The sequence below is a fragment of the Balaenoptera acutorostrata genome, chromosome 5, assembly GCF_949987535.1.
Source record: "Balaenoptera acutorostrata chromosome 5, mBalAcu1.1, whole genome shotgun sequence".
In the NCBI taxonomy this organism is placed as follows: Eukaryota; Metazoa; Chordata; class Mammalia; order Artiodactyla; family Balaenopteridae; genus Balaenoptera; species Balaenoptera acutorostrata.
The window spans coordinates 28052047-28340404 of record NC_080068.1 but is presented as its reverse complement, the minus strand read 5'-3'; the positions used below and the strand labels follow the sequence as shown (position 1 = coordinate 28340404).

Genomic DNA, 288358 nt, shown 5'->3' with positions numbered 1-288358 from the left:
CCAAATGGATGTAGATTTCCCCGTTGCTTCACTGGCCAGGACTGAGTACATGGTCAACCATGGCAACCAAGGAGGCTGTGGAAGAGACCATCTCTCTCCTTTAGAAGGGAAATGAACAAGGAAGGAGGACCTGGGAACGTGGTTGGGTCCATTCCAAGCAACTGCCATAAGCTGGATCCTAGTGAATGTAAGAAACTGCAAAATGGACAAGGAAGGGTATTCAATCTAAAGAAATGACAGGTGAGAAGTCATAGAGTTGGGGGAAAAAAGCAACGTATTCTAACTACTTACACAAGTTCATGCGACTGCAGCCCGGATGTGAACAGGGGAATGGAGAACAGTGGGAGAAGGCAGGGCTGAAGCATGATGACTTCTGTGGGCCTTGCCAGTGAGCTTGGATTCTACATCTTTTTGTATCCCTAGCATCTAAGAGTGCCTTGATAAAAGCAGATGCCCAATACGTGTTAATGGTTCATGAGACCAAAACAGAAGACAAACAAACCTCGATGGCTGAGGAAATCCTAACTAATTAAAAAGTAAAGATTGAGTCAAGTTTATTGTTTTTGTGGCTCATGTTGTCCCCTTGGCATCAATTTTGTTTTTATGATTAACCCCTAAACTGTACCAAGATAAAAGGGAACCAGCTATACCCGACGATTGCCCATGCTCCAAAATCTCAGCCCCAGACTAGCATCAAGCCCAGTGCAGCCCTGGGCACTGCCCAGACCCTCTCAGTCCCCTTCTTACCATGTTTGTACACCCTTCTTGTCTTTGATGTGCTGTCACGTTCAACAGCCAGCACCAGTGGTTTTTCTTTGGAGGATTAGCATTGCTACTGGAACCACATTGCCCACAAGTAGAGAGAACTGGAAATGCCTGAAAACTCCCAACCCCTGGGGCAGCTCTTAACCAATGACTGACAGTGGTGGGAATAAGAGACCCATCTCCCTTACTCAGGGGCAAGACAACTCTGAGGTATCACTTACCCTACACTCAGCATAACTTCCCCAGTGGGATTGGGTGGAAACCACCCTCTGCCAGTCTTTACTGAGATCCCATGCTTGCTTGGCATCTTTCCCTCCCCTGTCTGCTTCTCCCATACCTTTACTAGTCTTTCCTGGAAGAACTTCCTTAGTAAATCACTTGCTCATGAATCCTTATCTCACTAAATAATTGTTCCTGGGGACCTGGAACCAGACACCCTATCTTGTATTACCAGGTAATACTTTATAGGTTTTGGAATTAGTAGGATCCGTTGCTAGAAACAGAAACTACCCAGATGTGCTAAACAGAAGGAATTTAAAATGGGAATTAGGCCCTTACAAATCACTGAAGCAATAATGACTGAGAATTTTCTCCAAATTAATGTCAGACCCCAAACCATGATCCAAGATGCTTACAGAACACCAAGAAGAATATATGGCAAACAGAAAACAAAACCAAAATAAACAAAAAAGAAACACACCTAGGCATATCATATTCCAACTGCAGAAAATCAAAGATAAAGAAAAAAACCTCGAAAGAGGCCAGAGAGGGGGAAAAGGACCTTACCTATAGAGAAGCAAAGATAAAAATTACATCCAACTTCTGTTCAAAAGACATGCAAACAAAAAAGGAGGTGAGGAAAATAAAGTGTTGAGAGAAAAAATCCACCAACCTAGAATTCTATACCTTGTAAAATTATCCTTGAAAAGTGAGGGAGGAAGAAAGACTTTCTCAGACAAACAGAAATTGAGAGATCTTGTCGCAAGTAGACCTGCCTTGCAATAAATGTTAAAAGTTCTTCAGACAGAAGGAAAATGACATAGGTCAGAAACTTGGGTCTAAATAAGGAAAAGAAGAGCATCAGAGAATAAATAAGTGAAGGTAAAATAAAACTTTTGTTTTTCTTAATTTTAATTGATCTAACACAACGGTCCCCAACCTTTTGGCACTAGGGACCGGTTTCACGTGGGATGCGGGGGTGGGGTGGGGACACGGTTCAGGCAGTAATGCGAGTGATTGGGAGCGATGGGGAGCGGCAGATGAAGCTTCGCTCGCTCACCCGCTGCTCACCTCCTGCTGTGCGGCCCGGTTCCTAACAGGCCACGGACAGGTAGCGGTCCACGGCCCAGGGGTTGGGGACCCCTGATTTAGCAGATAAGAGTTTGTTCAAAATAATAATAGCAACTATATATTTGATTATGTATGTTTATGTATATGTCTTACATATATATGTGCTTATGTATGCTTATATAGAAGTGAATGAATGACAGAAATGATACAAGGGACAAGAGGGAGGAATCAGGATTATTTTGTTACTATAAGGTACTTACATGACTCATGAAGTGGTATAATGTTATTTGAAAGTGGATTTGAATGAGTTATTAATGTGCATTGCAAACTCTAAGGCAACCACTAAAAAAGTTTCTTAAAAAGGGAGTACAATTAATATGCTAAGAAATGAAAGAAACAGAATCATATAAAATGCTCAATTAAAACCACAAAAGGCAGGGACTTCCCTGGTGGTCCAGTGGGTAAGACTCCAAGCTCCCAATGCAGGGGGCCTGGGTTGAATCCCTGGTCGGTCTGGTTGGGGAACTAGATCCGGCAAGCATGCTGCAACTAAGAGTTCACATGCTGCAGCTAAAGATCCCGAGTGCCACAACTAAGGCCCGGCACAGCCAAATAAATAAATAAATAAATAAATATTAAAAAGTTAAAAAAAAAAAAAACTACGAAAGGCAGAAAAAGTATGGAAAACAAAAATAGAACAAAGAACAAGTGTAATAAACAGAAAACAGTAACAATATGATAGCTATTAATCCAACTTTATAAATAATCACTTTGAATGTCAGTAGTCTAAATGCACCAATTGAAAGACAGAAACTATCAGAGCAGATCAGAAAGCGAGACCCAACTCTATGTGGTCTACAAGAAACCCACGTGAAATATAAAGGTACATATAGAAGCATTCCATAGTCCTTTGATTAGATTTTAGTCTTTTAGTGAGCCTGTGCCTCTGGACTGTGCACTTCACAAGTATGTCTCAGTTTTTTCTCCCCCCTTAGGTGTGTCAGGATGGCTAGAGTGGGTTTGACTGGGGTATGTCCCTTCCTCAGGTCAGTTCCGCTTTGATGATACCCCAGGCGATTAGGCTCTGGTTAACCAGATTCTCCCGAGGGCAGGTCTTGTTAAGAAGAACAGAGCTCTCTGGCATTATTTCAACATGGTTCCTTTCCCCCCTCCCTTTGCAAGAAGCATGAGGAGATTTTTCTCTGATATTTATTGTGGAAATCTGGTCAAGTTCCTGGAGATATAACTCAGCATATTGTGGGAGCCTCCTCATGAAAGGGTGCCCCCGGAGTTTTTAACTTCTGAACTTCCAACTGTTTGTCAGTTACAATTCAGGTTTTCCGACCCATGGCGCATAGTTCATTGGGAGTCTCTGCTCCAGTACGTTACGACTTCCTGTATTAGCCTGACTCTCCAATCTTGCGGGCAGCAGTTTGCTCTGCGCCCTCCCCTCTCTAGCGGATCCAAGAAGAATTGCTGATTTTGTACTCTGTTCAGCTTTTTACTTGTTGTTGGCTTGGAGTGGCAACTTCCAAGCTTCTTACAGGTGGAACCGGAAACCGGAAGTCTCCACGGCTTTATTCCCAATTGCCAAAACGTGGAAGCAACCAAGAGGCCCTGGAGTAGATGAATGGATAAATAAACTGTGGTACCTCCGGACAGTGGAATATTATTCAATGCTAAAAAGAAATGAGCTATCAGGCCATGAAAAGACATAGAGGAACCCTAAATGTATATTACTAAATGAAAGAAGCCAATCTGAAAAGGCTGTACAGGTCTCCTTCATTTTTGAAAGTTGCCTGTATGATACTTCATTTTTATGAAAGACCTGCATTAGTACCTGTTTTCACTAACAGAAAGAAATCCGAAGAGGATTTTCACTTTTATGAAGAAAGGTGAAAAGCGAAAATAGCGTTCTGCGTTTGTTTTGTAGCAAACAAGTTCCTTCCCAGGAACCACACTCAGCAACTCAGTAACAAGCCGCCATTGCTTTGAACTGTGTCTGTGGGCATCTGTGCTTCATCTCAATTTATTTCGTGCATCCATTAGCAAGATGTGTCCTAAAGGTAAATGCTTTTTCGCTTTACACAATTTCAGCTTACCAAAGGCTTCGTAGGAACTACTTTCGGATACAAGGGAAACCTGTAACCTGTGTGATTCCAGCTACATGACATTCTGGAAAAGATAAATCTATGGAGACAGCAAAAAGATCAGAGGTTGCCAACGGCTGGGGGAAGGGAGTGATGAATAGGCAGAGTACAGAGAAGTTTTAGAGCAGTGAATCTATTCTGTATAACATATAATGGTGGATACATGTCATTATGCATTTGTCCAAACTCACAGAAGGTACAATACTAAGAGTGAACCTTAATATATACTGTGGACTTTAGGTGATAATGATATGTCAGTGTAGGTTCATGGATTGTAACACGTGGACCACTGTGCTTCAGGATGTGGATAGTCAAGGAAGTTGTACATGTGTGGGGCTGGGGGCAATATGGGAACTAGCTGTACTTTCTGCTCAATTCTGCTGTGACCCAAAAACTCGTCTGAAAGATAAAGTTTATTAATTTAAAAAAAAAAAGGGTAAGGTGGTTCATATCTCAGTATACACAGCTTATGATTAGATGGGTGGGGGGAGCAGGTTTCAGACAGTTGGTATAGAACGATCCTTTTCCATGTGTAAAAATGTCTAGAAGGTCATAACTCAACCATTAATAGCAGTTCTCTCTAAGGAGCAGAATTGAATTGTGGGAGGCGAGGAAGTTGTTGGATGGTGGACTTCCACTTTTTATTTTAAATACTTCCTCAATATTTAAACTTTTTTAAAGCATCCGTTACTTTTATAATCAAAATTTTCATTTTAGAGCATTCAAAAGAATGAAAAGAGGGAATTTCCTGGCGGTCCAGTGGTTAGGACTCCACACTCTCACTGCCGAGGGCCCAGGTTCCATATCCCTGTTCAGGGAACTAAGATCCCACAAGCTGTGAGGTAAGAACAACAATGACAATAATAGAATTAAAGAATGAAAAAGAAATTGATGAATAAATAAAGGAGTCTTTCCATGCAAGCCTCTTTGGGGTCTCCATTTGTTTTTCTCTCTTGTCAAGAAGAAATAACATCTCATGGTTGTGAAAGTTAAGCCACGTGATGCATGTAAATCGATTCCTCCAGTGCCTTGTTTGAGTCACTTTTCATTCCTTCTTGCCCCTTCCCAGTTGTCTCCCAGTCCCCATCTTCTCTTCCCTCCAATTCCCCCTCTGAGCTTCTAAATCCCTATACTCCTGTCACCCTCTTTTCAGCATCCCCTCTGCCTTCCGTTCTGCCGCCACCACCCTCAACCTACCCCATCCCCACTGTGCAAGATGGTTACATTTTATGCAAAGAATGTATTCCTGGAGACCTCATATAATTCAAAACTTACATAATTCAAGCCTGCTTTTCCCACAGGACTGAATATAAAGTGCATGCAGGAGGGGGATGAATCTTGAAGTGCATAAATCTGCAAACGTGGTAATGTATATTTGCTTTAAGACTGCTTTTTATTTTCCCTATATTTTCTCTAATATTTTGAAGTGCTCTCTCTTAAATTAACAGCACAGAGCATCATGAGAGTTGTCTGGCCTTCTCAATGGAGATTTAGCACATTCAAGTTCTGTACCAAAGTCCCCGACTCTCCTGAGTGTTTTACAGCTCTACCACTTAATGAACTCTTGGGTGACCTTGTTACAGGATTATAGGTTGGATATAAAGAAAATTTTAAATTATAATGGCAGTAAATGTTAAAATAACAGAGGAGAAGCCATCAGGTCTCTCACAGACTTTGGCATGCAGGTAAAGGCTGTGGTTCAGCGGGCGCTTACAAAGGATGACGGTTAAGGTGCTGCTGCCCCATGACCACAGAGCGAACACAGCTTCCCGACTGCTCAGCCCGCCAGCACTGATAGTGTGTAATTCTTTTTTGTTTTTGTTTTTTTTTTAAAGAGGAAAATAAATAATATTTTCATTTATTGAGATACTTTTTCAACTACCTGATTATCTCATGAAACTCTCAAGACTTTATTATCCACATTTTACAGGTGAGAAAAAAATTTTTTTTATTTTTATTGGAGTATAGTTGATTTACAATGTTGTGTTAGTTTCAGGTGTACAGCAAAGTGAATCAGGTATATATATATATATATATATATATATATCCACTCTTCTTTTTTTTTTATATTCTTCTCCCACATAGGCCATTACAGAGTATTGAGTAGAGTTCCCTGTGCTGATAGTGTGTGATTCTTGATGAAGGTTTTTAATGGGGGGAGAGGGAGATTCCAATTATCTTCAGTTTTGAACATAAAGTGAGACTGCCAGCGTTTTACATAGCACTTGTTCAATTTTACGTAACTTCAATAAAATGCCCTGTATATGGAGAAAATGTCTTGCTTCTTAGCTTAGCCTTCAAGGCTCTTCTAGCTTCTATCTCCATCTCCAACTTTTTCTCCTTGGCACTCCCCTCCCCAGCCATACTGACACTTGTTTTCACCTACCTTAGTACATTTTTATTAGTTTTAAATAGTTCAATTTAGAAATGAAGATAATACAAGAAGTAGGCAAAAATAAAATGAAATTCATCAACAATTTCACCACACAGAGATAGTCATTATTAATATTTGGTTGTGTTTCCTTGCAGTCTTGTGCTGTCTACATGAACACAGAAGTCAGAGTATGTATGTAAATTTTTATGTGTAATTTTTTTAACCACAAAGTGATGATTCAGTAATATTGTTCTGCAACATACTTTTTTCATCTTATAATGTCATTAAACGTTCTTCATTATTTTGTTAGGAACTTGATAGGCTTTGACTATATGAGTATCCCATAATAGATTGAAAGAATCCTATATTTTTGAACATTTAGACTGTTCACAAATGGGGGCTGTTGTGAACAATGCTGAAATGAATATTCTTGTTGCTAACTCTTTACAAACTCCATGATTATTTCTTTAAAATAAATTACTGCAAGTAGGATTTCTGGGCCAATGAGAATGAAAAATTTCAAGGCTTTAAATATGCATTGCCAAATTGCCCTAGAAGTTGGAAACAATTTGCATTCCCCTTAGAAATATCTATGAGTCACTGCATACTCATTTGATGTGAGCCTTCTAATTCATCTATCTTCTCATTCATCTATCTTCCAAATTCAGATTATGATGTAAGAAAACCCCCAAAGGCAACCATATTAATTTGTTATATTTTAAAATAACTTCCTATTAGTAGAGGATGCCACGGAGCCCTCAGTGGACTCTGCTCGGTTATTTCTTAGACTATAAGTTCTGAGAATGTACACAGTATGTATGTGTAAATCTCTCTTGGTACAGGAACACATAGAAGCAGGCTCTTAAATGTCAAAAAGCATTTATTAAGTGGGCTGATAAATGTATTTCACTTGCAGGCCTGATGTAAGTTATTTGTCTTTCCTTGGTCTCCTGTTGATGGCTTATTCATAGTAATGGATGGCATGGTTGAGTTCGTATGTGTATGTGTATCGTTTTGCCTTGATTGTTTAATTTTTAATTGATGGGTATATGCTTCTAGCCTTTTGATGGGTACATTTTGTAAAATATTTAAAATCAATGAATTAGTCTATGGTGCCTCAGAGACTGGATGTATCAGTCCCCTTGTGGGGACTGAGTCTATTCTGTTGAAATGTAAAAAATGGAACTCAGTTATTTCTCATATCATCCAGTACTAAGTGACAGTGGCAAGGTCGCTGCAAATACACACACAATGGAACCCAAGTTCATGTGGGAGATAATTGTCTCTTCTCACAAGCCTGTTTCTGTGTCTTCTATTTAAGGTTGGCATTTTGCAATGAATCCTACTCAAAGTTCTTTCTCTTTCAAGCATGTAACTCATGTGTATTTTGCTCTGTAACTTCCAGGCAAGGAACTAGAATTAGTAAAACAATAGCTCTCTCCCTCTACTCCTCTCTCCTGGGAAGTCTGGTAATCTATCAAGAGACAGTCAAGCCATTAAGGGATTGATCCATCTGTTCATCTAAGTCATCCATTCAGAAAATGCCCAGTTAACAAACATCTCACACCAAGGGGCTAAAAAAGTCATGTGACAAAGAGGCACAACAATTACCATAAAATCACATTAGCAAGTACATATATTCCCACTTTGGACACTCCCAAATCCTTCCTTCAAGTGCCAAAGTAAACCCCTTATGAGATGCCATTCTCTAAATTGCGGCTGTTTTCTCAAGGTGTTGACTGCTGCCGCAGGCTCTTAGTAGGAGGTGATTACTGCTTTCTCCTGGAATGGTGGGGGGGAGTGAGGGGATGGAGAATCTCACAGCCTTGAGAGGATTCTGAAAGGGAAAGAATTTAAATGAATAACCCTTTCTCTCAGGCTCACTCAGGTGGAAGAAGTCAGTACCTAGAGAGTATTACCCCCCCCCATCACCCACACCCTGAATAATGGAAATCTTCCCATCAGTTGCAGCTTCTAGCCAGTATGCCTCTGAGGTATTATACATATTCTGTTCCTTTCCTTGAACTTTTTTCAAGTCAAGCCTAGTAGCTGCAAAGGGTAACAGCAAACAAAAAAATCTGATTTCTGCACCATGACAGCAATAATGCAAGTGGGGTTTTGCCATAAAAATCCCAGCACTGATGGTGGCACCAGCCATGGCCCTATCTGCCTGTAAACATGTCAACATACCAAATGTGATTGGAATGCCTTTCTGGTCCAACCCGCCCCATATCCTGAGTTCCTAAACCAATTATTGAGAGAATGAAGATGATGAAAGACAAACTATTAAAGAAAAATCCATCTTTATCTAAAAGCGCACTAAGCAAGTATTGAAGTTCTCCATATTTGCTCCCATGTGGGTACCATTTCTCTGGTCAGTTGTGGCAGAATTCACATATGCCCATCTTAGATGAAGTGTATTGGTTTTCTCTCTTTACCTTTTTTTTTTTCTATTTTAGTTTTTCTGGAGATATTGAGCATCTTGTAAACTTGTTCTCTTTACTTGTAGACCAAATGTTTGATTTTGAAAGCACCTGTCCTGGTTAAAGGACTTGATACAGTGTTGAAGGAAAATGATGCTTATCGTGAGGTGGCAGGGAAAGCAAATACAGCTGCCATTCTGTGTAGACAATCCATTGCCTACAAACAATCCGCTCTCACAGAAGATTTTCACTCCACTCTGTTTTTCAGAAACGAGACTCACCATACCCAAGGATTTTGATGAAGAGTCAATGGGCCAACAGAAATAAGAATGAGCATTATACTCGGGTCACAACATACAACTGGAGCTGAGTGTTAGGTGCCAACGAACATGTGCCATGGACTCATCTCTGTCTTGTTGAACCGACTCTGCTTCCGGACCTGTTCTGCCCAAGATGGAGCCATCTTTTGTGAAATACATCACCACCAGAGTGCTTTGTTCTGATAATGTATTACTCTACTACATCTGTTGCTTTAATGATATAGTGATGTAACACATTATCAGAGCAAGGACAACTGATGATATATGATGGGAAGAATGGTGCCATTCAGAAAATGAAGGATTCAAGAAAAGATTCATTAGAATTACAGGATAATAGCTAACACATGCGGACTCTGGAAACTGTAATCTTGGTCTGTTTCCTACAGTTAGATAAACACCTCCCTAGCTCTGCACCCCATCAGGCACCAAATTCCATAAAATATTGGTTGCTACATATTTTATAAACTCTTTATACATACTAACAATATCTCCCATGAACCTTGGGTCACTGCAGGCTCATTGTATCCAGTTACATTGTTTTTACTAGAAAGTCCTCCTTATTTACCCCTAACCATAAGAAATCAAGTAACATTGACCTCTGGACCGTCAGAACAGCATATCATCTCTCATTACAATAATCTGAACTCCAATCATTGTTCAACATTAATTATTGCCAAGGCTATAGAGTTTTTTTGGTACTTGACAGTTGATCTTCATCCTATCATTAACCTGAGGTCAATTTAATCCCAACCTCCATTTTCAGCACCATACAAACAATTTATTTTTGCATTTTTTCAAACACACAAAGACAAACAATGTCAGACTGCTCCACATTGTTCTACGCATGACGAAGATTAAACATTTTTAAAGACATTCATACATCAGAGTTTGGAAAGCACCAGTCGATGGGAGCTCTGGAAATGAGATGTCGTGGTGATAGGTTTTCCTGTAGGAGAATTACATAAGAAAGGATTCAGAGAGAGTATGAGTTGAGGACTTAAAATACATTTTATTTTCGAATTTTTATTTGGCTCTGTATAAGCCAAGAAGAATTATAGTTAGCCTCTACTATACAAAACTATCCGCTATGGCATAGAATACCATACATTTAGTGTTTCTTTTTTGTTTTTGTTTTTAAACTTTGGGTTTATTTATTTATTTGTTTATTTATTTATTTATTTATGACTGTGTTGGGTCTTCGTTTCTGTGCGAGGGCTTTCTCTAGCGGCAAGTGGGGGCCACTCTTCATCGCGGTGCGCGGGCCTCTCACTATCGCGGCCTCTCTTGTTGCGGAGCACAGGCTCCAGACGCGCAGGCTCAGTAATTGTGACTCACGGGCCTAGTTGCTCCGCGGCATGTGGGATCTTCCCAGACCAGGGCTCGAACCCATGTCCCCTGAATTGGCAGGCAGATTCTCAACCACTGCGCCACCAGGGAAACCCGCATTTAGTGTTCTTAAAGCCATGAGCAGAAATGATAGAAGAATTCAGAAATTTTATCTGCCTATAAGATTTCCTTTTTTCCTCCTGGAAATCAGAAGTCTGAACATATAGGAGAAAGGAAGCTGGAATTCCTGCTGAGACATTTATTTGGTGTTCTCTATTCTTCCTGACCTCACGCTTATATTGAAATGCCAGAAATAACAGTTTGACACAGCAAGGGCCATTGAAACAATAGTATTTAATGCATTTAACTGAAGAGAAAGTAAGCATTGTAAATGTAATCACAGCCAATTGCAAGTTAAACAATGCTTTGCAGAACTTTGTTGAATTCTCCTCTGCTGAATAAAATAGAAAACTTAAAAAGAAAAACTGCTAAAAAACATAAAACTCAGGAAAGCATCCATTTAAAATTTTCCAGAGAATAAACACTTTCACATACAAAAATAGGTGGCTTTATATCCACGTATAAAATGTTATATATGAAAAATGGTTGAAGTCAAAGAAGTAAACAAAATCAACATAAACCCAAATCCCCCCTCTTTAGCTGTATACATTAATATATCTTTATTTGGATTATAAGTATTTATGTAGCTTACCAAGCAGTTAAGATAAAAATCCAATGTTCTCTGTTACGACTTTGCCTGGTGACAGAGTAATGACATTAAGTGTAGATGTTTAACAACAGTCCAGGCTGAATACCGGCACTTCCTTTGTCTCTTGCTGTATCCACCAGAAAGGAGAAACTGAAATGCCTTACCCTTGGCAGGAAGAGTGAAATGTTTACCTTCTCCAAAACTATTTACTTGAGCAGGATTGAAAAATATGGCATACCAAATTTGAGATTCTGACTTGTTTCTATATGACTATTAATGCAGAATGTGGGGTTGAGGGTACTTCACACGTGCAGCTGGCATTGATGTCAGCTATTGCTATTCTCCTGACCTTGAACAGTAAGGGACTAGTTTCAAATCTGCCTCAGTGCCTCAGAGTGATTCCCAGGGAAAGCTCTCTGGTCACCGGCTATACCTTTAGTGATCACGAGACACAAGGGAAGCCGGGCTCCTCTTGTCCTAATGCCAACGGCTTTCTCACTTCCAGGAAGGAATGCGGTGCAGGGACGGAGTGAAAGTTCCCCTTTGTTGCTGAACTTAGGAGTTGACAACAAAAACAGGTGGGTGATAGAAATCTTAATAGAAGTCTCCCTGCCTTTCTGGCAGGCTAACATTCTGCATCGTGACCCAGTAGGCAGATCTGCCTGCCGTTCTGTGGGAACTCAAGGACAAAGGGACACAAGGCCAAGGCTTCCTGGAGCCCTAAAGTGTCTGGAATGGGGAGTTAAACTTGAAATTACCCCTTGGCCTTGGGAGAAAAGGGCTCTGTACACTAAGGCCTAGAACTAACTGGAGACCAGAAGGGTCATCTTGTCACTCTATCATCAATTCTTAGAAAATACAAATTTTAGCAGGAAAGGGGTTAGAATTACACTTTAAACACTGAGTATAAATTGAACTACACCAACTCACCTTTATGCTGATGTTTGGCAGGGGTCTTCTTGGAACTTTTATTTCAAAACCATTGTAGATAAAATCATTGTCTTCTTTTCCTTACTCCTCTTCACAAATTCTCCTCAGTCCCCCAATCTAACTGGCTTTTTTTGTAACATAAAGACATGGGAATCTTGATGAGAAAAGAAGTACATGTATGGGATCTCTAGTGGCCTTTAGCAAAGTATTATTTAGTATAGATCATGCAAACCTGCCAAAGGCAGCTGGCATTTCTCATGACAGATCTTGTTAAAGATTTCTTTGGAATCTCAGAAACCTAATCAAAAATCTGAGTCAGTTAATACTGAATTTTTAAGTTACTTTAAGTAATTTCACGGTCACATACTGAGTTCTTCTACTCAGTGATGACTTTCCACATTATTTTAAAAACATCTAAATTTAATATGTCAAACAGAAAATGTTATTATCATGCATTTGTATGTCTGCATACCCAGAAGGATGGGGATTTCAGGTTAGATTTGTCTCACTTCTGGCAAACCACATGTAAAGATGGCATCTGGCCGAACTTGTCTGTAATGAGGAAGCAGAATCTTGGCATTCACCAATCTCCACTGCTGCCTTGGGAACAACAGTCCTAAAGTAAACAAGGAATGATCTACACCTTGCTGGGTGCCCAGGAATGCATGATGACAAATCCTCTCCAAAATCAGGGACCACCTTTGTGCAATTCTGTAAATGGATGCCGAGAATCAGGTCATAAGACCTGATCTAGTTACAAGATAACTAGCTCTGTCTTCTATAAGATCTATAAGATCTATCTTCTAGTGATAAGATAAATAAGTTCTTGGGATATAATGCACATCATGGTGACTATAGTTTACAATACTGTATTGTACATTTGAAAGTTGCTGAGAGTACATGTCAAAAGTTCTTATCATGAGAAAAAAAAATTGTAACTATGTATGGTGATGGATGGTAACTAAACTTACTGTGATGATCATTTTGCAATATATGCATATATCAAATCATCACGTCATACACCTAAAAGGAATCAATGTTACATGTCAATTTTATCTCAGTAAAACTGGAAGAAAAAAAAAAGATCTACCATATTAACCCGGAAGGACAAACACATGATCTCATTCTTGGAAGACTTTGTAAGTGAAAATCCCACAGAAACAAGTTGGTGTAGGTGGAATACCATAAAATATGTAGGAGCAAGAGTAGAACAGGAGAGGAGTGCTTAAGCCTATAGCGTTGAAGAAATAGTCTACTCCACAGCCTTCTCTCCAACTGCTGACAAAGAGCCAGTGTCGAAGGAAAGACACAGGCCTTTTGCACGGTGGGTAAGGTGCTGAGTTCTGGCTGCCCGTGAAAGCGAGTTGAGCCAGACCAAGAAAACTCTGGGATGATGAAATTTCACTCAAGAGTGGACATAATAAAATCTCAACCTCTCATCAATGCCCTTTCCCCAAGTTTGCCTTCAATCATCACATCCTAAACCTCACATTGGACACCTGTATTCACAGGCCAACTTGAGCACAGAGCTCCATTTTCATGCAATCTAGATTCAATTGCTCAAACTGCATGCACACATTTATCCTGCTCTCGCAAATGTTGTTTTATTCATTAAAACGTAAGCTCAATATGCCTTACACAGTAAGGCCAGTTAAACAGAAAAGCGTGAAAGGATACGATGTATAAAATGTAAACAACAGTCGTCCCTCAGTATCTGAGGGGGATTGGTTCCAGGAACCCCTCGGATACCAAAACCCACAGACACTCATTTCTTTTATATAAAATGAGATAGTATTTGCACATAACCTATACACATCCTCCTGTATACTTTAAATCATCTCTAGGTTACTTATAATACCCAATACAATGTAAATAGTGTCCACACAGCAAATTCAAGTTTTGCTTTTTGGAACATTCCAGAATTTTTTTCAAATATTTTTAATCCCTGGTTGGTTGAATCCGTGGATACAGAGGGCCAAGTGTAATTTCTCAACAAGCTTTCATTGAGTACCAACTGTGTAACCAGCTCAAAGAAGACTCAAATTAAATTCAAAATGAAGTTATGGACCATTAAAGTTCTTGATACATACACATTTCCAAATTGCTTTCTAAAAGGATTCAAACAATTGGCACTCCCACAAGCACTGGAAGAAAATTCCTGTTTCACTTTATGTCTTGCATTAAAATTAAAAACTTAAGTAAAGAGAGTGTGTCACACAAATTGTATATTATATAAACCCAGTGTCCTGTAGCTTTAAATATCTGACATCTTAGATATCAGAGGATCTAGCTTATAGCCTAGAGGATGGAGCTTCACATTTTAAAACAATAGGCACTAGTTAGGTGAGCAGTAAACAGATCTGTTTTGGTTATTTTTACATAGAAGCCAAGGTGCTTATGACCGCTTTTCATTTAACTCCAAAATCTATGGATTTGAAAATTTCCCTACACATCCATGATTTTCATGCAATGATAATCATTATCTCCCCTCCCATATTTAGAGATCCTAGATCCACCCATACCTTGATGAAGTGAGTCTATGTGCTCCTGTTATTATTAGGTGACCCCAACTCCATGGCCAAACCTGATTGGACAAAGAGAGAATACCTAACCCAAGCTGAGCCAATCTGATTCCTCCTATTAAATATTGAAACACTTTAAGAATAAGTCTCTGAGCAGCAGGAATCAGTCAGATGGAGTCCAAATTTGGCACCATGAAAAGTCAAAGCTGAAATGATGGGCGGGCCAAAATTCGGAGTGGTGAATGGGAAGGTCGGCAGAAAGATGAACTAGAGAGACATGCAGAGAGAAGACCTCACCAGCACTTGAGTCTTACTGCCTAGTGACTGCCTCGTTCTTATGAAGTCTTCCTGTACTTCCTGCCACCGGGTTCTAGGAGATCTTTCCATGTCCTTAAAATTTATGCTATTTTGTAGTTGAACCAATTTGGTAAGAACAAACTCTCTCTGAGTATTGATTTTTCTACCCCCATTTTAAGACGCATTTCTCCTTCCTTCTCCCTGCCACTTAACAAAATTTCTAAAACAAGGATTTATCATAAAATCCAATGCATATTAAATGTAATGGGGGTGTTTCCTCTTGAAAAGTTACTAGATTGATGGTACATCTTGCATGTGATGACATCTCAGAACTGGAGGCTATAGAACATGGATGAAGGCAACCAGATAGGTTGGCCAGAGGCATGCTATTTACCCCCATGTTCACAGGTTAAAAGGGTCCTAATATATGGGTCTAGGCAGAGACATCTAGACATCTAGACATGTAGACTGTGTGTATATATATCACAAATTCAAAGTGTTGGGTAATTTTAAAAAAACAAATTAGGAGACAAAGCTTATTATATGTTTCTGAGTTCAACATTTTTAAACCAGTAAGCCCACTCATCACCAAAAAGTCTATATACAGATTGTCCCATCTGAAACATAGTTAGGGATTAACACCACCATCCCTAATTACATAATGAATTTTTTTAAACCCTGTTTCTAGATTTCGAGAAATTGAAAATTTCTACCAACTCTATCCAATAGAAAACAATAAAATGAAGAAACAGAGTTTGCTAACTTTGACCATCCCCAGAATCTGACTTAGCAACTTATGGCTTTCTCCATAGATGGACAAGGGATCTGATTTAGGAATTGAGTGTCACTCCCCGATGACTACAAAAGCCGCAGCCTCTCATGCCCCCTCCCTCTTTTCAGCCCATCTCCCTCTTGCCCACTGCAGGAAGGAAAAGAGCCTGCTTTCGTCTAAGGAATCTGAGAATTGGACACACAGAGAGGACTGTCAGAAGCACGGAGAACACCCCACAGAAGACGGTTCTTAAAAGGAACCACGTGTGTCTGGCATCTGTTTGCCATCCCTGTGCTGTTGGCGGGCTTTTATGAGTTCTAATTTCTGATGGGAGTAAACAGAACTATGAATGCATCCAGGGAATACACCTGGTGGGTACTTTCGTCGTTTCTGCATTTCTATCTGTCTGCTTGTTGTACTTCTTAATTTCTCAAACCCTCTAAAAATGTGTTGTGAGAGAACATAATTCAAATCCAAAAAAATTAGTAAAAAAAAATAAACATTCACATAGGATTGGTGGAATCATGCAAATCCTTTTGCTCATTTCTATGGGAGCCAAAGTTTGATATTGACTCAGATAACCAAAAGGCTTTTTAATTATTGTAACAGAAATATGTTTGCTGCCCCGCCGGATGGGGATAATCATATACAGAGATAATGCTTCTTCATCTGCTTTCTCTCTGTCCAAAGGCCGGCAGACCTGAAACGGAAATGGAATCAGCCAACACCAAAATTAAGAAAAAGCTCACATTCTGCTTCACAACTCACCAAAAGGCATAATTAGACAAAATCTGCCATCCAGGCCAAATGTTTAGGATCACCACTTTCCCAAAGAAGATGAAAGAAATTTTCAAAAAGTAGTCTTCCCTCTGGAAGTTTCCTCTAAAAGATGTATGATCTGGGATCCTATGAAAATGAGTGCTCCATATTATACCTTTGGAGTTCAGCAATGTTCCACGTAAGGAGCAAATCACTTCTGAATCCCTATCTAGGGTTTCCCAATATCTGTCTAGACGTCCCTCCGTAGAAGTTAGGTTGGTGCCACAGTTCTTGCTGAGATGCCCGCAGAAACCTCAGGATGACGTGATTCGTGCTATTTTCAGGTGATGAACAGAGGCCTGAAGGGGGAGAAGGCAGGAAGGGCTTCAAAAGAGATGAGCGTTGACAGATCCAACTCAGATGAAGGTGTGAAGTCCACGTGGATGGCTTCGTGATGAGCTGCAGACGAAGTTCCCCATCTAATGGATGCACGTTCCCCCTTTTAGCGGGGAGACAGACAAAATATTCTGGGGGCCAGATTCAGTGTGTGGGCCTTCCAATTTATGTCCCCTACTTTAAAGGTGGCACAGGAAGCATTTTAGGGAGTGGGACAACATCCATAAAAACACAAAGTCAAGGAAGGGAAGGTATGTCTGGGGAAGGTACAGAAGTATGGGTAGCTGGCGGCAGTGTTTCAGGAGGGACGGGAGGGAAGATGGCTGTGGTTGGCTGGGATTGACAAAGGCTTGGAAAACTACTCTACTAATGTTAGGTTTTATCCTGAAAGCCCTTGCCAGCCAGATTATGTCTCTAAGCAGTGGGATGACATGAAAAGATTCCCTTTTAGTAAGATAATTGCCAGCAGGGCTGTGGAAGAGAGAGGCTGGAAGCAGGAAGAATGGTGGGTGATGTCAGGGACACGTGAAAGAGGTCAAGGCAGCGGCGATGGGGGTGGAAAAGATCAGTTCAAATTGAAGGATATTTCCGAGGCAGAAGAGATAAAGCTTGGATGTGGGAGTGAGAGAGAAGGAGACATTAGGAATGATTCCAAGGTTTCCAGCTTTAGTAAATGCTTAGGTAAAAATACCCATAACCAAAATTGAGAATTGAGGAGAGGAACAAACTGGAAGAGTGGTCATTTCTATTTGAGATAAACGCAATTTTAAATAACTGGGGTTGAAGCAGGTGGCAATATTTTTCTTTCTCTCTCTTTATTGTTTTAATTTTGAAACATCCCAAACATACAGAAAAGCTGTAATTACAGTACAAATGAAAAAAAAAACCTTTTACCGCTTTAACCCTACTAATTATGTCTAAGTTGCTGATCTGATGCCCCATCACCTTATGTAAAGAATACATAATTCTTTAGTATGTATTGCCTACAAACAGGAACATTCTCCCACATAAGCAGAGGATCACCACAAAATTAGGAAATTAACTTGCGACACTACTACCATCTAATCCTCCACTCTCAGTCAAGTTTTGCCAAATGTCCCATCAATCGTTTTTAGCAAAAGAATCCTGTCCAGAATCCTGGGCTACATTTAGTTGTCAGGCATCCTTCAGCCTGGAACCTTGCCTCCTTCTTTCCTGGCCTTCTTGTCCTTGACTCTTTTGAAGATTCCAGGTTAGTTATTCTGTTGTATGTCCCACAATTTGGGTTTGTCTGTTATTCCCTCGTGATTAGATTCAGGTTATGTGTCTTTGGCAGGAAAATCACTGTGATGTTACGTTCTTCTTATTGCATCTTATCAGGTGGTACATGATTTCAGTTTATCCCATTACTGGTGATGTTTGTTTTGATTGCTTGATTAAGGTGGCATCTGCCAGTTTTCTTCACTTTACAGTTACTCTTTTCCCCTATGTAATGAATAAGTACATTTGCTATTTCTCATCAAACTTTCAATTTCTTCATTCATTAGTTTATATCAGAATGGATTCATGATTTCTTTACTCAGTTGGTTATAATACATTACTGTTATTATTTATGGATACGCTTAAACCATCCCAGATTTGGCCAGCGGCAGCCCCTTCAGGCTAATTTCTGTGTCTTTTGGACAAGGATGTGTCATTCTTGAAACACTTCCTTGCTTTCTGGCATAAATTAAGATATCCCAGGCTCATCTTGTATTCCCTACCAGCCCTGAAATCAATCATTTCTCTAAGGATCCTTGGTCCCTTTCTGTGGAGAATAATATTTAGAAGCTACATCCTGGGAGCTAGATGTGCTCATGTTGTTGGCGTGTTCTAGGACCTCTCAGTGTACAGAACTAGGGAATATATTTGTGCATTGTGCATATCCATCTACACACACACACACAAACATATATAGGTTCTCACACACATTTGTATCTCTACTTTTCATTTTTTATTTTATTTTATTTTATTCATTTTTGGCCTCACCGCGTGACTTGTGGGATCTTAGTTCCCCGACCAGGGATTGAACCCACGCCACGGCAGTGAAAGTTCCGAGTCCTAACCACTGGACCACCAGGGAATTCCTTGTATCTCACTTTGTTAATCTATTCACATTTTCTGACACATACTGATACTGCTGATTCCAGTGTAATGGCACCGGGTTCCTTCTAATTTTCTCCTTTTCCACATCTGTAAGTCCATTATCCCATAGTAGAAAACCTGGCTCTCTGGTTACCTTTGGTCAGTCTACCATGTGTAACCCAAACCCCAGCTCTCCTGTTGTCCCCTCCCCTGCACGGGTGTCCTCCTCACCTCGCTCAGCCTATGACACTGGCTGCAGGCTGCCCCCATGAGAACCCTGCTCAGGCTCTTGTAGCCCATTCTGGGGCACACTCCACCCTCCCCGACCGCTACCTTAGGTTCAGACACCTACCTTGTTCTGCCCCACCTAACAGCTTTAGGACCAAATTGTTCAGGAAAACAAAGGAAGAGAAAAGAAGAGCATAGAAAAGAAAGGAACAGAGGGGAAGGGAAGAGAAAGAAAAAGAGGAATGTAAAATACAGCCTTAGCTTAAAGGGGAAAGGAATTCACAGACAGAAGAGGCCCTCTCAAAGTTAAGGGAAGGGGATTTCCCTGGGCCAAAAGAGATTCCCCCCAGAGCACAGGGAAAGAAAGAAGTAGAAATCACTAAATGTCATCTAGAATAGCCCTCCATGAACCTCACATAACCCACCCAATAATTAGGTTTTGATGCTTTCATGGACTTGTATATTAACAGTTAAAGAGAAGCTTACTACAAAGTGTAGTGATATGATTGTTATTTCTGGTATCATGACTGGACATGGCATCCCCTTGACATTTCAGTCAACAAATCATTTGAAGACCATTTGAGGAAGAAATACAAGCCCTTAGAGTTGTCAAAAAACCTTCCATTGATACTTTCTGGTAAGATCAATAATATGTCAGCATCAAAACTTGCAGAGTGGCTGTCATTGTCTTGGAAAAAAAATACAGAGACAATAGTGGCACTCTCTCTCTCTTAAAAATTGCTACATCACCAATGCTGGGGATAACACAGAGGAAGATTTTGTGTGACAAACCATAAGTATCAATGACTCTGCTTTGAAAAGTGATTCAGAAAATTCAGACACTATTGTAGTCAAGTTCCCTTACTAATACATGCACGAGAGTGATACATAATAAAAACTATGCCTAAGTCTAGAAAAGCTCTTTCAACAAATATTAAAAAATGTTTTAAGCCATAAGAAATCACTGTGCTGTTGTTTAATTGGCATCGTTATTTCCCCTAGTGGTTGTAAAATGATGATGTATTTTACAATCAATATCCTCTTTTTTCAGTAGCATGGTAAGAAACAGAGAAAGTGGCATTAGTGAGTTAGACTGAGAAAAGAGCCTTGCAAGGTATAGAATGAGAACTAGAGCTGAAAGAATAGGAGATTGTAGTCTAGAAAGAGAACAGTGGCGTTTCAGAGGTGGGGTGATTCTTGACGCTAACGAAGTCCAGAGGATGGTCTTGGTAAAGATTTGGGGAGAGAGAGACCAAGGTCACTGGCCTACAAGAGATTAAGGAGCTGTGAGGTAAGGTGTTTAATGGATCCTCTCCGGGACAATGACGTACCCCAGGCTGATGGCAGGAATTGGGATGGAGAGCAAAACAGCAAATAGGACTTCCAATTGCTCCACAAAAGCAGGAGGCTCATTTGGACATTGGAAGATTGCACCGAATAATGATGGGAAGAGGAGGCAAAGTTGTTACAAATTTTTTTATGAATCTTCAAATTCTTAGGAGAAAGTTTTAAAGCTGTCTGTATTATGGTAGACTAAATGCACTGCCATGAGAAAAGTCTAGTCTAACTTTCTGACAGTCATTCATTTTGATACCAAATGAGATTCCTATGGAATATGATCTTGATAGAGAATCATGGATTAAACTGAATAGACTTATGCAAATATCTGAGTTTGGGTATTTTGAAACTCCATACAATTAATGTCTTGAACTGACTTCCTGTGTAAATGTGGAATTCAACAAATAACCCAGTAGCTCGATGTAATCTACGGCCATCAGAAATGCCCATTTGGTTGAAGACACATTTGCATATTGAATAATAATGCCAAATAGTGGCTTATTGACTTGATGGTTGATATTTAAAGCCATAGGAAGAAAGATAAATATAGCACTTGAAAACGTAAGACCATTCTATACTTACATACTATTCCCTTGCCACTTTGCAAAATTAAACCACTGTGGGCTGGTAAGGAGATAAGTTAGTTGGGCCATGTCATAAATTAACTTCAAACATCAAAGCCAAATAAGTAAACTCAACTTCAGAAATGATCTCTTGGCTCAGACTTCAATAAACAGAGAGACGGCAGAGGGTTAATCCTTTGCTTGTTGGAGGCCAAAGATAGCGATGTGGTCCTGATTGTTCCAGAAATCGTACGAGAAAGTGTGCTTGTTTGAAGGTATTCGTAATAAATAAATGGTGCAGTCATGGTCATGAGAATAGGGACAAATGAAATTACAGCATGAGGACCAAAGCAATTGTTTTAGGAAATCTATTATTTATGAGAATCGCACAACCACTCAAAGCGTACTCAGAGTTGGGACAGTGGCGCTTCACAGCTGTTGAACCTAAACCCTCCTCCTCCTAGGACAGCACCGGCTACAGGACAGACTACAAGACAGATGACCTTTGGGAGGATCTAACTAACCATTGTGTGTCCTTAGCATCAAGGGAAAGATGGTCAAAAGAGAGATTTTTGCCTCTCCAGAAAGAATGCTGCACAGGAAATAAAAGTTGAAAATGGCACTCCATGTGGTAAATGAATATTAAAGAAGAGCCATTAATGCCACATATTTTAACCATTATAGGAATAGTCTTAGGGTGGGGAGATTTTTTTTTCCCTACAAGAGTAATAAAGGATCCACTAAAAAAATCATTACTGGCTGCATGGAAATGAAAACACTACCACTATTCATTTCTTCTTCTGAGAGAGAGGAAGACAAAGCATTCAACTTCCAAGCTTTTAAAGTAATAGTGAGTTTAACAAATACAAGTCATAAGACTAATGTCTTTAAAACTGGCTCTGTTATGGTCAGTGGAGGGAAAAAGAAGGGACATGAGAAAGTTGAGGAAATGAAAGAAAGTAGAGAAAATAAGATGATTATATTCAGTCAATGGCTTTTCTTCCCAGACTCTGCTCCCTGCTCCGCCCACATGTGAAGGCCTGCAGGGGTCTCCCTTTTCTACCTACCCCACAAACAGCCCCAGTTTCCTCCTCTGCCACCCACCATCACACGTGGGTTAATAAAATGAAGTCATTCCAGGGGACTTCCCTGGTGGTCCAGTGGTTAAGACTCTCTGCTTCCATTACCGGGGACACGGGTTCGATCCCTGGTTGGTGAACTAGGATCCAACATGCCTCGCGTTGGAAAAAAAAAAAAGAAGTCCTTGCAAACCCTCTTCAGGGGCCTTCAGTTCCCAGTGTCACCTAAGTTTGAACAAACAACATTTTTTTTAACTTTCCTGAGAAGTTCAAAGTGGTTAGATTTAAACGGCCCCCCATTAACATGCCCCAACTCAGTATGTTTTCATCTCTTCTTTTTTCCCCCTATCTCAGGAAAGATGGTGCCCTTTCCTGTGTTCCAGCCTCACCCGTCCCCCTTGATCCTGAAGACTTCCTCTGTGGCTCTGTCCTTTCCACTAGCTCCTTTCCCTCTAGAAATTCATATTCTGTAATAGAAGCAACAATAAGAAATAACATCGGTATGGAATTTTTAGTATACAAAATGCTCTTGTGTACATAATTTCCTTTGAATCCTCACAACCTAAAAAAATAGATATTATTGTTTTCCCACTTTTAAATCTCTGAGAGGTAAGGGGACTCGCCCACGCTCACAAGTGATGAGTGGTTCAGTAAGGACTCTAATGGAAACCTTCCAATTTCAGCCCCATCCTGCCAGCCGGCCGCCTCCTCCTTGGAATTGCTATTAGCAGGGCTATCCGCCTGTTGAGGGCACACACGCTTTCCTTGCTCAGCTGGTAAATCCCTGTGACCCTCCCAGGGGCCCTGCAGGACTGAGAAGCTGAGAGCTCCCAGGCCATCTCCTGCCAAGGCTGGTCTCACCCATCAACTCCAGGATGCTTTAAAAAGACAACCATTTTCCACGTGCCATGACTTGACAAGGTTGGGAAGTCCTAGGATGACCCATCACCCTGGTTTACCCAGACCTCTCCCAGTTTTAGCACTGAGAGTTTGACACTTGGGCCTACAGGGAAGGTTAGTCTCTCTGAGAAAGCTCTAACCACCTCTGTGCCCCTCATACTGACGGTGTTTCTTATACACTGTCTTTTATGACTATGTTTCAGATTCACTCAATAAACATTCCTTGAGAGCCCTGCTGGAGTCAACAGCACTACCCTAGCCCTGGTACACAAGAATGAAAATTCCATGTCTCTGCTGCAAGGGGCTTGCAGTCAAGGGGGGAAGTTGGTATGTAGTCAAATGAGTACGTGACATGGAGTGTGACTGTAAAAACAAAAGCCAAAACAAAAATAACTCTGAGCATTACAACAGCCACAGGAAAAGAGGATTTCAGGAAGGGAGGGTGACCAGTAGAATCAAACGCTAATGAAAGGATGAGGCCTAAGAGGAGCCCACTGGATTTGGTGGCTAGAGCTGACGAGAAAGTAATTCAACTAGCACAGCCAGGGCAGAAGATAGCAGGTAGTGAGGACAACAGCCAGAGCCATCCTCTAAAAATTAAGCCAGAAGACTTCCACTTTTGATCATGAAGGGGTAACTGGTCACCAGACTAGCCCTCCCACCATAAACGACTAGAAAACTGGATGAAACATATGAATCAACATCAGCTGGACACTGGGCAACTGTCATCCCTAGGAGGAGTAAGCCCAATGGAGGCCGAGCTTTCTGCCTGGAGACATTTACTGGACCCTGGTTCTGGCGGGAAACCCAAGCAAAACACTGAGCTGAGACAGACTCAGGGCTCACAGAGGCAAACTCCTGACCTCTCTACCTTAACTCTGCTGTTTTTTCCAAAGCGCAAGTCACCACCTGTCATTATAAGTTTTATTTTTTTCATTGCTGTTATTTTCTGTCTCCTTGTGACTCCCTCTTCAGGAATGTAATCTTCATAAGGGCTGCACAGAGATACTATCTATTTTATTCTCTGTTATATCCCTAAAAGAGTGTGTGTAGTAGGTGCTTAGTAAGTATTTTTGAAAGATTGAAACAAAAAGGGAGTAGGTAATGAGGAAATAATGTCAGGAAACAGACAACTCTTTCAAGAAATGTGTACATGAGGGAAAAGGAGAGATAAGTTGGAACCACAACAGTGTCATAGAGTTTCAGGAAGGGTATTTTGTAGAGAAAAGGGCTCTAAAACATGACCATATCTGAGGGATCCTGGTTGCATATGGTAGCAGGCTGATGGGCTGTAACCTCTGAAGACCCCTCTAAGGACTGGCAGTTGAGATGTTCAGTAGGGATGAAACTGAGGGAGAGTTGGGGGGTTAGAATATGACTAGAGAGAAATTTCACAACTCAAGATGGTGTGGGTGATCTATTGCTACATAATAAATCTCTCCTTAAAAAGAAAACCAAAGGCCCAAAATGGAGTCAGTTATGCTCGGCCATGCCACCAAACTGGGGCTTCATACCTAACCTAACTGAAACTTCAACCTCCCCCCAGAAATGCAGTCTTACTGCTCAGTCAGGAATTTTCTGGTCAGCACCAATGAAGTAATCTGTCACATGGGCATTCTCCAGCCCCCAAAGGAGGATGAGGTCATCTGCCACGTAGGCCCCTTCTGTTCCCTGTAGGTAAGTTACCTAAGCCTGAAATTATCTTTTTTGTTTAGGACTTCTTTGTGTTGCCTTTAAAAACCTCTCCTTTTCTATAACCCTTTGGAGCTCCTCTCTACTTGCTAGATGGGATGCTGCCCAAGTCATGAATTGTGCAAAAAAAACCAATTCAATCCTTAAAATTTACTCCATTGAATTTTGTTTTTTTAGCACATCCCCCACTTTAGTGGCATTAAACCATAACAATATATCATTTCTCACGCTTCCGCAATTTGGGTTGGGAAAGTGTCCGTGGTAGTTTCTTCACCGACATGTCTGGAGCCTCAGCTGGGATACCTGGAACAGCTGGGGACTGGCCCAGCCTCTCTCTCTCCACCTGGGCTCTCACATAGCTAGCTTGAGCTCCCCCACAACATGGTTGTCTCAGAGTAATCAGACTTCTTGCTGATTCCTTGAAGGGAGGAAGTAGTAGCTGCCAGTTGTCTTAAGGCCTGGGTTTAGAAGATTCCAATGTCTCCTCTGCCACACTCTATTTACCAAAATAAGTTTCAATGCCACCTCAGATTCCAGGGAAGGAGAAATAAATTATACTTCTTGATGTGTAAGGCAGCCTGAACCTACGGGGAAGAGAAACTTATTGGGAGCCATTTTTGGAGGCTAGCTATCCTGAAGGCTTAGAAAGGAACATCCTGCATGACAATGAAGTCCAAGGTTAAGGTGAGGCCACATCAGTGGCTGAGTGGAGATTATCATCCCCAGAGCCTAAGAGGTCAAGAGCCTGAAGGGTTTTGTCTTCATTAACGGGAATACCAGAATACCAGTGGATGTTGGCATTCCATGGAACACAGATCTGAAGTCACTGGGGAAGAAGGAAGCTTTCTCTAGATGAGACATGATGGTGGAAAGGATGGAGAGAGTCTGGCATAAGTGAATGGTAGACTTCAGAAGAGAAAGCAGTGGAACTGAGTGCAATTAGCAGAGTTCAGGGAGGAGATCCCCTCTTCTCAGCCCATGAGCAAGAAGAGTGGCTTCAGCTGGAGAAATTTAGTAAGAGAATTGCATCACGACAGAAATCCAGGTTTCGGTTGCATTGATGAATAAGGGACCAAATTAAAAATGTAAACAAAATAGAGGGATTCCCCATGGCAAAAGACAGATGGCAGAAAGATGCCATTGGGTAAACAGTAGTACTGAAATCCTGCTAATGGAGGTGGGAATAGAGATTTGCTGGGAGAGTATTGTCTAGGGCGGTGTAAGAGGGATACCAGGAGGGAAGAAGTTGAACACTAGCAAGTAAGATGGAACTATTGCTCTTGCTGGCATTCATCCACTCAAGGGGGGAGAGATGGTGAATGTTATCTGATCCAGATTGGTGTCAAGATTTTACATCCTGGGGGACTTCCCTGGTGGTCTAGTAGTTCGGACTCTCAGCTTCCACTGTATGGGGCACAGGTTCAATCCCTGGTTGGGGAACGAAGATCCTGCATGCCGCGTGGTGCAATCATGCTCGCTCGCTCTCCTCTTTTAAGTAAAGGAAGGAGGTATAAGAAGTAAGACATTCTGCAACATTTTTGTTGGCCAAAACAAAACAGAACTAACACAGTGTTATTTCAGAGGTTTACGGGTTCGTTTGTTTGTTTGTTTTGGTTACACACCTGAGCCCAAGGATTACCAAGTATTTTACACACACTCAGCTCTTTTACTCTATAGCATAGGTCAGCAGAAAGCACAGCTCCTAACCTGGCACCTCCCCCCCACCCCACTCTCTAAAAGGAACACACTTACTGATTTATAGTTTTTGCTGCTTTTACAATATTTTAACTTTGGAACAGAAAGTACACTTTTCTTTTTCATTAGGAAAAAAAGAGGACGGCAAGGAAATAGGGTGGTTGCAATCTGAATTGAATTAAATATTTTCTTTTTTATTTTGTTTTGTGTTTTTCTTTCTCCTCCTAAGAAGCAAAATACACCAATTATGGTTCAGTAGAACTTGTTACTCAGTGGGAACAACCATTCACAGGGTTGAAGAGAAGAACACGGGCACGTCTGTCTGCTCCATCTGGCCTTCTGCCTTGGAGCAGGCGGAGAGGTGAGTGGACCTCTCAATTCTGTGCAGCCTGTGATCCGATGTACTTCCCAGAAACATGAACATTCTTGCCCCTCTGGCTCCAACACCATAAAACTGGAAGAAAGCAGGTTTGCTCGTTTGAGTGGGCTGTGGCTACGAGGGGGCCTAGGTGAGCATCCATTTCCTCTATTTACTAAATAAGACGTAATAAAATAAGACGTCTGAATGGATAAGGAAGATGTGATACATATATACAATGGAATATTACTCAGCCATAAAAAGGAATGAAATATGCCATTTGCAGCAACACAGATGGATTTAGAAATTATCATACTAAGTGAAGTAAGTCAGACAGAGAAAGACAAATATCATATGCTATCACTTACATGTGGAATCTAAAAAAAAAAAATGATACAAATGACCTTATATATAAAACAGAAATAGACCCACAGACATAGAAAACAAACTTCTGGTTACCAAAGGGGAAAGGGAGGGAGGGATAAATTAGGAGTTTAGGATTAACATATACACACTACTATATATAAAATAAATAAACAATAAGGTCCTATGGTATAGCACAGGGAACTGTATTCAATATCTTATAATAACCTATAAAGGAAAAGAATCTGAAAAAAAGATATGTAGATAGATAGATAAAACTGAATCACTTTGCTGTACACCTGGAACAACTATATTTCAGTTTCAAAAAAATAAATAAAATAAAATGAAATAAGACATCTACCGAACTCTCTTGCCTAACACTTAAACCTAGGCAGAAAGTTATCTGGCATTGACCCAACTTCTCTGAGGCATGGAAATGACTTACTTAAGATAATCCAGTCAGAAGCAGCTGTAGAAAAACCACCTACTCCATCTATACAGCAGCTTTCCCCGGGGACAGATTCCTTCCCTTCCATGAAGAAAGGTAATTCACTCCCCATCCACACCCACACCCAAGTCTCAAGGTCGAAGCCAGGTTAAAACAAAATTAATGTCTTGTGTGTGCATGTGTGTGTGTGTGTGTGTGTGTCTGTGTGTGTGTGTGTGTTTTAAATGTTTTAGTAAAATGAACCTCTACCTCTTCACTCCTTAGATCATAGGAATTGCTTACATAACAGGGCACAGGAACTGTGAGGAAGGGAATCTACTTTTCCTCCATAATTGCTGATGATCTTTTCTCATTGTCCCTGGGGATTCCAGTACTTCGAATACTTCTCTGCAACTTCTTAGTTCAAGTCCTGACCTTTGATGCCAAACCAATCCATTACACTTTCTTTCTGGAGCCAAGAGTAATGGACATTTGTTTTCTGGCCACTCAGCGTCCATACACCCTACTTCCGGTAACTGTGGTTTGGGGAGCCCCAGTGCACTCGTCCCTGCTCCCTGGGGCTCCAGGGGCACGCCTACCACCCTCCCCCACATCACGGGTCACTCCACGAGGTGACCCAGGCCTACGAGCACCGGCACACTCCTCCAAGGCCAAAGGTAAGTAAATGGCCAAACCAAAGGCAATGAAATACAATGAGACCTCGGGGATAACTTCTGATAAAGAGCCCCTCTTACTTCCCATGCTGGATTTGAGAGGACAAAAAGGTTGGAGCAGTGCCTCCATTTTACTACAATCTGGAGGCTGCCATGAAACCACTCCAGTAGGAGGAGGGGCTGGGAAAAGACAGCAGCACAGCCCAGCGAGCTGGCAGAGCTCAGAATCCAGGAAGCCTGAAGTAAACTTATCCTCGGACTTTTCAAAGAACCACTAAATCTCCTTTTTCCTTAAGAGAGAATTTTGCAACCAAAAGAGTCATACCTGCTACTCTGAGCATCATTCCAGAGACCTGTTTCTAGATATCTGTGATATTTATAAGCTCGCTTTTTTTGCACACTAAATGGTTCTCGCATCCACCAACAAATGTCCCCATTTTGTTGAAGTCGTCTTCGTTAATTCTGTGCAATCTAATGTTACAGCATAAGCATAAGCATAAAGCATAAGCTCTTTACACTTTTACAGAATCTTCTGTAACTTTCTCTCCTTCGTGTTCATCCACTTTTAATTCAGCAACAATTTATTGAGTGCTCAGTACTTGTTCTTAGAAGTCATGAGGTGCACAGCAAAGGGAGCAAGCAACAAAGTGAAAAAGCAACTGACGGAATGGGAGAAAATATTTTCTAACTGTCCGAAAGGGATTAATGTCCAAAATATATAAAGAATTCCTACAACTCAGGAGCAAAAAAACCAATAGCCCAGATAAAAAGTAAACTAAATACTTAAATAGACACTTCACCAAAAAGACATAAAAATGGCCAACAGATACATGTAAGGACTCTCAATGTCACTAATTATCTGGGAAATGCAAATCCAAACCACCATGAGCTGTCATCGCACACCTTTCAGGATGGCTATTTTCAAAAAAAAGCAAAAGATGACAAGTGTTGGCAAGGATGTAGAGAAATTGGAACCCCTGAAAGCTGGTGGTGGGATTGCAAAATGGTGTTGCCAGAATGGCAAATAGTATGGCATTTCCTCACAAAATTAAAAATAGAACTACCATATGATCCAGCAACCCCACTTCGAGGTATATATCCAAAAGAATTGAAAATAATATCTCAGAGAAGTATTTGTACACACTCATGTTCATTGCAGCGTGATTCATAATAGCCAAGACATGGGAGCAAACTAAACGCCCATCAACAGATGAATGGAAAAAGCAAGTGTGTATACACATGCAATGGAATATTATTCAGTCTTAAAAAAAGAAAGAAATTCTGGGGAATTCCCTGGTGGTCCAGTGGTTAGGACTCTGCGCTTTCACTGCCGTGGCTGGGTTCAATCCCTGGTCGGGGAACTAAGATCCCACAAACCAAATGGTGTGGCCAAAAAAAAAAAAAAACAGAGAGAATGAAATTCTGCAATATGCAACAACACAGATGAACCTTGAGGTTATTATGCTGAGTGAAATAAGCCAGTCACAGAAGGACAAATATTGCATGATTCTACTTATATGAGGTATCTAAAATAGGCCAATGTATAGATGGTAGAATGGTGGTTGCTAGAATCTGGGAGTGGAGGAAGGACAGAAATGGGGAATGACTAACCCATGGGCATAAATTTTCAGTTAAGAAAGATGAGTAAGTTCTAGAAACCTGCTGTACAACATTGTACTTATAGTTAATAATACTGTATTAGACACTTAAAAATTCATTGAGGGTAGATATCATGTTAAGTATTTTTACCACAATAAAATGCAATTGAAGAAGGAGGAGGAGGAGGAGGAGAAGGGGAAGAGGAAGAGGAAGAAGAAAAGAAGAAGAAGAGGAAGAAGAAGAAGAAGAAGAGGAAGAAGAAAAAGAAGAAGAAGGAGGAGGAGGGGGAGAAGAAGGAGAAGAAGAAGAAGAAGAAGAAGAAGAAGAAGAAGAAGAAGAAGAAGAAGAAGGAGAAGGAGAAGGAGAAGGAGAAGGAGAAGGAGAAGGAGAAGGAGAAGGAGAAGGAGAAGGAGAAGGAGAAGGAGAAGGAAAAGGAGAAGGAGAGGGAGAAGAAGAGGAGGAGGAGGAGGAAGAGGAAGAAGAAGAGGAGGAAGAAGAAGAAGAGGAAGAATAAAAAGAAGAAGAAAAAGGAGAAGAAGAAGAAGGAGAAGGAGAAGAAGAGGAGGAGGAGGAGGAAGAGGAAGAAGAAGAAGAAGGGGAGGAGGGGGGAGGAGGAGGCGGCATGAGGGATGAAAACCTCAGCTTCAGCAACCATGCATAATTACAGAACAAGGTGGTGTGATCAGGAGAGGGAAATGTATAAGATGATGGAGAGCCCAGAGCAGAGGGCCTGGTTGGAAGAGCTGGGTGCTCCCAGCATGTGTCCAGCTTTTCTAAGATCTTCTGTAAGGTTGGATATTTGATCAAGAAAGCCTTTTCCTTCTTCTTTCATGCTCACTTTTAATTTTCTTTCTGTATTGGACGATGAAGTGTTTGGAATCAAGAAGGCACAGATTCATTCAACATGGACAAACATTTACGAGCATCGGTTGTGTGCCTGGCACGGTGCTGGGCCCTGGGAACAGAATACCTAGTGTCACACAACTTACATTCTAGTGGGAGATACAGACCACAAACAAGTAAAACATAAATAAATATCTAATATGATGTCAGCTGCTTATAAGAAAAGTAGAGCAGAGTTGAAGGATGGAGATGATGGGCAGGAGTTGAGGTGTGGGGTCTGTGTTAGATGAGGTGATGAGAGAAAGCCTCTCTGAAAAAATGTCATTTTTGCAGAAACATGAATGTAGTTGAGGTTATATGCTGTGTGATTATCCAGGAGAACAGCATTTCAATCAGAGGGAACAGCAAATGCAAAGACCTTGACAAGGATGACTTCTCCATCAGACCCAGTAGACACAGGGACACAATACTTTTAGGGGCCCGTGAAAACGTCTTAATTCCTTTTAAAATCAGAAGGAAAAAATAAACTTTCAGATCAAAGGAACTATTTTAATGTATAACATTATACATTCATCCTTCTGCCAACGCAGTCATAAAATATAATCTGAATGTTTTTTAATGGAAGAACGTGCCCACAAAAGTCATGATGCAACCTTGGGCCCTGAAGAAGGAAACAGCTGGGCTTGTTGGAAGAGAAGCAAGACTATGTGACTAGACATGTCTGAGCGGAGGGAGGGGAACCAGAAGTGAGTTCAGAGAGGTAGGTTAGGTCAATAGGCAGGGAGAGTTTCGAGTCCTGGCTTGAAGTTGGGAGTTGCAGAGTGAATGGCTAAAAGGGAAAGGAGAGGCAAAGCAAAAACTCCAGTGCTCAGAATTTTTGACACTTTGTTGAAGTCTGCAATTGCAACATTGAACATTTCTGGCCATTTCAAGCAAGCTGCTCCCATTGACTTTTTAACTTTTCACCAACGGCTTCTTATGGGCTACCAACTCCACCTGCATCTTGAGATCAGCCTCTGGTACGTCTAGGCTTGTTATTTTCCTTCTGCCCTTGTACCGGCTTCATTGTGGGGTAGAATAACTTAGAATGACGTTGAAGTACTTTGTGATATTCAAATGCCATAAAGACGTGTCTTGCTGTCATTATAGTGAATAATAAGAAGTAATAATGCCTCCACCCAGGGATGGACTTTGGCTGAGAGACAAATGACCTTTCCTGCTGGCTCGTCTGCCTTGTGTCCGTACCCAGCACATTCAGGAATCTCTCAGCCACAACCAATATTTCAAGAAGGATTTGTCACAGTGTGTTGTGAACCCATAAAGTTTATGACACTGCTTGTAGCTGCTCATTTACTAATACCAGTGATATTTAAAGCTCCTCATAGCGAAGGCCTGGGCCACTTGCTGCCTCGCCCCTGTGCTGTCCTACATCCTGTTGAGACAATTGAGGTCACCTCCCTTGTCTCGTGTGCACACTCACATTGAAAATGACCTAGTGGAACCGGAGCCTGAGCCTGGCCAGCTGGGAACTCCCAGCATCCCCCAGACCTTTCAAGGTCCTTTGCAAAGCAGGCTGTGTGAGCGAGGAAGCCTTTTTTCCGCCTTTCTTCTTAGAAGGAAATACATTGGGATGCCTTAAAGTCTGTGAGGTCAAAAGGGCTCACGGATTTTGTCAGAGCGTCTTTAGAAAGTCACTTTTTATTACATTCTCCTGGATGGGCAAATAGCAAATTAGAAATAATATTTTAAAAGTCGCTGTATTCTAGGATTAGGGAGGGTTTTACAGGAAGGATGACAATTGGTTTTATTGAGTCCGAAGGGGAGGAGGAGCCCTGTTGGAAATTTCAACTTTTAAACCTGCAAGACTGCCTTTATCTTTCAGTAGTGAATGTGCCAGGAAAGGGAATGGCAAGGTGTAAGGGAAAAAAAAAGTTTTGTTTTGGCATCTTTCAGTGTCTCTCCTCTTGGAGACTCATCTGGTTGCTGACGGACACAGCTTCTAGAAAGCAAAGTCCACGGATGACCCAGAAAGCCCCCTTGGGGGTCTTTTTCAACTGCAGGTTAATTTACAGTGGAAATGCAAATCCATCCAAGCTGCAGTTCCAGAATTCAGAAAGAAATTAAAGTATTGCTTATACACGGGCTTTGAAAATGTCTGATCAGGGAATAACAGTCCTGGATGTCTCCTTTTCTCTGCTTCTTCCCTTCGAGGTTAGCCAGCATTTGCAAATAAGTGAGCCAACTTCCGAGGCCCAAAAGAAAATGAAATAAAACCTAAAACACTTGAGTCATGTAATCAGAGGCAGCCTCCCAGAGACTGCAATAGATCAGGGGTGGTAATCTTCCTGCCCCCCCATCCCCTCCCCTCTCCACCTTTTACACACCCACTACGTTCTGGCCTGGGTGCAGGGCCCAGAGAGACTGGAAGGGCTCCAGGGGAAAGTAGCAAAGATGTAAAAAGGGAATCTGGGAAGTACCAGGGCAGCTGTCTGCCAATATTTGGAGAATAGTCATGTAAAAGGGCAGACCTGTGCAGTACGGCTTCAGAGGGCAGAAGAAAGAACAGAGAGTGGAAATGCTAGGTTTCTTTTCACATTTTTTACTGTAGTAGAATGTATACAACATAAAATTTACCATCTGAACCGATTTTAGGTGTACAGTTCAGTGGCATTAAGTACATTCACGTTGTTGTACATATTGTCCTTGATCCATCTCCAGAAATGTTTCATCCTCCCAAATTGAAAGGCTGTACCCACGAAACAATAACTCCCCGCTCTATCCTCCCCACAGTCCCTGGCATTCACTATTCTGTTTTCTGTATCTATGAATTTGATTACTCTAGGAATCCCATATGAGGAGAAGCATACGATATTTACTACCCCTTTGTGTCAGGCTTATTTCACTCAGCATCATGTCTTTAAGGTTCTTCCATGTTGTAGGATGTGTTAGAGTGTCCTTCCTTTCTAAGGCCGAGTAATATGCCATTTGTATGTATACACCGCCATTTAACCATCAGTGCAAATTTGGATTGTTTCCACTTTTTGGCCACTGTGAATAATGTTGCTATGAACCTGTGTGTACAAATATCTGAGTCTCTGCTTTCAGTTGTTCAGTGTATGTACCCAGGAGTGGGATTGCTGGATCAAATGCCAATTCTATATTTAATTATTTGAGGAACCGCCATATTGTTTTCCACAGTGGCTGCACGTTCACACCAGAGTTCCAATTTCTCCACTTCCTCACCATTACTTATTATTTTGTTTGTTTGATAATAACCATCCTAATGAGTGTGAGGGAAATGCTAGATTTTGACTGACTCTACAAAAGAACTATCTCACAGTAAGTTTTGTCCAGTTAGATAGAGTCTTCCTCATTATTTGGGATGATCAAATCAGAAGTTAGGCTAGGTAAGTGCTAACCCACTCCCCATGTGGAGAGTCTATAAATCTGTGATCCACCATGGTATTTGAGGGCCTTATTTATTTTTTGGTCTGATGTACATAAGATAAGAACAATGTATGACTTGCAATGATTTATTGTGGGTTATGTGTATATAAAGGGGAGATTGAATACTGGTGATTCACAGATTTGACCTACGATGTAATTTGTTTGGCATATATGTCCCACTGCTTAGAGATTTCACAACAAAATTTAGATTTCCTGCTTCTCTTAAAAGATGGGAAGACATGTGAGAAAGGGTCCACAGTCCCTGGAGTAGAGAAACAGGAGGTGGCCTCACTGCTCTGTTCAACTGTGTGCTACCCGCTCCCCACCCCCAGCCCCTGCTGTTCATTTAGACAACCTCTCAATTATAAATGAACTGTGAATTTAGGTGATTTATGTACTTAAAGAACTTTCAATAGGATACAAGCTCTTTGACCAAAGCATCTGGAATAAGAGATTTTATCACATTTATCATTTTTCCTGAGGTTCATACATTCAATTATTTTGTTTTGTTGATTTTTAAACAAAAGTAACTGGATTAAAACCTAAGGTGTTACCATTAGAGCCTTTTTACTAAAAGGACGGTAACTTGTCATTATATTTGTTTCATGACAGCAGGGACCACGGTTCCTTTATCACACTGTATACCCAAAGCATAGGTGGCCTAGGATGATATTAGCCATTACTCTGCATTCAATGTTATTATTATTAATTATTGCATATGTTTTGTGGCGAGTTGAATGCTTTGTCGAACAGAGTAACTAACAGAGTGACAGGTACTTGAAATAGTGTATAACTAAAAGCATTCATTCATTCAAAGCACATGGAGACTGGACTTGTCTTGTGACCTTAGTTCTTTCAAGAATAAGATTCCAACCTAAGACTTGGTTAAACATTATCAAACTTTGTATATGTAGGCTTTGTTTTGTTTGGGTTTGGGAAGGTTTTCTAGTATAACATTCCTTCTCTGAATTCAGAGAAAGTCCAGGTTTATAAAATAAATTTTATTTTTGATATTATATTTTTAGATTTTGTTTGCCTACCTGTTTTAGACAAAGAGAAGTGTTAAAAGGGAAAGGGTAGTCCTCATTCAGAACTATACTTTTTCCATAGGACTATAACATAGACTTGTAAGTAATCCAATGTGGGTTATGATTTATGTCAGATGAATGCCAAATAATACTGGGTCATTTATTTTGTTTCGGGCACAACGATGTGGGCGGAAGAGGGAGAATAGGTTGGTTTAAAACAAATCAAATCTTCTATTGAAAACCTCAATAAATGTTTTATAAGTGAAATTTATAACTGAATGAATGCCACAGTGCCTAAAATTCCTGCTATTAAAGTTGCTGCTCTGGGATAAAGCATGGGGAGTCTAGAAAGCAGAGGTAATATATTCAAACTTTTCCTCTAGTAGCCAAAGAAAACGAAAACTCATCCTCCGGGAATCTAGGGATAGAGCCTGAAGAGGTTTCCGGGAAAAATTTCTTTGAGACCTTGCATTTTCACTTAAAGTGCACTTAGAGTTTGGACCTCATAGCACAGTCTGTGCCATCAGGAACAGTTACTGTGCTTAGGGCTTCACACACTGGATTCATTTAAATCCCAAGCCAATGTCCTAGGGTAAGGACAATGCTGTCATTACCCCCACTTTCCAGGAGAAAAACCAAGGCACCTGGTATATCCAAATATATCTTAATAAAAGTATGTTTTAAATTATTTAAAAGTTAAATTACATAACTCTCTGCCAACAAATATTTGAGTGAAAGGAGCATTCCAGAAAGACAGACATGTTTATTCTGTGATATCTTGTACTTTCAGGCTACTTTATGCGTATCCCTATTGGAAAAAACACAAGTCAAAGCTATTTGTACTGCTGAAGACACTGGCATAGAGTGGCTAATATACTTAACTGTTCAAAATGTTTAAATTTTAAATTCAAAAGAATCTTTAATTATGACAATATATTTTAATAATGCAGACAGTAAAAAAGAAAAAAGTGAACAGCTCTCAGTATTCCATTGGCTATCATTTTGGGGGGAATAAAAACATGAAGACGCCTTGGGAGGTGGGGGAAAAAAGGAGCAGGTATATTTTGAATGAAGAAAGACTATGGGCTCCAACTGTCAGGAGAGGGTAGGTTTTGGGACTTCTCCGGTAGTCCAGTGGTTAGGACTCTGTGCTTCCACTGTAGGGGGCACGGGTTCAATCCCTGGTCAGGGAACTAAGATCCGGAATGCTCATTGGGTGGTCAAAAAAAAAAAAAGTAGAGGGTAGGTTTGGTGGGCAGTGCGATAGGTATTCCTGGGTGCTAAAGGGAGCAGCACTGCTGAGAGGGTAAACGGGCACCAAATATGTGGAAGTGGGGGTAGGAGAAAAGACAGAGGATGTAAGGAATGGGTCCTGGAGAAAAACATCACCCACTTGGCAGTTTTGTTTAGGTTACCCCAAATTTATTCAGAGTGGAACTGAGATGGTCCTAGATGGTGAGGGCCAAAGACTTTCCTTTGGGCAACTGATTCTGCTTGCTTTCTTTTTTTTTTTTTCCATCTACTATATTAGTCAGCTGAGGTGGCCATAAAAACATACCATACACCGAGTGGCTTCAACAACAATTCATTTTCTCACAGTTCTGGAGGCTGGGAATTCTGAGATGAGGATGCCAGCATGTTCAGGTTCTGGTGAGGACTCTCTTCCTGGCTTGCAGATGGCTGTCATCTTGCTGTGTCCTCACATGGCCTTTCCTGAGAAGGAGAGAGAGAGAGAGAGACAGAGAGACAGAGAGAGAAAATGAGAGCTTTTTGGTGTCTCTTCTTATAAGGGCACTAATCCCATCATGAGTACCCCACCCTCCTGAACTTACATAAATCTAATTACCTTCTAAAGGCACCATCTCCCAATATCATCACATTGGGGGTTAGGGCTTCAACATAGGAACTTCGGGCAGACAAAATTCAGTCCATAGCATTTACTAATTATGTGCCTAATATTGGGTCAAGGCTTATTATTACCTCTCACGTAGCTTCGTTCCCTGTTCTCAGAGTTCTTGGCTGGCCTGGAGAATTTCTATACTTTAAAGGAAAAAAAAAACTCCTCCTAGTTTCATGGGAAATAACAAAGAAGTGTTAACTAAAATAAGCCCTGGAGTTCTGCAAACTCTACACTGTCAAGGATAATATCTCTGTTTGCTCACTATGGCATTCCCAGTGGCTTGTGCAGTGTTTGGCACAGAGAAGCGCTCATTAAATATTTGGCAAATGAATGAAAGGAGCTTGGATCAGTCTATGTTCAGGCCGTGAACAAAATTCACCTCAGATGATTCAAATGAAGAGCCTTTAACCAAGGGACTACTTATTGGGGTGTGGGTGAGGTCATGGGAATAAATGAGGGCTGATGAGGCATCCGGAGACTGGCAATGATGGAAGGCCATTACCACGTCTAAGGCTGAAAAAACAAGGGGAGGAAATAGTGTATCCCAAGTCCGGTGATGTCTGAGCTGTGCTCAGAAGCTGTATTCATGGAGGGACAGCGTCACAGCCAGAGACAAGGCATCAAAGCAGGGAGGGGGAACGAAGAAATATCCCTACCCCTCTGCCCTCCTACTCTTTTCCCTCCCACAAGTACCTCCTGTTGGCTGGCCCAGCTGTACATCAAGCCAGCCAGAGAGCTTGGCTGATGCAGTCACTAGAGGTCAGTTCCTAAGGCTCAGAATAGGGCGGGGAGGGAGGAGAATGGAGGAGGCAAAGGTGGAAGAGCCAGAGCAATGTGACCTCAACAAGGCACAGTGAAGTCCACATCCATTTCTGCTTGTCTCCGTTCTGGTTACTTGCAGAGATGACTTTGCTCTCTTTAATAATGTAACAATGGATGTCTACGTGGGAGCTCATACTTGTCTGTCAGGAAACCGGAAGCAACATTTCCTGGAGAGACTACCAGGGCATCTGTTTTGCCCCTTCTCTCCTAGACAAAAAGTCAGAGTCTCTTACGTATAGAATGGATGGACAACAAGGTCCTCCTGTAGAGCACAGGGAACTATATTCAATATCCTAGGATAAACCATAATAGAAAAGAATATAAAAAAGAATGTATATATATGCATAACTGAGTCACTTTGCTGTACAGCAGAAATTAACACAACATCGTAAATCAATTATACTTCAATTAAAAAAAAAAAGCCAGAGTCTCTTGGCCTCTAGGGCATGAGGCCTGGCCCATCTGTTCCTCGGGTTTCTGCTGGATTGATGGAGGGAGATAACTGGGGCTGAAGGAGAACACTAGTCATCGAATTATAATGTCCATAGCCCCAGGTGAAAGGGGCCTTGAGCAGAGTCTTAACTGGGTGTGCCTCAGTTTCCCCAGCCATTAAGTGAAAAAAGAAGTGGGTCAAAGAGTTGATGTGAAGATGAATTACACAGCCCTTGATATAGTATATCCTTCTCCTCTCCGTATGTCACTGTGTTGATCTCAGACAGAAATACTGCTGGACAAAACATTTACATTATGGAAAAGGCACAACAAATCTTCTCATGGACACCCTACAAAAAAAAAAAAAAAAAAGGCCATCAACAACCTAACCTTTCTCTAAAACAACAAACAACCTGGCACAAACAGAGCTTGCACCTCCTGGGGTGCAAATTTCTAGATGCATGACCTTTGGAAATTCAGTAATTCCTGCGATGCCTGTAGTCTGTTTTTAAGGACATCTTTGCCAGGAGCTGTATGGCAGCCAGTTCCCTGAGTCCCTGGCTTTCCCACAATACAATGTCCCGGTGCAGCTCCTCCGTCAGAGTGTAACTCCACACGAACTTGTTAATCCATTCACCAGAGTCTGTTTACTGAGAGGACACTTGCTGAACCAGTTGGGCTTCAGATGCCAAGACAAGTGTGTGTATTGTGGTTTAGGCTTTCTGTTTCTTCCTGCTGTTTTGAGCAATTAGTAGGTATTTTTTTTGGTCCTGAAGTTCCACTTTCCCCATTGTTCTTGAATGCAACGTGGAGGGGGGATGAGGTTTCAGAAACTGCTGCTGTAAGAGAACCTGTTCTTCCAACGCGAAAGTGACCCTTTGACCTGCCGTTAGGGTGCTGGGTTGGTGACTCATGCTTTCTGCTTTTAGGGTAATAGATTTGTACCGGTACACTGACCTCCTTCCAAAATACCTATGACCCTCACTGAAAGACTTCTGTAAGACAATTAGCCAAGGCCAAGTGTACCACGGGCTAACATTGGAATGGGATCTGAAGTTGGGCTTCATAAGCACTCTTTTCATGAAGGTATAAACATTTGATTTTGAAATGTCTGTAATGTTTCTGCTTAGAAGTGTAATACTTCCTCTCCTGTGCTTTTATTTTGAAGATTTCCAATTTTTTTATCAACAGTATATTCTCAACGGAGTCTCTCTCTACGATTTGTGAATTTTTCTTTGTAATTTAAAAAAGTTTCTTGTAGACCCCATAACTACCCTTTATTCATATTTAAAAGAACCTTCCAGAAGCTAGTAAAATAATATCAAACCTATGCTGAGTTTTCCAGGTCCAATATTTAAAGGCAATCAGTTCTCTCATTTTGTATGTTACTAAATCAAACGCTTCTAAGTTCTGGTAGGTTTACTTAAATCCAATAGGATGAACAAATATGCCTTCACATTATCCTATGTTTGAGCTCTAATTTTCTGGAATAGCAGACAGTCACTAGTGAGACTCAGCTAGAAGAATCGCCCAACGTCTCAGTCCCTTTAGTTTTTCGTCTGTGAAATACAGGGCTAAACCAAGTGATCTGCAAGGTACCTCCTAGCCATAAAGTTCTGTGATTCTAATTTGAAGCTCTATTTTTCCCTCTGTATTAAAAATATTAAAGTACAAGATTAAGTGATGTAAGAGGGGGAGCATATAATAGCTAATTCCCATGGCATTATCATTTGCTGTTTTATATAAAAGGACTTGTAATCCAATGAAAAGGCATAGCCAACTGCTCAATAACCATGAAGACACAGTTGGAGCTCAGGGTAACTTGGTCTTTCCTCTAATGAGATACCTAACTACATAAAGTCTGGCAAAAAAAAAAAAGGATGGAGGCAGATCGGTGTGACTACAGACCACAGAGATAGGAATCATGGAGGAAAGAGTATAGGGAAATCCACAGAAAGCTTTTTGATTGGTTTCTGTTCCCATTTTATTTGCTGATCACCAGTAGTCATGAATTGGGCTGTGTTATCATTCTGTTTTTGGTTATTTTTACAGCCACACAACACTATAGTCTAAAGAGGGAGTTGCTTAACCTGTGAGGTGGATAAACAACCTTACCAGGATACCCCGGGTGGGTGTCCCATAGGGGGAGAAGAAGATGGGGAGTAGAATCAACAAAGGGAAAGACAGACATTGTAGAGACACTGAATCAGAGCCAGAGAGGGGCCGTGAGAGAAGCCACAAGGCATGAGGGGTCTTGCAAGAAGAGAGCAGTATGATTTGAGGCAGGTCAGAGGGTGACTGGGTCAGGCAGCAAAGAAGTACATTAAAACCAGACAAATCAGTTGGAAAAATGCATGAAAGTGGGAGCAGCTGCTTAGGGGAGTTTTTCATCCATGTAGATAAGAAAACAAGGCCCAGGGAAGCTACATTGATAGAGATGTTAAGAATCCCAGCAAATGAGTCTTGGGAGACAGGAGCTTAAGACTCAGTTGGGGTTCAAGTTTGGAATAAATAAGGAGGGACTGAGTGATCCAATCATTACAGCTGACAGGAAGGTAGGGAAACATAGATCATAGAGATTGGAGATCAGGAACTTACCAAATCTAAATACCACTTGTGCTCCGAGATGGTGTCGAGAGGAAGAACTATGGGGGAGAAATTTAAGGGAAAGATCCCAAGCACAAGAGTTTGGATGGAAGACCTCCAAAATGCCCAGAAACGTTACTTTTACCCGGTTCTCTGTCAGGTCACAAGGTTGTCCATCCACAACTTTTGAAAGCATGGTTAATCCAAGTTGTGGCAAAACTTGCTGATCCCAGCCAGGCCCTGGCCTCCTAAGAACACATGTACAGATGACAGCAAAAGCCTCCCCCCCTCCGTACATGATGGCTGGTCATCGTCACCAGATACTGATTTACAACACGTGAGGTCCAGGCCAGGAGAGATGCCAGACCCATATCCCTGCCTTGGGACAGGCACTCATTATTTAAAATGTCAGATGTGGAGGGCTTTGGGGGTTAAGAGCGTCCCTGTTTTAACTCTTGAGGCTAATAGCTCAGGCCCTGGGAAAGAGAGAGAGCTGGTCTTATTGTTCTAAGGGGTCTGAGGTCGGAAGAGGGTTGGGCCCTCTGTTCAGAGGAACTAGCCTCTCCACATGGCTGGACAGCCTGTACCAAAAGTACTTGGTGAATATACTACTTGCCCTCTGTGACAGCTCATTTTATGTGTCAGTATGACTGGGTTAAGGGATACCCAGATAGCTGGTATTATTTCTGGGTGTGTTTGTAAGGGTGTTTCCAGAAGAGATGAGCATCTGAATCCATAGGCTGAGTAGAGAAGACTGTTCTCACCAGTGAAGGTGGGCATTGTCCAATCCACAGAGGGCCCGAATAGAACAAAAAGGTGGAAGAAGGGCAAATTCACTGTCTCTCCTTGAACTCTCCTCTTCTCCTGACCTTGGACACTGGAGCTCCTGGTTCTCGGGCTTCTGGACTCAGACCAGGACTTACGCCACTGGCCCCCACCCCCCACCAATTCTCAGGCCTTTTGACTTGGACTGAACTACACTCTTGGTTTTCCTGGTTCTCTGTCTGACAGTTGACAGGTCATGGGACTTCTTGGCCTCCATACTCTCATGAGCCAATCCTTATAGTAAATAAGTAAATAAATGAATGAATGAATAATATTTATTTCTCTGAAGAACCCTGAGTAATACATCCTCTCTGCATCTCATAAGGAATCTCATCAAAGAAGCCAATCTTGGGACACACAAAACCAACTCTCAGTTCCTGGAGATAAGTGGGCTTCATTTTTTGAGAAGTGTACCAATATTTACAATTGGATTTCGAGACTAGTAAAACATCCACAGAAGTTCTTTTTTCTCTTTAATTGTATCGCAATTGATTTCTAGGGCAGTGGTTCTCAAGCTTTTTGGAATCAGGACTCCTTATACTCTTAAAATTATTGAGGTCCCCAAAGAACTTTTGTTTATGTGGGTTATGACTTGATATTTACTACATTACACATTACAACTGTGGAATTTCTAAAATATTTATTTATTAATTCCTATATAAATAACAATAATGAATACAAGTTAACACATTTTTATGAAAAATAATTATATTTTTCAAAACAAAAAATTTAGTGAAAAGAGTGGCATTGGGTTACATTTCTGCAAATCTCTACAATGCCTGGCTTACTAGAAGACAAGCTGGATTCTCATACCTGCTTCTGCTTTCAATCTGTTGTGATATGTTGGTTTGGTTAAAGACATACATAAAGAAAATCAAGCCTCACACAGATATGTAGCTGGAAGAAGGGAGGAACATTTTAGTAGCCTTTTCAGATAATTGTAGATATATTTCTTTGACATACCACCAAAACTTGGTAAGTGCTAATTTCTTAAAAGTTACTGACAGTGTGGAACTTGAGACCACGTCAATGACTTTTTACACTCTTACATTAAAATCCACTGGTTTATCTTGTACTTTAAGTAGATCTTTACTACAGCATGATCTTGTAACATCATGTATTGGTCATTTGGAAAATATTGAGCTCCACAGTTCTTCCAAAACGTTGGCACAATATCAAAAAGTCACATTCATTAATATCACTATGAATCTCATCAGAAACATATGTAAGTATCAGGAAGCTGTTAAAGTCACAGTGATGGATACAAGTTATCTAAAATTCTAATTTTCACTTCTAACTACAAATATTATCATTGCCAAAAAATACCACGAATTGTTTTCTTTGAAGTTACAGGCTCACTTCATTCATTTTTGGAGAAATACCCAAGTCTGAATAATCATAGTTTGCGTGTCAGTCTTTCTTTCAAGTAAAAATAATATTCCATGGAAAAAGCAGCTATATCAAACCATCTCACGAGCGATTTTCCTTGAGATAACAATGTACTTCAGTGTGCAGCAGAAGTACTTTCTATGCACCTAACATTTTGCCACAAAGAATATTTAAAAGTCTTGCACTCAAGGGTCGAGATTTAATAAAATTAATAATTTTTACTGCTCCATCAAGGACATCTTTAAATGAACCTTTCTTTGTTTCTTTAAGCGAAGATGAGAATGACTACTAATACTTTTTTGGTGCCATTGCCTTGATCTGAGCTGCTAAGGTGCCGCCATTTTATTCCCATTGCTTTTAATCATCAGTGCAGTGTCAACACAGATAAAAGAGCAAATAATATTTTGAAAAGAGTTTTGACCTCAAGGACCCCTCTAGAGCCCACACGATTCTGGGGGGGCGGCGGTGCTCCCCTACCACCCTTAGTAGTACTTGGGAAAGGATAGAATTACTCCTGTGAGAGTAAGGGTTTATGACACGTTGTCTTAGAATATATAATTTTAAGAAAATCTATCTTAATCTTACATTTGAGAGGTGACGGAGATGGAGGTGGAGAGAGTACTATAATTATTAAGATAAAATATGCTTTCAAAAGCTTGGGCCATGGGGGTGAATCAAATAGAATATTCCAAAATAATGACTACGGTCAACAGTAATCCAAGTTCATGGGTACGTGCATCCAAAAGGCACGCATTCCCCAAATCATTTATCCACTCGATTTTGAAATCCATTGTAGCAACCTCCAGCTATTTACCTTCCTAATATTTTAGGTTCGTCTAACATTAAAATTAGCTTGTGTTCCCTAAACATCTAGGCATTGAGGGTGAGATGCCAGTGCCCTTGAAGAGTGCTTTGTAGCAGAGAGAGATACTAAGCTGAGATTGAAACAGAAGTTGTTCTGTCCTTATTTCCATTTTCTATTGTTGTGTACTACCTCAAATAATTTTTGGAAAGAGGTAGAGGTATGAACAAATTCAATTAAAAATGCTTTTGGCTGTTGATAGAACACCTATATAATTAAACGTTGACAGCATTTGCCTGCGTGCCTTTAAAAGGTTGCAGGAAACGTACTCTACTTTGAAGAAAGGCTTAAAGTGTGTTTTCAATTATAGTGTACTAAGCACTGGAAAGAGTCAGCAATTCAGGAAAAGGTAGTGGTGTATCTGTGCAGAGTAATAGCCCCCCATATCCCAGCTAAAGGCTCTGAGGGAGCGATGGTGAAGTGTTGTGGCCGTTCTGTTGACCTTGTGTTAGGTTTAAAGATGCTACACACTCAGGGCAGTGACTCTGTTTAGAACGGTAGGCTCTGATTTATCCTTCATATACTAACTTCACGTCCAATGCTACTGACAGTAGTCGAAATCATGACACCAGTTGAGTTTGATCTGAGTTGGAAGATAGTTCTATTTCAAATTGGAACTCGGGGAAACTTAACTACCAGTTTACTTAAGCCAATATTCAAGGAAGAGTTGGTTTAAGCGTGATGCTCCATTTCAAACTTGACTGCTCTCTGTTTGGTTTTAGATTGAATCCAAGCAGGTGTTTCAAAACCTGCGTCAGATAGCATTACCTGTCACTGGGAAGCTAGATCTTTCGGGGGAGGTGGCAGAGAGGGTTTCATCCTGAGATTTCACTATCAATGAAAAACATCTTTTGGGAGATATAACACTCTTTAAGCTTCTCCAATGAAAGTGTGCAATGTGAAAGCTTACTGTTATTTTTGAAGGGGGTGTGTAGGGATTTAACTCCCATGACTGTCTTGAACACCACTCCAGTTGTGAGAATTCAGTCAGAACCTCAAAGAGGCATTAGCTACCCGCGTAAGCGTATGGAGTGTCATTTTAATGTTCTGTATCTTTGCCGTGCCTCCACCTTCTTTGATGAAAAAGTCTATTTTAAAATTTGTAAGAAAATATTTAACATAATAAGATGATGAGTCAGAGGTTTGAAAAAGCTAAAAAGGGAAGATGTAGTTAAATAATGCACCTTTTTTATTTTTTAGCTACATCTGACTCACGACATATAATGTATTCGGCTAAGTTCAAAGTTTTCTCTTACAAAGAGAGTTTTATAAAACAACTCTTCTTCAGACTGTTTTTTACTTCAATTATAGTAGCAGGTTTTGGAGTTTAAATCATTAACAACCTCTGAGTGAACTTTTATCCAAATGACTGCAAGTCGCAAAGAGAACAGTCCTCTTTCACCAAGTACCTTTTGTGCTGGAGTGAGACCCGTCCTTTTCTATTTTTCCCCTTTATGTCTCTCTTTGAAGAAAGATGTGTGATTTGTAAAGTAATGAAAGTATGTATCAGTTAATGAAAACTGCTATATTGAGCTCACAATGCAAACTGGAATTGCTTCAGGGTAAGCTTCACATACCTGCATTAAAGCAGGGAAAAAAGTAAATTTCAGAAGTCAAGATTGCTGTAGGAGTATCATGTAGCAGTTAAATCGACCATCAGGGGTGACCTAATCTTATTTTTCCTCCTTTGTCAAGGAGCTGTAATTTTCATTTAGGCAGCCTTTTCCAGTTTTAACTCCACTGGACACTCCAAAACGGGGCACTTATTCCATCAACCTAGTTATTGATTTCACCATATGTTATTTTATTTTATTTTTTGTTATTTTTATTGTAATGTTTTTGGAGAGTGCGTGGGAGACTGTCACCTCCACAGACTTAAGGTGAATGGGTGAGAGAGTAATTCTCTGAGTGCCAAAACCCTGAAGAATTTATGTAGTTTAATCAACAAAAGAAAGTTAAGAGAGAAACCTATTTTCTCTCGAAAAATCAGTAAGAATAATGAAATAATCGTTGTTTCAAGAGTGGGAAAAACTTTTTTTCCCCCTAGATCTGGCGAATAGCGGGATAAATTTGAAGAAGTCCATCCCACCCCCGCACGCGCGCCCCCCATTCTTTCCAGACAGAGCGGTTGCAAATCCCAGCCTGAGTCCGCCCTGGGAGCCTTAGGGCACCTTCCTCTTTGCTCTGTGTGTGTGTGTGTGTGTGTGTGTGTGTGTGAGAGAGTGTGTGTGTGTGTGTGTGTGTGTGTGTGTGTGTCTAGCTCTCGCTCTTTCCTTCAGTCTGTGCCTCTGTGTGTGTGTGACAGAGAGAGAGAGAGAGCGCGAGAGGAGAGAGAGAGCGAGAAAGAGAGCGAGAGAGAGAGAGAGCAAGAGAGCGAGCTGTGAGCTGTGCTGCCGCCGCCGCTGCCCTTTGATCCCGACATTAGTGTTAGGGGCTCGGAGACACAGAGCGCGGCCATAGACACCGACGCACCGGCACTCATTTATTTATACCTCCCATCACACACGCGAGCATAGGACACACACACACTCACACCTATTAGATCCGTTTCCATTGAAGAATATTACGCTCGGGGACAAGCCAGGTGCACGACCAAAAAATTAAAAAAAAAAAAAAAGGAAAAAAAAAAAAAAAAGAAAGGAAAGAAAAGAAGAAAACCCCTCTTCTGGCTCCAGGAAACAAGCTTCAACCCATTGCACACACCGGAGAGAAGGGGTTTCCCCCTGCCCGCCCGCGCGCCCCCCAACTACCTCCCCTCTCCTGCCAGTGTCTGCCTCTCTGCCCCCACGGGGGTTTATTTGATCTCACATTAACCAAGGAGGAGAATGTGAGAAAAGGGGGAAAATGCCCAGGAGGAAGCAGGAGCAGCCCAAGCGCCTTCCCTCACGTAAGTCATCCCTTCTCCACCTCCTCTCGTGCCATTTTCTCGCCCTCCCTCTCCTCTTTCCCCTCCGCAGCCTCCTCCGTTGTTTTCTGCATTAGTTTAGGGTTACAGAGGTGAAACTGACAAAGACACAGCCCGGGTTACTCCTCGTTTAGGTCTGTGCTGAGGCAGCCATGTTGGTGATGATCAGCCCCGTGCCCTTTCTATTCTCTCTCTCTTTTTCTTTCTTTCTCTCACACCCCCCCCCCTTTTTTTTCCTTGAGATCGGGCTTTTTTCCCTTTTCCCTCCCCCTCCCCCTCCTCACTCCGGGTTGCTGGGGGGAGGGGGCAAAAGAAGGGAGGAGGGGAGTAGTGTGGATGCCGGGGTTTTTTTAATCGGGGGTGGAGGGGAGGTGGGAGAGGTTGGAATCTTTTTAAACAAGAAATTCCTTGCGGATCCCGGTGCCTGAGGGTGCGGGGGTCGGGGCGCGCGGAGGGCTGGGGGCCGTGACATGGCGTTTGGGGGTGTCGGGGCGAGGGCGCGCGGCCGCCTGCCGAGTACGGGATCCAGGGAGAGGTCCGTCTCCGGCTAAAGGTTGCGCCGGGGCTGGTCGGGCCCGGAGCCGCCGGCGGCAGCGGCGGCGGCAGGAGCAGGAGGCGGAGGTGGAGGAGGCGGCGGCGGAGGAGGGGAGTCGGGGGCGGGCGAGGCGGGAGCGGCTGGGAGGGTGTGGGGGCACCGCACACAAACACACGGGTACACACGCGCCGCCGGGCGGCTGCTCCCGGGGCGCCGGGGCGAGGGGGCGCGCCGGGGCGCGGGGGGCGCGGGGCGGCCGGGCTGGGGGCGAGGCCCGGCAGCGGCGGGCGGATGTGGGGTGCGGGAGCTGCGCCGAGGCGGAGGCAGGAGGCAGGGCGGCTCGCGGCGCGCGAGGTCCCTGCAGAGCCGAGGGGAGGGAGGAGCAGGGCTCCTGGCCGCAATAAAATGCGGGGTCAGTCGGAGCAGACGGAGCCGGGCGAGACTCGGGCTCTCAGACCCCCCTCCCCGGCGAGCCTGAGCAGAGTCCAGGACTAAAGTGCATCACAGCCCTCCCCGGCTGCAGCCACACACCAACTGGAGACACACACCGCCGGCACGGCCCGGTCCCCTTCCCCTCCTCCACCCGCGACCCTGGTCCCTCTCCGCCCTCCCTCCGGCTTTTCTTTGCGAGACTCTTAACTTTTCCCCCACTCCCTCTCCAGCTCACACCCCCCACCCCACCCCAATCTTTCTCCGCTTTGAGTGTTCCGAGATGCTGCTAAAGCTAAAAGTGAAGGAGAAAGAAGCAACTAAAAATATCCCCCGGGGCCGCCCGGCTCCTTGAATGCGGGGAGGAGGGGGCAGGGGAGAAGGCGTGGGGCGGGGTGACGGGGAGGAGGGGACGCCGGAGGCGCCGGAGGGAGGGGTCGGGGGAGACGGAGGGTCAATTTCTCTTCTCTCCCCCCGCACTGCTCCTCTCTCCCGGCGGTTTGGCGCTGCTTGGAGCCCGATCCTGCAAAACCCGGGCTGGGGGCGGGAGCGGAGCCGGAGCGCCCGCCCGCCCGGGTGTCAGGCCGACGTGGTCGGTCACCTGAAGTTCACGGAGGGTGGGGGAAGGGTTAAGGTTATGGTGTCTCGGGCTGGGGTTGTGTGTGAGCGTGTGCGTTTCCGCTGCAGACAGGCAGCGCGATCGATCTCCCCCTCGCGAAATCTCCGCGGCGGTGCCTGCCCGGGGGACGGGCAGGGGGCGCGGGTAGCTCGGGCCGGGCGCCCCCGTGCCTCCGTGTCACCCGGGCCGCGGCCGAAGTGGCGAGCAAGGGCACTCGCAGGCAGCCCGCTCCGCAAACATTCCTCTTTCTTTCCCCTTCCCGGTACGCAGGAGTCGACGCACAGGGCTTGGGTTGTGCTTTTTTTCCCCTTCCTTTAAAAAAAAAAAAAAAATGCCCCTGTGCAGTCCTTTCTTCGCCTGCCCGCTAGAGGTTCTGAGGATAATATCACATATGTAATATATATGCACATAAAATCATTCGCAGGCGGCTGGGTGTGTAGGGAAATTTTGTGCGAGGAAGGAGAAGGCGGCGGAGTCGGGGAGGGCGAGTTGGGAGGCTCCGCGCTGCGATTCACAGAAAACTCGCAGCAGTTGGTGGAAGTGTGTGCGTGCACATGGCCGGCCGGCCGCAGTTCCCAGCTCTTTTCGGGGGCGTTTGGGGGCAGGGAGAGGAGGCAGGAATCCTGGGGGGGCGTCGGGGGAGGCTTGCCCTGCTCGGACAAAATGGGCTTCAGTGTTCTCTGCGAACTTGCCCTTAGATGGCAACTTTGGGCGCTGATGAGCTTGTGTGCGAAAACCAGGGCGGTGAGGTTATTTGGTCATTTTCCTTTCTTCTTAAAAAAAAAATCTTGGCGGGGTGAGAGGGAGGGTAGGAGGGGAGAAGGGATTTATCTGCTCGGTTGTGACGGAGATGGAACGCCTTCCCTCCCGTTGTGGGTAGTGCAGTCGGGCAGCTGCAGCCTGCCCTGCTGGTGACCTTGACCCTGACCTCGTGCGACTACCCTCTCCGTCTGAGAGGAAATTCAGGCTCCATTTTAGCTCGTGTGTTTTGGTGGGCCTCTCCAGTGCGCTGGGGCCTGGTGATTAAGTTGTATTTTGAGAGTGGGCTCTCCCACCCTGTTCTCTAATTGAATACTGTTATCCACTCAAGTTAAAAAAAAAAGAAAGAAAGAAAGAAAGAAAAAATCAACTCCTTCTCTCAGTCACATAAAGCCACTTTTACTGAAGTAAAAAGCAATTACCTTTTGGAAGCACCGTAAAAGTCCCTCCAGTTTTTAAAGAGAAGCCTAATTTGCGAAGCTTTCTCCACTTACCTTTGGTTTGAATGGACTTTTGTGGATGTGTGCTGCCTGTTTTAAGCATGGTTTACACATGTTTTGTGAGCAGTTTGCATTTGAGCTAAGAGCAATTTATGGGCAAATGGTGTATTTTGCAATTCAGACACAGAAACCCAAGGCTTGCTAAGTGCTGAGTGAGTCTTGAAAGAACTTGCAGTGGGGTGGACTTTGGTCAAATTAGTGTTAATTTGTATTTAATGTAGAATATAATTGTAGCCTTACATTCCAGTTTTAATGCTAAGTTCTTTGTTTATTTGTGTGTTTATTTGTGGGGGGGGGCAGCCGGATTTTTCTTTCCCTGGAGAACCGTTTTGTATCAAAGTTAAAATATAGAGAGTTGGGAGTTGATTGCTCTAATAGACTGTCATCCTGAGTTTTTAAGAAGTTATATAGGGGCTGACTTAACATTTCTCCATAAAAGAAAGGAGTGATATGAGTGGTTTTCAGGGTGGGAAAGGTCAGAGGGGGGATGAGATGGGGAGGATTGCTTTTGAAACCGAAAAGCCTTCTGAGTAAATACAAGTGCTTAAGAGCCACTATTGATGTAACGTTTTTAGAATTTAGAGAACCTGTAAACACATTTAAGAAGTTCAAATTAGAATACAAGAAAAGAAACTTGTGATAACTGCATCTCTAGAAAATTTAGGATGCTTTCCACTTCCTCTTAGGTCCCCCCCCCTTGCCTGTGTACCCTTCCCCCCATAAACCATTGCTACTAATAAACTCTTTCTATGTGTTATTAAATATGATACTAGCCAGCCACAGTGGGGAATCTCCAAAGCCCACAGTCCTCCCACCCTATAGCACAGACACCAGGGAACCTGGAAGTTCCACCCTCCAGTAGATTAGTCCTGGAAATCCAGACTAGCACTTGGTATTATCTGATACCAAGTCTGGGGTGAGCCTCAGCCCCTGGCACGGAGTCCCAGCAATTCCCCAGGCTGGGCTTCGTTCTGCTAAGGTTTCCTAGCTCCTTCTGTTCAACTAGACACCCATGGGACTGTTCAGTACCGAATTAGCTTTGGGGATGGGCGAGCCTTTAACCTGACACTACTAACCTAAGCGTTAGATTTCTGATTTAAAATTCTACACAGTCCTTTCCTCCTGGGCCTCTGAAGTAAGTGTGTGTGTGTGTGTGTGTGTGTGTGTGTGTGTGTGTGTGTTTGTTTTTGTTATGTGGGCCTCATACATATGCAGAAAAACAAATGGACTGTCCTATAGAATTGAATGGTGATCCTATTGGCTGCAAATCAAAAAGGCGAGCTGCACTAGCTTTCAGAGGTGACCCCCAACCAAGGGTGTTAAACCTAAACTATTTTTGAGAAGTGGATTTCAAAATTATTATTCAAAATAAAGCCTTTATTTCTTGGCCTAGAGCAGTAATTATCATTTTGGGATTTAAATACGACTCTGCTGCAGTTGATGGCTCTTTTACAAAAGTTCTTTCCATTAACAGGGTCCAATACCATGTTCCAAAAAAATGTCCTAGAGGTCCTTGGAGCTATACCATGTGCTTATCTTTAGCAGAATCCCGAACTGCAGAGTTTAAAACTGTTTGTCAGCCTGAGAAAGAGGAAGAGAGGGAAACTGATACCGTGACTGTTTGCCAGGCCTGGGGCTCAGCCCTTTGTGAACATCATTCCATTTGGGATCACAAACTGGAGAGGGAAAGGGATGTGTTTGTTGCATCTGTAAAACCTTTGACCATCGGTTCCATCAGCACTTTTAAGATTTCCTCATTAGCTTCAACTTACCCCTAAACGGGTATGAGTTTAGATTCTCTTCTGTTTATCATTGGAAAGCTGCCCGATGCCTATTCCCGAGGGGGACCACAAAGGAAAAGTTCATAAAACAGTTGTTTTGTTATTCCAGTATTTTCACTGTTTACTCAGTTGTGGGTCAAGACCAGAACAGGTTATTGTGTTCATCATGAACAAAACTTTAAAAATTCTTTCTTGCTTTCTAGTAAAATTGGGAAACAAAATGACTGAAACGCAACAGGATCCCTTATTTTTTATATTTTTACGGGTCTTTATATGTCTGTTGAAAGATAGAAGGTAGAAGATTGAACTCTTTCCCTTACTTATTCTTATTAAATTTTTTCAGTGAACAGACAGTACCTCCTGACTAGGACAGGGACCATGGGGAAATTTTTAAAATCTGAAATAGAAAACTATTTCACTTCGGATGATTCTGGGGTACCACAAAGCAGGCTTGCTTGATGCTGGGCGAAAATGCCTATCTGTTCTCCTTAAAGAAATCCATGTATTCCTAATACAGTAAGTAGGGTCCACTGAGCTTTACTGTTAAAATAAGGAAGATAGCTCAAAATTGCATTCCTTCTAATGCTGCAAAATAGTTTCTAATAAAAAAAAATTGATTTTTAATTTGTCTACGTGTTGCCATCTCGCTCGGGGGATGACACAGCTGGTGTGAATTGACAAGTCTCCTGCACCAAGTGTTAATAAATCACCTTGGGGAAGTATAAATTGGACAGCTTTTAGCCAGTGTTAGAGCTTGCTGTGCATTTGAGTTTTTAGAGTCTTTGAATGGCCTGTTAGGAGAGTTCCTAGGGAGGTGTGGAAAGTCTTGATCTCGCGAGGCTTATCAAATTAGATGGACAAAGGCTGTGGAAACAGCCAAGGGATCTTGTTGTACTGATGGAATAACCAGGCAGGCTTCTCCTGGGGTCACAAGTTGGTTTAAAATACAAGGATTAATTAATTAATGTCAAGATGTCCTTGTAGGAAAGACCAGATTCGAAATGTGTAGGTAAAGCAGTTTATTTAGTAATCTCAGGAGTTCAGATTGTGTCTGAATGATTTCGTTTCCCCAAAGAGAAAAACTCATCCGGTAGCACTAACCCTGGTCACTTCGTGCAAAGTGGTGTCTTTGGACTCAAAAGATGATAAGGTGCGAAGGAAATGATGGTGGAGCCCAGATTGTCAGAGTGGAAAAAGTTCTCTTGGTTTCCGTGACTGGTCAGTCATGCCCTCTGTGAAAGCTGAGGGCAGCTTAGTCCTGGGAGGAGGTTAATATATCCTTTCGCTTTCCTCGTTTGAAGTTGCCTTGTCTCTCCTCCACTCTTCCTTTTTAAATATCTGGTGGAGTATTAGGACAGGAGGACCGAAAAACAAACACAACAGGCTGGAGCTCATCTCTCTATCCTGAGTGATGTGTTAGTAATTTTCTATAATTTAATCAGACTGATCGCAGAACAAGATAATGAGAGTGTGACCTACAAAATAGGACTTTTGGGGGCGTGAAAGGCTTTCTAGCAGAAGGTTTTTACAGGACCACGAGCTTTGTGGTGATGGCGTAGATTTTGAGTTTCCTCTTATCCGAAAGAAATCCAGACCAGGCCTAGTGATGGTAAGACATGTGGGGTTTTTTTGTTTTTTGTTTTTTTTTTCCATCAGATTTCGTTACTGCTTTGGCCTCAGTAAAGGCACTCTAGAATCACATTTTAGAGATGCAGATTGTCAGTGAAGACGCTGTGTCCCGTTTCTTTTCTATTTCCTACTTTCTAGGTGTAGCTCAGTAACGCATACCATCTAGGGCCATGTGTACAAAATACTTTATGGTTTATGGTAGCTGAAATGTCTTTTGTCATATTTTATAAGAAACTAATGTGCAAAGCACAAACCTCAGAAATAGCTAAGAGATTTAGTGGGCTGAAGTTTCTAGCTGCTTTCCCCCTTCTGTTTAGGAGCAAGTTTTGTATTTCTATCCTCCGTCTGTACATTACATTTTTATGATATTAGAGAATAGTATATATGTCTAGATGCTGAAGCAGGGACCTCTCAGATGGCTTTATCATTCCCCAAGGACCCACCTTGGGATAGAATCACTGTAGTTACAAGGTAGTTTCATAAATTAAAATCAGACTTTGGCTTGATACTAATCTTTAGCTGCATGGGTGCATATTGCTGTTTATTTTATAAAAGTCAGCCTCACTGCCTGTGTACACACACACACACACACACACACACACACAGACACACACACACACATACACAGAAGCTGCACTGTAGCTAATTTTATAAAATGTACAGTGATACACGCCCACGGTCTGAAATCAGCATGAGGCCTTTAGCCACTCTGTTTTTCACAGACTGACCCAGAGTTATAGTAAATGCAGCAGATTCTGTGTGCCTAAAAAGGATATTGTTTCCAGCCTCCCATTCCCTTCTTGTTAAAAAACCTCTACCACTGAAGCTCTCTCGAGTTCTTAAATGACTAAGGCTTAGGTACTCTTGCTTCTGTTTTTAAGAAATTCCAAATTCAGCCAAATTCTGTCTCCCAGCAAGGAAGGAATGCGTGGACCTTCTCCGAGGCTTGGGCCTGAAAAAGCCAACCCCAAAATAATCCCTCTCTCTCTCTCTCTCCCTCTTTCCTGTAATTTCTCCATGGGTCAGAAAAGTGGTTAGAGCCCCATTAGAAGTGAGTTGTGAAGGGAAAAAGATGAGGGCTGAGAGAAATGTGCATCTCTGGATGAATTGTTTTGAGTGCTCTGAAGAGGTTGGCTTTCAAAGGGGAATGGAGAAGCCCAGGGAAGATGGTCTTTTCCATGATTGATCATCAGCAGCCTGCTTATCTGTGCTCTTGAAACAAGCTACTGTACTTGAGGAGGGTGATAGATTTTGCTAAAGTTACGTAGTGCCAGTGGCTTGGGTTGTCTGGTGGTATATTTTATTTATTTATTTACTTACTTATTTTTATTATTATCGGAGTATAATTGCTTTACAATTTTGTGTTAGTTTCTGCTGTACAGTAAAGTGAATCAGTTATATGTATACCTATATCCCCTCCCTTTTGGACCTCCCTCCTACCCACCCCCCATCCCATCCATCTAGGTTGTCACAGAACACTGGGCTGAGCTTCCTGTGCTTTATAGCATGTTCCAACTAGCTATCTATTTTACGCATGGTAGTGTATATATGTCATTCCTAATCTCCCAATTCGTCCCACCCTCCCCTTCCCCCCTCTGTGTCCACATGTCCGTTCTCTACGTCTGTGTCTCTGTTCCTGCCCTACAAATAGGTTCATCTGTACCATTTTTCTAGATTCCACATATATGCGTTAATATATGATATTTGTTTTTCTCTTTCTGCCTTACTTCACTCTGTATGACAGACTCTAGGTCCACCCACATCTGTACAAATGACCCAATTTCGTTCCTTTTTATGGCTGAGTAATATTCCATTGTATATATGTACCACATCTTCTTTATCCATTCATCTATCGTGGGACATTTAAGTTGTTTCCATGTCCTGGCTATTGTAAATAGTGCTGCAATGAACATTGGGGTACATGTATCTTTTTGAATTATGGTTTTCTCAGGGTATATGCCCAGTAGTGGGATTGCTGGGTTGTATGGTAGTTCTATTTTTAGTTTTTTAAGGAACCTCCATACTGTTCTCCATAGTGGCTGTATCAATTTACATTCCCACCAAGAGTGTATGAGGGTTCCCTTTTCTCCACACCCTCTCCAACATCTATCGTTTGTAGATTTTTGATGATGGCCATTCTGACTGGTGTGAGGTGATACCTCATTGTAGTTTTGATTTGCATTTCTCTAATGATTAGTGATGTTGAGCATTCTTTCATGTGTTTGTTGGCAATCTGTATATCTTCTTTGGAGAAATGTCTATTTAGATCTTCGGCCCATTTTTGGATTGGGTTGTTTGTTTTTTTGATATTGAGCTGCATGAGCTGCTTGTAAATTTTGGAGATTAATCCTTTGTCAGTTGCTTTATTTGCAAATATTTTCTCCCTTTCTGAGGGTCGTCTTTTTGTCTTGCTTATGGTTTCCTTTGGTGGTGTATTTTTAAAAGTTTTTGTTGTTGTTTTGTAACAAGAGAGAAAATATCATGTGATTTTTGCCCTCTTTTCACTATGTCTACTGTATACTGTACATCTTAAGTAAAAAATGGAGACCATACATGCTTTTTAAGGTCATAGAGTAGTGGTCCAGTGTACAGGCTCTGGTGCCAAGCTGTTTAGATCTGAGCTCTGACACTAACTAGCTGTGTGACCTTGGGCAAATTACTTAACTTCCCTGTTCTCTGGTTTCCTCATCTTTCAATAGTGATAACAGTCCCTATATCATAGGGATATTGTATGGATTAATTGAATACCTATATAAATGTCAATATTATGTACACACACAAAGCCATACCTAATTAGTGGCTGCTTTGTAGAAAGAGCTCAAGAAAGATTAGCTATTATGAAGTATATGAAATGTTTCCATTTGCTTAGTGTGTGATTACACTATAGGCATATCTGACTCAGAACTTTTTGGTGATGTCTGTGTTTATTATTAGTTTTAAAACTTTTCCATGTATCTCATAGAGTAAATAATAGGATATGGTAAAATTCTTTTATAAGGCTGTATAATAGGGCTTGACAAGTACTTGTTTCATAGGCCAACAATATTACTTTAGGCTTTTACTAGAGGAACAAGTTCCTCTGTGTGTATGATTTGACCTGAATTATATCTAAATTGTGTAATAATCATATGAATTTTGACTGGGTTTTACTGTAAAGTGATGATAGTAAATCCACAGTCCCAGACTTACACTGAGATTCAAATGAGAAAATAAGTGTTTAATAAAAGTTTATTTATTCATTAATTTACCAGTCAATCCACTGATTAAAATTACCCAGGGGAAATTTCTATTGGGTTTTCCATGTGTTACATAGGTAATAGTTCAAATTTTGTGCAGAAAGAAGGAAAGACAGGGTCTGCTGTTTCTAATTGCAGAGGACCAAACCAAGAGAACATTAGATGATTTAGGGTTTTTTTAAAATTTTAATTTTATATTGGAGCATAGTTGATTAACAATGTTGTGTTAGGTTCAGGTGTACAGCAAAGTGATTCCGTTATACATATACATGTATCTATTTTTCAAGAATTTTAAAAGAAGGATTGGGGTATGTGTGTGCTGTATGTGTGTGTTGTGTGTGTGTTATGGATGATATTAGAAGTCACAAGTTAGTGGCCTACTGATATGTTTTGCCCCATACAGTATGTTTAAAAACTCACGACAGCATTTGGAAATGGTTGGTTTCACATACAAATCCAGATTTCCAGCTTCTTCTGAAAACTTGGACGAGCAAGCAGCACCAGGCCACCTCCCCACATGGCAGCAATCTGCTGCAGTCGGTGGCGGCTGTCTCCCTTCCCTGGCATGTGCTCGCCAGTCTGCCACAGTTCCTGCCCCTGGGCTGCCGTGTCCCCGTCTGCACGTACATCTGCCCACCCCCCTGAAGTGTCTTATCTCCCGGCCCCCACAGGCCGGAGTTTGGATTAGGAACTGTTCTATATTCCCCGATATTCTGTAATCTTTTAATTCATCACTGAAGCTAGGGTATGATAAACCATATCCTATGGAAGTATCAGGAACCTGTCTAGGGTCGGGATTAAGATCCTTGTACTAGATGCGTGAGCTCCATCCTGGCTGTCCCACATTTTGGCTGTGACCTTGGCAAGTTTCTGCACTTTGCCTGTTTTCTCATCTGTAAACTGGGAAAACGTTGTAGGTCCTATGGGGACAAGTGAGCTCATCCATGTAGATATTTTGATTCGTGTCTGGCACATAGTATGTGCACAATAAATGCTGGCCACATTAAGACACTCGAGGTGTGAATTTCTTTCTTTTTTGTGTGTGTGAATTTCTTTCAACTAAGGATCTCAGTACGATTGCTTTAACTGTGCTGTGTAATCAGTCAATGACAACTGTTGTTGCCTATCAGTTTCAGATCATCATCAGCCAACCCAGTGGTTCTCTACCCTGGTAGCCCATTATAATCACCTGGGAGATTTTAAAAATGCAAACACCCCCCGAGATTTAAATTTAATTGGCCCAGAGTGGAGTCTGGGCATGGACATCCTTTAAAAGCTCCCCAGGTGATACAAATGGATAGCAAGAGTTGAGGACCCTTGAACTAACCAGAACTCCCACTCTGGGCTGATGCCATGTCAGCCAAAAATAAAGGCATGATTTTGAGTCTGGGCAGCTTATTGATGAGAATCTGTTAAACTCTTTTTTTTTTTTTTTTAAATAAATTTATTTATTTATTTATTTATTTTTGGCTGTGTTGGGTCTTCATTTCTGTGCGAGGGCTTTCTCCAGTTGCGGCGAGCGGGGGCCACTCTTCATCGCAGTGCGCAGGCCTCTCACTATCGCGGCCTCTCTTGTTGCGGAGCATAGGCTCCAGATGCGCAGGCTCAGTAGTTGTGGCTCACGGGCCCAGTTGCTCCGCGGCATGTGGGATCTTCCCAGAAGCAGGGCTCGAACCCGTGTCCGCCGCATTGGCAGGCAGATTCTAAACCACTGTGCCACCAGGGAAGCCCTGTTAAACTCTTAAAACCTTTAAAAATAGCTCATGGATCTGAGTAATTGACTCCAACTCCTCCAGATCAGAAACCAGAGGTTCAGGGAAGGACCTGTACTAAGCAGGAGACACAGATTCCAGTCTTCTCTGTCACCTTCTCCCACCACAAGCACCAGGGTTTCTCACTAGCGTTGTGACCTTGGGTGAGTCACTTGACCTCTCTGTACTTGCGGAGTGCCGTCTTGTAAAATGGATAACAGTACATTAACCACACCTTCTCTTTATAGAATGCTTACTGTCCACAAAACATTTTCGTTGATACCATCTGCCTGTGAGGCAGGCAGGGAAGAGCCCTTCCTCTTACCAATTGGACAGACATGGAAACTGGGCCACAGGGAGGAAGAAACTAGCTTGAGAGGTCACCGGAGCGAGTACTATAAAAGGCTGGAGCCCTGTGAAGGGCGGGTCTCTGGGCTCAGAGCTGCTCTGAGGTCTGTGAAACCTTCACGGGGTCTCAAGGTTGAAGGATATGCCTTCACCACCTGCACCTCCTCTCAGACCCTCCACTGCAGGAGGCCCCCTAGGTGCTGATGGAACACATACGTTGCCCTCTGATTCACAAAAACTTGTGCCACCAATTGTATTTCTTTCCTCAAAGATTTATTTTGACCTTAGACTAAGCAGAGGGTCATGCGTCATAGAATAGAGTCACGTGCAGTGATGTACTTTCTAGGGTCTGAATTATGTGCTCCATATGGAGAACACTGCCTTCATATAATGGCCTAGAATAGTGAGTTGTTTTCTATTCTGTGCTTGTTTGGCCCTACTTGTTAACCCAACAATCCTCTCTGGATCATGAAACACAGCTGTATTTGGAAGGAAACAAAGTGTGGGACACCCTATGCTTCAGGAAATATTCCGGAAATGTGCTATATGATTTCTCCCTTCTAGGGGAAAGCAAACCTCCAATAATAACTTACTGGGTTTTAATCTGACCTTAAGAAAGAGGGAAATCAAATTATAGTGAGCTGCTTTCTGACATTTATAGAAAGAGAGGAATTTCATAATCTAGAAGTAGGGTTTGGGTTGGCTGGATGACTAGATCACAGTTAGAAGTGCTGTGTACCAGTGGCTACTCAAATACATGTTGATAGATGAGAAATATATACAAAAGAGAAGAAAAGAATACATGTATTTTATTTTATTTTTTTTCCTTTCTTTTTTTATTAATTTTTATTGGAGTATAGTTGCTTTACAATGTTGTGTTAGTTTCTGCTGTACAGCAAAGTGCATCAGCTATATGTATACATATATCCCTTCTTTTATTGGGTTTCCTTCCCATTTAGGTCACCACAGAGCATTGAGTAGAGTTCCCTGTGCTATACAGTAGGTTCTTATTAGTCATCTATTTTATACATAGTAGAGAGCACACGTATTTTAAATATGATTTGTGTACTCCATGAGACTGGAACCATGGAAATCACAGATATTAACTGTTTATTAATTTATTCTTCAAAATCTATATTGGCTTTTAATGACAAAAGGAGTGCATGTTTAGTATAAATAATTAAAGCAATGTAGGAATATTTATAGTAAGATGTGAAAGTCTCATTTCCCAACTTACACCCCCAGAGATAACTGCTATTAATCAGCAAGCAATATTTAAAATTCAGCCATCATTTGAAAAATGGATGCATTTCAGCAGAGTTGGCTAAATTAATGTAAGTACTGAATTCAGGACAAGGGTGATAACATTGGCCTTGTGAACTGATTAGATCACATGCATAATAGTGAATTCCAGATTGAGCGCCCTGATTTAAAGGGGGACATTGATAAACTACTCACCAGAAGGGAGGCAACTAGAACGTTGTAGGCTCTTGAAATCATCATGTGAGGAATTAACTACTGAGGCAATTGGGAGTACTTAATTCGAAGAAAAATGTGAGGGTGGATAAAAATTGTGCATGGTAGCTACATTCAAATATATGAAGTTCTGTCAAGTGAAAAAGGGAGTAAACTTACTCTGAATTGTCATTCATCCTAAATTCTCACCTTGTGTCTGCTAACTGATACTTGACTCATCCATTCATTCATTCATTCATTCAGGCAGCAGTAACTGAGTGCTTCTGTGCCAGGGATTAAGGATCTGTGGAGCTGAATAGAACATGGTCCCGGCTCACAAGGATCTCAGAGCCAAGCAGGCAGAGAAGGAGATGGAAACAAATAACTAAAATTCAGCTTGAAAAGTATTTTCATAGATTTCTGAAATGCTGAGCAGAAAACAGACACTAGGACCCACAGGGTAAAAGTTATAGGGAAGATAACTTTGGTTTCTTAAGATAAGGGCCTGTTGAATAAATAAAACTGCCCCCAAATGAAACAGAAGATCTTGTGTTTACAAAGAAGCTGGTTCCACCACCTGTCAAGGGTGATTTTTTTAAGGACTTCAAGTAAAGAGGGGGTGAGATGGGGTGCAGAAATGTTGAGAATTCTATCGAGCAAATGCTTCTTTGCTTGGTTTCTCTTATAAAACAGGAAATCTGCTCCTACAGTGGGGAGAAAACATCTTTCAGTATAGTGAATTGAAAGGCTTTTGGGAATAAGGATACATGGATGTCAACACACATTAGAGCAGTGAGGATTTGATCAGCTGAGAGTTGGAGCCCCTGCTTGGTGCTCATTCATTAAGAAAAAGTTTTGAGCATTTACCTGGCTCATAAAAGTTGTATAGAACGCAGTCTGTGCTGACAGTTCTTTCAAATGTTGACACAAAACAATCACAGAGGATAAGTACAAATCAATATGCCGACAGCTGCAAGACAATAATGTATGAATTAGGTGTGTAAATGTTTGAGGAAACTCAGAGGGAGAGTGATGGATAGAAGATTCTTGGAGAGGATTGGTACCTAAAGCATCCTCAAGGATGTGATGGATTTAGATCTTGAGACGAGAGAAGAACGTTCCAAGCAGAAGAAATAGCATTATCCAAAAGAGGTTGAAATAAACCAAAAGTAGGCAGGAGACACTAAGGAACTTCGTTGAACCAGAGCAGGCATATTGGTGATGTAAGGATAGGAAGTAGGAAAAATGTAGTAGGAGCTGGCCCAGGTGATAAGAGATTATGCTGGTTAAGTTTAGTGTTTTGGATACAGCACAAAATCAACTGTGAAATTTGGTAGTTTTTTCATTGTGCTGTAGATGGAGTTGGCGGATGAGGGCCTGAAGGAAGAAATGGCCTTTTAAGTAGGGAGGGCTGTTGAAAAACTAAAGTAGATGGATGGCAGTGGCTGTGACCGCTGAAAGTGTCCGAGAAGAGACCTGCCCCAGTGATGGGTTTCTCTGGGGCCCGTGCTGCAGACCCTCAGCCAGGGCTTAGTCCCTGCCCCTCCTCCAACCACCCCTTCCATACCTCTTTGGTTTCCTTTGGCAAAGAAAGCTCTAGTGCAGTGTCTCCCTTTGGAGGTTGCAAAGTATGTGCCATTTACAAAAAAATAATATCTCTAACATTCATACATATATAATGAAGCATTATGGTTAAATGAACATTAATAAACCTACTGCCCAATCTAACAGATTTCAACGCTAGCAAATTTCTCCTATACTCTTCTCCTGCTACCTGTTCCCATTTTCCTAAATTTTCTGTTGATCATTCCCCTTGCTTTTTCTCTATAGCTTTACCATATTTAGTTTCACTTATCTTTGAAATTTATAAAAATGTAAAAGTATTTAAAAGGTGGCAAATAGCATGCATTCGGCACCTTGGATTTTCATCCAGCTGTTACCTTTGTGCGACGTATTCATGTTGATGCATTTAGCTGTGGTGCATTCATTTTCACTGCTTCCTAGTATTGTACTGTAGAAACATACCACAGCGTGTGTGGTTTGTTTCTACTTTTTGCTGTTAGAACAGTGCTGCTGTGAATGTGCAAGTACATATCTCTTTGGCCTGAGTGAAAATTTCTCTAAGAAGACACTGGTTCTCAAGTATTTGGGTCTTGGGGCCTCCCAAAAGTTATTGAGGACGTCGAAGAGCTTTTGTGTATATGCATTGTATCCATCTCTATATAGCCTAACAGAGATTAAAATTGAGCAATTAAATATTTTTATTGTTAAAAATAATGGTTATAACCCGTTATCTGTTCATTATAAATAGGATATTTTTATGAAAAATACCTTTTTCCAAAAATATTTAGTGAGAAGAGTGGTATTATTTCATAATTTTACAAATCTCTTTAATGTCTGACAATACAAGATTATCATATCTACTGCTGCATTCAGTCAATTGCAGCATGTTGTTTTGGATGGAATATATGAAGAAAATCTGACTTCACACAGATATGTAATAGCCTTTTCAGATAATTACGGCTATTCTTTGGTACTTTGCCAAGACTCAAAAAGAGGGAGCTTCTTAAAGCTATCCCTTAGTTTAGTTCATTGTAATGTGGAATCTGAAACCACTTCCATGAATTTTTTGTATTCAGTTTCATTAAAACCTACTGGTCTTTATTGCAGTTTGAATGGATCATCATGGATGTACCATCACACATGAGTTATTTGGAAAGTGTTGTTTCGCTAAGTTCTGTAGATATACCAAATGTTGAAACATTTCATTATACAGTATAAAAAATTTATTAATGTCAACACTGGTCTTATTTGAAAAGTCTGTATTGGAAAACTGTCAAGGTCACAGTGTAGGGTACGGGTTTTCCAAAATTTTAATTCTTGCTTGAAAGCTTGAATTTTATCATTGTCTACAAATGCTGTCAGCTTTTCCTTAAAGTATCAACCTTACTTCATTCATTTCCAAGAAATTGTCTGCCAAATACCCAAATTTGAATGACCAAAGTTTGTCAGTTATTCTTTCAAGTAAAAGTGATATTCCATTAAAAACGTTGCTGGTTCTGCTCCCAGCTCAATCACATACGTACTTTTCCTAGATACAGTCACTACATTTAATATTTTTAAGAAGTTTACTCAAGGGTCAATCTTTAATAAAATTAATAATTTCTACTGCTGCTTCATCAAAGATATTCTTTTTTTTATATATATATAACTTTTTTTCTTTTTGACCACGCTGCACGGCTTGTGAGATCCTAGTTCCCTGACCAGGGATCGAACCCACACCCCCTTCATTGGAAGCACAGAGTCTTAACCACTGGATCGCCAGGGAAGTCCCCCACCAAAGACATTCTTAAGTGAAACTGGCAGGGCTGTTTTGTTTTGTTTTGTGTGTGTGTGTGTGTGTGTGTGTGTGTGTGTGTGTGTTTACTGTGAGTGTGTGGTGGTGAAGAGTGCAGTGATTATTAGGATGCTTTGGTGCCACTGCCTCTATTCGAGCTAAGGTGCCAGCATTTTACCCACCATTGCTTTTGTGTCATCAGCGCAAATGTTAACAGAGTGAAAAGGGCAGATAATATCTTAGTATTGCTATGAAAACAGTTTTGTTCTTGAGGATCCCTGAAAGGGTCTCAGAGACCCCTGGGGGTCCACAGACCACACTTTGAGAACCACCTCTCTAAGGTGCCCGCAAGGGAACGGAAATGCCAAGTCTTGGTGTTTGTGCTTCCTCAGCTTTGCTTGATAATGTTACAATGCAGCACTTTGTGGCTATTTGCACTGAAGAACCCCAAAGGCAGGGGACCCTTCTCTCACAAGGGTTCTCAGCCTCTAGGAGGTTTCTTTGAAGTATCTTCGAAGTCTTTTGTTCCATCTGCAAATTTGGATGAAAACAGGCATTTTGCTCTATAACATATATTGTTTTAAAATAATGTTTTAAATAAACTTAGCAGTTAAATTACTTTTCTTCCCCACAAATACATATGTCAAAACGTTGATCTATGAAGATGCTCCATGTTCATCCTGTGACTTCCTGGTACCCCCTTAGAGAAGGAGAACTCCTGTGGATACCACGGGTTCAGCATGATTTATCATGGAGAGTGTATTGTTGCATACGGAGATGCCTGAGATTTTCAGGCCTGGGGAGCTGGAAGGATTTCTGGTCTTCTTGTGATCCCTTTCTGGGCTGCTGTCCCCACCATTCATGAACCCACCAACCCAAGACAGAAACCTGGGTGTAATCCTACATGTGACCCATTTCCTTTCCTCCCACATCAAATGGACCACCAAGTCTTTTGATTCTACTTCCAGAATATCTCTAGCATTCATCACGCACCCTCCCCACCACTGCTTTCATTTATGTTGTTATTTTCTCCCATAAGAATTAACATCTTTTTTTTTTGCCTCAGTCTCATCTCCTCTTCCCCCACCCCAGCCTCTGTATAATCCAGTCTTTACACTGTAGACTTTCTAAAAGACTCATGTAATCCAGATAATCCTTATTTAGGATCTTTCAGGCATTCCCTGAAAGGATAAAGTTTGCTATTCTTAGCAAAGTATAGAAGATGCTTCATCTTTTGAGCCCCCTTTCTTCTGCCCTCCTGTGTGTCCCTTATTTCAATCGTATCGAGTGATCTGTTTTGCAGACCGCCATGCTTATATCTCCTTACCTTGGCATATTCTTTTCCCTACTTCTGGGATGTCTTCAACCCATCTGATTGGCCTGATAACCTTCTTCTTATCCTTCAACACTCAGTCCTCTGAGAAACCTTCCCTGCCTCCCCTCCCCCCATCATTGTCCCACCTCCCGGCCAGAATTAGGCATATTAGGCATCCCCTCCCATGTTTCCCATGGATCTCTCATCATACCTCCCATGCTACATTATAATTGCTTATTCATCTATGTCCTTATTGACTGTAAGCTTGGGGCATGGATTATTTCTTACTCATTTTTGTACATTCTTGCACATAACAGTACTTGGTATATAGTAAGTGGTCAGTAAATATTGTTGAATAAGTGAATGAAAGGAGAGGTTAAGAACAGGTCACAGAATCAAAGATAGAAGGCGTTCTATATACATTATTGAATATATGAATGAGTGAATGAATGCATGAATGAATGAAAGAATGGGTCACAGAATCCAAGACATAAGAGGTGTTCCATCAACATTGTTGAATGAACGAATGGAGAAGTTAAGAATGGGTCACAGAATCAAAGGGTTATAGAGGTAGAAAGGACTTGGGGGACTATCTCCTGCTATCTTCCTCTCTCAGAAATGAGAAAACGATCTGCCCGAATTGTTTAACTGGGCTGGGTGGAGGTGATGAACAGTGCCACGAACCTTCCCATGGATGTGGCCTAGCAATGACTGGAGAAAGTCATGTGCTTCCGGAGGAGACTTGCCGACAAGAACAGGGGCCATGGCCTGCACCACAGGGGGATACCACAATCTGAGTGCCAGAGAGCACTTTTGTGGTTGGAAGTTTGTGGCATTCCAGACTGTAGAGTCTCCCCTCTGTTATTGGCTGCTGCTCTCCGTCTCTGTCCTCAAACTGTGCCAAGACTGTAAGATTTTCCTGATGACGGGGCATATTCTACATCTGGATTCCATGGTTATAACAACCAGAAGTTTCCTGCCCTTTTTGGTTGAGGTGATTATGATATAGAGCTGGGTAGCAATAGCAACAATTTTGAGGTAAGCTCTACTATTTAAAATACCCTGTTCTCTCATCTGAGATTTCTAGGTGCCTGGGAGGGAGGGAAAGGGAAAACTATATTCACTACTTGCTAACTCTATATGCCAAATACTTTACTTACATAATTCTGATTTACCTTGACAGTGACCCTATGAAATTGCAGGTATTAATATCCTGTTCTACACATGAGACAGTGAGCCTGTAGATGTTGGTAGGGTCTAGTAGGAGGCAGAGTGGGATTCGAGTGGCATTTTCTGGTGCCAAGGCTTGTGCCCTTTCTGTTTTGCCATGCTGCTTCATGTTCTAGAAATGTTGTGGTTTTTTGGTTAGGCAAAACCTATTGTCGCCTCATTTTATCAAATGGGTGAATTCTTGAAGTTGCATATATGTTATGTACTTAAAAGGAGGAGAATCTGTAGTTTTCTAGTTCAATGTTGTCTGTGCTTGGCAGTTTGCACAAGCCTTGCCATCTCTGCAGGACCATGGGGCCTGAGAGAGGGAGCAGGTGTTATTACTCTACTTTACACAGACAAGGGATCTGAGTAATGGGAGGGAGTGTCCCACAATTGTCTGGTTCATCTCTGTGGTCATAACATCCAGTCTATGGATTGGTATTTAGTAGGCTCTCCAGTTTTTGTTAAATAAACATCAGGAGTTATATACCTGGTAAGTTCCAAATTCAGGCTGGAACCCAGGTCTCCGGATCTGAGCTCAGTGCTCTGTCCACTGCTAAACCATCCTGCTTTTTCCCAGAGCCCTAAGCAGAGAGATGCAAGAGTGAACTCTCATTGGCCTGTGTGGGATTTGGGAACCCTCTGATATGGCTATCTGGTGGATTTCCACAAATCTAAATAAGCACATCTGGCCCCTTAGAATAAGATCTCTTTATTGTTTTTGTTGCTCTTCCTTTAAATACTTCAATATAGGATTTTAAATCATTTCCTATCATGAATTTGGTAAAGTAGCAGGATACAAAATTAATGCACAGAAATCTCTTGCATTCTTATACACTAATGATGAAATATCTGAAAGAGAAATTAAGGAAACACTCCCATTTACCACTGCAACAAAAAGAATAAAATACCTAGGAATAAACCTACCTAAGGAGACAAAAGACCTGTATGCAGAAAACTATAAGACACTGATGAAAAAAATTAAAGATGATACAAACAGATGGAGAGATATACCATGTTCTTGGATTGGAAGAATCAACATTGTGAAAATGACTATACTACCCAAAGCAATCTACAGATTCAATGCAATCCCTATCAAACTACCACTGGCATGTTTCACAGAACTAGAACAAAAAATTTCACAATTTCTATGGAAACACAAAAGATCCCGAATAGCCAAAGCATTCTTGAGAAAGAAAAACGGAGCTGGCAGAATCAGGTGCCTGGACTTCACACTAGACTACAAAGCTACAGTAATCAAGACAGTATGGTACTGGCACAAAAACAGAAATATAGATCAATGGAAAAGGATAGAAAGCCCAGAGGTAAACCCATGCACATATGGTCACCTTATTTTTGATAAAGGAGGCAAGAATATACAATGGAGAAAAGACAGCCTCTTCAATAAGTGGTGCTGGGAAAACTGGACAGCTACATGTAAAAGAATGAAATTAGAACACTCCCTATCACCATACACAAAAATAAACTCAAAATGGATTAAAGACCTAAATGTAAGGCTATAAAACTCTTAGAGGAAAACATAGGCAGAACACTCTATGACATAAATCACAGCAAGATCCTTTTTTGACCCACCTCCTAGAGAAATGGAAATAAAAACAAAAATAAACAAATGGGACCTAATGAAACTTAAAAGCTTTTGCACAGCAGAGGAAACCATAAGACGAAAAGACAACCTTCAGAATGGGAGAAAATATTTGCAAATGAAGCAACTGACAAAGGATTAATCTCCAAAATATACAAATAGCTCATGAAGCTCAATATCAAAAAAACAAACAACCCAATCCAAAATGGGCAGAAGACTTAAATAGACATTTCTCCAAAGAAGATATACAGATCGCCAACAAACACATGAAAGGATGCTCAACATCACTAATCATTAGAGAAATGCAAATCAAAGCCACAATGAGGTATCACCTCACACTGGTCAGAATGGCCATCATCAAAAAATCTACAAAGAGTAAATGCTGGAGAGGGTGTGGAGAAAAGGGAACCCTCTTGCACTGTTGGTGGGAATGTAAATTGATACAGCCACTATGAAGAACAGTATGGAGGATCCTTAAAAAACTAAAAATAGAACTACCATACGACCCAGCAATCCCACTACTGGGCATATACCCCGAGAAAACCATAATTCAAAAAGAGTCATGTACCGCAATGTTCATTGCAGCTCTATTTACAATAGCCAGGACATAGAAGCAACCTAAAGTGTCCATCGACAGATGAATGGATACAGAAGATGTGGCACATATATACAATGGAATATTACTCAGCCATAAAACGAAACGAAATTGAGTTATTTGTAGTGAGGTGTATAGACCTAGAGTCTGTCATACAGAGTGAAGTAAGTCAGAAAGAGAAAAACAAATACCGTGTGCTAACACATATATATGGAATCTAAAAAAACAAACAAACAAAAAAAACCCCATGGTTCTGAAGAACCTAGGGGCAGGACAGGAATAAAGATGCAGACATAGAGAATGGACTTGAGGACACGGGGAGGGTGAAGGGTAAGCTGGGACGAAGTGAGAGAGTGGCATGGACATATATATACTTCCAAATGTAAAATCGATAGCTAGTGGGAAGCAGCCGCATAGCACAGGGAGATCAGCTCGGTGCTTTGTGACCACCTAGAGGGGTGGGATAGGGAGGGTGGGAGGGAGACGCAAGAGGGAGGAGATATGGTGATATATGTATATGTATGGCTGATTCACTTTGTAATAAAGCAGAAACTAACACACCACTGTAGAGCAATTATACTCCAATAAAGATATTAAAAAAATAATCATTTCCTATCTACCTGCCACTTCTCAATACAATGATTGGAAAAGGATCGATTATCCAATTATCCAATCCTCGTGGAGGACGCACACCAGGAAGATCCCCGAGATCATCTAATGCAGCGTTTTTAAAACTAAAAAGAAAAAAAAAAATTAGTGAACCCTTGTCTTTAAGGAGAGCGCTCGTGTATAGATAAGATCAAAGTTGGGCTGCAGGTTAGCCGTATGCTGAGGTGCAAGGTAAATGGATCCACACAGCCAGGCCCTTCCCTGGAGTCCTAGGGTTTTTGAGGGTGTGGTTTATAAATCCCTGATCTATTCTAAACCCCCTTATAGATGAAGAAACCGAGGCACCAGGGTCCTTAGTGACGCACAGAAGTGGCTGGCTTAAGAAGATGGTGATGAAACTTGTTGCCATCTGTCTGAATTTCCAGTATTGTTTTAAGCACCATTCTGCTTTGATTATAAAGAAAAATTACCTACTTTTCTGCCTGTTTCTGTGCAGCCCCTTGAGCTAAGAATGGTTTTACATTTTAAAGCGTTGTTTAAAACAAATAAGCAATGGCAACAAAAACAAAAAGAATATGGGACAGAGACCGTATGTGCACCACAAAGCCTGAAATATTTACTGTCTGGCCTTTCACAGAAAAAGATTGCTGACCCTGCTTTACAGGATTCACTACTATTGACGTTAGTGTGGAAATACCAAAAGAATTTGGCTTTCTTCTAAGTAGCTTCAAACCATGTAGATTGAAAACAAAGCCTGAGTAGTTGAGAATATTTATATCAAAAAGCTTTTCAAATGAAAGCTTTAAATGGCCCTATAGCTTTTCATCCTCCTTTTCAAATACCAGTTATTGGTGGAGGATAAGCTAGGTAACTTAAGTTCTTATAACATGTGGGAGAATATTGCAGCCAGAGGGCTGCAGAGAGTTCTAAGTTCTATAAGATGAAAAAGAAGTGGTGTGGTTATTCAAACAGAGAATTGGGGCATTTTACAGACTCACAAAAGGTTAACAACGAGAGGAGCTGACATACGAATAATGTAAGAGGTCACTCCAGGGAAATGGCCAGGCTCACTTTGGGGCCATACATCTGTGCGTCAGAGGGATTTTTTGCTGTTGTTGAGCATTTACCTTGGGGTTGAACCTTCATCTGAAGCAACAGTAGACATATTCCCTGACCTCAGCCTTATCACTTGATGCATTTCCAGAAGGACTGAGCTTCATTGGGAAGTGGAATGAATGTTTTCTTCTCTGGAGCATTGCTCCTGGTGACACACAACTAGAAAACAGTGCCAGGTTTCTTTCAGGTGAAAGACTTAGCAAAGTTTTCTTAGTGAAACCCCAAGTGGGCATGCCTGAGGAAAGTCTGGGAAGAAAGGAAATCACCCCTGGAATTCTTCAAAGAGAATTAAGTGGACAAAACTGGTGGACTCCGAGTTGTTAAGGGACTGTTAATCCAGCTCCAGGGTATTCTGGCCCTTGGAATTGCCCTGGTTTGTTGGTTGCTCGTAGATTTTGTTGTATCCACTGTCTTTTGGCCTTCTATTGTTGACTTCGTATGTGTGTGTCAGAAGGTGAGCAGGGAAAAGAAAGGGAGAGAACAAATAAGAGAACATTTGACCACTAGATAGCAGCCCTGGCACAAAGCCTGGTTCCAGTAAAGGTTAAAATTGTTGGCCTAAATCAGTGTTTAAAGTTGACTTTGAGTTAGGGTTGTCCTTGTAAGTGGTGTTCTTTGGTGTCATGGATACTCATGCATAACCCAAAGAAACATTCTCACATAATTCCAGTGTACCATCTCCTTTTGTGAGTATGTGGGAGCTAGGAGCTGCTTCCTCTGTAGCTTTTGTTTTATGTGTATTTAATCACTAAATAAAAAGCAATTTCCTCTCCCTTGCTAAATTTCTTATCCCCTAAGGCTCTTTTCCTTCTGGATATACATATATTTTTAGTCAATAAAGGGCTTACTGTGTGAACTTTTCTGTTGGCCACCAGAACAATTGTGACTGTGATATGTTTCATTCCAAGGTGCCTGCTGTCAACACTTGGTAAATGTGCTCACAAAGAAATGTATCATTTTATGTATAAGCTGAGATTTTACTACGTAGCCATTTATCTCTCTATAGAGGGCTGTTCTTAGACTACAGAGTGCATTATTATGTTATTATGGCTTGTTGTTGTTGTTAAGTTCTTTTTTGATCTATTAAGAATTTCCTGGTGATTTCAGTAGTTTGGTAATTTATCGTTCATCTTAGAACAGGTATTGGTAATGTTGGGATGAAAACATTTACACAAGAGGAAATAAAAGTCAAGGAAGCAGATAATCTATTTATCAGCCTTAGCAGACAATTTTTCTGGTAACACCATGGTAGTCATGGTAAATTTACTTCTGGTTGCTTGAGGGGACAAATTCTATATGCTTTTTGTAATATGGAGGTGCCTGAAAGGGTTAAGCATCAAGGAATCAATCTGTGGACTAACCAATCCTGTTTTGGTCTCTCGATTGGCCTTCTGGCCAGTGGGTTCATACTATATTTTCAAGTATCCCCTCCTTTTTAATTTGCTACAACATATGTGGTGATGAGTCCATATATACACACATAGATAGATAGATAGATAGATAGATAGATAGATAGATAGATTGTTTGTTTGGAGATTTCTAAGTTGCTCTAATAATAAAAGACTTCTCTTGCTTAATGTCTTTTTCAAAATCTTACATTTGACAGAAATTTGGCTAAAGTTTAGAGAGAAGCAAAAATAACCTTTTAGTCTGTAATCTCTGCAGCTTCAGGTGACTTCACACTGAGTGGCAGGGTGGTCAGTTTTGTGCAATAAACCCAGCTTATACAAAAACTACAGTACCAGCTGAGGCTATGGTTTAGAATCCAGAGGTGAACAACCCCAGAAAAAAGTCTCAGGCCTTCATTCAACCTTAAGTGTATTTGTTTTCTAGAGCTGCCATTACAAAGTGCCACCAATTGGATGGCTTAAAGGACAGAAAAAAATTTCTTTTAATAATTATTCTTGGGCTTCCCTGGTGGCGCAGTAGTTGAGAATCTGCCTGCTAATGCAGGGGACACGGGTTCGAGCCCTGGTCTGGGAAGATCCCACATGCCGCAGAGCAGCTGGGCCCGTGAGCCACAATTACTGAGCCTGCGCGTCTGGAGCCTGTGCTTCGCAACAAGAGAGGCCGTGATAGTGAGAGGCCCGCGCACCACGATGAAGAGTGGCCCCTGCTTGCTGCAACTAGAGAAAGCCCTTGCACAGAAACGAAGACCCAACACAGCCAAAAATAAAAATATAAAAATAAATAAATAAATAAAAGCTTACTAAAAAAATAAATAAATAAAAATACTTTAAAAAAATTATTATTCTTAATCGATAAGATCCTATGACAATTATATGCAATAATTTAATACAAACAAAGCAAATAGATATTGTATTCCCATGATTCAAAAGAGGGTCAAACGAATGTAATGTATTGTCTCACTGTTCTGGAGGCCAAAAGTCCAAGATCAGGGTGTCAGTGGGGCCATGCTCCTTCTGAAGGTGCTAGGGAAGTATCTGTTGTGGGTCTCTCTCCCAGCTTCTGGTAGTTTCTCGACTTGTGGCAGCACAACTACAGTCTTCACATGGCTTGTCTGTCTCTGTGTGCAAATTTCCCCTTTTTATAAGGACACCAGTCATATAGGATTAGGGCCCACCCTAATGACCTCATCTCAACTTGATCGCCTACAAAGATCTGATTTCTAAAATCGATGACATTCACAGGTACTGGGGGTTGGACTTCAGCATCTTTTGAGGGGACACAATTCAACCTATGACACTTGGTTTTCATCTTTAGTTTGCACAGTTTTAATAAGCCTGCTGATTGTTTTTTCAGTTATGGCAGACAAAAAAGCTTCAAATTTAGAAGGAAGGGGCTCTGTGTAGGGCATAATAGAAAAAAAAAATGAAGAAGCCAAAAGACTATTAAAGTAGGAATAGTAACTTAAAATACCATTGCTTGGGGCTATTTAATATGGGGGCAAGCTGCTGAAAAGTCCCAGGAGTTTCTGAGACACATCTCAGAACATAATAATCATGTTACAAACATAGTAATTATGTTTCACACATCCTGTTTGAGTATGTATGCATTTTTAAATCCCATCAAAACAAAATAAAAATATGCTGACTACATCAAGGTACTTTGGTACTTTTTGATTACCTGAAATATTACTTTTTTGTCAAGTTACTCATATTCCGAAGGTATGAGTTTGAACCTCGCTTTGTCACTAAGTGTGTATATTAAGTAAGCCTTTTGGAAACTTGGTTTCCTGGTCTGTAAAGCGAAGAGAGTACAGTCTACCACGTAAAATTATTGTGAGGATCAAATTTGCTGGTGAATATTAAAACACCCAATATAGAACCAGGTACATTTCCAGTGCTTTATACATGATTGTTTACTCGTTCAACAAATGTTTATTGGGAACCTGCAGTGTTCCAGGCCTCATTCTAGGATTCATTCATTCACTCAGCGATGATCACTTAGTGATTTAGTAGTAGAAGCACTGACCTCTGCATTGGGACATCTGAGCTCAAGTCCCGTCTTTTTTGTGAATCAATATGGGACCTCGGGCAAATCACCAGCTCTCTCTAGGCCTCTGCCTAGAGGCTAGACCTATGAACTCATCTCCAAGGCTTTTCCATCTCTAAAATAATACCTATAACAAAATTCAGTTTCAACAAATAGAGTTGTAGTTCTTGATATCCTACGGATCCATTGTATCCGCCTGGGAAGTTACCTTCTGGGCTTCTGCTTTGCTCTCTGAAGTGGGGTGTACCAGGACGAGTGCTGTTTTGTGATAGTAATAATAGTAACACTGACAGCCGCCCCTTACTGAGCTCTTGACACTGTGCTACATACTTTTCATACATTCTTGCTTCTCCGAATAGGGTACATGTTTCTCCAAAGCAGGTGGGTATCCAGAGGGAAATGGTGCACTTTCCAGGAGAATAAATGTTTCTGGATGGTTTGTGAGAAATACCCCCATATTGTTAAGTAAGGACAAGCACAGCTATAGTATAGAGTGCAGAATTCACTTGAAATGTTAAGCTAAAACTCAAAGAAATGTGGGGCTTCCTGGAGGGGGCATCAGCTTCAGTCCCACGTTTCCCTAAGCTGCTGTTGTCTTTTCTTGGCCACCAGGAAGGCTCTGGTGGAAAAGTTTGCAAAACAGGCTCTTTTCCCTATTCTGTGTTTGACTCACATGAGAAAAATAGAATTGTCATTTGTAATTTGGAAAACAGTTCTCATTTCCAGTACAGACAAGGGCTACCTTTCTGATTGTTAAGCCCATTCTTCCTTCTTTTTAAAAATATTTATTTATTTATTTTTGGCTGTGTTGGGTCTTCGTTGCTGCGCACGGGCTTTCTCTAGTTGTGGCGAGCAGGGGCTACTCTTCGTTGTGGAGAGCGGGCTTCTCATTGCGGTGGCTTCTCTTGTTGTGGAGCACGGGCTCTAGGTGCGCAGGCTTCAGTAGTTGTGGCTCACGGGCTCTAGAGCACAGGCTCAGTAGTTGTGGCACACGGGCTTAGTTGCTCTGCGGCATGTGGGATCTTCCCAGACCAGGGTTCGAACCTGTGTGCCCTGCATTGGCAGGCAGATTCTTAACCACTGCACCACCAGGGAAGCCCCAAGCCCATTCTTCTTTCTCATTCATACATGTGGCAAATATTTGAGTGTGTGCTCCGGTGAGTACCATTCTAAGTGCTGAGGATACAGCAGCAAGCAAAACAAAGCTTTCTCTCTTATGGAGCTTCTATTCTAATAAACAGTTATGTTTGAGGGGAGACCTGAGGAAGTAAGGGAATCAGCCATGTGGCTCTTTTTGGGGGAAAAAGCTTTCAGGTAACAGGAATAGCAAGTGCAAAGGCCCTGAGGCAGGAGCCTACTTTATTAACAAGGCAGAGTGGTAGCAGATGAAGCCAGAGGGATACAGATTATGTAGGGCCTTGAGGTCAAGGTAAGGGTTTTGGATTTTATTCTGAGAAATGTGAGAGGCCATTGTGGAGGCTTTGTGGATGGAGTAGCAGAGTTGGAGATATTTTTAAAAGCTTACTCTGGCTGCTGGCTAAGAATAGTGGGGCAAGAATTGGAAGTAAGGCAACCAGTCAGAAGGCTACTGCCAATCTCCAAAATATACAAGCAGCTCATGCAGCTCAATATCAAAAAAACAAACAACCCAATCCAAAAATGGGAGGAAGACCTAAATAGACATTTCTCCAAAGAAGACATACGGATGGCCAACAAACATGTGAAAATATGCTCAAAATCACTAATCATTAGAGAAATGCAAATCAGAACCACAATGAGGTATCACCTCATACTGGTCAGAATGGCCATCATCAAAAAATCTAGAAACAATAAATACTGGAGAGGGTGTGGAGAAAAGGGAACCCTCCTGCACTGTTGGTGGGAGTGTAAGTTGATATAGCCACTATGGAGAACAGGGACAGTATGGAGGTTCCTTAAAAAACTAAAAGTAGAACTACCATACAACCCAGCAATCCCACTACTGGGCATATACCCTGAGAAAACCATAATCCAAAAAGACACATGTACCGCAATGTTCATTGCAGCACTATTTACAATAGCCAGGACATGGAAGCAACCTAAATGTCCATCGACAGATGAATGGATAAAGAAGATGTGGCACATATATACAATGGAAGATTACTCAGCCATAAAAAGAAACGAAACTGAGTTATTTGTAGTGAGGTAGATGGACCTAGAGTCTGTCATACAGAGTGAAGTAAGTCAGAAAGAGAAAAACAAATACTGAATGCTAAAGCATATACATGGAATCTAGAAAAATGGTACTGATGAACCTAGTGGTAGGGCAGGAATAAAGATGCAGACGTTGAGAATGGACTTGAGGACACGGGGGAAGGGTAAGCCGGGACGTAGTGAGAGAGTAGCACTGACATATATACACTACCAAATGTAAAATAGATAGCTAGTGGGAAGCAGCTGCATAGCACGGGGAGATCAGCTCGGTGCTTTGTGACCACCTTGAGGGGTGGGATAGGGAGGGTGGGAGGGAGACACAAGAGGGAGGGGATATGGGGATATATGGATACATATAGCTGACTCACTTTGTTGTACAGCAAAAACTAACACAACATTGTAAAGCAATTATACTCCAATAAAGACGTATAAAGGAAAAAAAAAAAAAAAAGGCTACTGCCATAGTCCAGGCAAAGGGTGCAGTGCTGTATACGAGGGTGGGAGTTATAGTAATGGTGAAAAGTGGCAAAATTTGGGATGTATGTTGAAAGTAGAACCAACAGAATCCACAAATGAATTAGATGTGTGGTGGTGGTGAGAGAAAGAGGATAGGGGAGACTGGCTGTGGACTTTTGGTCTAAGCAGTTGCGGGGATGGAGGAGTTGCCATTCACGTTGAGATGAGCCGTTTGACGGAGGAGCTTGGGTAGTTCCTCGGTCACTGGAAGATCTGGTAACTTTATATGAGAATATTGAAAGTGGCTTAGATACTGTTTGGAACTCACTCTGAAGATAAGGAGCGATGTGTTAATTTGTGATACCTTTGTTTTCCTCGTGGACACTTCCAACAAGAATTTGCAAACACTGCTGTGTGCAAAATGCTCATTTTGACCCAGGAGCCCGCCCTGCTATCTCAGTCTGCGGAGTCTTATCCTCTCCAGACTTCCTCTCATTTCCCCATGCCCTCAAGGCACCTTTTCCCCAGTTGGACTGGTGACAGGGATCTGGTTGTCTTCTCCACCCTGGCAGTTTAAAATAACTAGCAATTCTTACATTTTCTTCTTGGCCACGCTGACAGCGGATGGGTGCCACCGGGCATCGGTGTTCTGGAACTGCGGTCTCTGCGGCTTGGTCCTGCAGAGCCGATTACCTGCCCATGCCTGTCACTCGGACTGTGGACTTGGAGTCCCGAACCCCTGAAAGGTCTCTTCGTTGAGGGCAGAACCGGTGTGGGGGGATGTGCTGAGGCTTTCAGGCTACAAAGAGATAACTGAAAAATTGGCAAGTAAATCGGCCTAAACGAGGATATGTTTTACGCTCAGAATCACAAAATGGGTTCCGAACCGCCTGATGTGCAGCATACTAAACCTTTATGAAACATTAGAGAGGTCATTGCTTTTGTCCTCCTGGTGCCTCTTTCCTCTCCTTTCTTCTGTGACCCACACTGAGCCATGGTTAAGCCTGCCCTCTAGCTTCAGCGATAGGTCCAGGGAGTGGCACGTGACCTGCAGCAGTCAATCAGAGGAGGAAGGACCTTTCTCCCATGGTACGTCATTGAGAGTGAGAACCCAGAACCTGCGCGGCCAGGTTTTTAGCCTCCTGGGAAAGGTGGTCCGAGAGGAGATGTTAACCTCTGAGAAGAGACTAGAGGCAAATGAGAGGGAGCCCTATGGTGCTTTCCACACCCTCTCTGACGCTAGCAACAGTGTGTCCCTCTCAGTGATGTAGGGACCAAGAACATCACCTATGGCTTCCTGCAGTCCTGGTTGTCATTTACAACCACAGAAGCCCTACTACCTACCCCTACTATGGACAGGGCTTCGAGGGGAAATACAAAAGTGACTTGACTCACGGTCCTGCCCCAGGAATGTATAACCTAACGGTCTGATTTCAAAAGTAGTGGGGACTTCCCTGGTGGTGCAGTGGTTAAGAATCCGCCTGCCAATGCAGGGGACCCGGGTTCGATCCCCGGTCCGGGAAGATCCCACATGCCGCGGAGCAACTAAGCCTGTGCGCCACAGCTACTGAGCCTGTGCTCTAGAGCCCGTGAGCCACAACTACTGAGCCCGTGAGCCACAACTACTGAGCCCGCGTGCCACAACTACTGAGCCTGCGCTCTAGAGCCTGTGCTCTGCAATGAGAGAAGCCACCGCAATGAGAAGCCAGTGCACCGCAAAGAGTAGCCCCTGCTTGCCACAGCTAGAGAAAACCCACATCTGGCAATGAAGACCCAATACAGCCAAAAATAAATAAATTATAAGTAGGTAAGTAAATAAATAAATCAAAAAAACCCGCAAAGTAGTGAGTAGGGTAAGGTAGTTGGTCAAATCTGCCCTTAACAAATCAATAGACGGTGAGTTTTTAAAATGTGAAGAATCTGGAAACATTTTCCTTAGGTGAGTTTATCTGACATTGGTCACCAGAATATTAGCTTACTCCACAACTGGGCTGTTTCCTGTTTGATAGCTCACAGAGGAGCAAGCCCTCTTATGAGTGAATTTCCAGTGCCGTCTGTTGAAATCCTCTTCATCCTCCGAGGTCCATTTCCAAAGCCACCTGCGCAATTGGAATGATTTGCTCTCTTACGCACACACGACTCTTGCTTGATGGTACTAGTCATTGTGTTTCATAGGATTGCGCATTCCTGGCTTCCCTGTTGATTATAAACTGTTGGCCTAGAAATTGTTGCATCCCCGAGGCGCCCTGTTGCAGAGAACAGTTCCCCGAACATGGTAAATGCTCAGTAAATGTTGAATTAAACCAATTATCAGCATTGGTTTTACGAATAACTTTTGTACACGGCTCCATAAACTTTGCAAACTGCTTTTGTACACAGTTGCAAGGAAAAGTCTGTTGTATGAGTGAAGGTTTGCATTCCAGGTATAACTGATAATACTGATAGTGACGTGTGGCCTTTAGCTATGGATGTGTATTAGGTGGAAAGTGAAAACATGGAAGATTTGTAGATGAAAATGAGCCAGAAGGTTAGGGACCAGGTGAATACACCTGTGGTCACAAGAAGAGGGTGTTGGCTGCCAGAGGCCTGACCATGAGTCAGCTCCATCCAGGCGAGTCCTGAGAGCTTAATCCTGGTTCTCTTCAATACCTGCTGGTGAGATTCATGTGGCCCGACTGGTGGGAATGGTTTGTGGGTAGACTTAGAAGTGAGGCTTTTCGACTTCCATCCCCACTCGCTTTCACCTCAGCCGAAAGGCGTGAAAAGTAATAGGTGACTCCTTATACATTTTTTTCTCTCTCCTCCCGATCTTTCTGAACGAGGACCTTCTGAGTTGAATGTCAGTCCAATGAAATGCATCTGATTAAAACTGTCAAACTGACAGGGAAGTGAGTTGAAAAAAATGCAGCGAGAGTTGTGGCTCTCAAGTTACCCAGTTTCTCTGCTTGAGGACTGAATTGTAAATAAATGTGTTAGGTAGTGAAATTTGGTTTTGTTTTCCCCAAAGGAGAAGTCTTTGCCACATGGAAACAAAATGTATTCAGCATATTCTCATTCTGTAATTGCACCGTTTCTATTCTTAATTCTTCGAGTTTCTGATTTAAAGGGAAACACACCAAAACAGACTGTTGCGTAAAATTGACAGGAATGAGTGTGAACCTGGCTGTCAGAGACATAGGTTGTCGTAAAATTAGCAATGGAAATAGCTTCCTGTTCTGGAGGTTAAAAATAATGGATCTAGGAGGGAGTTATTTACACGGGCAGCTCGGAGGCTTCCCCAGGAGCCTGTCAGGAGAGCTGTGAGATCCACGGTGGAGGCTGGATGAGCGGGGCGCGTCTGCAGGACAGTGGCCTGTGCGCTGCCCTGTGATTACGTGCCACTGTCCCCGCCGGTGACAGACCAGGAAACAGAACAGCCTCGCAGCCCCGGGTGTGGCTGGGGGATGGGGTGTGTGCGTGGGGGGAGCCTCAGGTTGGGAAAGAGCGTCAAAAGTCAAGCCTCACTTGTTCTGAAGTTCGTGATGTCCGGCAGATTAATCCCCTAGATTGCAGGAATGCTATTCGAGCATCCCGGTGAGAGAACCTTTTCTCATCATGCGGTGTGAAAGGCGCGTGGGGCGGGGTGGGGGTGGGGGCTGGCGGGTGGCGCTGCAGACCCCGCTGAAGCGGAGCTCCCCGCAACTGGACCAGGAAGAATGAAACTGAATGTGAAAATAAAACAACAGCCCAGCAGAAGGGAAACAAAATTAATATTTGGGGGAGAAAATCCTTGTTGCCGCCGTTTTATGAACTGAAAGCCTATTTGTCGAAGCCTGTCGGGACTTTTCTCTAAACCTCTGCAGGTCCCAACTTCTCTTGCACTCATTTCTCTGCGTGCATCTCCCACCTTTTGCTTGACCTCAGGTGATGACAGAATAATTTCGGATATGTTTCTCCTCGGGTTTCTGGTCTGGCTCCTTCTAGGTCATGCCTTACAATTATTTGCTGGTTTATTACTTGAAAAACCTCGATTTCAGGAGCAGCATTTTTGGAAAAGTGATTAATAGAATATTACGAGTTTAAAAATATTCTTTAGGTAGCTGAGTTTCCTTGCACTGCACAAGAGAGTGTATGTATCTCAGTGAGCATGTCTGCAAAGCAGGGAGAAATGGATGGTTAAGAAATATCCCGGGGTTTTAAAGGACGTAAATTGGTCTGTTTAAGAAATGTTTTGTTTGATTGTTTGCTTGTTCTCGGCTGTGTTTTGGTGAGGTTGAGGAAGTTGCTTTAAAAGTGGATATCAACTGTTTGTATCACTCTCTTTTTTTTTTTAACTTTTTATTTTATGTTGGAGTAAAGCTGCTTAACAATGCTGTGATAGTTTCAGGCGCACAGCAAAGCGACTCAGCCGTACATATACATGTATCCATTCTCCCCCAAACTCCCCTCCCATCCAGGCTGCCACATAACATTGAGCAGAGTTCCCTGTGCTATACAGTAAGTCCTTGTTGTTGTTTTTTTAACACTCTTGAACGTTTGGATCTCCTTATCACTGCTTGATGGGATTAGAGCCTGAATTCTTCAGTTTTGGACCCACTCACCGGCTTCAGCACATTTGGAGGGGGAATATTCTTGCTCACTTAGGGTCTGGAGGGGGCAGGAAATTAAACTTTGCCTTTGGAGCTTTGCCAATAGATGTGTTGAATTCTTCAGGCGTTCGATATCAATTTTTGACCTCAGCAACAGAGAAGAGGCAGAGAGGGAATGGAGAGATCAGAGTATAGGAATAATGGATACTTATCTCTTAATGGTTTATCTTAAAATAAAGAGTGAATACTGTCCTTATGACTGAGAATTCTCTTGCTGATTTCTGTTTCCAGAGGGTGGAAGGATAGCTGGCTGGGGGTGAGAGGACAGCTGCTCAGAGCTTTCTAGAAGTTGCTATTCAGAGGGCATCTGGCAGGGGCTTTGAAAAGGAGCCTTAGGCCAGGAGTTGAGAGATTTGGGTTTTGGGTTCCAGTGTTAGCAGTAGGTTAGCTGTGTGCCTTTGATGCAATCAGGTAACCTTTACAGTATTTAATAGTCTCAGTAAAATGACAAGACTGGACACGTTTGTGGTTGTAATTCTTTGTGGTTCTCAAAGCCCTGATTTTATGTACCTTGTTAATTGCCTCATACTACAAGGTTCTAGACCAATCTTGACTATCTCCAGCTACTCTAGTTTGACAAAAACATAATCTACAAGTATTTCCTTTTGAAACATACATTTTCCTATGTTAGTTCATTTAGTGAGTGCTAATAAAGATCAAAGGAGAGATCCTTGAACAAGATCTTCAACTATTCTTACTGGAGTGATTTTTAAATCTTTTACTTCTCTTACTATTTATAAGATCATTCCCATGTGATTTTTCCGAAGGATGAGGTATTTAATCTGAAATCAAGACAGGGGCTTTGCCAAAGGAATGTAAAATTAGCCCTATCGTTGAAATGGATGTTGACTGCTTGGTGTTTGGTAAAAGCATCCCTACGAGAAGCCGCTGGGGAGTTGGGTAGTTCTGGGTTCCGCCGATTTCAGGAAAGATGAAAAATGTTGAAATCAAATGGGAAGAAGGAAATGTGGCAAATCACAAGGAGCCAGACTGTTCTTAACAGAGAAAACTCAATTCTGTCTGCTTTTTTCCAGCAAATTCCATTTGATATTTTATATTTTCTTGATAACTTAATAAGGAATCTCAGGAAGGAGTTGCAGAACTTTAAGTTAGTGAAAGAGAATTTGTCATTTGTGACATTTCTCCTCTAAAGAGCAGGGGAAGATCAGTGTATTAGCTTGTAGTTCGTGCATTACTACTTGCAGCTATTTCTATTGGGAAAGGAAACAGCATGTTATACAGCAAAACTTGGCACAGTGGGGGATTTTGGCTCAGTCCCTAAACCTTCACAGAACTCTGCTAGGGACCAGGCATTGTGCTAGGCATATGTGGGATCTGTACATAATAAGAAAATCCCTGCCTTCAAGGAACACCACCACTTAATTTTTTAGAAGTTAAGTCCGTAGCAGACAGTTCATTTAGAGTAATATAATACCAATATTTAAAAAATGGGAATGTTGGGTCTGCATTCCAAATACGCACAGAATCCGGCTACTTCTCCCCACCTGCAGTCACCTTGAGCTGGCCTCCCTGTTCCCACCTTGTACCTGCGTTCTCTTTTCCACACGCAGCCAGAACAAACCTTTGAAAACCTGAGTCACATCATGTCACTGCCTTGCCCCTCCCCCTCCAGTGGTTCCCAGTTGTACCAGATGCAAAAGACCTTTCAATAGTTTACAATGTCCTACTGATAGGCATGGCCTCCCTCCTTTATAACTTACACATTCTCCCTCTCTCTCTCGTTATTTCTCTTTCTCTCCTACTGCTCTGACACTCACTCACCCACTCCACTCTCCCCGCACTGGCTTCCTTGCTGGTCCATGCACATGCCAGGCAAGTTCCCACATCAGGGCATTGACAGTGACCCCCTCTGCTTGGGCCCCTCTCCCAGAGACGGCTGCCTGACCAGCTGCTGGCGTCTTTCAAGTCTTTGCTCAAATGTCACCACCTCAGTGAAGCCTCACCCAGCTACCTTATTTAACATGACAACTCACCTCCTACCCCTTACCTCCAATCCTCCTTTCCCTGCTCTGTATCTTTTCCCATAATACTTATCACCCTCTGGCTTACTGTAGGATTTACTCATTTATTCATTTTGTTTAACATCTGTCTTTCTCCACTGGAATGTAAGCTCCAAGAAGGCAGGATCTTTGTTTTGTTCAACGTTGTTCAGTCTAGAACAATCTAGAACGCCTGACATGCAGCAGGCACTTCCTCATTATTTGTTGAATGAGTGAGTGAATGAATGAGAAAGAGAGATTGATTCTGACTGAGAGTTCTAGGCAGAATCATGAGGCAGAATCCTTTGAGCTGGCTGTTGAAGGATGGGCAGAGTTGGACCGTCGGGTTTTCTAGGGAAAGACATTCCAGATCAAGGGAATATTTTGAGCAAAGGTAGAAAAGTGGCGGAGCCCACTTGTGCTCCTGGAACGGCAAAGAGTCCCAACTGACCCGTGCCGGGGGCCAGTGCGAGCAGTAAGGGTGGACAGATAAACTAATGGATAGAAAAATAACGAAAGGGGACTCTGGGTGGAGTGAGGGAACAAATTAGTAATCACTGCCCATGTTGAGAGGGCAGGCGAGTCGGGGGTTGGAATCTCAAACAAGCAGCATACGTTGTCCCTTTAAGAAATCAGGGAGAGATTGTCCCTTTAAGAAATCAGGAATGTGAATAGTGTTTGCTAATGAGATCTCATTTTTATATAGTACTTGACTGTTTTCAAAACATGGTCACATGTTTATTATGATGGAGGCTTCAGAGCAACTATGTGAAGTTGGTATAATAGCTAATAGGCAGGTTTTTATTTACATGATTTGATCAACTTAAAGTTAATTGCATTTTACTATATCAAGCCAGCTAAGTGACGCGTCTGAGGTTGTGGAGTTAGAAAGTGGAGAAGCGGCTTCCCACTGCCTTGGGTCTCATCACACTGTGTTTTCCCTTCTGCCAGTCTGCCTCTTTCATTCCCACACGATCCTAAAGATGTCATGCTGGGATTTTTCACCAGGGTACAAGCTTTCCCATTTCCCCCATCATTGAAAGTAGCTGTTTCTTCTTTACCAGATCCATTTTTCTCTTTCCTCCTTTTCCATTTCACTTTATCTGGAATAATTATGAGAAGGATGAACACGTGTAGAAGGTGGGTGTGTTTTTACCTTGGCCTGTTCGGCATCCTTTCAGGCTTAGGCTGAGACTGTCTGACCCAGCACCTGACGTGCTCTAAAGTTGTGTCTGTCTTTCGTGTAGTTCTTGGGTGGAAGGGCAGAGGAAGCATGTCCACGACTCCATTTGAGTGTCTTCAGGCTTGCTTGTTGCTCGCTTTGGGAGTAAACCTGATCTTCTTAATTCCCCCAGATATTAGTAGGCAGGACGAGGCGGAGGGAGAACTCAGTGAAGGAGAACACTGGTATGGGAACTCTTCAGAGACGCCGTCGGAAGCATCCTATGGAGAAGTCCAGGAGAACTATAAGCTGTCCCTGGAGGACCGGATCCAGGAGCAGTCCACTTCCCCCGACACCTCCTTGGGAAGCGGGACCCCCAGCAGTCACACGTTGGAGCTGGTGGCACTTGACGGTGAGGTCCTGCGAGACCCACTGCAGTGTCCAGATCACCTCTCCCCCGGTGTGTCTTCTTTGTGTGATGATGATCCCGCGGGCTCCACCAAGCCCTTGAGCAGCAACTTGAGGCGGCTGCTAGAGGCCGGGTCCCTCAAACTCGATGCCACGGCCACGGCCAATGGCAGGGTGGAGTCCCCAGTCAACGTCGGCTCGAATCTCTCCTTTTCCCCACCGTCCCACCATGCCCAGCAGCTCAGCGTGCTGGCCAGGAAGCTGGCTGAGAAGCAGGAACAGAATGACCAATACACTCCAAGTAACCGTTTCCTATGGAATCAAGGTAAGTGGTTGCCAAACTCAACCACCACCTGCGGCTTGTCCCCGGATTCAGCCATCCTCAAACTGAAAGCTGCAGCCAATGCTGTTCTGCAGGACAAATCGCTGACCAGGACGGAGGAGACCACGCGATTTGAGTCCTTTTCCTCCCCTTTCAGCTCCCAGTCTGCCAGCTCCACCTTGGCAGCTTTATCCAAGAAAGTCAGCGAGAGAAGCTTGACTCCTGGCCAGGAACACCCGCCCCCGGCCAGCTCTTTCCTTTCCCTGGCTTCCATGACCTCCTCGGCGGCCCTTCTGAAAGAGGTCGCAGCAAGGGCTGCCGGGACCCTTCTGGCTGAGAAATCATCACTGGTGCCTGAGGACCCTCTCCCGCCACCGCCTTCAGAGAAGAAGCAAGACAAAGTGACCCCACCGCCACCTCCGCCACCTCCGCCACCTCCGCCACAATCCTTGGAATTATTGTTACTCCCAGTTCCTAAGGGAAGAGTGTCTAAACCCTCCAACTCAGGTATGGATGCTTTCATTTCCATCATCTTGTAAGTCTTTTTTTTTTTTTTTAACCTGTCATTTGCAACGTCTAATTCATTGCCTTCTTCGCTTGGGTTCCCCATCTGATCTGAGGTAGGAATAAAAAAGCAGGAGCATGACAAAATACTTTAAGTAAGCAGCCTAGGGGGTTCTTTCATGTATGTGTGACACAAAAAACTTCACCAATAGCTTTCGTTTTGAAAGGTAATGAATACTCTTAGAGACATACAGTACTCCTCCATTGCATAGAAATGATTTTTTTTTTTTCTTAGCAAGTTCCGGCTAGGTCCACACAAGATATATTTAATACGGGAAGATCAAAGCACCTTTGTCATGGAGAGCATGGCATCACTGAACAGAGGGGAGAAGAAAAACTCACTGCTTTTGAAACAGTTGACAAGAGAGAGCTTACCGTCCTACTGCCTCCATGACAAATGGACTTTTGTATCAGCAGTAGCTATTCTGCCCTAATGTACCACACTGTATACTTTCCTGTTAGCATTTATATTAATTTTTGGTGGAACGTAAGCCTTGACTTATCTTGTTCTTCCATAATTTCTTGTCACACAAGAACTCTGAAGAGTATTGTCATTCAGATGTAATCAAAGCATTTCCTGCAAATGCTTTATTTTATTCCAGTCCGATCAGATTCTGAAGGAATGTGCATGTGGAAAATGTGAATCATGGGTTTTTCTTGTGGAGACGGTCTTTCCAAAGGAGAAGTGGCCGCTTTATAGAGCCTTGACATTCACAGTTATTCATCCGAGGGAGAAATTTAGTCACTTGAGTCCTCACAGTGGAAACATCATTTCTTGTACTGGTTTGTTGCTAAATTATGTCCATGGTAAATGCAGGGTCCCAGAGATGGATATATGGAGTTTCAGATGTCTCTTGAGGATATCCTGCCAGACTGGAACAGGAAGTGGGCCATGTGTGTCCTCATCAGTAGAAACGCTGCCATTGTGTGCGTCTAGCCAACTTTTGATTATTTGCAGCCATGTTGATGACAGGGGCTTAGAATGGCAAATAATTGACTGAACAATCACAGCTAACATCAGTTTGATGCATTTATGACAAATTTCCATTTAAATTGCTGAGTGAGCTATATGCACTCATTATAATTACTTGAAAACTTGTGTAAATAGCAGAACAGAACTAGGAAAATGGATATGTGGAACTTTTATGACTCTTTAAGTGATCCAAACTGCTCACTCCAGGGTTTCTGAAGTGTCAATAAAATCCTGGAATGTTGATCAATTCTGAGTTTCCCTACTCTTCACTTCTCACTCACCATCTGGGGAAATAAAGAGAGAAATGGCTAAAATTAGAAAACGGGAGACAAGCAGAGGGAGCGGGGTAATTTTGCAAGGGAATAAATCACTCCTGGTTTATAGAAATTTCATTTAGGGGTAGCAGCAGAAAGAGAGGTATGGTTATCTATGTAAAATGTCACTTTATAAGTATTCTCCATCTGGTTATTAAATAACTGTATTAATGATGTTTCTCCTGTAAATTCACCTGGACATTAGTTACTTGGAAAAGCTTACACAAAATTAGTAATAAACTTTAGATGGCTAAAGACTTGGAAAGAGGGAACTGATAAAACTGTCTCCTGACGGCAGACTCTAATGGCTTTGTCATTTTCAAGTGTCTTGGGTGTAACCAGCAATAGTTATGAAGTGTGATCTTTTCACTCAAGTGACTAGATGCACGTGAAGAGGAGAGAGAGGTCACGAGCTTCCAGGGTGGGCGATAGACTGTTTGTCTGTTTTGTTGCAGAATCTACACTCCAGGGATGAGATGTGCTCCCTTTTTGGTTTAAATGCACTTAATCCGTGCCCATACCTCCACAGGCTTCTCAGCAGAATTGAATATGGAGATCTATAAGAAATTGATTTTTTCTTTTTTCTTTACTGAATTCATTCTGTTGCTGAAACACTTGATATTTGAATCAATGAACATGTTCCAACTGAAAGAGGAGGGAAAAGACCTTCTCAGAATGGGGCTCTGCCACCCCTTTTGCTGATGGACAGGGACCTGTGCCCCCTGTCTTGCACATGCCTCTGTTCACAGTGCAAGACTTGGCAAAGCAGCTCCATTGACTGAGTGATTGTATTAAAAAAAAAAAAAAAAAAACAACATTCATTTTGTAAAACTCACGCAAGAGAAAAGATCGCGCTGCAAAGAGAAACACGAGGGCTCTTGAAATGATCCCCTGTGTGTCCATGTGGGCGCATCCTAAATTCAAGTTCTGTTTCTTTAGAACTCTTATTTATTAAACCATAGTTGATTTACAATATTGTGTTAGTTTCAGGTGTACAGCTTCAGACTCTTTTCCATTATAGGTTATTACAAGATGTTGAATATAGTTCCCTGTGCTATACAGTAAATCCTTGTTGTTTATCTATTTTATATATAGTGATGTGTATCTATAAATCCTTTACTCCTAATTAATCCCTCCCTTCCTTTCCCCTTTGGTAGCCATAAGTTTGTTTTCTATGTCTGTGAGTCTATTTGTTTTGTAAATAAGTTAGATTCCACATATAAGCGATATCATATGATATTTGTCTTTCTGTCTGACTTCCTTCACCTAGTATGATAATCTCTAGGTCCATCCATGGTGCTGCCAATGGCATTATTTCATTCTTTTTAATGGCTGAGTAATATTACATTGTGTGTGTGTATATGTATGTATGTGTGTGTGTGTGTGTATATATATATATATATATATATATATATATATACCACATCTTCGTTATCCATTCATCAGTTGATGGACATTTAGGTTGGTGGACAAGTTCTGTTCCTTATTGCATGGATTGGAAATACGAGAGGGGGTGCCTCTGTGCACTTTTCACTTAAAGTGAATGTCATTACTTCCCAGCATCCTAACTGGATTATGGGTTAAGAAGTTGATAGAATATCTGATTTTGTGATTTGCTTTGTACCATGGAGAGATAATTTGGCTGGTGGCACTTGAATCACTGGTTTTTGAATCTGAGGAGTGGAAGGGAAGGTGGGTCTTCTCTGTCTGCCCCCTCCTCTCCCTTTCTCCACACGGTACTGTTGGTTTCAGGGCCACCTGGGGGCTGGATTTGGATGTGACTTGACTTTACCTAAAAAGCATTATGGGAATGCAGTGAGAGCTGTCACCCACACTTCTAAACAGTTCTCGTGATTATTTTTTTCCTTTACTTTAGAAAGAAATCTTAGTTTAATTCAAAATAAGTAGGTGGAACGACTTCTCACAGCAGGGAAAGGGTTTCTGTTGCCTACTACTTAAATAAACAAATAATAACCAAAAAAAAAAAGAATCCACAGAAATAAGTTACACACCATTCCGATTTCAAGTGGGACTTTACATTGTAAAGCTGTTTCTCAAAATGTTGCAAAAAGGGCATATAAAGTTGATTCTGGAGTTACAAAGGGAGATGTGCTAGAAAAGCCAGTCCTGTCTTGAGTCATTTAGACACTAGCATTTCTTTGACCTTCTTTAGGTCACGGGAAGTCCAAACCATGGGAAAAAAAAGTGTCTTTTAGGTTTTCCCTTATTTGTCTTATTTGAACAGGATTCGGTTGTTGCCAGGTCATGGTGTATTTAATTCCTTAAAGAGTCCACCACTCGATAGCCGTTCCCCCTGCAAGGAGAGGTGACACTGGAGGAGGAGGTTTCTTTCATGTGACCCTGCGCCCCGGCACATGCGACACTGCTCCTCTGAAAGGGGACATGATAGAGAGAAGATCATGTCCATTTACTCTAAAGATAAATGTCACACATTGACTCAATTCTCTTTGAAGCTACTGTTCTGTTGCAGCTCAGAACAAAATAAATGTCTTTTATTTTAAAGACAAAGTTTCTTGTAGAAGGCCAACAAGATTCCCGGGATGCCAGGCTCCTGGTTAAAAGAAATCACTAGGCGAGTTTCCGAGAGAGTGTCTCCAAAGCATCTTATTTTCCTGAGTAAAATTTAAATATGCTTAGAAGCAAGCTGGTCTCATATAGCTGAGAACTAAGAATATTTCCTGGGTCAATAGATACAGTTTTCTGGCTGCTGTTTTTATTCCTGTTTATGAGATGTTATTAACATTATTGCAAAAGCAGAGAAAGTCCAGAAAGTCAGGTCACCTCTTCTGATACTCCCCTTAGGTCCATCGTTATTAGAGCCGTAATCTGGGGATGATCGCATAGAGGGACTTCCTTAGAAAATTCACTTTTTAATCAAGATTCAGAACTATCTGTCACCGATCTCAATTATATTTCCCCAGTGATTTAAACTTAGACTGCTTCTAGATATCAGACTTCTCTCTTAGTTTTACTGAATGCTTACCAGTTGTTAAAATATGCATCGATTATCTTGATGTCAGTAACAGCAGAAAGACCCTGTGACATCCATTGCCAACATAGGTTTTGTTTCCCTGAAATAGGAGTTGAGAGACATGCCCAAGAAATTCCATGGAAAGATGTTAAATCCATGTATATGGTTAGGAAGGTGGATGATGGCTTATCCTACAGAGATACGCACTAGTAGGTTAGTGGGCCTAGAGGGGGGACGGATGGTGCAGGGATTAAAGACATCCAAGGCCGCCTGGCGTCTTAAACTCCTTCGATGTGTATGGAAAGGTCTGTTTGCAGAAACGGCACACTTGCAAATTATCTTGCCGCTTAGGATATAACAAGGCAAAGTTTGATTTCAAAGCCTACAAAACAATTACATTTGTTGAAAAAATTACCTACCTTGAGTTATAGCGATTTAGTTAAAACCCTCCATGATTTTTTTTTTTTAACCCAATGAAGTTTTTATGTATAGACAATAGGGCAGAGCACCAACTGGACATGAAGAGATTGGCTGTCATCCCCACCCTTCCACTAACAAGCAGAAGGACCATAATAAGCATAAATCTCAGTTCAGTTTCCTCAACTGTACACTGAACTGGTCGGAATTTATCCTCCCAGATTGTTTCGCGCTTTAAAATTCCTTGTTTTTGCTTTCTTTATTTGTCTATCAACTCAAAATAAAACTTTTTCTGTTTTTGAATTAAATATGTTGCTTCTTAAAATTCCCTATCAAACCTTCTGCAAGATTGTCTCTCTGCCTTGGACAGATCCTGTCCATTGTAAATAGATGACATATATCATTGTACTTTATTAATGAGGTAGTCACACTGCATGCATTTTTAACACTAGTTGCTCCAAAATTCATTTTGAAAATAAGTGAGCTATGAGTATGTGAACATCTCTATAAGTATGTGATCATCATGGTTTATATACTCATTCTTTCAATATGTGTACTGGCATACTCTGTGAAAAGCATGTGCTCTTGGGTTAACATACTTCCGCTGGGACTTACTGGCAGCTTCCTGGGCCTTTTTCTTCCACTTCCAGCCCATGTTTCATTTTTTGATACTCTCTTGACCCAACCCTTTCCACTTAAGTTCATTATGGTCCAACACACAATGACTGAATTGTACTTGGTCCCCGGCGTTGTTTTCGATGCTAGAGACACTAGGTAAGGACTTCCAGCTCTGCCCTAGCCAGTTCCTGCCTCCACTCTTCTTCTTTTCTCCTTCCATCTTTTCCATCTTTCTGTTTCCCCTGTGAGCTGAATTTGGCCATCAGAGTTCTGCACGGGCTGAGCTGGACCTACCTGAACAGCACAGTGTATTGCTGCTGAATTTTATTTCCTCTTGGCTCCGGGAATAATCTGCCATGTTGGGCCAAGCCCTGAGCTACATATTTCTTATGTGATGTCAATTGTTTAAATTTACATCTGCTTGGGGGCTTCCCTGGTGGCGCAGTGGTTAAGAATCCGCCTGCCAATGCAGGGGACACGGGTTCGAGCCCTGGTCCGGGAAGATCCCACATGCCGCGGAGCAACTAAGCCCGTGTGCCACAACTACTGAGCCTGCGCTCTAGAGCCTGCGAGCCACAACTACTGAGCCCTTGCACCACAACTACTGAAGCCCGTGAGCCCTAGAGCCCATGCTCTGCAGCAAGAGAAGCCACCGCATTGAGAAGCCCGCTCACTGCAACAAAGAGTAGCCCCCGCTTGCCGCAACTAGAGAAAGCCCGCACACAGCAACAAAGACCCAGGGCAGCCAAAAATAAATAAATAAATTAATTAATTAAAAAAAATTTACATCTGCTCTGGTGGTAAGTGTTCTGCTTTGGAGGGAAGAGTTTATTGTCACTACTATTCTTACCATAGCTACTACAGATAGCCTCCATTTACTGCATGACAGGCCTTTTACACACATTTAGTATTGCTTTTTATTCCAATAATATTATTGCTTATAAAGAGAAAATGTTTTCTCCAAGGGAGCAAATTAGCAGCTATCCATCCCACCAGGTCTAGCAGCATTTGGTGGAATTTAGTTTTGTTTGCAGTGGTACTAACTAGTGGTGTATCTGGGGGAGGTTGTTCATCGGACAGTTGTAAACTAGGTAAAATTATGAACACTTCAATCCTGTTGCCTCGAGAATGTGTGGTTCATTCTGAGGAAGTGGTCGTATTTCCTTAGGCTCGAAATTTGAGTGAAATTTACAGCTGTCCGTTCCTTGAAAATATTTTGGCATACAAAATAGAGTCCATCCTTACTTCCTCCTTTCTCTAAAGTAGTTAACAACATCGTATACGTGTGGAGGGCATCCTACTAAAATATGAATTTTTTTAATAAATAAAAATGCAGATATTACCAGGGGAAATTACTGGCCAATTTTTAAACTCGATCTTTGTGTTCTGGTTACTTTTATCACTGGCTTCTGTCTTCCTTTCCTGCAGCGATCAGTTAAAAATGTCAAATAGATACAGGAGTGTAGCTATTTGACCACATATCTTGCTGTTAGTTTCTCTTCAGTATGAGTATTTGAATTCTTTTTTCCCGGTCAATCCAAGGACACCCTAATTTGTGCACCATGCATGTATATTTTGATATTAATTAAAGCTCAGGAAGCATAGCTCCCAAATAAGATACATTTATATGAAATATGAATATGCAGGGTTCAACGTATTGTAGTCTGTGATCCATTTGCCACATCGAATAGGTGATTAGGGTAGCGGCTGGGAGGGCGTCAGTGAAAAATAGGAAGCCTGTTGATCACATTAGGCAAAGCAGGTTCTCTGGGGGAAGCCAGCAGTGTTCCTCTTGTCAGTAAATGCCCTTCGATGGCCTTCCTATGATGTACCAGGAAATCTCAGGTCAGTGGAGGACATCTCAGTTTTTCTCTCCTCTCCCAGACAATCGTGTAAGATTAGGCCGTTTAGGGTTTAGACGGTAGGAAGTACTTCCTGAAGATGGGAATTAGTGGAAGCCTCTTTGTGTATCTCTTTCTTACTACTTTGATGTTCTTACAACCCCAAGTAAACATCATCATTTTCCCCCTCCTCTGGCTTATGACACTAATCTCACCTAGGGGCCTGATTCGGTCTTTTCTCTCAAATCTGTTGTTCAACTCGTCATCTTTGTGATCAGGATATCAGAGTGGAGGGAGTGACAAGGCAGGATTGAAAGTGAGAGGACGAATTAGGGATAGGTCAGGAGAGGTCAGCAGAGGCAATCAACAACGAGACGCAGCAGGAAAGCTCGCGTGGGTTTATAAAAAGCGTGTTTATAGGCCTCTGCGAAGTGTGCTTTTCCTAGAGTAAAAGGAAATCCTCAGTCCCCACCCCATCCCCCAATCAAAAAAAGGAAATACTTGTGATGTAACACATCACAAGGAGAATTTCCAGACTTGAAGGGTATATTTTCAGATAGAGGATTCTTTTTCCAGGTGCTTGGTTGAGCTAACCAATATTGCTTACACCTGTAAAAATGGCATCTTTGGCGTGCCCCGACTTTATTCCAGAACTCTTCTGATTCCATCCATTTTAAGTGGCTCTTTGCATGTGGAGATTCAGTTGACTCCATGAATACATAATATGATCATTTAAAAGTTTACCCTTGGGAATATTTCCTTTTAAAATTATGAAAGTAATGCATATATTAAAAAATTCCAATGGTACAGAGGAATATACAATGAAAACAAAAGTTTCCCGCCATGACCCCTTCCCTTTAATCCACAGTCCTTTAAAATGAACTGCTTAATGTTTTCCTGGGTACGGTTCTAGACAATTCTCATACAAATAAAATATTTTTTTAAAATAAGATATCATTTTTTTGTTTCATTTACTCATCCCATTCTTCCTATTCCCCTCTTGTTTTCTTCTTTTTTTGCTCAAGTATTTAAAAGCAAATCCCAGACCTCATATTCATTTGCTTGTAAATATTTACATATATATAAGGACTTTAAAAACAAATAGCCTCGATAACTATTACAACATTTAACAGGATCAACGATTGCTACATGGTATTATGGAACACCTAGGCTATAATCAGTATTTTCTTAATTATCTCAAAAGTGTCTTTTTATAATTGCTTTGTTCAAATCAGGAGCAAAATAAGCTTCACGCCTTGCATTTGCTTTATATGTCTCTTAAGTGTCTTTTCATCTATAACCTCTTCCCTTCTTAAAATGCCAGTTACTTGTTGAAGAAACTGGGTCATCTGTCCTACAGAATGTCCCACATTCTGAATTTGGCTGATTCCATCCCTCTTGGTGTGTTTAACATTTCTAAAAAACAACCTGTATTTCCAGTAAATTTACTAGTTATCTAGAAGCTTGATTAAATATTTTGTAAGAATATTTCATAGATGGATTATCAGAGGGCACACAATGCCTGTCCCATTTTTAGTGATGTTGAGATTAATGGTTTTAGGTGTTGTCAGCTTGATTCATCCTTTAGAAAGTCCCCTACCAACCTTTCACCTAATGGTCTGAGAAGCAATTGATTCCTATTTTTTAGAAAATAAAAATAGAATCTCCCTAGACACATAGTTTCAATTCTTGCTTTATCCACCAACTCTAATATCTTGGACATGTTTCTATATTAGCATCTATAGGTCTAGTTCATTTTAAAAAATGGTTTCTCATATTTTATTTCATGAGTGTATTACAACTTATTGAATCAGTTTGGAAATGTTCCTGATCCCTCATGATTAAGAACAGACAGTCTGAGTCCTTAACTCTACTCGTTTTTAGTTCCTCTATCCCTAAATCGCAGAGGCTAGTGTGGCCCTGAGCAGTATAAGTTGATAGACCAGATGTGTAGCAACACAGTGTCACAATAGACACCCTCCCCTTTGGGGCTGGTGGAGGAGAGAGTGATCTCAGCTTTCCTTGGAGGAAGTAGTTGGTTTGTTGGCTTTCCTGAAAAATGGAAGCATTTGCAGCTACCCGGCTGTAGCTCTTCCCAAAGTGAGTAGTGGGGCCCAGTCGCCGTGCAGAGGAGGGCAGTGCATCTCAGTGGCCACCAGAGGGACAGAAGCAAGAGTGTGGCAACCCCTGACCTTAAGACCCCCTGATGGCCAAACTGGCAGCAGCATCTGCTGAAGCCAAAACTGAACAAGTCAGCAGTAGGAGCCTGAAATTTGTCTCCACTGGAGTTGGGCTTGTGAGGTTTATGATGGCTGTTTGGTTTTCACTGTGGTGTTTTTCTCCGTCCCATTTGACTTGTCTTTATTTCTTACCCTTTTCCAAGTTCAGGAATTCAGATGTGAACTCGAGTCTGGCAGTTTCCTTCAGGAAACAAAGGCTCTGAAGTCAGGCTTCTCTGGGCTGAGCTGGGGACAGATGCCCTCCGAAGTGTGGGATGGCCTCTGGAAGCAGGGCTTTCCCAAGGCAGGATGATCAGATTCTGAAAAATGGAGCCCAGATGGAAGTAATGAGATGAACGTGGGTTTCTACCTGAAGAAAAGCAGTAATAAAGCTTCCTCATGGATATAAAGTCTTGGAATGGCAAAAAACAAAACAAAACGAAGCAAAAACAAACAAACAAAAAAAACCCCCCAAAACCCCAAAACCCAAAAAACCAAAACCAAAAAAACCCCAAAACCAAACAAAACACCCCCTGAAGCCCCCCAGTTCCTTGTTAGTGTTCTTTATAGAGCAATGCATGTGAATTAGCGCTGGACGCAATGTGCCTTTTTGTTTTCCTTAATTTTCCTGTCTTTCTCCTTCTTCCAAGCCTCAGAAGAGGAAAGTGGAAAGCCTTTCCAGTGCCCCATATGTGGTTTGGTTATAAAAAGGAAGAGTTACTGGAAGCGGCACATGGTGATTCACACAGGTTTAAAAAGTCATCAGTGTCCGCTCTGTCCATTCCGGTGTGCTCGCAAGGACAATCTCAAATCCCACATGAAGGTAAGCCACCTGCGGATGGGCCTCACACAGAGGCAGGCATAGCCAGGGCCCTTGCGCAGATCCATGCCCAGAGCTCAGTGCTGAAAGGTAGATTGCAATGCAAATGAAGCACATTGAAAAGGATCTTGTAAAGGATTTCATTATAAGCGTCTTCAAGTCCATTCGACAACCCAGAACTTAAAGCAGAGAGCTGCTTCAGTATGCAAATAATATACATAGTGTAGAACCATCCTTTCCTATCGGGAAGCAACAGCCTAACCTGGCCTTGCATGGTGATGCATTTTGGGGCACTAGGAGGAAAAGTTAGGGGAGAGCAAGAAGCAGGGAAAGACCGGTTCAGGAAGGACTGCTGGACCTGCCTCCCTTCCTGGAGGGAATGCCCTCTTCTGCTGTTGCTTTGCCGTCCAGCTTACACACCCAGAGGCACACCCAGAGACATCTTATAGGGAGCGTGAGGACATTGAAAGACACCTGGGCTTTAACTTTCACCCTGTGGGAGGCTTGGGGGCCACTCCTGACAAGACTGAGTCCCCTTGAGGCTGACAGTGTTTGAGCCGTCATAATTCCCGGGATCACACTTAGCAAACATCTAAAGACATTGTTTTCACTGTCCTATTAAGAGCGACTGGGGGGCTTGCGCCTGTAATGAGCATATAGGGAATTGACTAGACTATGTGTCACTCTTATGTGAGCTGGGGGGAAACTTTTTAGCAGACTCTATTAATGCTAAGGAATGCAAAGAGGAAACCCAAGAGATCAAAAAAGCATGGCTTCTGAATTTGACAGGTTTGCCTTTAAATCTTATTGTGTAACTTACTAGCTAAGTGGTGAGCAAATGAGTCTTTAGACTTAATTTCCTCATCTGTTAAATGGGAATGATTATGTTCATCTGGAAGGGATATCATTAATATTTAAGGAGGTATTAGCAAAGTATCTGACACAGAAATGTTCAATGGTAGTTATTTAATTTCAATAGCTATTGTTGAACACCTTAATAATAATAACCATCATTTTCACTGATGTTTGCAATATTGTCTCACTGTTGACATTATTTATAAAGTGTTTACTTTCCTGCCATAAGAAGTAGAGCATGTGTACATAATTTGCTTTTTTCAAAATATTGCAGTCTTATCCTTCTGAATAGATCAGTAATCACTGTTTAGAATTGTTGATCTAAAAAGGTATGATCAGACAGAACCTCTACTGACTTTAGGAAATTGCTTGGAAAATTTTAAAAAAAAATTAAAGCCATGATATAATTTGTTTTCTACCATTTGCCTTTGTCTCCAGGGAGTAGCAGGCCCTTCATTTTCAGAATCCATTTAACCAGGGGTTCTGGTTGGTTGAATTTTACTGAGCCGACTCAGTGTTTTACTTGCATCCTCCTCATCCTCTGTCAACTCTTTTCCCAGCGTAAAATCTTGTATTTTACACCTGCAAAGTGGATTTCATTAGCAGGATGAGCCTTCCAAAGAAATGCCTTTAAAACTAAAATCTGTTTTTGTTACCGTCTCCTACTCTGTGTTTAGAAATCAGGTCTGGCAAATTTAAAGCTTCAGTGAGCAGAAAACTTGCATCTGGCCTGACACCTTGTAAGCCTGTTTTCAGCTCAGGGTCACTTAAAACAACCTATTTATAAACCCATGGGGAAAAAAAAAAGCTGGGTTTTCAATAGCAGGAACTGCTGACCCTGAAACTACAGGGAGATGAGTTGGGTGCCTTGATGATAACAGACCGTGGGCCATGACAGCGTTGCAGATGAGAGCAGCCGGGGATCTGTGGGTCGTGGGGTCTTAGAATGCTTTCAGAACAAATCAATAACCAGTACAATAAAGCAGTGGTGTGAAATGACTACTTTATTCAAACTCATGGTGTCCCAACCTGTTGAGCTTTTGAGGAGGGGAGTGTGAGAGGGGCTTATGCAAGTTTGATTTCATCAGATGGTGTCCGCTTTCTTTTCTGTTCTCCACCTCACTTATGGGCCCGTGTTTTTTGCTTTGATCAAAGAATTCATGATTTAATTTTGATGAGGCATACTTTCATTTTGGTAGATTTTGAAAACATAGTCTACAGAGAAATGTAATGGCTGTGGCCTTAGGAATGAATATTCTTTGCTCTGTGCGCCAGAGGCTACAAGATGGATAGATTTTCTAAAACAAGCCCTACCTCAGAAGTAAGGGCAGTATAGCCTATAGATTAAGATCTCAAAGTGCGTGGTAAAAAAAAAAAAAAAAACACCTCAGTTAGAATCTCGATTCCGTGACTTTCAGTAGCTGTGGAGCTTTGGGTGAATCATTTAACCTCTCCAAGGCTCCGTTTCCGCTCGTGGAGATAATAATCATACGATCTATCTCACGGACTTGTTATAAGGGTTAAATGAGATAACAGATATAAAGCACTTAATATGATGCCCAGCATGGAGAAACACTCAATAAATGCAGCTACTGTAGTAATTATTATCCAAAAGCCATCTGAATATATATTTACATTTAGAAATAAATCGATGACATGGCATGAAAGAATTACTCTAAATTTTATTGCTTTTCTCTCTTCATGACATAGCTTTAGTGTTGAGAATTTAGAAAAACTGATAAAAAGAATCTGAAACTGGCCCTTAATCCCATCACGCAGAAATAACCATTATCATCCTAATCTGTATCCTTCTATATTGATTACATAAAGCTACTTAAGGAAAAATAGGATTCTACTTTATTTGTTCAATGACTACAGTACTTACTGGGTTCAGGCACTGTACAATTTTCTGAAAGCCTGCCTTTCCTCCTTCATATATCATGCAAATGTTTTTATGGCTTGCTGCGGAAGGAGCTTGTAAATGCCTCCAGCTTCCTCGGGGTTATCTTAGATTTCCATTAAGTCTTTTACAACTTTCCTGGATGAGCGAGCATACAGGAATTAAATGCGGAATTCATAAGCTAAAAATTGAACAGAGAAGGTGAGGAGGGCTGAGATCGGGAACGTGGGTGAAGAAACGGCAAGAAGTAGGCAACGGTCAGGGCGCCGACTTTCCCTAGTCTCAGGCCTGCCAGCTAAGGAGCTGACTCCTAGGTAAGCGCCCCCCCACCCCCGCGGCCTGCCTGGTCCCCTCAGTGAGGTGGAGGAGATGCTTCCCGAAGTGTCCTCGTGTTTGTCCAGCTGCTTCCAGGAGGTGGACCCAGTGATGCAACAGCCCTTATACTTCCCACCTCTTGGGGTGGTGACATGCTCTCTCTGTGAAGGATGACCAGCAGAAAGCAGGTGTCTATGTGACCTGGAAAGAATGACACGCTTTAGTCAAGTGTTTCTTGACGGTAGCCTACCAAGAAGGGTTTTTAAGCCGATGTCGGGCTAAAGAGAGTACAGATGATCCCGGAAAGAGCTTTTCTGTCGGGAGAGCAGGGGAGAGCCTTCCCTCCAAGGTCAAATGTGAGCTCTCGCCCCTCCGGGAAGGTCTAGCTCTAATAAAATTCTAAGTGTGACCGTCAACGCTTCATCCACTGTTTTTCTTTTCAACGGTCACTCATTTTTCTGCCACTAAATATAGCCAGGCCAGGATCGGGTGGAAGAGGAGAGCCGCATACAGGACTTGGGCACAGACGCTTTTGAATCCAGGGCTCCCTGTTTGATTTTAGAACCTGGGCTCTGTCCTTTTCCTTTTTCCAGAAGCTGCTTCCGGAGCTTCTGTTCTTGGATTAGCTCCTGTCCTCTCCCGGGGCAATAGATGTCAGGACACTCCTGAAATGGAATCTGCCCCACCGCACTGCTCCCAGGGACGACGGAAGCTTTCAGCCTCATGACCTTTGCCACCTGGTTCCGGGGCGAGCTGTGGCTGGCACCTGTCAGGGTCCCCTGGGGCTGTGACCTGAGGCCCCCAAGGTGCTTGCTCCTGTGTGTACTGGTTGGAGGAGAGGGTGGGGAATCTTCCCGATTCTGTGAGTGAGAAAGTAAATGAATCGCTCTGCTCCAGAGTGAGGTCCCTTTGTTGTGAAAGAACAGAGACAGTTAACAGCTGGTGACAAAGAGTGTGTGTCCCCCCCAATTCCAGCCCCTCCCGAGGTGGCAGAGGGGAAGCCTTTTAATGAGCAAGGCTTTGCTGTAACTGAATGTAAGTGTATACGGTTATTTCTGGGGAGAAATTCAGGCTTTGGGGGACCCAGAGTCTCTTCTGTTGTTTTTTTCAAAAAGCCACAGTGGGGTGCTGTAGCGACAGGATCTCACCATTAACTTTTAATTTCTTTGCTTTTGTTGGTCACTCCACATTATTTAAAAGTATGTTTTGGCTGGTGAATAATGCTTTTGGATTGCACTCAGAATGCATAAACGGCTGTAGTAAAACTTGCACTCTTGGAAAGGAAGCCCGCACAGAGGGGCCAGGTGGCCCAGTGGATTAAGGAATCTTTAACCTTTAACCTTCCTTAGACCTGGGTTCAAATCCTGCCTAGATCACCACTCAAAGATGAGAGGTCGGTTTGACTTGGGTTTTGAATTCCAATCACTCGTTTGTCCAAAATCACACAACTCCCCAAATCTTTTGGCCCAAATCTCCACCATTGGCAGTTTCTACTCAAGGGAGGGCCAGTCCTGAAATAGCAGGGTGGAGCAGGTCAGCACTGAAGTACATTGGCAGAGATGAATGGGGAAGTTACAAGCTTACGAGCACCTGCCAGCTCCAAGCCTGGCTCGGGCCAATGCAATGATTTCCTCACTTTTTCAAGCACTGAATTTGATTGTGACAGGAAGTAAAAAAAAGTTTCCAGCCATTTTTACAGGTACTGTGCAGGCAAGGCTGGAACTGTGTTTAAAAGTCTGCATTCTTTCACTGCAGACAGAACCACGTTTGCAAACACTGGTTTCATCTTGCTGAGACAGCTTGGTGGGCATCAGCCCCTGGTTTTTGTCCCCCTCTGCTTCCTTTATATGTCATGTTGCTCTAGCCACGTGCTTCAGGGTCTCAGTTTCTCTGTCTATGAATACCCTGGAGGCATTATTTGCCACATTCTTAATTACCTAGAGAAGCATTTTTGAAAATGGAAATTATGTTTGCAAAACATAACTAATTCTCTGGGTGGTAATAATTGGGTCCCTGCAGTGTATTTATATTACTTGACGGGTTACCTCTATTGACCCCCAACTAGTCATTATGTAAGTTCAAATTGTGCTGGGTTTATAATGTTTTCTCTGAAGACATCAACCGAGATGGGATGACTAGAACATTAGGAGGATTCTACCCCAGACGGCCTCCATTGGCAGACAGCATCCTCCGTTGTGAGTACGGCTTTACTAATGGATTCTTAACCTGCGTGGACCTGCTTTATGTTTAAGGATGGCCCTCACGACCTGAAGCACGTAATGAAGTGCTCCTCTAGTGCTGAGATTCCCCGGGCCAGCCCTCTGTACCATGAGGAAATTGTCGCTGAGTAGCGTGGATGTACAACAGGGCGTCTTCGTCAGCACACAGTGGCTAGCTCACTCTTCTTGCTTCTCCGCCAGGTTCATCAGCACCAGGACCGGGGAGAGACCTTTCAGTGCCAGCTCTGCCCTTTCACTTCCTCCCGTCACTTCAGCCTGAAACTCCACATGCGTTGCCATCAGCACTTCCTGAGGACAGAAGCCAAGGTGAAGGAGGAGATCCCAGACCCCGATGTCAAGGGATCTCCCCACCTCAGTGACAGTCCCTGCCTGGGGCAGCAAAGGGAAGGAGGAGGGACAGAGCTAGTGGGGACCATGATGAAGTCCAGCACTCCAGAGAGGACTAGCCAGGGTGGGGCTGGCGTCTCGCCCTTGCTGGTGAAGGAGGAGCCCAAGGAAGATAATGGCCTGCCAACCTCCTTTACTCTGAATGCTACCGACAGGCCGGCCAACCACACGAAGCTGAGAGAGCCCTCCGATTGTGCAGCCAACAGTGCGTCCGCATTGTTCAGCCAGGACATCTCTGTAAAGATGGCGTCTGATTTTCTCATGAAGCTGTCAGGTACTTGAAGAGGGTTGTCCTCTCTCTCTCTCTCTCTCTCTTTCTTCTCTATCTCTCTACCAGTGTTCTCATCTACAAAATGAGCTGGTAGGACTAAGTGATTTCAAGATCGCTTGAGATTCCAGTTGTCTGCACTCTCATACATTTTCTCCTTGAGACTTGTTTTTTGCAGTTCTTTGGAAGTAGGCGTGACTGTGGTTTGGGTCTAAACACAACAGGGGTTGTTGATTTCCTTCCGGTTTTCCCCCTTTATGAGTTCTTGCTGTGGGGGACAGGTCACAGCGTGAGCCAGGTTGGCGACAGTTCTTTGTGTGACCTTGAGCCCTATTTAACTTGTCTCTCCGTTGGGTTCTTTAAAGTGCTTGTATGGGTCATCTTGCTTTGTGTTATTCAAGTTCTTTATTGCCTTGGTTTAAAAGATGTTTAAAGGACATGTATACAGAGACTACTATTAGCAATTATAGAGTTTTCAAATTTGAGCAAATGATAAAATTATCTTTAAATTTTGTTTTTTCTAATGGAAAGTTTTTTTATTGTGGTAAAATATACCTAAACATGAAATTTACCATTTTAACCATTTTTAAGTATACAGTTCTTTGGCATTAAGTACATTCACATTGTTGTGTAATCATCACCACCATCCATCTCTGGAACTTTTTCATCCTCCCAAACTGAAACCTTGTACCCATTAACCAAGAATTCCCCATTCCACCCTCCCCTCTGCCCCTGGTAACCATTATTCTATTTTCTGTCTCTATGAACATAACTACTCCAGGTACCTCATGTAAAGTGTAATTAAAAAAAAGTTTTTTTTAAACATTCTTTTGCAACTGCCCCAGTGCCTTTTAGAAAAAAGACGGAGTAGGTTTTAAAAACTTATTACTAATTGATATCACTTTCACCATCAGATTATGCATGATGTTTCTTTTAGTTTTTTTCTTTTTTTTTTACCTCAATTTCTTTAAGTTGTGGAGTTGAATGGGGGGTGTAGAGATGCTGAGGGAGCGCTGTTTTTCCTGACGTTTTGGAATGAGAAAACATGTTGTGGGTCTGTGCTGCTACTCATTATATTTTTTAATGTCTGATTTTAAATTTTAAAAGAGATGTGGAGGGTGGGGAAAGGTCGGCTGAGAATTGGTTCTATCTTTCAGTGAAGATGGCAGTCCCCACGATGATTTCCAAATGCCATTTCAGCTCTTTGGAGATTGACAATACCCTTTTAAATGGAGAATAATTGGTCACCACCTTCCTTTAAATGGGCTGTGAGTCGCATTTCACTAAATGTCATCGCCAGGTGAATTAGAGGTTCTGCTTCACTCTGAAGTCCCTTTGCTCAGTGACACTTCAGTCAGGTCTTCTGGAATGTCCCCATCACCCCAGGTCTTTGCCCCTCAGGAGCGCATGACGCTGGTTGGAAGAAATGAGGAAAGGCAGGGGATGGAAATGAGGCATCGCAGAAAGAACTGGGATGGAAATGTTAAAGGGAGGCATCCCACCCTGCAAGATGAGTGAGCTCATCCTACACCGGAAATGATCGGGTGTCAGGAATTCAACCGTGGCAGTGAAGAACACTCTTCCCTTGTCTTCTCCTCTTCCATCCCAACCTAGGGGGATGTGTGCTCTTTGAGACTCTGCTTTTTGTATTTAAACATTTTTGAAAATGTGGGGGAAATTCAGGCTTCTGGTTTTCCTTTTGCCACTGATCCTTTAGTTTTCACTTCTCGGAGATCTCTGGTTCTTCTTTGATGGTCTCTCCCACCAATGTCATAGCAAAAGGGGCTCCTTTTCTGGGCTCTTCTAGCACTTTCCCAAGGAATGCAATGGCCTATTCACTTAGCATAGCTTAGAAACGGGGACATTTCCTTACTTAGCAGACAGGGGAAACTCAGTATGGGGTTAGTAACCCTTAGGAAGAGGGTACTCCCTTTACTCCAGGACTCTGGAAAGTTTTTAATCCTGAGGAAGGTGAGGGGGTTGGAGGAAGGTTTGATGGTACGCAATTCCTGCTGAGCTCAGCTGTGAGTGCCCAGCATCAGGCTGTAATTAGCCCCAGACCCAGTCTCAGGGAGCACAAGATAAGGCCTGTGGCTTCTGGGAGCCAGGCTTGCAAACAGGAAAAACACAAGAGGAGGAGCCAGTCGGTAGGTTGGGGTGAAAAACTGTGCACCCAGGCCTTATACTGTGATCTGTTTTCTCAGTTGGCTATTGATGGGGACTTGTTTACGGGTTTGGCAGTCGCAGTATTTACTGACTGATCAGTTGGCATAAGAAAACAGATAACAAATGCACGCTGTTTATGCAAAAGGCCCGTGCAGCTATTTTATGGTGGCTTACTAGAGGTCCTGAAACCTGACTTGTGTGCACTGTTACCTAGCAACCTGTTACAAAGTCACCGGGGAGTGAGATGCATTGGTAATTTTTTTGTGTGTGCGCATATTTGGATGTAAATGTAAACTTGGTGACACTGGCAACACAGCCCACGGGAAAAGGAAAGGAATACATTTTCCGGAGGTGGCGGGGGGCGGTGGGGGGTGATTATTTATTTATTTTTCTTCCACTCGCTCTCTGGTTGGTCAGGCTCTGGAATTGATAGCTCCCATTATTGTGGTGTTCTAACTGTCTGTGTCTGTGACTGTGATCCCGGGACCAAAAGGCCAGATCCCGGGGAGCTGTGCCTGAGTTTCTAGCTCTTTCCCTTATCAGATGTCGGGTTAGCATCAGGCCTTGTCCCTAGGCATCATAACGGCGCCATTGTTCTTGCCATGAATTTTTGAGCTGGGCTCTGTGTGTGCACCTGCTGGGACTCTAGGGTGCAGCTGTTTGTGGACACCGGGGCTGGGCGTCTCTGTGCCAGCCACATCACAGCCTGCAGAACCGGAGCACAGTGGCAAATTCAAGCGTGTCCGTACCTTCTTGTTTCCAAAAGAGAGATGGAACACACTTGATTCTTTCTTGCTTGGTGATTAAGGGGAGTCTTTCTTGCTCCCACTGGATTAAAAATCACTGGTGGAATCCTCTTTTTTTTTTTTTTTTAAACCTTATAAATGTGTAAAGCATGCTTACTTTTTTTTTTAATTTATTTTATTTATTTATGGCTGCGTTGGGTCTTCGTTGCTGTGCGCAGACTTTCTCTAGTTGCGGCGAGCGGGGGCTACTCTTCGTTGTGGTGCGCGGCCTTCTCATTCCGGTGGCTTCTCTTGCTGCGGAGCACGGGCTCTAGGCGTGCGGGCTTCAGGAGTTGTGGCTCACGGGCTTAGTTGCTCCACGGCATGTGGGATCTTCCCAGACCAGGGCTCGAACCCGTGTCCCTGCATTGGCAGGCGGATTCTTAACCACTGTGCCACCAGGGAAGCCCTGGAATCCTCTCTTAAAGGGACTCTAAATCCTTCCCTCCCTACCCCCGTTTTGAGGTTTCCTAGTGTCTGTGATTGTGAAATCAAACCCCTTCCCCGAACTGGCTACTCTTCTTCTGCCTGAGCCCACACTTAACATTCCTTCGTCCTTCAAGATTAACCTTGTCCCCTAGGACCAAGGCTTTCCAGGCTCAGCACCGTAATTGATTCAGGGAAGAGGATAGGACAGCCCCTGCTGCTGGCTTTCTAGGCTGATGGAAAAGAGAATTTTGCAAACTCTGCTCCAAGTTTCAGCCTAGGAGGCAGGCCTTTGAGGGCTGCAGCCCTGCATATTTACATAGATCTTTCTTGGGAGCCAAAAGGCAGATGCAGACTGTCGCACGTCAGGGCAAGGGATTCAGTAGCCGCATGACTGGGGCTGTGCAGGGGAGAGGAGATTAAATTCCTACTGTTTCTGTACCTTCTTTCCTTTATCCAGTAGCAGTTCTCACCTTGACTGACATTAGACTTACCTGGGGAGGTTTTTTTTTTTTTTTAAATGCCAGGGTCCAGCCCCACTGCCAGAAATTATGATTTAGTTGGTCTAGGATAGGACCTAGACCTAGACATTGGTGTTTTCTTTTTCTTTTTTTTTTTTTTTTTTGGCCACACTGCGTGGCATGCAGGATCTTAGTTCCCCAACCGGGGATTGAACCTGCGCCCCCTGCAGTGAAAGTCTTAACCACTGGACCACCAGGGAAGTCCCTAGACATTGGTGTTTTCTTTAAAATCCTCAAACGATTCTAAAATGCAGCCAGGACTAAGGACCACTGATGTGGAAGATAAACTTGGTACCTTTTTGTTTGTTTGTTTGTTTTTCAGTACACCTATGGTTTTTCAGTGCAGCTCTCTTCCCTCACTTTCTATCCAAGACCATGAAAAGGGCCTGGTGGTTTGGGATGGGTCTGAGGCATTCACTATAGGTCAAGGTTAACAGGAACTGGAGGCCTGGGTGAGTCATGGTCGTTGAGCCCCACGTTTTCCCTCGTGGAACCACATGACAGGAGAATTAAAAGAAGCATCTTGATGTTCTCCAGTTAGACTTAGAAAGTCTCGAGACTCATCTAGAACATCTAGGAACTGGGAATATCATCATTAGACGCCTGATTAAAAGTTGCCTGCTGTGGCCTTACATCATTTCTCTTTCTGAAAACTACACTTTTCAAGATATCACATTTAAATCTAACTCTCCAAATTAGAACCAAGCAGTTGACAGAAACTTGGCATCTCAGTTGTTGGCTGGGAATATCTTTTTATCTTTTTGTACTTGGTTTTTTGAAAATAAAAGATACAAGTCATTTCAACTATTTTTAGTTCGGAAACTGGCCAAAAAAAATGTATCCTGTCTCCCACATTCTATTAATTTCATAAAATTCGGGCCGAAACATCTTAACCATGAGAGGTGGACTTCGGAAAACAGTGACTTGCGAATGAGTCCACGCTGAACTGTTTCGAATGTGTTAGGAGCTCAGTGGTAAAATGGCAAAGGTTTTCTTGAATAAACGAAGGGCAGCTGGTGAACGTTTGTGTTGTATCTTGCGGTTTCCCATGGGCCTTTGTTCCGCCACCTCCATCTCTTTCCCATAATGTTATGCATCTGTAGTTACAATACGGTTTGTCTGTAAAGGGCAGCTCCTTATCCTGTGATACCTTTGTTTGTGCTGCTGAAGAAGGACGGGGCCGGGAGATGCCCGTTAACTAGGCATCCTTATTACCTGGTGGCTCTGATTGGCTTTCTGTCAAACATTTTAGCATCCTTCTACCAAGGAAGTACCAGCCTTCTGCCATTCACGCCCTCAGGCTTCAGTGCCATTAGCTGGGGCTCTCTCCAGGCCTAAGTGTGCCTTCCCCCGGTGGGTTTATTGTTGGCAGTCTTCCTTTGCATCTTCAGTTTGGCCCTTTTTTTTTAACCCTGCCTGGCTTTTCTCATGATGGGCACTCACTGATCACTTGACTAAAATTCCTGGTGTCAGAAGCCACATTGTGGGCCCTCATATGTGCAGGCGGCCCGAATGTCCTATTGAAATCCTGGATTTTACCGAACCTGGTGGGTGATTCACGTGAGAGGGAGAGTGTGACGCTTTCCTGTTTTTCAGTGACTTGCTGCTCCACGAGATGAGGGCTGATCTGAGTCACAGAAGGGAACAGGTGGCGTAACAAGAAAGTGGGACCTGGAGTTACACACGTGCTCAAGCCTCCAGGGATGGAGACTTTGTGACACTGACTCAATGTTTATGATTTTTCCTTAGCAATCACTTACATAGTGCCTGCTCCTTGCCGTTTAACCCGTTTGAACTTTATAACAACCCTAGAGGAAGATACTGTTGGTATTCCCATTGTACGGATGAAAACTGAGAAACAGAGAGGTTAAGAAACTTGCCCACGTTTACACAGCTAATAAGTGGTGGGACTGGGATTCTAATCCAGGCAGCCGGGTTCCAGCATCCCCTCCCCCAAATCACAAAGTAAGGAAGTGGTGAAACTGGAAGTTGGCTCTGTTCTCTGCCCTTGTCTTTGTAGAGTCAGAGTTCCCAACAAGGGAGGCATTCTCTGAATGTCGTATGTTCGATGCCACCGGAAGTTGAACTAATACTTTTAGGCTTTTCAGGCATTGTTTAGTGCAGATGGAGTAGTAACAGTAAAGCCAGTTACAGTGTGTCTTCAATGGCTCGTAACAAGCATGTAGTTGAGGAAACCAAGACCGGAAGTCAATAGTGTAGAAGGGTTGCCACTGGAATCCAGACGTTTCTTTCCTCACTGTGCTGGATAGAGTTCATCTCATTCCAGAACTGTCCGCAGAGTAGTTGTTTATCTTGATAGACTCTTGGGAAAATTGATCAAACTCTATGTTTCTGCAAAACTGAATCCAGGTCATTTTCTTCCTTGCCTCAGAAGTACATTTTCTTCCACTCACTACTGTTGTTACTATTGTTACAACTTCTACTATTGTTATCCTGAGGCTTATTACTAATCAGATGGGTTTCCAGTGAGCCAGGCGCGGTGCCAACAACTTGATGTAATTTCTCAGTTAACCTTCCCAACCGCCCTGTTAATGTTAAACCTATTTTATAGATGAGCAAGCTGAGGCTTAGTAGGTTTTGGCGACCGAGGGATAGAGCAGAGATTCAGCACTGCCTAACTGTGAAGCTTGGCTCCTGACCACTTAATGAGCTATTACCTAATTTTTTTTTTTTTTTTTCTCAATCGAGTGAACTGTCTTTTGACCTCAGTCTGCTTCACTGTTTATTTTCCTTGGCTTCAAACCATGACATCGTTTTTAATGCATGCTAATTCAGTCACTAATCTGGTTAAATTTTTTTGTGTCTTCAAAATACACCCACAATCCATCCCTCGAGGGCGGCCTTTCCTGGCCCACCAGCTCCCTCCCGGATGCTTCCTCCGCCCCAGGACCCTCCCTCCCCGCCGCCAGGCCTCCAAGGCGTTAATGGACTCTTCTGATACCTCTGGCGTCAGGTTGTGCCCCTGCCTGGCTTCTTTCTCCTGAATAATGGTATCCCTACTCCTCTCAAGAAAAATGCTGAGTCTTCACCAGCTGGTAGACACTCCCCCTGCCCCCCATTTCCATTTACCTGCCTTCCCTCATGTTCCAGGAGTCCGGTCATTGGAAACATGGAGTTCCATAAATCTTCCTCCTGTTAGGCAAAATGGGGGAGGGGGGTTCTAAAAAGAATTAATAATGTTACTGAAACCAAAATAACTAGGGACTTCCCTGGCGGTCCAGTGGTTAGGACCCTGCGCTTCCGCTGCAGAGGGCACAGGTTCGATCTCTGGTCGGGGGACTCAGATCCCTCATGCTGTGCGGTGTGGCCCAAAAAACCCCATAAAATAACTAGTTTAATGCACCTCTGACCCCCAGTGGTTCTGTATCTTTGTAGAGAATTTCTAGCAACATTGCGCTTTATTGCTGTGATATCCACCCCTACTCCCCGCTCCAGTGATACTTAGAATCTTAACATCCAAGTTGATACTTGTATTGCTGCTTGTGTCTTAGTCTTGCCTCTTCAACTATATTTCAGATTGCTAAGGGGTGGGGAGGGGCAGCGGCAGAGGATGATGTTTCCTTTATAATGTCTTTATCTTTGTATCATCCACAATGTATTCCGTGGTAGATGATAAGAAAGGTATTCCATTAGTCATATATATTCTGGGAGTCAGATTTTCAGAGGTTGTGGTATTGCTTCACTTAAAAAAGATTTACAAATTCACAAGCAGCTCCGTAGTGCCATAAAGAGTACGGAAGAAAGAGGTGGTCCATGGGAAGAAAGCAGGCTGTTCAAAGGGAGCCTTAAAGGGTGTGAGCACCTTGGTGTTGGCGGGGACCTCAGCTTCTGGGGCCAAATCTAGGAACCGGAGTCGGTCACACAGGGAGTTAAGTAACAAACTGGTCCACAGTTTAGCAGCTCAACACAATAGCCATTTACTTAGCTTACGAGTTTGGGGATTGGCAGTTGGGCATGGCTGACCGGTGTGCTTTTTCTGGTCTCGTCTGGGCTGACTCATCCATCTGCAGGACCTTGCCAGGTTGCCAGGGCATGGCTGGTCTAGGTGAGCCCCAGCTGGGAGGGCTTCTCTCTGTCCCCCAGGGTGTCCCATCCTTCAGTGTGTTAGCCTGGGCTCGCCCACATGGCAGCTGGGCTGGCTTCCAAAGGAGAGAGCAGAAGTGCTCCAGGTCTCTGGAGGCTGGGCTCAAAGCTGGCCCAGCGTCACTCCCACCACCTTCCAGTGACCGAAGCCAGCCGCTCCAACCCAGATTCAGAGGGCGGGATAATCTGCTCCACCTCCTGATGGGAAGATCTGCGGAGTCACATGGCAAAAGGGGTGGGTTTTCAGGCAGAAGGGATCCTGATGACCATTTTGCAGTCTCCCAAGGCCCAGAGTTCTTCAGACTCACTGGGTGTTCCACAAAGACTAAAAACCCTTAAAATACCAATGTATGAACCAGAATGTCAGTATAGTAATTTAAAATGACAAGTGTAACAATCAAGAGCAGATGTCATTTGGGGCAGATGGTCACCGACTTCCCTGAAGAGTGTTGGAAATATATGATCCAATCTTTAGGTTTTCTTTTTTTCCAGTCTCAAGTCACCTCAAGCTGTTCTTACATGCAAATCACTCCACGGCTGTTCCTACAGTTCATTCTTTGGATGTGTTAATAGCGTGAATTTAAAATGCGGTTTTCTCTCCCATCTACTCCCGGCTAGAGGCTTGATCGGTTTTCCAGGACTGGTCCTTCCTGCTTTTGACAAGGGAGATATCCTGTCTGTTAAGTGGATTCCTGCAGATAGCTGCTCTCGCTCATTATGTGTGGCTTGTAGTAGTTTCGTTCACGGAGAAAAGCCTTATTTATTTATTTTAAAGTTCTGTGACGCTGCCTATTGTTATTACCCTTGACCCTGCTCCAAAGGCTCTTTTGTTTTCCCTTTGTCGCTATGTCTATAATCTCAGTAGCTGTCACAGGGGACCTGCGCGGCCCTGGTCCGCAGACATAGACACTGAAGTGTGACCGAGGATTAGCTCAGGTGGGATGAAAGATATAATGAAATATAATGAGAAATATAAGATGGTTAAAACTCCGCTAAACACTAAGTATAAAATGACTTAAGGCCAATTAAGTAGTTTACCTTATGAGAGAGCAAGATTTGAAAATATTTAGCTAATGTTTTAAATAAACATTCTATTTGAATATAATATGCTTCACTGTTATTAATTATTATTTAATGAAATCTCGGCTTTCCTTATGATTTCCGAAGGCAATTTATTTTCTTCTCACCCAAAGTGTATCAAGTTGTCAAAAAATCCCAGGTGCCCAGACAGATCATACATCCTTACATACACTTACAAGGGAACTTGGGTAGTTATAACAGCCCTGATTTGTGATCTGGAGAGTTGAGCTCTGATTCTGATTCTTTCATGAATGAGCTGTGTGGTTTTAAAAAGGTCATATCATTCTCTGAGACTCTGTTTTCTTATTGTAAAGTAAGGGAGTGGAAAGCAGTAATGGTTTTCATTTTGTTTGTTTGTTTTTAAACATTAAACCCATTTTTTTCCAAACAAAATCTTAAGGGCAGACTCAATATATAAAACACAAAGAATATGTAGTTTAATGTATTTTTAAATTTAACATTTTTTAGGTTCTCATGTATTATATTTATTTATTTTAAAAGTCCAGCAATTCGAAAAAAGTTGCTAAGTGATAATCCCACACACGTGAAATTAGTGTTATGTTAAGATGAGGTCTTACAGCAGTATAAGCATCTAGTGTATTTCTAAATTTATTTTGCTGGTTGCAGCTTCAAGAAATACCATTTACACAGGGACATCGTGGCAAATGAGATAAGATTTTTAGCAATTCACCTTGTAATCTCAGGATCCCTTTAATTAAATGTATTCAGCTGCTTGAAAGAAGAGTACAATAATAAAAGTTTTTGCTTCAAAGCTGACAACATATAGCAGTTGCCCTTATTCCTTATCACGATAAAGGGCAGACAAGAAGCACCCCAAACTTTCAGCATGTACTAAAGCCATCGATAATTCTATTTTAGCTACTTGGTTATTACTCAGTTAACCGTTATTTGGAAGTTTATTTAATCTTGCTAGTCTCAGATTCTTCATCTACAAGATGGAGATAATGGTAGTAACTACTTCAGAGGGTCGTTGAGAGGATCAGATAAATTAATCCAAGGAAACAGCATACTCCCTGGCCCATATTAAGTGCTCTATAAATGACAGAACCAAATATGTGTATATCTACATATTTCTGTCTGGCTGTTAGCCATGATCAGAAGCTTCACCAAAGCAGATACACTTGAAACTACCCTGGCACCTAATTTAAGGCAGTGGTCCTCAACCAGGGGCATGCTCAGAGGAGACTAAGGCAATGTCTAGAGAAATTTTTGTTTTTACGACTGGGAAGTGCTATTGGCATCTAGTAGGTAGAGACCAGGGGTGCTGCTAAACATCCTACTGTTTGCAGGACTGTCACCCACAGCAAATTACCCAGCCCAGAATGTCAGTGGTGCTGAGGTTGAGAAAGCCTGATTTGAGGCATACCTAGAGACCCTAGTCGTACCATAATTGTACAGTTTTACATGCACAGGCCTGAATTTTTGGAAAGATTAGTGTATAGCCAAGCACTTCCTTATTAATGACATATTACTAGAACTCTGCCACTCCTAAGAGGCAGGGAGAACTGCATCACAAGTGATACACAAAACTGAATTAACTTGTTAACTCAAGTTAACCTATCAGTGGTCTCCAGTGAGTTGACATGTTATATATAACAGAGCTGAGGATCCACATTTTAAAATTTTAAATTAGTTTCAATAATCTTAAAAGCTTACATTGGAAACCGACATTTATTGGAACCCCAGAAGCTTATCCTAGGGTTGGTTCCTTGGGACACTGTTTGAAAACCACCAAATCTGCGGTCCCTTCCAGGTCCAAGGGTCTTTGGCTCTGCTTTAGGGGGAGCTAGTAAGTAAAATTCTCAGTGGCCTCGCTTTTTCATGTACCAGTTCAGCAGTCACAAAATTGCCAGACTCTGAACTGAAAGAGAGCTGGGTCTTATTAAACTCAAGGACAGTGTCGTTTTCCTTCACCAGAGGGAACAGACAAAACAGAGCAGTAACAGTCATGTTGCCGTCCCTTCTTCCTCTTCCACCCTCTTAGATCTTCATAAAATTCTTCCCCACCAGAAAACATACCTTTCCTTCAGGTTACACACCACCCTTCCTCATTTCTCGTTCACAATGCTTAGTTCACACCGTATCACTTCTGCCCAGAGCCCACAGTGCAACTGCTTGAGTTAGTTTCCTTCTTAAAGGCGCTTGGACTATCTTGGAGAGAAAGGAGAGCGCTTGGGTGCATTTTCAGCCAGAAGCCCTGAAGTCTAGTGTCTCTGATTTGGAGAAGTCAGTCTGTTAACCTCTTGGGAACTTAGTTCCTTCACCTGCAAGATGAAGGTAGTAACAATGCCTGTCTCTTGTGGTTGATGGAAGGATCAATTCCTGTATAACTATTCAAATGCTAGTTGTGTGCATTATTGAAACAAATAATGGTCTTTAAGGAAGTTATACAGCATTGTCCTGGGGGTGGGGATGAGAGGGGCTTAGACAGAATCTCGAAGTGTACTGAGGACACCTCGCCGGAAAGACGGGTTCCTTTTACAACTCATTAATGCTGGCCTATTAGAATTAGAAACTTGGAATCATTTTATCCCAGTGGCTTTCCCGTTCCTTTCCCATATTAGCCTTTGTCTTGAATCCTTTCTAAATCCTGATTTAGAAAAAGCTGATTTGTTTCCTTTCAATGGCAGCCCAACTCCATCGAGCACATGAACTTACAGATGTACATAATTTTTAATCATAATTTTCTCAGGTCACAAAGTGTTTGAACAGTGAGAGAAGGGACCTCTTGGTTAGTGGGGCTTCCTCACTGCGTTAAGTGGAGTGTCTGGAAGCTTGACGATACATAAACGGAAGTCAAGGTAGTTGCTGTGAAAGTCCTTTACAAATTGAGTTCCATATGTGCACAGATCTTCTTGTTAGTGGTAAGAATGAAGTAAAGACTAGGCAGTGAGTCTTAAATTACTGCTTTTCTCTTAGCAATTTCCCCAAAGAGAAAACATCTTTAGTTTCACCTTTCCCTGTAGAAAAAAAAAATTTTTAATTAAGATAATAAAAAAATGATGGCAATTATGCAGTCATATTAATTTTAAAATATAGGGCTTTATGCACTATTCTCAGTGTAAATATTTCTGGTAATTGAAAAAAAGCAGGGTAACCTTCATATTGCTATTTTTACATCATCTATTTAGATCCAAATGTTTGGGAAACTAAAATTTGGACAAATGAGTGTTTCCCACATATTTTTTGATATGTCATTAGCCATATTTACATTTCCCTAGCACATTACTAGTTTTATGCCATTCTTGACATTGTCAGAATGAAAACCAGGTATGAAGTACCTTGCAAGTTTATAAAACAGCAACATACAGCTTGCCTATTATTTTTTAAAGTGTCTTATTACAGTTCTGTTAAATCTGGGTTGTACTAATAATGCCAAATATCTTTTTTTTTTCTTAAGTCTTATGTAGCACATATTCTGACTAATGCTCCCAGAAGCTACTTATGTCTTCAGAGAGCATTGGCTTCGTGGTTGCCCTCTCCAGCAGTTGAGATTTGCTTCTAGGGCCTCAGTAGTTTCTTATCTCTTTCCTAGGCTCACTTAGAATTTTTTAAAGTTTCAAAAATAAAAGATGGAAGCCTGAAGCATTTTTAAAAATATATAACCATTCACTTTATATTGTTCCTACCCAAAGAATCAAAGTTACAGACTTAATAGACAGCACACCATTTATTTTTTATCATTATTATTTTTTAAAATTTTCTTTATTTTTTTGGCTGCGTCGGGTCTTAGTTGCAGCATGCAGGATCTTTCGTTGCGGCGCACAGCCTTCTCTCTAGTTGTGGTGTGCAGGTTTTCTCTCTCTAGTTATGGCGCACGGTTTCCAGAGAGCGTGGGCTCTGTAGTTTGTGGCATGCAGGCTCTCTAGTTGAGGCACACGAGCTCAGTAGTTGTGGTACACGAGCCTAGTTGCCCCGTGGCATGTGGAATCTTAGTTCCTCGACCAGGGATGGAACCTGTGTCCATGCATTGGAAGGCGGATTCTTTTTTTTAAACGATACAAATGAGCTTATTTATTTATTTATTTATTTATTTATTTATGGCTGTGTTGGGTCTTTGTTTCTGTGCGAGGGCTTTCTCTAGTTGCGGCGAGCGGGGGCCACTCTTCATCGTGGTGCGCGGGCCTCTCACTATCACGGCCTCTCTTGTTGCGGAGCACAGGCTCCAGATGCGCAGGCTCAGTAGTTGTGGCTCACGGGCCTAGTTGCTCTGTGGCATGTGGGATCTTCCCAGACCAGGGCTCGAACCCGTGTCTCCTGCATTGGCAGGCAGATTCTCAACCACTGCACCACCAGGGGAAACCTGGATGGCGGATTCTTTACCACTGGACCACCAGGGAAGTCCCCGACAGCACACGATTTAATTACTGTATCGTGACTAACTTAGGATTCTCTTGGAAAGGGTTTTATGAAGGATTCTGGAAGAAAGGCTTAGGGTGAGAGAAGCTTTAGGAGGTGGCCAGCAACCACGCCCTCCTGCTGGAAGTGGTTGAAAGGGGAGAAATGTGCTAGATAAACAGAATCCTCTTAGGAACTACCTTCTGTAGAGGTCCAAAATACATGCTTGAAGATTGCTCTAGAGACTGTCTTTGTTCCCTTGGGCTCAGATGCCAATGGCACTGTCCCCAGAGGGCTAGATTTTCAGCACTTTCCTTGAGATTTTTCTGGGTTCCTCCTTTAGTAATGCCAGAGTCCAAGTGATCATTCAGAGACACCTCAGTAAGAGCTGTGGGGTAGTAGCAGAGCTTTTAACTTTATCTGGAAGGTCTTATCCCCAGTCTCATGATCAGACTTGAGGAAAGCACTTCTGATTGCCTTTGGTGGAATATTTTGGGATTTGTAGCTTTTGTTTACCACAGGTAATAATGGAGTGCTAACAGATGTCACTGATTTGTGACCAACATATTATATTTATTCAACAAATATATGTTGAGCTCCTGCTGTGTGCCAGGCCCAGTTCTAGGCACTCGAGATACATCAGCGTTAAAACAAAGATTATTGCCTTCATGAAGCCTACCTTTGAGTTGAAGGAATAGACCATAAATTGTTAACATAATAAATAAGAAAATTATGTAGTATGGATTAGTCTTTAGGGCTGCCATAGCGAAATACCATAGACCGGGTGGCTTAAACAATAGAAATGTATTTCTCACCCTTCTGGAGGCTGGAGGTCCAAGATCAAGGTGCTGACAGGTTTGGTTTCTCCTGAGGCCTCTCCTTGGCTTGAAGATGGCTGCCTTCTTGCTCTGTACCCACATGGTCTTTCCTCTGTGTGTGCACATCCTCTGTGTCTCTCTTATTCTCAGGACACAAGTCATATTGGATTAGGGCCACACCCTGATGGCCTCGTTTAACCTAATTATCTCCGTATCTCCAAATACAGTCGCAGTGAGGGTTAGGGCTTCAACATTTGTATTTGGGGAGGTGGGGCATACACAATTCAATCCATAACAAGATGTTATCTGGTGATAAATATTTTGGATAAAAAGGAAAATTAAGGACTTCCCTGGCGGTCCAGTGGTTAAGACTTTGCCTTCCAATGCAGGGGGTGCAGGTTCAATCCCTGGTCGGGGAGCTAAGATCCCACATGCCTCGTGGCCAAAAAACCAAAACATCAAACAGAAGCAATATTGTAACGAATTCAATAAAGACTTTAAAAAAATTTATTGAAAAAAAAAAAGGTGGGGGACGACTTCCCTGGTGGTCCAGTGGTTAAGAATCCACCTTACAATGCAAGGGACATGGGTTCGATCCCTGGTCAGGGAACTGAGATCCTGCATGTCGTAGGGCAACTAAGACGCGCACCACAACTACTGAGCCCACGTGCTCCGGAGCCCACATGCTACATCTAGAGAGCCTACGCGTGGCAACGAAAGACCCCGCATGCCGCAACAAAGACCCGACGCAGCCAAATAAATAAATGAATAAATATTTTTTTTAAAAAAAGGAAAATAAGAGTAGGGTAAGAGAGTTTGGGGGACTGCAGGTACTGTGGGGTGGGCATCACAGTTTTGATCAGGGTGGTCGCGGTCTTCATTGAGAAGGTGGTATTTTAGCAAAGACTTGAAGGTCAAGTTACATTCAGGTGTTGTTATAACACAGGGACCAGAGATGGAGGAGTGGTGTAGTGGAGCTAGGCAGGGGACACAGGGTGGGCAGCCCGTGCACCTGGCTTCTTGTCTTAGCTCTTCATCTTTCTGGTAGTAAAACTTCCAAGTGTCACTTTAGCCCTCTGGGGACCAGTTCCCAAATATGCTGGTCTGTGTGAACTTGTGACTCCAGCAGGGATATTCTTGGAAGGGCATGAGGTATAAAGAAAGGACTTTGTGTCTGTGTATTGGCTGGAGGTAGATGGTGGGCAGGGGTGATAGGCGTGCCCTTTGGGTATTTATTTTCATCCTTTTTGTTGTTGTTGTTGTTAAGCAGGAGTGGGCTTAAGTCTCATTCTTTTTTTTTTTTATAAATTTATTTATTTATTTTTATTTGTTTATTTTTGGCTGCACTGGGTCTCTGTTGCTGCACGTGGGCTTTTCTCTAGTTGCGGCAAGCGGGGGCTACTCTTCATTGTGGTGCGCGGGCTTCTCATTGCGGTGGCTTCTCTTGTTGTGGAGCATGGGCTCTAGGCGTGCGGGCTTCAGTAGTTGCGGCATGAGGGCTCAGTAGTTGTGGCTTGCGGGCTCTAGGCACACGGCTTCAGTAGTTGTGGCATGCGGGCTCAGTAGTTGTGGCTCACGGGCTCTAGAGCACAGGCTCAGTAGTTGTGGTGCACGGGCTTAGTTGCTCCGTGGCATGTGGGATCTTCCTGGACCAGGGCTCAAACCCTTGTCCCCTACATTGGCAGGCGGATTCTTAACCACTGCACCACCAGAGAAGCCCAAGGCTCATTCTAAGAAGCATTTCTAAGAACTCTATATTAGGATGAGATCTTATTTCTTAAAATACCAGCACACCTAAATTAACCAACTTAAATGTCCTACTATGTGGCCCTTTAAAGGGGAGCAAGATGGCTGTGAAAGTGACAAGTGGTAAAAGAGGCTGCTAGTCTTCCTCCTTGGTTTTTCCCAAGAAAGACCAGGACGTAGTATGTAGCTCAGTGGGTGAAGGCCTGGTAAGGTGTAGCCAAGCCACAGAATCTATCCCATAATAGGCCAGTTAGCTCTGCCCTGACCACACACTCCACACCAGCCAACCATGCTAGAAATGGAAAAAGGACATTAGTGGAAAAACTGGTGAAATCTGAATAAAATCTGGATCTTAGATCATAGTAATGTGAATTTCTTCATTCTGACAAATGCTCCATGGTGTTACGTAAGATGTTAACTTTAGGGAACACTGAGTGAAGGATGTAGGGGAAGTCTTTGACCCCTCTTTGCAGCTTCTCTGCAAATCTAAAATTATTCCAAAATAAAATTTTTTTCTCTTAAAAATGCCCATTGTGGACTCGGAGATAAGTTGGGCTACAGATATTGACCAGAAAGACAATGCCAAGTGCATGCCCTACTGTTTGTGGGACAGTGGCATCAGCTTATAATAAGGCAAAAGTGTTATATCTCCATTCTGAGGTTTTCTCTTTGGCAAATTCTCCATCCTCACCTGACCACCGCATTCTAGGTTTTTGCTTTGGTTTTTGCCTCTGACTCATGTTTATATTCAATATTTTATGGCAGAATAACTGTCTGAAAGCATTATTCTATAATAGGATTAAGTAAGGAGAGTGCTAATAGGTCAGAGAGGCAGCAGCATATACAGGAAAGAAGACACTGGAAACCAAAGAGAAAATGCCCAAACACTTTGTAGAGGCAGCGCTTCCTAAAATACGATAGGTTCCAAAGATTCAGAAGCCCGCACTCTTCTGAAGCCCGCACTCTTCTAAGTCCTACGCTCATGGAGTGACTTGCATTTTTGTGCTCAGGGCTCAGCCTATTTTGATTGGGTTGTGGTCCCTCCTGTGTAGGCACGATGTGATCATGCACTGTATACTTCATTAAGTTGGGAACAGCTAAGAGTGGGACTGGCCTTTCATACATGTATATGTGTGTAATCCTTTTCTTCTTTTGACAGCTGCAAATCAGAAGGAGCCCATGAATCTTAATTTTAAAGTGAAAGAGGAACCTAAGGAAGAGGAGGCTCTAAGTGCCACGTTGCCTCGGTCCAACTATGTGTTCAGCCCCGAGTCTGAAGTGCCAGCCCCGAGCGTCTCTGAGGACACACTTAAGCCCCAGGAAGCAAAGGGCAACGTACTAAGGCGGGATATGTCAGTCAAAGCAGCATCTGAACTTCTCATGAAACTATCAGGTACTTGATTTCTTCTAAAATATTCACATTCTGATACCATCACTTGCAAGCCACCTGGGCTGCTTCTTGCATGGGTTATAATCAGCCTGATGGCAGCAATATCACATTATTGCGGTGAATTCAGGAATGATTGGATTACTTGGCTAAAATTCCTGTGTTGTGTGTGAGTCTGTTTGTGGATGTCAGCCGTGTACCTGTCTTATTAAATACACTCCCCCTTTCCTGATTATGCCTGCAAATTGTTGGAAAACAGTGCTGTTTTCTAAGATGCTGTAGGTCATAATTTTAAATGGGTTCTAATGACATTCAAAGCACTTCTGTTAATTGATCAAAATAGCTATTCTTTCCTAATAGAGGACCTTGCACTGTTTGGTGTTTTTGTACTATATTCTTTAAGAACCATTAAAAATATTTTTCTGAACTTAATAAACCATTAAGATGGCACTTGAAGTGATTACCAATAGAGTAGCAGTAAGATTTTATAAATAGAAAATCTCATAATGGAATGTTACAGTGATTAATCTAAGTTCTTAAGGCAAACAAATAATTTTTATTAGTATCTAAATGTCATTTCAGCCTATCAAATGTTGGCAAAATGGGTTATAATTTGAAATTCATGTATTTTGGATTTTTTCCCACCCAGTCTCCTATCTGCCCCATGCCCTTCAGAACAGATAGAAATTTAGTGTGTTTTAAAATTCAAAGGTATGACTTTAAGAACATGGAAAGAAAAGTTATGTAAATAATAGTACTTACCAAGTCATATCCCATCCTTAGTTCGCTGCTGCTTAAAAATAATTTTTAGAGACTCTACTCAAAATACTAATATGAATCAAACACTGTTTTCAGTTTTGTAACTTGGTGTGCTTGGAGGATGAAAGCAAGATATGTATTAGGGAGACCCCTTCCCAGTGTAATTTCACCAGCAATTCTGTGTTTCTGGTTGACCAGTAGGTTGGAAAGTAAGAAATTAATAATTATTTACTTAGGGTTGTTGTATTAGAACAGTTGAAATTCCTGTATTTGCCAGTTGGTAGGGTTAAGAATTCTTTCCTTTGATGTTAATTTAAAACACACTGGAACTTCCGGGGGACATGATTTGTTACAGATAAAGCATAATACAGTTATTACCTTGTCGCCCCATTTTTCTAAACTTTGCAGTGATAACACAGCTTCTCCTATGTAAATAGGAGTTCTAGCAAGATTGTGCTAATTGCTAAAAGCTGCAAGTTTAAAAAAATGATGTTCGAGCCCACATACTTTGAACCCTCCCTCCTGTGTCAAAAGGTCTTGGTGACATGCAGTAATCTGTCTGTTGGTTTTCCAGTCAATTCAGAGAGGTCACACAGCTCTCTAATGCTTCTCCCATAACATAGATTTTCACGCTCTTCCAACAGTGACTCCTATCCCCTCCTGGTGGTAAGATTCCAGTGTGCAATATTTCTATTTCAGAGTTTACTGTGCAGCCAGCACTGAGAGCAGAGGAAGCTAGGGTGGCACCAAAAGATAATATGCAATAATGAGATTTCAGGAAAGATGTTCTCTAAGGAAAACATTTTATCTTAGTCCTTTTGGATGATGCAGTTTGAGATAATGAAGTATGAAATCATTTCCTAGGTAATAAGAGATTCCCGAAATAGCATATAGCTAGGCAGCCATGCACATTTAATGATATTTGTGGTCAGCAATGGCTCTTCTAAATGTTTATGTGGGGTGTTAGTGAGTACACGTGCTGTGGGGTTCGACAGTAGTTGAATCTGGAATTCCCTGGTCGTCCGGTGGTTAGGACTCCACGCTTTCACTGCCGAGGGCACGGGTTCCATCCCTGGTCAGGGAACTAAGAACCTGCAAGGTGTGTGGCATGACCAAAAATTAAAAAAACAAAAAACAAAAACAAAACAAAAAAGATAACAGTTGAATGGATGACATGGTCGTGTTTCCACAGGTCATCTGCCCTGCTTCATGCTGTGGAAATGAAAACTTGTTTGAAGACTAAGATAATTATTGTTTTGCCCTGAAAAAATTTTCCAGTATTCTGTATGCTTTGACTTAGGTCAAAGAAATATGCTTCACAGTCTCTACCTTCTAGATGCTTGTGGTCTAGTCAGAAGTCATCCAGGGCAATGGAATTCATTCAATCAGTGCTTTGCACTTGGAACTTCATACTTCTACAGTCTAGCAGACTGTGGTCACTAAACTGCGAAGAAGTTTCCAAGTCAGCCCTAAAAATAGGAATGTGACTTAAAAAAAACACAAATGTCTTTTCATTCCGAAGCCGCAAGGTAAAGAGGACTCACCCTTTATTAGGTTTAAAGTGGATATTAGGGTTTCTAATCACGGATGGCTCGGTGCTCTTGGAAGAAGGAAGATGTTAGGAAAAGACCGCCTATGCTGTCTTTCCTCAAGTTATAATTTTAACAATTTCAATGTTTACGCCCTGAAAGCCATCTGAGGAAAGGACCTGTCAGTGTCTTCAGGCCCTCCTTTCCATGCTATTTCCTGGTATAGACAAGAGTAGTCATGCGTTTCTCAAAGCATCTGTGTAAGTAGTCAGGGCTGCTTCTCGTCCAATACCCCAAAGCCTTGATGCAGGTATTCGTGTGGGTGGGAGTCCCTGCCTTGCTAATTTTCATTTATGGTCTTCTGTCCCGCTGGGGAAAATCCATATGTTTAGGAAGAGTTAGGTGAGAAAAGTACGTCCCATGCATTATCATACATTTTTTTTCCTTCTTTCAGTTTTGACCCAAAGAATAGCTACCATGTGGAATCAGAGGATTTTTCATCTCTCTTACTTATTTCCTTGAGATTCAATGCTACGACCTGTCATAGTTTAGGCCCTTTCGGTCTTTTCCTCGAATTAGCAAGACGAAACTAGTCAACCATTTGGCTGCCTCATTTCCGGTTTTAAATTAATTTATGTTAACTCCTTCACGATGGATGTTGAGCACATGGCCAGGTCAAATATCATGTGAAACTTTCCTTGGTGGAGAAACCTCTGTAGGCATATTGTTTTCCAAATTAACATGTATGCTTTATGGGGAAAACACAGATGCGTTAACAACCAGGTGAAATTTTTCATTAACTGTGTGTTTAGGAAAATCTGAGTTTTCTTCCTTCCTATTTCCAGTTGTCAATTGGACAGTCAAGTGCCTGACAGCTGGGCCAAGTATATTGATTACCATAAAGATAGCAACCCGCTCTAAGGAAACCACTGGGTGTCTGGGACTACTTGTTGTTACGTGACATGAGAAAGCCGAGATAATCAGACTTTTCTGCTAAGTGTATATTTGCCAAAGATAATTCCCAGAAGTCTTGATTTAAGGAGGCCAAAATCCTGAAGTCCAATAGAGAGGCTAGGTTACATCAGACAGACTAAGAGAATCAAGTCAGTCTTAATCTCTGGTTTTGCAACGTCTAGTGACTCTGAAAACTTAGAGAACAGATGTGTTATCACAGATGTGACGTAATGCTCTAAGTGACCCAAAGTTTTATCTGCTCTGTCTCTGTTGTGCGTTAAGAGAAGTAGCTATATTGTAAATCAACTATACCTCAATAAAGAAAAAAAGAGAAGTAGCTACGCTCAAAGAAACAAAGAAATGCCCTCTTCTACCTTGGTCGTGCATATATAAAATGTACCACATGTATAATTGAACCAAGAAGTAGTAGATAAGAATGCCATTTAAAAATATGAATCCCACAAAAAAGAAGTAGCTGGAAAGCTGGAGCTATTCAGAAACATTAATGAAAAAGTAAACATTTAAATTGATCTAACATGGTAAATAAAACCTCACATTAGACCTTGATTCAAAACACGTCTGTTGGTTTTCCTTTTTCTGTGCTCAAAGAGGGAAACTGCATCGATTTATATTCATTTCTGATTTATATTCATTTATCCCCACCTAGTCTTGGAGAGAAATATAAACTATAATTGCCTCTTGTAGAGGAATCCAGGCAGGTCCTGGATTTGAAATACATAGTGATGTAGGGTTCAGGGAATCACCTACGTAAGAAAGGGCTTTAGTGCAGAGATATTTAGAAGCAGGTAACTTGGCTAGGATGAAGTTTTAAGGTGAATTCAATCTCCGAGGTGAACTGAAGCAGAGAGGAAAGGTACCCAGAGACTGGCTTTGTGAACAGTTTTAATTGGGGCCCTTTTGGTTGTAAGTAACAAATCCTCTTCAGCTAGTTTGGGCAGGAAAGAGGAATTTAATGGAAGGTGCAGGTTTGGGGTTGACTTCTGGAATGAACCCAAAGGTAGGGATGCAGTAGGGTGTCAGGCGTCCCCTGAAGCCAGAGACTGGAAGACCGTATGGAGTCCAGGAGGTCCCTGCCCATCCCTGCTTCTCTGCTCATACAGATGGACTTTTTCTGATATCCAGCCCACATGGTAGAACATGACAATTGCCATCACCTTCTGAGTATACCCCTTGTTCAAAAGAGCAGCTAAACAGAAATTTCTCTTTTTTTTTTTTTAAAGATTTTTTTGATGTGGACCATTTTTAAAGTCGTTATTGAATTTGTTACAATACTGCTTCTGTTTTATGTTTTGCTTTTTTTTTGGCCGTGAGGCATGTGGGATCTTAGCTCCCTGAACAGGGATCAGACCTGCACCCCCTGCATTGGAAGGCGAAATCTTAACCACTGGACCGCCAAGGAAGTCCCTAAACAGAAATGTCTTAATCCCAATCCCAAATTCCAGCTGATTGCCTCAGCTCCGATTGGGGCCCACCAGTGGAAACTTCTGCTGTATCTAGGAATAAGGGCATGTTGAGCAGACATGGCTGCTGTCATGTAGGATTGCTGGGAGGAGAAGAATCCCCAGAAACGCACCTTGGATGGGCAAGAGTGAGGGTAGTGGGAGACCAGGAACATAAGCAATATGTCTGAACCCCAAAAGTTCGAGGAGCAGATTATGGTCATTGCTGTTAATTAAATATTGAATGTAAATGTGTTTTGGCCTTTGGGTGATGCTTGCCTTTCCTTTCTGGTGGAGGAGACTGCCCAGCCAGGACTCAGCCTACCCAGCAGCAACTCTGTATGTGCCGAGGCCCTGCTTCTAAGTGTGGTCCCCAGACCAGCAGAATCAGCATGAGTTGGAGAAGATAGAGAAGTGATAGAAATGCAAATTCTTGAGCTCTACTGTGGACCCAGCTGAAACTCTCGAGTTCTTTATAAGCCCTACAAGTGATTCTGAAAGCTAAGTTTTGAGAAGCACTGTGCTGAGGAAATGGTTAATTAGAGAAAGAAGTTTGGTCCATCCAAAAAAGAGTGCCTTGGGTTGAAACTGGCAGAGAAGAAAGCTCTCTTAAATGCACATTTTGCCTTTTAAAAAGAATCATCTGTCTTCAGTGGAGATTCTTTTTCATTTATTAGGAAATAATGGTATCTGGGAACCTTTTTTAGAAGGGTACGTGTACCTAATAAATCAAGATAGCGTTGGTTGTTAGCCTCAGATAATGCTGCTTTTTTCCCATGTGCTTTGCTGTTAAATTTCAGGATTATTCCTGGGCAACGTGTGCATTCCTTTAGGAGGGAAAAGCTCCCCACCCTCAGCTCCAACAAATCCAAGGTCACGTCGGAGACTCTGCTGTTCTAAAGAATTCCTTGAGATAAAGTAGGGATTTTAGCTAAATAAGTTCCCAGGGCAAAAACTATTCACTGTTCTATTTGATATTTCTCCCTTGGAAAATCGTAGTCTATCAAACTTTTTTTTTAATTAATTAATTTATTTATTTATGGCTGTGTTGGGTCTTTGTTTCTGTGCGAGGGCTTTCTCTAGTTGCGGCGAGCGGGGGCCACTCTTCATCGCGGTGCGCGGGCCTCTCACTGTCGCGGCCTCTCTTGTTGCGGAGCACAGGCTCCAGACGTGCAGGCTCAGTAATTGCAGCTCACGGGCCCAGTTGCTCCGCGGCATGTGGGATCTTCCCAGACCAGGGCTCAAACCCGTGTCCCCTGCATTGGCAGGCAGATTCTCAACCACTGTGCCACCAGGGAAGCCCCTATCAAACTTTATAAGCTATGACTTCAGTAGTTATCTGCAAGGATGGAAAATAGGTGTCTTCAGTTTATATTAATATCATCTCTCGTTTCCCTCCTTCAAACTTACGGGTTATTTAATTGAATGGTGGAAAGAACCTGGGAGGCCTAGTTTTACCTAGTTCCTGTGATTCTCCTTGCTTACAGTGGAAAGTAGAACACACTCCTGAAGTGAACAGGTGGACATGTTAGCCAACTATTAAAGAGGTAAAGAGTAATTTAGAAGCATCAGTAAAAAAAAGTATTTTATTTATTTTATTAATGTTGTCTATTTATCCTGTTGTCAAATAGGTGGTGCTGAGGACGTTGAAAGCATGAAAATGTCAAAATGGCCTAGTCTAATCAGTCTGCAATTGAAAAATGCTTTTTTTCACTTCAGCTTTTCTTGAGCACCTAGAGAAACCTACTGAACCCAGTACTCTACCTTTCTAATGATATATATATATATATATTTTTTTTTTAGTTTGTTATGTCTCAGAGGTGACTTCTAGACTGCTTTTTTAAATACCATCCCACTTTCTCAACATCTTTATTGAGATATAATTCACATACCATAAAATTTACCTATTTAAAGTGTACAGTTCAATGGTTTTTAGTATATTGACAGAGTTGTGCAACCATCACCACGTCTAATTACAGAACATTTTCATCCCCCCCAAAAAGAAACTTTATACCCATTAGCACTCACTCTTTACCTCCCATCTCCACCAAATACTCTCCCAGCTCCTAATCTACTGCCTCTCAATAGATTTTCGTATTGTGGACATTCCACATGAATGTAATTACCCAAGAAGTGTCTTCTTCCACTTAGCGTAATGTTTTCAAAGCTCATCTATGTTGTAACATGCATCAGCACTTTATTCCTTTTTATGGCTGAATAATATTCCATCGGATATTATTGGAATGGATATACCAATAATGCAATACTAATTTTATACATGGTATAAAATGGATATACCACATTTTGTTTATCCATTCATCCATTGTTGAACATTCGGGTTGTTGCCCAACTTTTGCTGATAAGAACATGTGAAGTTTTTGTGTAGACATATGTTTTGTTTCTCTTGGGTATATACCTCAAAGTGGAATTCCTGGGTCAAATGGTAACTCTACGTTTAACATTTTGAGGAACTGCCAAGCTGTTTTGCAAAGCAGCTGCACCATTTTATATCCCCACAGCAATGGATGGGAGTTTGAATTCTTCCACATCCTTGCCAAAAGTTGTTATTGTCTGTCTTTTTTATTATAGCCATCATGCTGGGTGTGAGCTAGTATCTCATTGTGATTTTGATTTGCATTTCCCTGATGACTAATAATGGTGAGCATATTTTCATGTGCTTATTGGCCATTTGTATATCTTTCCTGGAGAGATGTTTACTCAAGTTCTTTTCCAACTTTTTAATTGAGTTATTTGTCTTTTTACTTTTGAGTTGTAAAAGTTCCTTATATATTCCGGATGTAAGTCTCTTATAGGATGTATGATTTGCAAATATTATACTTTCTCTCATTCTGCTGATTGTCTTTTCACTTTCTTGATGGTATTATTTGCAGTGCAAAAGGTTTTAATTATAATCCAATTTATCTCTCTTTTCTTTTGTTGCTTGTTGCTTGTGATAATTAGGGAATTATCACATTTCCATAATTCCAAAAATTGGGTAAAAAATGAAGACTTGTTTAATATTAACATGAAAGCCTGTCTTTATGTATATTAGCACCATATTTAGTTTTCAGCTATAAAGCCTATGAAACCTAACTTGACCTCCCTGATTTCTGTTTTTGCTATAGCATTATTCTGTACTTCAGCTGATGGCAAAGGATATTCATATGTCAACTTTTTAAATGACTTTTAATGAATATCACCAACAGTGGTCTTACAACTAATGAGGAGATCACTTTGTCATTGCCATATATATCCTAAGCTACTCTCAGGATATACGTGTGTGTGTGTATACACACACACACACACACATACACAGAAACCCATAACTGGGGGAGTTAAATCATAAATAAGCAATTAGACTCTTTTTTCAGCACTTGAAAACTCAGTGAGAATTGCAGATGTTTGGAGTGCAGAAACTCTTATATAAACAGAGAATAGATCACTTTAATAAGATAAAAATGTAACCTGTGTATATATCCAGAGAATTCCTTTCCTGAAGGTCTAGATTTGGTTAAGCTCAGAGGGCATACCTTGGTGTTATTTGTCTGGTTGTTTAGACAGGACAGAGTGGGAAATAGCTGTATGCAGCTCTGGAAGAGCCATTCTCTTCCCAGCAAGAAGAGGGGACTTGCTTCCAACAGAAGCTCCCACCATAATTGGTGTTACCTTCACCCTTTGACTAGTAAGCGCCCTTCTATTTATCTTGGGATTCCACACACAGCTTCCAAATCCCCGAGCCCGTATACCTGAGTGGTGGCTTCTGCTTCCCGCACCTCCCGGGGGAGGTCTCTGGGCTCACACCCAGCGTCTCTGTGCCTCCTTTTCCCCTTAGAGCCCTCACCCTTTGGCCACCCTTTTGCTTTCTTGACCCGGCTTCCTTCACCTCCCACACTGAGGCCTGGGCCTCAGAAAGGCCGGACTCAGAAGGGCTCTTGTTTTACTATCATCTCCCTGGTGCAGGGCACATATGTTAATATAGCTACAAAAATTTGTATTGGCCTGTGTTTCAGAAACCAGGCAAAAGCTCAGAAAGGAATTTCATAGGCTCCACCTTCATTACAGATGCCGTTTCTGTTTGGCTGGACCGGGGGATGGAAGGCTGTAAGGCAAGGGGTGCAAGCTGGGGTTGGGCGTGGTGAAGGGGTTCCAGATCCTTTACAATACTGAGCAAAATAACTGAGAATGACGCCTAGGAGATGTGATCGCAGTCGGCCTAGCGTGCCAGTCTCCTGTATTCCTGTGTCATTTTCTCTTTTCTGATAGAAATAAAAAAAACATTTCTACAGACATTACACATGACACAAACAGTAGCACAGAGAGGCCATTAGTAAGTACTATTTGATGGTAACAGCTCTTAACAAGAAGCTTTATTTTCTGAGGGAGCTGATGGCAGTGTGAATGCAAATATTTGTGTAACCAGTCAAACATTCTGTTCCATTTTTCTCTCAGAGGACCAATTTCCCTGCCAGGTAGAAGCTGTGCATCTTGTCACTGCATTACAATCTCTTACACCACTCTTCGCTTTTTATGGCTCCTCCCCTCAGACTCTTTGGCTGTATATTACCACAGTTACAGTCTTGTGAGGGAGAGCACGGTCATTATTTTCCTCAGGGAGAGATCTGAAACATTCTCATTCCACGATGGTTTTTCTTCTCATTGCCGTATTAACCCTTAACCTTTACCTTATCCATGTCAAAGAAGGGGAACATTTGCATGTATAATTAAACCCCATGGCTTCTGTGCCCATCTGGCTACAGGCTGGTATCACAGCCCTACCTCTGGAGAAGGGAATCCTGTGTGTGATGCTGAGTGGCCACATCCCACCGTCCCACTGAGCAGGGGCTCAACTGGGTGGTGGTACTCGGGCCCATCAGCCACATTGAGCACCGGAAGATACACACAGGGTGAGACTGATGGAGCCCATTTCCATTGGGCCGGGGAGTGTCTATATTAGCCCAAGAATGGAAAACTTTCCTGAAGAGAACTACTTCTCCCTTTTGGCTTCTGTTACTCTTATAGGAAGATGAAGGCTTGAAGAGTGGTATTTTCTCATTATCAAAGTGCGAGAACCTATGGCATTCTTGGTCTTCTTCCTAATAAGTCTTCTATTTACTCCACCCATGTATACATTTTCCCCATATTTAGGCCATCTTGAGTTCGTGCTCTGAGTTGATTTACTTCCTGTTTTCTAAATATGGGATAGCAGCTGGATTCGAGCACATTTCCTGGTTTCTCATGGCTTCCACATGCTTGTATCACTTATCTCCACAGCTGGAGAAGTGGGGGGCAATGTTAGAATATACATGTGACCCACCATCTCTTATCTTATGTCCAGAATCAAGTGGTGAGGATCACTGTTTAAAGAATACATCACGAACTTGTTTCCTTACTTCCTCTGACGGCCAACCTTAGCCCCGTAAACCCACCTAAACACACACACACACACACACACACGCATGCTTCTCTCCTGTCGCTACCAAAACTCTTCCTACTGTTTCGGAGTCGGAGCAATCAGGGGGACAGCCTTTCTGGAGGCTTCCTGTGGTCCACGTCCGTGTTGCCAAAGGTATATTTAATAGCCCTCTGGTCGAGAGGGAGAGAGACCCTTAGCAGAGCTGAAGGATTAATGGGACTAAAGGTGAAATGGCAGTGATTTGTGGGACTTACTTACCTTGGAAGCAGAATCATTGTGCCTCACTCCACCTTTAAATAGTGGCAGAAATCTTCACTTGGGATTCATCAGTGCTTACATAGCCAACCTATTGTGTGTTATGTAGATAATTTTTTTTCTGCACTTATTTTTTGAAAGCTGTAGAATAAAGAAGAAAACTGGGGACTCGGGATAATTTAATCGAGACAGATGGTTGTCTCCTTTCAATCACTTGTATTAAAACCTTTATTTTGGGGACTTTCCTGGTGGCACAGTGGTTAAGAATCTGCCTACCAATGCAGGGGACACGGGTTCTATCCCTGGTCCGGGAAGATCCCACATGCCATAGAGCAACTAAGCCCGTGTGCCACAGCTACTGAAGCCCGTGCACCTAGAGCCCGTGCTCTGCAGCAAGAGAAGCCCCCGCACACCGCAACGAAGAGTAGCCCCCGCTCGCCGCAACTACAGAAAGCCCGTGTGCAGCAACGAAGACCCAATGCAACCAAAACTAAATAAATAAATAAAATTGATTCTTAAAAAAAAAAAAGGGCTTCCCTGGTGGCGCAGCGGTTGAGAGTCTGCCTGCTAATGCAGGGGACACGGGTTCGAGCCCTGGTCTAGGAAGATCCCACATGCCGCGGAGCAACTGGGCCCGTGAGCCACAGCTGCTGAGCCTGCGCGTCTGGAGCCTGTGCCCCGCAACGGGAGGGGCCGCGATAGTGAGAGGTCCGCGCAGCGCGATGAAGAGCGGCCCCCGCACCGCGATGAGGAGTGGCCCCCACTTGCCGCAACTAGAGAAAGCCCTCACACGAAAACTAAGAGACCCAACACAGCCATAAATAAATAAATAAATAAATAAAGTATAAATTAAAAAAAAACTTTATTTTTTTATTTATCTTTATTTAAAAAATTTTTTTTCAAAACAAAACATTTTATTGAAGTATAGTTGATTTACAATGTTGTATTAGTTTCAGGTGTACAGCAAAGTGATTCAGTTATACATATATATATGTACATCTATTCTTTTTTAGATTCTTTTCCATTATAGATTATTGCAAGATATTGAGTAAAGTTCCCTGTGCTATACAGTAAGTCCTTGCTGGTTATCTATTTTATACATTGTACTGTGTATGTTTATTCCACCCTAATACTGTATAACATAGTTTCTCCTAAAAAACGTTGTTCATATTAGAAAGATTTTCCTATGTGACTCCTCAGCTTTCTTGGAGATGCCCAGGGCTGAAGTCCTCACCCCGTGTGTAACAGGGAGAGATCAAGCCTGAGGGCCTACTTCTCAGTTAGGGGTCCCGCCTCCTCGTCCCCCTCCTCCTGGTTGACTGTTCGTCACTCTTCACCACCTGCACTAGAGAGGACACAGGAACGGGGAGAGGAAGGGACATTAAGATGAGTCACTTACGTTACGTGCAAGTAGCTTTGATTTTTAAAACATTCGGAAAAGAAGGTTGAAACCCAGCTAAAATGCATTCGGAGACTATCTGTGCACTCCATGTCTCCAAGAAGTATGAGGAATTAGAGCCCAGAGGGAACGTTTCCCACCATCACATGGTCTGGTCCCCACTCCAAGGTTTCCCACAAGCATGGTACCAAGGATGTTGCCCCATCGTAAGCAGAGGCTCATGTATCATTGGCCATGAGGGCTTTGATTTTTGGCAAAAGTTTGTAAAGGGGGTTAAATGAACTCTGTACCTTAGCTCTTCTCTACTTCTCATCATAGCTTTCCTTTTCTTCTTTATGGTGTTTCTTTTTGTTGTTGTTGTTTTCGTTCATGTTTTCATTCATTCAGCACTATTTATTGAGCCCTACTATTTTCTAAGCCCCATTTTGGGCACTAGGGACACCAAGGTGAACAAGACAGTGTCCTCTCCTGCGTGAGCCTGCATTCTCTTCCCACCCCATCCACCGCCGCCCATGCTCACTCTGGGTCGTGCCTGTGTTCCACTCTCTGTTATTATGCAGTGTTCTGCTTTCTGCACCATCTTACCAGCCCTTCCCTGCCTGCTGGAAACATTGACCGATGGAAGAAAAGCAGTCAGGGCTTCTCAACAGAGATATCCTTGGGACACGATTCAGTAATATTTAGCACCACCTAAGAAAAGCATTTTAAACTTGTCTGCATATACTAAAGCCCTTTTACCATCTGTTAGTGGAAAATATTTAAAAGTTTGGTAAGACTCTCAGTTATTGAAATAAAACTCTTCATTTGCTCCTTCCTCTCCTTGGGCATTAAAGACTCCCTCTTCCTCCCTGAGCGTCAAGCAATGGCCAACCCATCACTGGACAGAGATGGATCTTGCTTTTTGGTCATTTTTTTATGTCAGCAGGAATTCTGCTGAATCTTTCAGGAGTTCTGTTCAAAATCTACATGCACACCCCCCCCCCACCACCCTTCCTGCATTCAGGTTCATAGAAAGATATATAAAGGCCTATTAATCACAACAGATGAGGTGGACAGGACTTAGATTTATTAAATGGCAAAGGACAATGATGTTAAATCGCTTTAGGCTTAGATCAGATACTTTAATTGACCCTTTTTCTTTCTTTTTTTCTTTTTTTAATGTGAGACAAGAAGAGTATATTCTGGACGTTAGATGAAAAATAGGTTAATTTTTTTAAAATGAGATCATTTGGAACGTTACCAAATGGCAGACATACAGTTTAAATGCACATCTTTAGCTAATTCCTCATGAGATCATCAAATGAAAAGAAAACAAGACGATTGGGAGAGGTTTTACTTTAACACCAGGACACTCAGAGTTCAACAGATAATGACTGGACCCCTCCACGTCGTCTGCTGGTTGAAGAAGCTGATCTCCTGGAGCCCCCAGTGACTCAAGGATTTTAATTCTTGTCCTTGGGACAAAAGTGAAATTGAAGGCAGCATTTGTTATGTGTGATGGACGTATTCTGACTAGTGATCACCTCCCCCATGGCCAGTCTGAGGGACCTTCCTTTACATCAAGGGGCCCCCTGTGTAGTTTAACCCTGGGCAGTGTCATACCCTGAATCAATTCCAGAACTTGTGCTGCAGCTCTGGGTCCCGTTTTATGGCCAGTCTGAAAACACTGGCAAATGCCCAACTGAGGTATCTCAGACGTGGACCTCTTACGTTGCTTGCTGATGTCAGGGAGGCGAAGACTAATTGAAAAATGCTCAGAAGAGTAAACTTCAAGTGCTTTGCTCTGATGGAAAATGATATGTTTCTTGGACCCCTGAAAGTGAACTTCCAGGTCTCACTCACTCTTTATGATCTTTAAAGTTTGAGTTCTGTTGTTTTTTTTTGTTTGTTTGCTTGTTTTAGGGCATATTTTTCCTTGCAGACACAGAACAACTAATAAAGTAGAACACTGGGTGCTCCCTATTTTGTCTTTCTGAGTTGACCTCCTGCTTACCCCCTGTCCACTTAATTGTGAATTCTAGTGTGCAGAGCTCACTCTTCAGACATTTGTTAATTCTCCTTCCTAAGTTGCCAGGTAGTGTACTGATAAAGAGGGGAAATGCAAGTTCTCTTATGGTTTTGCTGATCCAATTCAAAGGGCCAATTCTGATAAAATATCTTTGAAATTGTTATAGGAATAAAAAATGTGGGGCGTGTGCGTGTGTGTGTGTGTGTGTATGAGAGAGAGAGAAGAAGGAAGGAGCATACAAAAAACCTAGACCCCTCATTCCACCATTTTAAACAAGATTCTCCTAATGTTTAGATTACTGTGCAGATTGGTTTCACCACCTGGGAAAGATGGTCTGATTTAATTAATCAATTAATTATCTAATGAGTTATTTAAATTTGTGTAGAGCTTTGCATGTTTTCCTCATAGATAATGGCTTGATCTCATGATTTGCTCAGTTCCTTCGGTGCAGTTCTGGGTGAAATGTGTGTGTGTGTGTGTGTGTGTGTGTGTGTGTGTGTGTGTGTGTGTACTGGAGGTCATTGTGAGGTTCTTCTGTTGAAAAATACTGTTTTTTCCTTTTTTTTTTTAATTGAGGGGGAAAAATTCAATTCCCTACCTCACACCATTTAGTAGCCGTGCCCTCAGCTGTGCCTGTTACCCTCAAGTCCAGAGACCATGCATTTTATTCATTCTGGAGAATAAGCCTCCCATTCTGCTGTTCCAAGAAGAGGCAGTGGAATGCTGTTCTTGAAAGTTCTTGTGTATTAGGAAAACTAGAGAAAAACTGCTGCACTTCTGTTTTCTTTCGTGGAGAGTGTTTCTTCTCTTTTTCCCCAGGAACAGATGACCGATGTGTCCAGCAGGGACAGTAGGAACCTGTGTTGCCTCTCCTGGGATGTGGCAGCTGCCGTAGATAAGCCCCAGGCATGGGTTTCCTTCCTCAGAGCAGGACTGGAGAGCTTTTACCTCACCAAGGACCACTGTAGAGACAAATGAAGTTCATTTTTTTTAATTGAAGTATAGTTGATTTACAATGTTGTGTTAATTACTGTCGTACAGCAAAGTGATTCAGTTATACATACATATACATTCTTTTTTCTATATTCTTTTCCATTATGGTTTATCATAGAGTATTGAATATAGTTCCCTGTGCTATACAGTAGGACTTTGCTGTTTATCCATCTATATATAATAGTTTGCATCTGCTAACCCCAGCCTCCTGCTCCATTCCTCAGCCCCCTCCCCCGGCAACCACAAGTCTGTTCTCTACGCCCGTTATTCTGTTTCTGTTCCTTTGTGAACAGATAGGTTCATTTGTGTCATATTTTAGATTTCACATATAGGTGATATCATATGGTGTTTGTCTTTCTCTTTCTGACTTACTTCACTTAGTATGATGATCTCTAGTTGCATCCGTGTTGCTGCAAATGGCATTAATCCATTCTTCTTGATGGCTGAGTAGTATTCCATTGTATATATGTACCACATCTTCTTTATCCATTCGGACAAATGAAGTTTAATATATAACTTCCCATGGAGAAGCATGTACCAATCTAGTCCTTTAAAGAACTTAAGACCTGTCTCAGTGTGCATGTCCTTCTGTCCCGTGTGATGGCTCCTGGAGAGAGACAGGGTAGGAGACGAGAGAGGGAAGGAAGAATCACACTCAGCATCTATGCATCAGGTTCTTAATTTTCGTAACAAGAACGGAACTGTGTTCATGTGCATTGCACTGGGGACGCAGCCCCAGTTATAGGGTGAGGGCGTGGCTACCCAGGGGCTCTTTCCCTCCCACCTTGCTGCTCTCTGAGAATGCAAAGCATGACGCAGAGCATGAGACTTCTGGGAAATAACATTTCCATTTCTGCTCGAGCAGGGCTGGGGCTCGGTCTTCTCCCTGTGCCACCCAGGAAACCCAGCCCAACTCTTCATTCCGTCTTTTTTCTTAAGGGTATTTATTTTTTTAATTTCATTTTTATTTCATATTGGAGTATAGTTGATCTACAATGTTCTGTTGGTTTCATGTGTACAGCAAAGTGATTCAGTTATACATATACGTATATGCGTTGTCTTTCAGATTCTTTTCCCATATAGAATATTGAATTTTCCCATTACAGAATATTGAGTAGCTGATTTTGGCAAGGACAAAGTTAAGTAAGAGAAAGCAAAGGGAGACAGCAGCTCGCCTTCATCAGATTCCAGCGGTGAGCCAAGCACTGCCATGGCGTGATGTTACCATGCAGTCTCTTTTCTTGTTCCTGGTCATCTGTTTCCCTTTACTTGGTCTTTTGACCTGCATTGTCATTCACGAAGTGTTAAGTAATGAACCCGACACCTCCAGGGATCTTTTTTTTTTTTTACCTGGACCATGTTTTTGTGCCCAACCCAGAACTTTGTATCTTTGAGGATGGCAAGTTGGAGATAAAAGATTTTTAATTTATCTGATTGACAGGGGTATCACTCTAGAAAGTGAATTGTTTCCAGATGGCATCGTTGGCATTGCTTCTAGAGGCTCTTTTAAGCTTCTTGTTATTCAAAAACACTAGCTCAGGATCATGATGGCAGTCCAGAGAGAGAATGGCCAATTTTTGTTTTTTATTTCAATGCCACTGCCAGTGCTGCATCCTTTCGTATTTTGTTTCAAGTTCATAGCATACGTGACTGCTGCAGACAGAGTGTCTCCGGCAGTCAGGGAAGGGAGAGGAGCATTGCACGCCTACTGTGTGTTCTGCCTCAGGTGATGCATGTGACAAACAGCTATTAATCGCATCAAATGTGCAAAGTCCGGGGATGAAAGATGAATCAGAGCCAGGCTGTCACTGAGCATTCAGTCCACAGGGGAAATGAAATCTGTAGACAATAACCGCAGCGCAGTACAATGTTGGCAAGATCTGAGCAATCTAGAGGTAGGACCAAGGAGGGAAAGGTGCCATCTGATGAAAATAAAGGAAGGCTGTTCAGAGAGGAGACGTCTAAGTTATTTTGAAATCTGTATAGGGAATTATCAGGGTATTTAAGAGGGAGTAAGATGAGGAATGGCCGGGCGTATTCGGGCAGCTGGCATAGTTCAGTATTGCAGGGAGAGTGGGGCTGGGGCTTTTATATAGGGCAGAAACTAAGGAATCACTGTACGGGTGCAGGAGCCCAGGGGCGGGAGTGGGTGATGCCTCTGCCCTCACCCCACTTCCCTCTGCCTTTCTATGCACATGGCTGCTATGCTGGACCACTCCCTCTCCGCCTCTTCTCGCTTCTTTTTAATTTAAAAAACATTTTTTCTTTTCTTTTTTGGCTGCGTTGGGTCTTCGTTGCTGTGCGCGGGCTTTTCTCTAGTTGCGGCAAGCGGGGGCTACTCTTAATTGCGGTGCACGGGCTTCTCATTGCGGTGGCTTCTCTTGTTGTGAAGCACGGGCTCTAAGTGCGTGGGCTTCAGTAGTTGCGGCACACAGGCTCAGTAGTTGTGGCACACAGGCTTAGTTGCTCCGTGGCATGTGGGATCTTCCCGGACCAGGGCTCGAACCCATGTCCCCTGCCTTGGCAGGCGGATTCTTAACCATTGCGCCACCAGGGAAGTCCCTCTCCTTTCTTCTTTTCTTCTTCCTTCTCTGTAGGAGTAGATGGTAACATTTCCTCCCCATCCACCGCTCTCTACTCGACCTCCCTTGCTGATCTCACCCAGTCCCTTGGATTCAGATGACTTCCAATCTGTCTGTCACTAGTGATTCTTCTCTTACTGCCTCTAAGCCATCACAACCTCTACCTCCTGCAGGAATTACAGATACTTAGCCAAAATAGATATGAAAATCTTCCTTCATGTTTCTCCCCGACCGAACTTTTCTGTTTTTCTACTCTTCTTGATAGCATTTTCCAAATCTCAGAGGCCTTTAAAAGTCAGAGAATTGTTATTTTCTTTTAATCTCACCTCTCCCTTGTCCAGACCATATGCAAGGTTTCTTCACAATTACTCTCACATTGGTCTCTTCATTCTTGATTCAGACTCTTATTCGGTCCACCACCAGTGCCTCTGCGTTCAGCCTCTGGAATATCTTGTGAGTTTTTTCTACCCTCATGACCTTTAGTTCAGGCTCTCATCATCTCGTTGCTTGGATTACTACAAGTCCCCATCAACGGCCCCGTTTCCATTTCCTCCTGTCCCTTCATCCCGTACGAGTGCCCCTGCCAGATTGCCCTTCTGAAATGTAATCTGATCATGCTGCTTCTCCAAGCAAACCCCCCCCAAAGGCTGCCTCCTCGCCGGCTCCCCATTCAGGACAGGCTTCCAGACCCAGCATTTTAGTTTCCATATTCTGCCCTTACCTACCTCTCCAGTGTAATTTCTCTGGAATATAATCTGACGCTCTTTGTTAAACAGTATGTTAAATGGAAGATCTGGCTTCGGCACCAAGGTTACAGCATGAAGAATTTTTTAAAAAATACGAAAACTCCTGGCCTAGAGTCAGAAAGTAGAATGATGGTTGCCAGAGGCTGAGAGAAGGGGGAAATGGGAAGTTAGTGTTTAATGGGTAAAGTTTCAGTTGGGGAAGATGAAAACTTCTGGTGAAGGATGATGGTGATGGCTGCACAACAATGTGAATGTATTTAATGCCACTGAACGGTGTGCTTAAAAATGATTAAAAAGATACATCTTATGTTATGTATATTTGAACACACACACACACACACACACACACACACACACACCTCTTGGACCTCATGGTCAAATGGAGAGAGTATAAAAGTGAGAGGTTATTGAAGATTGGGCGAGGGGATTTTGGAGAGAACTGGGCTGTGATTCCCCCACTGCAGGGTACTGGGGATGGAGGAAGGGGTACCAGTCTCTCATCCCAAATCTAGAGAGCACGGCTTGAAGGACGTCATCCGGGAAGTTTGTCCCATGTTTCCCTCAGTTGGGAACCTGGTGGCCTGGTGCCTGACATCAGCCTGGGGAATCTAGAGGGCAAATCGCCTTGGTGTCTGAGTGGAAGAGAGCGGCTGCTGGGCTGCATGGGGCCTGAACTCACCCTTTTTTGTCTGATCAAATAAGGAGGCTCCGGTGTGCACCGGATTCCCACAGGAGGGTCAACAGGGGTGTTGTCTTAAATGCTGTCCGGGGGGTGCTTCCTAGAGAGTTGATGGTACCCTTGCCCCCCTTGAGATGGAGACCCACAGGTGGATCCCCACAGGCGGTGGAGGAAATCAGTGAGCCCAGGCTAGAGGCTGGTCAGCCAGGTGAAGGAAGCTCAGGGAGAGATCACTGCCAAGTTAAAGGTCTCCGAAGACCCGATGGGAGAATCCCATGAGAGAAGTGTCTGCTTGCCTAAAGAGGGTAAAACCATTCTAGATCAGGTCAGCGAGGGAAGAGCTTCGCCTCCCCTCCCCTCTCCTCCTTCCCTCCTCCTTCTCTAGTTGTAGGATCAGGAAGGGCAGCTAGAGTGCTGGGGAGAATGTGAGAAGACAGGGAGAGGGAGCGGACCCCACCATTTCCCCCCAGTCACAGGCGACCTGTGGACCCTTCCAGGGAGGAGCCTGGATCACCTTCACGGAAAGGCTGAACTGTGGCTTAAGCTGTGGGGTTGGGCCTTCTGGATTCTGAATCAAGACCGTTCTTTTGCTGTTTAAAGGGCTGTAAGGCTTTGTATTACCTAAGAATTATCGGGTTATGGGCCTGACTGAGATTTCACCCAGGACCAGGCGAGGAACATTTTCCTACCAAGCAGGTTTAAAGAGACAACGGCAGACAAAGCTAGAGTTGCTTTTACGTTGACACCGCATGAGTCCTGCTTACCCAAGGAGCCAGTTCCACCTCTCAACGTTGACACTCCAGCCGAACGGACAGTGTGATATTTATTCCCTGGATGCCCCTGGTCGAGTACAATTCCACCTTTGTGCTTTTGTTCGTGGTCTTCCTCGACTCCTCTTCCCAAACTGTGTTTTAATTTCACTTCTTGTATGAGAGGGCTGTTGATACTTGTCTGATCATCCATCCATTTGGATTTAAACTGCTTGAGGGCAAGAACCTTGTCTTATTTGTCTCTGAATCCCATGAATCATCTATCATAGTTCTGAGTACATAGTAGACATTGATAAAAGATTACACCTAGGGGCAGGACAGGAATAAAGACACAGACATAGAGAATGGACCTGAGGACACAGGGAGGGCAAAGGGTAAGCTGGGACGAAGTGAGAGAGTGGCATGGACATATATACACTACCAAATGTAAAATAGATAGCTAGTGGGAAGCAGCTGCATAGCACAGGGAGATCAGCTCGGTGCTTTGTGACCACCTAGAGGAGTGGGATAGGGAGGGTGGGAGGGAGACGCAAGAGGGAGGAGATATGGGGATATATGTATATGTATAGCTGATTCACTTTGTTATACAGCAGAAACTAACACACCATTGTAAAGCAATTATACTCCAATAAAAATGTTAAAAAAAGAAAAAAAAGAAAAAAGATTACAGAATGGCCGAGTGATTGATGAATGAAATAATCCAGCTTGATAGTGAATATATATTGTGCTTATGAAGGCAGGAAAGAAAACAGTATTATGGCATTCCTGTTGCTTTTTTTCCCTTCTGTTGCCAAGCAGAGTTTGCATAGGGCTTGTTGGAGCCACGAACCAACTCTTCCGATGCTACCAGACATGCACACTGTTCTGTACACTTCTAAAGAGGAAATAGCATCTTTTTATGGGTGTATGTAATTGTTTTCCATTTTAAAAAAAACTTAGGTGAATGACAAGATATCCATATTCATCACAGACAAATTACAGAATACAAATAAACATTGCAGTAAACAGTCCCCTACACCCCCTCCCAGGCATCAGGCACTGTTAACCCTCTCTCATCTCTTCCCATGTGCCAGGTTCTCTCTTGAAGTAGCAGTAGAGCCCACTGGAGTCGAATTAATATTTGTGGCGTGGGAGTCAAAGCTAAGAGTGAGTGGAGTGAGGTATTCAACCGTTGCTATGTTAGGACGCCCCAGGCAACAGGGAGCGAGCTGGCCTGGGGACCAAGTGGGATCTGTAGCAGAAACTCTGTTCCCAAGTCAGCTGCCTCCTGCATCCTCGGCCAGCCGGCCTGCCTGAGATGGTGATCAACCAAGCTGGAACTTAGGAGGAGTCGCTTCTTTCTGCTTTGCCTTGGGTGCTGATTAAATGGGGGTGGGGAGAGGAGAAGGGGTGAAAACAAGAGTGTGGCAGAAACTTTACAGCTGTGGTTTTGCCCTCCAGAGGACACTGGCGGTGTCTGGAGTTGCCTGTAGTTGTCACAGCTAGGGGGCTGGCACTCCTCGTATGTAGAGAGTAGAGACCAGAGATGTGCTAAACACCCTGCAGTGCACAGCACAGCCTCCCACAGCAAAGTATCTGCCTTCAAATGTCCATAGGGCTGAGGTTGAGAAACCTGCTTTTTAAAAAAAGGCAAGAAAACACTTGGCAATGATGCTATTGCATACAAGAGCAAGGACTGTAAAAATATTTATTGAACGATGTCTCACTTGCCCATTGAGATGTCAGTTTGAAAAGTCTTCTCGGTGAGTCTGGAGTCTATCGTGTAGATTACAAATGCTAAAGGTTTTTTGGGGTTTTTAAAACATCTTTATTGGAGTATAATTGCTTTACAGTGGTGTGTTAGTTTCTGCTGTATAACAAACTGAATCAGCTACACATATACATATATCCCCATATCTCCTCCCTCTTGCGTCTCCCTCCCACCCTCCCTATCCCACCCCTCTAGGTGGTCACAAAGCACCGAGCTGATCTCCCTGTGCTGTGCGGCTGCTTCCCACTAGCTATCTATTTTACATTTGGTAGTGTATATGTCCATGCCACTCTCTCACTTTGTCCCAGCTTATCCTTCCCCCTCCCCGTGTCCTCAAGTCCATTCTCTACGTCTGCATCTTTATTACTGTCGTGCCCCTAGGTTCTTCAGAGCTTTTTTTTTTTTTTTTTTAGATTCCATATATATGTGTTAGCATGCGGTATTTGTTTTTCTCTTTCTGACTTACTTCACTCAGTGATCAGTGTTTTGTGCATTTTTGAAAAGTCAAGAGTTGTCATAAGGAAGAGCAGAAAGCACTTCATGGAAAATCATACTTGAAATTATCCCAAGTAGCTTTTAAAAACTGATTTCATTAAATCCAGTGGCACAAATAGCCAGGTGGTTTTTAATCCAGGGGTAAAGCTGGGGGAAAGGTGGCTTGGGGGAGATAAATAATGGAGCTCCTTTCTAGCTTTGTTCTTTTTATGTTGTTGAGATTTTTATTTTTTTAACAAAATGAATCTCTCTCTAGTATCCCTTTGTGTTTGTCTTCAGGCCTTGGAATGACTTGCAAGGTTCAGAGACATCATTATGTACCTGTGACACTGACCCCACTGTTTATTTTCCAAATCCTAAGTAGTTTGAGGGGACACAAAGAGGGCACTGTGTGTGGTGACTGCACCTATGGGTGATCTAAGGGAAGGTCAGGATGGCTGTCAGGTCCCCAAATCCCTAAGTGGACAGGGGGTGTCTTCAATACTCAAGAAAGAATCAGGGACTAGAAATAAAGGCAGAGACCCAGGCATGTAACTTGGAAAGCTTTATATTCTTCTTTTTTTTTTTTAGCATGATTGAATCAATGGACTTGGTTTTTATGAGCTTCATAGACATGCAGAGAAAAAAGAAAAAAACAACTTGGCAGGAATACAGGGAGGGGGAAAGGATCTAAATTAAATATAACAGTTGCCTGCAGTTTAGTTGCTGACAAAAAAACAAGTCGTTTTCTCTGAGAAGCATGTGTAATATGTCAGGAAGAAAAAAAGCACAATTAGCACACTTCTTACATGAGATCTTATGGATAGCACCATATTAATTTTAATCGTTTAATTAAAAGTACTCCACTGTCTTCTTTATTGCAAATCAATAAAGTATGCATGTACCTGACTTTCACCTGTCTCATACTTGGCAAGGAGAGCGTAGCTTTCTCTGACTACCCAGCTTATAGCAATGAGATTTCCCCTGTCATATCTCCTAACTCTCCCAAGATCAGCACCTGCTTTATGTTGCCTCTTATAGTTTTATCTGTCTACCTATCCATCCATCCATCACAAATTACCGCAAACTTCGTAGCTTAAAACAACAGAAATGGGGGCCAGAAGTCTGAAATCTGAAGGTTCTAGGGGAGAATCTTTCCTTACTCCTTCCGGTTTCTGGTGATGCCAGGCAATCCTTAGCTTGTGGCAGCAAAACTCCAGTCTGTCTTAGTCCGTTCCGGCTGCTGTAACAGAACATCATAGACTGGGTAGCTTGTAAACAACAGAGGTATTTCTCACCGTTCTAGCATCTGGAAGTCGAGGGTCAGGGCGCCAGCACAGTCAGGTGAGAGCCCTCTTCCTGGTTCGTTGTCAGGCATCTCTGCACTGTGTCCTCACGTGCAGGAAGGGGCGAGGGAGCTGTCTGGGGTCTTCTTTATAAGGGCATTAACCCCCATTCTTGAGGACTCCTCCCTCATGACCTAATCACCTCCCAAAGGCCCCACTTCCAAATATCGTCACATTGGTGATTAGGTTTCAGCATATTAATTTGGAGGGGAGACACAGACAGTCAGTCTTACAGCACTGTCTCTGACCTCACATGGCCTTTTCCACTGTGTCTGTGTCTTGTCCTCTTCTGTCTGTTATATGGACACTTGTCATTGGATTTAGGGCCTACCTGGATAATCCAGGATCATCTCATCTTGAGATCCTTAACTTAATCACATCTACAAATACCTTTTTTCCATATAAGGTCACATTCACAAGTTCCTGGGGTTATGACATAGTCATATCTTTTTGGGGGGCCACGATTCAACCCACTACCCTATCTATCTATCTATCTATCAAATCCTTTTTGGTTTTTGTGTTTTCCAGAATGCTGAGGACACAGTAATAACTAACAAATGCTTACCAATTTGAAAGTGTGGCCTTATTTTAAAGTGACCCAAATTAATGGCTGGGCTAATTGTCCCACCTTGTTTCCAAGATGTTCTCTCATTAGCTCTAAGGAGCATATGAACATAAAGACACTCCAGCCTTGCAAAGTAAATGTATGTTTCAAACTAAAGACCAAATGTTCAATAGCCACACCTAAAGCCAGAGCAGTCAGTAAGTTGAGCTGTTATTATAACTTGTAAGATTGCTGTTTTTCTAAGTGTTAGTCCTTGGGCTGCAATTAACATCCTAGGTGGTCTTGAGGATTACTAGCTCCCAGCAAGGTGTAAATGTCTCAGTTGAATCAACCCTATTTATCCTTTATTAATTTAGGTGCCCTAGAAGAGAAAGAAAAAAACATTGATCAGAGCTTTCAAAATAGAGGGAGAAAATCATAGTATGAATATGCTTGCTCTTAATTGATTCACTGAAATTGAGTACATTATAAAACAAGGACAGGTATTTGCTGTGTTCTCTGTAAGTCCTGGAAGCGTCATGGCAGAGAGAAAGGAGTGTGTGGGAGTGATCGGGATACTTTGGTCAAGAAACCTGGTTCTAGATCTGGAGCCGTAGGCCTGGTTCTGCTGCCATTTGTGTGGTCTTGGGCAAGTCCCCTGATTTCTCTGAGCTTCAGGTTCCTTCCTTTTCTGGAAACCAGATGGATTAAAGTAGAAGTTTTTCAAACTGTGTTCCAGTGTGCCACGGCTCCGTCTTCTAAACTGCTCCCTGACACAAGTTCTCTCTGTGATTAGAAACTGGGTTTGGTTCAGAATTAAGAAACTCTGGCGTTTTTGTTCTTCATTCGCCTGTTTGCAGCGGAAAGCTACAAGGACACTCAGATGGTGAAGATTAAAGAGGAACCCATGGAGGTGGACATCCAGGACCCGCAGGCCTCAGTATCACCCAGCCGCAGTGTTGGCTATAGCACTTTAATTGGGCGAGAGAAAACTGAACCCTTACAGAAGATGCCAGAAGGCAGAGTGCCCCCAGAGAGAAACCTCTTCAGTCAAGACATCTCTGTGAAGATGGCGTCCGAGCTTCTTTTTCAACTGTCAGGTACGTTTCCTCGAGGGAAAAAAAAAAAAATGTCAATAATGGGGACTAATTGGAGGGAAAGCCACTCTAACGAAGTAAAAACACCTGCATTATAGGATTTTTTAGACAGAAATCCATTTTGTTACTTTAACGTGTATACCACCTCTCAAACGAAGAGTTCATCAAATGCTGCCAGGTAGAACTCCTGCCAAACTTTCTTTAGTAAATAGTTAAGAATCATTTGAAATTAGAACTCTATTCAACTCCGTGCAAATGATCCCTGTTGCCTGGACTAAACGTCTCACCTCTAATTTTGTTTAGGCAGTTGATCTGATTAACAACCTTTTTTTTTTTTTTTCCTAATGTGCAAAAGATAAACTTCAATTTACTCCAACAGTGACTGAGTTACTGTGAATTCCAAATTAGTGTGGTCGGAATTAACGAGATTTTACGGTGTCTTGCCAAAAAACAAAAAAATCAAGGAAAGGGGAAGGCAAAAGATGAAACTGTGAGGACTCTTTTCCAGCTATAACACAGTAGAACATTTCCTGTAAACCAACTTTTTCTACTTCAAATACTCAGAAGTCAAAGTTTAGGAATCAGCTAAGTGATCACCTATTACAAAGCTAAGGAATCACCTATTCTAGCTCAGCTAAGTGTCTTGACAGAATAGGGGAGGGTCCTAGAACCTAAGCTGTTCTCTTTATCACCTCATTCAAGCTGCATGGTCTTTGTCCTTATCAAATTTAATGTGCTGTTATTGCTTGAATGTGATTGAGATGGATGAAAGAGACTCCTATAAGATTCAGACTTATATAGAAATACAGATACTTTGTCCTTGGTCAAGCATCGGCCTACATACTGAAATTCAGGCATCAGTAGAGTTTGTTACTAATATTTGATAAACTCTGTTTTGTTATGGCTAACAGATTTCAAACACCCATTAAATGCTTCATTATTTAAGTATTGACTTTTCTCCCCTAAGAAAAATACCGGAAAAGAGGAAAGAAGCTAGAATCTGCAAGGCATCGTGATAGCTCACCTCCTCATTGGCCTCATGACACGCCCCCATGGCTGTGAAGTTATCAGTCATTGCCGAAAATGGCAGGCTTGGAGTTCTCAAACAAGGACTGTGTTTGTGCAGAGCTCACAGAGGTGGAAACAGTTAAGTCAGTAAACTGAATAGGCCACATAGATCTTTGCAAGTTCCAAAAAAACTCCAAACATGCAAGATGCTTTTCTTTAAAAAAAAAACAAACAAAAAAACAGGCTGAAAGCATCTCTAAAAACAATATAACTTTGAAAATGATTTAGCAGTTCAAATTTGCAAAAGTGAGGCCAGTGTGGTTCTTTTCAAAAAGTCTCTGTCTCTAGCAGTACATTATCATGGTCTACTATCAGCTAAAAACTTTGTGTCTGAGAGTTCTCACCCTGGCGCTGTCACTGACTGCCTGGGTGACCTCAAGCAAGTCATTTAGCCCCGATTTCCTGCTCTCTGAAAGAACACTGCCTGTGAATCCAAATTCACCCTCATTGTCACTGTTGAACGGACAGAAAGGAATTGTCCACGCAAACATGCACACAGCAGCTTCAGACCAGTGTTAAAAAGCACGGGACAGCGTAAATCTTTGTTTAAAATTTTCCCCCAAATCCGTAAGATTAGGAGTTTTTCACTTGCCCTGCTATTGAAATCTGAAACCCTTGTAGAGGTGGCCAGGTTTCCTCTGGAGACTTAAAAGAAGCCACCGAGAGCTGTGACAGTCAGGGCAGAATCCTCACATTTGAACTGGATGGGGAAGACCAGAGGTCAACTTTTGTGTTCCTGAAAGCTAATTAAATAATTTCTGACAGCTGGTAGATTCAGACCGCAAGACAGAGTAAGGGAGAGTTTACCTCCCCTTGTCTAATGATATTTTTTGTCCCCTGTGACATTTATCAGAATGTGCACTCGATGACTCTCGCACCCAGAGGTCTTACGTTTGTTTTTATATCCCGTCTCACAAAGGGGCCTGACAATACAGAATGCTTAAAGGTTGTCATGCAAGTCAGAAGCGGAACGGTTGCAACAACTGCAGTTTTCATGCTGAATCAGAGAAAAGCAGACATTTTCAGCTGGGGAAAAATATAATAGAAAGAACTATCTTTATGCACATCTGTGTGTGTGTGTGTGTGTGTACATGTACTCACTGAGGCCTGATGAAAATCAGACAACACAGTTGTACTTTGTTAGTAACTCTTTCCCTTTGATTGGTTTTTAATAAACTATTTTGGTAGATGCTATTGACATGCTTCTGTTGCCTGTCTTTACCAATAAGACAGGAAGGGTTTGAATGTTTAAAAAAGAAACCAAAAGAAAACCACAACAGAGAAAGAGGATGTTTCTGCTTTAGCCTTAAACACACAAATCGAGTCAGAACAACCTAAGAGATGTCTGTTTCATCCTTTCTCTTTACAGAGAAGGTGAGCAAAGAACACAGTCACACGAAAGAAAACACCATCCGGACGACCACCAGGTAGGCCACTGTGGAGTCCCCTCGGAACACTCCCTCTGGGGGCCATCAGGCCCACATCACAGTTTGAGCAACATTCCTCCAACCGTTCTCTCCCACTGGGTTCAAAAGTCACCCCTTTATCATCATTTTGTGTTTGAACTTTGGTTGGTGGAAACAACACAAAACGCAAAGGACACCAAGGGGGAAGGCCATTCATAGTTACTAAACATCTAAATGTGTCACTTTGCTGGAGAGTTTTCCTTATGCTATTATTTTTTATTCCTTACAATGATTGTGCGAAGTAGATAATATTATCCTCTTGGCAGAAATTTCCTGACTGGAGAGTTGAAGTGGGTGGCGGGGCTGTATTTGGGAGCTGGGTCTGTATCTCAGGAAAGCCTCAGTCTGTTGGTAGACCGAGGTGGAACTGCGTTCCTAAGTAGCTTTGCAGCTGTGGACTGATAACTTGTCACCAGGGACATCCCAGCTTTTTAACTCACTGCATTGTTAGGAGGGCAAAAATGTACAAAGCAGAAGAAAGACAATTGCTTTCAGAAATTGCAGGAAAACTGACATCACTAACAACTGTAGGTTAAGGAAGCTTTCCATTTGCCAAAGGCAGTTGAAGAGAAGGTCAGCCAGGGTGGGCTGCCCATCAGGGTGGGTCAGGCAGGGTGGGTTGCCCATCCTGAGGCTCGTAATCACCCAGACCTGAACCGTTGCAGGCAGGTGCCAACAAGTGCAGACCCACCTCTGTGGAAAGGGAGCTTGGGGGAGAGGCAGGCTCCCCTTGGCAGGCTTTAAGTCAAGGAACTTTACTTTCCTGAGCAAACTTAGATTCTTCCTCCTGGGAGCCGTTGATTGGTTTTGTGATTTAATTCTTGCGACGGAAGATCAACAGTGTTTTTCCTTTGGATGTGATATGAGTCGACCTCGGACCATCACCGGGCACATGAACAGTGTTCATTTGAACCTTAACGCGAGTTTTTTCTTCTTTTTAACTCTGTGAATCGGAATTTGGGACTATCAAATATTAAACAGTAATTAAAACAGAGTCAGCTTGCTTCCCACAGGGTTTATATAGTATTAGGGACAGAACCTGCCTCTAACCCAAGCATGGTGTTAGGCTTGCCTCCGTGTATAAGTACGCCGATGGGAAATGAGTCTTTCCATCTGGTCTGTGCGTTGTGTTGGGAAATGGGTCTGGGGGATGGAGAGGGGATTTTGTCTGTTCAGTTGGATGCCCGAATAGGAGATGTGAACTACTATAGATTCCAGCCTGCCTTCTCCATGTAATCCTAAGGCTATTTTTTTTTTTTTTTTGGTATCTATGCTTATGTTCGTGAGTCTAAACACATGAAATGGGCCAGATTGGTAGACATCGAAAGACGGCAGATTAAAAATAAGAGGTGTCAATTTTAATTTGCTTCCCTAGGCTTCCTGAAGTGTCACAGCTCAGGTTCCCTAGAAGCAGAGCCCTAGACAGGGATCCCTGTGCGGGTGTGTTATTGAGGGCGTGCTGTCAGAGGGACCTGCAGGGATGCGATGGGGCGGGAGAAGGAAGGGGAGCTGAGCAAGGATTCTAGGGCCAGTTGTCTCCCGCAGAGAATTCTGGAGCATGAATTGCACCACAGAGGAAATCCTGCCTTGAGGTAAGGGGGCCAGCTCTTGGTCCCCCCTCATTATCCACTAACTTCATCAGGGGATGTGTAGCCTGCCAGGTGAGGGGGGCTCCAACGGTGAGGGCAGTTCTCACTACGAGCAGCCGACACCCCTGGCGATGCGGGGTGAGTGCACCAGTGCGGTAAAGGGGATCTGGGCAGGACCCCAGCCCCATCTCCTATGGAGGTTTTCTGCGGGCTCTTTAAGATTACATGATAATATTTACCTAGCAGAAAGGTATGCTGCGAGACCCTGTTATTATGCTTTCCAGGTGTTCTCTGGGAAGAGGTAAGTGGAGGTTTGAACTAGCCCCAAACAAGTGAAATGTACAATACCTCCTAGCCTTGGCTGGAGCTGAAGCATAATTACAGGATAGAAGAGAGGGGTTTTTTTAGCCATTTGGCAAAAAACGGAGCAATCCTTAAATTCTCCTGTTGCTGGGAGATTATGCGTAAGAAGAAATCCAAATCAGATCTTTTGCCCAAAGCAAAACAAGAGGTGCTTCCTATGAGCTTCCCCCACCCCTACAATGTGGTGTTCAGACATCAGTGTTATAGGTTTCTTGGTTTCTTGTTCTTCTACAAAATCCTTGGTGTGTTTTTATTTTTCCTTTGAGTAGGCAACTTGCCCAATTAGCCTCTCCTCAAAGAGATCTCTTTTTACCTTCTCACCTCATTACTTCAGGTGGAATAGAATCAAGCTGCCTTGTGCCAAGAAATCCTCTTTAACCTGAGTTAACCGATAGCAGAAATAAGGGGGGAAAAACGCCAACTCTCTTCTTTTTTGATTCCCGTTTTGGAAGAAACTCTTACTTTTGGAAGAGGTCTGCACAAGGTCAGCTAATGGGGTTATGTTTTAAGGTATGATCTGTGATACTTTCCAGAAAGATTTACATCGAGGCTCCAACTTCCCATACCTCCAGATTTTTTAAGTACTTAGTGGGATGTTTGGTTAGTTATCAGATTTCCCACGTTTGATTTCCTGGAAGAAGCTGACTGTCCAGAGCGATGGTTCATGATGGGAATCAAAGTTCGGAATTGTCCATGTTTCAGAGTTGCTGGGCACATTTAAGATAGTTGACTTGTGAAGGGCAGCCTTGGACGCCGGCCTCAGCGCGGTATTGAGATCAGGCACATCCAAATGCTGACGGGTGCCTGAGCCCTTCCACTCAGTGAGATCTGCCTCTGGGATCTGGAGATCCACGGGGAACCAGAGGAGGAAAGAGATGTGCAATGCTGAAAAAAGAAACTGATTCTCTCCGATTCTCTCTCTGTCCTTTATCAACCCACAACTTTCCCCACTGTTGTTAATCATTATTAATCTTGACTCTCATGCCAAACACAAGAAAGAAGAAAAAGTGTAGCAACCCAAGTGTGAAACACTCGGTCTCTGGCAGTTCCGATGTGTGCTTACCAATGAGATATGGGGGTGCTGGTTTCCATGCCCGGGCACCAAGGCAACAGGAAGCCCGTGGATGTGCATACAGGTAACTCCCCATCCCATAAGGGCTGATGACTGCACCTCTCTCCTCATCCAATCCTCCCTTGTCACAGCTGTCCATTGGCCATTCTGCTGTTTGTTAATTCCTCGATTATAAGATGGGGAGACAGGGAAAGAGAAAATGATGTTGGACAGCATTCCTTGTTAGCCATTTTTTAAAAGAAGTTCTAGGTAAAGCTAAGGGTTGAAACTGACAACTAGCAAATTTCTGGATCATTGGCTCTTGACCTCATTTTTCAAAAACTCTTACAATGGAAAATTTCAAACGATACAAGAACAGAGAATGTACCCATGATCGAGTTTAAATAATTATCAATTCATGACCAATTCATGTTTCATCCATCCCTTCCTTTTGTTCTTCTTCCCCGTAGATTATTTTGAAGCAAATCCTAGACATCATTTGAAGAACTGGTTTGAGAACGCCTTTTTTTTTTTTTTTTTTTAAATTTTATTTATTTATGTCTGTGTTGGGTCTTCGTTTCTGCGCGAGGGCTTTCTCCAATTGCGGCAAGTGGGGGCCAATCTTCATCGCGGTGCGCGGGCCTCTCATTATCGCGGCCTCTCTCGTTGCGGAGCACAGGCTCCAGACGCGCAGGCTCAGTAGTTGTGGCTCACGGGCCTAGCCGTTCCGCGGCATGTGGGATCCTCCCGGACCGGGGCACGAACCCGTGTCCCCTGCATTGGCAGGCGGATTCCCAACCGCTGCGCCACCAGGGAAGCCCTGAGAACGCCTTTTTAAAAAATTATCCTAAGAACTTAAACTCAGCTGCTTCAATTAGGATCATCTTCCCAAAAGTAAAGGAGAAAATCATCCACCAGGGTATCCCATGTGGCCAGGCAGAGAAATCAATCTACTTAGCAGCCGGGATGATTGGATCATCTGGTCCTGCTCACCAATGCCTTGACCCTACCCTTCCTTCTACCCTTGTCTGTGCCCTCCTAGGAGCACCTCCATTGAATCAGTCCTTCAGTTGGAGCTTCACTGTAAATGCTAAACAGCAGTTCTTCTGCCTGTTTAACCTTAGAGTCTAGAAAATTCAACCTAAGTGTAAAGAAGTCTGTGCGTCCCCTTTGAGATAGCCTGTGGCATTCTTAATGCCATTCTACCTGACAAATGAGATGGGGAGAAGGTCCGCCCAGACCCATGAGAACAGAAGGACTGAATGCTTAAGAGACTAACGCAATCTTAGTGTTTCGATTTCCTTTCCCAGCACAACCCTAGGTTCTGCTGGGAGCAGATAACCAGCTAATATGATCATTTGTAGATGAAAATATATGAGGCATGATATCATAACCAGATCCCAAAGTTTAATGGAATAAAAAGAAGATCTACATCTTCTGACATGGACCATCACCCAGCCAGATGCTGGATAAGATCGAAATAGGAAAATGGAACCCTAGAGTAAGAATCAGATAGCTCCTGGCAGGTGAATTGGACATGCTCGATGTTGTGTAACACCATGAACTTCAAACAATGGCTGCCAAGAACCCTCTCTTGGTTATTTGTTCTCTCTCTTCCCCATTAATAATTCAGCGTCCATGGGGCTATAAGATTACAGGCCTATAAGAAAAACTTCTCACACCTGGCTTGCTCTATTCCAAAAGCAAGGAAGTATTTACTTGAATTGTTTTTTTCTCCATTACTAGACAAAAAGCAGAAGTGGGAAAATCAGAAAGGTAGAGTCATATCATGCTGTGCCGACCAACATTTAATTTGCCCAATTTTCAGAATTTGAAATGCGGGCTATTTTTCTGTGATTTAGATAATGGCACTTAGAGTGTTTACTAAAAGATATATGTACTTGGAAGTGTTCAATATAGAATTTTCCTGTGTGATTGTTTCGATGCCTGTCCTTAAATATTTATGAGTCAGTAATAGAAATTGCACAAATTTGTCAGAGCGTGATGTGCTGCTTCAATTTGTGCAATTTCCCCTTTTCAATTTTTAGAAGGCATAAGAGAACAATGCTCCATTACCTTAAGAAGTAAAAGATTACACGTAAAGAACACTGGATTAGATGGAAGCAATTAAGAAAATAAACAGGAAACAGAGCAAATTAAATTGGTGATTTTTGAGTAGCTCTCCCTATAGTCTCTTTACCCTTTATATTTTCTAACTTTAAAATTAAAGGCACAGAATTTTGTTTCTAAAAAATGGAAATTGCTACTAATTTCATGGAATCTCTCCAGTTAGGACATTCAATGCTTTTTTGGTGAAGTCAAAGCTGGTTGTTGGGCCATTGAAAAGTTTATAAAGCGCCTTTGCTCAAGACACTGCCATCTACTGGAATACTGTCATAATAAATATGTAAATCTTTGTTGTCTGTGATGTTAAGTACCCACCCCCTCCACCCACCCAGTAAGGTACCTTTGTGCAGTGCACAGCCTGCACCACTGTATGTAGCTGCCCTGATACAAGTGTTGACTGGAGAGTTTGTCACTGGCAGTCCATCCTTCTCAACTTATCTTTGAGTTTTCATTTTTCAAAGAAGTTAAAACTCATCCTTTAAACAGTGGATCTTTTTTATTTTTTAAAGATACATATAGCCTCAAACTACTTTGTGCATTGCTCTCATTTGAGTTTTCTTCCTTCTTATCGCACCAAACCTTCCTCAGTACTTTTCTCTATTTCTATACGCCATTGTCCTGTAGGTATCACGCTCTGCCGTTTTTCCTCCCACCCATGACCTCTACATTGAATGGTTATAGTTGAGACACTGTGCTTCCAGAACTCTTTAATACGGTGTCACTGTGAAGAGTTTAAATCTTTTTTTCAAGGATCTGAAGAGGGCTGTGCCTCTCTTTTCTTCATTTCCACGGGTTCTCCCACCTTTATTTCTACTGGCTTACAACTGTGTTCCATCTGTTTGCGCAGCTCAGAACAGTCAGGAACGAGGTATAAATGTGTAAGCCTCTGTAAGTAGACAGATCATGCACAGGTGACATGTGACATGTGGCTCAGATGCCAGCTTCTTCTAATCTGGGATTTTCTCTCAAGGGTGTCTCCATGGTTGTTACTAGAAATATCTCCAATATTCCAGGGTTGACCTCTGTTTAGGGGTGGAAGGCCCTGGTGGATGACGCAGCAGGCCAGGGCCCATCCACATTTCACTGGGGTTACCTTCAACTTCCACGGGACAAAGGGTCTCGCATCGCTGCAGAGAAGACTGAGTTCATCTGTGCTCTGCTCGCCTCGGCAGAAGCCCATTGTCCTTGTTTATGTATAAAGTCAGATTCCTGCGGGAGATCCAGGTCCCTCAACGGGCTGACATTTCACGGCTCCTGACGTGCAGGTTCACTTCCGCGGCTGCGCCTGGCTCCGGCTCCCCGAGGTCTGGCCTCCCGGCCGCAGCCGCCCTCGACAAGGCCTGGCATTGTGCGCCTTGTCCTGAGAAGTTTCCTGGCTCCGCGGTGGATGAATGCTCGAGCCGCAGCAACAGGAATTGTTCCTTGAAAACGTGGTGTTAGGTTGTACGGATTGGCCCGACTCTAGGACAGCCCTAAATAGAAGGCATCTGTACTTTTTCAGAGAAGAAAATTTAAAAACATTACCAAAATGAATTCTCCCTAAAATGTTCTACTTTTCTTCTACAGTATTTTAAACAGCCTTTTTCTTCCGTGGCTCTCAGCCTTCTGCAACTGAAGTTGACTGATATGAATGGGATCAGAATTTAGATACAGTTGCCCCCGCCTGTGTCTTTTACAACTGCCTTCAATTATATCATCCCTCAGACTACTCTTTAAAAGACTAAGAGTCTCTTTAAAAATACAGGATCCTGAACTGTAAATCTTAATCATTTGTTTTAAGTTTAAAAAATAACTTTTATTTTCAGAGAATATAGGAGAACATAAAGAAGAAAAAATACCCACTTATAATCAATCCTGCTACCTAGAAGCAACCACTGCTAAGTTGGTGGTGTGTATCCTGGCTGAATTTTTATCTGTTTAGAGATGTATACTTTCCCATCAAAACTGGATCCTACTATATATACAGTTTTATAATCTTCTCTTTTACCTAGTAATATATAAAGAATTTCTTTCCATGTCAGTAAACATAACCCAATATTATTCTTTTAATATTTGCATGTCATAATTTATTTAATACTTCTCTTATTCTTGGATATCAAGGGTTTGGTTTGGTTTGGTTTTCCCAAGTTCTTGCTAATTCTGGGATAAATTGACTCGAGAAAGCATTCACAGGTTTCAGGCTTTTGCTATGAATTGTCTAATTGACTTTCAAAAAGGTTGAATCTACAATTTTACCGGAAGCTAATGAGAGAATATTTTAGAGGTCTCTGTGCTTTATCATTAAAAAAAAATTTTTTTTACCGATTGGGAGGTTAAAAAGTATATCTTATAGTTAAAACCTTTTCATTTATTGATTCCTGGTGATATCAAGCATTTTGTTCATGAAGAGACATTTTTATTTGTTCTTTTGTATTTCTTTTATTGTCACTTATTATTCTGTCTGGTGGTTTGTCTGGGTTGAACTTTTTGTTTGATTGTTGATATTGATTTTTTTATTATTTTATTTAATATTTTTTTATTTATTATATTTATTTAAAGCAAAATGAAAGGAATAATGCAATAAACCACCATATCCCCACCACCCAGATTGAACAAATGGTTGCTACACTTATTTCACCAATCTTTTCTTCCTTATATTTTAGATCACATCCCTGACGTGACATTCACTCCCACATTCTTTGATATATATATCTCTTAAAAAATAAGGACATTTTCTGCAATACCATTGTACACCTTACAAATTAACAACACATTCGATTGGTTTTTAACTGCTAAGAAGGTTCTAGCTGATCAGCACCAACCAAGTGTACAGCCGTGTCAATGAGGAGGAGAAGAAAGCACATCTCGGCTTTCTTATGACCTCCAAAAATTAAAGAAAATCTGGTGCCTATACGTGTAGCCGAATGATGGAGTGACCTTGCTTCTCCATCTGCCCACAAGCCCCATTTAGAAACCCACTGAATCTGCAATGCCAAGTCTCAATTTGTAGATAAATGCCCCGGCTGAAGCTTGCCAGTGTATAATGATTCATTCAAGCTTTCCTCACTACAGTCCTTCTTTCTTTGAAAATGTGTGTGCCCAACGTGATGGATGACTGGGTTTCCAGGCCTAGCCCACTGGGGTCATAAGAGGGCTTCTCTGTTGTGTCCCTTTTAAGCTTGAATAGGGAACTTGCTGTTTCACATCCTCAGGGCTGTCCTCAGGTCAGGGACTCGCAGTTGTTCTTAATCTCAAGCACTCTGCCCCACCGCCACATCCCCTGAGCTGCCACCCAGGGTTCTTTTATTAAAATAAGTAAGTAAATAAAATCATTCAAGAGTAGGGGTCCTCGGGAGGGACAGTATACATGAGCGCCATTAAAGCTGTGTTTTCTTTCATTATAGATTACCTCTTTAACTGACTGCAAGAAAGTTAACAGGGAAACTGGCACCGACTTTTATATCTAAAATGTTGATATCTGGGCCCATTTCAGAAGAAGCAGCTACCCAGTCTCATCCAAAATGAAATGAGGGCCCAAGCGGGCAGGTAGGATGACCGCCTGCTCTCTGCAGTGACATATAGAGATGGCTATACTGGAGCAAAAAGACCTTACCCGGGTTGCAAAGAGAGCTCAAAAATCCTTTTACAAAAATCGGTAGAACTAAGCAGTTAATAGATTTCAAATACAATGATTTATCAATATGTTTCAAAACATACAGATATGTAAATATACACAAAAGAAATATTGAGCATCCATTATTCTATTATAAGTTATTAGCAAATACCCAAGGACAGTAACATTTGAGAAAAAAATAAGCGCTACCTAAAGAAAATTGCATTAGTCATGAAAATTAACTTGAAATAATGTTATTTGATCTTTTTAAAAAATGGAATATCTAAAAATAAAGTGTGGCAATGTGTTTGTTGTTCAGTTGTGAGCGTATTTTCATGCAAGCTAGCACAGCTTCTCAGAAAGTTTCTTCTGACCTTAAAGTACTTGAAGAAATTTTGAGAAGATAGTTATAACTAACCCAAATATTTCCCCTGTTCCTTATTTTCGAATAATCCTATCTGGATATGTTTGAAAAACTTTTAAAAAAAAGGAAACCACAACCCTTTGTGTTCTGTGTCGATGACTATAACCTGTTATTGTTAGCAAGGTGTAGTTTTGTTCAAGGACAACGTTTCCGGTTTGTTCTCATTTCCTTTGGTTGCAAGATGTATACCTGGAGATCCCATGTGGAAGTTACCTGTATCCATTTCAATCTGCAACATTCGTATTCCATGTAGTCAGAAAGTCTTGGGACTAGAGTGAGATTTATTCTTGGAAGAATTTAGTCCGTCGCCTGTCTCTGCTTGAGGCTTTTGGAGGCATAGAGGATTGTTTTCTTGACTAGCGCCTCCTGCTTATTTCAAAATGTTAATGCAGTGTGTCACTCCTGGGTCTAAGTGATTCAGAGGTCAGAGTTTTAAAAATATCAGTACAATGGTTGTTGATAAATGTATGGAATCTCAGTTCTTAAAAAAATTGACCTGATATATCCATACAGAAAACAAGTATTTCAGTGTCCTGACTCGAGAGCTGGGGCTAAGTAGAGATTGAGGCAGCCCTGTTACCAGGACGGACAGATGGCCATCTGGTGAGGTGGCCCAGGGGCTGGGGTCTGCTGGGAGGCAGGTAGCGGCTGCAGAGGGAAAACATTGGCTTCCACAGAACTTTGCCACCCCAGAAGGGGGCTCTGGCTCTCCTTCCGCAATATATAGCTTCTCCGAAATATCTAAGTCAGATAATTTGGTCTTAAAATTTCCTTAAAATAAAACAAAATGAAATAAAAATTAACCAACATTCTTTTGGACATATTTAATCAGCTCTTAGAAAAAAATCCAGAAGCCCTGTTATGTTATATGATACATAGCTGAATAAATAATTAAGTACTTTTACTTGAAAAAACACCATCTTTTTTATTGATTAAAGAAAATTTTGTCTATGTGCGGATGGAAGTCAGAATATCACTTCAGGATGATTTGCCCGAAACGCTTACATTTAACAGAATTTCATTCTACCCTGAAATATGTAGATCTTTCTAGAGTCTGAGGACAGATTCATTGCAGAGCAAAATCTTTTTTTCTTATTTAATCTTTCTTTTCTATTTGCCATCCCCAAGTTCAGTCCTAAAAGTTATTGTCTTTTAGAAGGAAAAAAAATGACTTCTTCTCTGGTGTTCCTTTTAAATTATAGTGCCACTACTAAGCATACAGTTTTTTTTCGTAACTTTCTCTTACATACTATATCCACCTTATTCTTTTCCTTTTTTGGTTTGTTCTGCTTTGCTATCGCCATCAAAACAAGAATTCCCGTAACGTGTTGGTTTCAGTGGTGGCACCCCAGGGGGGATGGTTTGTAAGTAGATGGGCCTTCTGTTCTGCACGAAGCCGAACTCCCTGTCGGCACTCAGATGTTAAAGGTGGAAATATTTGTGCCGCAGTCAGCAGTTAGCAAAACGTATCCCTATTTAGAGCCATAATCTTTTATGGACTCTTTTATTATTTATTGTAAATCTTTTCTTTCTGCAGCCCTGAGCTGTTGACCTCACCGCCCATGCCATCTAATGCCTGGAATTGTCCAGTCACCGTGACACCAGGGCCCCTTCCTATTTTAACCCTTAGATTTTCTGCGGGAGAAAAATCAAAATACGCATTCATTGTCCGTTTCATTTTTATTCAGAAAAGAAACTCGAATAAATAAACGTTTTGTCTTCTCCAAGTAGCAAAAGGCAGGAAAAGTAATGGGGGCGTTTGGCAGTTCTAAGTCTACACCAACATCTTCCAGATGCTGTGTCTGAGTATTTATCGAGTATTTATACGAGTTAGGTAGTGTTCAGGTGGCCTGTCATTGTGCAGGACCAAAGGGGAGCCAATGTGGTAGGTGGTGATTTTGTTAAATGAGAATAATTGACGGTCCCTTCTGCCATTAGCTATTAGTCAACCTGCTTCTCTACCAACTTTTTACCAAAAAATGTGAACTAGAAATAAATCATTTTCTGGACGGATTTTGCGTTTTCCACTTCCTAAGCTCTCTTTCCGGTGGAGGGGCTTTTTCACACTAAAATGACTCAATTGGGTCAGGAAGCACGAACCACGCGGCATTTGCAAGCTTGCTCCTTTTTTCCTAGAAGAATTGGTAACTATCTAAGCAGTTGAAGGACGGTACACACACGCTTCAGAGTCTAGTATATCGTAAAACCTGCAGTTCATTGACTCTTTTCCTCCCTAAAAAGTGCAGACCTGGTTCATCCTGTATCGGGTACCTCCGGGGCCTCCCCTCTCTGCCTGCCACCCTCTCCCATCACCCACAGTCCCTGTGGCCTGAACGAGGGGCCGGTTTGTTCACCACAGAGCTGGACGTCCTCTGAGAGCAGATGGGCTTCTGCACTTTACAGACTCTGTGAGGCACAGGAAAAGAAAAGGGGCCTAAGGATGACCATCTCCACATTCTGAGAATGACCTTGCTTGGTGCTAAGTTATAAGTACAGCATCTTCTGTTCTCAGAACACAGGCAGAAAGTTAAAGATAACCAAATCATTTTTCACATGTTCTATTTCTCAATTGAAAAAGCCTTTCTTTGGTGACCTAGGATCCTGCGTACTGAAACAGTACTCCCACCCCACTTCCCTCCCTTCTTCCACTGTCTCTTCCTTTTGTTCTGTCAGTTCCAAGAAGGATCCATGACTTTGTATTGTCCATGCGTTCCCTAGATGTTAAGAGACCAAGCAAAAGGCAGTGTAGCTTAGTTTAATGGGCAAGGGTGCAAAATGCGATGCCAACATGGCTGCGTTCAAATTCTGTCTCAGCCCACGGGCATGGACAACTACTTAACTTCTCTGTACCTGAGTCTCTTCATCTGTAAAATATGGATGATAATAGTAATCGTCGACACCCTATAGAGGGTCCTTGTGAGGATTCAATGAAGTTAATATACACAAAGCCCTTTAGAGCAGTGCCAGATACTTAGTAAGCAATACACATGTCAGTTGCCATTTTTATTGAGCATGTACGATGTACTAAGAACTTTAACATGAAATATCTTATTTAACCCTTTGCAGCTCCCCTATAAAGCTGGTATTTTAAAAGCTCTTTTCCAATGATGAAACAGGCTAGGGAGGTTGTTGACAAAGATCACTTCACCATCAAGTGGCCAATATGGAATTCAGACTCAGATCCTTCTGATTCCAAATTCAGTGCTAAACCACTGCACTCTCACTTCCCAGCGTGAATGGATCCGAATGCGGAGCATTGCAGCGGGGTGTCTGGTCTGAGACATGCTCTGTTAACGTAGTATCTTCTCTTTATAGATAAGACCTTTCACCAGTCTTAAGCTGCCTTGACTTGTCAAAGTTTCTCCATTGACTCTTTGCCCCTAACATTGCCAGTCCTTTTGTGCTTTTCTAGTATCCAACCTCATCCCCTTCTAATTCTCCACTTCTTCAGGAGAAATCTTTTCTTTTCTATACAGGATAAAGCTGGCTTCCAGGGTAGAAAGTTATTTGCAATGTTGTTTCCCTCAGCGATTGCCTCCGTTTCTTCTGAGCGGCTAGATGGTAATAGGGCTTCACTCCGCATGTGCGTGAAAATCTGCTGAAGAGAACACGTGACGATGCAGAGCTAGCAAAACCTAGGATGCGCTTCCCAGCACGTAGCGTGGCCGCCTCTGCCTGCTTCACCTGGAAACCTTCGGGTTGGTTGGAAATGTACATGTGGTCTTTACCTGCCCTGTTTCTTAAGCTATTTTTCAATCTGCCTGTGTCGCTGCCGCTTTGCAGTGTTGGCCACCAGAGTCACCACGTCCCATATGGACTGCTGCTCTGGCCGCCTGCCTTGGATTCTCCAACCCACCGGGCAGAGCTTCCTGAAACTGAAATCATACTGCGTCCCCGCCTTACTGAACACACCGCCGGGCTTTCCAGGACTGTTAGGACAAAGCCGGGATCCCTGCACTCGGTGTGCCCACCCTGCCCGGCGCTCCAGCTTCACCCCGCTCCGCAGACTGGCTGTGATCTCTCACTGTGCAGGGGACACTTCCCCCAGCCACTGGGAACCCTGACAACCCTGCTGTCCATTCAGGTCTCAGCTCAGCTGTGGCTTCTGCAGGAGACCCGCTCCTGGCCGGGCCCGCACTGCCACCCCGCGCCCCTCCCTTCCACAGCGTTAGTCTAGTCGTGGTAGCCACGCAGGTCTTTGAGCCCTCTTAACATTTGCAGCCGTAGCCAGTTTCGCTGATGTTATGTTCCCAGTGCCTGGCATGCCCAGACACTCACTAAATTGCAGTTACTGCAAAACTGAGGGAAGGAGGGCAGTGCACACCTTTCTCTGTGGCAAGGAGGGTGATATTCCTAGATACCTTAGGGGGCCTCTCTAGGGGATCTGGGTGTCCCCAAAGGAAGTCTCCACATTTCAGACCAAACAGTTCCATGAGCTTCCTGAACTCTCAGATTCTAGCGTCATTCCAGGGTAACCGAAGGCCCATTGCCTGACGTTTACCCTGTGCCCTTGGGCCAGCCGGTGGTGGTTCCCATGTGAAGTGTCCACTCAAACACAAGGATGTCACTGTCACCTTGTATAGATGCTTCAGAGCTGAGGAGGTGGGATTCGAGAAATCTCACACTCTGGGTCTGACCAACAATCCTCCAAGGGCTCTACCTCCTTAGAAGTTCTTTGATTCTAAACAGTTTTCTTTGTGGAAGAGTTAGAAATTAACTGAATCTCTCCAGTGGTCAACGGACCCTTCAGTATCAGAGTGACCTTTTCTTCATGAATTTTATGCAAGGAAACTCTATTCTTTTTGTCGACTTGTGAGGAAAGGTTGATTAATTTATGCTCCCTTTTGAGCTAGGCAGAGATACAGATAAAAACAGCTTACGCTGATTGAGCACTTACTGTTTGCCAGACACTGTGAAAAGCACATTCCATGAGCCATCTTACTCAGTCCTCCTAGAGTGGGTATAGATGCTATTAACGTCCCATTTTATAGACAAGAAATGAAGGCTCAGAAAAGTTAAGCGATTTGTGCAAGGTCACACAGCCGTAAGTGGTGGAGCTGGAGTTTGGACCTAGAACTGCCCACTCTCAAGTGCACTCTCTTAGCCTCCATGCTGCCTTGCCTTATCCTTTCACAAGTTTTGTATCACTTGCAGGTTTTGAGTTGTTTGGCACAAAACAACATGTCTCCCCACTCCCCATCACTGACTAGCCTATAGCCAGTTCACTTTTTAAGCCTATTTAAATTGTTTTATGTTTAAGATACAAATAAAAAGCATGCCACACATTTTCAGAACTCTAATGGAAAACTGATGAATTCATAAAAGTGCTAACAAAAGATCAAGATAAAAAAAATTAATTACATGGGACTGAGTGAACTGATGAGGATGATTATAATTTTTGTGACATTCTGTTTGAATAAAAAAAAAATCCCACAAGGACTCAGAGGCAAAAAATATACAAATCAATTTTCACTGCAAAGTAAAGGAGCTGTTACAGTGGAGGATTACTGGACTGAATGTCAATATTATGACATAGTATGAGTGTGTTTCATGTTTGGTAATTGCAATCATTGTTGCTTTTGTTGTGGTCATCTATTTACAATGCTTGGTGTCAGTTTATCTCTTGTAAAAATAAAATGCAGTGTGTGTGTGAAAAAAAAAAGAGAGATAAAACAGTCTGAGGAAAGGGTAATGATTAAAATTTTATTATCATAAACAATACAAAAAGAAAAGCATGCCACACAAAGTTGCATCAAATCTAGCCTGAGTCATGTGAAACTATACTGTTAACTGTGTTTTATTTTTAAAAGATGGATATGTCTTCCATTTTTATCTTAATCTTTCCTTTTTAATATTTAATAACAGTAAGCCATAGCCTTTTGGCATGTTTAGAAAAGCAGCACCAGTCATAGGAGTCCTAGGCTTGCGTGACCCCAGATATGTTCCTTCCCCTGATCTGCAGTTTTGCAGGAACCGATCCGGCAGGCTGTTCATCTCTGACTTCCGGGAAGGTTCAGCCAATCAGAGCCTTCTGATGTGGTGGGGGTGGGGCTTAAGAAAGAGGCGGGGTATTTCCCTCCCTCCCTGCCCTCCCTGTCTGCGTCCTGCTGCGGCTGCACCTCTGTGGTTCCAGCTCCCTGCTGGGCAGGCTCACCTTGCCTCCAGCTTCCACCAGGTGACCTCAGTTCCCTGGGCTCCATTTACCTCTGCCTTTTGTCTCTCCAGCCTCAGCGTGCTGGTGGCTTCCTGCTAGCTCTGGGCTGCGCTGCTGGCGCCTATGAACCTTCCATCACCTGTGCACCGAGTGAAATTTGCTCTGTTGTACAGTAATAGGGCTTCCCGTGCTCCATGTTGGACTCCGTTGTGTATTCCAGTATTCTCACACGTAATCGCAATATAGTTTACTTTAGAGGCATGGGAGATGGAGCCTATGACTGGGTTAAAATCCTCTGATTAAAAGCAGCCAAAGTGTTTGTGTTCACTATGGCTGTGGTATAAGGGGAAAGCCCTGCCTGGGTGTCTGGTGTCTAGTTCTCGCTGAGTCACTAGGGGAGCTTAGAATCACTCAAGTCAAAGCCTCAGTTTCTTGAAAAATGAAAGTGCTCCCCGGGGTCCCTTCTGGCAGCCCCATTAGCTGGCTTTAACTCCTTCCAAACCAAGACAGTTGTAGGATGCAGACTCAGTTCCTGTGGGGGACCAGCGAGTTGTCTCCATCGGCTCGGCGGACCCTGACTCCAGCCATCTGCCCTTCCGAGGGGTGCCATTGGTCCCTGAGGGGTCAGGTGACAAAATGTGGGCGAGCTGGGGCAAATCTGTCACCACTCTGGAAAGACCTCCAAAACAGGCTTTTCTGATCTGACTCATGTGCTTGGTCTTCATTCAGGCACAGCTCGCTCCCAGATCATACAGTGCAAAAGTAAAATTTACTGCTCAGCTGTCCTGATAGTGGGTTTAACAATGTATCAAAGATGTTTCATCTGTTCACCTTAAGTATACAACCAATAGGCAGAATGTGAAGATGGCACTTGTCTGGTGTAATGTAGTCTCTCTTTCTCCATTTTAAGCACAATCTTATAGTCTCTAAATAGCATTTAAAAAATACGTTGTCCCACATGTTGTTTGTGTATATGTATATATTTGGGGCCAGATGCTCTGGGTATCTTCAATAACTTTGATTTACTAAACTTCCCTCCTCCTTCCCCACCCCCAGCCCTTTCTTTTCAGAAGATACATTTAGACAATCACCATTCACCTCCAATTCAAAAGACCTGCTGCCCAGTGAATCTGTGCTTCACGGAAGAATATCAGCTCCAGGTATGGAAACATTGTCAATTTTGCTTCTACTAATGGTTGCTTAAAAATTACTTTTCTGAAATGTGTGGATTCTCAGATACGTTCGTTCAGTTTATAGGCTGAAGTTACTCATCTGAAGCTAGGTTTTTGAGAAGAGAGAGAAAATTTAAATAGCCACAAAAGTTTGTTAAAAGAAAAAGCAGACAGTAAGAAAGCTCTTCTTCTTTGCTGCAGGAGCTTATTGTTCTTTACCGGCTGATGTTTCATTCGTAGAGTGAATTCCTTTAAAATAGCGAAGTATAACCTGGAAATAATTTGCTTTCCACGTTGTCAGTATTTTAGGCAGGCAGCCAGGAAGATGGAGGAGGACGGTGGCAAGACCGCTAGTCGCGGACCGGGAAGATCATGACCCTGGGGGGGGTGTAGGCCACCACAAAGGCCACTTCGGTTTCCATGGCAGCAACACAGCTTGTTAAGACAGTCTTGCCACCCAGATTTCGCCTCTGTTCTGAGAGGATCCGCATAGATCCATCTACCGCTCCCTTTTGCCACCTCAGCATCAATGCACAATTTCCTATCCACGCTTCCTTTTTCGTTGCTCCCTTTCCGAGCAAAGAGAAAGATGTGCTTGCTGTCCCCTTACCAACAGCATGGCCATCCCTCAGAACTTACGTGTGCATTCTCAGAGTTGTCATGAAATGAGAACATTTGAGAACCCCTGCCCTGGAGTCCCTCCTCCCTTCCCACCCCTCCCCCCACCCCAGTACCACCAGTCCAGCTGCCAGGAAGCTTTCGGCTCCCAGTCACTGAGAGAATTTCAGAAGCTCTTGGTGGCCTCCACACCCATTCATGTGTCCAGGAGAGACCAAGGCCACATGTGTGCACGAGAGGCTCACAGCAGGGTTGTTGGCCGGGAATTCCTGCAAGAATAAAGTCCGGTGTCCCCCTCACACGCAAGGAGCCCATGTCACAGATGCAAATGGCTGCAGGGCTGAGTGTTTTGCAATTCAGAAAGAGCCAAGGAGCATCTTCTGAGATACTGGCTTGTGGATATCACAGGTCGTTGGAAGTGGTCCGTGACAAACAGTGGGGAAAAGGGCACTCCTTGTCGTTCTTTAGTCTTGTGATGGCAGATCCATTTCTCCTCATCTCTATAGAGTCCAGGGACCTGCAGCCTTGTTAGCCTGGCAGGGCTTTTCTATTCAAACCCCATAAATAACATGCTTACACAAAAACACATTACGTAATACCTGGTTCTAGAGGTGGAAAGAAATTCTGGTTAGTTGATATCTTCATTCTCAAACAGGGGCTATTTGAACTACTGTTTACTTCCCACAGTGTCTTTTTGAATAACCATCTCCCTGTTCCCCAAATTATCACCCTGCTGTTAAGTTGATGGATTGTGACTTTCTAATGTCAAAATAACTGCCTAGTAATTGCCTGTCAGAATGCTGTGACCCATACAGCCAGCATCCCATGATGTATATACAAACCCTGCATTGCTGGCTTAATGTGTGGCTTGGCTATATCTTAAGAAGGGTTTATTGGTCAAGTTACAGCTCGCCCTCAAAAAGTAATATGTTTAACTATGTGTGTTGTGTTGTCGGCTGGGGAACTTCCTATGATTCGCTTGACAGACTTTTATTACAAATTAGATAAACTCACCCTTAAAAAGTTAACTCTTATTTTGGGGGGAGAAGTCAGCATAACTGGGATTTTTTTAATGTAAATCCACCATTCTTGAGGGATAATCAGTCTCTGTTCTTGAAAAGGCAGAGGATAGGCAAAATGACTATATTTAAATTTTGCCAAAATAGACAACTAAAAAGGGCCTATTTAAAGCAAGCAAGGTAAAAATGCTTTAGAAATGGAGTTAAAATTAGAAAAATTAAAAGTGGTAAGGACAACCTGGTGATCACAAAGTTCTTGTAATCTGAAGATATATTTTGTAAGGAAAACCTTGATAATTTGGATGAATTGTGGAGAAGACCAATCTGAACTAACAAAAGGTTGCAGTATGGAGACTTCAAGAAAACATGTGTTTGACATCTGGACAGTGATAAATGGCCGTTGTGTACTACCTACTCAAGCTCCCTGGTCCCTTACCCACAATTCTGAAATCCATAATTTTTTGAATAAGTTGTTTGGTGGCAAAACCTAATGGGAGGCTGTTTATAGCCTTTATGTATTATGCCAAGGATGAAATCCATACATTTTTGTCACAGAAATATCAATGTGCTTGATTATGAAGGCCCATCGGAGTGTTACATAAAATAATATCTTACGCACCATATTATCATCTGAAATCGGAAAAAGTATGAATCCCAAAATACATCAGGCCCCAGGGGTCTTAGATAGATATGGTGGACCTACGTCTGTTCCAGGACTCTGCTAAATGCAGTGCTGGGAACAAAGAAATTTTGAAGCCACAGTTAAAGATCTTAAGATTCTAGGGTGTAAGAATCATAAATTCCTATAGAAGATTTCAGAAGACCAAGTGGGCAGCAGATTTCGGAATCACTGACGATGTGGCAAGAACGAGTTGTCCTACGAAGATGCTCTAGTACTTACGGCAGTGTTGTTAACGAGGGCCTGGATTCGAGAAAAGGAGGACGGGGATAGGACAGGCAGGAAATGGGCTAGTTGACTAGTTTGGTTGGCTTTGTTATCAGCAGGTTGAATGAGGGACCTATGGCGGCTGTGTAGAAATGGGGAAGCCAGGAAGGAGATAGCTGGCTTTAGTGACTAGGCAGAAAATCATTTGTTGTGAGTATGTAAATAAAAGCCTCAGCACCCTTGGACATCTTCTCTTGGGTAATTTAAACGTCACCATTAAAATATTATTTCCATTCTCTATTTACTTAGCAAACTTCTTCTTGCCACACATCATGCAGAGATAAATGTCAGCCTGGAGAATGATCTCAGAGTCCCAACTAGTGGAGACCATAATTAATGAGGTTTAATGTGCCTAGTTCCAATCCAAGAAGGCCCTTGCAAATGCCGAAAACCCACAGCATTAATTCAACGATATATATTGGTATATATTTATATACCTCTATCAGTGGGATGAAATTCTCTCCCATTCACCTTTGGAGTGAGACCACGGGGCAGGGGAGTGTACCACGTGAGACTGTCGTTGAAGGCCTGGCAGCTCCAGGCCAAAGCGATGCACGCAGTGGGTTGTGATTGTGTTTCAGGCCTGTGGAGCACGAAGCAAGCGGTGTGGGAGAGAGCAAAATGGGGAGAGGTGGTAGCACCACGGATCATGGAAAAATTGAGAATAGCACTGTTAACTAGGCATTTGCCTTCGGCAGATGGTCTCTAAGACACACAGCTGCCACCATCCCAGAGAAACAGAATAAACACAGAGCTTCGCAGTGTCCTGGACCCGGTTGTTGCCACTATTTCTAGACTGACTTTCCTGTGAACCAAAAAATGCTCACGAGCCAAGACCTAACATTTTTACTTGCTGTGAATGTCTTAGGCGGAGGTAACACCAGGAATCCTTAATAAAACAATGAGTTAAAAGCTGCTGTCATTGTCTGCTGGAGGGATGTGAGGACAAAATAACCTGAAGGCCATGAATAGGTGACTGAGTGCACCCTGGCTAGTGCCGTGGCTGGTGGGGATTGTACAAAAGAAATAAAAGAGATTTCCTATTATGGGGGAGATAAAATTACAGACTCTGTGTAATTTAATGTGCTTTGTCTAATTTATAGTTGTCTCACTTTGTAAAAGATTTACACTAATAGAGGAAAGATTCTGAGGTCAGGTGTTTTTCAGGGCACGAAGGGCAGTTCTGTGCAAGGAGTAGACCCATTGCCATGTACCTGCAGCTATTTCTGTTTTCCCGTCGTCTTTCCGAAGCATAGGCTATTAAGAGAAGGATTTACGTCTCGGCACTGCTTTTAAGCAATGTGGAGCTTCAGTTCTGTTTTATTATGATTTTGAAGTCACAGTATGTTTGCTCTGTATTAAGCCAAAAAAACAAAAACACAAGCAGAGCGGGTGTGAAGGAAAATGCAGGTCTCCGTGGAACTCTTTCACTGTGTTTGGAGTCACCGATGCTTCTGTTTGTTATTTCAGATGGAGCTTGGAGTCAGACAATGTAAAACATATCAGCAGTTGTATTTGTAAATCCCTTCACCCATTATTTGCTAAATTCCCTTTAAAAAAAGAAACTCTTTTTGTTGTTATTGTTCATAACATCCAAACAAGAAGTGAAGGACGTGGGCAAAATTTAGTTCAAGACTTGCTATGCCAATCAGGTTTGACGTTAAATAAAAAGGCACGTTTAGAATGGTCTGCCTTGTCCCCAGGCCAATTCTTGATCCATTTTCCTCTCTCCGTTCTGCCCATCACTCTAATACAAGTTGTACCATGTCATATACACTTTTCTGAGATCTAAATTAATGGTGCCTTGCATTAGAGTACCACCAGTGACTAACTCTTGGCCTGCCGTGCAGCTGCCCAGATAGGAATGACCTCTCTCAGACAGTGGGTTTAAAAGATGTGCATGTCACCTTTGTTTATGTTAAGACGTCCCGACTCATATCTCGAGAGAGAGACATACCAAGCTTTCCTGGATTACAGCAAAGTGTTTTCTTCAATCCTTTTTCAAACACAGCAGATTCTTTTAAAATTCAGACTAAGTCATGGATAAACAGTGGAACGTTGGGTGTTGTTTGGTGTGTATCATTTTGTGGCTTAAGCTCCTTTTTGATTAAACAGATCCATCCTGTACAGAGGAGGAAGTTAATAGTTATCAAGGACCTGCTAAATTGTCAGGCCCGGGATCTGTGTCATCTCATTTAATTTTGAAAACAACCCATTGAGACATAGGAATTATGCTCAATTTACAGGTGACTAAATGGAGGTTCAGAGAGATTTAATACCCTTTTTCCAGTTTCATTGAGATATAATTGACATATAACATTGTATTCGTTTAAGATGTACAACCTAATGATTTGATATACATATTTTGCAGAATGATCACTGCAATAAGTCTAGTTAAAATCCATCACCTCACATTGTTACAAACTTTTTTTCTTGTGAGAACCTTTAAGATCTATTCTCTTAGCAACTTTCAAACCTGCAATGTGGTATTGTTAACTACAGTCACGGTGCTGTACATTTCATCCCCAGAATTTATTTATCTTATAACTGGAAGTTTTTACCTTTTGCAGAGACATTATGGGTTTCATGGGTTCAGAGATATTGTGGGTTCAGTTCCAGGCCACCACAATAAAGCCAATATTACCATAAAGTGAGTCACACAAATTTTTTGGTTTCCCGGTACATATAAAAGTTATGTTTACACCATACTGTAGTCTATTAAGTATGCAATAGCATCATGTCTAAAAAACAACATACATACCTTAGTTAAGAGATACTTTATTGCTAAAAAATGCTAGCCATCATCTGACAATGCATAGTTGCCACAAACCTTCGATTTGTTAAAAAAAAAAAAAGCAATATCTGCGAAGCACAATAAAGCAAGATATGCCTGTAATAACTTGTTCAGAATCATCCAGTTGGTGAGTGGCAGCCCGTGAATTCAAACCCAGAACTCCACAGTGCATTTTCTCTTTCTGCCTTGTCACACTGCCTCCTAAGTCAGATATGTGTCACCAGCAATGAGCAAAGAAGCACATCTCTCCAGTGTTTGCCCATACGTACTCCCAGTTGACATTTGAAGTAGTACTGGTGGATGGCCTTCTTTTAGTTAGGAATAAAAAGTAGTCCTTTAAGTAAGATATTTCAAAGCAGTGACAAGATAAGAATGTACTGTTTATTAATATAATGCTACTTTTGTCCTCTTCCCTTTTAATTATTTTCTTTCTTCCCTTAGTACTTTGATATCTAGTAATCATAGTCACTTGGAATGTTTCTTTCAGTCAAGAAACTTTAAAGAAACAATGTTTCTTTTCAGTAACCTTTAATGGATTGTCTGAGCTGTAGAAATAAGTTTCATGAACCTGGTTAAAACCTCCTGGTTAAATAAGACACATAACACTGAAGTGAGTGGTGATCTGATGAGCAATGCAAAAGGAAAAGTTCTCCACTGGGAATCAGGAGAACCCGGGTTTATCCCTAGCTAAGCTTCCAGTAGAAAGAGAATAGAAGAGCTTCAAGCTTCTTCCACATTCCCTCTTTTTCAAAAACTGCCATCTGTAGTGGTACTGTGACCTCAACTCAAGTTTCTTTATTTTCCTTGTGGAGCCAAAACTATATGCTGGTATGGGGAACATCAGTTTAGTCTACTAGAAATTCTACCACACCCACTAAGAGTTGGGGAAGGGACATAATCCTTGAAGGACAGTATTGGGGATGGTAGTGACTGAGAAGTGGGCACAAGAAGGGCATCCGGGAAGATGGACCGTTTCATTTCTTGATCTGGCTGCTGATTGTATGCATGGGTAATTTTGTGAAAATTCATCCAGCTGTGTTAAGGCTAATTGTCTTATTCACAAATAGGTGGGTCTTGATGCCACGTGGCCACCTCCAGGCCATCAATACGAGTGCATCTTCACTTCAGAGACTATGAAAGTGATGACGATGCCAGCTGTCTTTCAAGTAGACAATTTTTAGTTTACAGGAACATTTCCATTTGTAGCACAAAATTGCCCCGAATTAAGTGACATATAGGTTGATATCTCTGATTCCCGTTCTGTTTCAAATTGGGAAAGTATTCTGCACTGCTTACAGCATTTCTCTGATGTACTTACAAAAGATGCGCTATGTAGTCTGTCCAGCTGTTTACTAGAGGGAGAAGGTTTTGTTGTTACAGAGCTTCCTGATCCAGATAATGTTATTTGAGGCTAAAAATGATGTGCTCGCAACTAGCTCCATTTGTCCCTCACCAGCCTAGTTTGGTCTCAGTCAGAGTGTAGGTGAATTCCAAAGGGGAGCTGTTGACTCCATTAAAAATTCTTTGAAGAGAAAGGTCTTCGTGTCCAAGTTAGTCCTTCTCAAAAATGTGACTAATCAGGTCTCTGCAGACCAGCGGTTGTGGTGTTCACATACTGAAGGGGTTTAATTATGGTAACCTTTCCAAAGGAGAAATTTATCTCCAGTTTAGATGCCTCACCTGAGCTATCTATGGAAAGCCACAAAGACAGGGGACAAAACTGTGGTCGCTGGGCTAAGTCCCTTTATCTATGCCCAGATAGCACCGGGATTGAGTCGCTTGGTATTGAAGATAATCATCAACACTTTCGTGTTTGTACTTTGCGGGAAATGGTGACATCCAAAAGCCCTTTTAAAAAACCCAGTTTTTTGGGCTTCCCTGGTGGCGCAGTGGTTAAGAATCCGCCTGCCAATGCAGGGGACGTGGGTTCGAGCCCTGGTCCGGGAAGATCCCACATGCCGTGGAGCAACTAAGCCCGTGCGCCACAACTACTGAGCCTGCGCTCTAGAGCCCATGCGCCACAACTACTGAGCCTGCGAGCCTAGAGCCCATGCTCTGCAACAAGAGAAGCCACCGCAATGAGAAACCCGCACACTGCAACAAAGAGTAGCCCCCGCTCGCCGCAACTAGAGAAAGCCAGCACACAGCAATGAAGACCCAATGCAGCCAAAAATAAGCAAATAAAAAAGTTTTTTTAAAAACCAGTTTTTGTTATGTAACTTAGTTCATTTGTGTCATATTTTAGATCCCATGTATAAGTGATATACGATATTCATCTTTCTCTGAATGAGTTACTTCACTTAGTGTGATAATCTCTAGGTCCATCCATGTTGCTGCCAATGGCATTATTTCATTCTTTTTTATGGCTAAGTAAACATACTTGTGGTTATGAAAGGGGAAGGGGGGTGGAATTAGGAGTTTGGGATTAGCAGATACACACTACTATATATAAAATAGATAAACAACAAAGACTTACTTTATAGCACAGGGAACTATATTCAATATCTTGTAATAAAATATACTGGAAAAGAAAAAATCCAGTTTGAAGACTTTGTTTCTCAGGTGTTTCTCAGGTTAGGTCCCTGAGGCTGTGACCATTTCGGCCCTGGCCTGATATCTTCCTGTGAGCAGAACATAAAATTTTCTGCATGCCATTTATAAGGCCTCTGCAGTGCCCGTGGTTGTATTTTTACTTTTGCAAAAACTACTGAGATGCCTGGAGAATGAATAGTGCTATAAAAGGTCATATTCTTGAGTATGTGTAATGGACGATGGAGAGTATTTGTTTGAAAATTGCCATGTGGTGACCCTGGCTTCAGTTTGGGACCAGCTAATTCAATCTACAAGGCCTTTTCTGTATATACAATATGTTCTTCCATTCCTCTGCTATCAAAAATACATATTCTCAAAAAAAAATACATATTCTCATTTCATGCAATTTCTTCTTTGTGTTTATTCCTTTGCAGGGCAGCAACTGCCCTCCGGTAACCAGTGTAGAAAAAAAGAAAAGCCGTTCCGCTTGCAAACTAGACCATCTATTTTTCATTCAAACGGATCCATTCTGTATCCCCATATGTAGGCCAAACGGGGACCTCTCTGCGGTGAGAGAGACACCACTGCCCCACGTCACACCACAGCCCTTCCTCCATGTGGTTGTTGGAATGACGGTCAGGGGCTTCAGTTGGGGGCTGTTCTCCCTCATGCAGTGTGTTTCCTTTAGCAAAGTCCTTACCATTTCTCTTCTCCGTCTATCATCCAGAAAAGGAAGGTGTGAACTAGAAGTGCAAAAGTATGGGCAGTCTTTGCACTGGCTTCATGAGATCCCTGGTTCCCCACGTCCTCCTCTGGAGTTCTACTGAGACCTCCCGCACAGGGGTCTCGCAAGTTCTCTGAATTCAACAGGTCCCAAACTAAACGTATTCCCCAGCCCACCCCTGCTGTCTCCATCCCTCCCCTCCCCAAATAATGAAAACTGATGAAAACCCTCTGCTCTTATCTTTTTTTCCTAGCTTGTTGAGTAACATCATCACCTCCCATGGCACAAATCATAAGGTTCAATACCATTTGTTTGCGTCCCTCCACGAACAGATCCCAAGGCAAGGATTTGTGCAAGGAGTTTTGTAGGAAGCAAGACCAGGAAAGCTTGGGAGAGGGACGGGAAAGCGGACCAGGGAAAGGCAGGCAGCCAACAGAAGGTTCCTTCTCAAACAGGTTGCCTATGTAGACAACTGGAGATTAATGTCACTGGGGGACTCTGGGAAGTCATGGAGGACACACACCTCAGAGTTTTCTACTGGAGGGACTGAGAGAGGTGAGATTCAAGCTGCTCCCAGGAGAGTCAGTTCCCCAACACCCTGGTCTTACTACACAGGTGGTCAAAGCAGGCTCCCGTGGCCAGAGGAAGCCCTTGGCAAATGTAGGCACGTGCTGGCAGTGGGAAGGCAGGTTCTGAAGTGATAAATGCAAGGTGATGGCGGGAGAGGGGGCAGGAATGACAGTATTTGCTGCATCGTTTTCCATTACTGCCTCTTCTCCACCTTCCACTTCCAACCAGTTACCCTGCATGATTCTTCCTCCTACCTCTCTCCTAAATGCATGTTTTCCTTTCTTTCCCAGCTGCCAATAAGCTTGTTCGAGTCTCCATCATTAGTCCTCTGGGTTACAACAGTGGTCTCTCTCAGGTCCTCCTGTCTCCAGTGTCACCCCTGATGGTCCTGTCTTCCCATCCTGCAGCCGTAATCTTTCTAGAAGACATATCTCCTCATCTCACTCTCAGCCCTAGTGGCTTCCCATTGCCCTCAGGATAAAGTTTAACTGACACCTGCAGTCTCTCCCTATAGGTTTGTTTGTTTGTTTGTTTTTTTAATAGCCTCTGCATTCCCCTTCCACTCCAAAACTGGATTAGGTGCCGCTTCCTTTGATCTCCTTGGATATTTAGAATTTCCTGTTTATTTACGCATCAGCCTTCTCCCTTAGCTGTAAACTCCTTGGTGGGCATAAGCTGACTTGTTGACCATGGTATCTCCCAGAAGCCACCACCAAGTGTAATCGCTCATCAATCTTGGATGAAAGCATATTGTTGAAAAACTATGTTGTTTGTAGAGCTAGTGTTAAATGTTCTAAGAGAGATCTGATGAGACTTTGATTATGACACAGATCCGATTTTGACTGTAGGTTTAAATGGACCTCTTTATAAATGTAAGGTGTGCAATAAAGCTTTTTTCAAGTATAGTTGGTCTCCCTAGCTAATGTGGGTAACTGCCATGACATAATTCTCTTTTAGAATTAAACGGTTAAGCTTGACAGGAGAAAGATTGCAGGGCTATTGTGTTCATTTTTTTCCACCTTAGATATAGATCTAACTGCCACAAAAGAAAGTCTAGAGCAGCATTTCTGAGGGCAGAGAGTGGAAGATGGAGGTCCAAGAAGACTAGATGGTTTGAGGTAAAAGGTTAACACTGGAATTAATGTGAAAACCCAATACTGATTTTCATGCATAATAATAAAATTTCCCAGGCGTAAAATTCCCTGTGTCATTAGTCTCATATTAAAAAGTTTGGAATTATTTCAGATAGAATTGTTTTCCCATCCGTGAGCCAACCGCTTTATGAGATGAGCTCCTCTTTTAATGTAAATTATTTTATTGAGAGACAGTGTTATATTTTGATCCAAATAGGGCAAAAGTTCACATAAGAGTCTCTCATTCATACTAAGGGGAAACTGTGTGAGACAGATTTGAATTCAGGCCTGAAGCTCTCTGGAATTTGGGCAGCCCATGAAAGGGAATTTTTTTTTCTTGCAAATTATTAAAAAATGATACATGGCTTTTTCCTCTTGCTTGGGAAATGTCCCCCAGATTTTCTGACACTTCCTCAGTTGTTTCTTACACCTGAAGAGAGAAACAGTTTTCTACAGCTGTCAGGCTACACCCCTCCCTAATCTTACACCTTTCTCCTCACCTCTGCAAGAATCAACTGAGATGAGCCCCCTGGAGTTGGAGATTCCCACACATACACAGCCATTTCTGCCCTCAGCTACCTGTCTTCTCCAGGGCACTCTGTCTCATCCCCATCTTTTCCTTCTCTTTTTCTATTGTGAGCCATTGTGGGGTTTACATGAGGCAAGACCTACGTTAAATATTCTACTAAAGATGTCAATAAGAAATGAATTCTCCAAGTTACAGAGAAATACAGTGCTCCCTGTTATTTTGTGAACTTTAACCTTCATGTCCCATTCTAGGAATTTAATCTACCAATAAACTTGAGCAAGTAACACTAAGGTGTATGGACAAGGCTGTGCTCTCCGCATAAATATATGAAAACAAATGAAATGTTCATAGGTAGGGAACTGGCAAAATGAACCATAGGACATTCGATGGAAAATTCCAGAGCTATTAAAAAAGGATAAAGGAGATCTTTTAGAATTTATATGAAAAGATGTCTAAGATATATTGTTAGATTTTAAAAAACAAAAAGCTGGCTACAGACAATATGTGTGACATGATCCCATTTATATATTTTTTAAAGAGGTGGTATGTTTTATGTGTGCACAAAATGCTTGCATGTGTGGAGGTAATTTCCCCACAGATAAACTCTGAACAGTGATTAGCACGAGAAGTGAAAAAGACTGGGATTGAGAGAAGAGGGATAGTAAGTGAGAGGCATTCTTTCATTTTTCAGTTTATATCCTTTGTTCTATTTTTTTAACCATTAATTTACACTTTTATAATTTTTTTTTTACTATTAATTCTTTATTAAGGAAAAAGAAATATCAACATTTTCCGAAAAACTGATATATTTATCCAGCTAACTGAAGGTTTTGTTTTTTCTCATGAAAATAGATGAAAAATATTTAATAAAATATTAACAAATCAAATCTAGTGATACATAAAAAGGACAATATATAATGACCAAGTGGGATTTATTTCAGGAATGCAAGGCTGGTTTAACATTTGAAAATCAATTAATATAATTCACTATACCCATAGACTAAAGAATAAAACAAATTAAGCATAACCAAGCTAGTTAGCTTTGAAAAAATTAGCGGCAACAACTGCAGTACTAACTTATTGTAGAATTCTCCACTATCTAATTTATAGGAAGTACTAAATACATTGTCAAACACACATTGAATTCTCTATTACACTTTTATCATTTTTTAAAGTTAGCAAAAGTAAAGTGAGATCCCTATGTGTTCAAATCAATTTTTTTTCTTTTTTTAGAATCCATCATTTACACATATGATGACTTGGAGCCCTAATGAATAATCTCTAAATTAAGTGAACTACTAAAAATATGGATAAAGCAATGATTCTTAGCCATCTTCCCTTGGTGAACTCCCCCAGCTAGATGCCAGAGTTAAATGAGTGTTTCATACAGTTCATGAGAATATAAATCAGGTTACAAATCTGCATGAATGGTGTGACCCCATGGTTTGTAAAAATGTGTGCATACAGGGGAAAAATCAGGAAGGATAGAAATGTTAACTGTTATCTCAGGGTAATTAGGATTTCAAGTGACTTTTACTTATATTTTATGGACTTCCATTTTTACCATAAACATGCATTATTTTTATCATCAGACACATCATTTGAACAAAGGTGAAGCTATCTTGTTTGTTCTGGTACTGAATGCTTGACACCACTTGGAAGTTTTTATCATGAGGTTAATGCCTGGAGCTTTGGACAAGGAGATCAACTTCAACAGAACCATGTTCAGATGTGACCCCAGAAAAAATGGTAGACCTACAAAAGTGAACGGAGATATTTTCAGCTGCAAGAGATGAAAATGTTGGAAAAAGTCTTGTAAGGGATGTTTGGAACGTAGAACCTATCTTAAGGTATCAAAGCACTTCAGACTAAGGGATACCAACCATTCGCATGTCTTGCGCTGATTGGCAACTACTGCCTTCACAATTTCCTCATCCTCTGTTACATTCACCCTTGGGTACCTTCTTCCCATGCAGGGCTTTCCAGTCAAAATGACTCATCCATCTGCAAATTCTAGGTCCCTGCCTTAAGTATCCAGGAATGAGTCACTCAGATCAGTTGCTTCTCTTTTAACTTGAATAGAATTAGACTCTGGGATGTTCAGTTGAAAGATTCATGAATGGGTAGGTCCCAGGAAAGGCAGTGGTGAGGTTATCAGGGAAATCAGCTCTATTATAGGAACGGGAAACAGAATAATTAGGGAGTCAGATAACCCAGAGGTAGAATGATATACAAATAAATAAATAAATAAATAAGATTAGGTCCAAACTCTGGCTGTCAATCTTTGCTAGAGTATGGAGGCAGGAATTAATGGGTTATGCGGATTTTAGGTAACTATTTTGTCTTAAAGGCAAGATGACTCATACAAATTACTTTTTTTGCTCACTAATTTTGTATGTACTCTGTAGGTACTTGCCAAAAGAAAAGCAGGGGAAAATTTTACTCAGGAAAAAAAAAAATGTGTACTCTTGCAAATGCTTTTAACATGTAGGCATGCTTTCGGTATGTGAAAGTTATTTTTGACACTATTTTTGGCCAAATTGTTTTTCATTTTTATGAAAAATGTTAATTTTTAAAGCACTCCGGTCTATCTCCCAACTGTTACTTTTATCACTCGAAAATGTGGTATTTTAAAAATATCATCACTGGTGTCATACTAAGACTTGCCTTGGATTACAAGCCTTTCATAGTAATTAATGTCTTTTTTTAAAGGCATTTGGACATGAAAAAGGAATAAAATGAAAGTTCACCAAAATGTTCATAGCAGTTGTCTTTGGGTAATGATGGGAACTGTCGTTGTGGTTTGGGGGTTTTTTTCCCCCCACTTGTCTGTGTTCTTCTAGTTTTCTATAATGAGCATGGAACACTTATAAAGAAAAAATCAAATATATTAGAGGGAGTAAGTTTGTTAAGGGAGAAAGATAAAAGTCATGATGCTGTGAGTTGCACTATAGTTATTCTCATGGTCACGCACAAGATGGGCCTTTGTCCAAGGCTCCCAAACATCTTGTGTTACAATGAATAAATATTGGTAGAGTTGTTTCAAATATTTTAAGTTACGTATCCTGTAAATTATTAACGAAGAGCTGTGAAATCCTCATATGAGATACAATGTGACCGTAGTCTTTTAAGTACATATTTCAGTTCGGCTACTTACTAAATTCACTTGAGGAATGATTGAAGTTTGAGGATGGTTCCTTATTTTCAACCTTACAAGGGAGATTAATGAATTAAATTTATCTTAGGGCACCAGCTGTTGGAGAAGAAGTGCACACCATCTTATTTAACTGGGTTGTTGAAAACGGTGTTTAATGGAACAGCCCTTTGTACTGTTGCATTGCACTATTGGTCTCATAAATATCATTCACTTAGGTATAATTAACAAAATAATAGCTGCTGATGGAGAATGTTTTCAGTAGTTTTATCAAGAAGTAAAATGAGCATTCACATTTTTGTTGCATCTGTTTAGTTTCCTAACAGAAGAGGTCAATTAGAAAAACGATCTTCGTGGCTACAGATTCACTGCCCCTTAGATAATTTTCATTCTTCTCCATTAGCGTCAGAGGACATTGAGATGCTATGAAATGGGGATTAAATATAAAAGGATCTGAGTAGCATTAAATATTTGATGAGCAGTCTGAGAAGCTATTATGAGGTGTATGTACCCCTGGGGTAAAAAGAAAGTTTAGGTATACATTCAACAAACACTTATGAAGCAGCTATGATATGCTGAGTACCTTTTAGGTCTGGGGAACAACAGTGAACAGAACAAAGTCCTTGTCCTTATGGGGCTTACGTGCTAGAGATAGAGACACATGATATACAAATAATTATACAGTGTGTATATAATATATACACACACATATATAATAACATTGTGGAAGTATATAATATATATTTTTATGGAATATATAATTTTATTTCTATATTATTTAATAACATGAAAAAACTAAGCTATGTAAGGGGGGTTGGAAAGGGACCATCGAAGGTAGGATGGTCAGAGAAATTTCTCCCTGAGAAGGTGCAGTTCTGGGTAAAGGGAGCAGTTACTACAAGGCCCAGAGGGGAGGATGGGCTTGGCTTGGGGAAGTGGCAGCAGGAAGAGTGGCTGGCTGGAGGAGAGGGAGGGAGAAGCGCTTACAGAGGCTCAAGGAGACTAGCAAGGGCTTGGGCTTTCCTGCAAGTATCCTAGGAACCACTGGAATGTTTGGAGCAGAGAAATGACAGAATCTCACTTCCATTTTAAAAAGTTAATCTGACTTCTTGTTTAATCTTTAAAGCCTTAATAAGGTCCCCTGAAAGGCTTAATGGAAACAGAGAGGCCCTGAATAAAGATAAGAGAGGCAGAGAAAGTTAATTTAATTTGCTGGGTATTCTTTTTATAGTGGATGGAATTTGTGCAATCCCTGTAATAATTAATTATTAGTGGTGAGTATTGCCCAATGTTTATCTCATTTCATTTTTCTTACTATTAAGCTATGAAAGAGGGATTGTATGGCACAGGGAACTATACTGAGTATTTTGCAATAACCTATAAAGGAAAAAAATTTGAAAAAATATATATTTGTGTGTGTGTGTGTGTGTGTGTGTGTGTGTATAAAACTGAATCACTGTGCTGTTCACCTGAAACTAACATGATACGGTAAATCAACTATACTGCAATAAAAAATAAAATTTGTTAAAACTAAAAAAAATTTTTAATTAAAAAATCAAAAAATATATATATATATTTTTTATAAATTTATTTATTTATTTTTGGCTGTGTTGGGTCTTCGTTTCTGTGCGAAGGCTTTCTCTAGTTGCGGCGAGCGGGGGCCACTCTTCATCGCGGTGCGCGGGCCTCTCACTATCGCAGCCTCTCTTGTTGCGGAGCACAGGCTCCAGACGCACAGGCTCAGTAGTTGTGGCTCACGGGCCCAGTTGCTCCGCGGCATGTGGGATCTTCCCAGACCAGGGCTCGAACCCGTGTCCCCTGCATTGGCAGGCAGATTCTCAACCACTGCGCCACCAGGGAAGCCCAAAATATTTTTATTTTATTATGTTTAGTTGAATGTTTTGGGTTTTTTCTTAATCAGTTAAAATGACTATCTAGATAGTTAACTGAATATTTATGGAAAAAAGTCTACAAAACTCAATAAAAAAAATGCTTGGAAACTCACAGAATTTGAAATCAGGATTATTTTTAAAAATGACAAGACAAATCCATTATTTAGAATTCATTGTAGAAAAGAGAATGCCTTCATAAGTAAGGGGAATTTAGCTTCACCAAGAATTGCTCCAGCATTATTTATAAAGAGCTATGGCAGGGAACTGTGAATTCACCAATAAAAACTGCAAATTACTGAAACAGATGCTCACAAAGCATGCCTAGAGGCTATTGTATATGTGTGTCTTGCCAGTTCTGCCATTGGAGAGGTGATTTACAGTCGTAAAACCACTAATGATGGCTCTTTACAAATGTTATACCAAATTATATTGTGTAAGACAACAACATCCGTTATTTACAACAGAAATCCTAAATGTTTGTTACCTACATACATTACTGACAAGCAGAAGAGCTCGTATTTGCTAGTACATAATATGACTCTTTTGGTGTGTGTGTGGAGCGGGGAGGGTGCCTTTCCCCATTCAAGGAAATAGCACGTAATAAGGAAATTTCTCAGAAACACGACCAAGTACTAAACCATCAAAAACTCAGGTTCGAGTTAAATATGTGCCTCTTCCCACCTCTCTCCAGCAATCCTCAGATGTTGAAATCCCTTTTTAACAATATTTTATTTGTCATCTGTAATATCTGAGGAAATGGAGATTCTTCCTAGACTTTTTGAGACTTGCGTCATACAAATACATTGTTTGGCTAAATTTTTGTTTTAAGTGCTTTCCAACCACCAGAATAGAGTAGATGATTCTCTAGACTAGACCTGTTACCATACAGTTTTTCAGCCAAGTCGTTCAGAGGCAGTTTGCTGAGATAGGGAATGAGGTAATAAGATTCAGTGATAAAAAAGCAGTCCACTTCTTGCTGGCAAGCTGTGAGGTTGACTACTTAATATTGAGCTGGAGAGTGAGACTGAATTACAGTCTCCTCCAGGGTGATGCAGGCTTCAAAATTCACTGGGGGAAGGACTGAGGGTGGAGACAAGAGAAATCTTTACAGGCGGTCCCGTTTACATCTGTTTACACTCATGAATGTGTGTGTGTTCATTTTCTTTTGGCGTGTGGGAAGAAACTGGCCAAAATCTCTAAAAGGGCTTTGCTATTTTACTTTTTTAAAACATTGTTTTTTTATTGAAGTATAGTTGCTGTACAATATTATATAAGTTACAGGTGTACAATACAGTCATCCACAATCTTTAAAGGTTATACTCCATTTATAGTTATCATAAAATATTGGCTATATTCCCCATGTTGTACAGTACATCCTTATAGCTTATTTTATACTTAGTAGTTTGTACCTCTTAATTTCCACTCCTATGTTGCCCCTCCACACCCACACTGGCAACCACTAGTTTGTTCTCTATGTCTGTGAGTCTGCTTCTTTTTTGTTATATTCACTGTTTGTTGTATTCTTTAGATTCTACATATAAGTGATATCATACCATATTTGTCTTTCTCCATCTGACTTAAGGGCTTTGCTATTTTAAATAGAAACGTCCACTTAAGAGATTTCATAGTTAGGAAGTTCTTCATTGACTCATTGTTCCCTAGCGATGGTGGCCCCTTTTCAGGGTAGCACACCATATGTTAGAACAAGTAATAACAAAGGGAAATGAATTTGAGAAAAACTGCATCCATTCTGAGAAACTGGATTTTTTGTGTGTGTGCATCAATAACCCAACCAGGATGTTCCTGTGTGCTTAGCACACTGAATACATTTAAGTCATTTTCATTTTACTGGGGAGCTGGGATAAACCTGCAGTTCGACCTTTGGGAAATCATTACTGGCTCAAGCTAAATGATATTGCTGTCTCTATTACAGTCTTGGAGTCTTGGGGAGTCATATACACTGATTCATAAGGATTCCTTTGATCAACTGGAAAAACTTCTCTCTACTCGGAAGGAGGACAGAGAAGTCTCATAGGTCAGATTGTGAGGTTGACATTCTCAAGATGATGCTATCAACTCCTCTCAGATTAGATCCATGACGCTTTCTAAATCCTTTTGCAAACAGCTGAATTCCAACAGGACTACCTTTATTTGTGCAATTGAAGAACGAGAGTGATCCCAATACACCGCTAGCAAAGAAGTGATTATCTTACCCTCTTGAAGGTGGTAACCAGCTTGGACTCTTTTTTGTTTTGTTTTCCAATTGCTCAGATTGATGTGATTAAAGAGATTTTTAAAGAAAGAATTTTAAATATGCACAAGGAAAAAGATATGTGCGGCTATGTTATGTATTGCTTTTAATAGACTTAGGCTCTTAAAATGCTTGATCATAACAAAATAGGTGGAAACATGTACTGAGTTGGTGGCCTTCAAACTTTTGGACAAAAACCCAGAGTAAGTTTCATGTGTTTATAAATGTGTATGTATATGTGTGTGTTAAATGACAGTGTAAAATATATAGAGATAGGTTGGTTGATCGATTAAGATAGGTAAATGACACAATCTTCACTATGTACCATGTCTAGTATTTTCTAGTCTATCCTATTTTATTTCACCTTTCTTTTTTTAAAAAAGGGCTGGTTGAGCCCAGTTCATTTCATGATCTGCTGGTGGGTCACACCCAGCAATTTTATCATCACTGGGCTAACCGATAAGGAGTGTTCTCCTTTGAGTTCCCTTCTGGCAAACTCAGGAAGGACCAACTAGGTGCCACCTCCTTTGGTCTTCTTTTTTTTGGCTGCCTTGGGTCTTAGTTGAGGCACGCGGGCTCTTTGTTGCCGTGCTCAGGCTTCTCTCTCCGTGCTCAGGCTTCTCTCTAGTTGTGGCACACGGGCTCAGCTGCCCCGTGGCACGTGGGATCTTAGTTCCCTGACCAGGGATCGAACCGGCGTCCTCTGCATTGCAAGACTGACTCTTAACCACTGGACCACCAGGGAAGTCCCAACTCCTTCGGTCTTGACTCAACAGGCTGGTTTGTGCCAAACAGTTTGCAGATCCAAACTCCCATCCTATTGAGATGATTGGATCACTCCTGAACCAGACCTTTGAAGCTGTGCCCCACTGTACTAAAAATAAACAAAACAGAAGAGGAACCAAACCTTTCCCAGAGTGGTCTGGTACTATTGGTCTTTGTATCTCAGTAGGAACGGGAAAGTAATGATGTTTTGCATGTGAGTGAATCTCATTGAAGAACAAATGTCTCTAGATTGCTTTTCAAAATTTTAAAATAATGGCAAAGTGAACTTAAGTGGGAGGAAAAGGATAGAAGAAAAAATTTGAATTCTGCATTTAACCATTAATTGAATTGAGTCCTTAGTATCTGAAACCAGTCTTTGGTTTTGCACCTTCTTGCATATAAGTAGCTATGACAGTGTCCATCCTTGATTCTTATTCAGTGTGTTAGACAGGGGCTGAATGACCCCCTCTCCGCAGTATGTTGCCTTTAGTTCCCATTTTTAAAAATAATTTCCTATGAATAGCAGATCACCCTTCCTGCCTTCCCCCACTCCTCCACCTCCCCCATGAATGGTAAAAGGCTCAGATTGAAATAATGGAGTTTTTCGGTTGCTGGAAATAATGGATTACAGTAATCAGCTAAGCTTTTTAAAGCATGTGTATTGAATGGGAGAAAAAGATATGTCTTGGATTCCACCCACTCCAGGAATCAGCAAAGAGAGAATTCTCTCAATTAAAACAATGAAATTTCATCCCACCCTTGGGGTATTACTTCTGCTCTGTTGATGATAATGAACATCAAGTTGATTGGCTTCCCACGCCCTGACAATCATTAGTTATGCCAAAGGTGCTGGGGATCTTCCTAATGAGTACAGTGATCTGAAAGAAATGTAAGGTGACAGCCTTTTCCTCACCTCACCCCAGAAGCCCCATCTCAGGACAGGTGACGGGCCTGATGTACCTTTTTACAGTACACTTCTTCCTCACCCTCTCTAATAAGAAAGAGATTTTGAAGATATTATTTGCTTGGAACAAGCTGATTCTGTGGAACATAGAAAAGTTTCTATTTGTCACCTACTGTATAGCACAGGGAACTATACTCAATATTTTGTAATAACCTATAAGGGAAAAAAATCTGAAAAAGAATAGATACAAATATGTATAACTGAATCACTTTGCTGTACACCTGAAACTAATACAACATTGTAAATCAACTCTACTTCAATGAAAAATAAAATAAAATAAAAAATAGATCCATATGTATGTGAAGTATTGCGAAGGCTATCAAGGTAGAAGAACTTGACTGGTAGGGCTAAAAAAGCTTACGTATTTGAAGATACCTACAAATAATTCTCACTTATTACACATATACAGTGTCCAAATGTCTGAAAAATATGGTGCCAGCAACATAGAAAGGCTAAAGGAATTGGAAGTTTAATAGGGCAATGTTCTCCATTCTGAAAGGGTCAAATTTTCTTCTGTCAGAGTTTCTACAAAAGAATCCCATTCAGACATGGAGGATTTTTTTTTTTTTTTTTACTTCACATAGGCAATTATTTCCATCTTAACCTTGGAGAGAGGAAGTTGGACTAATAGTTAAATGTGATTGGAATTATGCCTATGACTTTTTTTACTGCCTTGTGAATTTTCTTATCGAAAGCTCAGTGAACTTCTTAATTCAAAAATTAAGAATCAGCTCATGCTCCTTGCCCCTGGTAATCACCAGGGTACCACTATCATTGAAGGTATATTAAGGACCTACCTGTCTGTGTCCTAGCTAGAATTTAAAGTCATAGTCTGCTTTCTCAAAATCTGCAGCCTAGGCTGGATGAGATCTATGGTTCTCAACTGGGGTTGATTTGTCCCCCCCAGGAGACATTTAGCAGTGTCTGGTGATATTTTTAATTGCCGTGACCAGGGGGCAGGTACTACTGGCACCTATTAGCTAGAAGCCGGGGATGCCAGCAAATACCCTGCAATGCACAGAACAGGCCCAGCAACGGAGTATTATCTGGGCCAGATGTCAGTAGTGCTGAGGTTGAGAAACCCCACCTTAGGTGTTGGCAGGTGTACCTAAAGGGCATGTTGAAAACTAAAAGTCATAGACCAGATATACAAATTAAGTGGTATTGCTTCAACTGTGTATAAACACAGACTTCTGGAAATTTTTCAAGTTTCTAAGCTAGGGTTTTGTTGTTTAATAGCTCTATTAATACTTGCACTTGTTTCATAATAGACAACTGGGCAACGGTGACACTCTTTCATTATAACAGTGGCCAGAAACAAGCATCAAACGTGAACAGAACCTTGCTCGTGAATTCTTAAAATCTCAGGAAATGGAGGATATGCATTATGGAGCCGGAGTCCTATTCCCTATGAAGTACCTGAACCTACTTTAAACGATAAAAAAAATTACATGTATCAGTTAGGATAAAGTTTTGATGGCTGTAAAAAAGGCCAAAGTAACAGTGGCTTAAATAAGGTAGAAGTTTATTTCTCTCTGATATGTCAGCCAGAGTGTGAGCAATCTGGGGCTGCTGTGGTGGCCCCAGGGTGGCCAGGTTCCTTCTATCTTGTTCTGCCAACCTTGGTATATAGCTCCCATTTCACCACCTAGGATGGCTGCTTCATCTCCCACCATCATGCCCACATCCTAAACAGCAGGAAGGCAAGAAGAAAGTCAAGGGCATGGCCCTCCTTTTAAGGGCATGACTTAGAGGTTGTGCACGTCACTTCTGCCCATCTCACTGTCTAGAACTTAGTCACATGGCTACATGTAGCTGTTAGGGAGACTGACAAAGTTTTTTGTTGGGCAGACATGTGCCCAGCAAAACCTCAGGGGTTCCTTTATTAAAGGAAGAAGAAAAGCATGCATGTGGGAAGACAGCTTGCAACCTCTGCTTCAGATATCTTGTCTTCGGTTAATTCAAGGTCAAGGAACCCAAAGACTGCTTAATGATTCCAGTTGGCCTTTGGTCAGGATAGAGGGCACAGACTGTGATGATGTCTACAATGGCTTGTTATTTCACTCTGTTACATTAATCCTCAATCACATGTAGGGCAGTACTAGCTCAGGAGCTGAACTGCCACGGTTCAAATCTTAGCTCCGCAACTTGCCAGCTGAGTCGATTTTAGCAAGCTTCCTTCCACTCTTTGTGCCTGGATTTCCTCCTTTGTAAATTGTTGATGGTAATAATACCTAACTCATAGGCTTGGGGTGAGGTTTAGTGAAGTCATACACATAAGGCACTCAGACCAGTGCCCATCAGAGTGACCTACTAAGAGTTCTACACATTGTTATCGTTGTGGTGGATTCCTGCGCCCGACTAGCTGATTTCCTATCTGCTGATTTGAACCTTAACTTAGTAAACACATACATGTCTGTCAATTTCATTTGGTTTTAAAATCCTAATAAAGATTTGTTGCCTTGACCTAATTTTGAGTCGTAGCTCCCACCCCCAATAAAGTTATCAAAATGTGGGATTTGATTTGGAATGAAAATAAAGCTCAACCAGGATTGATGTGCGCTTGAGCCAACTCATGAACTAGTGGATTGCCAGCACTTTACATCAGAGTCACATTGGTGGACAAGCTAGAAATTCAGAGTAGACAACTAATGTTCTGGCTGCTTTGTCAACTACCTGTTGATTTCTTTGCAGATGTCAGAGATTTCTGCTTTGATCCAATCAATTTCATTAAACTCGAGATAATTCTTTTCTCTTCAGTAAAGGAATTTAAGAACTCACAGCAAAAACATTGCAATTCAGAAGATCTACAAATGGCAGTAATTATCATGCTTTCTACAGTATTTCATATTTCAACATCGTATAGCAGATATCCATCCCTGAATTCTGAGCAGATCACTAAAATTAAGGTTAGAACATTTTTAAAGCTGATGAATGTATATACATATCTGTGTGTGTATTAGAGAAAATCCTCTGCAGGTGATAATATAGTTTGGCCCCTAAAACACACATGTTCTTTGTTAGGTCATTTCCTACTTTTTACTAGTATAAGTTTTGAAAGCAGATTAGTATTTTACCTCTATATGAAGTAATAGAAATGCAAATCATGTATATTGTTTATGGAATGCAGGGTGTATTTTCTATAGGCTATAACATACTCTGATGTGAATATAAAGTTAGTGGGGGCAGCCATACTCCAGTACACAAACATTTGTCTTGATTTTCTTCTCAAAGTCCCTTTGGTCCTTACAACATAAAATTTAATGGATGATTCTACATCCATTTACTCTTAAATTCAGTGAAGAAGAATGATGGTGACTCATTATAGCAATTCTTATTATTTTATCAACAGAAAATGGTAAAGAAAACAATTTCACCCAGTCACATGGAAATGGAAGTTATTTACTTTTTAAGGTTTTTCAGTTTTTTTGTTTGTTTTCTGGCTGAGTTGGGTCTTCGTTGCTGTGCGCGGGCTTTCTCTAGTTGCAGCGAGCAGGAGCTGCCCTTCGTTGCGGTGCATGGGCTTCTCATTGCAGTGGCTTCTCTTGTTGCAGAGCACGGGCTCTAGGTGCTTGGACTCAGTAGTTGTGTCTCGTGGGCTCTAGAGCACAGGCTCAGTAGCTGTGGCGCACGGGCTTAGTTGCTCTGCAGCATGTGGGATTTTCCCGGATCAGGGCTCAAACCCGTGTCCCCTGCATTGGCAGGTGGATTCTTAACCACTGCGCCACCAGGGAAGTCTGAAATGGAAGTTATTTAGACTGACCTGTATCAAAATATTTACTAGGAAGGCTACAACTTTAAGCACTCAGAGGGCATGTGGGTTTAACAATGTGAATATACAACAGCTAATGATGTCCAACCCTAAAAATAAAATACAACGATGATTTCCAGAATAAATCATTTCCATTTCTGCCATAGAAGTTTTGGTCTCTTAAAACTCAGCATATTACAGTATAATGCTTTAAAAAACTATTCAGGACTTAAGGAAGCAAGCCCTAGAGTGCAGGTTCCTCCAAACAGAAGGATTCCACTCTTTTTCTCTTTCTTTTTAAAATAAATGAATACAGCAAACAGAAAGGCATAGAAGGAACATGTAAGAATGAGGGCTAATAGCCTTACTGGTGAACAAGCTCCAGAGAAAAAGGGGACAGAGAACTTTTCCTGTGATGCAGCATTTTGGGGCGGGGTTAGCCGCTGTGAATCTCTTAAAGTTCAAGGACTTCACAAACCTCTCCTTGGCCAACTTGAACGAAGCATAAGACTCATGTGAGTCACCAGGTGAACAGTTGTAACTTGATAAAAAGATAATCCTCTGGCTATTATTATATCAAAGCAGTAGACAGAGTGTCTGTAAAGGTCAAATGTGAAGCTTTCCACAATAATTTTACCTAAAGGCAAAGAGTTTACCTTTAAGAGCAAGATCTGTACTTTGTTCTCTAGGGTCTCTGTTATCCAGTACAGAGATCGTATCCAGCACACCGTGGCTTGAGCCATATATGGTTTGTTTGCGGGAGACTCTTCAAGACCTTTGGTTTTTGTTTTGAGATATTATACAAGGATTCCATTGATTAATTGCAAATGTGGTCCCAGAATTGTGTGACTCAGGGCCACTGCCCCTAAGAGACCAAAATTCTTGATAGAACATTACATGGTTCCTGCCTTTTGACCTTGCTCTGACTTGGGAGGACACCCCCAGTATGCGTGGTTTGGTTCAGTATCTGTGAAAAGGGGACAGAACCTACCACAGAGGCTGTTGGGAGGAGCCGATGATATAATTTACTTCAGGTACTTTACAGAGCGCCTGATGCATTGTTAGCTCTCAGTAGTAAATTTCATTATTGGTGCTGCCGCCATATTTCCTGCACAGGTGTTAAGAGGGTAAACGGAGACATGATATTAAATGTTCATAGTTGGTTAGAAATTCGATTTGCAAGTGATGAAATAAGGTATCCCCCCACCCTTCTCCCCACCACCACTTCTCTACTCCCTAATCCTGGCTCTCTCCCTCTCCTCCCCCTCCTTCCCCCTTCTCTGCCACTCAACCAGTGTTACCAGTTCCACGGGCATCCCTCCAGAGATACTGTATGCACAGACAAGTGAAAATGTATCTGTATATCTGCGTGTATCCATATTTATTTTTGGAACGTTTATTCTTGAACAGCCCTCCACTTGAAAGGATAAAGAACCTCCTTTCAAGCTGATAATTGAAGTAGGGAAATGAAGTAAGAGTCTCTTCCCTGCATGGTTGCAAATGGCAAGATTTTCTACCCTGTGGAATCAAACGGTTACATCCTTCTTGATTTAACAAGATAAAGAGGACATTGGATATAGAGGATCCTTTTGACAGGGTAGACACTGAGGCCCCAAAGGGTGGTTCACACTGGAGTTTATTACTGCATTCAGCAGGCCATTTTATCTCCACATAGAGATATGATCATTTAAGCATGTGGGCCCAATATGTGGGTACCCAGAATCAACAACCAACTCTCTTTTACATATTTGTATATGCTTTGTTAGCTGACTGGCTCCAAATTAAACTGAAGGGGAATTAGAAGCCTTAGTTGAGGAGTCAGTGGTGTAAGACACCCTACTCTAGCTGAGCAGATAGAGCAAAGAATTTCAGAAGAATGACAGTTGCTTCCACTTCCCTTCTTTCAATCGTTCCCATTGGCCCCCACACGTGAACCTAGTCAAATCAGATTTAGCTCTTCCACATTCCATCAATTAGGGCAAAAATGATTGGGTTAAAAGGGCATACTTCTGATTATCCTGGTGCCTAAGTAATATGGTTATGTTATCTATAAATAACACAGAGAGGGAAGCAGATGCAGTCACTCCCCATAAGCAGTGATTCTGACATCATTTGTCAGGCACGGATGGTTAGTAGGCTTAGTGTAGGTATCAGAGTTTGCCATTTTGGCTAAACCTTCACTTTGGAAGAGGAAAGAGGTGTGCCATTCCGTTTGAAAGCCTTTGGAAACTCGCTTTTTACCCATGGTTACCCGCCAGACCAGTATTTGGGATTTGATGTTTTTCAGTGCTCTGTTCTCCTGGAGATATTACTGGTTTCCTTAACAGTAGAAATAGTTCTGTGAATTGGCTCTTGACAGGTAAAGAGCTTTCCCATTGGCCTGTACGGGTTTTGGGTATGTGTACGCTTTTTAAATGAGAAATGTAGATCTCTAGGAGTTTCACCTGACATTATCTCCTGTGAGATTAGACTGTGACCACATTTTCAACTCAGACAACACCGACAGGACCTTGAGGCAAATCATATGCTCGTACACTGTTGAAATCAGAATATGGTGGTGTTCCGATAGGAGGAGCATTTGTGAGTTCCCATATTAAGATTAAATGCAAGAATCTTTGTTCATGCAACATGAAGGTTACAAATGTGCGTATGCCAAAACTGGGAAATAGAAAATGAGATTATCATGGTGACATCTGTTCTCCACTGTAGTACGTGTTTTATAGGACAGTGTACGGGTTGAAGACTGATTAGTTATGCAAAGCCATTGGTAGGTAGTGTGATTAAGAACCTGAACTTCAGCCTGTGGGGAGGCAGGGGGAGGAGGTAAGGAGGGCACTGAGCCAAGACTGGTTCACTCCCAATCTGGATTTTACTGTATGACTCTAGGCAGGCAATTAGCTGGCCCACACCTCAGGTTCTCTATAAATTAGAAGCAGTAATAGAAGCCTTCTCCCAGTTCTCCCTGGTTCACAGAAGGTGAGGCCAAGATTATTCTGAGGCGAAGTTTCCAAAGAATGTTGAACCTCCATCATCATAGTTTGAGGTAGTAACTTTCTGTTATGGGGTACGGAGTGGTGCAACATGGGACAGGCTAGGACTTCTCAGCCTTATCTATTTGCAAGTGGTTTACATTAATTTACATATATCGTGCATCGATGCTTTTCTCTCCTTTGCCTATAATTAGTGAAATTTTAATCAAATCAACCAATATTTATTGATTGTCTATTACATTTAAGATCTATGTAAAAGGAGAAGCTAGGAAGAGATGCTTTCAAAGATGACCAAGTCAGGGACTTCCCCGGAGGTCCAGTGATTCAGACTCCATGCTTCCAATGCAGGGGGCACAAGTTCGAGCCCTGGTCGGGGAACTAAGATCCCATATGTCATGTGGCACGGCCAAATTAAAAAAAATAAAATTAAAGAATAAAAAAAAGATGACCAAGTCAGAATATATGAGAAAGATACATACATACAACCTACAGTAATACAGGACATATAGTTAAAATATATTGCATTTCCACTATGGACTAAGGTTGTGCCTCCACACTTCCAAATCTATTATTTGATCTTTCTCTATTTTGATTTGTAACCAAAATATTGCATTGATATTTTTGTATTTAATTTATTTGATTTCCTTTTCAGTTTGAAAATTGAAATGGAAGGAAAACATCTTTTTTTTTTTTTAGATTTCTCCTCTCGCTCAGCTACTTTGGAGTTGTATCACTGAGTATTTTCTGTTCCTTACCATATCCTTAGGCTACTGGATATTTGCATTTTTGGTTTGTAAGCTGAAAATCCTCTTCTTGCTCTAACCTTAAATGATTAAATAGAAGTGGTTTCGAGTTCTCATTTAGTTATATTGATAATAGTAATGCCTTAACTTTCATATTCAAGTTCAATTCTTCAGACTCCTTGTCCATAGGATATGTGTTTGGAGTAGGATTAAACTTACATTAAACCTTCCATGCTGTAGCTACATTCTGTTCTTTAACAGGGACATGTGTGTTTAAGGCAGCTGATAAGGTTGTACTTTCATCTGAAACTATAAAATGTAGCGACACTTGCCATCTAGGAAAGAAAAAAATTAAACACACAACTTTGGTCTCCTTAGGACCCAGTCCAAAATCCGCTATCAGCCTTTTTCTACTTTGACACAGAGATTAAAGATCCTTCACAAAAAAGGGGTGATGCATCCCATGGACACACCAAGTGTTACGTGCAGTATGAGGAAAGCCAGGGTGCATATTCTTCCAGGTTGGGGATCCTGGGTTCAGATGTCAGCTCCACCTCTTACCAGCTGTGTGAGAACAGACTGATTCCTTAAGCGTCTCGAGCACTGATTTTTCTCATCGGTACAATGAGGATAACAATGAGACCAACCTTAATGTGTTGCTTTGAGGATTAAATGATATAATATAAGTAAAGGATTTAGCCACAGTGCCTGGAACAACATAAGTGCTAAGTAAATCTTAACTAGTTGTATGTATAATTCCTCTTTCAGCTACATCTAAATCCACAGTTTTCTCCCCCGTTAAAGAAAGTACATGGATATTCAAATAATTGACAATAATATTATTGTGGAGATGGCCTGTTTTATTTATTTAAAAAATAAAATGTTTGCCAGCTGTGTTACTTATTATTGTTGTTAACAAATTATCAGTGTTGCCAATCATTCAGACACACTTTCACAGGAAAATATTAACAAGGTATGTCCCAAACCCATGTTGGTGTGCCCTACCTGGGGAAAAATAATTAAAGAAACCAACAAGCAGAAATCTTCATCTTATAAAAACATACAGCTCTGCTTAATCAAATAGATAGTATTTCTGGGTCCAGGAGAAAAATATTTGTGATGAATGTTGCCTTCAAATGTTAAATCTACCATCAACTATTGCAAATTTTATAATGTGCTAAAACCCAAGGTCAAGAGAAAGGCAAACTGGAAGAGTTATATTTTCTGTTAATACAGAATTCAATAGATTAGGAAGCAGAGAGAGAAGACTGAAAATTTGAAACTGGATGTAGTCAGTCAAGAATACTGCAGTGTCTGGGAGCTGATAAGGGCTTTATGGAAATTTAGAAATCTTTAAAGGAATGGATGATATGATCAAGGCTTGTCCATAAGAAAAGAGAACTAGAATAATTGAGAATACCAGTGGATTCCAGTGCAGTGAAGGGAACTACAGAATCCCTAGGGGCTTACTTGAATAATATTTGGAAATGACTGTGACTTGAATTTAAAAAGAAACATATTAAATATTTTAAAAATACTCTATAGGTGTGGTGCATAGCACATCATATAATATTAGAAGTAAATGAACATTAAAATTTTTAGTATTTTAGAAGTTAGTTTAGAAAGTCTGAATTTTCACAGTCTAGAATATTTTATAAAGTTTAAATTTTTTAACAATGGTGATTTGCTTTTAGTTTATTCATTCTCTCCTCTATTCAATAAATAAATATGGAGCACCGAGTTCAGCAATTTACAAGAGGAAAAAGAGAGAATTCTCTCATTTGCCCAAGCAGTGGTAGTGTTTTCCCTCAAGGTGTTTTCATATGTGCCCATACTTTATAATAATTTATAGAAGAAAATTTTTTTGATTTAAAGATTCATCATCACCTAATACAGTCATGGGGTAGCTCCACACTTGAATGCCTGTTCTTTTACTTCGCTGGGAAAAGTTGAAAGAAAAGTTATTAGAGGGGCTTATTCTGGGACCAATGAAAGCTGACCTGAAAGGATTTAATTAAAATTTACATAATTGGTGCTCAGATTTTTGATATCCAGCAACCCATCAGCAGTAAAGACCTGGGAGGAGACCCGAGAGGAATCAGGCAAGAGAAAGGAGTCGGCGGGCTCCGAATTCCACCATTCTCTCTCCATCTAGGTCCTGGGGTAAGAATTTGGGTTGCCCTAGTAAAGCCTCCTTTAAATTTATGCAGTCACGGATGCTTCTTCTTCATGGCGGTGAATATAGGAAAATTTAAATTGGAACAAATCGAGATTGTAGCAGATAAATTTGTCTTTGGTGAGATAAATCAGAACCCTTGGATTTTCTTCTTTAATCTTGTACAGTAGTATCATGTAACGAATGGTTAAGGGTTTGGGCTTTGAAGTCAGACTTGGGTTTGGGATAGACTGTCATTTACCAGTTGCATGACCTTGAATTCATTGTTCGGCCTCCCTGAGCCTGATACGTCTTTTTTTGTAAAATGGGAATGGTAACAATAGTACCTAACCACAGTGCAGTTATACATTTCAATATAATATGTGTACATGCATAATAGAGTGCCTGGCACAATGGTAAATCCTCTGTATCTGTAGCGTATGGTTTTAATTATGCATTATCTCCTTAATATACTTTTTTAAATTAATTTTTATTGGAGTATGGTTGCTTTACAATGTTGTGTTAGCCTCCACTGCACAACAAAATGAATCAGCCATGCATATACAGATATCCCCTCCCTTCTGAACGTCCCTCCCATTTAGGTTACCACAGTGCATTAGGTAGAGTTCCCTGTGCTATACAGTATGTTCCCATCAGTTGTCTATTTTATATATAGTATCAATAACGTATATGTGTCAATCCCAGTCACCCAATTCCTCCCTCCCCAGCCCTTTCCCCCTTGGTATCCATACATTTGTCCTCTATGTCTTTGTCTCTATTTCTGCTTTGCAAATAAAATCATCTATACCATTTTTCTAGATTCCACATATATACGTTATTATACAATACTTGCTTTTCTCTTTCTGACTTAGTTCAGTCTGTATGACACTCCCTAGGTCCATCCATGTCTCTACAAATGACACAATTTCATTCCTTTTTATGGCTGAGTAATATTCCATTGTATATATGTACCACATCTTCTTTATCCGTTCCTCTGTTGATGGACATTTAGGTTGCTTCCATGTCCTGGCTATTGTAAATAGTGCTGCAATGAACATTGGGGTGCATGTGTTTTTTTGAATTATGGTTTTCTCAGGGTATATGACCAGTAGTGGGATTGCTGGGTCATATGGTAGTTCTATTTTTAGTTTTTTAAGGAACCTCCATACTGTTCTCCATAGTGGCTGTATCAATTTACATTACCACCAACAGTGCAAGAGGGTTCCCTTTTCTCCACACCCTCTCCAGCATTTATTGTTTGTAGATTTTTTGATGATGGCCATTCTGACTGGTGTGAGGTGGTACCTCATTGTAGTTTTGATTTGCATTTCTTTAATAATTAGTGAGGTTGAGCATCTTTTCATGTGTTTGTTGGCCATCTGTATGTCTTCTTTGGAGAAATGTCTATTTAGGTCTTCTGCCCATTTTTTGATTGGATTGTTTGTTGTTTTGATATTGAGCTGTACGAGCTGCTTGTATATTTTGGAGATTAATCCTTTGTCAGTTGCTTCGTTTGCAAATATTTTCTCCCATTCTGAGGGTTGTCTAAATGGAATCCAAATTGGCAAAGAAGAAGTAAAACTGTCACTGTTTGCAGATGACATGATGCTATACATAGAAAATCCTAAAGATGCCACCAGAAAACTACTATAGCTAATTTATGAATTTGGTAAACTTGCAGGATACAAAATTAATACACAGAAATCTCTTGCATTCCTATACACTAACAATGAAAGATCAGAAAGAGAAATTAAGGAAACAATCCCATTTACCATTGCAACAAAAAGAATAAAATACCTAGGAATAAACCTACCTAAGGAGACAAAAGACCTGTATGCAGAAGACTATAAGATACTGATGAAAGAAATCAAAGATGACACAAACAGGTGGAGAGATATACTATGTACTTGGATTGGAAGAATCAATATTGTGAAAATGACTATACTACCCAAAGCAGTCTACAGATTCAGTGCAATCTGTATCAAATTACCAGTGGCATTTTTCACAGAACTAGAACAAAAAATTTTACAGTTTGTATGGAAACACAAAAGACCTCGAATAGCAAAAGCAATCTTGAGAAAGAAAAAAAAAAAAAGGAGCTGGAGGAATCAGGCCTCCCTGACTTCAGACTATACTACAAAGCTACAGTAATCCAGACAGTATGGTACTGGCACAAAAACATAAATATAGATCAGTGGAACAGGATAGAAAGCCCAGAGATAAACCCACACACCTATGGTCACCTAATGTATGACAAAGGAGGCCAGAATATACAATGGAGCAAAGACAGCCTCTTCAATAAGTGGCGCTGGGGAAAACTGGACAGCTACATGTAAAAGAATGAAATTAGAACACTCCCTAACACCATACACAAAAATAAATTCAAAATGGATTAAAGACCTAAATGTAAGACCAGACACTATAAAACTCTTAGAGGAAAACATAGGCTGAGCACTCTTTGACATAAATCACAGCAACATCTTTTTTGACCCACCTCCTAGAATCATGAAAATTAAAACAAAAATAAACAAATGGGACCTAATTAAACTTAAATCCTTAATATACTTTTAAGAAACTCTGATATTGTTTTGCATAATGGAGATACGCTGCCCAAATGGGGTGAATCTCATTGGCCAGAACTATGTTTCAAGGCAAGGCCCTAACAGCAGTGGAAGTTGGGAAGGGAAGTGCATGATTTTTAACAAGGCACAGTGCTACCCTAAAGAAAAAAGTTGTCGCTCTGTTGGATATTGAGTAAGTAATCAGCAGTGTCTGCCACAAAGACATAAGAATGACACAGCTCCCAGGCCTAATGATTTTCTAACAAAGACTTATAAATGTTCTCAACATTGGGACATTCTGAGGGCATTTGCTAAGACTTTAAATCTTATCATCATCATTAAGAAGAGAAGTGGTTACTGGTCTATGTAAGTGGCAAGATAATAACCAAAGCCTTGTAGATGTCACTCCTGAATCAGTATTGTCAGTTTGCTTCCCTGTTGCAATGTAAAATTTGGTTGCCATTTAGTTCACCAGTCATGATCTTGGTGATGTGACTGTCTCATTTATTCAGTAAGCATTTATTGAAGGTCCACTGATCTTGGAAATACAAGTAGAGGGAAAATATAGAAGCAACATCCAAATTCCCTATGGATTTCTTGTTAAGTTGAAGTTATACAGAGATGACAGACATCTATTGGCTAAATTCTGCCAGTGACTCTCTCTGTTTGGATGCTTAGAGAAGTTCCCTAAGATGCTCATGTGATCAGCCTCACTGGAATTAGGGGTACCAAGTCCTAGCCATTTTCCATTACCAGAGGAATCCAGGTTCTGTTTTCTTCTATTGATTTTAAATGAAAAAAAGCAGGTGTAGAGGGGCTTCCCTGGTGGCGCAGTGGTTGAGAATCTGCCTGCCAATGCAGGGGACACGGGTTCGAGCCCTGGTCTGGGAAGATCCCACATGCCACGGAGCAACTGGGCCCGTGAGCCACAACTACTGAGCCTGCGCGTCTGGAGCCTGTGCCCCGCAGCGGGAGGGGCCACGATGGTGAGAGGCCCGCGCACCGCAATGAAGAGTGGCCCCCGCACCACGATGAAGCGTGGCCCCTGCTTGCCGCAACTGGAGAAAGCCCTCGCACGAAACGAAGACCCAACACAGCTATAAATAAATAAATAAATAAATAAAGTAGCTATAAAAAAAAAAAAAAAAAAAAGCAGGTGTAGAAAACACTTATGGTTCTTTACCAAATTAAAAGTCCGTTAGTAAGGATTCGTTGAGGCTAACTCTTGCCCAGAATTATGCAAAAAATGCCATAAGACTTTTCTAAGTTGATCCCAGGATGTTTGCTAATAAACAATTCCACAAACCCATGTTGGTTGTAGATGTTGGCATAAGTCTTATGGTTGAGAGGAGCTTGAGTGAGACTGTGGGGCAGTTACTTCCATTCTCTGGACCTTGGTTTCCTTATATGTATTGAATAAGAAGAGAACATTGAACAAGACAATTGTTAAGGTTCCTTCCTGAAGTGAGATTTGGGGCCGGATGGAGATGTAGTTACTCTGGAGACCTTGATTCTGTTACTCAACCCTGTGTAAGTTTTAAGTTGTGGGGTGCATTGCGGTGAGAGAGGTCCTCGAACTTTATGCCTTGGTTTCATCTTCATGGAAGGGAAGCAGTTAGGGTTAAAGAAAGATGAGTCCTCTCCTGGATCCAATGTTCTGTCAAGTAGAGTTTAATAGAGTTCCCTCCCAAATTCTACCAGATGGATTTATTTCATGAAAATTCTTGGAGAAATACTTCTTGGACCTATGCATGGACTTTAATGCTTAAGTTTGTTAAGCATTAAAGTTTGAAATGAGGCCAAAAAAGATCAAGGCTGTGAACTCTTTTATGACTAAAAATCTTCACCCACTATTTTTAATTGAGCACAGATTGACTCTTGCTAAATTCTGCTATCTTAGCTGTTCCTTGATCTGACATCTTGACCAGCAGAAAATCCCATATTTTGGGAGCGTGTTTGGAATGATCTTTAAAGGGGAATTTGGTTGCACTAAGACCTGCAGAGAAGTGGTCATAGGGAACCTAATAGTTGTGTTAGGACCTGCCATATTACCCTCAGTTGAAGTGACCCTTAAAAAGAAAAGAAATTTGTAAAAGATATAGAACCGCAAACACTAGAGCAAAGATATTAACCCCCAAAGAGTCCTAAACCACAGCTGACTCCTTAATTCACAAGCAGCCCTTAGAGGGCAGCAGCTTGTCTTAAGCCCCTGAAACCAAAGGACAGAGCCAGCAGGGAAAGGACTAACCAGAAAAATCACATGCCCTGCCTGGAAATGATTGGATAGGTTTTAACCCTATAGAAGAGTACTGACTCTAAATGCTGAGGGTTTCAGAAGTTCATTTGCGATATGCCTCGAAACTCTCCAGGCTTGATGATGAAAGAAAGAAAGACTCAAAATACCATCTGTCATAATGGAAAACCCATGTGGCCCCACAGCCTCTTCCTCATTGAGCAGCTGATGCAGATTTAGTCAATCTGGACAGTTATTTATGTGTTGAGGTCACATTTTGGCCAATCTTTTGCTTATGGCTTTAACCAAATAAAGCCTTCTCTCTCCACATTTCTCTTGCCAAAGTCAGGTTGAGAGATGATTCTTTGAGAGGATTATTTTGGCAGGAGATACAGGGATCTTCTCACACAGCAAAACACAGCGACAAAGCCAGATGATACACCAGTCAGGGAGCTAAAAGATGTTAAAACTGGAAGAAGCAAATTAAAGTCCTTTCCTTTGCCCCTCTTGTTCTTTGAGGGGTTTTGTTTGTTTGTTTGTTTAACAAAACTGTTCCCCAAATGTCAATGAAAGGCCCAAGGGAACTTTCTGTAGTAATAACTAGTTTACCTCAGAGGGGCTTGGCTTTTAGGATTTTCCCATTTGATCTTCCTCTTGTTCCTTCTTTATTCTACTTCATGACATATTACAGTTTCTAATTTCTCTGTGGCTGGAAATACTCTAGGCTGACACCTTCAAGAAGAGAGATGGAAAGAAATCCTAGTGTCTGTGAACTGTTGCTAAATCTACACATGTCCACTTGTAACCAAGAAATTAAACTCAGGGCCAAAACACAAGAGAAGAAAGAAAAGTCCCTTCCTTGTTTGTGGTCACCTTTGGCAGTGATTCCATATGGCTTGGAGGAGCTTCAGTGAGACCCATGGTCTGCTGTCTCCTCTCCCAGCGTCACTAGCCAGGTTACCTGGGCAATCAATTCAGTCCTCTGGGTCTCGGTTTCCTTATATGTAGGAAGAGAACATTGAACAAGACGATCCTTCAGGTTCCTCCCTGATCTAAGGTTTGGGGAAGGAGGGAGCCTTAGTGACTCTGGAAACCTTGATTCTATTATTCAACCCTGTACAGGTTGTGGGGTGCACTGAGGTGGAAGAGGTCCTGGAATTTTATGCCTTGGTTTCATCCTTATGGAAATGAAGGAGTTGGATTCAAAAAAAGCTGAGTCCTCTACTGGATCCAGTGTTCTGTCATGCAGAGTTTGATGGAGCTCCCTCCACAAATGTACCAGATGGGTTTCTTTCATGGAAGTTTTTGGAGAAATACTTGATGGATGGGCTTCATCTTCCCAGGATCTGTGCATGAAATGAGACCTTTCCCCTTGGATGACTAGGTCACAAGAGGAGGAGTTTGGCATCCTGTCTCTTGGCTATTGGGCCTCACCATTATGAATGAGGGGCCTCAGTTCACCATAAAGGGGAGGAGCTAAGAGCCTTGCCTTGGGACCACTAAGATGAGGTGACTCTCCAAATGCCCTGTTCCCATATTCCCAACTGTACTGTAGGGAATAAAAGTGCTTGCTCCTGCACACCTATTTACTTCATTTAAAACAAAAATGTATTTAAGGAAGAGGCAAAGACCCAAATGGCAGTCAAAGCAAAGACCGTGAGTGGAAAAGTAGAGAGAAAAACATCTAATGAAATAGTACCAAGTAGCCAGGAATTTATGGGAACAATTTATGGATATCTCAGGAATCAGAGTATAAGAGGATAAAGGGAAATAACATGCTTTGTAGGAGAGAGAATCCTCTGAGACACTGTATAAAAAAATATAATCAGGGGGCTTCCCTGGTGGCGCAGTGGTTGGGAGTCTGCCTGCCAATGCAGGGGACGCGGGTTCGAGCCCTGGTCTGGGAGGATCCCACATGCCGCGGAGCGACTGGGCCCGTGAGCCACAACTACTGAGCCTGCGCGTCTGGAGCCTGTGCTCCGCAGCAGGAGAGGCCGCGGCGGTGAGAGGCCCACGCACCACGATGAAGAGTGGCCCCCGCTTGCCACAACTGGAGAAAGCCCTCGCGCAGAAACGAAGACCAAACACAGCCATAAATAAATAAATAAATAAATAAAATTAAAAAAATATATATATATATAATCATTAAATAAGTATTTTGCTATAAAAGAAATGAAGAAAATCATTTGCATCTTTTTAAGATAACGAAACAAATATTAAAGGGTATGGGAATAAAGATGAAGAAGAGCAAATTTTAAAAAATAATACCTATATTCCAAAATTTTTCGTGACTTTGGACTGATTGCAAAGCAGTTAGTGTTATGTGAATTTTTCTGTGATGTGTTATGCTTCAATAAAAAGTTTTTAAAAAGCATATTCCTTAATAATTTAAAAGAAACTTTTAAAAAGTTTTTTGAGCAGAACAAAAGAAGACAATTAAGATGGAAATGGGCTCAGATGGCTGTAAACTTATTGCTGTTGACAGTGAATATGGAGAGTTCTTCACAGGATGCAGGAGTTTTGGAATAAAGCTTGTCAAAGGCCAGACCTAACTTCCAAAGACCCAAGACCAAGAGTAACCATAGGAGGGGTTTCAATTAAGAACGTCATAAATTAGAGAAAACCCAACTAACAGTGGCTGAAACAAACAGGGGTTTATTTTCCTCACATAAGAAATAAGTCCAGAGCGGTAGTTTCTGCCATTTTTTCAGCTACTGGAAGATGCCATCAAGGACCCAGACTTTTCCCATCTTTCCCTTCCTCCATCCTTGGCAGGTTGCTTTTCATCCTCAGGTCTCACATGCACAAAATGGCTTCCATAATCCCAGGCATTTCCTCTGTGATCAAGGCAAGAAAAAGAAAGAAGAGGGCCAACACCAAGCCTACCTTTCTCTTTGTCAGGAAAGCAAAAGCCTTCTCATTGGCCAGAATTTTAGCACATGACCACCCCAGCTGCCTGTACAGTGGGAATAGACAGGGGAGAAGGGAAGTTGAGAATAACTATTGGGTTAACCAAAAAACAGCATCTGCCAGAGAATTTGTCTTGAAGAGAATAGTCCTGTGGCTTGTTATTGGGAAGAAGTAAAGACAGAGGGCCTTTGGGGATATGGCTCAGGACTGCAAACATTTCCACTAATAAAATCATTCAATCACGGTTCTTGGGTTGAGTTAAGACACCATTCAGAAGGCAAGTAGCCTTATTTTTCACCCTGAATTGGCCATTAGCCTTAACTAATGGTATTTCCAGGGCTCAGTCTTTCCCACTATAAAATAAGAATAATGTTTATTCCCTGCCTCACTTGGATCCTTTCATTCAGTCATTCATTTCTTCAACAACTATCTACTAGCCACCTGCTATGTATCAGGCACTGTGCCCATGCCGAGGATGCACAGACAAATCCTGCAGAACCCCCTCCTTCAGTGACTCACCTTCGAACAGGGAGAGGAGGCCAGCGAACATAGTTACTGAGCACCGCCACATGTTGGACTTGCTGGGTACTCTGTATTAAAAAGATGCATATAATATAGAAGATATGTAAACAAATAATATATCAGGTAAAGTGGCGCAATAGAGTATTCATAAAAGTGCTTTGGGACAGAGAAGGGGAAATGACTCATTACCGGGGGGACTGGAGAAGGCTTTACCAAGGAGATGCAGTCTGAGATAGCGCTTGAAAATGAGCTGGAGTTTGTGTGCAGAAAGAGGTGCCAAGGTGGGGAGTAGCTGCTGTGGGGGGGGGGCATAGTTGGTTCAAAAGCACTGATGTCTCCAAAGGCACTAGCTTGTTCCCGAAAAGGCGAGTCGCTCACTCCGCGGAGCCCTTGGATGGTGGGAGGTGAAGTGGGGAGCTGAAGGGGGGAGATGGTTGGAGCCAGAGTATGAAGGACCTCAGGATCCATGCGCAGGAGTTTGGCCTGGGGAAACCATTGGAACACAGGACGAGACATAACCTGATCTGAGCCTCAGAGAGATCATTCTGGAACCCGTGAGGAGGGGCTGTTGGAATGGAGAGAGGGGCTGTTGGAATGGAGAGAGGGGCTGTTGGAATGGTACCCATGAGGCTCTTTAGGAGGCTTTTGCAACAATCCTGGTGAGTGATGATGACTCAGTTAAGGCAGTGGAATTCCAGAAAGATCTTTGAGGTCTTTGTGGTTTTTTTTTTTTTTTTTTCCTTGGTTTCCGAAGTTTATCAAAAGTCAAAGAACAGGAAAACTTTACATTAAAATATGGCAAATTTAGCTTTCACAGTGTCCACACACACACAAATCAAATCGTGATATCGTTTTGTTAAACCTGTAGCATGTGACCTCAGAGGTAACCAGGCCAATTCGTTCGGTTCCTCCGAGAAGGCGACGGAGCACAGTACCTGTGACTGTGAATTGAGCTTTAAGACGCACACCCTGGGGACACTCGCCACTGTCCGTGCAGTGATCTGCTTAATGTAGGGTTTGTCTGTATTGCAAACGCATAGAGATCAGTACAGGCCTACGCATCCGCTTTTATAAACATTTATCAATAGGTTCACAATTTAAATAGTTTTCAATGTTTCTGGCAACTTTCGATCCGCAAGAGCTGCAGACAGAGTGCGCTGCTGTCTTCCAGAATGCTTCCCGGAGAGCCGGTGTCCCAGCTGGCAGCTCTCCACGGTGATGGGGCCAGTCCGGCTTCCAGAAGGCAGGCTGTGGTCGTTCTAAAGCCTGGCCTTGCTGGGTGTCCATCACATTCAGATATCACTCTGGAACCAGATGGACAGCTTTTGGTGGTACATACACAGAGACAGGAAGAATCAAAAAATTCTGTGTTTTTCTCCCATGGCATGTGGCTGACACCATCTCCAGGAAATGTGGGAGGACGTAGCATCTGCTGAGCTCCATTTCAGCTCCGGGAAAAGAAGAGCAGGCCTTTTACTTTAGTACTTGTTTAGGCAAAGTAATAATTCCCCTCTCGCCCCTGCACCTCCACCTGCAGCCTCACACCGCTGTGATTTCAAGGTCGTGTTCTGGGAAGAGGCTCCTACGGCCGGGTTGCCTTGTTCCTGCGTGTGAAGTGACAACGGGCGGCCGTAGCAAATGCAGACAGCAAGCGGGGCAAGGAGCCGGTCCTTGGACAGGGCTTGGGGTCCAGGCCCCAGAGGTGTGGCTGACCAAGCCTGGCCGCCCCCGTGGTGCCTCTCCTGCCTCCACGGCTGCAGGTGGGCCTTCTGCTTGCCCGCAGCACAGCCTTCATGGTTCTAACCATTTTCTAGGCCAGTGGAGGGAATTGGACTTTTCATGATGCTTCAACGTCTCAAGCGTGTGACTAATATTATTAAGAGACGTCTTTCTTTTTAATTGCAACTACTTGTTCAGTCTGTGACCCAATTAGTTCATTCTTGTGGTGAATGTATTGGAAGACCCTGTACCCTCTCGATCTCTCCTTATGATTATTACTATCATCCTCCTTTGAAGCACTGTTTTGATTACACACTTCAAAGGAGCTGCTAAAATACCCTCTTGCGCCATGCGGTGGAAATGCCCATGGCTTGGACTCAAGGGCGGTCGTCTGAGAGGGGTTCCTGTCCACACATCTCAGAGCCCTGTACCTCCCTTTTCACCTTCCTTCCCCCAAAATTCCGCCCCTTCCCCTGAAGAGGTTTGTAGTCACACATTCCTACTCTAATAAGAAGACTAGCTCTTCTCTCTGAGGCCCAAAAAGCTACGTTTAACAAACACAGGTAAATCAATAAATGTGCCTTATCAGTGTTAGGATGGCTGGCAGGTGCCTCACAGCAAACATTTTTGCAATTTCACCATCAATCCCCCGCCCCATTCCAAACACACATTCGTATTTACTTCTTTCCTGAGATCACACTATCTGGCAAGTCTGAATTCAAATGAAAATTGATCCAGTTGACTCACCCAGATCCAGGTGGAAGCCTGTATTTGTAAATGGGAAGCAGTTTTAACCAAATTGTGTGAAATCAAGTTCTTTGTTCTGATGCTGTCTCTGCCCAGTGGTCTGAATGTTTTCATCTACTTGGTTTTTATGAAAAGTTCTTTCCATGTGGTATCCGGTTCTATAAAGCACTACCGTGCTGTAGGAACATTCACAAGAATTTACTGAGGTAAAGGACAAGATATTGACTCAGTAAATTATTTGTTTTGCTCTTCAGGGTTGAGGCCAAAAGCCCTATTAGTGGCCCAGACAAGTGTCCTCGTGGAAGTGTCCCCTTCCCTCTTTTTGGTACTCTGTCATCTCTCTCCTTACCTTACTGTAGAAGGAATGTTTGTAGAATCCATTACAGTTCAGCAAGAAGAAATACGGATGAGAAAATTAAAGGTAACTCAATGAATGATGACAAGAAAATAAAAACTTTTTAAGATGACAGGAGAAGGTATTAACGCCCACTTAGGTCATTCATGGCTGCGAATTAGGTACAAAAAACCTTGTGGTTCTCGTCATTTTCCCTAATATGATGAGACTTTTGGGGAAATTCTGGTTGTGTACTCTTGCATTAGGGAGTTTTATGTGGAGTAGTGTCTGAGTCCGTTCAGGCTGCTGTAACAAAATACCACAGACTGGGTAGCCCGTAAACAACAAAAATGTATTGCCCATAGTTCTAGAGACTGGAGGCCCTAGATCAGGGTGCCAGCGTGGTCGGGTGAGGGCCCTCTTCCAGGACACAAACTGCCTACGTCTTGCTGTGTCCTCACGTGGCAAAGGGGCTAGGGAGTCCCGTGAGGCCTCTTTTTTTTTTTTTTTTTCACACACACACACACACACACACACACTGTATTTTATTTTTACAAGAGATAAATAGACTGACGAGGCCTCTTTTTTAAGGGCACTAATTCCACTCATGAGGATCCACCCTCATGACCTAAGCACCTCACAGAGATCCGACCTCTAAAAACCACAGCCTTGAGCACTAGGGTCTCGATATATGAAGTCAGGGGGGATACACACATTCAGAACATAGCCAGGAGTACGCAGTTGTCATCCCTGAGTCTGTGTAACATTAAGTTCCTCATTAAGGATTCTGCACAACCCAGAATATAGGGCAAAGCCTGTTTTCATAAAGGGCAGTGAAAGTGTATTTCTTTTCAAGAGATGGAACCATCTATTTTTACATCAGAATCTGAGCTTCGGCCTTCTTGATTTACTGTCTGGTGGCGAGGGTCTGCATTTCTGGAATTTTAACACGCAACTCAACCATTCACTCATTCAGCACCTATTTATGGAGTGCCAACTGTATACCGAGCACAGTGCTAAACCAAGCTGTCAACCTGCTGGAGGGTTAGGTCCACTAACCTTTAGTGAGGAAGGAGAGAAACCACGGGAGACTTGACTAAAATTGGAATCCATGTGCCACCACAGCTTTCAAGAATGGCCTTCTTAGAGACAGGAGCTGAGCGTGAAGACCAGAGGTTACTTGGACTTATCAATACTTGCAGTTTACCAGCCACATTCTTCAGAAGGAAGTCTTTGCTTAAGTCCTGAATGTTGACTGAACTGAAATGTGTTCACGTTGCCTTGTTTATTCCTCATGCTGCTTTGTTCTTTTGGCCCAGAAACAGAAAAGATAGTCCTCGAGGCAGGAAATGGGTTGCCCTCTTGGAAATTCAACGACCAGCTTTTTCCCTGTGACGTGTGTGGGAAAGTATTTGGCCGACAGCAGACATTGTCCCGACATCTGTCTCTGCACACAGGTGAGTCAGGGTCTCCCTGCCGGGCCATCTCTCCCTGGACCACCAGCTTCTCCATGATCAGGAAGCTGTGTCTCTAAGAGAATTAAACCAGGAAGTGGTAGAAATGTTTTTATCCAGACCTTTTCAAGCCATTTTACCTGGCATGTTCAAATAAGGCTCTGGAAAAGGTTTTTTATTTGTATTGAAAGGATCCATTGAGTTCAAGGAGGATTGATGAGAAAAGATACACATTTTTAGGTGTGTTCAGGTAAAATTTCTCAACTCTAAGGAGTTTATTGCTGTCACCTTGAGGGTGCAGGGCATGGGGCTGCACCCCATCTTATTGGATTCATCTCATTGCGGTAGGTGGAAGCAGAGGGGAAAAGAGCACCTTGGTGGAGAAACAGTCTCTGTCTTTATTTACATATAATAATGGAGAAATATGGTTGATTCTGAGTGTTGGGAAGCGGAAACCCGAATAAATAGTAACTTAATCAATGCAGCAATAATAAGCAAGGGCAATAAGAAGTGAGGTAAAATCAATAGCAAACAAAAAGCAAGATGGGAAATAAAAAATGAACTATTTCAATTTTTACACTGTAGATCAGCCTTGTTAAAAGTTCAAATGTGTCTTATTTACAGGAAACACAAAACAAAATGGTAAAGAAAATAAAAGTTTTGTATCTCACACAAAATTTATAAAGGCAAGACAGTATTAGTATGGCAAGATTAATTTCTCTTTTTATATATATATTTTTTAAATATTTTTAATCTTAACTATTAAACCACTAAAGACAAAATTTAGTCATATACTTAGCCACAAAGAAAACTTTCACATGTTAAAAAAAGTAGAGGTTCTACAAGCCATGTTCTCTGAGCATACTTAAATGAAATTTAAAATAACCAAGGATCCATAAAATGTCCTACCTAATTGGATCAAAGGAAAGGATCACAAATTCCAGACTTCTAGGAGGAATGAAAGGGGAGCATTCATCCTTAACCTGGAAGGAATAGCTACAGCTCTGGTCCATGGGACATTTATAGACTTAAACATTTTAATTAGAAGGGAAGAAAAACAAAAATAAAGGAACTTAGCACTCATCTTGAAGAATTAGTAGAAGAACAAAATCTAGGAAGAAGACCATAAAATAGATAAATCCCTTTAAGTCTGATTAAGAAAGGAAAAGGAGGCAGAAATATTCAAAATTAGCAATGAAAAAGGAAGCCTAATTCTTTTTTTATACAATGTTTAAAGATTACTTTCCATTTACAGTTATTACCAAATATTGGCTCTATTTCCCATGTTGTACAGTACATCCCTGAGCCCATCTTACACCCAGCAGCTTGCACCTCCCCCTCCCCCCATATTGCCCCTCCCCGCCCACACTGGTAACCACTAGTTTGTTCTCTATATCTGTGAGCCTGCTTCTTTTCTGATATATTCACTAGTTTGTTGTATTTTTTAGAGTCCACATATAAGTGATATCATACAGTATTTGTCTTTCTCTGTTTGACTTATTTCACTAAGCATAATGCCCTCCAAGTCCACCCATGTGGCTGCAAATAGCAAGATTTCATTCTTTTTTATGGCTGAGTAGTATTCCATTTTATATATGTATCACATCTTCTTTATCCATTCACCTGTTGATGGACATTTAGGTTGGGAAACCTTATTCTTAATACAGATGCTGTTAAAGAATTATTGGAAAATAAAGGCAACTCTATGGCAAGAAAAAACAACTGAAAACTTTAGAAGACAGAGATAATTTAAGCAAAATTTCCAAAATTGACCCAAGCTGGGTCGGGGGGAGATGGTGGTACTTAAGTAAATCAGTTACCAAAGGGGAATTTGGAAAGATGGTGGAGATACTATTAATAAAAGCATCAGGTCCAGAAACCTTCCCAGCTGGGTTCTTTTTAACTGGTTGAGACTAGGAAATTCTGATATTATTAAACTTTTGCAAATGATAGAAAAAGATAGAAAGCTCAACAGTTCACTTTATGAAGAAATCATAAGCTTAATACCAAAACTTAACAACCTCACTTATTAATACAAATGCACAAATTCTAAAGAAAAGACTCTCTTCTATCTGTACTGCAGGGCTCCTCCCCAGCCCCGCGAAGCCCGGGCCACCAGCACCTCAGATGCTGGGGACCACCTATAATAATGATGATGCAACATTTTGTTGCAGACAAATCTTTTTCCACGCTCTTTCCCGTGAAGTAGATAAGACAGGTATTTTCTTTAAGGTGAGCCCACTATTACAAATTCAGAACTAAGTACAGAAAAGGAAGTTGTTCTTTCCTTCCTCTGCTACCATCTGTTACCTTGATCTGTACCTAAAAGCAAAGCCTGCTCCTTTAATTTCCTTAATTAATCAAATGAATTCAGAATGCCACTCTGGAAACAGCCCTGAAACATCGTCAGTTTTATGAAAGGGTTTCTATTAAGAAATCAACTAAAGTTTTTTATTTTATTTATGTAGCATGAAAATTTCCAATTAAGTTATTTCATCTGAGTCCCTTTAATTTCATTAGTGTTTGTTTCTTGGCTAACTCAGGCCTGGAGCTTAGGAAAAATGATGGGGCTTCTCTTACACACCAGTCCTGGGAAGTCTGTTCCACAACCCCTTCCTCAGCTCAGCACCCACCCTGGACTGACACATGTCGGGGCTTGGACACACACACACACACACACACACACACACACACACACACACAATATTCTTGTAGCCTGCATGGAGCTCACGTTATCAGGAAGAGGGGCCTGTAGGTATCCAGGAAAAAAGCAGATGGTCCAGTTGCCCCGGAACTTTCTTTCATCTTTGAAAGTCTGAAAGCAGAAGCGACCTGCCATGTGAAGACTTTTTAGATACTTAAAATTCCAAAGTGTTCCCTTTGTCCCCATTGGAAATGAGATTTGAACCCACCCTCCTTTCCTTGATACCCTTAAGTGGTCTTTTGCAAGGTGTTGGGATTTCATTTCTGAGAGTGGTTTGGGTTTTTTCCTGTCCCTTCTCCCCCAGAGGAAAGAAAATACAAATGCCACTTGTGCCCCTATGCTGCTAAGTGTCGTGCAAACCTGAACCAGCACCTGACCGTCCATTCGGTGAAGCTGGTGAGTACGGACACCGAGGACATCGTCAGCGCCGTCACCTCTGAAGGCAGTGATGGGAAGAAGCACCCTTATTATTACAGGTGAGCCGCCCGTGGAACCTGCTGGTCCAGGCTGCCCAGACTTTCTTGAACACTCCCTGCCCATCTGCTAGGGCACACACGACAAAGTGTCTTTTCTCAGTCACAGGGCTGAGCTTCCTTTTAATATTGGCTTTGCTTGGATTGAACCCTGTGTTGCACTGACTCCTTCCTGGCTTGGGTGGCCCTGGGAGAGTTAATTAAAAGGGAGGAGGTCTTAGAGGTGGCTTTGTGGGGCGGAGTCCGGAGAGTGGCAGGGCTCAGGGGTGATTAGCTGTGAGGTCTGGGCAGCTGGGAAGCTCCCACCTTTGTCACTGAGCACCTCGCTGCTTCCTGAGAATTATCCTAAGGAGAAATGAATCTGAGAACCCTGAAGGAATAGCCCTGGAAGTATTGTATACTTTCCCCAGCTGTGCTATCCTTTAGTACCTGGAATGGTATGGTTCTCTTCCATATTCAACCGTGAATCAATATTCGGTTTGTTTGCTATAAAATCCCGAGTTTTCAGGCTTGCTATCGAATCCTGCCCGAGTTTATCAGCGCACCGGCTCTGCTGATGTCTTGGCAAGGCTGCCCCGCATCTCTTTGCCCGGAGGAATCAGTTAGGTTAATGTACAGCATCTGGAATCTGTAATTTTTAATTAACTTTATGATTATCTAGCATAGTTACAGCATGAATGGGATTGTTACATTATGCTGGCACTGAGTCTGTCTGGCACAGTGACCACTTCAGGGGTGTCCCAGAAAGTGGAAGAATTTTCTAATGCAAAGCCTTTTGGTGGGAGGAAAACACGTGTCAAGGTCCAGATTTCGGAGTGTACCGCGTGCTTCTCCCTTGAGAAGCTCACCCTTCTCTCGTCCCGTACAGCTGTCACGTGTGCGGATTTGAGACGGAGCTCAACGTCCAGTTTGTCAGCCACATGTCACTCCACGTCGACAAGGAGCAGTGGATGTTTTCCATCTGCTGTACGGCCTGCGACTTCGTCACCATGGAGGAGACGGAGATAAAGGCGCACATCGGCACCAAGCACACAGGTGACCCTCCCCGTCTGCCCTTCTCACCCGCCTCTCCTCCATCCCCCGCCGCCCCACCTGGCATGGGCGTCCTCATCGCCGTGCGACACTGACACTTCCTTCCCGAAGGAGGGACTTCCTCAGGGTAGCAGAGCCACATCCCTCTGTATCCACAAGGCCATTGCCTGGCCTGGCTTATGCCTCGCCAATCTGACAGATTCACCGGCTCAGGTGCGGTGGAGAGGCGAGGGCTGTTTGCTTGTTCCTCATCCTGGTCATCACCATCGTAGGTAACAGTCACGAAGCTTTTATGACGTCCCAGACTTGCACCTTTGTGCCCCAGATCTCATTTAAGTCTTAGAACAACCCTCTGGGGTCAGTACCATCGTGGGCATACCATATAGGTGAGAAACTGAGGCTTAACAGAGGTCAGGTCTTCTCTCCAAGGTCTACAACCAGGAAGTGACTGCAGATACTCAGACCAGAACGCTTTCATGCTAGAGCCCACTCTCTGTGACCCTGCTGTTCTGACAGCCCCAGGCAACCCTGGCAGAGGGCTGCCCCTTTCTGTTTCGCGGGGCCAGAGCCCTGTGCACCTAGTTCTGCAGGCTCTGCCCCTCTTCGCTGAAACTGCAGCCCTGACCCCCTCCGGAATGATGCATGGCAGCTCTGTTCAGGGGCAAAGAAAGCCAGCTTCTCCTGAAACAACTCAGTGGCTCTCTAGCCTGCGGCCAAGACTTTGCCAGCACTTTCCTTTCCTATAAGGCTCTGGCCATACTGGTTAACTTCATCCATTTGATGATGTTAACATTTGGACTTCACCACGCAATCGTCCTCTCCCAAGTAATGGTTACAAATGACACCAGCGTGGCATCATTAAATGACAACGAAGAGGAGCTCCCCCTGCATTTTGCTTACAAGTCATGAGCTCACGCTGCTGACTGCCAGCCCTGGGCGGTGGATCAGCCCCTTGCATCCTCGGCCCTTGAAGGATTCGGGAAGGGGAATTTCCCTGACAGCTGAGCTGACAATGTGCACGGCCGAGAAGTATCTCTCTGTGCTTTACTGGCCGCTTTGGCTCCGTGGTGACAGCAGCAATAAAAGCTTGCTTTTGTCAGTAAGCGGAGCAGCTATGCCTCGGAGGTCTGCAGAGAACCGTTATGCTGAGTGAGGAGGTGCCGTTTTTACAGTCAGTTGTCTGACCATAACCATATTAGTACTGTGGGCAGTGGGTGAGCTGGGAAACCCGCATTGAGACAAATGAAATTCAGCATTTCTGGAGTGGCCAGTGGAGGGAAAGGCCAGCCTGTCTTCCATTTCCACTGGCTTTCAGATTTTTTTTTTCTCTTGTCTGTTACACTTCCTTTCTTCTCACCCTCTCCACCCCAAAGTATGCCTAAACCCAGTTGAGAACTTCTCTCCTCCCTCCCCTATCCACAGCTCTCTCCACCCCACCTCAAGGAAACTATAGAAACCATAATGGCTGGAAAGATGTTGGACTTAGAACCACTTAATTGTCAGCACTGGAAACTTCACATTCACAAGCAACTGACGCAAGGTCACTGACCTCCTAATTGCCACAGGGAACACGGTGAAGATCTTGTTCCCTCTGAGATGGTGGGACCCTTGTTCTAGCTGCGAAGAACATTCTTGCTTGTTAGCACAGAGAGCCCAGAGTGAAATGCATTAAAGAAGTTTCTTTTGTAACGCAGTAGAAGCCTTTAGTGCTGCTGCTATTAGGCAATAAGGTTCTATCCTATTTTATAAGCCAGGGGTGCTAGCAAGGTTTTTGTAAGGGCCAGGTAGTAACTGTCTTAGGCTTTCAGGCCGTACAGATTCTGTCACTGCTATTCAACTCTGCCATTGGATGGAAAGTAGCCGTAGGCGATGTGCGAATGAGTGGGCGTGGTAGTCGTAGGCAATATGCAAATGAGTGGGCGTGGCAGTGTTCCACTAAAACTTGCTTTACAAAAACTCAAGGCTAGGTTTGGCCCAAGGGTTATAGTTTGCTGACCCCCAGTTATAAGCTTATGGCCCCACAGTTTGGGTTTCTCGTATTTAGCTGCTGCTTTGAGGTGTTTGAATTTAACCCAAAATATGTCAGTCTACATCTGTAATCAGTAAGCTGTGTAATTGCAAAGTTATGATATAAAGCAGTATGTATGCTATATAATATAGATAACAATATATATTCCTGAGAATAAGGAGCTTATGTAAGGCACTGCTCTGTCTCCAGCACCTGGAGCAGTGGCTGCACAGTGTAGGTGGGGAGTAAGCCCTCATCCAGTGAATGAATATAAGTGTGCAAGCACATCTACACACACATGTGCACGCCAAGTAAGAAAACTACTGAAACGTGGCCCTTGCCTGACCTTAGAGTCTACTAACTTATGTATATACAGGCATACCTCGTTTTACTGCACTTTGCCTTATTTAGCTTCGCAGGTTTTTGGGTTTTTTTTTTTTTTAACAAATTGAAGGTTTGTGGTAACTCTGCGTCGAGCAAGTCTAACGGTGCCATTTTTCCAACAGCATTTGCACACTTCATGTCTCTGTGTCCCGTTTTGGCAATTCTTGCGATATTGCCAGCTTTTTCATTATTATTATATTTGTTAATGGGTGTCTCTGATCAGTGATCTTTGATTTTACTATTGCAAAGAGATCAAGACTTGCTGAAGGCTCAAATGATGGTTAGTATTTTTTAACAATAAAGTCTTTTGAAATTAAGGTTATGTACATTGTCTTTTTAGACATAGTTCTGTTGCACACTTAATACACTACAGTGTACTGTAAACATAACTTTTATATGCACTGGGACACCAAAAATATTATGTGACTTGTATTATTGCGATATTTGCTCTATTGGTGTGGTCTGGAACCGAACCATCAATGTCTCCGAGGTTTGCCTGTGGAAGAAGTTACTTGGGATGGAGGAGAGCACACGTTGAATTCTAGATCCTGGCTCTAGACCCCATGTTACTGTAAATAGCTCTAGGAATGTAAGAACTCATTTAACTTCTCTGGGCCTCCATCTGTTCCCTGAGGTTTTTTAATGAGTAGGAGATGCCAGACAGGCCTGAGATTCTCTAATTCTGTGAGCCTTGTTCCCTCATTTGATTTACCCGTCATAGGAATGGGCATCTTTTATTTCAGTACCCTAGGAGATCTGAAGTGCTTTCTTGTTACCTAGTAAAGTTGTGATCTACGGGATGAGCTTTAATGAATAGCAGATTTGTACTCAGTCTCTCTCAGAATCCACATCCTTCTTCATACTTCCTTACTGGCTACTCTTACCCAAGGCACCCTTGTGAATGAAGTGCTGAGCGGGTATCTGAGGAACTGTCCTCTGTTTAGTGTTTCTTCAGTGACTCTCCCTTACCCTCTTCCTCCACGGCTCCTTGTCCCTGCAGTGAACATCAGCAAGATAAAATATTCCCTCTGGTGCTTCCTTAATGCAAATTTTGCTGCAGTCTTTAAATGTTGCAATAATGGCATTGAGGAATTTGAATAGCTATTTGGAAAATACAACCATCTGTATGTCACGTCACATTGACACCAAAATAAGTGCCACATGACTTACCCAATCCCTGTTAACAAATCACCCCTAGAAAGGCTCGAAGAAAATAGAATATTTTTCAAACTTCCAGAGTGAGAAGGATTTGTAAAAGCTTAAGTGACAGAAGAAATCACGAAGGAGAAGAATCAGGAGATTTGACACAGGAAAATTTCTCCTGTTTGCAAAAGCAAAGCAAAAGAGAAGGAAAAGGAAAAGAAAAACCCACAGTCTGAAAAAATGTGTCTGTAAAAATGACAAAATGCTAATCATTTACAACATGGAAAATTCATATAAACTGGTAAGAAACACTTTAGGTCTCCAATTAAAGGATTCACAAAGGACATGAACAGTCAATTCACAATAAAAGAAATAAAAGCTAAGGACTTAACATCAGGAAAAATGTTCAACCTCGCTAGCCGTCAAACTAAAACTCACAAGTGGCTTATCTTTCACCTATTAAGTTAGGAGCACGTCTTGCAATGTTACCCACTGTTGCCAGAAGCTACCGATCCTCCTGTGGCCATGGCCTTGCAAAGTGGTAGAACTTTTGAAAACTAATTAGTATATACCAAAAGCCTTGAAAATGTAATGCGCTGTGACCCAGTAATCCTGCTTCTGGGAATTTATCTGTAGGAAAAAAAAAAAAAAAACCAGCCAGTGGAATATTAATTTTAACTTAAAATTCAGTTTTAAGGAAATATTTAAGTAGAGTAGGATAAGTTTACCCCATGGATATAATAATATCATTTAAAACTATTAATTCATAATTATTTTCATAAATTTTTTGAGCACCAACTGTGTGCCAGGTATATAAAACAACATGGGAAAATACAAAGTGTTCGTTATCATTATTATTATATTTTGTAAATATTATATGTTATATTTTATAATATAATAATATATTCTTCAATAATGCTTACCATGAGCCAGGCATTGTTCTTAGTGCTTTGCATATAAAAACCCATCTGAGCCTCACCACAAACATATGAGGCAGGTGCTGATATTATTCCCATTTTTCAGATGAGGTAATTGAGGCACAAAGTACATACCTTGTCCCAGGTCATACAGCTGCTGACTGGAACAGATGGCATTCAAACTCAGGTATTCTGGATCTTAAGTCCTTATTCTTTATTTTTTTCTTTATTTTTTTATCGGAGTATAGTTGATTTACAATGTTGTGTTAGTTTCAGGTGTACAGCAAAGTGAATCAGTTATACATATACATATATCCACTCTTTTTTTAGATTCTTTTCCCATATAGGTCATTACAGAGTATTGAGTAGAGTTCCCTGTGCTATACAGCAGGTTTTTATTAGTTATCTATTTTATATATAGTAGTGTGTATATGTGAGTCCCAATCTCCCAATTTATCCCTCCCCCGACTTATCCCCTGGTAACCATAGGTTTGTTTTCTACATCTGTAACTCGACTCTACTTCTGTTTTGTAAAGAAGTTCATTTGTACCCTTTTTCTTAAATTCCACATATAAGTGATATCATGTGATATTTGTCTTTCTTTTTTAATTAATTAATTATTTTTTTTTTAAATATTTATTTTTGGCTGTGTTGGGTCTTCGTTTCTGTGCGAGGGCTTTCTCTAGTTGCAGCAAGTGGGGGCCACTCTTCATCGCGGTGCGCGGGCCTCTCACTATCGCGGCCTCTCTTGTTGCGGAGCACAGGCTCCAGACGCGCAGGCTCAGTAGTTGTGGCTCACGGGCCCAGTTGCTCCGCGGCATGTGGGATCTTCCCAGACCAGGGCTCGAACCCGTGTCCCCTGCATCGGCAGGCAGATTCTCAACCACTGCGCCACCAGGGAAGCCCGTGATATTTGTCTTAAATGCTTATTCTTAACCACTATGCAGTTAACAACAACAATTTAAAAATAAAGATGCTTACTTTTTCAAAAATAAAAAAAAGAATACCAAAAATGTAATGTTGTTCGTATTGAGGCAGCAAGAGGGTGGGTACTGTTTTCTGGTCTCAGTCTCTCAATCTGTGTCATTTTAAATTACGAAATATTTAGGTTGTTCACGTTCTCTTCCATTGGCTGTCCCAGTGTTTGAGGTTGCATTACCTGTGCACAGGTGTCCTTCACCAAAAATCTTTGCGATGCTGAAGATCAGTGATGGCTTGGATTGCAGTGAGCCTTGGATTGGGTTGACAAGGGCGCGCTGGCTCACTCCCTACAGACACAGCGAGGGGAGGTGTGAACTGAGGGGAGAGGAAGCTGTGTAGATGAGGGATTACAGAGCGCGTGGGCTGGGCTGTTCCCCATGCTGTAGCCCAGAGCGTTTGCCGTGGCACCTCTATATTTATACATTTATTAATTTAGGGAGCTCTCCCCAGTGCCATAAGCCTGAGGGTACTTGAAGCTACTCTTAAAGATGGTAATTAAAATTATCTGTTTTAATTCTAAAAACTAGTTTAAAGTAATCACTCGTAATATTCTGTTGATAAGACTAGTCTTAGAGGATGGATTTGGTGAAGCAATGTCAGGGACTCAGGGCCCCCACTGAAAATATTCTATTTGTCTACAAAATGTGACTGAACTGGTTCAATATTTAGGTAAGAGACTGGCAATCATGGTGCTGGCTTTCCTTGTACCAAGGGAGGAATGTATTCTAAAGGCATGTTCCATCCCTTCTCGTGGGTCAGTAAGTGAGGTCACCTACTGTCTGTCCAGGAACCAAGTTCACTTCTGCTAAGGAACAAGATTTTAAAAATTGTCAACTTGGGACTTCCCTGGCGGTCCAGTGGTTGGGACTCCAAGTTTCAATGCAGGGGGCACAGGTTCAATCCCTGGTTGGGGAACTAGGATCCTGCATGCCATGCCATGGGGCGTGCCCAAAAAGTAAAACTAAAAGGAAAATTAAAATTGTCAACTGAAGTAAGGGTTGGGTGCTCTGGGCATAAGTGCAGCTCTGACAGGAACAGGACTTGAAAACATTGTAAGCCGGTAAATATTTTCCCTTCCTCATTTTACAAACTTTTTTTAATTAGACAAGTAATTTATGGTCACTCCAGAAAATGTTGAAAACCCAAATAAAAGAAAACAAGCATAAGGCTGATCATTTCATACGCTGGATGTAGCCACCATTACAGCTTTGTTTACTTCTGGATTTTTTATGCCTATATATAAAATATGATTTATATTTTTAATCTCCTAATAAAGGAACTTTGTTTCTAGAGTTTAAAATCACTAGATTACTTAATTGGCTGATTTGAAGGGAAGGGAAGCACAGTCTCCCTATATTTTCAACCCTAGCCTAAAACTATGGGGTTGCATTAAATTGGCTTGGGGAGAATTGATGTCTTAACAATATTGAGTCTCTTGAACATTTACAATGGATAGCTCTCCAGTTATTTAGGGTTTATAATGTCCATTTTTATTTATTACAGTTTACCTTCAAGTGATATTATACCTCTTCATATGTAGTATAAGAACCTCACAATAACTTCTTCTCTCCCAGCTTTTATGTTATTGTTGTCATACATTTACCTATTATAAACCTTATAATACTTTGTTATTATTTTTTAAACAAAATTACTTTTATGATATTTTAAAGAGATTTTAAATCGAAAGAAAAATTCATCTATCTACCCATGCAGTTATCATTTCCAGTGTTCTTCATTCTTTTTGTGTAGATCATTTTTTTATATTTGGTGTCATATTCCTTCTGCCTGAAGAATTTTTTTTTAACATTTCTTATAATTTGGGTCTGCTGGTGATGAATTCTTTTGACTTTTTTTTGCCTTCATTTTTGAAATATATTTTCATTGTGTATAAAGTTGCAGGTTGACAGTTGTTTCTTTCAGTACTTTATAAAGATGTCACTCCACTACTTCTCACTTGCATTGCTCGCAGTGAGAAATCTGCTGTCATGCTTATTTTTGTTCCTCTGCACGTAATGTAGCTTTTTTCCTCTGGCTGCTTTTAGGATATTTTTTCTTTATCACTCATTTTGAGCATTTTGATTATGATGTCCCTTGGTATAGATTTCTTTATCTTTGGGGTTCATTGTGTCTCTTAGATCTGTGGGTCTGTGGTTTTCCTCAAATTTGGGAAAATTTTGGTCTTTTCACATATATTTTCTGCCCTCCCTACCCCATTAGGGACTTCAATTGAACTTCTGTCAAGCTACCTGCAGGCGTCCCATAGCTCACTGATGCCCTTTTCATTTTTGTGATTCTTTTTCCTCTGTGTTTCATTTCAGATCATTTCTATTGCTATATCTTCAGGTTCACTAATCTTTTCTTCTGCCATGTCTAAATTGCTGGTAATCCCATCCAGTGCATTTTTCATCTCAGACATTGTAATTTTCATCTCTAGAAATTTGGATTGGCTCTTTTTATATCTTTCATGTCTCTACTTAAGTTTCCAAACATGTGGAATACAGTTACAATAACTGCTCTTATGTCTTTGTCTGCAAATTCTAACAGCTTTGTCAGTTCTGGGTCAATTTTGATTGGCTGATTATTCTTTTCGTTTTGGGTTGTGTTTTCTTGTTTCTTGGCATGCTGATAATCTTTGTTTGGATGTCAGACGTTGTGATTATTACCTTGTTGGGTGCTGTATATTTTATATTCCTATAAATATTCTTGACCTTTGTCTTAGAATTCAGTTAATTACTTGACAACTTTGATCTTTTTGGGGTCTTGCTTTTATGATTTGTTAGGCAGGTCTGGAGCAGTGCTCCATTGAGGGCTAATCATTACCCACTATTCAAAGAGCTTCCTCAGTTTTCTACTCAATGCCTTGGGAATTATGAGTCTTTCTAATTTGGCCAGTGGAAACAGACACTGTTCTCTAAGCCTTTCAGATGGCTTTTTTCCCTCTAACTTTGGGTAGCTTCCTCACACACATGCTCTGACCCCTACTCTGCTGAATGTCCTTGAGGGACCCTCTGCAGGTCTCCGGGTTCCTCTCCTGTGCTGCTCTTTCCTCTCTGGTGTTCCGTTCTGCAAAGTCCAGCCATGTTAATCTCCTCAGACCCTCAGCTCTATCTCCTCAACTCAGTGAGTCTGCCAGGCCATTCCCCAACCCTGCACTGCAGCCTGGAAAGGAAAGTCTCTCAAGGCAGGAAGCAGGGCAAACCTAGAGCCTGCCTGTTTTCTTTCCTCTCTCTCAGGGGTCACTCCTCTTTATTGCCTCATGTCCAATGTTGTGAAAACTATTGTTTGATAAATTTTGTCTGTTTTTTGTCAGTTGATAAATAGCAATGGTAAATCCCGTCTCTGACACTCCATCTTGAATGGTAGCAGAAGTCTCCTGACACTAGATTTCAGTGGCCTCTTGACTTGTTTGCTCCTGGTTTTGAGGGAGAGTCCTGTGCCCTGATGAAGAGTATGGACATTAGAGCCTGATCAAGAGAAATCTCTGCTCCACCACTTCCTAGCCACGTGACCAAGGCCATGTTAACCTGGCTGTGCCTCCCTTCCCTAGTCTGTAAAATGGGGGTGATAATAGTCATGCCTCGTTGGATTTTTGAGAGGATAAAATGAGATAGCGCATTTAAAGCATGATAACCCATTTAACGCATCTAAAGTTTCTAGAACTTGGTAACACATTCATCTTAGCTATTGTTGTCATTTTATTTTAATTCTTATGAGACGTCAATAAACACTTGCCAATTGAATATCTACTCTTGGTCCGAGAACCACTAGTGTCATCACCATAGGTGACCAGGACCTGGGATCCAGCGCTGGGAGAGCTGGAAACCTCAGCTTGTGCTCCCAGAATGATGATGTAGACATGAGGCCCCAAATCCCCCGCCCATAATTGCTATTATTCTAGGGTTTTCATGTCCTAAATAACAGACCTGGGTTTTTTTGTTTTTTTAATGTTTCAGGGGAAGACAGGAAGACCCCCAGTGAATCAAACAGCCCCTCTTCATCCTCCCTCTCAGCTCTGAGTGATTCAGCCAACAGCAAAGACGATTCAGACAGCTCCCAGAAAAACAAGAGCGGAAACAACCTGCTGGTCATCTCTGTCGTGCCTGGGAGCCAGTCCTCACTGAATAGTGAGGAAAAGCCAGAGAAAGGTAAGGGAGGAGGTGGGCTGGTCTACTCAACCCTACCCACTCTGGGGGGGATGACCCAGTCTTGAGAATAAGCCCTTGACAGAAGTGATGTTGGAAAACAGATATTAGGCCTGGGAACAGTATAGTACGTATCATCTAAAATTTACATGTGCTTTTTGGCTTGATTTGCATCTGTATATGGGGTGGAAAGATGGGGAGTGTGACTGATTCCGAAGCTGTGTGTTTAACTCCTTTTAGCCCGGAGATGCAGGGAACAGTGCCTGGAAGGGTACAGCTGGAGGGTGGGGGGCCTCTGTCCTACTCCTGCCCTCCTGTCCCTCTGCCCCATGCACCCGTACACCCAGCCTCGGTCCTTTCAGGGTTCGAATGCGTTTTTTGCAACTTTGTCTGCAAGACGAAGAACATGTTTGAGCGCCATCTGCAGATCCACCTCATCACCCGGATGTTTGAGTGTGACGTGTGCCACAAGTTCATGAAGACCCCCGAACAGCTGCTGGAGCATAAGAAATGCCACACTGTCCCCACCGGTGGGCTCAAGTAAGGAAAGCAAGTACAGAACCTTTTACTGTGTTGTTTATTAAACACCCTTTCCCCATCCCTACCCCATCCCCTCCCCTGAAGGTTTTGGGGTCATGGAGAAGGGGGGCTTGTCATGGGGGGCATTAGGCACCTCTGCTGCCTTTAGCTGGATAGGAATTAGATCTGCCCCCCAGGAGGTTGGCAGATACCAGCAGGAGAATCCATTTCACAAGACGACTTGCTGAAGCAGCTCGGCACAGGCATGCAAGGGTAGACCCATCCTACACTGCTTGAGTTTTGCTCAGACTTGATTTTAAGGGACTTGGGGGTTAGTGTCCCCAGGTGTAAATCATTACACTGACACTGCACTTCACCCTCTATTTTTTAGATGATTTGCTGCAAGTCTTTTAAATAAGCACTACAGCTACCCCGTACACATACCCACCCCCAAATATCGGATCCTTGCCAGTGTGAACAGGCAAGAGGCACCGTTTTTCATGCAAAGATCATGTGCCTCATGTCTTCCTGCACATATGCCTTATGCCTTCCCAGGAGCTGGAATTGGGATCTCCCTGGTGTAGCCTTCGTGAGATCTGACATTTCCGGTCACATGTTCTTCACAGATCCCCAAAGACCTAGACAATGAGCATCATCATTAACCAATATTTGCAACAAGCCCTCTGGTCTGAAGAGAGACCCATCCGTTATTATCAAATGCACTGTGTGTCTGGCTTGATAATAGGTGCTAAAGGGCAAACAAGGAATAAAACATAATTTCCACCCTCGGGAAATGTACGTCCGAGCACAACCAGAGTTTAATCTTCCCAGTGCTTCTGAAATCAGAGTCCCTGTTCGTGAGGCACTCGTGGTCTAGTAAAGAGAAAAAAGCATCTGTCACTGGGCACAGAAAGACATACCACTTTCAAAGCATAATTATTCATGTTTGGCTGAAATGATCATGTTATTAAAAGAATGAAAAATGACATTGTACTTAATAGAAGAACAAAAAAACCTTTTGTTTGTAAACCTTTTTTATCTTTGAAACTCACAACTTGCCAGAGAAGTGGCATGACTGTCCTGAATGGGTGAGGGGTGGAGAGACCCAGAAGGAGCCTGGGAGTCGAGTCAGGGGCTCCGTGCAGGATGGACTCCCCGGGCACCTGCCTGGTCAGGGGGACCCTCCTCAAGAACTTGCCCAGAAGAGCAACACCTACTGTTGGACCCCATTTTGTTTCACCCTTGGGGGTGCTGAGGGGGGAGGGGGAGGGGTGGGTAAATGGGATGGGGGGAGGGGCGATTATCATTCCCGACCACTAGTAAATGGGAAATGCCTAGCACGAGCTTATTTGGGAATTTGATTTGGTTTATTCCCACTGTCCCTTTCTAGATATTTGTGTACTCATGTTTAAAAAAAAAAAAAAAAAAAAGCCATGTATTTCCGTGGTTGGAGTAGCACTCATTGCCCTGCCCAGAAGCCCAGTCACACCCATTACCTGCGGCCCCAGCCAGTCGTGGCTTTGCCAGTCAGGCCCCCTTTCTTCGGGGACCTAAGGAGTCCCGAGCCTCCGACCCACTGGGGAGGATGCAGAGTGAACGCTGTTGCTTTTGTGGGTGTAAAAGCCCACTTCCCGTCCAGCGCTAATGGTCCCCTATGTAATAGTTTATGTTCTAGGATGACCAAGTAGAAGAATACTTTGAAAAAATTGCTAAAGCCTTCTGGCTGTACAGTGAGTCTTTGTTTTGTTTTCTTTCGTTTTCCCTTTGCCGTATCAGAGCATTAATTTGCCTGAGAGAGTGTCTTTACGATAAATAACGGGAGCACGGAAAACCCTTAGCACTCTGCCTGAGCAGCGAAAGAAAGATTGAGCCGTGGGTCACAGAAATGTCCTTAACGTGAAACAGACTGCCGATGTCTAAATTGCTTTTCTGTGATGGGACTGCTTGTACTCTATATCCTGTTCATAATGCAGATCAAATAAGATTATACTATTATTTTTCTTTTGCCGTAGCTCAGGACAGTGGTGAGTTTCAGACTCCTCTAGGTAAGGCCCAGCTTGGCGTAGGGGTTGTGTGTGCACCTGACCTGGGAATGGGCTTTATATTTCTCTCGTGTGCACTCTTCTGTGAGCTGAGGTTCCGAGGCTAACGGCGGGCTTGGTGCTGAGGAGCAGTGCACGGGCACTGGGTGTGTTGGGCTCTGCTGAAAACCTCTCCAAACCCTCCGAGGACGATTCACTCCCAGGCCCTGCCCTGCAGGTGCCAGGCCAGAGCCGAGGCAGCCACTTTTGCATTTGCATTCTTTTGGTAAAGAGAGCACACACGCTACAGCTATCATATCAGCCACCGACTCGAGCCCGGCAGCTTCTACAGAGCGAAGCTCAGCAGAATCCGTAAACCTGCCCTCCCCGTCCTCCTCGCCCCTCCGGACAGCCGGGAGGCTCAGGGGTAGCGTAGCCTCACTGCCTAGGATGGAGAGACCCAGGCTTTGTCCCAGGGCACAGCCAGCCCGATAAGGCGGCAGAGCTGGGACTGAAACCGGCCCTTCTGGATAGACTCTGCCTAAATTACCCGTAGAGACCAGTCCAGTAATGAATCAGTGCCCACCATGTGCTGAGTACTCTACCGAGCTCTGCAGAGAATGCAGAAGAAAAGGGGGATACGGTCCAGCCCGCTGAGGATTTATGATCTCTTTGGATGATTATTAGTTCCATGACGTAATAACACTAATCATTAATAATGCATTAATAATGTCTTCAAGCTCCAGAGAGCAGTCGCCTCCCTCCCCCCCCCCTCCCTCATTCCTAGACGGGCTGGTGGGTGGGCTTCCTTCTGCCGAGCCCGTTGCTGGTCCTCCCCCCCCCACCCCGCCTTCCCTGATGGGGACCCCAGGGCTGTAGGAGACAGGTTTTAGGAGCACAGGTTTCTGCATCTACACACACACTCCCACACGCAGACACACACCCAGGCCTTCTCGTCCTAACCACCCTTTAATCAGCACGATTCTGACCCCTACGACTTTCTGTTTGCTGGAGGTAGCTCTCCCCCTATAAGCTGTTCTTCAAAACTCTTAGCCTTTCTGCGTGTGCTTGGTGTGGTGCATGAAAAGTCGATTCTTTGTGTTGCTCCCATCTCGAGGGGAGGTCGTGAGGGTTAGCCCTCGGCCGAGGCCACTGGGGGGTCCGGGGAGGGCTCCGAGGGGCCGGGCGGGGAGGACGGAGGGGAGAACCGCTTAGCCGGGCGCCCCCTCCCGCACTGGCTCTGCTCCCCTTCCTGGGGGCCGGCGTCCGCGGGTGCAGCCAGGAGACCCCGAGCAGGCCGAGGGACGGCTCCGTCCGCCGCAGAGCCAGAAGAGGGTCCTCGTCCCCCACCCCCACCCCACCCCCCCGCAGGAGGCGGCAGGGCCGGGCTGGGCAGGGGGCAGGGGGCAGGGGGCAGGCCGGGCCTCGGAGCTGGGCGGGCGGCCGAGGGCAGGCTGGTGAGGCGGGGAGCAGCCGGGCGGCCGCCGAGCCCGCGTGGCTGACCCGTCCCTGTCCTTGCTTTCCCCCCCTCCCCCCGCTCCCCGCCCGCAGGTGCCCATTCTGCATTTATTCCACCAACCGCCCCGCCGCCATGGAGTGCCACCTCAAGACCCACTACAAGATGGAGTACAAGTGCCGGATCTGCCAGACGGTGAAGGCCAACCAGCTGGAGCTGGAGACGCACACCCGCGAGCATCGCCTCGGCAACCACTACAAGTGCGACCAGTGCGGCTACCTGTCCAAGACCGCCAACAAGCTCATCGAGCACGTGCGCGTGCACACCGGGGAGCGGCCCTTCCACTGTGACCAGTGCAGCTACAGCTGCAAACGCAAGGACAATCTCAACCTGCACAAGAAGCTGAAGCACGCCCCGCGCCAGACCTTCAGCTGCGAAGAGTGCCTGTTCAAGACCACTCACCCCTTCGTCTTCAGCCGCCACGTCAAGAAGCACCAGAGCGCGGACAGCCCCGAGGAGGACAAGAAGGGCCCGGCTCCGGCCCCCAAGGAAGCCGCCGGCCCCGGGGCCCCGCTCCTCGTGGTCGGCAGCGCCCGCCACCTCCTGTCTCCCCTGTCGGTCATGTCCGCCTCCCAGGCTCTGCAGACCGTGGCCCTGTCGGCCGTCCACGGCGGTGTCGGCGGCGGCGGCGGCGGTGTCGGCGGCGGCTCCGAGCCCAACTTGGCACTCAAGGCCTTGCCCTTGAATGGCTCCCCTTTGCGCTTTGACAAGTACCGGAACTCGGATTTCGCCCATCTCATTCCCTTGACGATGTTATACCCCAAGAACCAGTTGGATCTCACATTCCACCCTCCCCGACCTCAGACTGCGCCGCCCAGCATCCCGTCCCCCAAACACTCCTTCCTCGCCTATCTCGGACTAAGAGAGAGAGCGGAGACTGTCTGAGGGCAGCCGGGCTCTGTACCAAAAACCAAGAGACAGAGACAAAAACACAAAACTCACAGAACTTAAACACAACCCCAGCAGGTGTACGTTGCTGCAAAACCTACAGACCCGCCCAGGTCTGACCACGTGTACTGTATATCTTTAGTGAGGAATAGAGAATTGGCTCTGTGTGTATACCTATTGCATTGACCTGAAAGCTGCTTTATCCAATCTTCAGAGAGGTGACCTACTGCATCCGTCTACCTTCAGAGGCATGCCTCCCCAGCCACACACTCCCACCCTCAGCCCTTCTCCGTCCTTTGAAAGGAAATTCGTCTTGTTAAACCCTAAAGAGAGTGTCCTTAGTAGCAATCAGCACTCGTAAGCTTCTGTACCGGTGCATTTTGTTTTCTGTTGGGTGAATGGGGCGTGTGGGCGTTTGTGGATTTGGAAAGAGACAGCCGTGTGTCGTATGCCATAACATTTGCACATTCTTCGTACTGGCTTCTTTCACAGGGATGAACGTTCTTTGCCCTCCTGGGTTGTTCATCCACGGCAGTCGCTCCCCGAGCTCCTTCATTACCTTTCCCTCTCTATTTTGTGGCTACAGAGTGGTAGGGCCTGGTGCTTAGGCGATGAAGGAATGGTAGACATCTCAGTGCTGCCTGAGATTTCCGACGGAGTCCTGGAGACCTTTTGCTCGCACCTCTGGTTATGAAGATGCGAGCAGTTGAGAGCCCCATCTGGAAGAAATAGCTTGCAGCGCTGCAGCCAACATCACAACACTTAAGTGTGTTTTGTGTGTGTGTCCATACATATGCAGTGTGTATGGTACACACACACAGTGCATCATTTTTTTAAGGGCAGATTATATATATATATGTGTGTGATGTATTAAGTCAGTGGTTACCATTTGTTTGCAGGAAAAGAAAAATTGTATGAGTGAAAAATTTTATGGTTGATAAATCCAGCCAAGGAGATTAAAAGGGGTTTGGATAAATTCTGGGTATAAATGCTCAGACTAAAAAAGAAATGGCAGTTTTGCACAGTGCTTTTGGTCTTGCACTAGTTTTTGTTTCTCATCTGCAAAAAAGAAAAGTAAAATAAAAGGAAGAAAATGTACCTTTTTTATGGAAAGAGTAGACTGTATGTTTGAAACTTTTGTCATAACCTCTTTGACATATAACGACCCAACAAAAAGGTGCTGTTAGTCCTACCGTTCAGTTTATGCCCCTGAGACGTTTCCATTGTGTTTGCAGGTTGTCAGGCTATAGCGGTATTCTCCATGTTATTAATAATTCTGTATTCCATTTTGTTAACACCTGGTAGATATAACCTGCTAGGAAGCTAACTTTATACTTATTTAAAGCTCTTATTTTGTGGTCATTAAAATGGCAACTTATGTGCAGCACTTTATTGCAGCAAGAAGCAGATACGGATTGGTTGTACAGCCCTTTGCTATTCTTAAAAAGTAATGGGTGACTTAAAAAGAAGAAAAGGAAAAGAATCTTTGGCTAAACATGTTAATGGCTTGTATTTTTTAAGACAACAGAATTTCCAGTATGAAACAGGCTGAAGAGCAGAAAGAAATGTGCTTTGTATAATAATGAGAAGTTTGGAATATAAAAGTTTATATATTATTTATCTATTGAAGAACTGGTGTACAGGAGGAATGCTTTCTTACTGCGTTGCTGTTTTCCATCATGTGTTATCCTAGGGTTGGGATTTTTTTTTTTTTTTCATCTATTCCACCGGGGGAAAATAAAAGCATCCCTAATTTTCTTCCTCTAGTCAGTTTGCTTCACTGAAAGCTCCCCTTGAAATTGGTACCATTCTACAGGAGTCCAGAAGTCTGTACCTTCTGTCCACACCATGGTCGTCCCCTATAGCCACCCTTCCTCCCCCAGACCTAGCAGGTGTGCTACACTTCCCTTGCCAGTCATCCAGCCCTGGCAAACCTGTTTACACTAAGGAGATGTCTCCAGGGGCAGGGAAGCTGAGCCAGCTAGGGCAGGAAGCTCCCGCACCCTGGGTCATCTTCCAGCAGAGACATCTGTTCTTGGCCACGTTTGAAACGTCATTCAACGTTGCCATATCAATGTCTCAGTAAAAGACACTATAGACAGTTATGGACAATACACTCCAAGAATACTGGGCTTATGGGTGGATTGGTTTTTTTAAAGTCACGTCTTTTTCCCCATATAATGGAGAATGTGCCACTTGGCTAATCATGTGCTTTCACAACTACAAGTTCAGTGATGTCAGGAAAGAGGGCCATGGTGATCCCACAGAGGCTGGCAGAAGGGCGAATCCCACGTGAGCACCAGCAGGTTAAAAACCTGACGGGTGGCCCTGACAATTAAAACTGCGGATTTTACAGCATGCCACTTGTGCAATACGAGGTCCTAGGGTGAAACTTTCAAGATCAAGAAGGGTTTTGGAAGGAGACAATTACCGCTCAGATGCTTGCCACTGAACTTGTATTTGAATGACTTAGTCATGCTTAATGTAATTGGGCAACTTTTTTAGCACTTTGGAAAGAGTCATCCATCTTTCTGGTAAATTATAAAAGTTTTCTGAGTGAGAAAAGGTGTGTTTGGAGTTTGTTTGACTTTTTATATTATTATTATTGTTATTAATAAAGAAAAATCTACAGCATTTTTCAGACTCCACCGAAGTAATATGTACCCCTGAATTTGGTTTGCAGTTTGATACTCAGGGAAGGATGTATTCCATAGATATCCTTTCCGTGTAGAACACTAATGTCTTTGAGATAGTCACCTGCCAACTAACTTCAATTCTGTTTTCACTATGCATTCTTCAATGAAAGCTAGCTTATTTTTCCATATAGTAATGCAGTTAGAGCTCTCAGCACTTTCTTCTCTCCTTTTTTTAACTCCTCATATTATGTTCAGATGATCATACTGTCACGGTTTATGTACATTACTGAAAATTTGTATTGTATAAAGCTTTTTGCATTACAAGGCTGTACAGGGTCATTTTGACAGTAACTGGTATATTCCTTTGCATCTTATGTTGCATTGCCAATTTCTAGTGTATCCAGTTTGGAAGTATAATATACTCTAATTAAAAAAAAAAAAAAGGTTGGCTATACTCTTGTTTCTTTTTCTTTCTTGGGTGCCATCCTTGGCTACTTGTTAATCTCATGGTTTTGTCTTGCTTTGTTCTGATTTTCGCATTTCAGTGTATTTTAGATAAGTTAAGGAAGTGTCCACTACTAGTTATAACTACTGCAAAATGCCAAGTTTTGAACAACCATGGTTCTAATGCAAACTGTTACTATGTAAATCATTCATGGCCATTAGGATCAAGAGCGTATCCATCGATCAGTACAGCTGCAGGCCGGCTCCTTCCTGAAAATACTTAGTGACATTTAAAAGTGTTCACCAGCCTTACCCTCTCCTGCTTAACAGCATTTTATTGACCCCATAGCCATAGGGGGGAAAAGCAGATGAGTAATTCCATTTGTCTTAATGAAGTCTGGCAACTATGAGACTGTAATGAGGGGGGAAATGATATGCTTTGCAAGCTAAATAATAATCTATCCAAATGCAAGTAAGGGTTCCCCATTCAAAGGAAGGTGCCAGAGAAAGAAACTGAGCCCAAAAGAGAGAAAGAGAGAGAGAGAGTGAGAAAGCACACTGATACGTTGAAACAATTTTTTTAAAAATCCATTTTTAAGTTCTGTCCATTAGAGAACTTCCCCATGAATCCTTGATGGTTGATGAAAAATATAAAGCAGCAAAAGAGAATATTTTGCCTGGTTCACAATTTGCATGCTTCTAAGTATAACGTCCTTGGCTTGTTGGAAGAAATTTTGAACTGCTTCACTCTAACATTTAAAAAGATCAAATTTACCTTTCATAAAATGAGATAATGTAGGAGAACCCACTTTGAAAATGGCCAGACACTATTCTCCCCTTCATTTGTTCATCCAGTACCTGTGTTTAAGTGATTGAATCAAGTTCTCTCACTTGATTCAAATACTGTTTGTTTGGGGATGGCTGGTATTTATTGAAAATATTAAAGTAAGTCAGACTTCTTGGCTTTTTGCTAGCACTACAGCAGGCATGGCATCTCATTTTGTGTACGTATTTTTTTCCCTTAGATTCCACACCTACCTCACATTTTCCCTTTGGTTGAAAAAAGCCAGAAGTAGAAAGAAAATGATCATCAGTTTGGCAATTGTTTCCCCTGTTAATGGGCTCCCAGTGACGTTGAGCAGTGGCTGGGATGGGAGCCCATGACAGGACCCACCTCATCCTTCCTCTCCTTCACTCACCCAGAGAGCGCTGCATGTGGACTCCAAGCCAGTCATGCGGCCCCTGTTTGAATTTAATACCAGATCATCCATACTTTTCCTACTGTCGTGTTAAATAAATAGACTGTAAGCAAAGACTCAAGGCCATGTTTTCTGTAACGTCTCTACGGCTGATTGGCCCCATTTAGTGGACACCAGAAACCATCCTTGACCGTTTCATAGAGCCGCAGTGCTGGTCACGGGGGAACAAGGAGAAATGTCAAGGCTTGATGAGCACTGGTACCTCCATACCCACAGTCAGGGCGTCACATTAGAACCCTCGCTTGCCAAAGGTCACGTGGGGCTCATGAAGGATTTGCAGGGGAAGGCATGTCTCCTTAGTGGCCGAAACACAGAATCTAGTCACCTCAGGGCTTTCAGTCCTTGGGGAGGAGCTCATACAAAAGGGGAGGGAGGGATGGAAAGGGACAGCAGCTGAGTGATCTCAACCGTTTGAAGTGGGACATAAGCCGTCAGGGGGCTCGTGCAAAATAAACAAAACCTCATCAGTTTTTCACTCAGAGAATGTAAAACTGGAATCTTTCACAACGGTGACTTAGAACCTGTGTGCAAAATCGCAGGATCTGAGAATACGCTTGGGATTCGGACTCCATTCCAAGGAGCCATCAATCACAGATGTTCAAGAGACCCCAGCCAACAATCTTTTGCTTATAGAACTGTCTCAAAACAAGAATCTCACGCAAAGTGAGCTTTATTTTGCAAGTAATTACAATTCACTAAGAAAGCAAATGTCCATAATGCAGGCCCTGGGGTAAATCAAATGTGGCTCTGGGGACCTAGGGGCCCATTCTTCTCCCGTCCAAGGTCTGAATTATATGAGGTTATCAATCAGGGTCTCTTCTTTATAAGGTAGTAGTTCTCCCATTCATAATTCTTTCTTGATAGCTGGATCTGTAAAACAGGAAAATGTCAATCCTGCTCATGTTGGTAGGAGCTGCAGAGGAGAAAAGGAAAATCAATCGCTGTATCCCCTTAGAATTCCTTTTTTGATGGAGTTAAGGTAAGAATAGTTAATTCGTTGTCAGTTTTCAATAGAATTATAGAACTAGAACACAGAATCTATCTCAGTTCATACTTCTAAATTATTTTCCCCTACACCAGCCCCTACAGGTGGCTTTCTACCCTATTTAGTGAGACTATCTGGAGTACAGATAATGTTATCCAACCACAAAAGACATTCCTGTGGAGTTAGATCACCTGAGTTTGAAGTCTGACTCGAAAGCACCTTATAAAAAGAAAGATTGGGACTTCCCTGGTGGCGCAGTGGTTGAGAATCTGCCTGCCAATGCAGGGGACATGGGTTTGAGCCCTGATCTGGGAAGATGCCACATGCTGTGGAGCAACTGGGCCCGTGAACCACAATTACTGAGCCTGCGCGTCTGGAGCCTGTGCTCCGCAACAAGAGAGGCCGCGATAGTGAGAGGCCCATGCACCGCGATGAAGAGTGGCCCCCGCTTGCCGCAACTAGAGAAAGCCCTCGTGCAGAAACGAAGACCCAACACAGCCATAAATAAATTAATTAATTAATTTTAAAAAAAAAGAAAGATTGAACTAGATGGTCTCTAAGACCCCTTCCACCCTAACAGATAACATATAATATACGAAGATTCCATTACTCTTTCTAAACAAGCAAAAGTCAGTAGTCCTTTGAAGCAAAAGTGGTCACAAAGCAGAATCCTTGCAGGGCAGTTAGAGCAAAAAATGGCACCTCAACGTTTTCAAGCCACAACAGACTTAAGCGAGAAAACAATGACTAAAAATATTTTTTTGCCCACTTCAGAGTTTGGGAGGCCTAAAAATGTGTCTCTTCTGATTAAACACTAAGTCATCATGCTTGGATTGCCTGCAGTCATCTTGAGGGTGGCTTAAACGTACTTTACCAAACTATGGGTACTTAATCTGGTGAGATGAGGTGGGGGTAGCCAGGTGGGGATGGAAAGGTTTCGCCCTGCCCGTCTTCATCTCTCTAACTCTGCCCCCTCCTTCTCCCATCACCTGCTTCCAACCTCCTCACAGTACAGCTGTGACTGCTAAGCTCTCTGCCGACCATGTTTCAGATGTTTTTCTGGGGAAGAGCAAATGGTTTCTTTTAACAGGTAATGAAAGACATTTGAGTTTTAACATAATGAAGGAATATATTGATACTATTCTCATTTTGCCACTTTTTGAGAAAGACTCTCAGCCCAAGAACTCTAAGCACATTATCAAAGCTCCCAGGCTCTTCCATTGGATAGAAAGGCTCCATGTGTTTTACAGAGACACAGGAAATATCCGATCTGTCCCCATCATCAGACAAGCAAAACTAAAAGAGTAAACACTGGGCTAGGACCTGAGAAATTTATCTAGGCATCCTCCAGCCTGAATTCTAGAATGATGTCTCTCCAGTCTCAAAGATTTCTAGATAAGAGATGCCATCACTTGGCTTCAGTGTTCTCTTATTTTTATTTAACTGCAATTCCTAATTAGTGGTCTACAGACTTCTCAGTGTGTATTATAAAGGACCATCAGGGACTTCCCTGGCGGTCCAGTGGTTAAGTCTTAGCTTTCCAATGCAGGGGGTGCAGGTTGGATCCCTGGTCGGGGAGCTAAGATCTCACCTGCCTCGCGGACAAAAAACCAAAACATAAAACAGAAGCAATATTGTAGCAACTTCAATAAAGATTTTAAAAATGGTCCACATCAAAAAAATCTTAAAAAAAAAAAAAAAAGACCATCAAGTCCCCTGTCCCCTTATGTCCCACTTCAAATAGAATGCCTATTAGAACATTCCCCATGCAATGGGTTTAATCAGCATTTGTAGCCTCTCTCTCTCTTTTCTGGGCTCTACTAAAAAGCTGAACCCTGACATTTATTTTGGAAAGAAATTCCAGAAATAAAGGTGGGAAACTAGATGCAAGCAAGTAAGAGGGGAAAGCCAATCCCAGGGCACATCGGTGAGCTAGATCATTGTTGTGAACAACTGGGATGCAGTCCGTCTGGGAAACCTCACGAGGAGCTTTGTAAATAAATGTATTTCAGAATTGACAGCCCAGGGGAGAGAAGGGAGAAGGGGCCGGAGTAGCCGCAGAGAGTGTTAACTCCCTTGCACTTCCAGCTTTGCCCATGATTTGGAGTGGCTGAGTAGGTCCCCACAGACAGCCACAGAGGTGGCAAAGAAGCCAGTGGTGCAGAAAGCAAGAGCTGCTTGGTGAAGCTGAGGGAAGATGCTGTCAATCACATCCGACCGTAGCCGGTTGCTACAGCAAAGGCTGGAGTAATAAGGTGAGTTTGTGAGATGCCGAACAATAGGTGTCTGATACAATGGTCATATTTGGCTTAAATGTTGGCATCACTTTAGCCTCTAAACCAACGTTGGCTACACATCCAACCTATTAGGTTAGCTTGACGCTCTTCTCCTTTCCTCCACTGGGAGCTGGGCAGAGCCAAGGCAGTGTTGGGTCATGGTGCTATGGAAGGGAAGAGGTGGCACATGAGAAGCAGGTAAAGGCCCTCTCTCCTGTATGGCTCAGTTTAGAGTCCTCCCTTCTTTGGCGTTTGCTTTTTGATTTCTCTAACGAGATTGAGCCCTTCTAGGACTTGATTAAGGGGAAATCACTTGACAGGGACATGGGCTGTCTCCCACCTCAGAGAGCCTCCTTGACCTGGGAAAGCCCCATGAGAGCCCAAAATGAGGCCAGCGGTGAGGGACCATCCCCCAGACTCGGTGGCCACCTTAAGCCCAAGCAAAAGGCATCCTGGTGGCTCTCCTAGGTCCTAACTTCTCGTGAATGCAGGTCCAGCAAAGGGGTTGGCAGCCAGAACTCATTTAGGAATAAAAAAGTTACATTTGCCTGGCATTTTCTTTGCACTTGTATCTCCCACGGGAACCTGGGGCTGAACAGCAAGGTATCTGTCCTCATGGAAAACAACTGACTGAAAATTGAAATGTTCAGATATTTCACCTGTTTCTTTCCATCTCTAACCCACAACTGGCAGTCCTTTCACTAATGGAAGATTGGGCTAAGCATGGTTACATAGAACATAGAGAGACTGCATCAAGAACATACACAATACAGATATAAACATTATAGATATGCATTTGTGTGAGAGCATCCAGAAGGAAGACAATGAATTTTATTATTCTGGAATTCACAATATTAAAAGATAGTATTTTTCATTTTTCCTTTGTACTGCTGAAAATAAATACAGGTTGATGAAAGAGTAACATATGAAAAGAATAATTAAGGGTCAAAGAAATCTCATTAATCAGAATATCCCCTTGCCCATCTTTTCTACAATTAAATAAATGGGCATAGCAATGGGCCATCACCATACTATTGGTCAAGGTCCCATCTCTTTATGGCATCAGGCAATAGACATGGCAGCAATCATTGAATATGCAGGAGTCTTGGTTATGCAAAGAGGCCAATGTGTCTTTTTAAATGGGCAGAATAATAATTTCCCGTTGATGAAGGACTTTACAATTTGGCGTGTCTGCCTGTGAGGAAGGCTAAATTGTGTTTATGTGTGATTTTGTGTCACAGGATCCTGCCTTTAAATATGAGCTCCTCACATTACCCATAATCCACTGCCTCGCTCATTATTATTCTCTGCACCTGTTCTCCATAACCCAGAGTTTCCATCCCAGTTGCCATGTTCTAAAGCAAGCCCAAGCCTATCCAACCAATCACTTCTCCCTGCAAACCCCAGACTCCACTTCCACTCTAACCTTGACCAATTTCTCTCCTTTGCATTCATTATTTAGTGAGCAACCAATATGCGGAAAGTCATGTGCTGGCAGCTGGTAAGAAACAGAGATAAGTAAGATACATTCCCTAGCTTTGAGGCATTTACCAACGCATAGAAGAAATGCACTTTTGAGCAAATGCATTATAATACCAGGAAAAAATACGCATAAATTGCTATAGAAATATTGAATAAAGAGTGACTACTTCCAACCAGGGTGACAGGAGGCTTTGTGGGGGACAGAGCATGCCAACTGTAATCTGAAGGCTGAGTAGGATTCTCAGAGGCGGGAAAAGTGGGGAGGGCATTCCAGATTGAGAGAACAGCTTGAGGAAAAGCAAGAAGGTGAGAAATTGCATGGTGGGTTCTGTTGTGCTAGAAGATTATAATGAAACCAAACAAAGCCAGCTTGTGCAGGGCTTCAAATCCCTTGTTAAGGAGCCTGAACATCTAAACAACTCTCTAGTTAATAAGAGCTGAGAAAAAATTTTGAGGAGGAGAATGGCAGGATCTGACCTGTGTGTTAGGAAGATAATTCTAGCAGCGCTGCAAAAGGAGGACTCGAAAGACAAAAAAGAACCCGAGAGACGTGGTAGGTTCAAATATCCTGAACTGAAGGCATCATGTTCTCCCTTAAATCTGCCCCTTAAGCATGTGTTCTTTAGACCAATAAGGGCACACCCACCCTCCAAGTTACTTGAGCTCCAAAACTTGGGGTCAACTTTGCCTCCTTCTGTCTCTCCTCTGCCTTTCTCTTCCTCCCTTGCTTTGGACGCTAATCCATCAAATTCCTGCTCATTTTATCTGCCAAGACCTGTATGAATCTCTCCTGTCTTTTCCCCTCTTCACATCTTGGTGCAGATCCTCGGCATCCTTGCCAGGTGTCTCACAATAATTTCCTCTCTGAATAGGACATTCTTGGGTAGAAAAGCCTGTGAAGAAAGTATTCTAGAGATCAGAAGAAAGTTCGTGATCAGACTTGTAGACACAAAGGTGGTATTTGGAGCCAGCGGCGAGGGTGACAACACAATGGCGGCAAGAGCAACAACAACAAAGGCACCAAAGACAGAACCTTGGGAGACGCCAACTTTACAGGAGGAGGAGGCCACAGGAGACTGAGGAGCAACGATCAGAGAAGTCACGGCCGAGCACAGCGCTTAGAAGGAGCCGCGGGAAGAGGGTCACTTACATGAAATTGCACAGAAGGATGAGGAGGCTGAGGTTGAATTGCACAGCCTTTACCGATTTGCTGGTCCTTGGTGATCTTTCAGGATGCAGTGTCAGTGACAGGTTGGGGGTGGAAGCCAAATTCCAACAGGTTAAAGAATGAATTGATGGTGAGCAGCTGGTGACAAGGAGAAAAGTCTACTCTTGTATTAAGTTTGGTAGTGAAAGAAAAAAAAAAATCATGCGTGCCTCGTACTTGCCCAAAGATGTCAAATCATCCCTTCCTTCTCAGGGAGATCTAACCTGTCCCATCACTACTTCACAGTCCTTCGAAGAGAAGAGAAAGCTGCTGACCTTACAATCCCAGCCGTGCTCCAAACCAATTTTCCTCATCATTTTTGGTATAATTCATTCTGTGAAGTGCCTGTGGTCTGTCTTCATACCATCCCTGCTCTTGCTATCTGCCTGGACCAGTTTCTGTCAGTCAAAGACATCTGCAGGAAAAGGGCTGCATGGGTAAAATTTAGTAGTACTTCTCCTACATACAAGAGTCTGGAGAATTGCAAAAAAAGAAAAATGGTCAAGGGATGGAAAGCCACCCCCCCCCCACTACTGTGGCCAGAATGATAAAATAATGAGTCCAGTGTGAAAAGATGAAGGCTTAGAAAGGAATATGATAGGTCTCTTAAACGACATGATGGAGGGACTTCCCTGGTGGTCCAGTGGTTAAGACTCCATGCTTCCACTGTGGGGGGCACAGGTTTGATCCTGGTCGGGGAACTAAGATCCCACACGCAGTGCAGCCTGCCTAAAAAAAAAAAAAAAAAAAAAAAAACACACATGATGGATATGGCCAGAAAGGACAGACTCAGTCACCAAATTCCAGAAGATTAGACCTCAGGGATAAATCCTGAAGCTTAAAAGTGATTGTTTATGTTGGAGCCCTGGTCTCACGCTACCCTGACTGTCATTTCCTGATGCGTTGCAAACCCCACCTTTGTGGAAAGCAGTGGGTCTCCAGCCCTTCTAGAATGCACACCACTCAGCTGGGGTAAAAGAGCTACAGCTCAGTGATCCTCCCCGTGCCTGCTGCCAACTCGCCAACAGGAAAAAAATAACCCTCATCAGACATAATGGAAAGAAGGGTACAGGGTTTTATGAGCTGGAAGTGAAATAATCTGTTTCTTATTAAATATCATGAGAAAATTATTAATTCATGCCAGAAACACAAATATAAATATTATCATATTGAAAGCGTTTATTCTGAAGGAGACCATCTGGCAGGGCCTCTCAGACCACACTTTGACAAGCAGAGTGTATGTGTCACCCTGGCGGGCTCTTCCATTAAAGCAGTGAATCCAGAGGAAGTGAAAATGGAAGGGTTTTTAAAGGGGAGTACTTTGCAGTAATGACATCTGCTAGATACTTATCACATGTTTCTCTAGAGGTGGGCCAGCTTGTACAAATGCTATTATATGAAAACTTAAATGTTCAAAACAAGGGGTAGTGATTATTTCAGAATCTCTCCCCTTAAAATTGGATTCTCTTCTTGGGTACCAAATTCCAGAAGAGTATATACCTGCAAATGTATAGAGCATTCATTGTTTAACATAAATGTAGGAGGGAAGATGAAGGAAAATGTAGGAAAGAGAAGACACAATTATAGATTAACCAAAAATTGAAAATACAGAATCCTGAAAATATGAAGTAAATGCATGGTTCTTTTTGGTAAAATGCAGTTTTAAAAACCTCACACTGTCACTTTTTTTTTTTTTTAATTTATTTTTGGCTGTGTTGGGTCTTCGTTTCTGTGCGAGGGCTTTCTCTAGTTGCGGCAAGTGGGGGCCACTTTTCATCGCGGTGCGCAGGCCTCTCACTGTCGCGGCCTCTCTTGTTGCGGAGCACAGGCTCCAGACGCGCAGGCTCAGTAGTTGTGGCTCACGGGCCCAGTGGCTCCGCGGCATGTGGGATCTTCCCAGACCAGGGCTCGAACCCGTGTCCCCTGCATTGGCAGGCAGATTCTCAACCACTGCGCCACCAGGGAAGCCCCTGTCACTTTTTTGCAGGAAGGCAGGGGGATATCTATAATTTGGAAAACATCCCCCTCTCTGGAGACAGATGGAGCACTGTTTACACACAAAGTGGAGGAAACCCTGCACTCCAGAAAAGAAGAAATGCTGATGGCAGCTTGAAGAAATGCCTGATTCCCTTGAGGATCCACGTGGACCGTTTTCATCTGCCTGCCCTACATTCTCAGAAGACTCTGAGCTTAATTTTGCTCACATCTTCTGCCTTCACTTGCTCCAAGGTGCTACTGTTGGTTGAATATTAGTGCTGTGTTGGAACCTTTCCCAAATCTCTCTCCTCTATGTCACAAATCAAGTCCAATGGGTAGTCCTAGAGAATCTCTGAAGAACAATTCCTCAGTCTAGAATAAGGGAGGTCAGCAGAGCCGACCCTGATGGGCTTCCAGTACTTGAGAGTTTATTCCCATCTTGGCCTTAACCCAAGACCACCAGGCATCCACCTACCAAAGTTCAATCGCTACATATGGAGTCATCTGAAAAGGGCCACATGACACACCAAAACGATATTAATAGGATATACTCCATTCCTACTTACTTAGGCCTGTCTCAAATGCTAGTGAGAATGCCAGCATCTATCAACGAGGAGCTCCGTGTCTGTCAGGGGTTTTGAGGCTACATGGTATTTGGGGTTACTCAAGCCCTAATTACCTTTTAGTTAGGAGAGTGAGTAATTCAGATTACATTCTCTTCTCTTACTGTCTCTTCATATCAAACACTTTAGTGTGTATATTAGAAGTCGAAGAAATGGCCCCCATCCAATCCAAATCTCCTAGGAGAATTTGGAACCTCAATGTTAACACCTGTATTCCTCATATTTTTAAACGTTTAATAACTATCTTTAGTCCTTTTCAAAAGGTAAGACACACACATGATAAATAAAAACCAACCCAATGATTATGTTTCAGGAAGAATAATTGTGTTTGCATCTTCTGCTTTTCCTTTGCTCAAAGATACTCTGGGTTGAGCCTTTCCTAAATCTCTCTCCTGTATGCCACATACAAACTCCAAAGGGTGGACTGAGAGAATTTATAGAATGAATTCCTCAGGCTAGAATAGTAAGCTTCTGGGGGTGGGGGGGTGAGGCGGGGGATGGCAGAGCTTCATACACCAGAACTTAAGCCAAGGGTCCTGACCTGCTATAAGTCTGGTCACTGTTCTGCCATCTTTGTCCAAATTTATGATCTATTCAGGACAGCTCATTTAGTGACAAATGAGATTACAGGAATGAGGGAACAAACTATTTGCCTATGCTTCTTATAAGCTATTAGTCATAAAAAGGAATATTTAGGTAGGTAGATGAAGGATGAGTAAGAGAGAGAGAATGAGAGTTACAGAGAAATGGCAGGAATTTGGAGCATCTAATTTCATTTCCTCATTATATACAAGAAGAAACTGTGGCATGTACGGGGTGGGGGAAGGTCAGAGAGGAGAGAGAGAGAGACAGAATGAAACAAAGATATTTGCTTAAAAATTTATAAAAATAATAATTTTTTCTATAAGTCATATTAACCCAAGGTGGTCTTATGGTTCAGTTTCAGCATCAAATCCCAGAAAAACAGTCCCACAGAAAAAAATATAATTAACAGCAATTCAAGTCTTAGCCTCTCCATAAAACACCAAGGAAGGGAGTACATTCTTGATGTATATCCAAAGATCTTAAAGATCTTCTTAGGACATTTTCTTCACCTCACTGACAATGAACTCCTCCAAACCTACTCTTCTCACTCTCTCTAGAACCCCTTAAAGTTCTGCCCAAAGTTCAGGCCACATAGCCACTTCTCTCTCCTCCTCAGAACCTTTATATAGATCAATTTAACCTTTCTGGTTTATTCCTCACCACCCCACATCCTGGAACTAAAGGTTTGGGCCTTCAGATTGAAAGAGCCTATCAGTATCAAGGAGGATACACTTAAAAAATAAACTCACAAATAGAGACATCATAATAAAACTCCAGAACATCAAGGTGAAAAAGACAGTGCTAAAAGAGTCTACAAAGGAGTGAGAGTCAGATCAACCACAGAAGTTTCAAGAAAATAATGGAACAATAGCTTAGAAATGCTCAGGAAAAATGAATTTGGACTTAGAGTTCCATAACAAACCAAACTAACACTGGAGAGAGATGAAAATAAACTCTCAGGAAAGTTTATTATCCACAGACACTCTCTGGTGGAGAAAGGAGAAGAACAAAGGAAAACCTACCAGAGAATGTACTCCAGCCAGAAGAAAAATGAATCCAAATGATAATGAAGGGGTAAAGGAGAATATATTCGTTTTTTATTTTTGCAATTAAAAAGTAACTTTTGAAAAGATTGGGGAGAAAGAAAAATAGGAAATACAACTTAATTCTTGACTTTTATATCCATTCCATTTTACCTTTGTATAATATGTCATTACAGCTTACAAAATGCTTTCAGATAAACTGTCAGTAGCCATAATCACAGGACCTACAAAAATATGTTTTAAGAGGGACCATGTTGGAACAAATAATAGTTCCAATAAAACCTGGAATTGCCCTTCCTGAGGGTGGTAATGCTCTTCTTGCCATGGAAGCTGACTGCCTTGCACCAATCATCATGATGACAATGACAGTGGCTCTGAGGAGGGGCGATGAATGTCAGGTTTAGCAGACTGTTTTTCTTACTCTGCCTGCCAAGTTGGACTCGATTATGAATTGGTAGGGAAGGAGCTCAACAGAAGTAAGAACTATAAAATTTCAGACCAGCTGATGCACTGAAAAGGGACTCGTTAGACGCTCAGGCTATGAGGGCTGGGGACTGGAAACCTCTCGCTGCCAGGATGTAGCCAAAGGGACCCACTCTGTGCAAGAGGCCGGCTAATAAAAGATCTTAGGCTCCACAAAGGCTTCTGTTGAGAGGTCTATGGTGCTATTGCCTATGATGATACACACGATGAATGTAGGGCTTGGAATCTCTCGCTTGAACTTTTTGACGCCATCCCGGTGTGTGCCAGAAAAAGAGCAGCTGTCGAAAAGCAAACATTTTCCTGTCTCTAAAAATAAAATGCTGGCAACACTTCAGACCCCTGTGCCAAGATCTGGCCCTTCCCAGGATAAACAATAGGTGGCTAAGCTGATCGGAGGCAGGCACTGAGCCCTAGGTCCAGCCTGGAATGCCTAGGTGCGGCCATGTGCAGCTGTAAAGCTAGAAGCCGGAGGGGGCCCTCCCTTCTCCACAGCTGATGGAGGGCAGCTCCAGCCCCCCAGCCAGGGACCAGCTGCAGCAGACTTGGGTTACACCAGAAACCTTGACGCAGCTGAGGTCATAGAACTCCCACCAACCCCTGCCCTCACAGCCCTGGGGTGCACGGTGATGGATCTGAGGGCCTGTGAGATCCCGTCCAGAGAAAGTTCCCTACGAAGGAAAGTTTCATAAGGATCTATCTGCATACATCACTCAGGGCTGTGGCCATCCCCCGTCAAAACCCATCATGCCCAGCTGAGAGTCCTCACCTGCTAGGCGCAGGCCCCATAAACCACCTTAGCGTGGAGATGCTATAATAACTCATCCTTCCCACTCTAATTCCCTCCCAGCTCGTCAAATGCTTCTACAGCCCCTGTGCCTTGTCATTAGGGTTCAAATCTTCCCGAGACCATAAGCTTGGCTTTTTGCTGGTTTGGGGAGTTAAAAGGGCTAAGAGGGGGTTAGGGGAAGAGAGGGACTAAATACAGCAAATATTTGCAGACATAATCACTCCAGAAACACGCTTCAGTGGAACAGAGTGTAGGGCCTATCCAGATGACGGATGTCACTCACCCAAGTGTCATATCATAAATAAAACTGAATGAGCCCATTCTCCTGTGGAACCAGAGTGACGCCTGTTCACACTATAAATATTTATGTAGTCATGGTCCTTAAAAGACTTTATTTTTCCAGGTAAGTAGACTTTAATGAAAAAGTTAAGCAGAGCTTTTCCTGCCATTACGGAACAGTCGCTGCAGCTTTTCAACGGGTATTCCACGGAAAGGAAAAGAAAAAGAAGAAAGAAGAAAAGGAAAAAAATAAGGCTCCTTCCCAGGAGACTGCTGCTTGGGGATCTCATTTATGCCAGTCAAGGTTCATTCTCATTCAGAAAGTGCCACCCGTCAACGGGGTGGCAGAAACCAGAAGAAGCTCTATGGGTCTCCTTCGACCTTTGTAATGAAGGGAGCACAGGAAAATACTTGTCACCCAAGTTCAGACCCCTCCCACCACCTCTGCCAGGTGAGACCGTCTCCTTATTGCTCTCAGCTCTCTCTGCCTGCCTTAGTAACAGAAAAAATGTACACCTCACCCCATTACTCTGCTCACTGGAGAAGCATTCTCAGAACGTGAGGATGTGCGTCTGGGTGTCCGGAAGTGTTCACGTAAAGTCCACCACTCCTGCTTTTATCTGCTCCTGATTGCATGAAGCAGGGCACCCCAGAAACCCTGCCAGCATCTGACCCGCTTTTCCTGCTCTCTTCACCTCACACCCTCCGCCAAGAGCAAACCCCCCTTGGGCTCCCAGCAGCGCTGTCATTCTCCCCTCCTCCAAGGCACTGTGGCAATCCTGCCACCTGGAGCTCTGGAGCCATTGTCTCCGCAACAGTTCATGCTAATTTTCATGTCACTTTGCAGTTTACTCATCTCTTCAATGTACCAAAACCCTAGCCCAAGTCCACCAAGCCAGTTGCTTTCCCAGGGCTGGCCTTCTGCCAGGGCTCCCTTCCCCTCCAAACCTCAGGGTGGCCCCTGCTATGTCAGCCTGAACTGGCCTCTCTGGGAAAATTTGATGATCGTTTGGTTCTAGTCTCGGGAAATCTTGTTTCACAAGGAACAAGAGTCTTTGGTTTTGTGCGATGAGTCACAGGCCGCCTCGACCATGCCTATCTGGGGAGGCTGGGGCTGCCATGTATGGTCCTCGCTCTGTGCCACCCACCTCTCCGTGTAAGTCGCAGCTCTTTGCCAGGACAGCCTGAGTCATAAAACTCAGCACATTCCTTAAGCGTTGGATAGTCTTTCCTTGCTATTACTTTGCTTTTGTTTTATACAGCACCTGGTTTCATTTTAAAAATTCAAATAAAATCTCATGGTCGGGGCTCGGGTTGGGTGGGGGGATAGGAAGGAAAGAAAAAAAGAAAGGAGTGAAGCCTAGGTTAGGGGAAGGAAGAAAGGGCTGTAACTCCCCAAATAGGCAAGACCCAGAGCAGGACAGAGAGCGAGGGGCAGAGTAAAAGGCAAGGGAGAGAGAGAGAGAGACAGGGAATGTGCTAGAATTGAACTAAATTTGATCATTTTTCTGTATGTGATAAAGCACATGATGTCACTCTCCTCCCCAAATTAGGCCCCAGGTCTCAGTTAGTCCTTTACTCATAAACCATGGGAACTTCCGTAAACCCCTACACTTTCTGAGTCTCCTCAATAAACTGACAGACTTCTTTTTGACGAATTCTAAGGAACTTTCCAGTTATAACACTATGATTCTACGAACCTATCTGTTCCCTTTTTTCTTAGACCACAAACCCTAACCCATGTGTATGGGAATATTTTTCCAGAGGCTAACATTTGTTTTTTGTCTTTAGGGGGCAGAGGAATGGGGGACAGCAAGGGAGAAGGTGTAGACCCAACCGTATAAATGTTTCTGGCCAAACTGAATTTCTGTGGCCAGGTTATTTTGTAAAATCATCCGTAAAGCTGTTCACACCGGGTTTTAGAATTTAAAGAGTATTCTATTAAGCTACGCTTTGCATTCCGGAAAAAAAAAAAACCAAACACCAACACTCAAAGAAAGAATGAATAATACCTATTAACATAGAGAACTGTGCTTTCTTGGAGTAGTAAAACGTATTAATTACAGCACAAGACCAGGACCGTTAGGTATTTAGACCTTCAACAGAGGCCGTCACCTCCCTCTGCCCGAGATCCTCTCCACGAGGCTGGCCAGGGCAAAACCCTGAAGGTTTCTGAGTGGCTCCAAGGCAGCATTCCAAAACACGGTTTGGAGACCTTAAAAAAACCATACGAAGGGATCCCGGGAATCAGACCAGATGGTTTCCCGGGAAGGTATTTAGCCTAACTTGAGCTAAAGAACAAGAATAACCACTAGGAGGTTTGGGAAGGGGGCGGGTATGTAGGGGTGGTGGTGCGACTTTTAATTACCTTTTCTATTTAACAGAAATTATACCGAGAAGGACGGCTTGGTAAATGGGAGTAAACGGGGCACCGGGCAGAGAGCCGGGCGCGGGCGCAGAGGAAGAGGTGTAGCAGGAGGCAGCGACTTCCGTAACCACACGTGGTTCGGCGTCCCCCGGTGGGACAGCAGCCGCGGAGGCCCTTCGCGCCGGGACGGCGGCGTTGCCTTCCCGCACGCAGGGTCTCCGCGCCCTCCCTCCAGCGCGCTCGGCGCAGGCGGGGGCAGCGGGTAGAGGATGGCGGTGGGAAAGCAGGGGGAGGAGAGTCGCAGAGCCGGAGGAGAAAGAGCAGGAGAAGGCGGCGGACACTAGATCCGGCGGGGGGAGGAGGATCTTGGAGGGAGGAGGAGGACCTGCGGAGAGGCGGAGGGGAGCGGACGGGAGAAGCCGGGAGACGAAGACGGCGGCGGGGAGGGGCCGGGCCGTGGGCGGGGCGGGCCGTGGGCGGGGCTTATGGAGGCTCGAGGCCCCTCCGAAGGGAGCCGAGGCGAGAAAGGCCGCGACTCGCCCCGCCCCCAGGCTCCGCCCCCGCCGCGATGCCGGCCGCCCCTCCTCGCCAGCTTGCTTCCCGGCGGCGCCTCGCGCGGAGGAAGACCTGGCGGTGCAAGGCTGCAGCTCTGCCGGCTATTGCTCTGAATACAAAAGTCTTTCTCACGCCCCTGCGCCCCTCCCGGCCCGGGACCCCCGGACGGAAGGGACTGGCTCGTTGGACGCTGGAGCCGACAGCTGTCGGGGCCACACCACCATTTCTGTGGTTCTTGCAGAGAAGTGTAGTTCCAAGTATTTATTTTAAAGGAAATTTTAATAATGATTATAAAGATGACTTTTGTCCCCTCTTCCAATTTAAGAGAAAAAACAAACTGAGGGATGAAGGCGTTTGAAGCCCCAGCAAGTGCCCAAGAAAGCTAACCTGCCCAGGTCCGGGTCTTCCCGGGCCCTCTCATACCTCAAAGGCGTTAATTAAGCAAGCTTGGGGCCTCCAGCTTTGTGGCTTCGTTTTCCGACTCAGCTAAATGATGAGAACGGTCCTCCCAGACTGTAAACGGAGTATTGATCAGCTTCTGAGTCTTCAGATGAGCTAGTCTTGCTTGTAGAAGTACATGGTCCCCGAAGCTGGAAAAAAAAATGGCCTGGTTGTCAGCACTCGCCCATCCGCTAAGGTTACTTTTTTGCACAGAATTGGGAATTAAATTGCCAAGACATCGGTAACGAGCAGGAATTGGGATTGTTCCTGCATTTTCTTCCACCTCCTTTAACCTTCCTATTTCATGTATCGTGTCTGTGTCAGGAAGCCCAGATCAATAAGCAGGAGAGGAAAAAGAGGCAAGAACTCTTGGAATCAATAACCGAACCATTCAGTGCTTCTCTACTGCCCCTTAAATCATCCTTTAGCGGTAAGATTTTTTTCCCCTGTCTTCCCTACCATCCCTTTAGTCCAGACATTCCTGAGCGTGGATGTCTCTGCTTTCCAGTGTTACATCATGAACTTCTTGAAGACAGGACCCAGAAATATAAATATGCAGAAGATGGTTACCAAAAGCATTAGACACCAAGCAAACACTTTTTAAAGTGAGAATACTGTTAATGATGGTTGAAATTTTCATTCAGTCCTTACTCATTGCTGAAAATCTCATTCAGTCCCTACTTGCTGCCGATGCAGGAACGTGTATATTTTACATCTCAGTGCTTGTTCCCATTCCCCCAAATATAATGCCTATTTTTTTTTAATTAAGATTTTTGCCTTGTCCTATAAATTACAAGTTGTGATTTATTCTTTACTCAGAACTCTAGGCCCAAGGCTTCCCAAACAAGTACCCCATATTAATTGTGTGGGGTGTACCTGTGTGTGTGTGTGTGTGTGTTGTACTTTTAGCCTGTTGCACCATATAAACAAGAGCAGGATGTAATGTCATTAATTTGTCGGGAATTGTTGACTAAAAGGAAGCTACTGTGAGTATAGAAAATTCACTTTAGGGGAGGGGGTCGGGGAAGCACCTCGAAGAGACAGGCAACTGTTCCCCGGAACAGCTGCGGACACTGGCAGCGGAATTGCTTGGCATCAGTACAATTCTGTGCAGCAAGAGGGATTTATTTATTTAACAATAGTTCATGATTCTCCCGGGCAACTCCCAGGACGCCAGCTAGCAGTAAATATACTTTCAGGAAATCAGCTACCCTTCCTAGAAGCAGGCATCAACCCTACAGGGAAGAGAGGTCCCTGGCTGCCCACATAATACAACATTCAGTGGACTGCCCAGCTTCAAATGCCCCCGAATAACTCCCTCCACAGCCTGCCACAGCCCTGCCCTCCCGTGCTAGGAGGGTTATCTGGTAACTTTCTGGAAGGCCACCATTAAACAAATTAGCTACCTGGGAACGGAGGTGGGCCGTTCAACCCTGTCCCATTAACTAAATTTATCAGGTAAGCTAGTAGGTGCCACAGACTAGGGTTTTCCAAAGTGATATGTGTATATACTGGTGGTTCTTATGATAATGTTAGGTGGTACTTGAGTAACATTTTTTATTTTAATGGTCAGGTTTTGTTTTTGTTTTTTTTTTTGGCCTCGCCGTGGTGCAGCAAGCGGGATCTTAGTTCCCCCACCAGGGATCGAACCCGTGCCCCCTGCAGTGGAAGCTTGGAGTCTTAACCACTGGACCACCAGGGAAGTCCAGGTGTTTTTTGTCTAATGCACATAACTAGCATACCAAGCCCATGGTATTGTAAATATAATTACTTAGGGTGAGGCCACATTTTTTAAGTCAATTTAAAGAGAAATCTTAATAAGCAAAAGTAATAGGATAGCAGAAATCGTTGTTAATTTTATATTAAATGAGGTGAAGTCAGTAGGGTGGTGCTTGTAGAAACCAGTTTTTATTCTTTCTTTCTCTAGAAGTCTCTGCCAGAACTCTTAAGATATAAGAATCCCATTTTCACATCCTGTTAAAAATTACTGGGTTTTGAGAACGTCTGAGTAGGCAAGACAAAGCCCCTGCTCTGGAGGGCCATGTCACGGGGACCGGGAACAGGAGATGTTGGGTAGCAGAACGGGCACATGAGAAAGCTGAGCCCAGGACCCTGGGCACCCACGGTGCGTCCCCAGAAGGAGAGGACAATCTGAGAACTTATTGCCTTTTTCTCAAGAGATGGAATCCAGCAAATCCCTGATGTCACTGAGGATAATTTGGACCATACAAGAGAAATTCCAGTCCCTAAAAGCCTCTTTGAGGCTTGTTTCCAAAATAACTGTAGAGATCTAGACAAGAAATGTCCATGATGCTTTTGGGAAGACTGCTTATCAGAATAGTCTATTTCTATAGTCTTTTCTGTTTATCACATTATTGTAAATTGTGGATTACCTTCACACCAATTCTAAACATACACACACCTCCACCCTCACGGCTACACTGTGCAAAATTACTGACGCTCCCAGGGATCCACTGTTGGGTGACAAGTGAAAAGATTCTTACATGCTTCAGGAACTCTCTCCTTAGTCGACTGTACTTCATCAGGTTCTCAGAATTTGGCTTTTTAATTCTCACATCTGGCATGAAGAGACAGCCAGTGTGTAAGTGCTCGTGGTAGAGTCTATCATAGTATGAATAAATGAACTGTACAGACATTCCTAAACCATTTTTTAATCAATAGTTCATACACACTACCTACCTCACACACACACACACACACACACACACACGCACACACTACCCTCCCACCCCGACCCCCAGCTTCTGTCACCATCACAACCTTTTCACAGGTACACTCTTTTTCAGAGCTGCTGCTAGCAGCGCCTCTGTGGGAAGCCTCCCACTGTTTACTTCTGCATCCTACCATCCTTACAGTTAGGTTAGGAGAGGTACGTGCAAGATGTAACAAAGTGCATGATGGAAGGAAGGAGGCAGAAATGCAAAAGGCCTTAAATGACTTCAGACTCTGGAATGGATGAAGATATTGGATAAAGATCATAATTACAATAAGAGCAGAACATGAATGTAAAGTGGTAGTTTTGGATTGGACTTAACAGGTTCTTTCATAACTTGGAGGTGCTAGAGGAAAATCCCCAGACAGAATTTGGTGCACCTGTGAAAAAGAGAGATAAAAATAAAACCAACCACTTTCACAATCGAAACTTAATAAAATTCCTTTTCCACTGTTGTGTTTCCACTGTGTTGTCCTCCCCATTCAAAAGGCGTTTGATACTGCTGTCAGCAGCCACTATACTAACAGATACTAGCAATAGGATAGAAAGACAAAATTGGAGAAAATATTTATAAAGTTGCTATCCTTATATGCAAATAGCTTACACAAGCCAATAAGAAAAAGCTAAACACCCTGGTAGAAAAATGGGCAAAGGAGGTGAATACAATCACTGCTCGTTGCTCATAGATTCCATATTTGAGAATTTGCCTGCTTGCTAAAATATTTATGTAACCCCAAAGTCAATACTCGCAGCACTTTTGAGATTGTTCAAGGACATGCCCAAAGTGGCAAACAGTTTGAGTCACCTGACATGCACAGTGTCGATGGAGGTCCAACAAGAGCACACTCTTTCTTGCTTCAGCTCTCATACAGTAATCAAAGTGTCCTTTTTGCAGCCAATTTAGTGCCACATGTTCTGCATTCTCATGTTTTTTGTTAATGACTTCACTGTTTAAAATGGCCCCCAGGTGCAGTGCTGATGTGCTGTCTAGGGTTCCTAAGTGCAGGAAGGTTGTCATGTGCCTTACAGAGAAAATACGTTTGTTAGATAAGCTTTGTTTAGGTACAAGTTATAGTGCTGTAAGTTCAACGTTAATGGATCAACAATATATATTAGGGCTTCCCTGGTGGCGCAGTGGTTGAGAATCTGCCTGCCAATGCAGGGGACACGGGTTCGAGCCCTGATCTGGGAAGATCCCACATGCCGCGGAGCAACTAGGCCCGTGAGCCACAACTACTGAGCCTGCGCGTCTGGAGCCTGTGCTCCGCAACAAGAGAGGCCGCGATAGTGACAGGCCCGCGCACCGCGATGAAGAGTGGCCCCCGCTCGCCGCAACTAGAGAAAGCCCTCGCACAGAAACGAAGACACAACACAGCCATAAATAAATTAATTAATTTTAAAAAAACAATATATATTAAATAAGGTATTGTTAAACAGAAACACGCATAAAACAAATTTACATATTGATCAGTGGGTGAAAACCGTATGACCAGAGGCTCACAGGAACCTGACCCTCCATTTCCCTTAGGAGCAATAATAGTTCAGTATTCAGTGATTCAGTGTTAGTGGAGACTTTAGAAAAGTTAACTACGTTGAATAATGAGAACTAACTATAAGTCACAAAAGAGCTACGAATAACTAGTAAACAGAAGATGCTCAACCTCACTGATAATCAAAGAAATGAAAGTTAAAAGGAGATTGAAATATCTTTATCAAATTAGAAAGTATCAAAATTATTTTTTAGAGCCAGTGTTAGAGAAAGTATAGGAAAACAGGCACTCTTGTGGATTGCTAGTTCATAAGGCCAATTTTCTGGAAGGCAATCTGGCTGTACATCAAAATTTAAAATAAGCATCCCTTCTAATCTAACAATTCTACTTATGGGAAAGGACTCTGAGATGATGATTGTACAATTATTAAAAATTTACATTCAAATTTACTGATCCCAGCATTATTTATAATAGTTACAAATTTAAAAAACCTAAATGCCCAGCAACACGGCATATTTTTAAATTGATACATCCAGTCAATGGAATATTATGTATCCATTAAAATAATGATTGTGTTAACATCGAAGATGTCCATGAAAACATTAAGTGGTTAAAGCAGATTACAGAGGACAATGGATCCCATCAATGTACTCTAAGTGTATGCCTGTGCGCATCTTTATGTATGCATAAGTATAGAGAGACGTTTCTTAGGAAGTTCACTAAAATGTTAATGGTGATTATCCCTGGGGAGAGGGGAAGGATTTCAGGTGACTTTTACTTTTGTCTCTATTTCTCTGTATTATTTGAAAGTTTTCAATCAGAGAAAAGCTGTTTTTGTTTTTAACTGTCAATGTAGTATATATCGTTATTGTCACACATGGGAAAGAGGAAAAGTTGGTGACTATTAAAAGAAGTACAGTATCATCAGTTCACAATTATAATATTGGTTATCTCTGTTTCTCCATCATCTAGAGGAAAGCTACACACATAATAAGTACTCAGGAATAAATGTTTAATGAATGAATATATTAAACAATAACTCCAACTCCCTCCAGTTTTTTTTTAATAAATAATATGCAATATGCAATCATTTAAGCTCTACATGTAAATGATCACTGAGAAATGTTGGACTTACCACTCCATGCTTGACATCAAATGAATTTTTAAGGGAACTGGTTATATGAAGGAATAGTCCTGCGTGCAAATGAAGAAGGAAAACCAGGATCAAGCCCAGTGCTAGAATAAAATTTCTTACATTCCCAATTAGGCTATACCAACAAATTGTATACACATCACTTATTTCCCTTTAGAATTTGACCAACAGAAAAGTAAGAGGTAAGACAAAGCTATAACTAAAAGTTAAGTCATAGTAAACATTCTGGAGCTTCTGGGGTGGCTGGGTGAAAATGTTTGTTTTTTATGGTACATATTTCAATATTATTTTAAAAAGAAAAACATACTGATAATAGCTAAGAAGACATTGAAATTATTTGGGTCTATAAAAAAAAGTGTTATCAGAATAATTCAGTTTTATATGTCCTTTGGCTTTCTCTATGAGGTTTTCCTGAAGTAAGTCTAAAATAGGGACTGTGTTTCAGTCTTTATTAATTTTCTTAAATTTTAGTTCAGCTACAAAATAATTCTTTATGTCCCCTCTCCCCCACAGAAAAGAAAAGTTAACCTTTCAAATGCTCTACTTTTTAAAAGATTTTAATTTTTTAGAGCAGTCTTAGGTTCACAGCAAAATTGAGAGAAAGATACACAGAGTTCCCATATACCACCTGCACCCACATATGCATAGCCTCCCCATTATCAACATTTCCCCTCCAGAGTGTTAACCATTGTTACAATTGGCACACCTACATTGTAACATCATAATCACCTAAAGTTCACAGTTTCCATTACAGTTCACTGTTGATGTTGTACATTCTATAGGTTTGGACAAATGTATAATGGCATGTACCCATCATTATAGTATCATACAGAGTATTTTCACTGACCTAAAAATCCTCTGTGCTCTGCCTATCTATCCCTCCCTATACAAATTTTAGAATCACTTTGTTGATACCCACAAAATAACTTGCTGGGATTTTGATTGGGGTTGCACTGAATCTAATTTCAAATTCCACTTGTTCATTGCTGGTATATAGGAAAGCAATCAACTTTTGTGTATTAACCTTGTATTTTGCAACCTTGCTATAATCACTTGTTACTTCCAGGACTTTTTTTGTCAATTCTTTTGGATTTCCTACATAGAAAATTGTGTCATATGTGAACAAAGACAGTTTTATTTCTTCCTTCTCAATCTCTATACCTTTTATGTCCTTTTTTTGTCTTATTGCATTAGCTAGTACTTTCAGTATTATGTTGAAAGGAGTGGTGAGAGGAGAATCCCTGCCTTGTACCTGATCTTAGTGGGAAAACTTTGAGTTTGTCATTAAATATGATGTTACCTATAGGTTTTTTTTGTAGATTTTCTTTATCAAGTTGAGGAAGTTCTCGTCTTTTCCTAGTTTACTATCATGAATGGGTGTTGAATTTTGTCAAATGCTTTTTCTGCATCTATTGATATGATCATGTGGGGTTTTTTTTGTTTTTGTTTTTGTTTTTTGCTTATTGATGTGACGGATACATTAATTGATTTGCGAATGTTGAACCAGCCTTGCATACCTGGAATAAATACCTCTTGGTTGTGGTTATAATTCTTTTTATACATTGTTGGATTTATTTGCTAATATTTAGTTGAGGATTTTTGCATCTGTGTTCATGAGATATGTTTATCTATATATCTCTTGTAATATCTTTGTCTGGCTTTGGTATTAGGGTAATGCTGGCCTCATAGAATGAATTAGGAAGTATTTCCTCACCTCTTAACCTCTGAAAGAGATTGTAGAGAATAAGTATATTTTCTTCCTTAAGTGTTTGGTAAAATTAACTGGTGAACCCATCTGGGCCTATTGCTTTCTGCTTGGGAATGTTATTAATTACTAATTCAATTTCTTTAATAGATATAGGCTTATTCAGATTGTGTATTTTTTTCTTGTGTGAGTTTTGGCAGCTTCTATCTTCAAGGAATTGGTCCATTTCATCTTGGTTATCAAATTTGTCAGCATGGAATTGGTCATAGTATTCCTTTAGTATACTTTTAATGTCCATGGGCTCTGTAGTGATTTCCCTTCTTTCATTTATTTCGGATAGTAATTTATGTCCTTTCTCTGTTTTTTTCTTAGTTATCCCGGCTAGAGGCTTATTGATTTCTTGATCTTTTCAAAGAAACAGCTTTTTGTTTCCTTTATTTTGTCTCTTGATTTCCTGTTTTCAATTTCATTGATTTCTACTCTACTACGTATTGTTTCTTTTCTATTGCTTACTATGGACTTAATTAGCTCTTCCTTTTCTAGATTCCTAAGGTGGAAACTAAATTGATTTTAGATCTTTGTTCTTTTCTAATATATGCATTCAATGTTATAAATTTCCCTCAAAGCACTGCTTTTACTGCATTCCACCAATTTTGATAAGTTGTGTTTTCATTTTCATTTAGTTCAAAAGATTTTAAAATTTCTCTTGACCTTTCCTCTTTGACCCATGTGTTATTTAGAAATGTATTGTTTAATCTCCATGTATTTGGGGATTTTCCAGTTATCTTTATGCTATTGATTTCTAATTTAATTCTACTGTGGTCTGAAAGCAGACATTCTATGATTGCTATTCTTTTAAATTTGTTAAGGTGTATTTTATGACCCGGAATGTGGTCTATCTTGGTGAATGTTCCATGTGAGCTTGAGAAGAATGTATTTTCTGCTGTTGTTGGATGAAGTTATTTAATAGATGTTGATTATATCCAATTGATTGATATGTTGTTGAGTTCAACTATGTCCTTACTCATTTTCCTCCTTCTAGATCTGTCCATTTCTGATAGAGAGGTGTTGAAATCTCCAACTATGATAGTGGATTCATCTATTTCTCCTTTCTATCAGTTTTCACCTCACATAGTTTGATACTCTGTTGTTAGGTACATACATGTTAAGGATTATTATGTCTTCTTGGAGAATTGACCCCTTTATCATTATTATTATTTAATGCCCTTCTTTATCCCTGATAATTTTCCTTCCTTCAGAGTCTGCTGTGTCTGAAATTAATAGAGCTATTCCTGCTTTATGTTTCATTGGTATTAGCATAGTATATTTTTCTCCATCTATTTACTTTTTTTATAGCAATTATTATGATTTGAAGTGTTTTTTTTTTTTATTTTTCATACTACCAAGCTTCTCAAAGCTTTCTCAGTTACTTAGTTTGCATTGTAAGCATTTATTTTCTTTTTTTGTAAGCATTTATTTTCATTTAACTTTGTATGGTATTTCTAAAACTTACATATGATGAAAATCAAGTAATCCATCCATTTACTTTCAATCTATATGTGTCTTTATATTTAAAGGGGGTTTCTTGTAGATAACATATAATTGGGTCTTGTTTTTTGATCTACTGATAACCTCTTGTCTTTCAATTAGTGTATTTAGACCATTGATGTTCAAAATGACTATTGATACAGTTGGATTAACATCTACCATATTTGTTATTGTTTTCTACTTGTAGCCCTTATTCCTATTTTTGTCTTCCACTTTTTCTGCCTTCTGTCATTTTAAATGAGCATTTTATATGATTGTATTTTGCTCCTTTCTTAGTATAATTCTACTTCTTTTTTTTTACTTTTTTAGTGGTTGCCCTAGAGTTTTCAATATACATTTACAGCTAATCCAAGTGTAGTTTCAAATAATACTATAGCACTTCACGAGTATACCTTATAATAATAAAATATTCCTATTTCCTCCCTCCTGTTTCCTGTATTATTTCTGTCATTCACCTCACTTATATATAAGCATACGTATATAAGTATATATATAAGACATATACATATACATAAGCGTACATAATTGAATACATTGTTACTACTATTATCTTTGAACAAACTTACCTGTTAGATCAATTAATAAGAAAAATTAAAGTTTTTATTTTACCTTCACTTACTCCTTCTTCGATGCTTTTCCTTTTTTTAATGCAGATCCAAGTTTCTGACCTATATTATTTCCTTCTCTCTAAAGAACTTAACATTTCTTGCAAGGTGGTTCTACTGGCAAAAAATTCCCTCAGTTTTTGTTTGTCTGAGATAGTATTTCTTTCTCCTTCACTTTTCAAGGATACTTTCACAGGGTATAGAATTTCAGGTTATTGGGGTTTTGCTGTCAACATTTTAAATATTTCACTCTACTCTCTTCTTGCTTGCATGGTTTCTGAGAAGAAGTTGGATATGATTCTTATCTTGTTTCTTTATAGGTAAGGTGTTTTTCTCCTGTGCCTTCTTTCAGGATTTTTTTCTTTAACTTTTACTTTCTGTAGTTTGAAAATGATATGCCTATGTAGAGTTTGTTTGTTTGTTTGTTTTACATTTATCCTTCTTGATGTTCTCTGAGCTTCCTGGATCTGTGGTTTGGTGTCCAACATTAATTTGTGAAAATTCTCAGTCATTATTGTTTTATATATTTTTTCTATTCCTTTTTCTGGTGTGCCCGTTACACCTTCTATAGTTGTCCCACAGTCTGTTCTGTCTTTTCTGTCTTTGTTCTCCTTGCCTTTCCGTTTTGGAGGTTTCTATTGAGGTAACCTCAAGCGCAGAGATTTTTTTCCTCAGCTGTGACCAGTTTTCTAATAAGCCCAACAAAAGCATTCTTTCTTTCTGTTATACTGATTTTGATCTCAGCATTTCTTTTTGGTTCTTTCTTAGGATTTCCACATAGGCTTATATTGCCCATCTGTTCATGCATGCTATCTATTTTATCCATTAGAGCCCTTAGAATATTAACCATACTTGTTTTAAATTCCTGGTTTGATAATTCTAACATCCTGCCATGTCTGGTTCTGATGCTTGCTCTGTTACATCAAATTGTGTTTTTGCCTTTTAGCATGCCTTGTAATTTTTTCTTGATAGCAGAATGTGTTGTACCAGGTAAAAGGAATTGCTGTAAATAGGACCTTAAATAATGTGGTGGTAAGTTGTAGGGGGAGGGGAAGCATTCTATAGTCCTATGATTAGGTCTCAGCCATTTAGTGAGCCTGTGCCTCTGGACTGTGAACTTCACAAGTTTTTCCAAGTTTTTTTCTCCCCGCTTAGGTGGAACAGAATGGCTAAAGTGGACTGGAGTTGGGTATTTCTTTTCCCACATGGAAAGCTAGGGTAAGCTGGAGTTGGGTACTTCCCTTCTCCCAGGTCAGTTAGGCTATGATAATACCCTGGCAGATTAGGCTCTGGTTAACTAGCTTCTCATGAGGGTAGACCTTGTTAAGAAGAATATAGTGCTCTGGAGTATTTCAAAATGGTTCCTTTTTCCCCTCCCCCTGCCGGAAGCACAAGGGGATTTTTCTCTGATCATTACTGTGGGTACCTGGTCAAGTTCCTGGGGGTAAATCTCACAATACTGTAGGGGTTGCCCTATGCCTCGGTCCTTTTAGAATTTTTCACTCTCAGACTTGTCTACATTGAGCCTCCAGCAATTTGTCAGCAATTACTGTTCAGGTATTCCAACCCTGGCACTGGTTCCTGTAGTGGCTTCCACTTGTGAGACTCTGCTCTGGTAAGTTGTGACTCTCTGAATTCACCTGCCTGTCTCTTCAATCTTGGGGGTGTTGGTTTGCCCTGTGTCCTCACCTCTCTTATGGATCTAAGAAGAGTTGTTGATTTTTCACTCTCTTCAGCTTTTTACCCGTTGTTAGGATGGAGTGGACTCTTTCAAGCCCCTTACATGCAGAACTGGAAGCCAGAAGTCAAGGTAAATTTATGCCTGGAATATTCTTCTATGATACACAGCTTATACTCTTAGAAACGGAGGGAACCAAGACTATGCTGAAATTCTAAAGCTATGCATTTTTCTCAAGGTCTGAAGAAGCTCTAGTGTATTTTTTAACAATTTTATTGAGGTTCATCCACATTCCATATTTCGTTCTTTTTATTGGTGGGTAGTATTCCATTGTATGAATATATCAGATTTTGTTATCCATTCACCAACTGATGAATGTAAGGGTTCTTTCCGATTTTCGCTACTATAGATAATACTGCAGTGAACATTCACATGCAAATCTTTGTGTAGACATTTGTTTTCATTTCTCTTGAGTGGGTACCTAGGTGTGGAATTGTTAGATCCTATTGTAAATTTATGTTTAACTTTTGAAGAAACTGTCAAGGTGTTTTCCAAGGCAGCTGTGCTACTTTACATTCCCACCAGCAATGAATGAAGGTTCTGGTTTCTCCACATCCTTACCAACATTTGTCTTTGTGATTATAGCCATTGTTATGAGGAAAATTATAAGTTATACATTTCCTATAAGATGAAAAAATTAAATTTGATTAAAAGTAAATAAAAATTGATTTAAAAAGGTAAAGAGGGTCTGGTTTGGCATAAAATGATGGGGCCTGGTCAACAGGGATGAGTCAAGGGAGAGGAATAGCATTTGGCAGATACTCATTATTTGTGTTATTTTATGCTGATAAACTTTAAAAAACAGGCTATCTTAAGCTAAAGTCAAATAAAGAGTTCAATAATTATTTAGCTAAATTCAAGAAAAACTCACTTTTTCACAGCGGCAGTTAAAGCATGTGGATAAGAAGTTTATCCTGCATAATTAGCTCTGATTATTCCATTGGCTGTAAATCCTTAGCCTTTCAAAGCTCTATAAGACTTTTATAAATCCCATAGGCCTGCCAGAGGCCTTAAGTAGTTTTTTGTCACCCTTCCTTTCAAGAATTATATGAGATAATCATTAATTACTAAATTATATGGTTTTATAATATAGAAGTTTTATAGAAAGTAATTTTGAGGCGTTTGATGGATTATAGGGGGAAAACAGGCATTAGAATTTGTGCTAGACCACTGCATGAGGGATTTACACATTTATGTTCATCTTTTAGCCAAACTTGGTCATTTTTCTAACTGAGGTAGAAACATCTCTCATTTTCTTCAGTCTGTTTATGGAGAAGAACACCAGCAAGCTCCCATATGTTGGAGTTTGGTCAGCTGACAATTTTTTTCTTTGCAAGTTAACAATTGACAAAATAGAGCCCACAGTGCAACTTGACCTTGGCAGTTTCAGCTGGCCTTTTAATTAAGGACATTTAACATTATCTTAATTTGCTACTGTGTATCCACCTCCCTGCTTCCACTTCCTCCTCCTAGAATTGCAACCAAATTGGGCAATTTTGTTGATGAAACTAACAATGTCAGTAACGGCCAACAAATTCTACCTTACATATTAGGTCCATAAATCTTGCGCCAACCCTGATGGAATGCCACAGGTATTTGGTTTTAAAAGTGAATTATCAAAAAAGCAAGTGTGGGTTTGCAAGCACCACTCTTTCAGAATCAGAGAAGTTCAAGTTTGGAAATATTCTTGGTCTTCTAATCATGTAGTCCACCTACTGGGTATCTGTCATTGTACCGCTCTCAGCTGTATTTGTGATTCCATTTTCTTATCTTAGATTAGGGGATCATATGATCTCCTACCTACCCATCCCTGAGGTCCTTGAAACTTTGAGTTCCTTGAAATGAAGCTTCATGAACACAAAACATAATGTTGGAAAGTGAAGAAAAATAGTTTTTAACCTTTTTGGAGTACTGTGGTCTTAAATTGTATGTACACAAAAGAGGAGAATTTAGATCAAAGATTAACAACACTTAACCAAGAGTCCATGGACACCCTGGAGGGACCCAAGAGGTATGCATTGTTGGCTTGTAGAAGTGTCTCAATGGATGTTTTTCTGAAGATAGGGCCCAGAGCTTTCATCAGGCTTTTCAAAGTGCCTCAAAAATATAAGGTATTTCAAAGAGAGAATTGCTAACCATTGGGATAGATGACAGAGTGAATCTTTTCCTGACAGATTTTTAAGAATAAGGTATTTAATGGTCTGTATATTAGGTAAAAATTATTCTATCAGTGTTAAGTTTCTTACGTGTGATAATAGTATTACAGTTATGTAAGAGAACATTTTTTTTTTTTTTTTTGCTAAAAGAACATTCTTAATTCCTAGGAGTACATGCTGAAGTATTTAAGGATCTACTGTTATTACACCTGTAATTTACTCTCAGTAGTTCAGCAAAGAAGTACTATATACAAGTATCAATAGGGAGAGACTGAGATAAAGCTCTATGTTAACAAATGTGGCAAAATCTTAACAATTGGTGAATCTGGGCAGAGAGTAGGCAAATATTGGTTGTACAATTCCTTCAACTTTTCTATGAATTAAAAAAAAAAAAAAATCAGGACTTCCCTGGTGGTCCAGCTGTTAAGACTCCACGCTCCCAATGCAGGGGGCCCAGTTTGATCCCTGGTTGGGGAACAAGTTCCCGCATGCCACAACTAAAGATCCTGCACTCCGCAACTAAGACCTGGCGCAGCCAAATAAATAAATATTTTTAAAAACCTTTGTGTATAATAAGGCATTCACTTATTTGCCTTAATTTCATAATTATGGGCAAGGAAGTGCTATTATCATATTTTATAGATGGCAAAAAACAGGCAGAAAAAGATTAAGAAAATCAGGCAGCAGCGTCCCAAATTACATTGGAGCCGTAACCAAGGACAGACCTAAAACCAATGTCTTCTTCCCATCTTCTCCCCACATAGCTCCAGCCCATCCCGTAGGCAGACCCATGGTTTTTTCACACAAGCCCCTGAAATCACTGTAGTGCCCACTGTCGTGCTATCTTTTAAGTTCACGGGCAAAAGCAATCGCAGCCACTTCCTAGTCGATGTTTTGCTTGAACAGCAAAGTATGCACAGTAACAGATGGCATCTTGTGACCTTCTTAATAACAGGCTCGGCTGCCAATGTTCCCTTGTGTCCAGTCTCTGCAGGGAATTTGGAAACTCTTGCCTTACACTTGAATATTTTCTGACAAACACATTTAACCATTTATTAGACTGTTTCCTGATTTCAAATAGAGGAAAACAAAATCCCCAACTCCTGAAAGGGGCGTTGGTATTCCCTGGGTCTGGGGCCCATCCTGGGAATCTTTCGGGTGTGCTGGCCATCATCCGGCGTATCTGTCATTTTGAGTGTGGTGAGGACCTCAGTCCCAGGCAAACCGCTTCCCAGGCTGCCTAGATTTATGGGTGGCCAACCTAAGCGTTTCTCTTTCTGTTGTTTAAAAGAAATGTCTGCGCTTCCCACAGCCAGGCATACAAATTAGCCAGAAAACAAGCTAAATCCCGGCATTAGAAGGTCCCTCTGCTGTGACAGCCCACACCAGGAGTGAATTCGGGAGCCCCGTGGTGGGTGAGGCTGTTCTAAGCCACTTTGCTCCCCTCCTCGGGCAGCCACGCTGTCGAGCTCCACAGTGGGAGCGGGAAGAAGAGGAGGAGGGCAAGGATTAGGTGAGGGCACAGGCTGCCCGGCGGCCCTGCTGGTCCTCTGCTCTCCTGCAGGGGCAGCTCGCCTTTGTTAACAATGGAAGGCACACAAGAGTGGCCCTAGGCGCAGCCGATATTCGATATTCATGTCGAAGCCTGAGGAGTCCTCTCCTCCCCCAGCAGAATGGACCTGAACGGCTTGCACCAGGAGTCCAGGTACAAGCCATATCAGTCTCCATCAGGCAACAGGTGTGTGTGTGGGGGGGGGATGGGATGGGTGGAGAAAGTGCTAGAACATTCTCAGTGCAGGTGGTAGGAGTGCAAAGTGTGGAACCTCAGGGATAAACATCTCAGGTGACAGGCACGAGATGGCCTGAATTCACACGCAGGAGGAGATAGGTAGGAATTAGGTTTCTGTTTGGCGGCGTTTCATTTGGGGGTTTCTCCTGGTAGCTGAGGCGGAGGAGGTGAGTCTTTCCTGTTGGCCCCAATTCTGGCCTTTGGAAAAGAGGATGCCTTGGAGAGGGGCGGTCCTCCTGATGCCTCTGCCTGGGAGATGCTGGCCTGGGTGTGGAGGAGCCCGGATGACGAGCTGCGAGCCTCTCCCAGGACAGCTGGGGCAGATTGCCTGGTGCGGTGGCCATCTACCCCTTCACTGTTCCGTCCCGGGCTGGCCTGTTGCTCCTTCCCCAGGCCGACCAGCAAACCTGCAGGAAAAGTCCTTCTCTTCAGGCATGCCCTAACCCATCTGCCCCCACCTTCACTCTGGGGCCCCAGCCTCCAGAAGCAAAAAGCTTTGGAAATGCTCCCAGAGCAGCACAAGGGGACACATCCCTGAGACGTTATGGAAACAAGGTGAACAAAGCCTGGAAGCCACAGGACACCCACAGCACGAAGAAGAGGAAGGTACTCCCCCTGCCTCGGGCGCTGCGGGCACCAGCTCTTCTCCCGCTCTCTTTCCTCTCTCCCGCTCTCCCAGATCCTGTTCCCCGTCACTGGTCTACACGACTGCGTGTGTGTGTTTCAGATTTGTGCCTTCTTCAGCCTGTTACCGAGCCTGGGCGGGGGGTGGAGGAGCGCGTACGTCTAAAGCCGTGCACCAAAGGCAACAGTGCCATTTTTTTTTTTTTGGCCAAGCCGCGCTTGGCTTACGGGATCCTAGCTCCCCAACCAGGAATTGAACCTGGGCCCTCGACAGTGAAAGCACGGAGTCCTAACCGCTGGACCACCAGGGAATTCTCTCATTCAATTTTTAAAGTATTACAATTTTATGTGCTACTACACAGGATTTTAAAGCCTGCCATTGGAAACACAAGTTTGTTTGTTTTTTTTAACAACTTTATTGGAGTATAATTGCTTTACAATGGTGTGTTAGTTTCTGCTTTATCACAAAGTGAATCAGTTATACATATGTCCCCATATCTCTTCCCTCTTGCGTCTCCTTCCCTCCCACCCTCCCTGTCCCACCCCTCTAGGTGGTCACAAAGCACCCAGCTGATCTCCCTGTGCTATGCGGCTGCTTCCCACCAGCTATCTATTTTACATTTGGTAGTGTATATATGTCCATGCCACTCTCCCACTTCGTCCCAGCTTACCCTTCCCCCTCCCCATATCCTCAAGTCCATTCTCTAGTAGGTCTGTGTCTTTATTCCCATCTTGCCCCTAGGTTCTTCATGACCTTTTTTTTTTTTTTTTAGATTCCATATATATGTGTGTTAGCATACGGTATTTGTTTTTCTCTTTCTGACTTACTTCACTCTGTATGACAGACTCTAGGTCCATCCACCTCACTGCAAATAACTCAATTTCGTTTCTTTTTATGGCTGAGTAATATTCCATTGTATATATGTGCCACATCTTCTTTATCCATTCATCTGTTGATGGACACTTAGGTTGCTTCCATGTTCTGGCTATTGTAAATAGAGCTGCAATGAACATTTTGGTACATGACTCTTTTTGAATTACGGTTTTCTCAGGGTATATGCCCAGTAGTGGGATTGCTGGGTCGTGGAAACACAAGTTTTTGAAAGGTTGCTTCAGTAAAAACTACATTCTAATTTTTGAAAGTACTTTATGAATTCCCTTTGGGAAGACAAATTCTATGTAATAAACTGCCTCTATAAGGAAATATATTGTGGGAAAGAAAAAGTCAACCATGGAAGGTCCATAAAAACCACTGTTCAATATAGAGTTAAAGGACATCTGGTTTGTACTGAGCCCTGTCCTGGGTGCTGGAGATACAGAGATGAACAAGACAGACAAGTTCCTTCTCTCATGAAGCTTATGCTCTAGAAGAGGAAAGAGATAACAAGTAAACGAATACAATAATACATGGCAAATTAGGAACAAAGATGGAAATTAAAAATGGAAAGAGTGTGAAGAACTGACTTTAAATGTAGTGGCTGGGGAAAACCTCTCTGAAGAGGTGACATTCAAATTCAAACTTGAAGGATACAGCTCAGCAGAGCTGAGATCATTGCATTCCAGCAAAGAGAATGTATGTGCAAAGGTCCTGAAGTGGGAAATGGCTTAGCAGTTTCAAGTTTCTGAAAGAAGCCAATGTAACTGGAACAGAGTGATCAGACTGGACAGATAGGCAGGGTCCCATTTGTGCAAGATCTTACAACCTTGGTAAGGAATTAGGATTTTATTGCAAGTGTGACAGGAAACAGAGAAGTGACATCATCTTGTTTATGCTTTAAGATCTCCCCGTGTAAAGACATGACTTATGGGCGGTCTGGTGAGTTCTTTTTACTTTTGTAAGTCTCTTGAGCTTTGGAGAAGGCTTTGCAGGAGAATAAAAGTGAGAGTGAAAGAATAGGAGAAAAAGAAGATGTTAAAAATGGACACACACACTCTTGAAGTAACGTGACAAACCATATTCATGTTGCCCTCTCAGAATATTATTTGGTTCTTGTAAATATTTTCCTGGATTCTGTCATCCTTGTAAAAGGCCATATACCATAAAGAGAGTTCCAGGTAGCTGCTTTAGGGGCTTGGAATTTGTTATGTGTAGCTAGGGAATATCCCAAGAAGATCTTACACATGCTGTCACATCTGGGCTTTGGTGTGTCATTCTATAGATAACCTCTTCCCTAGTACATACTACGTCTCCTGGAAGAACAAGAATCAAAGAGCCCAGTGTACTCTTTTGCAAGGGTAAGTTGGGCTCATCCTGGAGGGACACAGGCTTGGCCTTAAGAATGAGAAGAGGGAAAGGAACAGCCCGTGAGAGCTACCCCAGCTACCCCGCATTCCACCTTGCTCTTCATAAATTGCTTCTGCTGGAGAGAAGCTTTTTAATTAAACAAAACTTGCTAGAATCTGTCTTAGAAAGTTGAATTGTTGAACAGTTTCTGTCTGTGGTATTGCAGTTTTAGGATCCTTGATTTTAGCTTTTATTAGCGATTGCTTTGTTCTTTGAACATGAGAGATGAGCGTATGAGGCGCCAAAGAAGGGAAAAGCAACAACCATATCATTTGGAAAGAAAATTAACAGTGACGCAAAAGGAAAACCCGCCTTAGCGTAGGCAGAACAAATGAGACGGAACTCTTTGAAAGACAGTCGTGAAAAAGAATTTGAGAATGTTTTCCCTCTGATGATGTGAATCACACTTAAGGACAGCCTGTCTGATTTGCATATCTACGAATGGACACTTTTAAAAAAAAATTTTAATGACATCTCTCATCTGCTATCAATTCTTCTTCGTTCTTTTTTTTTTAAATTTATTTATTTAATTTATTTATTTTTGGCTGTGTTGAGTCTTCATTGCTGCACGCGGGCTTTCTCCAGTTGCGGCGAGCGGGGGCTACTCTTGGTTGCCGTGCACGAGCTTCTCATTGCGGTGGCTTCTCTTGTTGCAGAGCATGGGCTCTAGGCGCACGGGCTTCAGTAGTCGTGGCTCGCGGGCTCTAGAGCGCAGGCTCAGTAGTTGTGGCGCACGGGCTTAGTTGCTCCGCGGCATGTGGGATCTTCCCGGACCAGGGCTCGAACCCGTGTCCCCTGCATTGGCAGGCGATTCTTAACCACTGTGCCACCAGGGAAGTCCCAATGGACACATTTCTACAAAGAGACAGTCAACAGACCAATGTTCACTAGTGGTGAGCAAATTTATCCAGTGGGCTTGTACTGACAATCTGATCCTTGGCTTCGCGTTTTAATTCCCTTCATTAGAAGCTTCTAGCACAAAGTTGATCATCCAAAAATTAGACATGGACATTGAAAAGAAGCACAAAGGGAAGTTATCCTCTGGCCAAATTAAATAATTCTACTCTGACATACTGTCACCTCTTAATGAAGAGTGTAGTCATCAGTTAAATTAAAATGACTGTTTGAGGAAAGTGAAAAAGGCAACATGGGCGAGGTCCATTAGTAAGTCATCATTATGAATACAACGTTTATGTCCTTTCTACCTTTCCTCTACCAATACTTTACCATAAAGACAGGAGAGGAGATATAGGAAAACAAAGCAATACCTATGGTACAGTGGTAAGTAATTTAATTTCCCCTACCCTAGCTCAGACTTGTCTCCGAGCTATGTAGTGTGTTTCAGTTTCATGTTTATTACTGCAAATGGGGAAAGAAAGTCTTTCCTGACTTTAACAATAGCACAGATGGTTAGCTGTCCTGTCTCTTGCCTCAACAAACCATAGAGGGACACATAAAACCCATTTCAAATGCACTATTCCCATAAAGTTCAATTTTATGAGGAAAGCCAGCAGAATAGTGATGGTCCATTATTTAGGAGAACCCCATGAAGCTGCAGGATGGTCCTGACACCATCCACCCTCCTCCCACAACACATGGGTACATATTGAACAACAAATACAACCAAAAGTATTAACAGAATATTTTATAAGGTGCTTTAAAAATCCTAATTTGAGATAATCTTTAGTCTTATTAAACCTTCAAAGATTGAACCCTGAGAGGTGGAAATTATATGAGAAAAACCTGTTGTGTTTCTTCCCCCAAAATCAGAGTGTGTGGCAGGAGGGCCAGCTGTCCCCTTCCACAGTGTGCAGTTGTTACTGGGAAGAGTCTACCCAGCCCAGGAATCTAAACTCTCTGGCATGTAGGTGGGGCCTTGTGACCGCTTCTCCCACTGGAATGTGAGCATATGAGATGCGAGTCATGTCCAGGCTGAAATGGTGAAAAAGCAGGGGTGCCTTCCCTACCCTTTATCCCCTCCCGCCAGATGGAGAGAAAGGACTCCTGGGCCCCAGGGGATGTGGAACCCCAAGATGAAGGAAGTCTGTGTCCTTAGATCACCCTGTGGAATGTCTGTCTGCAAAACACCCTCCTGGGCCTTTAGATGAAGAAAAAAACTGTGTTTTAACGTGTTAAGCAACTGGAATGTGGAGGTTTGTCTATTATAGCAGCTAGTGTTATCCAGATTTAACTAAAACGGGGTGGAGGTGGGTATAGATTAGTAAATGGAGTTTCCTAGCTGGTGGTTTATAACGGTTTGTTTTTTCTTCCCAGTTCTTTGATGTACCCAGTAAAGCTCAGATTCCATTACCTAGAGCTCCAAGCTCTGGGAGAAGGTACATTCTGGGACTAACATGGAGGAGGAAGTTTTTTTGCCCCAGAATAACTTATTTTTAAGAGCGACAGATCCAGAGTGGAACGTGCTCATTTGCTTGCTAGAGACGCCTTGCCTTTAGTAGGCAAATGGAAACCATCTGGGTGACAATCAAGAACATAAAAGTTATCAAGACAGCAAACTTGGCCAAAGGGCTGTGCTCAGAACTGATCATGTTGCACTTAGCTTTAACATCTGTGGTCTCTTGAAGACCAGCCCTGCGGGCAAAGCAGTTTGGCAATGACATCCTAAAGGGAGCAAGTACAAGTTATAAGCTTATGGGTTTATAAGTCACAGACTATGGACTTAACAGGGCTTTTCACTCACCCTTTCATTTGATTTCTTAAACTTCGACGCTGCTTCTCTTCCTCTCTTTCCACTCTCCCAACCGTAAAATCTCATTAAATCAACCCAAGTTGGACTTTCTCATTGTCTTTAGTAATTTGTTTGGTCCCTGATTTGTCATAAAAGGGTAAAATTTTCAACTTTTGTACATGAAAATCTCAAACATTAAGTTCAAAATTGTTTTCACAGGATTTCTGAGACTTTCGCTGAAGAGTTGTTTTCAAAATAAGTGCTATGAATGGAATAGGAAATATTACGGTAATTATGTTGGTTTCCCAGGAAAACTTAGTAGCAACGGGGTAACTTGGGGATTCACAGATGCTGCGTCTATCTTTCAAAACATATCTGTAGTTCAGTTTCCCTGAATCCAGATATGACACTCGTTTTAGTCAAGCAGTTGGCTTGGCGGGAAGCACAGTCATCAATTTCTAGAGGGCAACACAGGGTGGCCATTGTTTTAGGGCCTCTGATTGGGGGTAGGAGGGTCTCCGAGCTCCAGGGACCTGGAATGTGTGTGTGAGGTAGGGATAGAGGGGAATTATCTCAGCCTAAAGAGTCCTAAAATGCTCCTGGACATGTATTCAGCCCACAGACTAGCCCTAATAACTCCTGAGATGACAGCTGGTGGCCCACCCTGTATCTTTCTTCTCCTAACCTGCAGCAGCAATTGAATCACTAGAGGGTATTAATTTTTAAATGTACATTTCTAAGCCCAACCCCAGTAATTATTTTTCCAATAGGTTTGGGGCAGAAGGTCTGAGGCAGGTAATCAGTGGGCCAGTTTCCTGACTTCTATGGGAATCATTTCTTTGCTGCTCCTTATATTTTTTATTACCCAGGCAGATATACCCAACACTATAGTTTGGCTTAGACTGTTTTCTTTTTTTTAATTTTACGTAAATGGAATAATACAATATGTATTGCATCTGGCTCAAAATGCTCAATATAATGTTTGTGTCATTACAAGGTGTAACCATAGTTTGTTCATTTACACTGGCATTGTATGATCACAGTACTGTCTGTGCATTCTGATGCATTCTATGCATTCTGATGAATAGTACATATTGTACATTTGGCTTGTGTTCAGTTTTTTGGCTATTATGAAAAATGCTGCTATGAACATACTTGTACATGTCTCTTGGTGCACGTGTGACAATGCATTTCAGCTGAGTATATACTTAGAACTGCTAAGTCCTAGGAAATTTATAGCATCAACTTTAGAAAACAAGACCAAACTGTTTTTCTAAAGAAAACAATTCAATGCACATTCCCACCAGATGTACATGAGAGACCTCATTGTTCTACACTCTCACCAGCACTTAGTATTAATGGTGTTTTTAATTTTAACCTTTCTGGAAGATGACATGAGTAAGCTCATTGTGGTTTTAATTCACATTTCCTGATTACTAATGTGGTTAAGGACCTTTTGATAAGTTTATTGGTCACTTGGATATCTTGGTTTATGAACTTCATTTCAAAGTCTCTGTTCCATTTTTCTAGTGGATTGTCTTTTTCCTACTAATTTGTAGAAGTTTTTTATATGTATCATAGTTATGAGCCCTTGGTCAGTCACTGAACTGAAAATCTTGTCTTCCTCTCTGTAGCTCGCCTTTTCATACTTGTAAGGGTGTGTTTTGTTAAAGAGAACTACTTAATTTTAAGATAGTCCCATTTACTTCACTTTTTCTTTGTGGTTAGTGCTTTTTGTGTCTGTTTAAGAAATCTTTGCCAACCTCAAGATCAACAAGATATTCTCTATGTCGTCATCTAATGGATTTGCTGTTTTGCCTTTCACACTTAGGCCTCGAATTCATCTGGAATTAATCTACCTGGGATTGCAAACACGACCTTTCTCCACTGTTCTGCTACCTTTCTCATAAATAAGTACCCATATGTGCATGGTTCTGTTTCTGGGCTCTTCCGTTCCATTGGTCTATTTGTTATCTTTGTACCATAATGCCATCCTGCCTTAATTACTGTGGCTTTATAGTAAATTTTGTTATCTGTAGAACAAACCCTCTTACTTTGTTCTTTTTTGAGAGTGTCCTGGCTATTCCCTGGCCTTGAATCATCTTGTCAAGTTCCACAAAAACACCTATTGGAATTGCATAAATCAATTTGGGGAGAAATAATATTTTTATAATATTTAGTCTCCTAATCCATGAACATGGTTTATCTCTCCATTGACTTAGATCTTTATTTTCTCTCACTAATGTCTTATAGTTTTCTGTGTGGAGATCTTACACATCTTTGATTATCTTTATTCTTTAAAACTTGACATATTTTAGCAAAGTGGCATTTTTTTAAAGTTTCATTTTAAAAATTGCATCTGGCTCAAATTAATTAATCTACCTGGGATTGCAAACACAACCTTTCTCCACTGTTCTGAGTGTTTTCACTGGTAAGTGAAAATTTGGTCTGGTAAGTACTAATTTTCTTTTATATTTCCTGTTTTTAAACATTCATGAAAATTTTGTATCGTGCTCCTTCCTTTATTATAAAAATTTTTACTTTCCTTTATTATAAAAATGTTTCTGCTCTCCATTCTACCTGTGTTATAGGCATACCTTGTTTTATTGGACTTGGCTTTATTGTGCTTTGCAGATACTGTGTGTTTTACAAATTGAAGGTTTGTGACAACCCTGTGTTCTCAGATGATGGTTAGCATTGTTTTTAGCAACGAAGTATTTTAAAATTAAGGCATGAACATTGTTTTTTAGACATAATGCTATTGCCCACTTAACAATATAGTGTATACATAACTTTTATATGTACTGGGAAACCAAAAAATTTGTGTGACTTGCTTTATTGGGTTACTCACTTTATTAGACCAAACTGCAATATCTCCGAGATCCGCCTGTACTTTTCTATTGCTGCTGTAACAAACTAATGCTCCCTATTTCTCCCGTGGCCTTTTAGTAAGCCCTGGCACAGCGCCTCTTCATTTCAGAAGCATGATCCAACATGCTGCTGCTTTTTCATTCAGGGATTTGTTCTATAAGTACCAATGCAGAAGGGAAAATCGTTGCTTTTCAAAGAATTTGGGACTCTTCTGAAAGGCCCAGTCAGAGCTCTCACAGTTTTCATATTTTCTGGGTTTGTATACCTCAGAGAGTCCAAGGTTGAGATAGGGAAGCAAGCATTGCCTTGAAGATTCCCCTGCTGGCCTAGAGGTGCCTCAACATTCACAGAATTAGCAAAGGGACTTCCAAAGTTAATTGAGGTGTCAACATACTCGAGAGCTATTAAAAATGCAGCGACTGTGTAGTTCACTGGAATACACCAGACGAGGCATCCAATTGCAATGTACTTCTGAGACATTTTGGCTTTAAGCATTGTTTTGGTAATTTGGAAAGCCCTGGAAGGCGAAATAACTAGTATTTGTTAGGGTATTATTTGAATTATTCCTCACATCTCAAGTTGAAGCCAATAATCCAATTGATTTTCAAATAGATTTCCAGAATTTGGACAAGATATTTGACAACCTACAGAGGGAAATATTGCATTACGAATCCTCATCTTTTCCACATCCTCACTTAATGCTTTCTGTCTCAAACTCACTGAGTGGCTCGAAGCTCTCAGATAACGCCTGGGATTAAGTGCTCACTGCCTTTGTGCACTCTCTCCTCCAGGCAGCCCTCCCTTCTCTCCCCACCTCCTAAACCAGCTCAGAGGAAAGCTGCTTTACAGAGCTCTTTCCAGAAACACAATACCCCCACCCCCCGCCACAGACACTGATAAAATCTCCTTCCCCTGTGCTGGTTACTTATTTCTGTGGTTTCAGTTACCATATGAAACTGAAATTAATGTTTTCTGTGGGCCTGTCATAGGGCTCGGTTTATAGTAAACACTCAGAATATGTCTTTCGGGCCCCCAACACTTGAATTCATCCAGAGACAATTCATGGTGGAGGGCAGAGGAGGATTTAGTCGACGTTCCTCCTGCTCCGAGGGAATTTTTCAATTCCCCAAAATGGAAAAACTAGACAAGAAACAAAGTGAAATTCTCAGAAGCACCTATTTGCTGAGCAGAGAAGACAAAATATCTACATCTTAACCAAATACTCATATTTTAACTTTTCAAGAGTAAAGGTAGTTGTGCATAATTTTAGGAGTACTAAACAGAGAATACAAACATAACTTCAGCTGGTGACTGACATTTAGCTCTTCCTCCCCCTGGCATTTACCCAGGAAAATATACAGCGCGGAAGTCTACAAAGTGTCTCAGGGTTGACAATACCCGCCTCCTTCTAACAGCATTCTCATCTAGTTACAGTGACATCGCTGTAACTTGTGAATCACAAAGGAATCTTACTGGTTACACTCAGGCCATTGCTGTCCTGCTTTAAGTCGGCCGCACGTGGAATCATCCAGCTGCTTTTTCCGGTAACTGCCCGCATATGTTGTTACAGACGAATCTGACCACCTTGTTTCATTCTGCCAAGATGCTCCAGCCTTCAGTCAGATCAGATCAAACTCTTGAGAAGTAAGAGGGCTAAAGGGCAGAAGAGTTTGTGGAGTCAAGTAGAAGAAGTGTGACATGGCCTGCTCTGAAGGACGACTTTTCAAACCCTCTGCGTATGGAAGAATTAATTTCCTTTTTGTAGCAAGAACTAATTGAACCGCCTCACCAAACTCTGTGACTCCAACAGTTCACAGAATGCAGAAGCTGAACTCTCTTAAAGTTGCCAAGCAACAGGTCACACAATTCCACAAATACCACCTTCCATCCCCCCAAATTTCAACTAGCAAAATTAGAAGTTATATAACTTTCTGGCTTTTGCTCTAAGCGATATACTGCTACAAATTATGGCAAGAAAGCAGGTGGCCACTGCTTTTATAAATAAAAGAGTGAGTCCTAATCACGGTGGTTTAAGACGTGGAACAAGAGGACAGTGGCAAGCATTCATTTCCTCTAAAGACTGGCCTCCAAGGGTCTGGAGGCAAACGTGCCCCTCTTGTGATGTCAACGATAGCAGGTGACTCAAACGGCTTCTTGCGTGACATACAGCAATGATGCTGAAACTGGCAGCATGCAGAAGTCGCCCCAGGAGCTGGGAAAATCAGCACCCCAGCCCGTAGATTCTGATTTACTTGGTCTGGAGTAGGGTCCAGGCTTTGGTAATTTTCAAAAGCTTATTTCTGGAAGGTTCTAAAGAGCAGCCAGGGTTAACAATTAAGGTCACTGAAACACCACTGTGAACCTTTTTTAGGATCTTCTGTTCACCTGATTTCCTCTATCCTTCACTAATAATTACTCTAAACCTGGTTAATACGCTTGCCTCTCCTCCACACGATTGTTATTCATTGGCAAATCTAAACAGATCTTTCTATTTTTGTCCTTTCTCTGATCAATTCTTTTTTCTTTTAATTAATTTTTATTGGAGTATAGTTGCTTTACAATGTTAGGCAGAAGTTCTCAACCCTCTGTGTTCATTCACGTAACCTGTGGGATTCTTTATAAAAACACATGTCCTGCCGCACCTTCATCGGCAGCTCCGTGAGTGCATCCATCATCAGCATTAAAAAAAGAATCTCCAGGACCTCCCTGGCGGTCCAGTGGTTAAGACTCTGCGCTTCCAATGCAGGGGGCGTGGGTTTGATCCCTGGTTGGGGAACTAAGATCCCACATGCCGCGTGGCGTGGCCAAAAAATTAAAAAAAAAAAAGTTTCTCCATAGGTGGCTGGATGAGCACCCATGGGGCACCTTAAACATGCAGAGGACTTGCCCTCCCTTCACAGACTATAGGTCTGAGGAAAAGCCCCAGAATCAACATATTTCTATGGTTACATGTCTATCTTTTTTATTTTTAGTTTTTTGGCTGTGTTGGGTCTTCGTTTCTGTGCGAGGGCTTTCTCTAGTTGCGGCGAGAGGGGACCACTCTTCATCGCGGTGTGCGGGCCTCTCACTATCGCGGCCTCTCTTGTTGCGGAGCACAGGCTCCAGACGCGCAGGCTCAGCAACTGTGGCGCACGGGCCTAGTTGCTCCGTGGCATGTGGGATCTTCCCAGACCAGGGCTCGAACCCGTGTGCCCTGCATTGGCAGGCAGACTCTCAACCACCGCGCCACCAGGGAAGCCCGGCAGTCTATCTTTGAATGCTGGGAATACGAGCTAAATTTAAACAGTCTTTTATTTTATTTTATTTTATTTTTGAGACTATATTCTTTTTTTTTAATTAATTAATTTATTCTTGGCCTCGTTGGGTCTGCGCGTGGGCTTTCTCCAGTTGCGCCGAGCGGGGCTACTCTTTGTTGCGGTGCGTGGGCTTCTCACTGCGGTGGCTTCTCTTGTTGCAGAGCACAGGCTCTAGCCGCGCGGGCTTCAGTAGTTGTGGCTCGCAGGCTCTAGAGCACAGGCTCAGTAGTTGTGGCTCACGGGCCCAGCTGCTCCGCGGCACGTGGGATCTTCCCGGACCAGGGCTCGAACCCGTGTCCCCTGCATTGGCAGGCGGATTCTCAACCACTGCGCCACCAAGGAAGTCCCTAAACAGTCCTTTAAAGTAAGGCTGACACACTACAGTGTACGCTTCTTTGAGAGTAAAATTACTTGCTAATACTTGTTAGTACTTAGAAGTAGAAAGTACCTTTCCTTAAAAGTTTGAAATTCGGGACATAAGCACATTTGCCCTAGAAGGATTAGGCCGATGTTAGCAGAGCTGGCTGCTTTTTCTCAGGGAGTTGGAGGTTCCTTCGAGAAACCCAGATGAGAGAAGAAGAAAGAGTAAAGGAGGGGAACGGAAACAAGGCTGCCCAACTCTTTTCAACGCACCCAGTGTCAGGTGGCAACTGCTTCGATGCTTAAACCTTTAGCCATTCCAGCAAAAATGGTGGTTTAAAAATCTCTGCTAGGGCTTCCCTGGTGGCGCAGTGGTTGAGAGTCTGCCTGCCGATGCAGGGCACACGGGTTGGAGCCCTGGTCTGGGAAGATCCCACATGCCGCGGAGCAACTAGACCCGTGAGCCACAACTACTGAGCCTGCGCGTCTGGAGCCTGTGCTCCGCAACAAGAGAGGCCGCGATAGTGAGAGGCCCGCGCACCGCGATGAAGCGTGGCCCCCGCTTGCCACAACTAGAGAAAGCCTGCGCACAGAAACGAAGACCCAACGCAGCCAAAAATAAATAAATAAATAAATAAAAATTAAAAAAAAAAAAGACTAGAGATTTTCCAATAACTCAGACTTCCTTAGCAGTTTTCAAGTTTAAAAAAAAAAAAAACTCTGCTAGCAATAAATATTGTTTCGAGCCAAGAAAATAAATAGAACAGATTGTGAAAGATTATTTGTAGAAAACATTTTAAAATTTTCTTCTTAGATTGTGTGGCTGTCTATAGGCAATTGTGTAATGAAATAAACTCTAAAAAATAAATTAGGGTGTAAATATACCTTATTATCGCATTCCTGTCCGTTAGTTTTATTTATTTCTTTTCTTCTCCCAAAATCAAGTACGATATCATTTTAAGAATTATAACCTCAAGAACCAAGAGTAGTGAAGCTTAACAATTTGAGTGAAAATGTCTAATATTGGTTTAGATGAGATTATAGCTTAGTTCATCAGTCTATTAGATGTTGAACAAGTCTGTTAAGAATAAGTTGGGAAAAAAAAAAAAAAAGAATAAGTTGGACTTCAAATTAGAAAATAAGTAGAACAGACTAACTGAATTTATTATCCTAAGTATTTAGTCTAAAAAAAGTTATTATAAAATAGTTATAGTTATTATAAAATATTGGCTATATGCCCCATGTTGTACAATATATCCTTGTAGCTTATTTTATAGCTAATAGTTTGTACCTTTTAATCCCCACCCCTATCTTGCCCCTCCCCCTTCCCTCTCCCCACTGGTGACCACTAGTTTGTTTTCTGTAGCTGTGAGTCTGTTTCTGTTTTGCTATATTCACTAGTTTGTTGTATTTTTTAGATATAAGTGATACCTTATTCCACATATAAGTGATAACGCAGTATTTGTCTTTCTCTGTCTGACTTATTTCACTTAGCATAATAATATACTCCAAGTCCCTCCATGTTGTTGCAAATGGCAAAATTTCATTCTTTTTTCTGGCTGAGTAGTATTCCATTCTAGATATATACCACATCTTCTTTATCCATTCATCTGTTGATGGACACTTAGGTCTGACAACCCAGTTTTAAATATATGAGTGAAGGACTTGAAAAAGCACTTTTAGAAAAGTTACCTCAATGGCTAATACACAGGAAAAGGGGCTCAGCACCGTCAGTCACCAGGGACAGGCCAGAGTGAGAGGGCACCAGGCCCCCCCACCCCCCTCACCCCCCGCCGAATGGCTAAAAATTACAGGTTGTGGCGAGATGGCACTCCTGCTGATGAGTAAAATCTACAATCACTTTGGAAAATTGTTTGCCGGTGTCTATTGAAGCTGAACATGCAAACATCCTATGACCCAGGGTGCCCCTCCTGGTATACACCCAACAGAAACGAGGGGCTATGCACACCAAAAAGTTGTACGAGAATATTCATAATGATCTAAACAGAAACCTACCGTTGTCTGTCCGTAGTGGGATGGACAAACTGCATGTCATACAACAGAGTACTGCACAGCGGTGCAAAATGGCAAGGTACTGACCGCTCAATACGGGTCAGTCTCTCAGGATACGATGTGGATGGAGCGCAAGAGGCCAGACCCCAAAGCACGCACCGCAGGCTCCCATTTATGTATTCGGGTAATACTGGTGATGAGGCAGAACTAGTCTGTGTCATAGAGATCAGGGCAGTAGTTACCTTCAGGGCTTGGCATGAACTGGAAAGGGCCCAAGGAGCCACCAGTTCACCGGAACTATTTCACACCTTGATCTGGGGGGTGATTCCACAGATGTGGCGGGTTGTATTGTACAAAGACGGCCGCGTCAATTTCTCCCTTCCCACAAGGTTTTCACAACGTGGACTTGAGGCTCCTATTGAGGTGCGAGGTGGATAATCCCTCCCTTTGAACGAGAGCAGACCTTTGTGATCCCTCGATCAATAGAGAGAGGACCACGGCAAGACTCTGTGCGCGCTTCCGCCTGGACCCTCCAGCGGGGAACCCAGCCGCCGTGCCCTGACGAAGCCCAAGCCACCCCAAGGAGGGACCACGTGGAGAGGCCACGGGGAGGGGTTCCGGCCGCGGCTCAGCGGAGGCCCAGCCAGCATCAGCCGAGAGACCTGAGGACGGCTGCTCCAGGGGAGCGCATCCAAGCCTTCGGTGCATCGCAGCCCCCGCTCCTCACAGACACCATGGAGCAGGGGCGAGCTGTCCCCGCCCACCCGGCCGGCTCCTGACCCGCAGAACCCTCACACCACGAAGGGGCTTCGTCCGCTGCTTCTGGCGGCTGGTGAGGCAGCGCTGGTGACGGGACCGAGTGCACACACAGAGAGTAAGTGAAATGTGCACTTGGGGTCTGTGCACTTCGCTCTGTGTAGGCTACAGCTCAACTTTTTAAAAAGAACCATCCAAACCCTCCTGAAGAAGAAAAAGAAGGCAGTGGGGCTTACCCACCAGTTGAAAGGCTATTTGTAAAACTACAATCAAGGGTAAAGTGTGGTGACTTCCCTGGCAGTCCAGTGGTTAGGACTCAGCACTTGCACTGCAAGGGACAAGGCTTCCATCCCTGGGCGGAGAACTAAGATCCCGCATGCTGCGCAGTGCAGCCAAAAAGAAAGGGACGGGGTGGGATGAAGTGTGGTGTCAGCCCAGGAGGTGACGAACTGGACAATTGAACAGGATACAGAACGCAGAAGGATACACACCCATAGATGGGCTTTGATAAATATGAGAAGTGGCATGATGGGTCCTTGGAGAAAGACATGCAATAAAGGAGGCAGGAAAACCCCAGGACAAAAAATTAGATCCTTTATTACACTCAAAAAGCATCTCCAAATGGATTAAGAAACAAAATGTCAAAAGCAAAAGTTTAAAACTTTAGAAGAAGGTACACGTGAATATCTATGTGACCTCGGGATAGGAAAGAATTTCCTAATCAACACACTCACAACCTTAACCATATAAAAGAAAAGATTGATACATTTGACTACATTACAATTAAGGACTTTTACACAATAAAATATAACTTAATGAAGGTGAAAGGACAAGCTGCAAACTGGGGGATAATTCTCACTGCACCCAAAACCAACGAAAGACAAGTGTCAGAATTTACAAAGAATTCCTAGGGGTCAGGAAGCAAAAGCAAACAACCCAACAGCAAAATGGGCAAAAGGCAGGAGCAGGTGCTTCCAGGAGAGTAGAGGGGCCAACAGACGTGGAGAGAGGCCCTCTGTGCTCACTGTCATCAAGGGACACGTTTCACGGTGAGATGGAATTTTGCACACATTTGATTGACCAAAAAAAAATGTGTTGATAATTGCAAATGTCAGAGAAGACATGCATTCCCAGAACTCTTACACTTTGCCGGTGGAGCACAGATTGATGCAACCGCTTTGCAGAACAGTTAGGCATTACCTTGCCAAGTTAAAATTTTGCGTTCCCATGATCCAGATTCCATTCTCAGCTCTCCTCCCGGGAGGGTCCCCTGGGTGTGCGCACAGGAGGCCTGTTCGTCAGAGCGAACATGGGAACAGCCCAAAGGCCCGACAACAAGAGAAGAGAATGGATAACGTATGATGTAATCATACAATGAAAAATTCTACCATAGAGACATTCAATATCTACAGCTGCTCGCAGAATATAAACAAAGCTCAGGAATGTAATGTTGAATAGGAAAAATCAAGTCCCAGAAATAAAAACAGAATGAACACCAAGTGCAGAATCATGTTTACCTCGGATGGAGGAGGAAGCGGTTGAGGTACTGGCTCTTCCAGTGCTCGGACTGGCTGGTGGTGCGGAGTGTTCCTTGTATGTTCACTATAATCTGAAAGGAGAAGAGCATCCAGCAGGGACCAATGCAGAAAGTGTGTGGCAAAGCACAGATTTCGATAAATGCAGCCTGTGCATGTGAGGTCTGGAATCTACTAAAATATTTGTTACAAACAGAGGGGGAAGGCTGCAGAGGCAGAGTACGGAGGGTTTTTAGGGCCATGAAACCGCTCTGTAAGATACACATCATCACACATTTGCCCAAACCCCAAAGTGTGCAACACCAAGAGTGACCCTAATATGAACTATGGACAATGATGCATCAATGCAGTTTCATCACTTGTGACAAACGCACCGCTCTGGCGGGGATGTTGATGGTGGGGGAGATTTGCATGTGTGAGGACAGGGGGTGTATGGGAAATCTCTGTACTTCTGCTCCATCTCGTTGTGAACCTAAGACTGCTCTAAAAAATAGTCTAATAAAGAAATTTTTAAGATAGAGGGCTGGGACAATTTAGAGTAGCCAGGTCATGGAAGCAACCTAAATGCGCATTGACAGACGAATGGATAAAGAAGATGTGGTACATGTATACAATGGAATATTAACTCAGCCATAAAAAGAAACGAAATTGGGTCATTTGTAGAGAAGTGGATGGACTTAGAGACTGTCATACAGAGTGAAGTAAGTCAGAAAGAGAAAAACAAATATCGTATATTAATGCATATGTGTGGAATCTAGAAAAATGGTACAGATGAACCGGTTTGCAAGGCAGAAATAGAGACACAGATGCAGAGGGCAAACGTGTGGACACCAAGGGGGGAAAGTAGGGGGTGGTGGTGGTGGGATGAATTGGGAGATTGTGATTGACATATATACACTAATATGCATAAAATAGATAACTAATAAGAACCTGCTGTATAAAACAATAAATAAATAAAATAAATTTTAAAAAAGAGAGAGAGAGAGAGAGAGAGGGCTGGGGAGAGAATTGAGGAGGAAGAAGAGTTGCTATTAAATATTTTACATTGTTTTTGGCTTGACCAGTCAGCGTATCCTCCTCTCTAAATCACAAGTGCTGTCTGTGTCAGAGGACCCAGCTATGTCAGGACCCAGCCCACCCACTCCAGGGAAGGGCACCTGTGAGACACGCCCAGCTGGTCCTCAGCACCAGGTGAGGGAGAACGTGGACCTGAGTGCCCTGTAGAGCCAGCCCAGAGCACATCCCATGTCACACTGGTCCTCACGGCACCCACACAGCAGTTGTCACCATCCTATGCCTCAGCTGAACAGGAGAGCTGCCTCTGCGCCTGCCCTCACACCAGAGGGAGACACTTCAAGCTTGGTCACTTCACTCTCAATAAGCCAGAGTCCTGGAGAGACAACTAGCACCTTGGTTTAATTCCCAGAGCATCTGCCCTCCAGCTTTGCAGTCAGGGCTTCCCTGGAAGTGGGAATGCAGGAGTGAAGCCCTCTGCTCAGCCCACCTCCCCTCTGGCCGTATGGGCCACTGTCACTGGGACATAAGGCCTTGCTGGAATCCCCTGGGATGGTCTGGCTGCGGCTGAAAGATTCTGCCCTGGCTGGAGGCTGCAGGCGACAGGGGCCAAGACAGCCCAGTGCCCAGAGATGCCCCCTGCACCCGGCTGCACTTCAGCTGCCCCTGACAAGGGGCGAGGTCCAGGGGGTGGGTATTAATGGGCAGGTCTTGACCAGTCTTTTGTCTAAACACAGGCCGATTATTCTAATGAGGTATTAATAGGTATTAATTAAAAGATTTTCATGGTTAAGTAAGTTTAGGACAAGTTAGGATAAACATGTTTCTTTGCTGTAGGACTTTAGGGCCTTTAACATTTCAATGTGCATCGTGAATCTTTCCAAGGGGGCAGCATTTCCTAAACTTATTTGACCACAGAACTCCTTTTATGGGATGGGGAGCATCTCTGGGTATTGCTGTTTTGTGGAACAGTCCAGGAAGTAAAAAGGCTAGAGGTCTCTATAGCTAAGACAATGGCTGGTCTATAAGTCTCTGGAATTTACTAGATCTTGACTAGATCTCCAGACTAAACCAATGACAGCCTGGCAAGAGGGTGACTCAAGCAGTATTTTTTTTTAATTGAGATGTAACATCAAACAGTAAAGTACACAAATATACTTGACATATGTGTACATCTATGTAACTACCACCCAGATGCACCACTCTGTCTCTTTCCAGTTAAAACAGCACATACACACACACACACACACACACACACAGGTAACTACTATTTCGATTTTTATCACCAGAGACTAGATATGTCAGGCAGAAACTTACTGATGCCATTCCAAGACAAAACCCAGAGAGAAACCAGTAATAGAAAGGCCAAAAACAAGCAGAATTCTCTTGAGAAAAAAGATCCCGTTTGAAGCTTAAGCTTCCATGTCAACAAGAATCTGTCTCCTGCCTACAAGGTGCCAAATTCCGGTATTTGGATAAGTGTGGCCAGCAGCTGACTGAGCGTACGTAATGTGTTGTAGTTAATAACTCTTTGTCAGTTATAATAATATTCTTAGTCCTTGATCTTGCAATAATTTCTTCATGCTTATCAAGTGTAGCATTTGGAAATTTTAGTAACTTGTCAAAAACTGTGGTCTACAGTCCACATGGTCTACAAGACACAGAAAACAAGGAGCCAGCTGCAACCAGAACTGGATGGAAATAAATGAAGGGTAAAGTGCAAAGGAACAGGAAAAAGAAATTGATAAAAATTAGGGAAGAGGAGCCTAGAGGGAAGGATCATTTTTCTCTCCTTTCCTGAAATTTATTTTTGGTTGTGTTTACTATATGAAAACTGAAACTGATTATAAAGCGCAAACACTGTGACCCAAATTTTGTTGAATAAAAAGTATATGTATGTGTATGTATTTATAAGAAAAGGCCTAGTGGGCTCTATACAGAGATGTTAATACTTATAACTGAGTAGGAGGATTGCATGTGATTTTTATATTTTACATTCCTTTCTTTATTTTCCAAATGTTTTACAATGAATATATGTAACTCATAATCAGAGCCAAGACGCTATGTTACAAAAATGAAAACAAATGGAATGCATCCATATATAATCAATCTCCCTGATCTTACAAAGAGTCTCTTTTGAGTTTACATTTATTTTTCTCTTCCAGTTCTCTCTGGAGTCTAGGCTGTAAAAACAAAAGTAAACAAAAAACAAAAACAAGAAACTCTATGGCAAAAAGACTGGAGTCAGTTCAATCAAATATGATGCTTCTTAGATTTTCTCTCCCTCTAGTTCTGGGTCCATAATCAAGGGAAAGGAGAAAATAAAGCACAAGATCTTCAGGGGTGTGTGTGTGTGTGTGTGTGTGTGTGTGTGTGTGTGTGAGTTGGTGGGGAACAGGGAATAGGGAAATAGAAATAGATCAGGTATATTGTGGACCCCAAAGTGAGGAAACTTGAGTTAATGGATGCTGTTTTCCAAGGAAGCCCTGTCTGAATTGATAAAGGAGGTAATCCACAAATTGTATCTCACACTCTCAAAGAAACAAACAAAAAGACTCACAATAATTCTAACTAAAAAAATGAGCCATAATAATGGTCGAGGCTTTTGGGATCTCTTGGCGGGTACCTCCTGGGATAAACAGCATACAGCAAGCGATAGCTGATTTCTTCGATTCACTCAAGGTGAGTGTTGGGGGAAGTAGAGCCACAAGCCGAACAGGCCTATCTTTCCTCTATTATAAAATTAAGCTATTGCCGTACCATTCTGCTTGGACAACACTCTTAGTCTCAGATAGAACACACTATTAGGATAATCAAAAGTCATTTAGAAGAAAATCCTAAAAGGTATTTCAAAGTTCTATTCTTGCTCAAGTAACTTGAATCTTGGGAGAGTCTCATGTATAGGATAATAATAATTGGTGACAACAGAAGCAAATATTTATATGTTCTAGGTACTCTTCTAAGCCCTTTATATACCATAACTCATTTAATCCTCACAACAACAACCCTATGAGGAAGGTACTGTTTTTATCCCCATATTACAGAGGAGGAAAGGGATCCACCAAACGTCTGCCCAACATCACACTGCCAGGAAGAGGGAAAACTGGAGTTGAAACTCAGGCAGTGTGACTGCAGAGGCTGGACCCTTTAGACTATTAAAACTACTGCATCTTTAACTTGCTTTACGCTCCTTATCTGTCATCTTCCCCCATCTCTCCCCAATGCCCGCCCCGCACCCTTTGTCTGGTCCCGCACCTGCTGACTACTGCCTTCCTCATCAACCCAGTCCAAAAGCATCCCCAACAACTTACATAGTAATAATTTTCATATTCAGAGAAGCTTCTAATCGATGGTCTAATAAATGTGCCCTGCAGAAAAGACCAATGAGTTTTAGTTTTTATTTTTTTTAATGAACAACTACTTTGTGTTCCCAAGCTGAGGTCCATAGACTTGTTTATGAGGAAAGAGGTATACGGGCCTCCTGTTACACACATCATTTAATACTTTGAAGATTCTGAGATCAAGTTTAAGAATGATACATCAAATATTGTCAATTAAATATTAATATGCAAAACGCTTGCAACCCCCAAAATTTTCCAAGATGAGAGGAGAGATTCTAGGAAGCCTATTACCCATGCATAGTTCCTAACTGGGATTCTAAAAAGAATTCTCTGTTAAAAAGAGATCAATTTCTTTTTTTTTTTTCTAATTTATTTATTTTTGGCTGTGTTGGGTCTTCATTGCTGCGTGCAGGCTTTCTCTAGTTGCAGCAAGCGGGGGCTACTCTTCATTGCGGTGCGCGGGCTTCTCATTGCAGTGGTTTCTCTTGTTGCGGAGCACGGGCTCTAGGTGCACGGGCTTCAGTAGTTGTGGCACGTGGGCTAAGTAGTTGTGGCGCACGGGCTTAGTTGCTCCGCGGCATGTGGGATCTTCCCGGACCAGGGCTCGAACCCCTGTTCCCTGTATTGGCAGGCGGATTCTTAACCACTGCACCACCAGGGAAGTTCTCTTTTTTTTTGTATTTTATTTTAGTTTTGGCGGTGCTGCGTGGCTTACCAGATCTTAGTTCCCTGACCAGGGATTGAACCTGCGCCCTCAGCAGTGAAAGTGCAGTGTCCTAACCACTGGACCACCAGGGAATTCCCCAAAAAGAGACTAATCTTAGTGGATTAGAGTTTCTAAATGCTTGAAGACAAATAATAGGTAGATGAACTCCTCACAGCTTTAAACAAGTTGAATCCTACCTGGAGGTCATGGCAGGAGCGGGTGGAAAGCATGAAATAAAGTTGCTAAAATGATCAGTTAATGCATGTTTTGTTGGTGAGTAAAGACCAGAAGAGAAATCCTCTTAGGATTTAACTGACAGACCCTTCATTCTCTCTCTGGTCTCTAAGGGGGGGGGGGGTTTATTTGCCTATGTTGCTGGCTTAGTCAAATAGGAATCTAAGTTCTACTTCCTTTTTTCTGTTACTGAATCACACCACATGCTGATTTGGGGTCCACAGGTTTAGGGATGCACAGGAATGAATGTGCACAAGACCTGGGAAAAGGCTACCCTAGCCCTAGAATGATCAAGGTTAATACTCCACCCCGCCTCCTTTGGACACTTAATCTGAACGGCGGCAGATTTATAACGTGCACAGGCATTTATAGGCCTGTTTCTGCATTTCCGGGGTTATGCCTTGAGCTGAGAGACACTCAACCACATTTTCTCCTACAAAATTGAAGGTATCCCAATAAATGCAATTTTAGGGTGCTCCGGAGAATTGGATTAATTCAATGTACTCATGCCCTTTCATGTGCTATTCTTTGTAAGGACTGTTCAGTATGTAGCTATGTCTCTTTGTCTCTGTGGCTATGTATGAGCTTTGCTCAGAATCTGTTCACTCATCCATTCGTTCAATAAATATTTATTGTGCATCTACTCTGGGCCACTGAACAACACCACTTGTTATTTTGCACCATATTAGCCTACTTCCTACAAATACAATGATGTATGATATACCGATGGCATTTTTCCTGCCACCCTGATTAGGATTCGTTCACTAATCAAGAGCTATTTAAGTAGAGAACTGTGTAAAAAGGCAGCATAAACAGCATACAAGTTTAATTGGGTACACTTTATAAATATTGGGAAGTACGCAAACCACATACAGTGAACTAACTTTTGTTGTTGTTCTGAGATGCAAATACCCAGTACAGTTTTTCAACAGATTATTCAGGTGAAATTATTTTGAGCTAAAAATTCATATTGCAAATACCATATGATAGGGCATGATGCTAGAAGCTTAATGCACATGATAAAAATTTGAATAGAACCAGAGTGAGTTTATCAGGGCACAACACTTTTATATACTCCAGCCCTCCCACACTTTCTGGGGGGTTTCACACATTCTCTCCTCCAGGCAGAATAGCCTGGAGCAGACAGACATTTCACGATCGCTTTACCGTTGCTCATGGCTAAGTGTTTTAGAATGCCTCTGTAATATCCCTGCTTCCTCTTACAAGAAGCCCGCCTCACAGACTTGTACACTCTAGGTCCTTTGGGATAGTCAAAGCTGGATACTGAGTTCAATGCCAAGATATGGTAGAAACTGTGGAACGTAAACCGAAGCAAGGTATCTTGACGAGAGAAACACCAGGAATCTTTTGTGTTCCTTTCATTTTATGCATTTTCATTGTACTGAGGGAAGGCAAAATTGGAAGGTCAAGACTATATTCTTATCTGAGGTGGAGGGGGAGTGCAGTAAAAGCTTTGCAGAACTTTCCCTCTTTGTGTTAGGCTCAGACAGCAGTTAACGATTGTATTAGTTTGCTGGGGCTGCCTTAATAAAGTACCACAAACTCGGTGGCTTAAAACAACAGAAATGTAATGTCTCAGGTCTGGAGGCTGAGTCTGAAATCAAGGTATCAGCAGGACTCAGGCTCCTTCTGCTTCTGGAACACACAGGAGGATCCTTCCTTGCCTCTTCTAGCTTCTGGTGGCTTCCCAGGGATCTTTGGCATCCTTTGGCTCGCAGCTGCATCACTCCAGTCTCTGCCTTTCTCATCACACGGCATTCGCCCTGTGTGTCTTTGCCGCCACATGACTGTCTTCCTATGAGGACACCAGTCACATTGGATTGGGGCCCATCCACCTCCAACATGACCTCCTCTTGGCTAATCACGCCTGCAACAATCTTATTTCCAAATAAGATCACATTCTGAGATGCTGGGGGTTAGGACTTCCAAATACCTTTTTAGGAGGACACGATTCAAATCATAACAACAAGGAGGGTGTATGATAGATACCACAGGGGCAATAAAATGTTCTGAGAGTCACTGAGTAAAATGGTGTCTGTGTCCTCTATTATGCCAAGGGCCCCAAGTGACTGGACCTAGTGGGAAGAAAATTTCTGGAACTGGCAACAGCACTGGTCTTAAAAAGAGGTGGTGTGACTTATTAGATTTTTATCCTAAATAAAGATGTAATATTGCAGCGGATCGTTAGTAAATAATGACATTTCTAGAATTAAAAAGACTGATAACATTCTAAGGAAGAGCAGGAATAATTTAAAAGATTATGGTCAATAGGCAATATATTTTTCTTAATCGCTTGTTTCTAATCCATGTAATAGATCACTGAGTAAAGAGTTAGTAAGAGGTAGGTTTGAGTCTTGAGTCATACTGGCTGATTCAGCAAATCACCTCACACCTCTGAAACTCCTTTATCCACCTAGTAATTTGTTCTATAGTGGAAGTATACATGATTGCCTACCCCACCCACAAGCACCAAGAAACAGTGCCTTACAAACTGTCCTTGCTGAGTAAGAAGGAACCATATTTATACTTTATTCCACCCTCTGAAACACAGATTGAGGTGGGCAACTGATTCTGGGAAACCCACCCAGAGACTTCCTTCAGTGACTTCTACTGCCTCCAAAAGATGAACAGGCCAATCATAATTCTGTCAAGAATTTGACATTGGGAAACAAGAAACTACGAAGTGCTAAAGGAAGAACTAGAGCTGTAAAATAATGAGATAAAACTGGAGCTAGAAAGGCCCTTGATGGTCTTCATGGAAAACAATCATAAAGTCTAGAATGGTGCAGAGAAAAGAGAAAAGCAGAACTGTCATGACTGAAATTTCCTGGTTCATATGTGAGAGCTGCCTCCATTCTTTTTCTCTTTGGTTTTCTGCAGTTTGAATATGATACGGCAACGTGTGGGTTTTTCTTTTTGTTTTTGGTATTTCTCCTCTGGTGTTGTCTAAGCTTCCCAGATCTGTGGTTTGGCTTTTGTCATTAATTTTGGATAGTCCTCAGGCATTACTACTTGAAATAATTCTTCTCTCTCTTCTTTCAGTATTCCGATGACTTGTATGTTTCATCTTTTGAAATTGTTCCACAGACCTTGGATGTTCTGTTTTGTTTCTTCATTCTTTTTTTATCTTGAATTTCAGTTTGTGAAGTGTCTAATGGCCTATTTCCAAGCTCACTGATCCTTTTTCTTGGCTGTGTCAAATCTACTGATGAGCCCATTGAATGCACTCTTCGTGTCTGTTACAGTGTTTTGATTTCTAGCAAAATTCTTTGCTAGATTCTTTCAGAGTTTCCATCTCTTCACTTACATTACCCACCTGTTCTTGCCTGTCATCTATTTTTTCCTTTAGGGCCTTTAATACATTAATCATAGTTATTTTAAATTCCTTGTTTGATCATTCCAACATCTGTGCATCTCTGACTCTGGTTCTGATGATTAAGACTATGTTTTTTCGGGACTTCCCTGGTGGTCCAGTGGGTAAGACGCTGTGCTCCCAATGCAGGGGGACTGGGTTCGATCCCTGGTCAGGGAACTAAGATCCCACATGGCACAGCCAAAAATTAAACAAATAAATGAAAATTTAAAAAATAAAATAGACATCATTAAAAACAAAAAAGACAATTTTTGTCTTGCCTTTTGGCCTCCCTTGTAATTTTTTGTTGAAATCCAGACATGACGTATCGAGTAGCAGGAACTGAGGTAAATACGCCTTTAGCGTGCGGATGTATGCTAATCTAAGGGTTGGGGTACATGGAATGGTTGCTGGAAGTGCCAGAGGCTTCAAATCCCTCTAGCATCCCTGCTTTTGTCTCCCCCCCCTTGACTCTGGGCTTCCCTGAGTAGTCCTCCTCAGACAGTCTGTGTCTTGCGACTCTTTCAACTGTAATCTCGTTATTATATTGGAGCCCTGTTAGTATGACGGTCACGTGTTGGGGAAGGAGAATTTTATAATCTTCTGATTAAATGTCAGTCTGTTAAGTGGTCCTGCATCCTTGGGCTTTGATCTTTACAAGCCTTTCTCCAGCAGTGTAGCTTCTCCCACCCCTACTTCTTATTCCATTCACTGGCTACAGAGTTTCCAATCTGTTCAATATTTCCTTAAAACCCTGACCCCTGTTGACCATGTCCCCCTCCCCACTTTAGGTGAGAAAAAAAGCACTAGGCGGGATGCAGTGGGAGGGGGGATCCCCAGCTGGGATAAGGCGCTGGCAAAGTCCTTTTCCCTACAGAGTAGGTCTTACGGAGAAGGCTCTGGAGTTTTACACATGATTACTCTTCACCGGCTCCTGCTGGGGTCATGAGGGGTTTTTCTTGCATCTTCGCTTCGTGACAACACAGTTTCTGGAGGTAAAAGCCCACGCAAGTGGGGGAGGCTCCCGTAAGACCGCGGCCCTCAGGAGTTTCTCACTCTCGTATTAGTTCACACTCAGACTTCAGTAGTTCTACAAAATAACCACTTTAGTGTCCCTACCAGTTTATGGCCCCACAGGTCTCTGCTCCAGGCAGGCAGATCTCAACTGTGACTCTCTGGATGCAAGTGTCTGTCCAGATTTTGGGGTGGTGGTTTCTCTATGGGTCCAAGAAAAGTCATTGACTCTCAATTTGACTGGCTTTTTCTAAGTTGGAAGGATGGGAGTAGAGATTCCCAAGTTCTTTACATGTCAGAGTTTAAAATCAGAGCCATTATTGTCTCCATTCTTGAAGGCTGAAGTTTGACTCCTGCCTTTGGATTTTCAGGAGACCTCTACATTTAAAATAAGTCTATCTTCTCTTGAGTTTGTCTTGAGTGGGTCAACCATGCAATCAAAAGACCTCTGTCACAGCCCCTCCTCCTCCTCTTCCCCCCTCTCTCTCCCCCTCCTCCTCCTCCTTCTTTTTCTGTATAAAGGGGGTGGTTAGGTTAAAATAACTCTAAAATATCCTATTAATCAGCTAGACATAAAAGGGAAATAATACCTAAACAATACCACACTTTGTTTAACCATTCCTGTTTAGGCTAATGATCTTTTCCTGTTTTCAGATGCATCTTCACCATAAGGAAGGGTAAAAATAACCTAGGGGAAATATTTGGAAAACTGGATTGGGGAAAGATATTTTCAATAAATAAGAGTGTTAGAGTACTCACATAAGTTTGAAGATAAGTGACAGCTGGCTATATGAACTTCACTTGTGTGTTCTGGTGGTATATTAATAATTAAGTAATTAAACCTTTTCATGAAGATCACACTTGACAATAATACATCAATAACACTCATTTATTTATATCTCGCTTTATTCCAAAACAGATTAAACCATGTTTAGTAGACTTTTGTTTTGTCTGCCTGGCATTCTACTTTATTCTGCGACTAACAACTCACTTAATCTTGGAGAACGGGTCTTCCCCGAACTCCAGATGTTTCCAATCAGTCATAACACCATAACACTCCACACCACTGGCCACAGAGACAGACCTATGACTTGTCAGGCAGGCCAGTCTGAGTGTTTCCCCAAGACTCTCAGAACTGGATCTCTGGAGACAGGGGAAGTCCTTCCCCTGGACCTGAGTGCTGCTGGTTGCTAGTTCTCCAGCTACGTGGAGAATGACGTCAATACACAGAGAGGAAGAGATGGAGAGTCCTAGCTTCATTTGCGGCCCTGAAGCTTGCTGCGCCCCTATGCTTCTCCCTGAATGATTAGATGAGCCGATAAATTCCTCTTTTTGCCCAAGCTAGTAGGTTTCTGTCATTTCTGGACAAGAGTCCTGGCTAATACAGAGCTGACGTTAAGTTTTGTTTTGTAATGTCTAAAATATTATCTTCAACCATAAGCAGGAAAGTCTATTGGAAAAGAAATACCTTGAGGCACCATTCTCCAAAAGAGCAAAATCTAAGATATATTAGGTTACAGAGAAGAAAGGCCTTAAAGGTAACATACTGAGAAGGATCTTACCATCTGAATTATGTACAAATCCCTTACTCATTCTATACCACAGAGGCATCCATAAATAAAGATAATACCTGAACTATCTTTTGGGAAGTATGAAATAAGGTTCATAAAGTACTCTGAGCAACTGGAAAATAGTATTTTTAAAAATCTAATGTATATAATGTATCACATTTAGGGTCGGTGAATTTAGACAAATTTCTTAATATTCCTATTGCTCAATTCCTTTTTCTGTAAAATGGGAGTCATAATACCTTTAAGGGGTTGTTGATAGAATATTAGCAATCATATATATGTGAAGCTGGGAGATCACGACTCAACTGAAGATGGTACTGCCAGCCAAGTAGAGACTGCCAACTACCGAGGCATCTTTGCAGGGGTTGCTAGATACTTTGAAAAGGGGGCTTGTGTGGGGGAAGTTTTCTACAGAGATTGTGGGCTTGTGTGCTGGGTGAAGAGACAGGAGAGCCGAGCTCAATGAGAGATGCTGTGGTAGTTGGTCCCGACCCCAGCCCTATGGACCAGCCCCTGTGAGAGGAGAGGCAGGATTCCTGTGCTCTGGGAACACAGCACTATTTCGGCAACTTAGGAGTTTTCACAGTTTGGGACCATCTAAGCAGGGCAACGGTCTCCTACAGGAACAGCGGCAGCTAAAACAGTGGAGCCCAACAGAAGCCTGTGGGGAGTAAGCTGCACCCAAGAGTTGAGCTTGTTGGTCAATCAGTGAGGAATCCCTAGAACTTCCAAAAATACTTGAGGGGTCTGTGGTCCTGCCTGATGTGACGGAATCCTGAGTCAGCAAAATTTGGGTGTAAAAGTGACTTTATTCATAAGAAGAGGGTGTTGATCCTTGAATAGTTAGGTTCTATATGTAACAAGATTTGGTACCAAAATATGGGCCCAATAAATGGCTTTAAGATATCATCCTAAGATATCCCTTTGTAGAATTCTAACCACACCTCAAATTGGCCAGGTGGACGGTACAGAGCTCTGAGGACGAGGTTGCATGATTGCCTCTGTGTTGGTTAAAAGCAACATTAACTGATTAAGCATTTAGACTTGCTGAGAGTAGAATAGTTTACCGACTTAGATGTGCCCTCACCTCGTTCTGTCAAGAAGCTGAGGGGGCTCAGCAAAATTATCTGCCCCCAGGGTACCTCTGCATCAATTTTCAGGTAAATATTAATGTACTTTGACTCACAATAGCGTCATCTACATTTTACATGACCAAGTTGAATTTTTTCTGGAATCAAAAAAAAGCATCCAATATTGTATAACAGCTTTTGTGCCATTCTAATATTCTGTTATCAAACATACCACTAACGACCAAAAAGTGCACTTACATAAACCTCATGGGGCAGGAATTACAAATTCATGTTGCGTGGGTTTTAAAAGTTCATAAATTTAGTAACCAAGTAACCAAAATACTACAATGAAGGAAAGAAAACCAAATAGTCCAGAGTCTCATTCTGAAGCTTCTTTTTCAAGGAAAATTTCGACATGCTCGTCATTTTCCAAGTCTTCCCTGAATAACGATGCTGACATTTAGCGAGCTTTCTAACACACTACATGAGTCACAGTGGCACCCCAAGATGTACCCCTTAGGTGAGGAGAACTGGACTTTATGAGGAGTGTCCTAAAGTTTGCCTCCGGAAGCATTTGTGCTTGTGGAGCCCCACGTGGATTGCTCCAGGAGCAGCTGAGCTCCACCATCTGCATGGGTGTATAGACCACAGGAGGTGCTTCTCTCCTCGAAGCCCTTGCAGTTTACCAGTTCTTGGCAGTAGCATCGTGACTTCTATGATGGCCATCCACTGGATGAGTGCAATGTTAGAACTGTTGTCACTGATTCTTCCTGTTGTTTTGTTTTTTTCCTGCATTAAAGACTGAATTACATAAACATTGAGGACCACAGGTATGTTGTTCATGAGCTTTTGTCTTCAGTGTATACTGGGTAATAGCCACAAGAGCTTAGGGCAAGAGGTAAACTGCCATCCTGGTGATTATGAGGAGACAATTCCCTGCTAGGTTGCACTGTGATAGCTACTGTTAACTGCGGCTGTACCTGTACAAGAAAGTGCAGTCATTTTATTGAAATTTGGTATTGTTTTAGCAAAATGTCTGTCAATTTTGGAGCTCAGTTTGGAACACAGCACGTTTTTACCCATCTACGGAAATTAATGGTAATTATGCTTTTGACAAAAGCAAAGTCAGGTTTATTTTCAGAAAAGAATTATCCTTTTAAGATAGAGGAAGATGAACTCATTTAATCCTTACAACAACTCTAAGAGGTAGCAACTCTCCATTGTTAAATATTTATTTAGCACTTACTATGTCCAGGTACTCTATGTGTATTAACTAACCTAGTCATTTCAAGAACTCTGGGTGAACACCACTGTCAACCCCTTTAATAATAAGGAAACTGAGGCACAGGGAGATTAAGTAGTCTGGCCAAACTAAAATTAAATGACGAGAATCTGTTTTGTAAAACAAAGAGTGCCTACTGTAACATTTCTAACACCTACCAATTACTGAGTGCCAAGCAATTTAAATACAGTATCTCATTTAATTATTTCAACAACTCTGTAAAGCAGCTATTCTTACCCTAATTTTACAGATGAGTAAACTGGTGCATACAGAGGAGAAATAACCTGCCCCCCAATCATATGGCTGGTTAGTGACAGAGCTGAGATTTGACTCTGGGGATATCTAAACCTGTGCTTTTGACCAGGTCAGGGGTCCAGCACAGTAGAATTACAGGTGGGAAGGAGCGATGGCATTTTTGAGCTTAATAAAAGGGAGCATTAATTTTTTTTTAAGGTCACAAATATTTTACTATATTATACAGCTTCCAGTGTAGCAAATAACAGAAATAAAGGTAAATAATACCTTGGAAATTGGTCTCTATATCATAGCCAATGGTACAACAACAACATAAGAAACACAAGGGAGGTTTTATAATGCTTTTTATGACTATATTTATAACACTTAAAAGCAGTTCAAACTGAGATGAAATGCATGGAAAAATTTAGGGCTAACAAATGCCACCCTTTCTCTGTCTTGTTTGTAACACAGTGTGCGTGTGCCCCATTGCGGCTTCCATTGTACCACAAATGACAGGTTTGTCATTCCCTGTACCGGCTTACTAAGGGAAATTATGGAATTCCTTCTCTGATTCTAAA

General features: G+C 42.3%; 2 protein-coding genes and 1 long non-coding RNA gene across 7 annotated transcripts; 1 reads left to right on the top strand and 2 right to left on the bottom strand.

The window, feature by feature from the left end:
* The first annotated feature begins 46474 nt into the window (after positions 1-46474).
* On the top strand, positions 46475-224919 carry ZNF827 (zinc finger protein 827). Of its 5 annotated transcripts, none has more exons than XM_057547146.1 (15): positions 46476-47073; positions 84009-85052; positions 95134-95306; positions 100794-101274; positions 118433-118666; positions 143182-143421; positions 145856-145913; positions 162309-162412; positions 204300-204437; positions 207443-207614; positions 208480-208646; positions 218030-218221; positions 218581-218758; positions 220750-220782; positions 222310-222445. In XM_057547146.1, exons 1-14 carry the CDS (start codon positions 47031-47033, stop codon positions 220763-220765), a joined length of 3240 nt encoding a protein of 1079 aa, XP_057403129.1. In that variant the 5' UTR covers positions 46476-47030; the 3' UTR covers positions 220766-220782; positions 222310-222445. The 5 variants fall into 5 exon arrangements, with proteins under 5 accessions (XP_028024121.2, XP_057403129.1, XP_057403131.1 ...); XM_057547148.1 differs by having other exon boundaries at positions 218581-218767; positions 222310-222396; XM_007189374.2 differs by having other exon boundaries at positions 218581-218771; positions 222310-222377.
* Positions 224920-228164: 3245 nt separating this feature from the next.
* Positions 228165-240079, bottom strand: LOC130708268 (uncharacterized). Its single transcript, XR_009008422.1, has 4 exons — positions 239750-240079; positions 233727-234180; positions 233395-233550; positions 228165-228371 (listed from the first exon to the last, which is right to left on the bottom strand). It is a non-coding gene; the product is annotated as an uncharacterized LOC130708268 (long non-coding RNA).
* Positions 240080-241375: 1296 nt separating this feature from the next.
* Positions 241376-267678, bottom strand: C5H4orf51 (chromosome 5 C4orf51 homolog). The gene is given in 4 exon segments (XM_007189446.2): positions 241376-241443; positions 242575-242741; positions 262869-263040; positions 267452-267678. Coding segments are annotated over 3 exon segments (507 nt in total). The 3' UTR covers positions 241376-241443; positions 242575-242633.
* Positions 267679-288358: the final 20680 nt, after the last annotated feature.

Bases quoted from the DNA above. Each gene is read 5' to 3' on its own strand.
- ZNF827 (XM_028168320.2), top strand. From the start codon at position 47,031: ATGCCCAGGAGGAAGCAGGAGCAGCCCAAGCGCCTTCCCTCAC. The intron at 207,615-208,479 runs GTGAGCCGCCCG...CGTCCCGTACAG, and splicing joins AAGCACCCTTATTATTACAG to CTGTCACGTGTGCGGATTTG. The intron at 218,759-222,309 runs GTAAGGAAAGCA...CCCCGCCCGCAG, and splicing joins GTCCCCACCGGTGGGCTCAA to GTGCCCATTCTGCATTTATT.